The sequence below is a fragment of the Cetorhinus maximus genome, chromosome 30 (assembly GCF_964194155.1).
Source record: "Cetorhinus maximus chromosome 30, sCetMax3.hap1.1, whole genome shotgun sequence".
NCBI classification, from domain to species: domain Eukaryota; kingdom Metazoa; phylum Chordata; class Chondrichthyes; order Lamniformes; family Cetorhinidae; genus Cetorhinus; species Cetorhinus maximus.
Window position 1 is genome coordinate 19,909,709 of NC_135908.1, and position 288,358 is coordinate 20,198,066.

The 288,358-nt window shown below is 44.7% G+C and overlaps 2 protein-coding genes across 3 annotated transcripts; one reads left to right on the forward strand and one right to left on the reverse strand.

Moving 5' to 3' along the window:
• The first annotated feature begins 12,986 nt into the window (after positions 1-12,986).
• On the forward strand, positions 12,987-114,336 carry man2c1 (mannosidase, alpha, class 2C, member 1). Its single transcript, XM_078532562.1, has 27 exons — positions 12,987-13,106; positions 16,003-16,128; positions 16,494-16,617; positions 26,213-26,283; positions 28,448-28,625; positions 30,194-30,383; positions 33,759-33,865; positions 42,506-42,616; positions 56,799-56,891; positions 63,500-63,616; positions 70,347-70,442; positions 75,445-75,590; positions 77,655-77,778; positions 83,565-83,686; positions 84,905-84,990; positions 87,256-87,417; positions 90,020-90,102; positions 90,892-90,986; positions 94,479-94,583; positions 95,537-95,693; positions 95,784-95,927; positions 102,568-102,677; positions 107,048-107,127; positions 110,023-110,174; positions 111,338-111,441; positions 112,572-113,414; positions 113,651-114,336. The coding sequence occupies exons 1-26, from the start codon at positions 13,009-13,011 to the stop codon at positions 112,684-112,686; spliced, it is 3,096 nt and encodes a 1,031-aa protein (XP_078388688.1). The 5' UTR covers positions 12,987-13,008; the 3' UTR covers positions 112,687-113,414; positions 113,651-114,336.
• A 5,905-nt stretch (positions 114,337-120,241) lies between these two features.
• Positions 120,242-226,558, reverse strand: LOC144670123 (sorting nexin-27-like). 2 transcript variants are annotated; one of them, XM_078532563.1, is made up of 13 exons: positions 226,266-226,558; positions 180,870-181,101; positions 178,969-179,161; positions 149,031-149,095; positions 143,911-144,015; positions 139,198-139,276; positions 138,498-138,661; positions 135,415-135,504; positions 133,726-133,875; positions 131,003-131,131; positions 129,954-130,013; positions 127,278-127,328; positions 120,242-122,185 (listed from the first exon to the last, which is right to left on the reverse strand). In XM_078532563.1, exons 1-13 carry the CDS (start codon positions 226,535-226,537, stop codon positions 122,135-122,137), a joined length of 1,641 nt encoding a protein of 546 aa, XP_078388689.1. In that variant the 5' UTR covers positions 226,538-226,558; the 3' UTR covers positions 120,242-122,134. The 2 variants fall into 2 exon arrangements, with proteins under 2 accessions (XP_078388689.1, XP_078388690.1); XM_078532564.1 differs by having other exon boundaries at positions 127,228-127,328.
• Between the last annotated feature and the right edge of the window lie 61,800 nt (positions 226,559-288,358).

Below are 288,358 nucleotides of genomic sequence, written 5' to 3' on the forward strand. Positions count from 1 at the left end.
TTTAAGGAATTGGGACAAAGGCTTGAACAAAAATCGTGAAAAGGTGTGGGGAAAGAGAAGGAAAACAAGATAAGAGAAGGTAGATCTGGTTTTGGTTCAAGTGCTGCCACAATGGGCTAACGCCACCTCCTACTCTGGAATCTCTGATTATGTAATTAGACAATCATTTGTGCCCCTAAAGGAGAAGCTAACTGGGTGAGTAAACACTTAATGTTCTTTCATTTGTAATGCACTTATAACAGCACTGTGGGTGTACCTATACCACACGGACTGTAGTAGCTCAAGAAGGCAGCAACCACCTTCTCAAGGGCAATTAAAATGCTGGCCCAGCCAGTGACGCCCACGTCCCGTGAAATAATTTTTTAAAAAGTATTGTGCAGGGCTAACTAACCAAACTGGGGAAACTCCTAATAACTGTTTGTAGCTTGATGTTCAAGTGGCGCTACATTACCTTGCCGTGCTACACTATGGATACTTTCAGTGTTCTATTTCTTGACGTATTTATTTCGCAAGCAGTAGCTCAATTATAGGATTCTCTATATGACCCTGAGTGTTCCATCCATAGGGTGGCGATCTCATGGTATTGCTCCTGAGAGTGATCTGGGGCATGGGTTAAAATGTTTAGCTGCTAAATTAGTGCTGTGTTTGATCTGCACATCCAGATTATTGTAATTTGTGCAAAATCATCACATTATCTAAAAGTGGCAGGGCAAGTTGACAATACAGTTCAGAAAGTGTATGGGATTCTTGGCTTTGTAAAATATAGTCCTCCTCCTTCAGGTACCATGCCTTAAGAGGGTGCTGACAATCGAGGACTTTTATTGGATTGGTCCATGATTATGCTTGACAAAGTACTGCAGTGGTTTGCTGCTGTCTTCTGCAGTATAGCTGACCAGGAAACTCTCCTACTCTTCCTGCCTGCCATCAGGCATATTGGAAAGATTTACGGGCTGGCCATCAACCTGTTTGATGAACACACCTTCCTTGGCCATCAAGTCTTGAATTGGGACATGAACCCTGAGCTTTTGGCTCAGAGGTAGGGACAGTACCACTGCACCACAAGACAATAAGAGTGTTAAATTCAAAAGCAAGGAAATCATGCTAAACCTTTACAGATCACTTGTTAGGTCTCAGCTGGAGTATTGTGTATAATTCTGGGCACCACACTTTAGGAAGAAAGGCATGGTCTTAGTAAGGGTATAGAGGCAGTTGACCAGAATAATACCGGGAATAAAGCTTTAAAATGATTGGCAAAAACACTATTGGGTAAATGAGAAAAAAGACTTTCTTTCATACAGAGGGTTGCTTAAACCTGGACCGCACATCCTTAAAAGGTGATGGAATCCAATTCCAAAGGAACTTTCAAAAGCCAATTGGAGATGTACTTGAAGGCAACTAATTTGCAGGGATAAAGGGGGAAAGTTGGGATGTGGGACTAAAATAGACTTCTTTCAAAGAGTTGGAACAGGCCAAATTGCTTCCCTCTGTGTTTAAAGATTCTATGATTCTTTTCTACAAGAGGGTAAATTTACATTCTTGAAATGGCTGGCTTTTTAAAATATTTCTTGCATCTAGAAAAGAAAACCTATAGACTGTTACACCACAGAAGAAGGCTATCTGGTTTATTGTGTCTGTGACAGCTCTTTGACACAGCAATCCAAAGCTAACTCCAGTGCCTCACTGTCAGTCCAAGCTCTTGTTTCTGTACTTCAAAAATTTATTCGCATCTTTATTAAAAGGACACAAGATCTCTAATATTTTGAATATGTTCAGAATGACCAATGCCCATTAGACAAATACATATTAATAATTCAGCTTAAGCCCCCATTACCTCCATGGCAAGCCATCTAGGGGTCTGTGCAACACCCGGGTGCTACTTACCCAAGGAAGTAAAGGCCTTTGGACCCCATTCCATGATTCTACTTTAAAAAACAGGCAGGAAACCTCTAAGATCGTGTGCTCCTGATGGGATCTGTGTTCCCATTGGGATCTGAACCTTGTGGTCCTGATTGGTTCTGAACCCAATTTCCTGATGGGATCTGAACCTTGTACTCAGATAGGACCCAATGGGATCTGAACTGTCTGCCCTACCTTCCTCTTGAGTCTCTGTAGCTTGCCACGAGAGATGCAGGGAAGAATTGAAGGCTCTTATTCTTATGCACTAATCTTATCAGCTTCTAGTCAGCATCCTTTTTTAAAAAATCTGTAAAACAAATAAGTGAGTTTTGCATAGAGGAAAAAAACCCTCTTTCTATCCGCCTAATTTCCTCAGCCAAGAATAAGTTAATACAGGAGCTGTGGGCAACTTAGGATGATAAAATGGGGAAATTAAGATGTGTCCAGGTAGGATATTTGACCCGAGTGAGCAACATAGTTGAGTCCAATCCATTCTCATAACTACTCCTGGCAAGCTCTTGGAAAGGCACTGGGCGGAATCTTGTGTCCTTCCCCTGTGGTGAGTTTGGTGTTGGGGAGGGGACATTTAATCAGACGCGAGGGTGACAGGTGGGCCACCCTACCACCAATCTTGAGGCCCTTAAGCGGGCAATTAATTGGCCATTTAAGGGCCTCATCCTGCCACGCTGGTAGTCACCCAATCTGGGGAGGGTTTAAACTAGATTGGCAGGGGGATGGGACCCTGAGAGGGAGCTCGGACCCTGAGAGGGAGCTCGGACTTGAAGGAAGCAAAACTGGTAAAAGCAAGTAGAAAGCAAAAATAGAAAACAGATGAAGCATTGGCAGATATCAAATAGGATCAGACTAGAGAATAAGGTTAAAAAAGCATTCTATCTGAATGCACGTAGCATTCACAAAAAGGTTGATGGATTTGAATGCACAAATGGAGGTAAATGGGTATGATTTTAACTGCCATTATGGAGACGTGACTACAGGGTGACCAAGATTGGGAACTGAATGTCCAAGGATATTCGGCAGTTAGGAGGGATGGGCAAAAAGGAAAAGGAGGCGATAGCACTCAATATGGGATGAGATCAGTACGTTAGTAAGAGAGGATCTTAGATTGAAGGATCAAGATGTAGAATCAGTTTGAGTGGAGCTAAGAAACAGCAAGGGGCAGCAAACATTGGTGGCAGTTGTTTATAGACCAAACTGTAATGGTAATGTTGGGCCGGGTATAAATCAGGAAATTAGAGATGCATGTAACGTGGGTAATACAGTAATAATGGGTGACTTCAATTTACAAATCTAAAGCTGTGGAGGAAGAATTCCTGGAGTGTGTATGAGATGGGTTTCTGGAGCAGTATGTTGAGGAGGCAACTATGAACTGGGCTGTTTTGGATTTGGTATTATGTAATGAGAAAGGGCTAACTAATAGCTGGAAGGAAGCCTTTGGGGAATAGTGACCATAACATAATAGAATTTTGCATTTAAGTTTGAATGCGATTTAGTTCATTCTAAAACTAGGGTCTTAAATCTGAAGAAAGGAAATGATGAAGGTATGAGGGGCAAGTTGGTTATGGTGAATTGGGAAAATACAAAGATTTGGTGGTGGACAGGTAATGGCTCATATTTAAAGAAATATGACACGGTCTTGTACAGATACACTTTCCTCTAAGGCACAAACAAACACCCAAAGGGTAAGGTAAATCAACTGTGGTTGACAAAAGACATTAAAGATTGCAGTAGATCAAAGGAATTGGCTTATAACGATGCCAGAAAAAGTGGTAAGCCTGAGGATTGGGAGCAATTTAGAAACCGGCAAAGGAGGACCAAGAAACTGATTTAGAAATGGAAAAGAGAATTTGAATGCAAACTAGCGAGGAACATAAAGGTGGACTGTAAAAGATTCTTTGGGTATGTGAAAAGGAAGAGATTAGCAAGGACAAATGAGGGCCCATTACAGGTGGGGACAGGAGAATTTATAATGGAGAACACGGAAATGGCAGAGAAACTAATCAGTTCCTTTGCGTCTGTCTTCACGGAAGAGGATACAGAAAATCTCCCAGAAATACAAGGCGATCAAGGGACTTGTGAAACTGAGGAACTAAAAGAAATTAGTCTTAGTAAAGAGGTAGCACTTGAAAAATTAACTGGGTGAAGGCTGATAAATCCTCTGGATCAGATGAGCTTCACCCCAGAGAGTTGAAGGGGGTGGCTAGAGAGATAATGGGTGCATTGGTAGTTATCTTTCAAAATTCAATAGATTCTGGAAAGGTCCTTTTGGATTGGAAAGTAGCAAATGTAACCCCATTATTTAAGAAGAAAGATTGGAGAACTGCAGACCTGTTAGTTTGACGTCAGTACTAGGGAAAATGTTAGAATCTATTATAAAGGAGGTGATAACTAGGCATTTAGAAAATAATGGTAAAATTAGATAGAGTCAACATGGATTTATAAAGGAAAATCATGTTTGACAAACATGTTGGAGTTTTTTGAGCTTTTTTTTTGTTACATATGGCATAGATAAAGGAGAACCAGTGGATGTGGTGTATTTGGATTTTCAGAAAGTTTTTGCTAAGGTCCCACACAGGAGTTTAGTAAATAAAATTAGAGCACATGAGATTAGGGGAAATACACTGGTATGGATTGAGAATTGGTTACCAGACAGAAGGCAGAGAATGGGAATAAACAAATTGTTCTCAGGATGGCAGGCTGTTACTAGTGGGGTACCACAAGGATCAGTTCTAGGTCCACAGCTGTTCACAATCTATATAAATGAATTGGATGTGAGCCCAATTGTAATATTTCCAAATTAGCTGATGGCACCAAACTGGGTGGAAATTTAAGTTGTGAGGAGAGCACAAGGAGGCTTCAAGAGGACTTGGACAGGCTAAGTGAATGGGCTAGAACATGGCAGATGGAATTATAATGTGAATAAGTGTGAAGTTATTCTCTTTGGTAGGAAAAGCAGAAAGGGAGAATTTTTTTTAAATGGTTGGAGGTAGGGAAGTGTGGGTGTCCAAAGGGACCTGGGTGTCCTTGTTCATTAGTCACTAAAAGCTAGCATGCAGGTGCAGCAAGCAATTAAGAAGGCAAATGGTCTGGCGGATGAATTCCCGGAGTGCGTACGAGATGGTTTTTTAGACTAGTACATTGAGGGACCAACTAGGGAACAGACTATCCTAGATTTGGTTTTGTGCAATGAGAAGGGTTAATTAATAATCTTGTTGTCCTTTAGGGAACAGTGACCATAACATGAGAGAATTCTTCCTTAGGTTGGAAAGTGAAGTAATCCAATCCGAAACTAGGGTCCTAAATCTAAACAAAGGAAACTACAAAGGTATGACGTGTGAGTTGGCTAAGTTAGATTGGGGATCTTCATTAAAAGACATGACGATGGATAGGTAATGGCTAATATTTAAGGAACGAATGTATGTAATGCAACAGTCATATATTCCTTTCTAGCGCAAAAACACAACAGGAAAAGTGGCCCAACCATAGCTAACAAAATAAATTAAGAATAGTATTAAATACATGAAAGAGGACTGTAAAAGCTTCCATAAGTATGTAAGAAGAAAAAGATTGGTGAAGACAAATGTATGTCCCTTATAGACCAAAATGGGAGAATTTATAATAGAGAACAAGGACATGGCAGAGCAATTAAACAACTACTTTAGTTCTGTCTTCACAGAGGAAGATACAAATAACTTCCCAGAAATGCTAGGGAATTGAGGGTCTAGTGAGGAGGAGGAATTGAAGGAAATTAGTATTACTTAAAAAAAAGTGCTGGAGAAATTAATGGGACTGAAAGCTGATAATTCCCCAGGGCCTGATAATCTACATCCCAGGGTACTAAATGAGGTGGCCATGGGAATAGTAGATGCGTTGGTTGTCATCTTCCAAAATTCTGTAGATTATAGAACTGTCCTGGCAGATTGGAGGGTGGGAAATGTAATTCTACTATTTGAAAAAGGAGGGAAGGTAAAAACAGGGAATTACACACTGGTTAGCCTAATATCAGTGGTAGGGAAAATGCTAGAGTTTATTATAAAGAATGTGATAATAGGACACTTAGAAAATATCAACGAGATTAGACAAAGTCAATAAGGATTTATGAAAGGGGAATCATGTTTAACAAACTTACAGGAGTTTTTTGAGGATGTAACTAGCAGAATAGATAAAGGAGAACCAGTGGATGTGGTGTATTTGGATTTTCAGAAAGCTTTTGAGAAAGTCCCACATAAGAGCTTAGTGTGTAAAATTAAAGCACATGGGATTGGGGGTAATATATTGACATGGATTGAGAATTGGTTAGCAAACAGGAAGCAAAGAGTAGGAGTAAATGGGTCTTTTTTGAAATGGCAGGAGGTGACTAGTGGGGTACTGCAGGGATCAGTGCTTAGGGCCCAGCTATTCACAATATATATCAATGATTTGGATGAGGGAACCAAATGTAATATTTCCAAGTTTGTTGATGACACAAAACTAGGTGGGAATGTGAGTGTTGAGGAGGATGTAAAGAGACTTCGAGGCAATTTAGACAAGATGAGTGAGTGGGCAAATACATGGCAGATGCAGTTTAACATGGATAAGTTTGAAGTTATCCACTTTGGTAGGAAAAACAGAATGGCAGAATATTATTTAAATGGTGATAGATTGGGAAATGTTGATGTACAAAGGGACCTGGGTGTCCTTGTACACCAATCACTGAAAGCAAGCATGCAGGTGCAGCAAGCAGCTAAGAAGGCAAATGGTATGTTGGCCTTCATTGCGAGAGGACTTGAGTACAGGAGCAAAGATGTCTTACTGCAGATATACAGGGACTTGGTAAGACCACACCTGGAATATTATGTGCAGTTTTGGTCTCCTTACCTAAGAAAGGATATACTTGCCATAGAGGGAGTGCAGTGAAAGTTCACCAGACTGATTCCTGGGATGGCAGGATTGCTGTATGAGGAGAGATTGGGTAGACTAGGTCTGTATTCACTGGAGTTTAGAAGAATGAGAGGGGATCTCATTGAAATATATAAAATTCTGACAGGGATGGACAGACTGGGTACAGGGATGATGTTTCCTCTGGCGGGGGGGGTCTAGAACAAGGGGTCACTGTCTCAGGATATGGGGTAGACCATTTAGGACTGAGATGAGGAGAAACTTCTTCACTCAGAGGGTGGTGAACCTGTGGTATTCCCTACTACAGAGGGCTGTGGAGGCCAAGTCACTGAATATATTTCAAAAGGAAATAGATAGATTTCTGGACTCTTAAGGTGTCAAGGGGTATGGGGAGAGAGTGGGAGTATGGAGTTGAGATAAAGGATTCCCCAGCCATGATCATATTGAATGGCGGAGCAGGTTCAAGGGGCCGAATGACCTACTCCTGCTTCTATTTTCTATGTTTCTATGCCTTCATTGCGAGGAGATTTGAATAAGGATGTCTTGCTGCAGTTATATACAGTCAACGCCCATCATTCGCGACCCCCTCTAACACGAATTCGTTTGACTGTGTGAATGTACATGTACACCAAATTACAGCTCACGGCCCCAAAACTTAGCTCATCCACGATTTCGAATGTTAAGCTCCCACCTCTCCCAAGTAGAAAGCGCACACTGCGCACGTGCTGTCTCTGCACATGCACAAGTTCACCGTTTGCGATTTCACCCTTTGTGAGATTTTGCAGGAACACAGCCCCCATAAACAACAGGAGTTGTAAAGCCTTGGTGAGACCTCACCTGGAGTATTGTGCACAGTTTTGGTCCCCTTATCCGAGGAAGGATATACTTGCCATAGAGGTAGTGCAACCGAGGTTCACCAGATTAATCCTTGGGATGGTGGGATTGTTGTATGAGGAGAGATTGAGGAGACTGGGTCTGTATACCCTGGAGTTTCAAAGAATGAGTGGTGACCTCATTGAAACTTACAAAATTCTTACAGGACGTGACAGGGTGGATGTAGAAAAGATGTTTCCCCTGGCTGATGAATCTAAAACCAGCGGACATCATCTCAGGATAAGGGGTAGGCCATTTAAGAGTAAGATGAGGAGGAATTTCTTCATTCAGAAGGTGGCGAATCTTTGGAATTCTCTATCCCAGAGGGCTGTGGAAACACGATCATTAAGCATGTTCAAAACAGATTTCTGGAGACTAATGGCATCAAGGGATATGGAGATAGTAAAATGGCATTGAGGTAGATGATCAGCTATGTTCTAATTGAATGGTGCAGCAGGCTCGACGGGCCGAATGGCCTACTCTTATTCCTATGTTCACTAAGCAGTGGGCGAAGGACTCGACATGCGGGGAGCACAAAAAGCAAACCCTGGCGTGTTTGCTTACGGGCCCCCCACAAGGAGGGGGTCCCTTGTTAAAAGGCACTCAGTGCCTGATCGAGTGACCCAACATTGGGAAGGGAGAGCCACCACCTGCCCTTGATGCTGATACTGTCCCTGGCCTCTGCCCCTAGCCATCACTTACCTCTAGCCTGGGATCCAGCCATGATCCTAAGCCGCAGGTGGGTGTCACACCAGCAACAGCCACCTCCTGCCTGGTGGCACAGCCTCTGATTGGCTGGCAGCTCTGAGCAGGTGAGACTTCCACCCCCAGTATCCTCGATCGGGGGGTGGGTGGAGGAGGGGGAAGGGTTGGGGTGGGAGGGGGTGTTGGGGTGGGTGGGGGGGTTGGGGGAGTGGGAGGGGAAGGCCCACCGATGGCCTGTCAAGCGATTGATTATATGCGGCGGGTCTTCTCGAAAAGAGATGGTGTGGGGGGGGGTCTCAACAGTTCTGTAGCCAGTGGCTAAGATCTCCCCATCTCCACAAAGTTCCTCCTTGTGTCTCTCTCTGATGGTTACACACCTATGTTTCTTTCTCATAACCAAGTCGTATTTCCATACACAAGCCAGGTTGAGGACTGAGATTGTCAAAGACACTTTATAAATGTAAGTCATTCTCTCTCTTTCTTAAAGCAGCACAAGAGAGATAGAGTCAAAATCCAAACTGAGCTGCAGCTGAAACTGTAACCTGACGACACTTCTCTATAACGTGATCATTGTATCATAAGGTTTAGATTGAAGAAATAAGAAATTTACAAATGGATACGGATGGGTTAGGTGAATGGGCCAAAAGTTGGCAGATGGAGTTTAACGTGGATAAGTGTGAGGTTATCCATTTTGGTCGGAAGGATAAAAAGGCGACTTATTATTTAAATGGAGAGAAACTTCAGAATGCTTCAGTGCAGAGGGATCTGGGGACAGGGAGACCAGAACTAGAGTCTAGAGTTTAGAAGAATGAGAGATGATTTCATTGAAGTGTACAAAATTCCTACAGGGCTCGACAGGGTAGATGCAGGAAGGATGTTTCCCCTGGTTGTCTAGAGTCTAGAACCAGGGGACACAGTCTCCGAATAAGAGGTAGGCCTTTTAGGATTGAGATGAGGAAAAATCTCTTCAGTCAGAGAGCGGTGAATCGTTGGAATTGTCTATCTCAAGGGCTGTGGAGGCTGAGTCATTGAATATGTTCAAAGCAAAGGTTAATCGATTTCTAGATACCAATGACATCAAGGGACGTGAGGATAGTGTGGGAAGATGACGTTGAGGTAGAGGATCAACCATGATCTAGTTAAATGGCGAAAAAGGCTTGAGGGGACAAATGGCCTCCTCCAGCTCCTATGTTCCTATCTGGTATCTGAGCCCTGCGACAGTGTAACAGTTCACAACCTTTCAGGTATGCAGGAACACACCTAAGGGCTGGGACTAGAATAAACAATCAGACTGGTAAGTTACACAGTTCAAATGGGTTTAGAGATTGTCTCCATCATCATGTGTGGTGCTGAAGCCACTACTGATGTGTTTCAGCCTTGGGGAGACTAGCCAAGGTAAAAGCTGACCTGCTGACAGTAGTCCTCCACCTTCTGCTACGGTGAAGCAACCACCATCATAAAGTTAAGGAGTTGGAGGTGGCCTCCTCCTCACAACAGACATAATGTACAAAAACTCTCCACTCTGGTTAATCAACGTCAAACTGGCGTTCTTCTCTGACCACAGCCTCCTACTGGCTGATTGTTACCTACAGACAGTCCAGAAGGTTGGCAAGGAATGTGAAATTTCACCACAGAAAACATGGGGTATCTCAGGAGAGATTCTAAACCAAGAAACGCCTCTCTGAGTCCCCGACACACAGGTGGGGAGTGACCAAGGGGAACATCAAGACAGTCTTCATCCTCAAAGGTGTTCAGAAGGCAAGAGAAAGGGATGCAGTGGGAAATTTCCCGACTCCAGACATGCACGCAGAATCTGCTCCTGCTGCAGCCAATGGGGGTCAATGATGGGGGGCGGGGAGGTGAAGAGCCAGCAAGCCACGCCCTTTGCCTTGTTGGCCTCCAAGATCATCGTCCGGCCCAGAATCTGCACCACGGAGCAGGATGAGATGTGCTCGTGTTTCTTCTTCCAAAAGGTACGCCGAGAGAGCTCTGTGATCTGTAGCCTGAAGGAAGAAGACTGCTCGGTAACATCATTGCAGCTTGCTGTACCAACAATCAGCAAATCCTTTTATGCCGTGCTGTATGATGTGAAGCCCTGAGACAGGAACGGTCTCCCAGTCCTTCCTGTCCTCTATAGATCTAATGCTGGATGTTCTAGAATAGTTGTTGACGACAAACCGTGCTGGACATTTTAGAACTATTTCCAGTTTATTTATAAAGCAGGCTTGGCAGGGGTCCCCAACCATTGCTGCCCACCCCAGTTTAGGATATACCAAACCTTCTATGCAGAAATCTTGACCGCTTTGCCCCATTTGGTTAGATTTCTCTTTGCAAATCCCTCGGATTATGTTTGCATCATGGTTTATGTGCTGTATCCGTGTCATATCTCTTGATTAGAGGACACCAAGGTACAGGCTCTGCTTGACCGATGTAAGGTTGACTCCCATCCTGCTGTATATGAAGGTCCTAGGTCAGTGTTTCGCATATTTTTTCTCGGTATGACCCCATTTTAATGCCCCAGACTTTGTGTAAACCCAGAGTGAAAATTTGGGGAGTATGAAAGCTGTTGAGCAGCAGCGGGTGGTGGGGTGGGGGGGGTCATTGTCTGAGTGGGGGAGGGCGTTGTTTGACCATGGTACAAAGTGTTTAAACTGCAGGATTTTCTTTTTTAAAAACTACTCTTTCACAGGCTTTTTTTTTTGCAACAGCAAAAAGGGCACAAAGATCTGTCCATTAGGCCACACCCATCATTAGAGGAGGTGGTGACATAGTGGTATTGTCACTGGACTAGTAATCCGTTTACCCAGGGTAATGTTGTAGGGACCTGAGTTTGAATCCCACCACAGCAGATGGTGAAATTTGAATTCAATAAAAATCTGGAATTAAAAGTACAATGATGACCATGAAACCATTGCTGATTGTTACGAAAACTTGTCGGGTTCACTAACATCCTTGGAAACCTCCTGTCTTTGTTTGGTCTGGCCTACGTGTGACTCCAGACCCACAGCAATGTGGCTGACTCTTAATTAGGGATGGGCAATAAATGCTGGCCTAGGCAGTGACGCCCACATCCCATGAAAGAATTTAAAAAAACACAGAAATAGTGTGAGAATTTAAAGGGGTCTTGCAGCTGTTAATATTCAGTGCATAATCCCAAAATCTTGTCTCATGACTCTCGACTCACAGTTTTGGAAGTCCTGTCCTAGGCTGTTTGCATTTTGATAGGTTGAAAGTCATTTGCCATCCATGGGACCATTCCCTCAGTGCATCTAAGTCCTTCTGCAGCTGTACTTGGTCTTTCTGTTCACAAATGGGCCAGTACATGAAGCAGTCATTTGCACAGAGCTTGATTTTGGCGTCAGGATTGATTCTATCTCTTATGTCACTTATGCACAGCAGGAACATCAGGAACCATTATGATGTTACTGGTATTGAATGTAACTCTTCCCCATTGACAACAACACATTCACTTCTCTTGGTTTTCCAAGTTTCTATCTACTGTAGAGCTTCACCTCTTAACCAGTAATGGCTGATTTTACACAGGAGTTTCTGCTGAGCCACAAAATCGAGTATTTTACTGAAGTCTAGTATCTGCATATTGACTTCAGGTTCTAGGTCAAGGTAGTGAATGATCTCTTCCACAGTGTCCAAAGTTGCACCAGTGCCTTTTCGAAAACTACTGAATGTCAGTCCACACTTTTGATTAAACTTTTGAAATGCTTCTACAACACCATCAGCCTCCCAATTCTTTGCAGGCTGGAGCTATGAGTTTGTTGCCAGGCATTTTGTTTTTGCACAATTCACTCAGATTTTTCTCTATCTCTGGCACTAATTTGGGTTGATTTTTCAATGTCATTCAGCATAAACTTTGTTTAAAATGCTTGGGTTTTTGCTCACAGACAACCGCTGCCATTATGGTCTTCTGGTTCCCATAAGTTAGAAATAGTCACACTTTAGACTCAAAACATTGAAGCTCATGGTGTTTATTTCTGGCTCCTCCCTATGTGGCTGGTGGACTGACACATTGTTCCTTGGCACATGACTCCAGTGCAGCAATAAAGTGTGGCACCCGGGGATATATATTCATATTACAATTAGTTACCAGCTCTTTACGAATAATATAACAATGTCACGCCTTTTTATTGGGGATTTGGGATTTGACAGCATTAATGATGGCATTTCGTAGCTTGGTTCAGTTCTCATCCAAGGACCTGTCTTCAAATCCATTGGAGAGTCACAGGAATTTCAACAGTCTTTGCTTGCTGAAAAATCACCTTACCTGTAGAGGTACACCTGTCCTGGTTTCTTTTCCTTAACGTTGGCTCCCATATAAATTTCTGCCACTGCAGCTTGGTGGTCACTTAATGCTTTTAACACAAGCTGGATAGAAAGTGTGTTATTCTAGGGTGTGGATCCTTCATGTTGATAATTGTAAAAGCCTGACTAGAAGAATTATAATATAATATAGTTGAGACAATGTCAACAATTTAAAGGTAAGACACAAGTTCAGTTTGAGTGATTGGAACATGATGAATTGAGTGATTGAAGAGTTTGAGCAGGTGGGAATTGGGAGCCCCGGAACTGAGTGGAAGGAGTTGCAATGAGTTGGGCCGGGGGGACACGAGAGGCGGTTGCACCATGGCCAGTTTGGTGCTCAAGAGCCGCCGGGCGACGCTGGAACGGGCCGAGAAATTCATCTCTGCCGAATATTTCACCGACATCAACCTGCGGGGCCGGTGAGTGAAAAGAGCCGCCGGGGACCAGGAACCGGGGACCAGGAACCGGGGACCGGGGCCTCCGGCTCCGAGCCCGGGATTAGCGGCAAAGAAACGGGCCGAGTCCAGAATCCAGTTCAACCCCCGGAGCAGAGACACAACCGGCCCCGCCCCCAAATCAACCCCCCCTCTCCCCCCCCCAAAAACCTCAACCTCCCCCCCCCCCAAATCAACCCCCCCTCTCCCCCCCCCCCAAAAACCTCAACCCCCCCCCCCCCAAATCAACCCCCCCTCTCCCCCCCCAAACCCCCAGCACCCCCCCAAAAAAAACTTCACCCCCCCCCAAACCCCCAGCACCCCCCCAAAAAAAACTTCACCCCCCCCCCAAAATCAACCCCCAAAAACCTCAACCCCCCCCAAAACCAACCCCCCCAAAAACCTCAACTCCCCCCAACCCCCCAAAAACCTCAAGCCCCCCCAACCTCCAACCCACCCCCCTCCAAAACCAACTCCCCCAAAAACCTCAACTCCCCCCAACCCCCCAAAAACCTCAAGCCCCCCCAACCTCCAACCCACCCCCCTCCAAAACCAACCCCCCCAAAAACCTCAACTCCCCCCAACCCCCAAAAACCTCAAGCCCCCCCAACCTCCAACCCACCCCCCTCCAAAATCAACCCCCCCAAAAACCTCAACACCCCAACCCCCCCGCCAAAAACCTCAACTTGCCCCCAAACCCCCCAACCCCCCAAAAACCTCAACACGCCCCCCCCCAACCCCCCCCCAAAAAAACCCAAACCCCCAACTCCCCCCAAAAACCTCAACCCATCTTCCGAACCTCCCAAAAAACCCCAACCTGCCTCCCCCAGCCCCCCACAGCTCAGAGTAGAGACAGTTCCCCCAAAACCCCCCTCACACACCCTCAGAGCACGGACAGATCCTCCAAAAAAAAACCCACACACCCCCCTACAAAAACACAACTCCTCCAAAACCCAAACAACAGACACCCCACACGTCCCCCACAAATACTCCCCACTAACACCCCCCAGAGAAGAGACAGGCTCCCCACAAAACCCAAACAGGCCTCCACCCCTGCTAAACCCAAAAAACCCCAAACAACCCCCACGTTCACAAATACCCTCCCGGAGCAGAAACAGACCCCCCCAAAACCTTAATAGACAAAGCAACCCCACCCCACAAACATCCCCCCCCAAAAAACCCAAACAACCAAGCCCCCAACCATCTCCAAACATCTACCCCTAACTAACCACAACAAAACACACAAACCCCACACCCCCCCACAAACAACCACATACACTCTCCTTGCCCCACACCCTCTCCCCAAACACAAACACAGCCTCCAATCACCCGATACCATTCTCAAGCCTACACCCACAGGCAACAACGCCACATACCCTCAAACCCCCTCTCCCAGCTCCATACCCCTCCCCACCCATCCTTTCCCCTCCTCACCCCCACTCCTGCCCCACTCTCCCTATCCTAGCCTTCCCTCCTCCCCATCCACCCCTCACTTCGCTGCACTTCCCTCCAACACTCCCAACACTGCAGCTTACGTTCGGTGAACCCTGACAGAAAAATTTCTCTGAAGGGGCTCTCAGTAACACATGGCCCTCATTACTCAAGTCACAAAAGCAAAATATTTTGAAAGCTGGAAATCTGAAATAAACACAGAAAATGCTGGAAAATCCCAGCAGGTCTGGTAGTATCTCTGGAGCAAGAAACAGAATTAACGGTTCAGGTTCATGACCTTCTATCAGAACTTATTCCTGCAGTGTTGATCATGGTATGTCCCGGTTAATATCTAACCCCCTGTTGGGGTGCAGGAGGGGAATACAAGCAAGATTTCATCAAGTTCTTTTACAAATAACAGTCCAGTGCCACAGACTATAACTGTGCTTTGTATGCACCTTGAAAATAAATACTCTCCCAAACAGGCCTATGCATACCGTAACTATCACTTCATTTAACGTCTTATAGTAAATACCCTTCAAGAGGCTGAGTACTTTTGAAAGCGTCAATTATAATAAACTGTCGCAACAAAGTAGTTTGTTTGTATTGTGACCTGTTGGTGAAGTCAGGTAGGAATTGAACTCTCTGTCCAATGATAATTATACACTCTGCCTGTCTATCACACAAGGAAAAGTCCATTTTTAAAATTCGCTCTTGGGATGTGAGCGTCGTAGTCAAGGCCAAGCATTTATTGCTGTCCAGAAGGTGATGGTGAGCTGTCTTGAACTGCTGTAGTCCGTGTGGTGTAGGCACAATGGTTTTTTTTCCTGTTCTGGTTTGATACAACTGAGTGGCTTGCTAGGCCATTTCAGAGAGCGTTTAAGAGTCAACCACATTGCTAATGATAATTATACATTCCACCTGTCTATCACGCAGGGATTACACCAATTCAGCTAAGAGTTTTGTCTTGTCTTTCACATGCCACAGTCACATGTAGGCCAGACCAGGTAAGGACGGCAGATTTCCTTCCCTAACCCTAAAGGGAAGGAAATAATGCAACATGGAATAATACAACAATGTGGTAGTTTCATGAGACCAGTATTCCATTCCAGACTTATTAATTGATTGAATTTAAATTCCACTAGCTTCTGTGGTGGGATTTGAACCTGTGTCTCTGTAGCATTGGTCAGAGCCTCTAGATTGCTAGTCTAGTAACATAACCACTATGCTACCACCCCTCAACAGATTGAGCTCCGTGTCCAATGAAAGTTATACTTATAATTATAATTATCTGCCTATCACACAGGTATTACACCAATTCAGCTAAGAGTTTTGCCTTGTCTTTCACATGCTGCAGTATGATCACTAAGGTTTGACTAAGATGCCCTGCAGATGGCAGTAACCTGTACAACAGCAACTGATGAACTTGTTGCCCTTGCGTCCCTTGTAGGCTGTTTGGTGCTTGCTGTCCAGCTGAATCGCTCTCCTGTTTTCTGACACCCTCACGTATCCCATACGACACAGCAGTGAAACAAGACTTTAAACCTGTCAAGGTTGGGGATTCCTTTGGGCCGACGTAAGTATAGCTGGGAAAGGTATCCTGACTAATTTGAGGAATTTTTCATTGGTTAAAAACGTACCCGGACATACCCGTGATTGCAAATGTTAGAATATCCCACTTCGAATGAAAGTTTATGTTAATGGAAACTTGGTCAGTACCGGTCCAGTTCAGTCCCACGAACCAAAACTTTCTTGTTATATATTTTTTAAAATATTGTTAGCAGTAATTTCAAGGTTTATTACAAGCTTTTTTTCCTTTTCTTGTGATTTTTTATTTTCTCTTGTGCTGGGAAACCGCAAGTTGAGTGTAGCAGGGAATCAGTGCACTGAGTCAAACTGATGCCAATCCTCTCAATCTCACAACTGGTCTTTTTGTTGTAGATGGTGGACATCCTGGTTCAAGGTGTCATTGACCATTCCAAAGGCTTGGAAAGGTGAGGAGGTGCACTTTCTGTGGGAGAGTGATGGAGAAGCCATGGTATGGAGAAACGGCATCCCGGTTCAGGTATGGTAAATTGACAAAAGCAAAATACTGCGGATGCTGGAAATCTGAAATACCACAGCAGGCCGGGCCACATCAATGGAGAGAGAAACATTCCAGGTTGTGACCTTTCATCAGAACTGAGAAAACTGATGAAAGGTCATAACCTAAAATGTTAACTCTGTTTCTCTCTCCACAGACGCTTCAAGGCCTGCTGTGTGTTTCCAGCATTTTCCATGATAAATTTGGAGTGTGGTGCTAATGTAGAACATAAATGAATATTAAAACCTGTTAAAAAAGTGGCTGTTTTTCAGTAAGTAAACTCGATCTTAAATTAGCTCAATGTTGTCTGATAATTGCTGATCTACACAGGTGTAGTTATGGTGATCCTCTTTTAGCCACTTGTACTAATTTTAGTGACTCATCGAGGCCTGTCCACCATCTACAAGGCACAAGTCAGGAGACTGATGGAATACTCTCCAGTTGCCTGGATGAGTGCGGCTCCAACAACACTCAAATCTCAACTCCACTTAGGACAAAACAGCATACCCGATCGGCACCCCACTCACCACCTTAAACGTTCATTCCCTCCACCACCGACGCACAGTGGCAGCAATATGTATCTTCTACAAGCTCTGCTGCAGCGACTCACCAAGGCTCCTTGGACAGCACTTTCCAAAACCCGCAGGACAAGGGCAGCAGGGGCATGGGAACACCATCACCTGCCTGTAAGTTCTCCTGCAGGTCACACATCACGCTGATTTGGAACTATATGGCTGTTACTGCACTGTCGTTGGGCCGAAATCCTACAACTCCCTTCCTAACAGCACTGTGGGTACACCTACACCACATGGACTTCAGTGGTTAAAGAAGGTGGCTCACCACCTCAAAGTCAATTAGGGACAGGTCGCAAATGCTGGCCTTGCTAGAGCTGCTCCCATCCCATGAAAGAAAAAAAGAAAACTCCTTGCGTACACTCACTCAATACAGGTGAATGTACATCACATGTAGAAATGACTGAAGGCACTGGATACTGCAAAGGCTATGGACCCTGACAACACTTCAGCAATAGTATTGAAGACTTGTGCTCCAGAACTTGGTGCGCCTCTAGCCAAGCTGCTGCAGTACAGGTTACAACAGTGGCATCTACCCGGCTATGTGGAACATTGCTCAAGTATGTCCTGTACACTAAAACAGGACAAATTCAACCTGGCTACTTACTGCCCCATCAGTCTACTCTCGATCATTAGTAAAGTGATGGAAGAAGTCGTTAACAAGCGGCATTTGCTTAGCAATAACCTGCTCACTGATGCTTAGCTTGGGTTCCGCCATGGTCACTCAGCTCCTGACCTCATTACAGACTTGGTTCACACATGGACAAAAGAGCTGAAATCCAGAGCTGAGGTGAGAGTGACTGCCCTTGACATCAAGGCTGCATTTGACTGGGTGTAACACCAAGGAGCCCTAGCAAAACTGGAGTCAATGGGAATCAGAGGGAAACCTCTCTGCTGGTCGGAGTCATACCTAGTACAAAGGAAGATGGTTGTGGTTGTTGGAGGTCAATCATCTCAGTTCCAGGACATTACTGCAGGAGTTCCTCAGGGTAGTGTCCTCGGCCCAACCATCTTCAGCTGCTTCTTCAATGACCTTCCTTCCATCATAAGGTCAGAAGTGGGGATGTTCGCTGATGATTGCACAATGTTCAGCACCATTTGCAACTCTGCAGACACTGAAGCAGTCCATGTCCAAATGAAGCAAGACCTGACAATATCCAGGCTCGGGCTGACAAGTGACGAGCAACATTTATGCCACACAAAAGCCAGGCAATGACCATCTGTTACAAGAGAGAATCTAACCATCTCCTCATGACTTTCAATGACAATACCATCGCTGAACCCCCTACTATCAACATCTGGGGAGGGGGCGTGGGGGTTACCATTGACCAGAAACTCAACTGGACTAGTTGATGGATTATGGTTTTATATAATGTGTAATATACCTTTTAGAAGGATGCTATAAAGGAAGATCACATGATCTTATGTAACCAATAGAGGAGTAGCGCAGGCTACCTCTTAGTCAGTAGTTAGTAGTCAGTAGTATGGAGGTTGACCCTGTGTTTGAGTTGAAAGGACACAGGTGTAGAAGCTGTGTATCTTTGTAAATAAACAGAATGTGTTCCACCTAAGAGGTGTCTATTGATCAACTCTGTCTATTGTACCAACTTGGCCATCCCACAACAAGCTTGCAGCCTGGATTCATAAGCCCCAACAAACTGGTGATTAGGATCCAACAAACTGGTGGTAAGCAAAAAGCGAGGATAAAGTGAAGATACGATAAACTGGCTTTGAGAATGAAACAAGTTAACAAAAAAAATCAAGAGAGATGAAATCGGGCTGTACCTCGCACGGTAATTGTAAGTAAAATTTCTGTCCTAATTGTTGAAGCAGCCCCCTCACAGAATGTCGCAATTCCGAAGAATTGATCCTTTCGATCCGCCACGATCCACCAGAGACAATTGGTCTCATTATATTGAACGTCTCGCGTCCTTTTTCCAAGCGAATGACATTACGGGGGAAGAGAAGAGGCGAGCGATCCTCTTATCTACGTGTGGGAATAAAGCCTACGACTTGATTCAAAGTTTGATGGCACCCAGGGCCCCAGATTTGGAAAGATTTGATGAATTCACCTCGTGAAGGGTCATTACCAGCCAAAGCCCTTGGTAACGATGCAATGGTTCAAATTTAACTCAAGAAATAGAACCCCAGGGGAGACAGTTACTTGTTATGTGGCAAGTTTGAAACAGTTAACAGAACATTGCGAGTTTGGTACATCTTTATTTGGTGCATCTTAATTGCAACAGAGGTGGAAACAAGCAACCTTATAATGATTGGCAGTTTAAAAAAATCAAATGTTTTATTGTCATCAAAATGGACACATAATGAGACAGTGCAAGGAAAGAACCAGGTAACCTTTCAAACAAAAGGAAAAACCCTGTGAGATCGACAATATAGAAGAGCCTGAAGTAACAAATTCAGATGTTTATTCGTTATTTAATTTGAAGGTTGGAAAGACCAAACCAATACATGTAACAGTGAAGGTAAATGTCAGACCTATTAGAATGGAAGTGGACACAGGAGCTTCCACTGCAGTTAAAAGCAAAATGCTGTGGATGCTGGAAATCTGGAAAAAAAAAAGAAAATGCTGGAAAAACTCAGCAGGTCTGACAGCGTCTGTGGAAAGAGACTTCTGAAGAAGAGCCATACAGACTCAAAACGTCAACTCTGTTTCTCTCTCCACAGATGCTGTCAGACCTGCTGAGTTTCTCCAGCATTTTCTGTTTTGCTTGCACTACAATAGTTGGTGAACATACGTTCAAATATCTGAATTATGGTGAACATAAATTAAAATTGGAAGAAACCAATGCCAAATTAAAAACTTACACAAGTGAAAACATCCAAGTCAAAGGCATTAGCAGAGTTACTGTCCATTATGGAAGCCAATTGGTAAAACTACTCTTGGTGGTAGCAGGCAAGGGGCCAGGCCCCCTGGGACGAAACTGGGTAAAGGAGATTAAGTTAAAATGGGCTCAACTTTTCTAGGTGAGAGTAAGTGGGTTACCAGTGCTACTACAAAAATACCCCTCCGTCTTCAAGGACGAATTTGGGAAGATCCAGGGGCTGCAAGCAAAATTTCATGTGGACCCAGAGGTAACACCCTCGATTCTTGAAGGCAAGACCAGTATCTTATGCACCGTGGGAAAAGGTCGACACCGAACTGGACCTATTAGAGAAACTGGGCAGTATACAACCTGTGCAGTTCTCAGAATGGGCAGCACCAATAGTCCCCGTCCTTAAACCTAACCCAAAGCATTCGAATTTGTGGTGACTGCAAATTCACAGGTAATAAAGTGGCTAAGTTGGGCAGGCACCCCATACCAAAAATCGAAGACCCGTATGCCAAGCTGGCAGGTGGAACGGCCTACATGAAGCTTGGTACAAGTCATGCTTATCAACAGAGTTGGAGAATGCCTCTCAGGAATTTGTCACAATTAATACACACAAAGGGTTGTACCAATATACTCTTTTGTCTTTCGGCGTCTCCTCAGCTTGTGCCATATTCCAGAGAACACTGGAAAGTTTACTGCAGGGACTGCCCCACGTTGTAGATAATCTAGATGATGTTGTGGTGACAGGACTCACTGAAAAGGAGCACTTGGCAAACTTAAAGTCCTAAAACGTTTCTTGTAGGCTGGAGTGCGTTTAAAAGAAAAAAAGTGCACATTCCAAGCAAGGGAGGTAATCTATTTGGGTCACCAGATAGATTCACAGGGCCCCCACCTGGTTGAGGCGAAAGTGAGAGCCATAAGAGAAGGCACCTGTGCCAAAGAACACCTCCGAGCTCAAATTATTCTTAGGAATGATCAACTATTTTGGGCGGTTCTTACCCAATTTGTGTACAGAACTGGTACCCCTGCATTATCTACTCAAGAAGGACCAATGTTGGCCTTGGGAGACACCACAGAAAGAAGCTTTCATAAAGGTGAAAACAATAGTTGGACTCATCCAACCTATTAGTACATTATGACCAAAGGAAAGAATTGGTGTTGACATGTGATGCATCTCCCTACGGAGTGGGAGCAGTGCTCTCCCATCGAATGGACGATGGCACGGAACGGCCTATAGGATATGTATCTAGAACGCTCACCACAGCGGAAAAGGGATACTCACAGATAGAAAAAGGCCTGTCAATCATCTTTGGTGTCATGAAATTTCACCAGTACGTACACAGGCTGTTATTTTACTATCATTTCAGATCTTAAGCCATTGCTAGGATTGTTCAACGAGGACAAGACTATACCACCCATAACCTCAGTAAGAAAACAACGATGGGCATTGACCTTGGCAACATACGAGTATACTTTTGTACATTGGCCTGGAAATCAAATTGTAAACGCCAATGCACTGAGTCGTTTGTCCTTACAAGAAAAAAATGAGATGTCCCAGTTCCACAAGAACTAGTTTTATTGTTAAATTTCTTAGATTCATCGCCGGTATGGGCTAGACAGAACAGAGACTGGACAAGTCGAGACCTAGCCTTATCCAAAGTACATGAGAACAAGTACTTCATGGTTGGTCACAAGAGCATGTATCTGATGAAATGGAACCGTACTTTAACAGAAGAATGAAATAACCAGCCAGGATATGGCATCTTATTGTGGGGAGCACGAGTGATTGTTCCTCCAAAAGGAAGAAAGCCATGGTGCACATCCAGGAATTTCCAGAATGAAGACCATAGCACACAGCTATCTATGGTGGCCTGGAATGGATGGAGAAATAGAGACCTTAGTGGAGAATTGTGTGCAGTGTCAGCAATTGCATAAGTTACCTTCAGGAAGGTCAGTGTTTCCCTGATAATCAGCTTTTTGAAATGAGAGAAAGTAATTTTTTTCACCCTTGGGAGTGGCCAAAAAGGCATGGGTACGGTTACACATTGACTAGTTGGACCTTTCTGCTCATTGTTGATGCCCACTCAAAATGGATAGACACATATGAGGTGAATTCACCAACGTCTTCTGCTACAATTAAGAAGCTATGTCAAAATTTTGCCATTAATAGACTACCAGAAGTAGTCGTATCTGATAATGGCACGGCATTTACAAGTGCAGAGTTTCAATGGTTTATCAGCCTCAACGGTATCACTCGTAAAAACTTCACTGTACCACCCTTCCTCAAAAGGACTGGCCGAAAGAGCAGTTCAAACGTTCAAGTCAGGCACGAAAAGAGCTTCAGTGGAGATTCCTTAACAATTGAGCCAGCACGCTTTCTTTTCCATTATAGGATCACCTCTCATACAACAACAGGTGTCACACCTGTGGAATTATTGATGAAACGCTGGCTCAGGACGAGACTGAGCTTAATAATGCCGAATTTAGCTGGGGGGAAGGTGGAAAGGAGTCAGGGACGTCAGAAAACTAGACACGACCAGTGTAGTTGTGAGAGGAAATTTACCATAGGGGAGACGGTATATGTGAAGAACTTTGGAGAAGGACCAAAGTGGTTACTGGGTGAAGTAAGTGCAGTGACTGGACCTCTGTGTTACCATGTGGAGGTGGAAGGCCCAGTCATACGGAGACATGGGGATCATCTAAGGAAGAGAGAAACAAATCACCAAGAAATGATTCCACCAGTGATCATGGCCGGGTCAACGTTTCCTGGTGAGAACTCAACCTAGTATAGATGTGTCTGTTGTACCTGCAAGAGTCGATGAAACAGATTTGCAGGTACTCGCTGAAGAAGCTGATGTTCAGACAACTCTAGAAAAGGAGGTTCCTGACAAAGCATCTGCAGCTGTAGAGCTGAGATGTTCTACACGCATAAGGAAACCCCCAGAAAGACTGAATTTATAAATTACTTATGTGTAAATAATTTGCTATTTTGAGAAAACTGTACTTGTAAATGTAAAATGTGTTTCCAAGTAAAGGGGGAGGAATGTGGTAATTCTGTAGTGTGTAATGTGTAGTATACCTTTAAGAAGGATGTTATAAAGGAAGATCTTATGTAACCAATAGCGGAGTAGCGCGGGCTACCTCTGTAGTTAGTAGTCAGTAGAATGGAGACAGGGTTTGAGTTGAAAGCACACAGGTGTAGAGGCTGTGTACCTTTGTAAATAAACAGAATGTGTTCCACCTAAGAAGTGTCTGTTGATCAACTCTGTCTGTTGTACCAACTTGACCATCCTAAAACAAGCTTGCAACTCAGTTCCATAAGTCCCAACAAACTGGTGACTAGGATCCGACGACTAGTCATATAAATACAGTGACTACAAGAGCAGCTCAGAGGCTAGGAACCCTGTGGTGAGTAACTCGCCTCCTGATCCCCTAAAGCCTGTTCACCATCTACAAGGCACAAGTCAGGAGTGTGATGGAATATTCTCCACTTACTTGGATGAGTGCAGCTCCAACAAGATTCAAGAAGCTTGACATGATCGAGGAAAAAGCAGCCCACTTGATTGGCACCCCATCCACAAACATTCACTCCCTCCACCGCTGACGCACAGTAGCAGCAGTGTGTACCATCTACAAGATGCACTGCAGGAACTCACCAAGACTCCTCAGGCAATACCTTCCAAACTCACGACTGCTACCATCTAGAAGGGCAAGGACAGCAGACACATGGGAACACCACCACCTGGAAGTTCCCCTCCAAGCCACTCACCATCCTGACTTGGAAATATTTCACCGTTCCTTCACTGTCGCTGGGTCAAAATCCTGGAACTCCCTCCCTAACAGCACTGTGGGCATACCTACACCACATGGACTGCATCGGTTCAAGAAGGCAGCTCACCACCACCTTCTGAAGGGCAAATGGGGATTGGTAATAAATGCTGGCCTAGTTAGCGGCACCCTCATCCATGAACAAATATAAAAAAATGTGTATTGACTGAATAAACATCATCTTTTGTTCAGTAACCAAGGATGTAAAGTGCTAACAACAGCAAAAAAAATACACTCTGCTTTTGCCTTATCATTTTACCAACAAACGCACAAAAAGGTTACGTCTCACATGCATACGCCATGCAAATATGAGTGTGAAGATCAAATATCCAACAATTGCCTATTACTCAATTTTTATTTACTAATCAGTAATGACACTTTACATTCCTAATGATCCACATGGCTGACGTATTAGACAACACTGGCCTAGCATAATATTGTAAAGCATGGACTGTTCCTATCTTGCGACACAAAACCACATGATTAAACTATATATTTACTGGTCGTAGTCCAATGGCGAAAGTCAACAGACAGAAGTTGACACATCGTATATGTATAATGTGTTTCTCAGAGCAGGTCGTGCATTGCTTAGAATTAGGCGATATTTGTTCAAATTGAGGGCTACTAGTTCATGTATTTCAACCTGTGATGTGCTAATTCTGAACGCAAGAGCAAGGTCCTAATCTATTCAGTCATTTGTACATTGCTGAACTGTGCACTTCTTTTACACACATATATACAAACATACGAATTAGGAGCAGGAGTAGGCCATTCGACGCCTTGAGCCCGCTCCACCATTTGGTAAGATCATGGATGAAGTGATTGTGGCTTCAATTCTATTTTCCTGTCTACCCCCTATACCCTTTGACTGCCTTATTGATCAAGAATCTATCTAACTCAGCCTTAAAGATATTCAATAACCCAGCCTCCACTGCTCTCTGGGGAAGAGAATTCCCTAGACTAACAACCCTCTGAGGGAAAGAAAATTCTCTTCATCTCCGTCTTAAATGGGAGCCCCCTTATTTTTAAACTCTGTCTCCTGGTTCAAGTCTCCCTCATATGGGGATTTTCTGATGTATGTCATGCTAAGAATACAATTCTTGCCTTTTAGAACATGATTCTGGGATGTCCATTTTTCATGATGCAGTAATGTACAAATTACTGAATAGATTAAGACTTTTCTCTTGCATGCAGAATTAGCACATTATCTTACCGACAATCTAACAAGCTAACTTCCCATATTTACTAATTCTAGTGAAATAATGGCAGTATTAAGGACAAAATGAGTGGTTTAGGTTGAAATAGTGACCAGAGGAAATGTCCTCAACTATTTTGATGTGGCGAGCACAGAGGAAGCAAGAGTAAAATTTGGTTCCTCCTTTATATATTGTAGTATAATGGAACATGATACGTGAACATTCCTGAAAAGAGGCACATGTTGCTGAATCTTTTCCTCTTGCCCTTTTCAGGACAAACACAAGAATACCAAATTTCAAATGATGAGAACAGCTTACACTACAGGAGAAAAGGGTGCTGATTGGGTGGCAAGTCGGCTCGGTTGGCCGAGGCGTTGCCGTGGAGAAAGCAGCAGGGAACTATAAGCTTTCCATACTTCCGGGTAATTCAAAAAAGGTGCATGTCTTCAACATTCTCCTTATGTTTGCAGAGAACGGGTGCCTGCATGTGAATGTATGTTACTTCTAGCAAACGTAAATGAATCACGCTATGTGGCAGCCCTTGCCGAACAATCCTGTGCTAATTGCTACACTAACAACCAATTTAAGATAATCAATCGAGTTCGTCAAGTGGCTCATTTACACTTGCTATAAGCGACATACATTATACGCGTGGACTGGTTATCTGCAAACAAAATGAATATGTTAAAGCCTTGCACTCTTTGAATTAACCGGAAGCTTGGGGAGCCTTTAGTTCCCCATGGCTGAGGCATTGCCATGGAGAAAGCAAATCAGAGTTGATTTGCCAACCATTGGGCAATATGGAAATTTGTCATTCCTGTGTTTGTCTTGATGAGTTCAAGACGAAAAGCTTTGGACACTTGTCTCCGTCTTCAGCAATGTCAAGTCCTGTACTTGCAAAGCAGCTGTTTGGAACAGAATACCTGGAAAGGATGATATAGGATAAGATACAGGAATAACATAAGGTACAGGTACATAGCAAATGATGCAACTAGCTATATAACCTTTGTCCGGTTGATGGTGAACTTTGCAAAGTTACGTAACAAATTCTGGGCATTGGATCGATACTAAAGCCTAAACATTAAGCAAAAGAGAATCAGTGTCTTCAAACCATAGTGTTTTAATCTTTTAAAATTGATTATGACATCAGGGATTGACCAAGGAAGGGGAGAAGACCAGCTACATCCTGACAGAGAATCTCATGGATGAAGATCCTCACAGGTTAGAATTCATATCCTTTCAGCTTTGGGCTATTGTACACCATGGTTCTCATGTAATTGGTTTCATAACCCCCTCTAATAAATTGCAGCTCAGAATGGATGGGTAAGCCTCTTGGGAAAATACCACAAATAATAATCACTTCCCCATAGAGTTCTTACATACGAATTAGGAGCAGGAGTAGGCCACATGGCCCCTTGAACCTGCTCCGCCATTCAATAAGATCATGGCTGATCTGATTTTAACCTCAACTCCCATTTCTGCCTGCCCCTGATAATCTTTCACCCCCTTGTTAATCAAGAGCCTACTTAGCTCTGCCTTAAAAACATTCAAAGACTCTGCTTCCACCGCCTTTTGAGGAAGAGAGTTCCAAAGACTCTGTGTTCCGACCCTCTGAGAGAAAAAAAATTCTCCTCATCTCTGTCTTAAATGAGCAACCTCTTATTTTTAAACAGTGACCCTTAGTTCTAGATTCTCCCAGAAGAAGAAACACCCTGTCCACATCTACTCCACATCAGGACCCCCAAAGATCTTAAAGGTTTCAATCAAGTCGTCTCTTACTCTTCTGAACTCCAGTGGATACAAGCCTCACCTGCCCAATCTTTCCTCATAAGACAACCCGCCCATTCCTGGTATTAGTCCAGTAAACCTTCTCTGAAATGCTTCTAACGCATTTACATATTTTTTTAAATAAGGAGACCAGCACTGTACACAATACTCCAGATGTGGTCTCATGAGTGCCCTGTACAACTGAAGCATAACCTCCCTAGTTTTGTAGTCAATTCCCCTCACAATGTACAAAAACATTCTATTAGCTTTCCCAATTACCTGCTGTACCTGCATACTAATCTTTTGTGATTCATGCACTAGGACACCCAGGTCCTCCTGAATCTCAGAGCTCTGCAATCTCTCACCATTTAGATATTAAGCTTTTTTATTCTTCCTGCCAAAATGGGCAATTTCACATTTGCCCACATTATACTCCATTTGCCAGATCTTTGCCCACTCACTTAACCTATCTACATCTTTTTGTAGCCTCCTTATGTCCTCTTCACAATTTACTTTCCTACCTATCTTTGTGTTGTCAGCAAATTTAGCAACCACCCCTTTGGTCCCTTCATCCAAATCATATAAATTGTAAAAGGTTGAGGCCCCAGCACTGATCCCTGTGGCACACCACTCGTCACATCCTGCCAACCAGAAAAAGACCCACTTATGCCAACTCTCTGCTTCCTGTTAGCCAGCCAATCTTCTATCCTTGCCAATATGTTACCCCCTGCACCGTCATTTCGAAATTATCTCTCTGTGTCACTCTCTGTCTCCCTCTGTCTCTGTATTCTGTGCTTTACTCACATCCTCCCCCTCTCCCACCCCCTCTCACTGCCCCCCACTGTGTTTCTTTCTCTCCATATATGTCTGTCTCTCTCTGTTTCTGTCTGTCTCTCCCTCTGTCCGTCTGTCTCCCATTGACCCCCTTCTCCCTTTGCTCCTCTCTCTCTTTGCTCCCCTCTCCCTTTGCTCCATCTCCCTTTGTTGCCCTCTACCTTTGCCCCCTCTCTCTCTGTCCCCCCTCTCTCTCTGTCCCCCCTCTCTCTCTGTCCCCCTCTCTCTCTCTGTCCCCTCTCCCCCCTGTCCCCCTCTCTCTCTGTCCCCGACTCTGACCCTCTCTCATTGCCTATCTCTCTATCTGTTTCCATGTCTCTCTCTCCCTAACTGTCAACAGCTTCTGTTTGTCCTTTTGCAATAAGACATTGGCATTATCTTGGCATCATTGGCATTTTACTATTTCAGATGAAGTTTGGTAGAAAAACTACGCTTCAGACTTGGCACATGAGTTAGATGCAATCTGAGTGGGATACTGTTTTCCCCCCCCTCCACGAAAAGGGGAATTTGGGAAGTGAGTTTTGTTAATCTTGACCAGGTTGTCCAAGTGAAGGAGGGAAACTCGCTGGAGGAAAGTGTAATAGCAGGGTGATCTTTTGTGCATTGCTCATATCCTGGAATTAGATCATTTAATAAATGATGTGGTTGATATCCAAAGGGACATAGCTACGTGCTGGTCTTTCTACCTTCTGTATCTCATGATTGGGATGGCTGCAGTTGGCCAAATTTGATGGTGGAGGAGACAAGCTTACTGCAGACAGGTGTATTTGTTTACTCTCTGCAGCTTGGAGCTGTATGTGGAGCTGGCGTGCAATGGATTGTTTGGTGCAGGGCAAGGCTCCATGATTTCACCCCCGGACCCAAACCGTAATTTCACTCTCCACAAGGCTGAGCTGGTCATCTTCAACAGAGCTGTTCATGAACTGCTGATTGACTTTGAGATCCTCTCTGATATGGCAAAGGTACGGCCGTGTGTTTGTGCGCGAATCGACCTGTTGGTCAGGATAACTGAAGCACTTAATGAAAGGTGACAATCGTTGTAAGGGAATGTGCTTCCATTGTAGCACTCCCACGTAAAGTTTAAAATGCCTTTCTTTTAGGAAATATCTTGCATGTAGATTTCTACACACCAAAGGCAATCAGATCTTTCAGGCAAGTGAAGCACTCTGTCCAGATCAATCATGGGTTCACATTGCCTCTGAACTGGGTCTGATGGGTTGCAGGAGGAGGGAGGAGGTAATTTTTTGGGAAACTTGGACTATTTGCTCTGTTGAAAACGCAGGCATCATCTCACTTTCATTTTTTTTAAGGTTTAAAATCTGTCAAAGGTTAAAAATCTGGAAAATGCAAAATTAACCATTTTTAAGGTAAAATTCGATATCATCCAGGATGTTAAGCTCTCAGTCCCTGTTAGAAATGTACCACAAATTAGCCCAGTCCTTGGCAACAGTATCTGGAAGGAATGTGCACAATCTAAGCTGTTTCCTTCAGCCTGAACTGGAGTGATCCAATGGTCAGTAAGACTGGGTTTGAATCACTATTGACTTCCTTTGCATCTCTTTAATCAAGGAGATTAAAATATTTATTCCGGTAATGAAAGCAACAACAAACCTGGTGCCCGCTGTGGCTCACCTTTCAGTCAGAAGTTTAGGGTTCACTTCCCACTCAGGAGATTTCAGCACACGATTTAGGCTGACAACTCAGTGCAGTACAGAGGGAGTGCTGCACTGCCAGAGGTGCCGTCTTTTGCATAAAACATTAAACCGTGCCTCCTCCTTCTATATCAACATACTGGGGGTTACTGTTGACCAGAAACTGAACTGGACCATCCATATAAATACTGTGGCTATAAGAAAGTGTCAGAGGCTGGGGATTCTGCAGTGATTAACTCACCTCCTGACTCCCCAAAGCCTGTCCACCATCTACAAGACACAAGTCAGGCGTGTGGTATAATACTGTCCACTTGCCTGGATGAGTGCAGCTCCAACAACACTGAAGAAGCACAAAACCATCCAGGACAAAGCAGCCCATTTGATTGACACCCCATCCACCACCTTAAACGTTCACTCCCTCCACCTCCAAAGCACAGTGGCAGCAGTGTGTACCATCTACAAGATGCACTGCAGCAACTTACCAAGGCTCCTTCCATGGCACCTGCCAAACCTGCGACCTCTACTGTCTAGAAGGACAAGGGCAGCTTCCTTCCAAGCCACTCAGCATCCTGACTTGGAACTATATCGCTGTTTGCTGTCACTAGGTCCAAATTGTGGAACTCTCTAACAGCACTGTGGGTGTACCTACACCAGATAGGCTTCAGCAGTTCAAGAAGGCAGCTCACCGTCACCACTTGAAGGCAGTTAGGGATGGGCAATAAATGCCGGCCTAGCCAGCGATGCCCACATCCCTAGAACGAATAGAAAAAATGCACGCTCCGTGGGCGCACTATTGATTCCAGCAGTAACAAGTTATGGAGCCATATAACTTTTTATGCTATTATCTATTTGTTCTCTCTATCCCCCTCTCTTCCTAGTTCCTTGGCGTTGAAAATCAGCGTAGCTATCAAGCATTGTACACTGCCAACATGATGGTGAATGCCTGTGATGTGGAAGACCCAAGCACCTTTGCAGATGTTCACAGGTTGGCCAGTGATTTTCTTCAGCAGCAGAATGGCAAGAGCCAGCACACAGTGCATGCAATGGGACATTGCCACATTGATACAGGTCAGAGAAAGTTAGCATATGGTTGGTCACTGAAGAGAAGTTAAAGTTTACAACTAAACGTAGATCATGGTCTTTGCTTGCATGACTTATTTCATTGTTGCCCCTCTGATTAAGCCTTACAGTAAGCCTTGGGTATCCGTTATTCTGTGTACACACTAGTTAAACCCTTTGACTGGTCTACAGCCTGCAAAGCATCCAAAGTAACTCTTTCGAGTTATCAACAGTCACAGATTGTAACTCTTTCGAGTACATTCACAGTTCTTGGTTTCCGGGAGTGGGACATGAACCCACAACCCTCTGATTCAAAGGCGAGGGTGCTATGAACTGAGCCACAGCTGATTAGTGAACTATCTGAATGATTCAATTACATTACAACCTGTAACTCAATCTCTGATGGGTTGAAATTGTGACACTCCACTGCTGTCACAGAGCCTGACTAATTAAAAATCCAGTTCACTGGTTCTGATGGTCTTTATAGGAATAATGAACACCTGGGATAAATTACAGGATAGAAGCTAATTGGGGGGATTATATGTCAAACAATAGCTTGCATTTATATAGCACCTTTTAACATAGAAAAATATCCCAAGGCGTTTCAGAGGAACATTATCAAACAAAAATTTACTCCAGGTCACATAAGGAGATAGTAGGGCAGATAGCCAAAAGCTTCCTCAAAGAGATAGGTTTAAGGACCATGTTAAAGGTGTAAAGAAGGTTGCTGGAGGGAATTCCAGAGATTAGAGCCTTCACAGATGAAGACATAGCCACCGGTGGTGGAGTGATTTTAACCAGGAATGAGCAAGAGGCCAAACTTGGAGGAGCGCAGATATCTCGGAGGGTTGTAGGGCTGGAGGAGGTTACAAACATAGGGAGGGGAAAAGAAGGGATTTGAAAACAAGGATGAGAATTTTAAAACTGTGGCGTTGCTTAACCAAGAGCCAGTGCTTGTCAGCAAACGCAGTGCTGTAATATACAACGATAGCAATGACCGCTGGCTCAGAAAATTGCTCCAACAAGGATAAAGTGCAGAATTGGGCCTGAGGTGTTGTAGTCTTATCTTTAACCCATTTTTGTAGACCCACGACTAGAGTTTGGAGCCCATAACCTCGGCTGGGGGAATGCTGCACTGTCAGAGGTGCCATCTTTCAGATGAGTCATTAAACCCAGACCATGTCTGTTCCCTTAGATGGACGTAAGGGATTTCATGTTACGATTTGAAGAACAGGGAGCTCTCCCGGTGTCCTGGTCAATATTTATCCCTCAGCCAACACTTAAAATTAGAGTATCTGGTCATTACCTCATTGCCGTTTGTGGGATGCTGCTGTGTGCAGTTGGCTGGCATGTTCCCTACAACAGCCAATACGCTGCAAAAAGACTTAATTGGCTGTAAAGCGCTTTGAGATATCTGGAAATTGTGAAAGGTGCTACGTAAATGCAAGTTTTCTAATCATTGACCCACCAAAGAGATGATCTTCCTTTGCTCAATCGGTAAAAGCCTTCATGATAATTTTCTTTTCAAATACCCTCCAGGAATTTTCTGCATCAGGGGGAATAATCCCGGTATCCCATTCCCCCATCCCTGGTATCATCCCGGTGAACCAATGCTGTTCACTCTCTGTGGCTTTAATGGCCTTTCTATGGTGGAGCCAGAACTACCACCATGCTGTAGCACAGGCCTGACCTGTGTTTGGCACAAATTTATCATTATCACTTTACTTTTGTATGCAAGCTGTCCGAAGGAGGTTTCACTAAAGCTTGTAATAGCAGGCACAGTGTTTGCTGATGTGAATAAAATGCTGAATATTTTAGGGTGTTGCAACTTTAAGTTATTAACTAAACCCGTTCAGCTCACAGCACTGAGTAAAACAGTCTGCACGCTGATTGCTCAACTGCCAGACGTCATTAGAGCTTCTACTTTTCTCCTTGTCATTTACTTGCTTCACCTGAAAGCAGATTCAATAATAACTTCCACAAGAGACTTGGATAAATATTTGAAGGGGAAAAGATTTTGAGACTATGGGACTCATTAGAAAGCCCTTTCAAAGAGCTGGTCCTGGTGCAATGGGCTGTACGGTCGCCTTCTGTGCTGCATGGTTCCCTTGGCCAGCAGCAAGCTATTGTTGTGAAGATGGCATTGTTATACCATCAACTGTTATGACCTAAATATTCAGGTGAGGGATTTAGATTCATTTTAATTTGTTCGTGGGATGCGGGCATTGTTAGCGAGGGCAGCATTTGTTGCCCATGCCTAGTTGCCCTTGAAAAGGTGGTGGTGAACTGCCTTCTTGAACCGTTACAGCGCTTGTGGTGTAAGTGCACCCATAGCGTTAGAAAGGGAATTCGATCCAGCAAGAGTGAAGGACAGGCAATATAGTTCCAAGTCGGGATAGTATGCAGCTTGGAGGGGAGCTTGCACATGGTGTGTTCCCATGCGCTTGCTGCCCTGTCCTTCTAGGTGGTAGAGGTCACGGGCTTGGAAGGTGCTGTCGAAGGAGCCTTGGTGAGTTGCTGCAGTGCATCTTGTATACAGTACATACTCCTGCCACTGTACATCAGTGGTGGAGGGAGTGCTATCATCTGCAGGATCACCCTGCTGGAATAAGGAGCAGCTCTATAAATATACACTTCATTTAGCTGAACAGAATCTACACAGTCATCCTTCAAATTATTATAGGGGTGGATCTTGACTTTGTGCGATAATATAAAACAATTGATTGTAAGTCAGCAAGCCTGTCATTCACCCCTCATGATTTTTAAAATTTCAGTTGAAGTCCACAAAATTACAAATTGGGAGAAATGTGAATGGGGCTGCACCATTGCACCAAGTTTAAATCTAACCCATAGAATCTTACAGCACAGGGGGAGCCAATCGGCCCTATGGGCCTGTGCCAGTGAGGCCACTTTAAGCTACTAAATAAATAAATTGACGGAAGATCCTTTACCCCTTGTCCCATTTGACTAGATGTGTTGCTTGTATTCCCTTGAATATAGAAGATGAAGGGGAGTTTTAATTGAGGCGTTTAAGATAATGGGGTAGATTGAGGCAAACTATTTCCTCTGGTGGGGGAGTTCAGAACATTAGAGCTACGTCAATCAGGGGTGATGTCTGAAGCACTTCACACAAAGGAAATCTGGAACACTCTCCCAAAAAGCTGTTGGACTGGGGACCAATTGAAAATTTCAAAACCGAGAAGGATAGATCTTTGTTATGTAAGGGGACACGGAATCCAGGTGGGTAGACGGTGTAAAGATGACAGATCGGCCATGATCTAGTTGAATGACGGAGCAAGCGCAAGGGGCTGAATGGCTTCCGCTTGGTCCTGGCTACTGGGTATGATTGTATTAGTATTTTAATTGTCTTTTTTTTTTAAACAGCTTGGCTGTGGCCGTTTGAAGAGACTATTCGAAAGTGTGCTCGGAGCTGGGTGTCTGCACTGCGCCTCATGGAGAAAAACCCAAACTTTGTCTTTACTTGCTCACAGGTGAGATGTGTGCCGATGTTATTTGAATTCTTTTGCTGTTTTCTCTACCCCCACAAAGCAATAATCAAAGTGCAGGTCTCCCTGCCATCCCTTCATGACCACTCTGTAATCAGCAAGTAGAAAGTTCAGATAAGTTGGATGTTTTCTCTGTTTTTTTTCCCAATGTTGCCTTCAGAATGAAGCAACAACTCCAGTCGAACCCCACCATGGCCCCAGATTTATGTCCGAACATGTGTGACTCTTTCACCCATTTGTTAGTTCATTTTGGTGGGGGTGTTGCAGAAGCTTAACAGCGTCGTTTAAGATGATTGATGAAATGGATAGGGTAGATCGTGAGAAACTATTCCCTGCATGGAGTTAGAAATCTCAGCCATGCTGTTTTGCTAAGGTGCGTCCAGTGGCATGGGAAAGAATGTATACTGTTGTCCAGTATGCTCACCACTCTCCACATGTGGCAAATATGTGATGAATTGATGCTGCTCATTTTTTGAGCCACACAGTAGAGTTGTGTTAAAGTTGCAGCAGTGGATATGAGTGTAGTCGTCACTTACTAGACCACTATTTATCGTCCGTCCCTAATTGAGCAAGGAAGAATCAACCACATTACTGTTGGACAGGAGTCACATATTGGTTAGACAGCAACTCCGTTTGTCAGAATATCGTTCGTTGCCGGGTTTCTAGTGACCTGGAAGCTGACCTGATCTGCCATTTGTTTCCTTCCCTGTTCCTGTTCTGTCTGAAAAAATAGAGACAGTTCACACTTGGAGAAATTTGGTTCTTTTTTTTTTTACAGAAACTGGAGCACACTGTTAGAAACAAAACACATCAGTTAACAGTTGGCCGGCACCCTTTGAGAGTGTATAAAGCAGGCTTGCTTTGTGGAACAGTTGGATTTTAAAGCTGCTCCCCTGGCTCTGGCAGTGAGTGTACTGGTCTTGATTAAACCTCAAACCTATTTTCAAAAGATTGTGCATTTTATTAATATTGCTTTTATTTTGTATCGTGTGACCTGATATGGTGACCTGACTGCCACAAGCTTGGTGAGCATTGAAATCCGATTGGACAACACCTGTTCTAGGCCAGTCCAATATACCTTTAAACAGCTGAATTTACAGCATCATAGTCAAGGCAGAGAATAAGTCAACTGTACCTTTTTGAACAGATATATTACAACAAATAGGGGGGGGATAGCTTTTTAAAAAAAAAATCTTTGTGAATGACTGGTCTATTTAAAGCCTATGCAAGTTGTCTCACAATACAATGCATTATGGCTCAACCACAGTAGTCAATGCTGCACATGTCAGTGTGGCTGCTGATGACCCCTGGCGACCAGACACAGAAAGCCAGCCTGCTTTACACCCACCAATTTCTTCCTCATTAATGTTAATGGTCTTATTTACACGCCATCTTGTTGTAGACGCCTTCGGCTGACACAGGGTCAGTTTTGATGATGAGTATTGGCTCCACCTTGGCACCACCCTGTCCTGTTTGACTTGTTTGGAATTCAGGGGCACGCCTGGTCCATCACCCTACCTCATCTTTACCATTGTCAAAAACTTTATCCATGCCTTTATTACCTGAAGATGTAACCACTCAAACGCTCTTCTCAACATCCTCCTAATCTCCAGCCTCCTTAAACTTGAAAGTGTTCAAAACTTCAGCCTGTTCCTGGTTCCACTCTGAGATCGCCCGTGCACCCCCTGACTTGCAATTTATTGAATCAAATGCCCTGCTCCTTATTTAAACGTCCCCCCCTAACTGATACTATGTTTGCTCAACTCTGGTCGTCTTCTAATGTGCAACGTTGCCATTTCCACTCCCATCGCCACTGATGTTTCTCACTGCATTACTTTCTCTCCATTTGTAAAGCACCGTTAATGTAAACCGGTGCCTCGATGATGTATTCTCTGATGCTTGTCATTGAGCTGTCTCTTCTGAAATATAATGTAGCTTCCACGTTCGTCCACTGTGGAGCCTGAGCAGTACCTCAGTGAGCTCAGGGCTTGGAATCAGACACGATTGATGGCTGGATACTTCGTAGTAGTTAAAAGCTCAGTCACTTCAAGGAGCGAGAAAAGCAGGTTGCAAAGTGGTCATTATTCTTGTTTGGATTGTTAGCTGTATACAGCCCTTGCAACTCCAGAATGAATTGACCCTTCATTTCCTTTTTGCCTCATTGACATGGGATGAAATATTGATTCATATATTGATATGAAACTTATTCTGTCCTCACATTCTGAGTCATTGTCAAATACTTGTAAGTCACTTATAGTATGGGGTGCAAGCAGCATAATGCTCTCTCAGCGCTGAATCAGGCATGGCATGGAGTTGATGAAGGGCTAAATTCCCTGTACTCTGCCCCAGCGTGTTTCAAACTCTACTTCAGAAACCCATCCCACAGCAGCCCTCCTTGTGACATTAGCAGGTGATGCATCATAGTTCGTTTTCGGGCTCTTGTTAATTATAATAGACATTCTCGAAGAATGGGAAGGACCTGTCGGCCCAACCGTGCCTACTGTCAGCCCATCCCAGAACCGTGAGAATCTACTGGGAGAGAAAAGACAATGTAACTGCAGCTTCTTCAAGAAAAATCTCTGGCGGTTCCTCCCTGATTCCCTAAGGGACTGCAGTTGCCCATAACTCCTCACGGTCGTATCTAACTAATAACTTACTGTCTGTAACTGGTGTAACTCTTCTTACTGTAGAAAATCATATTCATCACATGGTCAGTTTGTCCAGAGGGTGATGTCTCTCTGAATAAAGAAATACTTCCTAGTGTCTAACCCAATGCCTAAAGAAACTGGGGGTACAGGTACACCGTTCATTGAAATGTCATGAACAAGTAGAAAAGATAATAAAAAAGGCTAATGGAACGCTGGCTTTTATATCTAGAGGAATAGAATACAAGGGAATAGAAGTCACGTTTCAGTATACGAAGATGACATTAGACAATACCTGAGCACTATGAACAATTCTGGGCAATTTGGGAAGGATATATTGACCTTGGAGGGAGTGCAGTGTAGATTTACCAGAATGATACCGGGACTATAAACGTTAGGCTATGAGGAGAGATCAATCGCACCAGGGTTGTGCCTGCTGGACTCTAGAAGGTTAAAGGCAAAAACGTACTTGACCTCATCCTCACCAATCTGCTGCAGATACATCTGTCCATGACAGTATCGGTAGGAGTGACCACCGCACAGTCCTTGTGGAGATGATGCCCTATCTTGACAGTGAGGTTACTCTCCATCGTGTGGTGTGGCATTAGCACCATGCTAAATTGGAAAGATTTTGATCAGATCTAGCAACTTGAGGCTGAGCATCCATGAGGCGCTGTGGGCCAACAAAAGCAGCAAAATTGTACTTAACCACAATGTGTAACCTCTTGGCCCGGCATATCCCCCACTTTACCATTACCACCAGCCAGGGGATCAACCCTGGTTCAATGACGAGTGCAGGAGGGCATGCGAGGAGCAGTACTAGGTGTACCTAAAAATGAGGTGTCAATCTGGTGAAGCTACAACACAGCGTAAACAGGATGCTATAAACAGAGCTAAGCGGTTCCACAACCAATGGATCAGTTCTAAGCTCTGCAGTCCTGCCACATCCAGCCGTGGATGGTGGTTGACAATTAAACAACTCACTGGAGGAGGAGGATCCACAGATATCCCCATCCTCAATGATGGGGGAGCCCACCACATCAGTGCAAAAGATAAGGCTGAAGCAGTTGCAACAATCTTCAGCCAGAAGTGTCAAGTGGATGATCCAACTCTGACTCCTCCGGAGGTCCCCAGCATCACAGATGCCAGTCTTCAGCCAATTTGATTCACTCCACGTGATATCAAAAAATGGCTGAAGGCACTGGATACTGCAAAGGCCGAGGACCCCTACAGTATTCCAGAAATAGCACCGAAGACTTGTCTCCAGAACCGCACCCCCAGCCAAGCTGTTTCAGTACAGCTGCAACACTGGCATCCACCCAGCTATGTGGAAAATTGTCCAGGTATGTACACACAAAGCAGAACAAATCCAACCTGGCCAATTACCGCCCCATCAGTCCACACTCCATCATCAACAGTGCTATTAAGCGGAACTTGCATAGCAATAACCTGCTCACTGATGCTCTGTTTGGTTTCCACCAGGGCCACTCAGCTCCTGACCTCATTACAGCCTTGGTTCAAACATGGACAAAAGAGCTGAACTCCAGTGGTGAGGTGAGGTGAGAGTGACTGCCCTTGACATCAAGACCGAATTTGACTGAGTGTGGCATCAGGGAGCCCTAGCAAAACTGGAGTCAATAGGAATAAAGGGCAAAACTCTCTGCTGGTTGGAGTCATACCTAGCACAAAGGAAGATGGTTGTGGTTGTTGGAGGTCAGTCATCTCAAATCCAGGACATCACTGCAGGACTTCCTTAGTGTTCCTTAGGGTAGTGTCAATGACCTTCCTTCCATCATAAGGTCAGAAGTGGGGTTGTTCGCTGATGATTGCACAATATTCAGCCCCATTTGCAACTCCTCAGATACTGAAGCAGTTGTCATGAAGCTATTAATGTATATAATATTATTGGAATTTTTTTTTAAATAGATGTTTAGTCTGTGGGTGTGTCTTAATTGGATTAATGCCAGCTAGTCTGGGTGCTTTGATGTGTACTAGTTTTGAGATATGAACAGTAATGTAGAGTGCGTTTGCATTTTGTTGAATAGAGCCTTCAAGAAGGGGCGTGAAAACTGGCACCTAGCTAGCAGAGACCAAGCAATGTTTAAATTACTAATAAAATTGGTACTATTGTTAGAAGAGGTGGAGTTCAAAAGGGCTGGTGATACAGTGAGAGTTTACATTCAGTGAGATGTACTTAGTATAACAGACAGCAGTTTTGTGTGTGCAGTGCAGAGGCAATGTAACATCAAAGCAGCTGTAAGCCTACAACTGTGTCTGCACAGGAACCAAAGTGAAAGGAACCTTACTTTGAATTTGTAAAGTGAAAATGCTTTGCCTAATATCTGCTTAAAGTCTGTGGGTTGCTGTTGCCTTAGTGGAGATTAGTTTGGGAATTTGTTAAAAGTTATGATAGTAATTTGTAACCATGTGTATATTTAACTTGGGTAAATTAATAAATGTCTCATGTAATTTGATATAAAAACCTCTCAAGGACTGGTGGTTTTATGCCTGAATTCAGAGTTGCATCTCAAACATACCAAATGAAAATATAGGCTATGACAGTACCTGGATGAGCGCTTGGCACGTCATAACATTCAAGGCTATGGGCCAAATGCTGGTAAATGGGATTAAGTAGGTAGGTCAGGTGTTTCTCACATGTCGGTGCAGACTCGATGGGCCGAAGGGCCTCTTCTGCACTCTGAGATTCTGTGATTCTAATTCTGATTCTGACAGTTGTTTAAAGTTTCCCTCTGGGATTTTTAAATAACTCAGTTTTACCAACTGCTGTGTCATAACACAGTCCATGCCCAAAAGCAACAAGACCTGGATAATTTCCAGGCTTGGGCTAACAAGTGGCAAGTAAGATTTGTGCCACACAAGTGCCAGGCAATGACCATCTCCAACAAGAGAGAATCTAACCAGCACCCCTTGACATTCAGTGGCATTACCATCACTGATTCCCCCGCTATCAACATTCTGGGGATTACCATTGACCAGAAACTGAACTGGACTAAGCATATAAATACTGTGGCTACGACAGCAGATCAGAGGCTAGGAATCCTGCAGCGAGTAACTCACCTCCTGACTGCCCAAAGCCTGTCTACCATCTATAAAGCACAAGTCAGGGGTGTGACAGAATACTGCCCACTTGCCTGGATGAGTGCAGCTCCAACAACACTCAAGAAGTTAGACATCATCCAGGACAAAGCAGCCCACTTGATTGGCACCCTATCTGCAAACATTCACTCCCTCCACCACTGACGCACTGTGGCGGCAGTGTGTACCATCCTCAGGCAGCACTGCAGGAACTCACAAACAACACCTTCCAAACCCAGTACTGCTGCCATCTAGGAGGACAAGGGAAGCAGATATATGGGAACACCACCACCTGGAAGTTCTCCTCCAAGTCAACTCACCACCCTGACTTATCACTATATCGCCGTTCCTTCACTGTTGCTGGGTCAGAACCCTAGAACTCCCTCCCTAACAGCACTGTGGGCGTACCTACACCACAGGGAGTGCAGCGGTTCAAGAAGGCAGCTCGGCACCTACTTGTCAAGGGCAATTAGGGATGGGCAATAAATGTTGGCCCAGCCAGCAAAGCCCACATCCTGTGAGTGAATTAAAAAAAGGGGTGATTTGATCCAAGTTTTCAAGATATTATGGGGAACAGAATGGAAGAAGCTAACTCTGCTGGTTGGGAGTCTAGGACTAAGGGGACATAGTCTAAAAATGAGAGCCAGACATTTCAGGTGTGAAATTAAGAAAACATGTAGAAATTCGGAACAGTCATCTGCGGCTGTTAGATCAGTTCTCAATTTTAAAACTGAGGTTGGTAGATTTTTGTTAGCCAAAGATAGTTAAGGTAGATGGGGTTAGATCACAGATCAGCAATGAATGGTGACGTAACAGGCTTGAGGCTAAATGGCCTCCTCCTCTTCCTACATTCCCAATTCTTTCATCATTTTAGAGACCTTTAAGCCTACATTTCTCTAAATAGCATCAGATTTTGAAGCCATCCATCTAAAAGCCCTTAGCTTAGGTGTCATTCTGGTCAATTGTTCAAAATTATTAAGCTATACAGCACAGAAAGTGGCCATTCAGCCTGTTGTCTCTGTGCTGGCTCTGAAAGAAGCATCCAATTAGTCACACTGTCTGCTTACTCCTTAAATTTTCTTCTTCCAAAACTTGATACCCTTCACCATATGTCGATTGAAACTGGACACAATAAGGCTAATTCTTCTTTGCCTTGCTCCAAAAAATATATGCAGACAGAGATAAATGGGAGTCATTCCTTTACTCCCATTTTGTTATTCATTGACAATGCACACAGACTCCCTTTATGGCTTACCTGACTGTGTTTGGAGGAGGTACAGCAGTGTAGATTGCATGAAAATGAATTTGCGGGTTTTGTGAACAGATTTCATGTAATTGCATCAGTGGCAATGTGCTCCCAAAAACGCTTGGTGCAACTGATTCCAGAGCTGCTGTTGATTCTATTTGTCCAGATGGACAACTGGCAGTTAATTGTGACTTTTTGAACAAGTAATGGTTTTGCCACTTTCTGTACTTTTTGCAGAATGTTGCTGGCCCTTTTAAATTGGGGGATAGAGGCCATGTTCAGCACTGTGCCAGTTACCCTTGGTATATTTGGACGCAGAGGAAGAGAAACAGCTGCAAGACCTGTTGACAGCTGCTGAAGTCACTCAGTCAGGCATTTCTTGAACCACAAATGCTTGTTCCTGTATGACAGAGCATCATTCATCCTGACTGTGTGGCTGCTCCATAAACCCAGAATTAAAAGAGAAGCCTCTCATCCATCCTATACTCTTCTTCTATTCCTGCAGCATTGTTCTGCTCAACGCTGATCCTACACCTAATACATCGCACCTTGGCTTCCTTGCAGGTATACGCTTAAGAATGTCTGAACTACTGCTCGGAGGCATTGCTACTGTTCCCCAATCATGACACAGGAGGATATATTCATTCACAGAATTGAACCTTTAACTAAACCTAACATTAACATTCAATTTACCCAACCCAGCTCACCCTCCAGGCATCCAGGCATTACCTAACCCTGAAGCAAGCTACATGTGATTAAAGCTTTCACTTTTATTTTGTGTATTTTATATATCAGCTTCTGATGCACTCTCATTTTATAAATTTACTAATCTTTATTGAACGGTTTTCCATATAATCCTCATTATCTGCAAAAAAAGAAATCTTCCTGAGTCTCTCATGACATTTAACTTTGCTTGCTCCTTTAATAGTGTTGCTACCTTTTATGGCCCAGGAGTCTTCCAGACTTTCTGCTTGGTCTTCATAACTGTGTCCAACAATTTGCCATTACTCCCAAGAGTAGGTTCGGATGTTCAGTTCCAGGTCCTGGTAGAGGGAACTCCTAACCTGCATCGAGCCCCTTTCACCCATCACCCCTCTGCCTGCTGACCCACATTGGCTCCAGGTTCAACATTGCTTCAATTCTGAAATTTTTAATCTCCTGTTCAAATCCTTCCATGACCTCGCCCACCCATCTTTATAATCTCTTCCAGCCTTACAACCTGGCCTCTTGCACATTTCCCCACCCCCCCCTCCCCACCCTTCACTCCCTTTGCCCCTCCATTGACGGCCACGTCTTGGATCATCTAGACCCTAAACTCTGGAATTCCTTCCCTAAACCTCTTTCTCTTCTCTTTTACAAAGAGAAATGTATCTTTGATCAAGCTATCAGTCTCTTCTCCTAACATCCTTTGGCTTGTGTCAATCTTTGTTGCGTTTATACTCCTGTGAAGTGCCTTGGGATGTTTATTATATTAAAGGTGCTATACAAATACAAGCTGTTTGGAGCACAGGGAATGTGAAAGGTAGTATGTGAATGCAGATTATTTCTTTTTTCAATTACTTTTTGAATTTAAGTGCTTAAAGAGATACCGTATAGAATGAACAAGAGCTGTTATCATTTCCTTTCACTTTCTAACAGGCACAGCAGCTGCAGTGGGTAAAGTGCTGGTATCCAGGCTTGTACACACAAATCCAGGAGTATGCTGAGAAGGGGCAGTTTGTCGTAGTGGGAGGCGCCTGGGTGGAAATGGTAAAGTATCAACGCTGTGATTAGAAAGCACTGCATGCCCCTTCCTATCCACATTCCCGTCTGGTGATGCTCTCGAGTTGGAAGGTCGTGAAGTTATTGCTTGCTCCAAGTTTTGAGAGCATAGATTAGCCTGACACTCCCAAGTGCAGTATTGAGGGAGTGTTGCATTATCTGAGTGCCATCCTTTAGATGAGATGTCAAAGAGAACAGTGAGTCCTGCCAGTTACCTGACTAATATATCTCTCTGAATCAACACCACTGAAACCTAATTGGCTGATCACTGATCTCACTGCTATTTGAAGTCTTGCTATGTACAAAATAACCTTCAGAGTAATGTGTTACATGTGAAACACTTTGCGATGTGACTAGATACTATCTCAATGTCACTCTTTCAATAGCCACACAACAGTTACTTCTTTCAATTCACTACACATCACTGCGACCTAACGTTTCTGCTCTGGAGCACAGTTAAATTCTAAAATTAATTGATGTCAGATTCAACTTAAATTTGCCAAAGATTCCAACACAATTGTCTTTCAGTTCCAGATAAGTTCTATTTTTACTTGTTAACAGCAAACAAGTACTCTGCAAATCCATTCCTGAAACTCTCATCTCCATCAGATAGAGCTCTTTGTTAATCAGCGTCTCAGAATTTAATTAAATTTATATTTTTTCCCCTCCCTTAATTTTCCAGACTTTAATACAAAAACTTGTGCTGCGATGGATCCATTGCTTTTGATCTTTCAGAATTCCCTAGATTCTAGAATGCCCCCTGTGGATTTTATGGTAGCAAATGTAACACTGCTATTCAAGAAAAGGGGAGAGAGAAAACTGAACAATTGGCCAGATTTTAAAAAATTCTTTCATGGGATGTGGGTGTCACCGGCAAGACCAGCATTTGTTGCCCATCCCAAATTGCCCTTGAACTGAGTGGCTTTTGCTTGGCCATTTCAGAGGGCAGTTAAGAGTCAACCACATTGCTGAGAGTCTGGAGTCACATGTAGGCCAGACCAGGTAAGGATGGCATATTTCCTTCCCTAAAGGACACCAGTGACCCAGATGGGTTTTTACAACAATCAATGATAGTTTCATGGTCAGCTTTGTTAACTGAATTCAAATCCTACCATAGCGTGGTGGGATTTGAACCTGTGCCCCCACAAGCATCAGTCTGCACCCCTGGATTACTAGGTCCAGTGACATTACCATTACACCATTGTCTCCCCATAGTTAGCCTGACATCAGTCTTAGGAAAAGCTAGATTCTGTTATCAGGGATATGATAACAGGGCAGTTAGAAAATCATAATATGATAAGGCAGAATCAACACGGATTACTAAAGGGAAGCCATGTTTGACAAAGCAGTTAGTTTTTCAACTTGTAACTAGCAGAGTGGTTGTAGAGTGTTTGGACTTTCAAAAGGCATTTGATAAGGAGCCGCATAGGAAGTATTTTACTCAAATGTAGGCTTCATTTTGGCAGGAGGAACGAGGAGAGGCAATATAAAATAGAGGGTGCAACCCTAAAGGGGGAGCAGAGGGACCTGGGAGTATGTGTGCACAAATTATTGAAGGTGGCAGGACAGGTTGAGAAAGATGTTAGTAAAGCATAAATAAAGCTAAGGGGCATAGAGTACATAAACAACAAGTACTGACTGTACTCAACCAGCCTGTGCTTGCAAAACTCAGAATATAGGCCGGGATTTTCCAGCTCTGCCCGCCCCTGGGATCTTCTGGTCTTGTTGAAAATCAATGGACTTTTGGCTGACCCGTGGTGGATCCCTCCACGATGGGGTTGGAAAAACCCAGCCATAGTGTCCAACATTAGATACGATTCCATGATTGGGCAACACTTACTAAATAATCCTGATTGTGCTAAGAATTGCACGAACAATCAATTTAAGATTATCAGTCGGTCTTGTGGTATGGTTCACTTATGCATGCTAAAAACCACACATATACACAGGACCCAGCCCTTTGCAAATAAAAAGACATGTCCACACATTGCTCCTTTTTCAACTAAACAAAATCTTGGTGGCAGCCATTCCCTGGTTCTTTCCCCATGTCAATGCCTTGAGCGATCAGAGTTGGCTTGCCTGGTTTGAATTTAAACAAAAGCTTGGCAGTTAACTGTTCCTGGTGCATTCTCCATGGCAACAACTCTACTAATCAGAGCCTATTTGCCAACCAATCAGCACCCTCTTCTGATGCAGTATAAATGGTTCCCTTTGGGATTTGGTATTCTCGCATCTGGCCTCTGACAGCATGTCTCTTTACAAACGCAAGGAAGTTATGATGAACCCTGTAAAAAAATAACCCTGGCTTTAACCGGAGTATTGTGACCCATTCTGGGCACCACACTTTAGGAAAGATAGGACAGCATAAGAGAAGATGCAGAAAAGATTCTCAAAAGTGGTACTAGGAGTACAGAACTAAAGTTATGGGAATAGGTTGGGAGAAGCTGGGGCTGTTTTTCTTGGAGAAGAGGAGATTTGCAGAGCTTTTTAAAATCATGAAGGGTCTGGATAGATTAGAAAGGGAGAAACTGTTCACATTGGTGGAAGGATTGAGAACCAGCGGGCACAGATTTAAGATGAATGGCAAAACAGCGACATGAGGACACATTTGTTTACACAGCGAGTGTTCACAGAATTGTTACAGTGTAGAAGGAGGCCATTCGGCCCACCAGCTGTCTTAGCATTTTAACTTAGTCCCTATCTCCTGCCTTCTCCCCGTAACCCTGCACATTGTTTCTATTTAAGTAATCATCCAGTACCCTCTTGAACCTGCCTCCGCCACACTTCCAGCCAGTGCATTCCAAATCCTAACTACTCAGTGTGTAAAAAAGTTTTTTCTCACCTTGCATTTGCTTCTTTTTCAAAACACTTCAAAACTGTGCTCTCTGGTTCTCGATCTGTTTACGAGCAGGAACAGTATCTCCCTATCTATTCTGTCCAGACCCCTCATGATTTTGAAAACTTCTATCAAGTCTCCTCTTAGCCTTCTCCAGGGAAAACAGTCCCAACTTCTCCAGTCTTTCCTCATAACTGAAGTGTCTCATCCCAGAACTATTCTCTTAAACCTCTTCTCCACTCTCTCCAATGCGTTCACATCCTTCCTATAGTGTGGTGCCCAGCACTGTACACGATGCTCCATCTGAGGTTTAACCAGTGTCTTATATAAGTTCATCATAACCTCCCTGCTCTTGTACTCCATGCCCCTATTAATGAAGCCTATAATACTGTATGCTTTAGAAACAGCTCTCTCTACCTGTCCTGCCATCTTTAATGACTTATGTACATATACACCCAGGTCTCTTTGCTCCTGCAGATCCTTTGGAATAGTATTCTTTATTCTATACTGCCTCTCCATGTTTTTTGTACCAAAGTGTATCACCTCACACTTCTCCGCATTGAACTTCATCTGCCACCTATACCCACTCCACCAATGTGTCAATGTCCTTTCGAAGTTCTACACTGTCCTCCTCACAGTTTACAATTCTCCCAAGTTTTGTGTTGTCCGCAAGCTTTGAAATTGTCCCCTGCACACCAAGATCTAGATCATTTATATATATCAAGAAAAACAAGGGTCCCAATACCGACCCCTGGGGAACTCCACTACAAATTATCTTCCAGCCTGAAAAATACCCATTAACCATTAATCTCTGTTTCCTATCCCTCAGCCAATTTTGTATCCACATTGCTACTGTCCCTTTTATTCCATGACCTATAACTTTCCTCAAGTCTGTTGTGTGGCACTGTAGCGAACGCCTTTTGGATCTCCATATACATCACATCAACGGCCTTGCCCTCATCAACCATCTTAGTTACATCTTCAAAAAACTCCAGCAAGTTGGTTAGACATGATTTTCCTTTAACAAATCCAAGCTGACTCTTCTGAATCAACCCACATTTTTCCATGTGACTATTAATTCTATCCTGAATAATTGTTTCCAGAAGTTTCCCCAGCACCAAAGTTAAACTGACTGGTCTGTAATTACAGGTCAAATCTTTACAATCTTTTTTGAACAAGGGCGTAATGTTTGCAAATCTCCAGTCCTCCGGCACCTTCCCCGAATCTGGGGAATATTGAAAGATGATTGCCAGTGCCTCTGCAATTTCCACTCTCACTTCCTTCAATATTCTTGGATGCATCTCATCTGGTCCCAGTACCTTATCAACTTTAAGTACCGACAGCTTATCCAATACCACCTCCTTATCAATTTTAAACCCTTCCAGTGACTGAGTTTCCTCCTCTGTCACCATGGCCTGGGCAGCATCTGCCTCGTAGGTAAAGACAGATGCAAAGTTTTCATTTACCACCTCAGCCATGCCTCCTGCCTCTATGTGTAAATCACCTTTTTGGTCCCTAATTGGCCCTACTCCTCCTTTTACCACCATTTTACTATTGGTATGCTCATAGAATACTTTGGGATTTCCTTTTATGTTAGCTGCCAGTCTTTTTTCATAATCCCTCTTTGCTTCTCTCTTCTGAACCTTCTGTATTCAGCTTGATCCTCAATTGTATTTGCTACCTAACATCTGTTGTAAGCGCACTTTTTCTTCTTTAACTTAATTTCTATCTCCTTTGTCATCCAGGGATCTCTGGATTTGTTTGTCCTACCCTTCCCTTTTGAGGGAACAAACCTTGACTGTGTCCAAATCATCTCCTCTTTGAAGGGAGCCCATTGTTCAGCTACTGTTTTTCCCGCCAACCTTTGGTTCCAATCCTTCCAGCCCAGCACCATTCATGCCCCGTTGAAGTCCGCTCTCTGCCAGTTGATTATTCTTACTCTGGATTGACCAATGTCATTTTCCACCGTCATCCTAAACCTTATGATACAATGATCACTGCCCCCTAAATGTTCCTCCACTGTCACTGGATCTACTTGGCTCACCTCATTCCCAAGAACCAGGTCTAGCAGTGCCTCCTTTCCTGTTGGACTGGACACATACTGCTGTAGAAAATTCTCCTGAACACAATCTAGGAACGCTTGACCCTCACTGCCCCTTACACTACCACTATCTCAGTCTATATACGGGTAATTCAAGTCCTCCATCTATGATGTTTACACCTCTCTGTAATTTCCTTGCAGATTTGTTCCCCTATATCCTTCCCTCTAGCTGGTGGTCTATATATTGCACCGAGCAATATAATTGCATCCTTCTTATTCCTTAGCTCTGGCCAAATCGATTCTGTCCTTGAATGTTCTGACACATCCTCTTTCTCCAGCATGGCAATACTCTCCTTAACCAAAAATGCCACCCCTCCTCCTTTTTTCCTTTTCCTATCTTTTTTGAACATCTCGTAACCAGAACATTTAACACCCAGATCTGCCCTTCCTTAAGCCAGGTCTCCGTTATCGCCACAACATCATAAACCCACAAGACAATCTGTGCCTGTAATTCCCCAGTTTTATTAACTATACTCCGTGCATTCAGGCACATGCAGTGTAACCCTGATTTAGACTTCATTACTTGCTCCCTTACTCCAACTCCATCTATTAACTTACTATTCTCTATTTTAGTGCTGTCTGCCTCTCCCAGCACTTTTTTTCACCAAGTATTTTTAAAAATTTATTTGTTCACGAGATGTGGGCGTCGCTAGGGAGGCCAGCATTTATTGCCCATCCCTAATTGCCCTTGAGAAAGTGGCGGTGAGCTGACTTCTTGAACCGCTGGAGTCCATGTGTTGTAGAAACACCAACAATGCTGTTAGGAATGGAGTTCTAGGATTTTGACCCAGTGATAGTGAAGGTTAGGATCAGAAATGGCCTGCCTAAGTGTGGTGGAGGTAGATTCAATCAAGGCCTTTAGTAGAGGATTGGATAAATATCTGCAGCAAAACAGGGGAGTGGGGCTAGGTGAGTTCTTCCAGAGATCTGGCATGGACACGACAGTCCTCGTGTGCTGTAACCATTCTATGAATCAGTGAATCATGGAGTGTTTTAGCTTGGATTGTAGATTGGTTAACAGACATAAAACAGGGAGTAGGAATAAGTGAGTCATTTTGGGTTATGTGTCATGTAACAAGTGAAGTATAGCGATGTTCAGTGCTTGGGCCTCAGTTATTTGCAGCCTGTGTCAATGACTTAGAAGAAGGAACCAATGCTCTCCAATCTGTCTGTCACTGATGCATCTATCTATGGCAGCATTGGAAGGAGTGACCGCTGCACAGTCGTTGTGGAGACGAAGTTCTGTCTTCATCATGTTGCATGATACTACCACCATGCTAAATGGATTAGATTCAGAATAGATCTTGCAGCTCAAAACTAGGCATCCACGAGGGGCTGTGAGCCATCAGCTGCAGCAGAATTCTTTTCCATCACAACCTGTAACCTCATGGCCCGGCACATCCCTTATCTTACCACTATCATCTAGCCAAGGAACCAACCCTAGTTCAGTGTGGAAGACCTTCCAGGAGTAGCAGCAGGCATACCTAAACATAGGGTGCTGATCTGGTGAAATGACAACACAGGACTACGTGCATACTAAGCAACAGAAGATTACATGAAAGACAGAACAAAGCAAACTCACAACCAACAGATCAGATCAAAGCTCCGAGTCCGAACACATCCACTCATCAATGGTAGTGGACAATTAAACAAATAATGGGAGGTGGAAGGTCCATGAATGTCCTTACCTCAATGGTATCGGAGTACAATACATTATTGCAAAGGACAAGGCTGAAGCATTTGCAGCCTCTTCAGTCAGAAGTGACAAGTAGACGATCTATATTGACTTCCTCCTAAGATCCCCACCATTACAGAAGCCAGTCTTCAGCCAACTTGATTCACTCCACGTGATATCAAAAAAAGGCTGAGCACAATGGATACAGCAAAGGCTATGGGCCCCAACAGCATCCCAACTGTACTAATGAAGACTAATGCTCCAGAACTAGCTGCACTTGTAGCCAAGCTGTTCCAGTACAACTAAAGCAATGGCATTTACCTGACAATGTGGATAATTGTCCAGGTATGTCCTGTCCACAAAGAGCAGAATAAATCCGATCTGGCCAATTATCAGTGCATCAGCGTACTCCAGATCATTAGTAAATTATGAAGGAGGTGGTGGCACATTGGTATTGTCACTGGACTAGTAATCCAGAGACCCAGAGTAATACTCTGGGTTGAATCCCACCAGGGCAGATGGTGAGATTTGAATTCAATAAAATATCTGGAATTAAAAGTCTGATGATGACCATGAAACCATTGTCGATTAGCGTAAAAACCCATCTGCTTCACAAATGTCCTTTAGGGAAGGAAATCTGACGTCCTTACCTGGTCTGGCCTACATGTGACTCCAGACCCACAGCAATGTGGTTGACTCTTAACTGACCTCTGAAATGGCCTAGCAAGCTACTCAGTTGTATCAAACCACTAGGAAGTCTACAAGGAATGAAACCCTATGGATTTAGGCACCGGAAACAACAATGGCAAACTCAGCCCTGTGGACCTGCAAGGTTCTCCTTGTGCCAGAATTGGGAGAGTTGTAATTACAGACAAGTCAAGCAACAGCCTTACATAGTCATACTCATGGAATCATACCTTACAATTAATAACCCAGACACCACCATCACCACCTCTGGGTATGCCCTGTTCCATCAGCAGAACAGACCCACCAGAGTTGGTGGCACAGCGGTATACAATTGGGAGGGAGTTGCTCTGGGAGTCCTCAACATCGACTCTGAACCCCATGAAGTCTCATGGCACCAGATCAAACATGGGCAAGGAAACCTGCTGATTACCACATACCGGCCCCCTCAGCTGATGAATCAGTACTCCTCTGTGTTGAACACCACTTGGAGGAAGCACTGAGAGTGGCAAGGGCGCAGAATGTACTCTGGGTGGGGGACTTAATGTCCATCACCAGGAGTGACTCAGCAGCACCACTACTGACCAAGCTGGCTGAATCCTAAAGGACATAGCTGCTAGACTGGGTCTGCGGCAGGCGGTAAGAGAACCAACAAGAGGGAAAAGACATACTTGACCTCATCCTCACTAACCTGCCTGCTGCAGATGCATCTGTCCATGACAGTATCGGTAGGCGTAACCACCACGCCTTGTGGAGGCGAAGTCACATCTTCACATTGAGGATACCCTCCATTTTGTTGTGTGGCACTACCACCGTGCTAAATGGAATAGATTTCGAACAGATCTAGCAACTCAAGACTGGGCATCCATGAGGTGATATAGCAGCAGCAGAATTGCAGTCAACCACAATTTGTAACCTCATGACCCAGCATATTCCAACTCTACCACTACCATGGAGACAGGCGATCAACCCTGGTTCAATGAAGAACGCAGGAGGGCATGCCAGGAGCAGCACCAGGGATACCTAAAAATGAGGTGTCAACCTGGTGAAGCTACAAAATAGGACTACTTGCAGCCAAACAGCAGAAGCAAATGGCAAAAGACAGGGCTAAGCAATTCCATAACCAATGGATCAGATATAAGCATTGCAATCCTGCCTCGTCTAGTCGTGAATGGTGGTGGACAATTAAAACAACTCACTGGAGGAGGAGGGTCCACAAATATCTCCATCCTCAATGGTGGGGGAGCCCACCACATCAGCGCAAAAGACAAGGCTGAAGCATTTGCAACAATATTCAGCCAGAAGTGTCAAGTGGATAGTCCATCTTGGACTCCTCTGGAGGTCCCCAGCATCATAGATGCCAGTCTTCAACCAATTCGATTCACTCTACGCGATATCAAGAAATGGCTGAAGGCACTGGATACTGCAATGGCTATGGGCCTGACAATATTCCGGCAATAGTGCTGAAGACTTGTACTCCAGAACTTGCTGTACCCCTAGCCAAGCTTCTCCACTACAGCTACAAGACTGGCTATGGAAAATTGCCCAGGTATGTCCTGGACACAAAAAGCAAGACAATCCAACCCGGCCTGTTACCCCATCAGTCTACTCTCGATCATCAATAAAGTAATGGGAGGGATCATCAACAGTACTATTAAACGGCACTTGCTCAGCAATAACCTGCTCACTGACGCTCAGTCTGGGTTCTGCTAGGGCCACTTAGCTCCTGACCTCATTACAGCCTTGGGCCGAACATAGACAAAAGAGCTGAACTCCAGAGGCGAGTTGAGAGTGACTGCCTTTGACATCAAGGCCGTATTTGACCGAGTGCGGCAACAAGGAGCTCTAGTAAAACTGAAGTCAGTGGGAATTGGGATGTGGGGGGAACTCTCCGCTGTTTGGAGTCATACCTAGCACAAGGCTCCTTGGACAGCACCTTGCAAACCCACAACCACTACCATCTACCATGGCCACTCACCATCCTGACTTGGAAATATATCGCCGTTCCTTCACTGTCGCTGAGTCAAAACCCTGGAACTCCCTCTGTAACAACAGTGTGTGTGTACCTACATCCACACTGTAGCGGTTCAAGAAGGCAGCTAACCACCACCTTCTCAAGAGCAGTTGGGGATGGGCAGTAAATGCTGTCATGGACAGCGAAGCCCACATCCCTTGAATGAATAAAAAAAAAGTTATACCTGGCACAAAGGAAAATGGTTGTTGGAGGTCAATCATTTCAGTTCTAGGACATCACTGCAGCAGTTCCTCAGGGCAGTGTCGTAGGCCCAAGCATATTCAGCTGCTTCATCAATGACCTTCCTTCCATCATAAGGTCAGAAGTGGGTATGATTGCTGATGATTGCACAGTGTTCAATACCATTTGCAATTCCTCAGATACTGAAGCAGTCCATGTCCAAATGCAGCAAGACCTGGACAATATCCAGGTTTGGGCTGACAAGTGGCAAGTAACAGTGCACAAGTGTCAGGCAATGACCATCTCCAGCAAGAGAGAATCTAACCATTGCCTCTTGACATTCAATGGCATGACCGTCGCTGAATCCTCAACTATCAACATCCTGGGTGTTATCATTGACCAGAAACTGAACTTGACCAGCCATATAAATACTGTGGCTATAAGAGCAAGTCAGAGACTAGGAATCCTGCAGTGAGTAACTCACCTCTTGACTCTCCAAAGCCTGTCCACCATCTACAAGGCACAAGTCAGGAGTGTGATGGAATACTCTCCACTTGCCTGAATGAGTGCAGCTCCCACAACACTCAAGAAGCTTGACGCCATCCAGGACAAAGCAGCCCACATGATTGGTACCACATCCACAAACATTCACTCCCTCCACCACTGATGCATTGCGGCAGCAATGTGTACCACCTACAAGATGTACTGCAGGAATTCACCAAGACTCCTTAGACAGCAACTTCCAAACCCACGACTGCTACCATCTAGAAGGACAAGGACAGCAGATGCATGGGAACACCACCACCTGGAAGTTCCCCTCCAAGCCACTCACCATCCTGACTTTGAAGTATCTCATCATGCCTTCACTGTCACTGGGTCAAAATCCTGGAACTTCTTTCCTAACAGCACTGTGGGTGTAGCTACACCACTGCAGCGGTTCAAGAAGGCAGTTCACCACCACCTTCTCAAGGGCAGTTGGGGACGTGCTATAAATGCTGGCCTAGCCAGCGATGCCCACTTATGAATGAAGAGAAAAAAAGTGATGGAAGGCATCATTGACAGTGTTATGAGCAGCATTTACCTGCTCACCATTAACCTGCTCATTGATGACCAGCTTGGCTTCCTGCAGGACTCATTACATCCTTGGTCCAAATATGGACAAAAGAGCTGAATTCCAGAGGCGAGGTGAGAGTAAATGTCCTTGACATCAAGGCAGCTGTTGTCTTAGTATGGCATCAATGAGCCCTCGCAAGATTGAAGTCAGTGGGAATTGGTGGGGGATGGGGAAGGGGCTGCTGGGAGAGAAACTCTCCATTTGTTGGAAACATTCCTAGCGCAAAGGAAGATAGTTTTGTTTGTTGGAGGCCAATCATCTCAGACCCAGGACATTGCTGCAGGGATTACTCAGGGTCCTGGGCTCAGCCATCTTCAGCTGCTTCAACAATAACCTTCCCTCCATCATATGGTCACTTTTGATTGCACAGTGGTTCCATTCGCGAGTCCTCAGATACTGAAACAGTTTGTGCCCTCAACAACAAGACCTCAACAACATTTTGGTTTGGGCTAATACATGGCAAGCAACATTTGCATCACACTTGTGCCAAGCAATGGCCTCTCCAACAAGAGAGAATCTAACCAACCCCCCTTGACAGTTAACAGTATTACCATTGCTGAGTTCTCCACCATCAACATCCTGGAGGTTACTATTGAACAGAAACTGAACTGGACCAGTCATATAAAGACTGTGGCTACAAGAGCAGGTCAGAGGCTGGCGTGCATAACTGACCGCCTCACTCCCCAAAGCCTGACCACCATCTACAAAGGCACAAGTTAGGAGTGTGATGGAATACTCTACTTGCCTGGATGAGTGCAGTTCCAACAACGCTTGAGAAGCTCGACATCATCCAGGACAGGGACAAATCATCCCACTTTATTGGCACTCCATTCACTACCTTAAACATTCACTCCTTCCACCACCAATGCACAGTGACAGCATTGTCTACCTGCTACAAGATGCACTGCAGCAACTTGCTAAGGCTCCTCCGACAGCACCTTCCAAACCCGCCAACTTTACCACCTAGAAGAACAAAGGCAGAAGATGCATGGGAACACCACTACCCCTAAATTCCCTTCCAAGTCTCACAGCATTCTGACTTGGGAACTATATTGGCCATTCCTTCACTGTTGCTGGGTTAAAATCCTGGAACTCACTCCCTAATAGCATTGCTGATGTACCTACCACAGATTTCAATGGTTCAAGATAGTGGCTCACCACCATCTTCTCATGGGTGATTTGAGCTGGACAAGAAATGCTGGCCTTGCCAGTGACACTTATAGCCCATGAATGAAGAAAATGGGTCTACCATCTCTTGATGGAATTCTAGAGTTGTTATTTGCCTGGCTAGGAATCTCAGGTGCAAACTTGCATTCTGTCACTCAATAACAAAGTGTTGAACCTCCAGAGCTGTACAACTCCCAACCTTTTTATCACTGCATTTATATAATGCCTCCGATCTAATAAAATGTCCTGAGGCACTTCACTGGTCCGGAATCGGACAATGGTTGACATGACAGCAAAGTGATAGAAGATATTATCGACAGTGCTATCAAGCAGCACTTACTCAGGACTAACCTGCTCACAGTCACTCAATTTGGGTTCTGCCAGGGCCTCTCAGCTCACATTACACCTGTGGACAACGTGGACAAGTCCCAACTCGAGGTGAGGTGAGAGTGACTGCCCTCGACATCAAGGCAGCATTTGACCGAGTGTGGCAACGAGAGGCCCTAGCAAAACTGGAGCCAATAGGAATAAGGGGGACAACTTTCCACTGGTTGGAGTCATATTTAATACAAAGGAAGATGGTTATTGGAGGTCAATCATCTTGGTCCAAGGACATCACTGCAGGAATTCCTCAGGTTAGTTCCTATGCCCAACCATCTTCAACTGCTTCATCAATGTCCTTCCTTCCATCATAAGATCAGAAGTGGGGGTGCGATTATTGCACAATGTTCAGCACCGTTTATTAATTCACAGATACTGAAGAGCAAGACCTGGACAACATTCAGGCTTGGGCTGATAGATAACAAGTAATATTCATGGCACACAAGTTGCTAGACAATGGCCTTCTCCAACAAGAGAAAATTCAACCATCTGCTCTTGACATTAAATGGCATATTGGATTCAGCGATTTCATCGCTCAATTGCCCTCAATCAACATCCTGGGGGCTACCATTGACCAGAAATTCAACTGGACCATATGGCTACAAGAGCAGGTCAGAGGCTGGTAATTATGTGCCAGGAAACTTAACTCCTGACTTCCCAAAGCCTATCCACCATCTACAAAGCACAAGTCAGGAGTGTGATGGAATACTGTCCATTTGCCTGGATGAGCGCAACTCCAAGAACACTCAAGAAGCTGGACACCGTCCAGGACAAAGCAGCCTGCTTGATTGGCACCCGATCCACCACCTTCAACATTCACTCCCTCTACCTCCAAAGCACAGTGGCAGCAGTGTATACCATCTACAAGATGCACTGCAGCAACTCACCAAGGGTCCTCTGACAACCCCTTCCAAACCCACAAACTTTACCACCTGGAAGGACAAGGGCTGCAGACACATGGGAACCACCACCTGCAAGTTTTTCTCCAAACCACACACCATCCTGACTTGGAAATATATCGCTATTCCTTCACTGTCGCTGGTAAAAATCCTGGAACTCCCTCCCTAACAGCACTGTGGGTGTCCCTATGCTAGATGGACTGCGGCAGTTCGAGAAGGCGTCTCACCACCACCTTCTCAAGGGCAATTAGGGATGGGCAATAGATGCTAGCCCAGCCAGCAACATCCGAATCCCGTGAAAGAATAGAAAAATGAAGACATGCAAGGAGATATTGGGGTATGAGACCAAAACTTTGGAGAAATCGGAAGGTTATGAGGCTTGTCTTGGAGAAAAAGAGAGTTTGAGAGGTTTAGGAAGGGAATTCAAGAGCTTAGGGCCCCAACATTTGAAGGTCATGGAGCAATGAAAATCTGGGATGTGCAAGCGGCCAGAATTGGAGAGTACAGAGATCTCAGTGCATTGTAGGACTGCAGGAGCTTATGGAGATAGGGAGGAGCTGGGCCATGGAAAGATTTGAGCACAAGGAGAAGTGTTTTAACATTGAGACATTGGCAGACCAGAAGCCAAGGTAGATCAGCAAGCACAGTGGTGATGGGTGAGTGAGCTTGGTGCGAGTTAGGATGCAGACAGCAGATGCTGGATAAGCTAAATTTAAGGAGGTTGGGAGGCAGTTCAGGGGAGCATTGGAATAGTCATGTCTGGAGGTAACAAAAGCATGGATGAGCAATTCCGCAGCCAATGAGTAGAGACGGGAGATACAATGGAACTGGAAGTAGGCAGCATTGATAAGAAAAAGGATTGGGAATCCAGGTTAGGGTACAATTGGGATGCAGTAGAAGCGTGTTCGATCTCCAGTACAGTACTACTCCCTAAAGTTTTATAACTAACAAAGAAATTAACATTTGTATTTGTTAAACAAGCAGTTATTTTTAATGTATGTTCAGAAATCTGTGTTGTCACTTGCTCCTGTTTTGTTGATGTTATACTCCAGTTTTGCTTGGATTATGAAGCAGTCACAAAGCCAGCCAGTAGGGTGCACTAATGTACAGGTTTTGCAGGATGGAAATCTCCCTTCTGGTGAATCCATGGTACGACAGTTCCTCCAGGGTCAAAGATTCTTCCAGCAAGAGTTTGGAAAGTATTGCTGTGAGGTGAGTAGTTGGCATGGCAACGAGGCCTTGCATTGGAAAGTAATTTCTGCATAGCTACTGAGTAAAAGTAAATCATCAAAAGGGAATTGTATTGCACTGTCTACAAACTTTGACATAAGATTTATTTCTGTGAAGAAAAAAGTAGCTATTTTATGAGAGACTCAAGGGATCTCTCTTAATACCTTCAGCTGAATCAATATACATCCCTTAATACTTTTAGTGTAAGTGGTAACTTATTTATTTTTACAGCAACCCCCTGTGTGTGTAATTATTTCCTCCCACACCATTTCTGAAAGCACTCTGACACCCAGCTCTGACGTAAGATGACATTGCAATACTTTAAGACACCAAATACCCATTCCTCCCATTTCAAAATATCCCTGACAACAAAATTGAAATTTAAGTGTTCACTGATCTTCAGGTAAACAGTTGAATTCTACTTTCATCTCATTTTTAAAAAAGCCATAATTTTATGTTTTACCGAGAGTTGGAAGAGATTTTGTGAAGGGACAAGCTCCTTATGTTTACCATATTTTCTTACGTTTACGTGCTTTATATCAACTAACATGGTTCTATCTTTCTCCGCTTTTCTGGTTCATTCCTCAGTGACTCCTCTGTAATGCTTGCCAACTTCAGTGGTCTTTCCTTAAATTCTTTTAACATCCTTCATGTATTTATATTGTTAAATGATGCCGTTTTAATCATGCATGTATTTATGCTGTCACATGATGCTATTCACTTTTCTACTAACTTGTTTTACTCAACTAACTGTTAAATTCCATTACATTATTCCACATGTTTGTATAAACTGTCTTGGTTACCCTTCCAGCACTTTATCAACTCTACATACGAACATATGAACAAGGAGCAGGAGTAGGCCATTCAGCCCCTCGAGCCTGCTCTGCCATTTAATAAGATCATGGCTGATCTGATAGTAACCTGAAATCTGCATCCCACCTACCCCCGATAACATATCACACTCTTGCTTACCAAGAATCTATCCACCTCTGCCTTAAATATATTCAAAGACTCTGCTTCCACCACCTTTTCAGGAAGAGAGTTCTAAAGACTCATGACCCTCTGAGTGAAAAAATTTCACCTCATCTCCGTTTTAAAAGGGCGACCCCTTATTTTTAAACAGTGACCCCTAGATCTAGAGTTTTCCACAAGAGTAAACATCCTCTCCACATCCACCCTGTCAAGACCCTTCAGGATCTCATATGTTTCAATCAAGTCGCCTCTTACTCTTCTAAACACTAGCGGATAGAAGCCTAGTCTATCCAACCTTTCCTCATAAGCCAATCCACCCATTCCAGGTATTAGTCTGGTAAACCTTCTCTGAATTGCTTCCAACACATGTATATCCTTCCTTAAATAAGGTGACCAATACTGTACACAGTGTTGTGGTCCCACTAATGCTCTGTACAACTGAAGCATAATCATGCTACTTTTGTATTCAATTCCCCTTGCAATAAATTATAACATTCTATCAGTTTTCCTAATTACTTGCTGTACCTGCATACTAGCCTTTTGTGATTTGTGCACTAGGACACCCAGATCTCTCTGTACCTCAGAGCTCTGCAATCTCTCACCATTTAGATTACATGCTCCTCTTTTATTCTTCCTGCAAAAATGGACAATTTCACATTTTCCTACATTATACTCCATTTTCCAGATCTTTACCCACTCACTTAACCTTTCTATATCTTTTTGTAGCCACCTTATGTTCTCTTCACAATCTACTTTCCTACCTATCTTTGTGTCATCAGCAAATTTGGCGATCATCCCTTCAATCCCTTCATCCAATTCACGTATATAAATTGTAAGCAGTTGAGGTCCAGCACTGATCGCTGTGTCACATCTTGCCAACCTGAAAAAGATCTTTTTATGCCTACTTTCTGCTTCCTGTGAGCCAGCCAATTTTTTATCCATGCCAATATGTTCCCCCCTATACCACAAGCTTTTATTTTCCGCTATAACCTTTGATGTGGCACTTTATCAAATGCCTTCTGGAAATCTAAGAACAGTACATCCACTGGTTCCCCTTTATCCACAGCATATGTTACTTCCTCAAAGAACTCTAATAAGTTGGTTGAACATGATTTCCCTTTCACAAAACCATGTTGACTCTGCCTGACGACCTTGAGCTTATCCAAGTTCCCTGCTATAACTTTTTTAATAATAGCTCCTAACATTTTCCCCATGATAGATGTTAAGCTAACTGGCCTGTAGTTTCCCATTTTCTGTCTCCCTCCCTTTTTAAATAATGGAGTTATATTTGCTATCTCCCAATCTAATGGGACCTTCCCCGAGTCTAGGGAGTTTTTGGAAAATTAAAACCAATGCATCAACTTTCTCACTAGACACGTCTTTTAAGACCCTAGGATGAAGTCCATCAGGACCTGGGCTCTTGTCAGCCCACAGCTTCAACAATTTACTCAGTACCACTTCTCTGGTGACTGTAATTTTCCTGACTTCCTTCCCCACTTCCATTTCCTGGTTTATAGTTGCTTCTGTGATGTTACCTGTATCCTCTATAGTGAAAACTGATGCAAAATATCTGTTCAATTCATCTGCCATCTCTTTGTTTTCCATTATCAATTCTCCAGACTCACTTTCTATAGGACCAACGCTCACTTTGTTAACTCTTTTCCTTTTTAAAATATTTATAAAAACTCTTACTATCTGTTTTTATATTTTGGCTAACTTTCCCTCATATTCTAATTTTCCCCTCATTAGTCTTTTAGTCACTCTTTGCTGTTCCTTATATTCTGTTCAATCTCCTGACCTACCACCTGTCTTTGCACAATTATATGCTTTTTCTTTAAGTTCGATACTATCCTTAACCTTCCTAGTTAACCACGGATGTTGTGTCTGTCCCTTGGACTTTTTCTTTCTTGTTGGAATGTATCTATTCTGTGCATTCTGAAATATCCCCTCATAGCCAGCTCAGCTTCATGCCCTCATAATTGCCCTTATTATCTCAGACCCACTCCTCTCTCCCTCAAACTGAGTGTAAATTCAATCATATTATGGTCGCTGCTACCTAGGGGCGCCTTCACTATGAGATCCTTAATTACTCCCATCTCATTGCATGATACCAGGCCTAGTATAGCCTGCTCTCTGGTTGGCTCCAGAACATGCTGTTCTAAGAAACTATCCCAAAAACATTCAATGTACTTCTCATCAAGGCTATCTTTGCCCATCTGACTTTTCCAATCTATGTGTAAATTAAAATCTTCTATGATTATCGCCATGCTTTTCTGACAAGCTCCAATTATTTCTTCCTTTGTACTCTAACCTACCATGTGGTTACTGTTAGGGGGCCTGTACGCAACTCCCACAAGTGATCACTTGCCTTTACCATTTCTCGTCTCTACCCAAACTGTTTCCACATCCTGGTTTCCTGAACTTAGGCCATCCCTCTTTATTGTGCTAATACTATCATTAACTAACAGACCCACCCCTCTACCTTTTCCTCGCTTCCTGTCCTTCCTAACTATCCTCAATATTCAGGTCCCAATCCATGTCCTCCTGCAGCCATTTCTCCATAGTGGCTATCAAATCGTAATTATTTATTTCTATGTGCGGTCTCAGCCCATCTGTTTTGTTTCTAAAGCTACACGCATTCAGATACAGAGCCTTTAGTTTTATCATTTTATTCTTTTTATAACCTCTAGTTTCATCTGTTGATTTACTGTTAGATTTCTACTTTCTATCTCTTCCTTTCACAGTCTGTTTTTCATTTCTAGTAATAATACCTTTATCTTTTGTCTTATCTCTCCTCTTTGATTTGCCACATCTGTCCCCAATATTTAGTTTAAAACCCTCTCTACTACCCTAGTTATGCGGCTCGCAAGAACACTGGTCCCAGCACGATTCAGGTGTAGACCATCCCAACGGTACAGATCCCACTTTCCCCGGCACTGGTGTCAGTGCCCCACAAACTGGAGCCCACTTCTCCCACACCAGCCTTTGAGTCACACATTGATCTCCCTAATCTGATTTGTTCTGTGCCAATTTTCACATGGCTCAGGTAATAATCCAGAGATTATGACCTTTGAGGTTCTGCTTCTTAATTTGATGCCTAGGTCCTCATACTGACTATGCAGAACCTCCTTCCTTTATTCTGCCTATGTCATTGGTACCTACAGGGACCACGACAACTGGGTCCACCCCCTCCCACTGCAAGTTCCTCTCCAGCCCCGAGCAGATGTCCTGAACCCTGGCACCAGGCAGGCAACACACAGCCGCTTGGACTCTCGCTCTTTGCTGCAGAGAACAGTGTCAATCCCTCTGACTATACTATCCCCAGTACCACCATATTCCTTTTTGCTCCTCTCCCCCCCACCGCCCCCCCCCCAACTTGAATGGCTTCCTGTACCACGGCGCCAGGCCAGTTAGCTCAAGCACCCTACAGCCTTCACTCTCATCCAAACAAGCTGAAAAAAACCTCAAACCTGTTGGACAATTGCAGAGACTCACACTCCTGTGCTGCTGCCTTCTGAGTCCCCTTATCTGCCTCACTCGCATTAACACCCTCCTGTCCCTGACCACTGACCAAATCAGAAGACCCTGCCCTAAGACGTGTGACTGCACAGAATCACAGAAGCTTAACGGCACAGAAGGAGGCCATTCGGCCCATCATGTCTGCACCGGCTCTCCAAATGAGCAATATACCATTAGTGCCATTACCTTGCCTTTTGCCGGTACTCTTGCACATTGTTTCTATTCAAATAATCATTTAATCATCTGGAATGCCTCGATTGAACCTGCCTCCACCACACCTCCAGGCACCACACTGCCCCCTGGTTCAAAGAATCTAGGTAACTTTCCCCCTCCCTGATGCATCACAGTGTCTGCAGCTCAGCCTCCAAATCATAAACTTGGAGCTGAAGCTGCTCAAATTTCAAACACTGCAGACATGTTTGCCCTCATGCAGCAGCTGTGACACATCACCTGTCCTGATATCCTTAATGTGTCCTAATTAACTATTTAATTATATATTTTACTTTTGTTTTTACATATTTTATTAACCTTGCCACCAGTTGCTAGACTATTTTGAACCTTAGGAATCGAATAAACCTTAGTCACTTACCAGATACTCTCCAAATAACTAGCTTCTTCTCCTTAAGCAGAGCACAACCGTGTGCTGGAGGCTGAGAAAGTTAGAAAGCAAAAGAGCACCTCTTTTCTTTCCTTCTCTAATTCCCTTAATTACCCAACTCCCAGCACTCTATTCCAAGTCGTACTTCTTGCAGTGAACCTTACCTAAAGCATCTCTTTTCCCCCTATCCACCAAATTCCCACTTTGAACCAAATTCCCAAATATCCTCATTTGGTCTCTGTCTCACAAAGGCCGACGTCACCCCTCGCTGATTGTGCGCATCTTACTTTTATGAAACGCTCTAAATGCTCTTCTGTCTCGTAACTTTTGGTTTCCCCCTCCTCCAAATGCCTTATCACTCGAAGACAGCAGTTTCTTTATTAAGTAACTTAGGTTATCACACTCTAAGCCTTGCCTCAGACAATCTAACTCAACAATTGGCAGTCATATTGGGCTAGATTTTCTAACAAATGTCTATAAATTGATTAAATGCTATGCCACATTGATATCTAAAACTAATATTTGACTGTATGCCAAACTGTGTCCTGTTCAACCTTTGATTTTAGAGTGAGCTAAGAATTCAATGAGTTATTTAGTTCCTACTACTAAGGGCTCAGGAATTTCCACGATGAACACAGCTATCCAAAAATGCATTATCTCTGCAATGTTCTTCATTATTTTTTAAATTGAAAGCTAGTGCTTCACAAAATTGTTAATAGAGCAGTTTTTCCTGCTCTTAATGGCCAACTAAGTGTGCACATTGAAACCTTGGCTTGCCAGAGTCTTTGACAATTCAGTCAATGGCTTGGTCTTAAAGGCAGAGAAATCATTCCAATCGGCTGGAATTTGCTGTAGATTTTCTGAGACAAGCCACTCAGTACAAGGCAGTCCCTGGCAAACAAGGTGCACAGCATGGTTTGTGGGATGGAGGACTGTAATGCCCCACTGTGTATGGTGGGGTTCTCATGTTGGTATAATTGCCCGTGGGCACCTGCAACCCTCTGGTCGCTTGCCCATGTGGCTATTCTTCCCGTGTCATTCCACTTCATTGTTGCAGCGGAGTTTGCTCCTGCCCTAGAAATACATAGAAGCTATAATTCGCAAACAGGCCATTGTCATTTACCCTCCTTACTGACTTGCACACAAGTGCTTCTACTGGGTATCATTGGATAACAAACAGGAGAGTTTCGGGTCATGTGGACTCGAAACATCGACTCTTTTCTTCTCCGCCGATGCTGCCAGACCTGCTGAGTTTTTCCAGGTAATTCTGTTCTTGTTTTGGATTTCCAACATCCGCAGTAGTTTTTTGTTTTTAAACAGGAGAGTTGTTTGGTTCTTGTCTTTTTGGCCATTGGCCGGTTTTAGTGCCACCTTTTCACCAGCACAAGCTAAGATCCTTCACAGGTTCAATACCAATGCCATTTGTACACTGAGCTATTTGCGGAGCTAAAAATTGTTACCAGTTACAAATTAAACATTTTCTTTCTCTCTTTTTAAATAGTTCTGGTTGCCAGATACATTTGGATATTCTGCCCAGCTGCCGCAGATTATGCAGGGGTGCGGTATCACACGCTTTCTAACTCAGAAACTCAGCTGGAACCTAGTGAATGAATTCCCGGTAAGTTGCTCGGTTCTGGTGGTAATCACATCGGGAGGTCCAAGTTGTTGTTTGGAGATTTTCAAAGTGCACATTAAAATAACTTTTGAAAATGTTTAGAAGTGTAAACCTGTGGAAATGTCATGTGAAAGCTGGTGGTACAGTCAGGACGGCGATTTACTCCTCATTACAATCATTCAAATATACCTATCAAGGGACTGCCTTGCAATTTAGACACTGAGTGGAACTTTGTGCGTGAGTGTCAGCATTTTGAAGAAGCAGGTATTGCCCTGATTAGCCCGGCTTTGGTGACTGAAACTAGTTTGTTTTCCGTTCTGTGGATGGAACTATGGGGGTGGGTGGATCAGATAATACGAACATCTCACACAACTTAAATGGCGCCCTAAGTTGGTGATGTTCACTGACGTAAAGGAATGGAAACATTAAAGGACAACAAAGGCCGGATGCACAATCTACTTTCCCTAAATCCAGCATCTCTTGGCTGAACAAGGCCACCAGCTCAGAGGTCCTGGAGTATTCTAATTCTACCAGCATACACTAAGCCATTGATGTCTGCGCTGGCTCGGGCAAGTTCATCAGATCAATGACATATACCCCAAAAACCTTCCGTAGGGCGAACTGGTCACTGGGTCAGCACCTGCTGGACGTCCAGGCCTCTGCTACAATTAGAGATATGAAGATGGCGGACATTGACACAGACAACTAGCAGGCAGTCACCAATGGCCATAACCTCTGGAGGCTGACTGCCTGGAGGGGCATTGGAAGTGACAAGGAGAAATGGAAAGCTCAGCCAGCCGAGAAGAGGGTGTTTAGCAGGATCCAAGCCAGTTGGTGAAGTCACAGGGCCTTGCTGGGAGAGTTTATTGACTTTGTTCAGTGTCAACACTCCTCACCACCTCCTAGTGTCCCACCTATCCCTTATTTATATGTGTTCAAATACCCATTACCTGTTTCCCTTAACAATGTGACCGATATTAACAAACCTTAACGATGTAATTGATAAATCATTGACAGAGGGCCCAGAGAAAACAGGCCAGGAAATCCTGCACCTTCTCTGCCCAGTGTAGCAAATGTGGTTGAGAGTTCCATGCCAGAGTGGGGCTCCTGAGCCCCACACCTGAACCAGTTGATGCTTAACACAGAGTTGACCACCAGGACGCAAACCATCGTCTCACAATATGGAAGGCTGCCAAAGAGAGTATCAGAATAGAATGCTTTATAGCACAAGTGTGATACTCGCACTCCTCAGAACTAGCTTCCTGAGTGAGACTAAATTTGTGTCACTCTAGCGTCTACATTTTGCGTTTTCATGCTGTAAATGTACCGGAATTGGGTTGAGACTGCCTCAACCTAATTTCTTATATGCTAGTATAGGATGTATTCTCTGACTTGAACTTTGTAAGGGCTCAGCATAAGATAGATGTGCCTAATTAGCCAGTGTTATATGCCAATATGCAACATTACCTTCCTGTTCTACACTATGATAGCATTTTGTGTAGTTACATAGGAAAAGGACTTAGGGACAGGAGTAGACCAATCAGCTCTTCGAGCCTGCCCTGCCATTCAATAAGATCATGGCTGATCTGTGGTCTCAACTCCACTTTCCTGTCTGCCCTTGACTCCCCTGTCTATAAAAAATCTGTCTATCTCAGCCTTGAATAAATTCAATGACCCACCCGCCACTGCTTCCTGGGGAAGAGAATTCCACAGACTGAGAGAGAAAAAGAAAGAATGAGAAAAAAAATTCTCCTCATTTCCATCTTAAAAGGGAGACCTCTTATTCTTAAACTGTGTCCCTCGTTCTAATCTTCCCCCACAAGTGGAAATATCCTCCCGGTATCAACCCTATCAAGTCCCCTCATGATCTTATATGTTTCAATAAGATCACCCCTCATTCTTCTAAGCTCCAATGGGTATAGGCCCAACCTGTTCAACCTTTCTTCCTAGGATAAGCCCTTCATCCCAGGAATGAGTCGAGTGAACCTTCTCTGAACTGCTTCTAATGCAGTTATATCTTTAGTCAAATAAGGAGACCAAAACTGTACATAGTGCTCCAGATGTGGCGTCACCAATTTCCTGTACAGCTGCAGTAAAACATTCCTACTTTTATATTCCATTCCCCTTACAATAAATGCAAACATTCCATTTGCCTTCCTAATAACTTGCTGTACCTGCAGACTGAGTTTTTGTGATTCATTAACCAGGGCACCCAGATCCCTCTGTACCACCGAGTTCTGCAATCCCTCTTTTCTTGAATTAGCCATTTTCTAATCCACTGGGACCCTTCCAGAATTGAAGGAATTTTGGAAGATCATAACCAATGCATCTACTATCTCTGCAGCCACTTCTTTTAAGACCCTAGGATGCAGGTCATCTGTTTCAGGGGACATGTCAGCCTTTAGGTCTAATAGTTTTCCCAGCACCTTTTCCCTAGCAATTTCTAGATAAATACAATAGTTTTGTGACAGCATTGTGTTTGCATTATGATTTAATTTACATAAGAAACTCAAGGGATACATTTTATACCCTGAACTGTACTACAGGTTCAAGTTTGACAGAACTCACTTGACCACACACCTGAAATGTTAACCTGTCCATTTCCTGCACACATACTGTTTGATTGGCTAAGTTTTACCAGCGTCTCTTACCTTTTTGTCACAATTTTCCATCGTCTACAGGGTTTTTCTATTTGTTTAAAGCAGTGTGAGCCTGCCCGCACACTCCAGGGAGTCGCACTCTGCTTCACTCCAGAGTCAGGTTGGGCCGTGATGCCGATTTACATAGTCAGTTTAGTGTTGGTGTGAAGCTGAAACTATTTTAGACCAGTGTTTTTTTTTATTCATTCATGGGATGTGGGCTTTGCTGGCTAGGCCAGCATTTTTTCCTCACCCCTAGTTGTCCTTGAGAAAGTGGTGGTGAGCTGCCTTCTTGAACTGCTGCAGTCCATGTGGTGTAGGTACACCCACAGTACTGTTAGGAAGGGAGTTCCAGGATTTTGACCCAGTGACAGTGAAGGAACGGCGATATATTTCCAAGTCAGGATGGTGAGTGACTTGGAAGGGAACTTCTAGGTGGTGGCTTTCCCATCTATCTGCTGCCCTTGTCCTTCTAGATGGTAGTGGTCGTGGGTTTGGAAGGTGCTGTCAAAGGAACCTTATTGAATTTCTGCAGTGCATCTTGTAGATGGTACACATTGCTGACACTGTGCATTGGTGGTGGTGGAGAGAGTGAATGTTTGTGGATGGGGTGCCAATCAAGGTGGCTGCTTTGCCCTGGATGGTGTCAAGCTTCTCGAGTGTTGTGGGAGCTGCACTCATCCAGGCAATTGGGGAGTATTCCATCACACTCCTGACTTGAGCCTTGATTATTGTGGACAGGCTTCGGGGAGCCAGGAGGTGAGTTACTCGTCGCATTATTCTGAGCCTCTGACCTGCTCATAGCCACAGTATTTCTATGGCTAGTCCAGTTCAGTTTCTGGTCAATGGTAACCCCCAGGATGTTGATAATGGGGAATTCAGTGATGGTAATGCCATTGAACATCAAGGGGCGATGGTTGAATTCTCTCTTGTTGCAGGTGGTCGTTGTCTGACACTTGTGTGGTGCGAATGTTACTTGCCACTTGTCAGCCCAAGCCTGGATTTTGTCCAGGTCTTGCTGCATTTGGACATAGACTGCTTCAGTATCTGAGGAGTCGCGAATGTTGCTGAACATTGTGCAATCATCAGCGAACATCCCCACTTCTGACCTTATGATGGAAGGAAGGTCATTGAAGAAGCAGCTGAAGATGATTGGCCGAGGACACTACCCTGAGGAACTCCTGCAGTGATGTCCTGGAGCTGAGATGACTGACCTCCAACAACCACAACCATCTTCCTTTGTACTAGGTATGACTCCAACCAGTGGAGAGTTTTCCCCCGATTCCCATTGACTCCAGTTTTGCTTGGGTTCCTTGCTGCCACACTCTGTCAAATACTGCCATGGTGTCAATGGCAGTCACTCTTACCACAGCTCGAAAGTTCAGCTCTTTTGTCCATGTTTGAACCAAGGCTGTAATGAGGTCAGGAGCTGAATGGCCCTGGTGGAACCCAAAGTGGGCATCAGTGAGCAGGTCATTGCTAAGCAAGTGCCATTTGATAGCACCGTTGATGACCCCTTCCATTACTGATAATGGAGAGTAGACTGATGGGGCAGTAATTGGCCAGGTTGGATTTGATCTGCTTTTTGTGTACAGGACATAACTGGATAATTTTCCACATAGCTGGTGCCAGTGTTGTAGCTTTACTGGAACAGCTTGGCTAGGGGCGTGGCAAGTTCTGGAGCACAAGTCTTCAGTACTATTGTTGGAATATTGTCAGGGACCATAGCCATTGCAGTATCCAGTGCCTTCAGCCGTTTCTTGATATCCCGTGGAGGAATCGAATTGGCTGAAGACTGGCATCTGTGATGCTGGGGACCTCCAGATGAGACCGAGATGGATCATCCACTCAGCACTTCTGGCTGAAGATTGTTGCAAATGCTTCAGCCTTACCTTTTGCACTGATGTGCTGGGCTCCTCCATCATTGAGGATGGGGATATTTGTGGAGCCTCCTCCTCTACTGAGTTGTTTAAGTGTCCATCACCATTCACGACTGGATGTGGCAGGACTGCAGAACTTAGACCTGATCTGTTGGTTGTGGGATCGCTTAGCTCTGTCTATCGCATGCTGCTTATGCTGTTTGGCACGCAAGTAGTCCTGTGTTATAGCTTCCCCAGGTTGACACCTCATTTTTAGGTGTGCCTGGTGCTGCTCCTGGCATACCCTCCTACACTCTTCATTGAACCAGGGTTGATCCCCTGGCTTGATGGTAATGGTAGAGTGGGGGATATGCCGTGCCATGAGGTTACGGATTGTGTTCAAGTACAATTCTGCTGCTGCTGATGGCCCACAGCGCCTCATAGACTCCTAGTCTTGAGTTGCTAGATCTGTTTGAAATCTATCCCATTTAGCACGGTGGTAATGCCACACAATCGATGGAGGGTATCCTCAATGTGAAGCTGGGACTTTGTCTTTACAACGACTGTGTGGTGGTCACTGCTCCTGATACTCTCATGGACAGATGCATCTGCGGCAGGCAGGTTGGTGAGGATGAGGTCAAGTATGTTTTTCCCTCTTGTTGGTTCCCTCACCACCTGCTGCAGACCCAGTCTAGCAGCTATGTCATTTAGGATTCGGCCAGCTCGGTCAGTAGTGGTGCTACTGAGCCACGCTTGGTGATGGACATTGAAGTCCCCCACCCAGAGTACATTCTGTGCCCTTGCCACCCTCAGTACTTCCTTCAAGTGGCGTTCAACATGGAGGAGCGCTGATTCATCAGCTGAGGGAGGGTGGTACGTGGTAGTCAGCAGGAGGTTTCCTTGCCCATGTTTCACCTGATGCCATGAGACTTCATGGGGCCCGGAGTCGATGTTGAGGGCTCCCAGGGCAACTCCATCCCGACTGTACACCACTGTGCCGCCACCTCTGCTGGGCCTGTCCAGTATTAAACTTGTCTGGTATATGCACCCTTAGAGTTTGATTTAGTTAAAAAAAAATTTTTTAAAACTTCAGGATTTCTTCACTATTATTTCCCTTTCCTCTCTCTTTCCTCATCCTCTCAGGAAGCTTTGTCTCTTTGCTAGAGAGTAGTGACATGCATGCTCGACATAATCTGCCTCACCCAAGTAGTCATGCCTTGTATGTGAGGCTGGATGGTGAGCGTCTGCAGTCTTTTTGACTGTGGGAGACATTGCACTAAGGCCCAATCTTGTCTGTGCTCACAGTCTGCTCCATGTGTTTTGAGCGGGGGTGTTGGGTTGGTGGTCAGTATCAGAAACTGGTTGGTTTACCCTCCCTAACCTGGGTGCGCTGAAGCCAGTTATATTTAATAGATCATAGTGTTCAACACAGACTGGGGATCCAGATTGATAAAGGATTAAATTATGAGATCAGGGCGCATAAACTTTGCATGTAACCTGTTAAAGTTAGAAGATTGATGCGTGATCTGATGAAAATGTTAAAAGGGTTGAGAGGGTAGATATGGAGAAACTCTTTCCTGTGGGTGAGAGGGTCCTGGACAAAGGGGCGTAGCCGTAAAATTAGGGGCAGGCCATCCGGAGGTGAAATTCGGGAGCATTTCTTCACAAAAAAGGGTAATGGAGATGTGGAACTCTCTTCCCCCAGAAGGCTGTGGATAGTGGGGGTGAATTTGAACTTTCAAGATCAAGATTGATGGATTTTTTTAATTCAGTGAGGGTGTTGAGGGATAGGCAAAAAAAAAAATGGATTTGTGGTGCAGATTAGCCTGAATCTAATTAAATGGAGGAGCAGACTTGAGGGACTAAATGGCTTAGTAATAACATCACTGTCTATGGGATCTTCAGCACCTGCATGGATCACTTGCTCATTATCTAATGAGTTGCTCAATTGGAAGAGTTCCTACTTTGGAAATGTTGATGTTCGTCTGGAAGCATCTGTGTAGAGAGCAACTGGAAGGTTTGCTTTGTATCAGGATCTGAAACATGTGCATAAATATATCAGATCCTAACTGCTGCCATCCACCAATGTTTTTCCTGTTTTCATTTTTGGATTTATTGTACTTTGGTTATTTTGGCACTGATGTTGAACTTGTAAATGCTTCTGCCTCAATTTCTTTGTCATGTCAAGTAATACTTGTTCATCTTTCTCTCTGGTGTTCTTGCCAACCTTCACAGCATCACACATTCTTTTGGGAGGGAATTGATGGCTCCAGGGTCCTGACCCATTTTCCACCTGGCAACTCCTATGGACTGAAATGCACGGTAGAAGAAGTAAGTATGTGGTGAACTTCAATCTTAACAGTACAGAGGAAAGGTCAAATATAATGACGTTTGGAGCAGATGGACTTTTTTTCCTCTCTTTGTTTGAAATGAGATTTTCACTCAAAGCCGTAGAAGCAATAAAGACACCCTGGAAGCGCCTTGCCCAGAGAGTTTATAGAATAGATTAGGCCTCATGATGTCCATTCATTGTGAAAGATCTCAAGCGTACAGGTGGATCCCCTGTAATCTCTCTCCAAGGCCACCTTTGCGTTCATATAACCTTAGAGCAGCAAGCGCTCAGAGAAACTCCCTCCCAGTGGAACATATGCCCCCTGGACCTGTAGGTCGAGGTTCCAGCCAGGTCCAGAAGCAGACCTATGCGGAGGTCGTCCAATCCACTTTTTATTTTTCGCTTTCTCATCAGAATCTCATTCTGCGCACCTCCTGATCTGTGAAGTCATAAAGGAACATGTTGCACCAATCCTGTGCTTTAAAACTGGATGTCAACTCTGGAACCAGTGGACGCTTTGACCACTGCTGTAGTGAACACTATGGAAATTAAGTCATTACCTTTGACACGTAGTGTAAACAGAAACCTGCCAGCAGATTACTTGGCTGCTACAGCAAAACAACAACAACTTGTAATAATATAGCACCTTCAATGTAGCAAGACAGGAGCATCATCAGACAAAATTCGGCACCAAACCACATCTAGGGGAATGGTAGCATAGTGGTAACGTTACTGGACTGGTAATCCAGAGGCCTGGTCTAATGCTCCAGAGACATCGGTTGAAATTCCACTGCAGCAGCTGGGGGAATTTAAACTTGATTAATTAATAAACCTGGAATAAAATGCTAGTCTCGTTAATGACGATCATGAAACTACCAGATTGTCGTAAAAATCCACCTAGTTCACTAATGTCTTTCAGAGGAGGATATCCACCAACCTTACTGGGCCGAGGTGTCAGCTGTGGCTCAGTTCATAGCACCCTCGCCTTTGAATCAGAGGGTTGTGGGTTCATGTCCCACTCCCGGAAACCAAGAACTGTGATTGTACTCGAAAAGAGTTGCAATCTGTGACTGTTGATAACTCGAAAGAGTATCCTTACTGGGCCTGGCCTATGTAGGATATACGGCACAGAAACAGGCCATTCAGCCCAACCGGTTCATTGTGGGTGTTTATGTTCCACTCAAACCTCCTCCCAACTTTAGTCACCTAAATCTATCATCACAGTCCTCTATTCGCTTCTCCCTCATATGTTTGTTTAGCCTCCCTTTAGATGCATCCATACTGTTTGCTTCAACCATTCCCTGTGAATTCCACATTCTCAACAATCTTTGGACAAAGATGTTTCTACTGAATTCCCTACTGGATTTCTTGGTGACTATCTCATATTGATGGTCTCTAGCTCTGCGCTTCCCCACGAGGGGAAACATTCTCTCAGCCTGCACTCTATCAAAATCTTTCACAATTTTAAAGATCTCTATTAGGTCACCCCACAGCCACCTTTTTTTCAAGAGAAGAGCGACCCGGCCTGTCAATCCTTTCCTGATATCTATACATTTCTGGTTTCATCCTTGTAAATATTCCCTGCACCCTCTCCAGTGCCTCTATACTGTTCTATAATATGGCGACCACAACTGCACAGAGCACCCTAACCAAGACTCGACACAAGTTTACTATAACTTCCCTACTTGTCAATTTTGTCCCTCTAGAATTAAAGCCTTGATTTGCTTTTTTAATTGCCTTGTTTATGTGACTCCAATGTGGTTGACTCTTAAGTGCCCTCTGAAATGGTGTAGCAAGCCACTCAGTTACATCAGACCGCTGTGGAAATAAAAAGCAGTGTGGTGTACCTACACCACCTAGATTGCAGAGGTTCACCACCACCTTTTCAAGGGCAACTAGAGATGTACAATAAATGCTGGCCTTGTCAGCAATGCTAATATGCAAGTAAAAAGAACAGGTGCCCACAAGCTTGGCGAAAGAGGTAAGTTTTAAGGAAGATTCTAATGGAGAGAGGGTTAGAGAGGTCTGGTTTAGGAAAGGACTTCCAGAGTTTGGGTCCTTGACAGCTAAAGGCACAGCCTCCAGCGATGGAGCAAAGGCAATTGGGGGTGCACAAGAGGCCAGAATTGGAGGAGGCAGAGATCTTGGAGGGTTGTAGGATAGGAGGTTACAGAGATGGGGAGAGATGAGGCCATAGAGCAATTTGAGGCATTGCTGGACTGCAAACCAATGTAGGTCAGAGAAGTAACTCCTTCATATAAAGATAATCATTGTTCCCTCATACCACATAATTTTCCTCAGTTGGAAGCAAATATTTGCTGCTAGTGTTTCACGACTGCAGCTTTGTGTGCAGGTATTTTAAAGTGCACCGACATGAGTGGGCTATTTTTATTTTCTATTTTGGTGTCTTGTAGGAAAAATCCAACCCTCTACAAGCAGATTGCAGCAATGTGTTGTCGCACTGACCTATAATAGTTTGTCTTAATGTTTAATTATCTGCTGGGAAGGAGAGGTCCTTTCAAACACTTACGGCAAAACTGGGAGAAAAACCAGAACAGCCTTTATGTTTTGTAATTCTATAAGCCTGAAGGAATACATCTGACATAAGTGCATTGACTAGCAAGAGGGAATCAATTGCAATTAGGGATGGTCAATAAGTGCTGGCCTAGCCAGCGATGCCCACATTACATGAATGAATAAAAAAAAAAAATTTGCTCTTAAAAGGTTAAAAGGACAGTCCAGATGTCAAGACTTCTAAGTCTCTGTCTCCTTGCTGGGCACATTGATCTACAAGGATGCTTTTGAAATTTGACAAAGGCTGTATTAATTAGCTCAGGGTTAGTTGAAGCACCCTGCTACAATGCTGTCTACCTCGTGCGCTTTGTTTACTGTGTCCTGGTGTTTGAAGTATCGAGCTTTCACTTTCCAAAGGAGGAACTAAATTTGAATGCTTTCAAATTCAGCATAGTTGCTTTGCATAGCCATTTGCTTCATGAGTCATGTTGAGGCCAATTCAAGGCCATTGTTTTTTTTTACACGTGGAGTGAGAGATCATACAAAATCTAAGAAAAGCTTAATCCGCCTCTCAGAATGGTGCTGTCTAGCAAATACCAATTTTTATTCAAATTATATTTTCACAACTTGACAGCAGGAGGAGCTTTGATTGTTTTGCTCTAAAAATGGAATTGTAAGTATTCCACTGAAGAAGTAAACATGTCTTGAATTATTTTTAAAAATTGACTCCTAATTCATTATTTTGATAAATCGTGAGAGTTTGAAATATTTGCTTACGTTAATTATTAAAACATTCATCAAAATGTGTATGGTTGTTAGGGGTAGGCAGGTCACATTGAGATCAGCCATGATCTTATTGAATGACGGAGCAGGAATGAGGGGCCAAGTGGTCTACTCCTAATTCATATTTGTATGTTCATACAAAGTATACACAGCAGTGACTTATAAACTACAACAGTGTAAAGGGAGCTTTACTCCATATCCAACTCCGTATCTGCCCTGGGAGCGTTTGATGGGACACGATAGAGGGAGCTTTACTCTGTATCTAACCCTGTGCTTTGTCTGCCCTGGGAGTATTTGATGGGAGTGTAGAGGAATTTTTACTCTGTATCTAACCCTGTGCTTTGTCTGTCCTGGGAGTATTTGATGGGAGTGTAGAGGGAGCTTTACTCTGTATCTAACCCTGTGCTTTGTCTGTCCTGGGAGTATTTGATGAGAGTGTAGAGGAAGCTTTACTCTGTATCTAACCCTGTGCTTTGTCTGCCCTGGGAGTATTTGATGGGAGTGTAGAGGAAGCTTTACTCTGTATCTAACCCTGTGCTTTGTCTGTCCTGGGAGTATTTGGTGGGAGTGTAGAGGAAGCTTTACTCTGTATCTAACCCTGTGCTTTGTCTGCCCTGGGAGTATTTGATGGGAGTGTAGAGGAAGCTTTACTCTGTATCTAACCCTGTGCTTTGTCTGTCCTGGGAGTATTTGATGGGAGTGTAGAGGAAGCTTTACTCTGTATCGAAGTAACCATGCTATTTCTGCCCTGGGAGTGTTTGATGGGCCAGTGTAAAGGGAGCTTTGTTCTGTGTCTAACATGCTGTATCTGAAATACTGTAAAATGTTTTCAACCCCTAGACTTAAGCCATCAAAAAAAAACCATAAACGTTTGTGCTGTGCTGATTAAAACATTTACTCCTTTGCTGTGTACAATCCATTCTCGTCATTTTCACCACATTTAATTTAGCCTTCACAGAAATGTTTGGTACAACCTTGAACTCCAGTTTTCTGATTGGCCAGTGGTTTTTGTTTTGGGGGTTCCTTTTCAAATTGTATTTTATTTCCTCCTTTCCTTCTTTCGCACCAGTTTAGAGAGTGGGCACTGCTCCCAGATCTCTGTAACTCTGCCATTGAAACAGTTCATGAAGATTACATTTCCTCTCAGATTTTGGCTGCTTCTCTATGAGTAAAGCATCTTGTTCCCTTTTGACCGTGCAGCTAAGATCAGGAACTCCATGCAGCAGGAGGGAGGAGGTGCTTAAGGAATTGAATTTGTATCTTTTATGCTTTGCCAGTCATTTTGGAGTTTCAGTGCCTTGCCTTACAACTGTTGGCCTGTGTTCTTCCGGCTCTGGGCTCTTGTATATCCCCTCCACTTCATCCATTGCACTATTGGCGGCCACACCTTCAGCCATATAGGTTTTAAGCTCTGAAATTTCCTCCCAAAACCCCTCTACATCTCTCTTCTCCTTTAAGATGCTCTTTAAAACTTACCTCTTTGAACCAAGCTTTTCTCCACCTCGCCTAACGTTGCTGTCTTTGACTTGGTGTCACATTTTGCCTCATTAAACCCCTGTGAAGAGCCTTAGGAGGGTGTTCAACGTTACAGCCACTACTTGGTCACAACACTGCTGCATTTCCAAATTACAGAAACCATTTTGTCCTGAGTCTTGCCCCAAAGGACTTAACCAGTTTGAAGAAACTTTTTTCCCTCTGTTGCAGCTGCTGCATACAGTTAAAAATAACAAGGACAAAGGTCGTGTAAATGACAGTGCGTTCCTATTTGGGTTTGGAGATGGGGGAGGTGGACCTACACAAGACATGTTGGATCGACTACAGAGAGTTCAGGACACAGATGGGCTTCCCAGGTCAGGGAATAAACACTGTTTATAAAAGTCTTGTACGTTTCTGACTAACTTCCCGTTTTAGTCTGGCTGAAAGGACTCGTTACTCATGCCTCTTTATGTTCCTGTCATTATGTCAAGTTGTGTGCAAAATATGTTTCGTGAATGTAAAATAATTTTTAAAATTCTGCATGCAGCATTTAAAAAGTCACAATTGCTTGTGGTTTAGGAGACCCAAGCTCCCGTGTATGTGTGTAACCCTTGCCCTGCTGAGTTCCTGTTCTCAGCAATGCTGCTAAGGAGGATAGAGCAGAGAACAAGCCATTATTGTGATATGCTAGCAACCTAGGCAATAGCCTTTGAGATGTGGATTTCACAGTAGATTTACTGCGGACCATCCATTCTGCAATAGCAGTAGATGACGTGAGGATTGAAGTAATAGGAAAAGAACAGAAGACTTTGCAAAGAGACTTGTCCTCTGGAGGGGTTGGCTGCAGGAAAGAAGCTAGGCTTCTTGGATGGTGCAGTGGATCCGCAGATTTTGTGTCAAACATTTTCTAGCCATTGTTATATTGCATTTGAATGTGCCAAATGTATCATAAGTGAGAAAGAAAGCCAGTCACTTCGCGTTGGTTTTTCTGATCTCAATAACTTGGAATCTCCCAAAGGCATGTTTCCAGAGATTAAAAGCCGCTCCCCAATCTAGAGGAGTGACCCGCAGCATTAGGCCTCTGATACCATGGTGTTCTCCACAGGTTGTATCTGAGCAGAGCTGTTAAAGGAACATGGCAGTTAAAGCACAATTTCATCTTACCTACTGAACATCTCAACACGTCCACACAACCGGTAAACAAATAATCAGCTACTTGGTCCTTGTGTATTGGGTGCATCACACTTTTTAAATATACCCATAGCACAAATTCTTGTTGCGCTTCTGATCTCTCATCATTTCTCTAGAAATGCAGAATATGCTGCCTAATTATTTCTGCATCCTGCAACTCACTCTGAGTAATACCAAGGAAAATCCACTGTACACACAAAAGGGCTGATTTCTTTGAGTGCCCTGACAGTGATCATCCTGCCCGGATAGAGGCTAGGCTCATCTCTGGAGGGAAAAGAGCTGGGTGGGTGAGTGGTCCTTGGTCATTTATAGAATCACTTACAGCACAGGGGGCGGCCATTCGGCCCATCAAGTTCATGCCAGATCACCGCAGAGCAGTCCTGCAAGATTTTTTCCGACAAATGCCCATCCAATTTCCTTTTGAAATCATCGATTGTTTCCGCTTACACCACCCTAATTTCAAAAGCAGGAATAAGAATGACCCCAGAGCTATCCCTAGGGTTATTGCCATGTCTGCTGTGGCTCAGTGAATGGCACTCTCGCCACTGAGCCAGAAGGTTGTAGGTTCAAGGCCCCCTCCACTTGAGCACAAAAAAAATCAAAGCTGAAGCCCCAATGCAGTACTGAGGGAATGCTCCACTGTCAGAGCGAGATGCTGTCTTCTGGATGAGATGTTAAGATAATTATAAGGTAATTATTAATAAATAGAATAGGGAATTCGGGAGAAAATCATGGAGAGTGGTTAAGATCAGAATGTGGAACTTGTGACTATAAGGAGTAATTGAGGTAAATGGCTTAGATGCATTTAAGAGGAAGCTAAATAAGCATATGGGAGAAAAAGGAATAGAAAAGTAGGTCGATAGGGTTAGATGAGAAAGGGTGGGAGGAGGTTTGTGTGGTTCCTCAACCCAGGCACGGACTTGTTATGCTGAATGGCTTGTTTCCGTGCTCTAAATACTTGTAATAACACAAGAGTTGCCAACTAGGCTTTTCCTATTTAAAATTAACCAGTCACGCTATGCTCATAAAAACCCAGGCTCTTGTAGCTGAGGCCTATTCAAGGTCAGTAAATTGCTGACCTCGTGAACCAAGCCAGAAGAATTCATGAAATGTTTTGATTTCTTTTATCTATATTTTTTAAAAAAGTATCTATAACAAGGCTTGGTGTTTGAAGACATTTTTATGTAAGTTATGTATGAAAGATTAACCCTATCTTGCTAGCTACTAATAGATACTCTCTGTCTCAGGGTGAAACAGTCCAGCCCAGAGACCTTCTTCTCAATCCTGGAAGCGGACACCACAATGCTCTGTACCTGGGTTGGTGAACTCTTCTTGGAACTGCACAATGGCACCTATACTTCCCAGGCAAAGGTGGGAATCTTTGTAATTTTTAGTTTTTAAGTACCATGGGGACTGGACTGGTAATCCAGAGGCCCTGGCTAATGCTGTGGGGATACTGTTACAGGCCCTGGCTAATGCTGTGGGGATACTGTTACAGAGGCCCTGGCTAATGCTGTGGGGATACTGTTACAGAGGCCCTGGCTAATGCTGTGGGGATACTGTTACAGGCCCTGGCTAATGCTGTGGGGTTACTGTTACAGGCCCTGGCTAATGCTGTGGGGATACTGTTACAGGCCCTGGCTAATGCTGTGGGGATACTGTTACAGGCCCTGGCTAATGCTGTGGGGATACTGTTACAAATCCCACCACAGCAGCTGGTGGAATTTAAATTCAATGAATTGATAAATCTAAAATCAAAAGCTAGAATCAGTAATGGTGACCATCAAACCGTGGATTGTTGTAAAAACCCATCCGGCTCACTAATGTCCTTTAGGGAAGAGAACCTGGCCTCCATGTGACTCCAGACCTTTGTGACTCTTAACAGCCCTCTGAAATGGTTTAGCAAAGCACCCAGTAGTGCCAAACTGCTACAGAAAAGTGAAAAAGGAATAAAACTAGATGGAGCCCCCCACCCCCCCCCCCCCACCCCCAACATCAACCTAGACACAGGAACATTGACGCTGGGTCAGAAACCCTGGAACTTGCTTCCTAACAGCAGGGGAGGGGGAGATCATTGGGCAAGAAGGTCTGGAAATAATGGGAGGGAGGTAGATCACCTTGAAGGCTGGTGGAAAGTACTCCTGCTCTTCCTGGCCCACAAGCAATGCTGGAAAAGCACTTAACTGCTGATGTGGTAGATCTCTGCTCCCAACGCATCCTGGTTAATCCAGAATTAGGTGCAATGTGTTAAGTTGTTGGGTTTCTATTTTTGAGAAGCACCCCCCCCCACCCCCGTTCCTCTCTGCTGCCACTCTCCCCTCTCCTGGGATCTTAAAATCTCCCCCACAGCTCCCAATCTGCATTTATACCTCCAAATTACAGGGAATTGTCTTTATTATTAATGGAAAGACACATAAGTTGCTGGAACTTTGCTGGTTAGAAATCCTTCCTGTGCTCCATCATATTGAGATTACAGCGTGAAGCCATTATTAGAAATAGTTTTTTTTTTAATTATATAACGTTGAGGTAAACAAGGTGCAGCATAAGCTTTCCAACTTTCTTTAGGTAACTGAAAACACCTGTTGCTTTTATAGTAATACTGGAACTGCACTCAGCAAATATAGTAAAAGGGGTCAATATCGATAAAATAGTGAATGGGGAAGAATTAGGGTGAGAGTGACTCTTAAGATTATGGGAATTTGGGGCAAAGGAGGAAGCTAAAGTTACCTCCTTGCTTTCGCTTCCCTGTTTTTCTCCCATATCCTTTCAAAACCTACATTCACTTCCCTTTTAAAAATTCAAAGTAGCTCTTAATATTTTGTAATGCATTTGAAATAGTTACGCCAGATGCATTTCTGTTATTTGTATTTGCATTCTGGTACAAGTAATCAGCAATGTTTCATATAAGACTTCTTGTAAACCCCACTAACAAATCCTGGAAGGACTGTAACACTAATCACATTTGAAGGGAGCTCTTCAATGTAAGTTCTGATTTAAACATGTATATTTAAGGTGAACTTTTTGGTAACCCTTGACTGCTACAGAGATACTTGGTAAAGAAGGAAAAGATTTGCATTGTTTTAGTCTTATAAGTTTTATGCTAATGTTAAAGTTAACTGGGAGAAACCTCATTGTAAACAGATGGATAATAAAGGAAATTGAGACTAACCCAAGACTGGATGTTGACAAGAAGACCATAAGACATAGACATAGGAGCAGAAGTAGGCCATTTGGCCCATCGATTCTGCTCCGCCATTCAATGAGATCATGGCTTATCTGATAATCCTCAAATCCACTTTCCCTCCTTTTCCCCATTACCCTTGACTCCCTTACTGATTAAAAATCTGTCTATCTCATCCTTGGATATACTTAACAACCTAGCCTCTGCAGCCATCTGCGGTAAAGAATTCCACAGATTCAGTACCCTCTGAGAGAAGAAATTCCTCCTTATCTCTTGTCTTAAATGGTGACCCCTTACTCTGAGATTATGCCTTCCGGTCCTAGACTCTCCCACAAGAGGAAACAAACTCTCAGCATCTACCCTGTCAAGCCCCCTAAGAATCCTATAAGTTTCAATAAGGTCGCCTCTCAAACTTCTGAACTCCAATGAGTACAGGCCCGACCTACTCAACCTCTCCTCATAAGAAAATCCCTCCATACCCGGGGTCAACCTAGTAAACCTTCTCTGGACTGCCTCCAATGCCAGTATATCTTTCCTTATATAAGGGGACCAAAACTGTTCACAGTATTCTAGATGTGGGCTAACTAGTGCCTTATGTAGTTTTAGCAAGACCTTCCTATTTTTATACTCCATTCCCTTTGAAATAAAGGCCAATGTTCCATTCGCCTTCCCTATTACCTGTGAATTTGTATGTTAGCTTTTTGTGATTCATGCACGAGGACCCCCAAATCCCTCAGTGCTGCAGCCTTTCTGCAGTCTTTCTCCATTTAAATAATATTCAGCTCCTCTATTCTTCCTGCCAAAGTACATAACCTCAATTTTCCCACATTATATTCCATCTGCCAAGTTTAGCCCACTCACGTAACCTGTCTATATCCCTCTGTAGACTCTGTGTCACCCTCACCGCTTGCCTTCCCACCTATTTTTGTGTCATCCACAAACGTGGCAATAGTACATTCGCTTCCCTCATCCAAGTCATTAATAGATAATGTAAATAACTGTGGCCCCAGCACTGATCCCTGTGGCACTCCACAAGTTACAGGTTGCCATCCTGAAAATGTCCCCCTTAGCTCCATTCTCTGTCTTCTACTAGTTAGCCAATTCTCTATCCATGCTAATATGCTACCCCCAACACCATGGGCTCTTATCTTATTAAGTACCTTATCGAATACCTTTTGGAAATCCAAATATATTACATCTACTGGTTCCCCTTTATCTATCTTGCTTGTTACCTCCTCAAAGAATGCTAATAAATTTGTCAGGCATGGTTTCCCCGTCATGAAGCTATGCTGACTGTGCTTGATTATATTATGCATTTCTAAATTCTCTGCTATTACATCCTTTATAATAGCCTCTAACATTTTCCCAATGATGGATGTCAAGCTAACTGGCCTATAGTTACCTGTTTTTTGTCTCCCTCCCTTTTTGAATAAGTTTTCCAATCCTCTGGGACTTTTCCAGAATCTTAAGATTCTTGGAAGATTACTACCAGTGCATCCACTATCTCTGTAGCTACTTCCTTTAATATCCTAGAATGCAACCCATCAGGTCCAGATGACTTATCAGCCTTCAGCCCCATTAGCATCCCTAGCACTTTTTCTCTAGTGATAGTTATTGTATTTATTTCCTTCCCCCCACTTTTGCCCCTTGATTATTTAGTATTGGAATGCTATTAGTATCTTCTACCGTGAAGACTGAAGCAAAGTATTTATTCAACTCCTCTGCCATTTCCTGGTTCCCCATTATTATTTCCCCAGCCTTATTCTCTAAGGGGCCTATGTTCACTTTGGCCTCTCTCTTCCTTTTTATATATTTAAAGAAGCTCTTACTTTCTGTTTTTATCTTACTTGCTAGTTTACCCTCAAGGTTTATTTTCTCCCTCTTTTTTATTTGGTCATCTTTTATAAGTTTTTAAAACTTTCCCAATCCCCTGGTTTACCACTAATCTTTGCCACATTGTATGTTTTTCCTTTCAATTTGATACTTGGTTAACCATGATTGGTTTATCCCCTTCCTTGAATCCTCCTTCCTCACTGGGGTATATCTTTGTTGGAGTCATGAAATATTTTCTTGAACATCTGCCATTGCTCATCAACCATCTTTTCTGCTAAACTCCTTTCCCAGTCCACTCCAGCCAACTCTGCCCTCATTCCTTTGTAATTACCCTTATTCACAGTTGTTTCTGACCCAAGTTGCTCACTCTCAAACTAAATTCTACCATTTTATGGCCACTGTTTCCTTGGGGATCTTTCACTCTGAGATCAGCCTGATCAAACAAAGACAATGAAGGACTTGGACAATGTCGTAAAGCTCCTCAATTTAAATGTATAGACTTACTTTATGTAACTACATATTTAATTATGTAATTATATGTTCACCTATGTTCACCAGTGGATAAGGAAAACTACTTATTTCCTAGGCACTAATCAAGCAGCACTTGTGTCACTGGCTGTGGCAAGAGCTCTTTGGCACTTAAAGAAGTTGTAGAGAAGTTTATACTCTTTTAAGTAAAACAAAAAATAAATCAATAAATTAACGGAAAATCAATAAATAAGAGGGGTTGTGACAGCCCCTGATGGGGCACTGTAACTAAAACAAAAACGTGAGAAGAAACTTAACTAATTAAACCAAAATATCATTACCAGGGGTGCAGATGATGCACCCAGGAAAGAAGTTTATATGTGTACCTGTCACTCATTACAACACCCAAACAACCCCACTCCCTCCTGTTGCAGCAACATCACCTCTGATTTTGCCTGAGCAATGCAGCCAGAGATGTGCCTCTGCAGACTGAAATTTTACTTGTGATTTAAGTGTAGCACTGTTTGGTAAACGAGACGGCTGCAGTTTACACGATTCATGCCCAGCTAACAACGGGATCTGTGCGTAATGAAAATAAATAGTGCAAAAGATTGTGGCGTTTTAAGTACGAGTTATGTTGGAGTTTCTGCAACCTTTACACTGGTTCAAAACTCCATTGGCCCGAAGCTTGCCCCACTACAGAATTGGCCCCAGCTCCTAAGGCAGAATGGCGAGTTTTCGCCACTTCAGTCCATTTGGGAACGTTCAAGGTGAGGGGCAGGAGGTTTAGGGGGGATGTGAGGAAAAACCTTTTTACCCAGAGACTGGTGACGGTCTGGAATGCGCTACCTGGGAGGGTGGTGGAGCCGGGTTGCCTCACGTCCTTTAAAAAGTACCTGGATGAGCACTTGGCACGTCATAACATTCAAGGAAGAAGGGCCTCTTCTGCACTGTGTGATTCTGTGTGATCTGTGAAAGTTAGTCTCAGTAATGACGGCCATGAAACTATCATTGATTGTCATAAAAGCCCGTCTGGTTCACTAATGTACTTTACCTGTCCTTAGCTGACATGGCCTACCATGTGACTCCAAACCCACAGCAATGTGGTTGACTCTTAGTTGCCCTCTGAAATGGCCAAGCAAGCCACTCGAGAACAATTAGGGATGGACAGCAAATGCTGGACTTGCCAGTGATGCTGTCAAGAATTTTTTAAAAAACCATTCAATTGAAACCTCAGTCAGGTCTTTCTCATCAGTTATTTTAAATTACCTCAAATTTAGTTTAAATTGCTGCAAGTTCTCAGTAAATTAATTCTCCCTTTGTCCACAACCCCTATGGCCAGCAATCTATTAAAACCACTGTTTAGCCTGTTCCTTCAGCTGCAACAATTACTTGAACAAGTTCAATTCAGTCACCTTGAGGCCCCCATTGGCTATGTTCTTGTCGATATTTGATTATGATCAATAGCACTGTTCCTGTCTGCATACTCTCAACTCCTTTCTCCCTCATTTACTTACCTAGCTTCTCCCTAAAAGCATCTAAGCTATCTATAGGAATAGTAGAAAGAACAAACCAAAATAGGCCATTTGGTTTATTAGACCTGCTCCTTCAACATTTTGCACTTTCAGGAACCTTACCTCACAAATTTAACCCCTTTTTTTGCCTTTCTTTGTAGATTAAGAAAGGCAACCGTAAATGTGAGTGTATCCTTCGTAGTATTGAAGTCGTGAGCAGCCTGGCTTCTGTCCAGAAAGACAGCTTCCAATACCCGAGTTCCCAACTGCAGCATCTGTGGAGGTAGTGTGTGTGTTTCATGAGATTGAGTTGTTCATTTCTCTCTGCTTTTAGATTTCCTCATGCCATATAGAATTCTAAGTCACAAAGCTCGGGAGCTGAGCTGCTCCAGCCTTTTCATTGCATGTTATGGAACTAAATGGCTAGGGATTGTGAAAAAGAAGTCTCTTCCTCCTTTTGCCCCCTGTGGAAAGGTGCTCACCCTCCACTTCACACTTCTCCTTCCGATGACTGCACCAGGGCTGGGACGTTATTTTGTACAAGATCATGGCTTAAACCACAGGCCTGTCACCCTGGTAGAATGGACCTTTCATGAGTGACATACTGTGTTGGTGGAATGGCAGATAATTTCTGGGCACTGGGAGCGTTGGAGAAAATCAGATGGAGGAGACCTCCAAACTCTAGTTTCCATGTGGAACAGTTAATCAGCCAGGGAGTAAATTAGTTGTCCTCTCCAGTTGTATTGCATGGACGAGCTAAATTGGAGAAAATTTTCTAATGATTGACATCAGGAGTAGCTATTCACAGTGTGCCAGGACTTGCTACATGTGTAGTTAAAGTTGCAGCACACATTGAAGATAGGCCTAAAGTTGTGATTGGCACTCGGAATTCATGCTGGAAATTTAGCACTGCTTTTCTATGTGTTTAATTTTCCAACCAGTGGTGAGCAGTTTACAAAAAGCTGTGCAAATGGTGGGACTCAGCAGTGCTGCACTGAGCTGGTTGCTGTATATTAAACCTGACTGGAGGCAAGAATATTGAAGCCTTTTCAAGGATGAGACCAGAGCTGAGAAGTTATGTCTGTCAGGAAAGGTGGGACAGGCTGGGGCACTTTCTTCCACTAGAAAAGAGAAATCTGAGTGTGATCTAAGATAATTAAAGAATTTGGTAGGGTAGACATAGTGTTTCCACTTGTCAGGGAGGACCTAAACTGAGGGCCATAAATATAATCACTAATAAATCCAATAGGGAATTTATGAGAAGCTTCTTAACCAAGAGACCGGTGAATGTGAGTGGTGAACTCGCTACCATAAGGAGTGATTGGGATGGATAGCACAGATATATTTAAGGGGAATCTAGATAAACACCTGAGTCAGAAATAGAAAGCTTCTGCCGAATAGGGTGAGGTGAAAAGCGGTGGGTGGAAGCTCTTGTCTAGCGTGAACACCAACACAGTTGAGCCAATTCTGTGTAATTGTATGTAATTGTCACATTTCACAGACTGCTGCTGCTCAATCAGTTCCATGATGTGCTGCCTGGCTCATGTATTCAGTCTGTAGTGGAAGATGCAGTAAAGTTCTATGAAGGTAAGACATCTGTTCTCATTGCATATTGTCCCAGCATCTCAGTCTGCAATTTACTTTTCAGGCACTTAGAGTAATACATATTATTTATTTTATGATTCCTTACATAACTTTATCGTAGCTAATTACAATTTTTATTACACTGGGTTATGATAATTGCTGTATACCATTATGCTTGTGTAGATATATATAAAAAATGTAATTTTATCACTTTCAACTTGTTGTGGTTTCCTAGGTTGTAGAGGCTGTAGCATTCATACAATATGAGTAATTTGACAGGTATAGTTTGAGGAGGGCTTTATTATAGGGTGTATTGTTGGAGTAACTTTTGTGTTGCATTGAAAATGGTGATCTGGCACTGCCTCTAATCTCTGTTTTGTAATTCATCGATGTTTCAAACAATAGGCACCTGATATTGTCAGATTTTATCACAAAGCGAGTATTGCTGAAAAGAGAGACATGTTGCTGAAGCTTTTCATATTGCCCTCAACAGGACAAATGCAAGAATGCCAAATTTCAAATGAACACAGAAAGAGTGCTAATTGGTTGGCAAGTCATCTCTTATTGGCTGAGGCATTGCCTTGGAGAAAGCAACAGGGCACTATAGGCTCCACAAGCTCCTGGGTAATTCAAAAAAGGCGCAAGGCTTGAACATATTCCTTTTGTTTGCAGAGAATGGATCCTTGCGTATGAACGTATGTTGATTCTAGCAAGTGTAAATGATACACATTACAAACTCGACTTATCTTAAATTGGTTTTTACTGTAGTTGTTGACATGCTCAGGATTGTTCAGTAAGTGCCACCAAAATCGGGTCTACCTGCAGCTATACTCCTGGTGAGAGCATCCTGCACTCCCTCAGAGCTGCATCATGAGCAAATGCCTGCATACTCTCTGGCAGCCACCTGCAGCAGTCTGCAATCTTGCCCAAGGCATTACTGTTTTCACATTTCTGCTTGGAATGGCAAAAGCTGCAATAGTCCAAGTTGACCTGAAGGTTGTTAGGGAGCTATCCAGTGGTGTGTCATCGTGATGTGCTTCCTTGTTGCTTGTGGAGATTGAATGAAATGCACTACATTTGAATGAAAATGAATGCACTTCTTTAACGTGCAGCTTTCACACATGCATCTCTCTCCTCCTCAAGTCAGTCACTCCCCTTATATCTAACAGGGCTTGAATTAGGGTCAGTGTGTTTTTATTTTTAAAAAGAGAAATGCTTCATTTTGTACCTTCTTTATTAGGGCCTAGATGGCTGAAGAAATGGCCTCAAATAATATTCCGAGTTTCTTCAACAGTACCTTCCAAACCCGCAGCCTGTACCACCCAGAAGTACAAGGTCAGCAAGTGCGTGAAAACACCACCACCTCCAAGTTTCCCTCCATCCACACTCCATCCTGATTTGCAAATTGGACTTCATCGTCTTTGGGTCAAAATCCCAGAACTCCTTCCCTACCAGCACTGTGGGTGTACCTACTACACCGCAACAGTTCAATAAGGTGACTGCTTCTGCCACCTTCTCGAGGGATGGGCAATAGCCTGGCTTTGCCAGTGTCGCCAACATCCATTTTTTAAAAAAAAGAGAACAGCCTAGTTCAACCTGAGACGCTGGCTGAGTAGGGGATGGCATTAGCGTCAAGGGCATGGAATTTGTGGCGAAGCCTGAAGGTGACGGCTTTGACCTTCACAATATGTAACTGGAGGAAATCACAGATTATAGATACCAGACAAGGAATCTGTCAACACAGATATGGCGGATGGGCTGAGAGAGAAGGTGGAGAAGTCTGAGTGGGTGTCGTCAGTGCATATTTGGAATCTGCAACAAGAAGAATTTGCATTTACACAGCATCTTTAAGATTCACGCCCCAAAGCGCTTCATAGGAGCAAAATCGGGGGGGAATATTGGGATAGTTTTAATTGTTTGTCATTTTTGACCCCCTCACTGTGATTGTTGAGTGATCGCCACTTAATTACTTGGAATTAAATTGAAATGTTTTTAAAGCTCTCATTAAATTTGAGGTTCCCTTCTTGATGGCTTTTGCTGAGAAGTCAGGGTGCAGGCAGAGCGTCAGCTCCGAATCTTCAGAGACGAGGAGGATTATTCCCTGAGTGGAAGTATCAAAAGTGATTTTCTTCACCCTCCCCATCCCCAGTCAAAAACTAGATTTTCTTTTTGGTTTGTGGAGCCTGACTCACATTCAATGAATGTCAACTCTCCTGGCCTCAAGCGATCTACCGTTTTGTTTTTTCAATTTGCCTTTGTTAATTGCAGAAATCCAGAGCGGTGGGAATGAACTTTTGAAAGAGGCCATACAGTGTCTCTTGGGAGGATCTGTGCAAGAGACTGGGAAGAACATCAATGTGCTAAACACCCTGTCATGGGAGCGGACTGAAGTTATCTCGATGCCTCGACTGGAGGGAGACGAAGTCCTAGGTAACAGAGTTAAACCTGGTGGCTGGAAAGCCCTCAACGAGAGAGCCTTTAGATGGAATCCCTTTCCCCCCACTGCACTAACACAATCGCTCTCTACAGCAAAACTCAGCTGATCCCAAAGATAAAAGCAAAATACTGCGGATGCTGGAAATCTAGAACAAAAACAAAAAGACCTGGAAAAACTCAGCAGGTCTGACAGCATCTGCAGAGAGGGATACAGTTGACGTTTCGAGTCCGTATGACCCTTCATCATGGACTCGAAACGTCAACTGTATCCCTCTCCGCAGATGCTGTCAGACCTTGCTGAGTTTTTCCAGGTATTTTTGTTTTTGTTTTTGTTCTAGATCAGCTGATCCCTCTATGGGCCTGAAACCCTGTATTCTAATGGGAAGCTGGTAGCAGCAGCCTTCCCCTGCAGGAGCACATGTCCTGCATCAGCAGGATATTGATGGCACCTGTGGGGAACGCTATTGTGATGAGAATTTATTCACATCAAAGTATAATTTGCAAAAATACTTATGGTCAGAAAGAAACGTGTTGCAGTATCATACTCAGCAATGTGATTTTTGTTTTTCTATTTTTATTTTCTTCCTGTATTTTAGGTTCCCCACGTTAGCTTTCATTATTCTCCAGCTGAGAGGACAGACAAGCTCCTCCCTCACCCCTGTTACCGCTCCTCTTGAGTCAAATCTAGAGCGACGCTGCTGTCAGAGCTCTGTGCCGGGGGAAGCCTGGCCTGTATCGGGCTTCTTGCCCTGACAGAGTGAGCGAGATTAAGAATATTCTGGATGGGGAGTGGCAGGTGAAAGTCTGTCTCGTGAGGCACCAACCTGTCGCATCATTATAATACCTCTCTTTTCTGGTCTGATTGGGGCAACACATTTAGAATTGTCCTTGCTGTATTTTTGTGCCCTGTTCTCCCTCTTCTGAAGGTACTGATTCCTGTATGGGCACAGTTCAAATTCTGTTGGCTGGTCCTTGGAACCTTGCCCAGGTTGTCATCCTAGACAGTGAGTGTTAACAAGCTATTTGACCTTGGGGAGTATCACATCTCAGCTTGACACACTGGCACACACTTTCCAGCAGGGAAAGTTACTGAATCGCAGATGGGGGTGGATGAGTGCTGTTTTTATTTCCTTTCGCCAGCCCAGGGCGCCAAGGCCAGTTTTATGCTACAGAAGTTCTTAATCTCGCATTCCTTAACTAAAGCTAATTTCACATTGTTTTCTTTAGTCCCCATCTCAGTCGTCTAAAATACAATATTTATATCTGGTTTTTTTTATATATATATCTGTATATATTTCATTTATATAAAATATTTACATCTGTTATACATGACATGAGATTTGTAAAAGAATATTCCTTATGAAGACCAATTTTGGGCCCTCTTCCCCCCTCAGCCTTTCCAGTGATGTGAGTTATGGGAACTAGGCAAATACATCATGGAAGTGATTTGAATAACTCTGTTGGAAGCTGGCGTGTTGGATGGGCATGGGGTCTGATTCAGAGATATCTGATCTTAGAAAGCTGCTTGCAGTGTGTTTGTCCAGAGCCTGGCGATTCCAGTTGCCATGCAGTGTCTAGTACTTGACTTGTCCACTGTCACGCCTAAGTTGATTTAATGCTATCTTTCGGCCTCAACCAAGCCAATCTGTTTCCGCAATTCTTAACGTTGATGAGTTGGATGTCCTGTTTCTTGCTCTAATTACCCTGGTTTTCTCCTCATTCATTCCAACTTAACCAGCTTAATATATCCTTCCTCAACTGATTTGCTTTTCTGAGTCCAATTCCTCTAGATTCTGAGCGGGTCAAGTCTAAGCTGGGTTCTAAAAGAGACGTGGAATTCATTGCTGTTCTGAGAAAACATTAACTCTGTTTTTTGCTTTGCAAATGTTGTCTGACCTAAGTGTTTTTTCAGCATTTTCTGTTTTTATTTATGAAATTCATTACAAAAGAAGTAATTGGGAGATGATCCACTGGTTGAGAGCGCACTTCATTTGCTTAAGATTATTACATTTTCCCCAAGCTCAATTGCTTTTGGCCTCGGGGGTCACTGTTAACCTGCCTCTCAATGCCTAACTCCAAGAGAATTGGTCTCCTTTGACTCCCAACTCACTAAATCAATCCTTCCTCCTTGATATTGACGCTAATGTCTGGAGTGACGCTGTTGTCACAGCTTCGTGTCGGGGATATCTGGCCTGCCTCCAGCTCCTTTCCCTGTCAGAGTGAGCAAGATTGAGAATATGCTGGATGGGGAGTCACAGTTGAAGACTGAGCGTTTCATTTCTCCTCTTTCGGTTACTTCAGCTGTTCCAGTAAGAATGTCTTTTCAGGACCCCCTGTAACAGAAAGTGATTCTTAAGTCCAGATTCAGCTGAAGTCATCCAAATGCACAAGTTTGATTGTTGACCTAGGCAGGAACAGAATGGTGGTGAACGAGGAAGTATTATTGTTGACCAGTGAAAATGACTTGTATGTTCACGCCTCTGTGTTTAACCAGCTCATTACAAATGATCCTATGCCCCAAAATATTAATGAAGAGTGCGAAGGGGAGTCTTATGATATTGCATTTACTAAGGTTGGCATTCTGTGTCGTTTGCAGCTCTTGTGAAGGTTCCCAGTGTGGGGTTTGCTACAGTGACCAGCCCCCTGGTCCCATCTCACCCAGTCATTGTATCTTCTCAGGTAATTATAACATAAAGAGATAAGATGCATTATTTTCATTTGTCAATAAACCTATCTGCCCTCTCTTGCACTTTCTTGCTCCCTTTCCTGTATACACTCTTATGTTTTTGCTCCATGTACCTTCATCCATCAGCAGTACACTCACCACTGAGTCAGAAGATTGTGGGTTGAAGTCCCATTCTAATGACATGAGCACAAGATCTAGATTGACACCTAGACATTAAACCGAGGCCTTGTCTGCTCTCACATGTGTGTGTGTAAAAATATTCTCAGGCAGCTATTTGAAGAGGAGCCCGGGGAGCTATCACACTGCTCTGACAACACTCCTCATTCAGCATCACTGGAAAGCAGGATTATCTGTTCATTATCATATTGCTGTTTGCGAGAGTTTGCTAAGCACAGATTGACTGTCATGTTTTGTACATTATAAACAGTGACTACAATTCAGAAATACTTGACTCACTGTAATGACATCCTGAGTCATGAGAGGCGCTATATAAATGCAAGTCTGTCTGTCCTTTCTTGATTTCTTACTTCTCTTATTCTGTGTGTCTTTTATTGTTTCTCCCTCTCTTACTCTCTCAATTCTTGGTGCACTCCTCTGGTGCTTTTATTCCCTGTGCACTTAACTTCTGTAACTCCTTTTTACGCTTTCTTTTCCTTACTTTCTCCGTCTTATTCCCTGTGCTGTTACCTCTCATGTTTTCGTACTCCCCTTTGCCCTTTTCCTTTCACCCTGTGGTGTACATTTGTGTTTACATTCTCATGCAGTGTTTGTTCATGTTGCAGGGAGATGGCTCTGTCCTTATGGAGAATGGAATTCTCAAAGTCGTATTTGATTCCCTGGGCCGGATGACATCACTTACTCATTTACTTTATAAAAGGTACAGGAAAACAATCTCTTAAAACAGGCCACCTATGGCAAGGTTAAGTCCAAATGAAATAATTTCTTTAAAGAGGTGCCTATGCTGTACCTATCCAAGGTGCCAAGTACCAAAAGGTACTTGTGAAGATGCTATAAGTATAGAAAGTGCTGAAAGGTCACAGGATGTCTGCCAACATCTGAAAGGATCTGAAAGGGTTAACGTTCCTGGACTGCGGTTCTGACCAAGACTGTAAATCCAAACTGCAAATCCCTCTTTGTTTTCTTGTAAATGCTGGTGAGCCTGCCACATAATTCCAGCATTTTCCTTTTCTCTCCCACTGAGTAATAACGAATTTAAGTTGCTAATAATCGTTGAGCTGCTGGATAAACGTCTGATTAAAGCAACAACTCAAGCAAATTTCGAGATGGACCTCCAAAATGTGTTTACTTTGGTACTTTCACTCCAATATAGTGGCACTTTGAAATATTGCTTTGGAACTATACTTCTGGGTTAGTTTGCTTATTAACAAATGTAGGGCAATGAACACTGGCTGCACTTTATTAGTATATAAAATCGGAACCCAAGTGCAGAGTCTCATGAACTGTGCACGAACCATGTTTCATTACTGGTTGCAATTCATGCTTAACACACAAACTCTATAAATATTAATGTAAAGAGAATGTAGGTCAGAGGAAAATACCTGACTGTTAAAACATTTATTTTACTACTTAACCAAGGTTTAAGATTTCAAAGAAGTACCAAGAACAAGTCTGTGAAAATGGCACCCTTGAGGTTTCATTTAAGATCAAGGGAATGTTAGATTTTTGTTCACTATAAACTGAAGCTCTTCCTCAGTGGTTAGTGACACTGTGCCTGGTTAAGATTCTAATCAAGATACAGATGTTACAGATTTGTATTCGATTTAGGCAACGTGCTGAGCAACTGTATATTTTGCTGATTCTGAATCCACCAGCACCATACTAGAGCCCACCAGTTTCTCCCTGTACAGTCTAAGTGGCAGTGGTGATTGAAGTAGTATTAGATCAGTAAACTCGCAAACACCATTGATTTTCATGGTGAGGACATGTATCGGTAGTACAAATGGTTGGCAAGGATCTCTGCAGCAACATTGCTGTGGGGTAAGTATTGTATATAACTCCCTCACACCATAATTTCTCAGAATTTTGCACTATAATGACGCCGTATGCTGTAGATGCACTGGTAATGGCGTAGGTTTTCGGGAAATTCCAGGCCAATGCAAAAATTGAGTGCAGAATATTTTCAGAATCATTCAAGGGAGAAAAGAAGACCATTCAACCCTTCAAGTTCATGCCAGCTCCCTGTAAAGCAATCCAGTCAGTCTCATTGGCTAGGAAGCCAACTCATTCCAACACCTCATTGAGAGGCAGACTCAATATTCATCGCTTTCTCGGTTTCTTTCTCGTGTTGCTGTTTAGAGTGCATGAGCTGGAGGGTAGGGTCTCATAAAACTGCACACATCAGCTGTTATTGCTTAACACGTTGCTTAAATCGAGTATAAATCTTGATTAGAATCTTAACCCCACACAGTATCACCAAACACTGAGGAAGTGCTTCATTTCATAGTAAACGTTAAGTTCAATGTTTTCTTGACCAGAAAAGGAACCACAAGGTTGCCATTTTCACTGACTTGCTCTGGGTACTTCTTTGAAATCTTAAACCTCGGTTAAGTAGCAAAATAAATGTTTTAACAGTCAGGTATTTTCCTCTGACCTACATTCTCTTTACTTTAATATTTAAAGTAAAGTTTGTGTGTTAAGCATGAATTGCAACCAGTAATGAAACATGATCCGTGCACAGTTCATGAGGCTCTGCACTTGGGTTCCGATTTTATGTATTGATAAAATGAGCCTGTGTTTGTTTCTCTTCGTTAATTAATAAGCCAGCTTACCCAAAAGGTATAGTTCTAAAGCAAAATTTGAAAATGCTGCTATGTTGGAATGAAAGCACCCAAAATATGCACAACATTGGAGGTCTGTCTCAAAATGAAGTACACGGTTTCCACAAAATCCCAATCCAAATCAGCTGTAACAGCGACTCCAGAAGACCTTTCCTCAAGTTCAGCCAGCACTCCCTCAGGAACATGAATCAGCAAATCAATGGTATTTTGAATGTTTTGTGGGTTTCTACGTAATGGTGTGCATTCTAAGTCGCAGTGACGTACAGATATGTGACTGGGATTGCTATAAAGCATAGCGTTTGCGGGAAATTGCTGTAACTATGTAGAAAGTATCTAAAATCACCCTGGAATCGAAATCTTACATCAGCAGCACCCTATTCAGCTTTAGAAAACTACAGTTCTGATGGGTGGTGATTTAATTTATCTGTCAGACTGAAATTAGTTCTGTTGAAGGGTCACGTGGACTCGAAACGTCAACTCTTTTCTTCTCCACCGATGCTGCCAGACCTGCTGAGTTTTTCCAGGTAATTCTGTTTTTGTTTTGAAATTAGTGATGTTCATCTCGCAGGCCGCAGGCATTTGTTCACTGCCTTTGAGTTTTGAAAACAGCAGGAGGTCATTCATTCATTTCGTTTGTTAAACCGTGGGTGATAAATACTAGATTGCAATAATGCTAAAATATTTACTAAATCACCAATCCAGTAGGCAGTAATATTAAATAAATATACAGAATTAAATACAGTAAAAAAAAAATGCTTGTGATTTTTACGGAGATGTTTAATGAACTGCCATTCTATTCTGGATCCAGCCCTGGCACCTCTGAATAACAGAGAAGGAAAAAGACTGATATTTATAGCAGAGACAGGCTCTGCTTTTGAGCCGTGTTCCTTTTGTGCCAATCGCCCCCCAACCAATCCACTTTTATAACTCTCTGCCTTGCTTTTAATACATAGGCCAATGCAAATATGAGGTGTTGTGATCGCTTTACAACACTTGAGTGCTTCCTTAATGGACCTGAGCTAGAGCTGGTCATTTACTCTGCAACCTAATTGCTTGAAAGCCTATATTACTTTTTAAGCCCCAGCACTCAGATCAACAGTTTAACTCTAGACTGTGTGGCCATCTTCAGGCAATTTATAGGGTATTTGCCTGATGGACCTTGAAGGCAACTCTTGTGCTGTTTTTTGGGGCGCTGTTCCTACAGCATGGCTGTCAATGGGGCAGAAGAGATTGCCTGCACAAGAAGTCATTTTCAGAGGAAGAAAGTTTGACGGAAGGTTTTTGGAGGAAGTTACAAATGAAGAAGAGGCAAGGCAATGGACAGGGAAGTAGTTTGTAAGGACAACAGGTTTGTCTTCTTTATCGCTGAGATTCATATTTTCAGCATCTGTTCAGTACTTATTCTTTGTTTTTGTGTTTGAACAGGTAAAGCATTAAAGGCAGCAACAGTACAGTATCCGTTTCGACACATCTCCCTCTTGTAATCTAGTTCCAGGACTGTGAATTTGTTTTGCTCATCACTAGAGTCCCAAGTTACTAAGAACATTGTGCTACCTGTGTTGTATTTTCAGGGAAACTATTCCTGAGGGCTGCTGTGGGAACCAGTTTGTGATGTTTGATGATATTCCATTATACTGGGATGCATGGGATGTCATGGACTATCATTTAGAAACAAGGTAATGCCATAGTAATCGTTATAATCAACATTAACCTGTTTAAACTGGGCATCTCTGTGCCTCTTCTAATGAGGGAGAAGTCATTGTCGTGAACCAAAGCTCACTAACTTCCTGTATATACTATTCTACAGCTACCTGCTATTCTACAGCTACCTGCTAGGAGACACAGTGGGAGTGACATGGTGGGCTTTATGTAGGGAATGGAGAATGGTGACTCCCAAACTGATTCTTTAAAACTCTTATGGGAAAGCTTTTAGTTTCTACCTTCCCTCCATGATTCATTAGAGATAAAGAGTGTCCCCCCTATGCAGCAATCGTGGTTAATGGTTCCACAGTGAAGTCCATTTGAACAGATATCTCCTGAAGTCTAATCAATAAAAAGCCTCCTACCTTAGTGTTTTGCTGAGAATCATTTCAAATTTATAGATAAATCCAAACGGTTTTCTGGTGCTCCAGCTGCCAAGATGGTTATGCCATTCCCATCTTAACACTGATACATCAGTGGTTCAGTAAAGAGGCAGTCCATGCAAACCCTTTAGAGTTTCACCATTCCAGAATTCTAGGTTATTGGTTAGGGTTTAGCTCATATAACGATTTTGTATAATGGAAAGGGAGCCAGAGTGTTTCAGTGGGTGACTCTCTTGTCTCTGAGCTGAAAGGCCCCAGTTTCAAGGACTTGTTGACTCTGAAAGAAGCCAGCCCCTGCTGCAGGCAAACCAGCGTATATCAGCGCTGGTCCCCAGCCCAGATAAATGGGGAATGTTAGTGGCAGGAAGGGCATCTGTCTGTAAAACCACCCGCCAGATCCAAAAAAAATAATGGTCGATCGGAGGGAACGATCAGCCAGCATCCCGGCAACCCCGTGTAGCATGGGAAAAGGTGAAAGAGAGAGATGTTTGGTACAATGGAATGGGAATCTGAATTAATCTCACCTGTCTTTTTTTGTTCATTAGGAAGCCTGTCTCACAAGTGCTGAAACCTCTGGAAGTCGTGTGCTCTGGCGGGGTCAGGGGAAGTGTAAGACACTCTATCCGTATCAGTGACACCAGTAAGATCCGTCAAGAAATCATTCTGGATGCCTGTTGTCCCTATATTAAGTTTAAAACAGAGGTGAGTAGGTTTTGGGAACCTAAAGGTTTTGCTGCTTTACATCATGCACTTAACGGCCATTTGGGCTGAACCATGTTGCTGCTCTTGCAGGTGGAATGGCACGAAGCACACCGGTTCCTGAAGGCGGAGTTCCCCACAACAGTGCACAGCCCTAATGCTACATACGAAATCCAGTTTGGACACCTGCAGCGGCCAACACACCGGAACACTTCATGGGATTGGGCGCGCTTTGAGGTACAGACAACATGGTATTGCAGTGCACAGGCGTAGCAGTTCCTTCAGCAATTGAGCAGAAAAAGAAGCCCCAAAAGTACATGGGAATACAATCCAGTCAGCGTTAATGCCGGGGCGTTGTTCAGTTTTTTTGAGATTGAGGGTGGTCTGAATTAGGGATCAGTGGCCTAGTCTAATACTGATCTGTTTAGTGGTGATGTTGGGAAGGACTTCTTCACACAAAGGGTACAGGAAATTTAGAACTTTATTGTATAAGAAAATAAACTAAACAAAGCAAGCACCACTAACTCAACACTATAATTTATAAAGACTATAAACTCAGTTCTGCTACTTACTTTCCACCCCCCCACCTGCCCACCACCACCGCCAAGCATCCCCTTGAAGGGTCATTCACATTTCCTGGGGTGAACCCAAAGGTTTGCCAGTGCCCTCCAGAATTCACTTTAATTCTCCGCTATTCCAACTCTCCTCCAAGGTAAGATTCAGCGGGGGGTCCTTCCATTAGCTTTTTGGCTCTGCGACCCTCCACCTTTCCTTCAATACCTCACGACTTTGGATGTCTCAGCTCTTTGTTCAGGTTGCAGGCAGATACCCAACTGCCTTCCCAAAAGCTTTCCAAGCTAACTCTGCTGACCTGCTTTCTGCCACAAGGATCTATGGAGACCACTGTAGATTTCTTCCACTAGCTGCAAGCTAGAACAAATCTTCCAGCTGCTTTTCCCGCACAAGATCCAAACTGAGATTGCGCTGCAGTCGCATTCCATGCAGTGACGTTAGTATTTTCTTTGAATGAAGGGCAGGCTTAACTGACTATCATCTCCTGTTGGTTCTCTCAATCCGGTGAGATACAGTCTACACCAAAGCAAAGCTACAACTGCCTCTGTTCTCCAAATTGAACTGTTTGCTTTTGTCAGCAAACACACACAAACATACATTAAACAAAAGAACCTTCTAACCAAAGCTCCACCCTGAAACACGATCTCTGTGGCAACAAGGCATGCTTTGGGATGGTTCAAACAGAAATGCAAATAAATTATTTTACCTTCAGTACAACTCTTTGATTCTATAGAATAATAATTTATATTGCTAATGGAGTTTTACAGCAGCCCTTCTCCCAGAATTGCTGGTCCTGCTAAGGAACTTTCCTGTTTATAACTTGGTTATAACTTTTGATCTGGGAACTACATACATGATTTAAATATTTTATTCAAGTAAGTGTAGACCATCTAGGTCCATTGCAAGCCCAGAGGTGGGTTATTCATTGTTCAAGTTTTACACTTGTACCTCTGACTTTGTAAGATAAACATAGGTTAGCTTTTAACAGTAGTTATCTCCTAACTTGTTTAAAGTTCATTCACTTGAGATGCCTACCGGTTTCTTAACCACATGCCCCCATTTATCTATAGTTAAAACTTTAATGCTTACAGCTAAAAGTTATCATCTAAAACATACGGATTATGAACTAGATATTCACAACAGTATGCAAGATCGTCTGCAGTCAACTTAGATTTCAAACATGCGTGAAGATGATGGAATTCTACATTTTGGTTTGATATTTTTAGGTAGATATATATGGACCTAGGAGACTAGCACAGAAGGCAGAGCGTTTGAATTCTGGCTCAGTCTCTCAATGGCAAGGCAAAAAGATGAGAGAGCCAGTGAGATCAACCACCCAAAGAAAGGCCAGATTCTGTCATCTGAGAAACACTGGGAAAGCTAATTGTTGACTTGGGAGAGGGGTGGAGAGAAGAAAAAGACCAAAATGTACATAGATTAGTGACTTTAAATATGGTTTGATGATCTTGAAGAATGGCCTGAAGTCCGGAAAGTCAACCGGGTTGTACAAATAGCTCAGGCATGAGAGACATTGATTAAGATTAAAAGTGCTCACCTGTGGACAGAGTTCATTCGGTCCAGATATCACCTTCACTGATGTATTTAACTAACAGCTGTGCTGCTGCTCTTGTGAAATACATATGTGGCTCATGCCCATGTTTGGAATGATTTGCTGAGCACAGTCTGCATTCAGAACCCAGTGTTCACTTGTTGAAAATCAGTAATTCCGCCATTCTGTTCAATTAGTTGACAGAAAAGACTAACAGTAAGTTCTCGTTGTGGAACACATCGGAGTCAGGTCTGCAGGTTAGAGGCTTTACCGAAATCTAACTTGGTAATTCCTGGGCAGCTAATGGAAACTCATCCAGCAGAGGCTACTTGGCAGGTCTGGGCAATTTGAAGAATGTAAACCCAAGGATTTTCTGTTTGGTGAGGTAGCCGGAGCTAGAAGACCAGTAGGACGCCCAAGATGTGGTTCCTGGGTGCTTGTAAGCATGACATGAAGGCCCTAAACATTGATTTTTTTACACCTGGGAGACACTAGCCTAGATAAAGGAAAATGGTGGTATCACCGGTGGGCAGCTTGGCAACAGGCACCAACACGAGAAACCACTGACACCTGATAAACCACTTCATATACGGCACTCACACAAAACCCGTCTCTAATGTTTCTTCAGCCATTAGCAGATGTGCACCATATCAAGCTACCCTTTCCCCTGAGGATTTGCTGCGTATCTATAGATGGAAGGATGACGATGATGGGAACCTGAGTGTTTTCCTTTCTCATTCGTTTCTGTTTAAAATATTTAGAGGAATTGTGCATTCAGCACAATAATAATTTCACACAACTTCCTCCTACCCAGCTGGTCTGCCTCAAATTCTACTGGAATAATCGCTCTCACTCTCCCGCTCTGTGCATGCTGGGGTCTAGCTGGTGTTTTGAGCTGTTGAGTTTGAAGTAGGTACATGTTGTAAAAGGTTTCACTTCACAAGCCAGTGCAGCGTACGTGAATTACAATCCCGTTGGAAAGGGTTGGACTCTGTAAGGTTGGACTGAAATCTGTATTTTCACGTTTCAAATAGCTGTGGTTATTTTTGACCTGAAACATAGAATTACACTAGGCTCCAAAATGCTGTGAAATAGTTTCGAAAATCAAAATGTTTTGGCGGAGAAAGGGGGGAGGTTTGAGGTAGTCCTCTGACGATAAGCTTTACACGTTCAAGACTTGTATCCCCATCAGAAGTTTCTAAATCCACTGTCCTTTTGTGTCCTTCAGTCTTTTTCTCTCTGATGTGAGTGATGGGATGTGGGTGTATTTTTGCAGTTTAAGTCACCTACGCGTTTCCATATATCGTACACTTATAGTCAGGGCCGTTGAGCTTTGTTGAAACTCCTGGTCAGCTTTTGCAGGTTTGTGAGGTTGATGTGTATGGAGAGGGCTGCTGCCTTGCTTTATTTCTTACAGCTGCAAATAGTTTCCCGCCTTCTCACTATATTTGGCCGTGCCCTTAGCTGCTTAGTTTGCTGCATTATTCACCACTTCCTAATCATATCGACGTGTATGTCTCCCCTAGCAAGTGGGTTCCAATAATGGGTAAGTTCATAGGAAATGTCAGGGAGATAATAAGATCATATTCTGATTAAGCTGAAATGTTTCTGCACTGTTGCAAGAGCTATGTCTTTAGAAGACAAAAGCTGTTCTTTGCCCTGCAACAGTACCCATTTCCCAGAGTGGATAATTGATCTGCTGCTGTTATAATCACCTTCAGCCCACGCTTTCCCCTGTGTGTTTCTGTTATTTTTCAGGATATTCTTGTTGACCTAGTGAGTGCCGGTGAGGCCTTGTGGGAGAAATCATTGATCTGACACTGAATTCACCATGCACTCATTCGAAATGGCAAGCTCACTGAAGCATCCTGAGTTTATGAACCTGCTGCTGTTCAGTTCCCTCACTTGGAGACTCAGCAACTCTTCTGAGTCAGTTTCTGCAATGAAAATATCATCTCCGCTCTTTTGAACTAAGATACTTCTTATAAGTTGGCCAAAAAAACAGCTCAGGTTTATAAAGTGCCTCTAACACAGTAAAACATCCCCGTGAACAGCGTAGGAGCGTTATCAAACCCAATTTGACACCAAGCCACACAAGGAGATGTTAACAAAAACAAAAATACCTGGAAAAACTCAGCAGGTCCGGCAGCATCTGTGTTAAGACAAGTGACCAAAAGCTTGGTCAAAAGTGGTAAGATTTTTTAAGGAGCATCTTAATGGAGGATGGAAATGTTGAAGAGGTTTAGAGGGGGAATTCCAGAGCTTAAGGTCTAGGCAGTTGAAGGTACGGCCGCCAATGAAAACTGTGGAGCAATTTGAAAACCAGGGTCAGGATTTTTAAAATCAAAGCACTGCCAGGAACCACCGTGGATGAGCGGACACACAGTTGGTGGACGAACGGATGGATCTTGGTGCAAGTCAGGATACGAACAGCAGAGTTCTGGATAAGCTCAAATTCACTTGGTGCAGTGCATTGGAATAGTTGAGTCCCGAGTAACAAAGACATGGAATGAATGGTAACAGAAGTTACTCAAAATCCTTGCCAAAGATCTAAATTTTGAAAATGGTCCTGATGATGAGAGTTTTTAAGGCCAGTTTGAAAGCAGAGGTTTTTGGATAATGAGGAACAATAGAACCATTACAGACACTAAAGAGCCTGTTGCAACTTCACATTTACTAGAGCAACGCTGCACTGTACTCAGCACCTTGTTTTACCAGGATTACTCTGCTTTTTTGAGAGCACAGCTGACTGTTTATGGAGAATGAAGAAAGTTTTGAATTTTATAAATACCTTGGGATGTTATACTGTGTTGAAAGCGCTTTATAAATGTAAGTTGTTTACTCAGCTTGAAACGGCATTTCAGACTCTGAGATTGTAACCCCAGAGAGGTTTTGAACCAGTGTGTCTTCTGCTCTTTCTCGACCCTTCACTTTGAAGATTATGACCCAGGGATTGACTAATTCCATTTCAGCTAGGGGAGTCAGTTTGTTTTATTTTAAAACAGTTCCTTCCAAACTTGTGACCGTTACCACCTAGAAGGACAAGGGCGGCAGACACATGGGAACACCACCACTTGCAAGTTCCCCTCCGAGCCACTCACCATCCTGACTTGGAAATATATCGTTGTTCCTTCACTGTCACTGGGTCAAAATCCTGGCACTCCCTCCCTAACAGCACTGTGGGTGTACCTACAGCTCATGGACTGCAGCGGTTCAAGAAAGCGACTCAGTGCAATTAGGGATGGGCAATAATGCTGGCCTAGCCACATCCTATCAACATTTTTAAAAAATCAATTTTCCACCCTTCCTGCTGAAACCTAAGGAATGTTGGTCACCAGCCATCCTCTGACACCTCATCCCCATATCATCATTACTGATACCTCTTTGTCTGGGAGGCTAGTTAGTGAATGCTGGCAGGCTGACTGACTGCAGGGGCATCACAGGCCAGCACATTCATGCCTCCTTGTTTGACAGCTCCAAACCAACAAAGCTTGAAGTAAGAATCCTTGATGTTAGTTTTACCATCTGCCAGTTCATGTCATATGCATCTTTTTCTAATGATTCAGCCACTCCTGTTCATGACTCCCACAGCCAACAATAAATTACATGTTAATCACTTTAGCAGTCATATGGTGTTGAAATGGGCATTTAGCCGATGGTGCACAAAGGAATGTATGCAGCATGTTCTCCAGTTTCTTGCTAAAAAGCACTAGATAGGTGGGCTGTTTGGGAAAAGGCCAGCAATCTCTATAGAAACAGGGACTCTTTGCAGAGTTCATTACTATTCAATTACTCCTTTCAGTGGAACATTCCTGTATCATCAGTGATGATCACCCCCATGTTGCTAAATTCCTGATCATCACTGCGAGCTGTGGAGAGAGGAGATCCAGAGAATACCACAGCTTATCTCCTGTTACACGTAATGTTCAGCATGTTTGGCCCTGTCTGGGCCAGGTGACCCAACTGTTCTGGTCCGATGTTTCATTGAATAATAGGATGGTTACAGCCTATCATGCCAGTGCTGGCTCCCACCCTGCCCCTGCCCCCCACCCCCCGGGCCTGCAATTTTTCTCCCTTCAGGTGCTTATCCAGTTCCTTTTTGAAAGCTGCAATTGAAACTGTCTCTGATTCCCTTTCAGGCAGTGCGTTCCAGATTGTAACCATTCTCTGTGTAAAAGATGTCCGTCCTTGTGTTGCCTTTGCCAATTACTTTAAGTCTGTGTGTCCTCTGGTTCTCAACCCTTCCACTAATGGGAACAGTTTCTTTCTTTATGTTCTGTCTAGACCCCTCGTGATATATGCCCCCCACGAACATTCCCCCCTCCCTATTTTTCTCACCCTATCAGTATAACCTCCTATTCCTGTACTTAGCTAGCTCCCCCTTAAATGCATCCATGATACCTGGGCTAAAAGAGTTAAATTATGAGGACAAATTGCACAGACTAGGCTTGTATTCCCTTTAGTGTAGGAGATTAAGTGATGATCTAATGAGGTGTTTAAGATTATCCTTCTAGTGGTCAACCAGGGGCAGGATTGAGTGAGGCTTTGAAGAACGTCCTCTGCTTGGTCTCTGAATTGCAGACTGAACACGGTAAATCCTTCCTGCCCTTTCTGCTGATTCAGTGAGGTTCAAGTTATTTTTTAATAGAGTTATTTTAGATATTCCTAAAGGTCCCTGGTGTTTTCATTTCCGAAAGAGAGATGCTTCGTTTTAGCAGAAATGAAGTAGGAAATGACTTTGCTTTTATTCCCTAGGTCTGGGGACACAAGTGGGCTGATTTGTCGGAGCACGGCTTTGGTGTAGCATTGCTCAATGACTGCAAGTATGGATACTCAGTGCATCGAAACACAATGACGCTATCCCTGTAAGTACCTGATGAAAATCAAGAGATTTACCACTGTCAAGGAAATGGCAGTGTTATAATGTGTAAGTACGTCTTAACAAGTAAATGTTTCTTACTGTGTGAGTGGGAATCTGATATTACGCTATTGCAATGCAAGGTGATTGAATGGGTTTGAAAACTCTTGTAACTTGGGCCTGGATTCACATGGAAGTAGGAGAGAGTTGAAAGGGTAGTTTATTCTTGAACATACAGTGAAACCTGTCTTTAGTTGTATTTATAAAGTGGCCAACCATATATATATAATATATATATATAAAATATATATATGACAGCTCCATTCACTATTCACTAAGTAGCCGCTAAAGAGTTAAGTTAGGATTGGGAGGGAATGGGACTTGGATCAGACAGGAGTTAGGGGCTGGGTTTCTGAGCTCTGACTGTCTTTGAATTTCATATAATCTTCTGATGATCATAGGACCTTTGTAAACCTTCAAACCAAACAGTAGAGCGAGCAGATCAGAAAGGAGGTCTGTATTTTAGTGAATGAATGAGATTGTGGGCATGCTGGATTTTTGGGAACGGCCCTGAAATCATCAAGAAACATCTGGGTTGGGTGCGGCTGGAATAATAAAATCAGGTAGCGACATCTTAGGTGAACAAATAGAAAATCAGATCATTTAGCTACGCTGCATGTATATCTAAGTAAAGGGCAGGAATGGTCCATCAAGCCCATATTCATGATGGCTGGAACATTGTGACTATACACTGGCCCACAGTGCAGCCCTGTAACCTCCTGGGAGACACAAAAAAAGCAGGAAACAACCCAATAAGGGAAAAAAGATATTCTTTAAAATTCCGCTCTGACTGCCTCAGATGATCAAAACTAGTCCAGGAAGTCATATGGGCCAAGTGTTGTGTGTAAAATCACTCCATTTTAATTAGCTGTGATCTCTGTCCCAGTGTAGAGCTGTCCCAGTTCCTGTTGAAGGCGATGGAGAGAGTCACCGTCCAGCACAACAGCTGGGAGCCCATTCTAGAGGCTCAGTACCCACTGGGAAAAGGACAACTGCCCGACATTCAATCTAATCTGACTCCTGAGTAATTTTAACTCGTGCCTGGTCTTCCCCAGTCTGTCAAACAGGATTAGTAGGAACACTACCAGCCCTTTCATTACCTATGCATCTCTGTCAGGCCATCTCCATGACTACACTGCTCTACAGTAAATGGACTCGATGCCTGTCTGTCTGAGTAACTGTGGTTTCTTAAGCTAGGAATTATTCTCATAGCTTTTCTCTGAATATTTTCCAAAGCCACTGTATTACCCATTAAAGGGGTCTCAATGTGGTGACCAATGAAATCACAGCTGAAGTCCTTGGTGAAACCACCAAATATGGCCAGTCTGGTGGAGGACCAAGTCCCACAATAGCTGGACTCAATTTGAATAGGCTTTTTTCTCTTTTGTTTGTCCCTTCTCAGAGAACAATGAATGAATGTTGTCTCTGTGTTGCCTTCACAGGCATCAGTTTACAGTCTTCATATCTCAGGTGGGTCACTCTGCCATTGACTCCTCCATGGCTGTTAACAATCCTGGGCCCTGACCACCTGGCAATACACTGACACAGAGGGGGCAGGTTGAGTAACCTGGCAGATCTCTAGACTTGCCCATTATAATTCATATGTGTCTTGTTGGAAAGTCAAATAAAACGTGGCACTCTGGTTTGTATCTCAGACCATTTTAACAAGTAACCGAATGGCATCGTGAGCCATTACTGTGATACTAGACAAACATTTCTCCACGTATAAGTAAAAAGAATTGAAGTAGGCCACTGTTAATGTATCCAGTGATAGATAGGTATCAAGAGATAGATGTTCAAGATTCCCTTGCACTATGATTCATGCAATAAATTAATTCTGAAGTATTTTCAGAGTTCAACATGGAGCATTATATAAAAGAAAATATTATTTTTATGGTATCTGTCCCGTATCTGTACAGGGTGATGGTATCTGCCTTGTAGAAACTCTTCATATCTGTTTTTATATTTCGAGCTAGCTTTATCTCGTACTCATAATTTCTCCCTCCTTATTAATCTTTAAGTCATTCTTTGCTGCGCTTTATATTCTATCCAATCTTCTCACCTGGCACTCATCTTTACGGAATTACACGCTTTTTCTTTCAATTTGATAATATCTTTAACTTTCTTTGTTATCCACAGATGACGTATCCTTCCCTTAGAGTCTTTCTTTCTCACTGGAATGTATCATTTCTGAGTATTCTGAAATATCTCCTTAAATGTCTGCCACTGCAGCTCTACTGATCTATCCTTTAACCTAATTTCCTAGTTCATAAATTTAGCCAGCTCTGCCTTTATGCCCTCATAATTGCCCTTAAAACACTAGTCTTAGATCCACTCCTCTCTCCCTCAAACTGAATGTGAAATTCACTCACATTATGATCACTGCTACCTAGGGCACCTTCACTTGAGGTCATTAACCAATCCTCTTGCATTGCAAATGATCAAATCTAGTATAGCCTGCCTTCTGGTTGGTGCTAAAATGTGCTGCTCTAAGAAACTGTCCCAAAAACACTATGAACTCATCATCCAGGCTACCTTTGCAAATCTGATTTGTCCAATCTATATGTAGATTAAAGTCACCCATGATTATCACCGTACCTTTCAATCCCCCATCATTTGTTCCTGTATACCTCCACCCTACAGTATGGTTACTGTTAGGGGGCCTATAAACCACTCCCACAAGTGACTTCTTACCATTACCATTTCTCATCTATACCCAAACTGATTCTACATCTTGATCTCCAGAACTAAGGTCATCTTGATCAATTGTATTAATGTCATTCTTAATTAACAGAGCTACCCCTCCACCTTTTCCTAGCTTCCAGTCCTTCCTAAATGTCATGTATCCTTGAATGTCCAACCTCCAGATTTCATCATCCTGCAGCCATTTCTCTGTAATGGTTATAAGATCATACGTATTTATTTCTAATTACGCTGTCAGTTCATCTGTTTTGTTATAAGTGCTACATGCAATCGGATACAGAGCCTTTAGTTCAGTCTTTTTACTTTTTTTTGTAACCTGTAGCCTTATCTGCTGGTGCATTCTTAGGTTTGTACACTCTGCCCATTCCTGCCACATTCTGATCATCATTTCTCTTATTCCTACCTTGCTCTTTTGCTTTGTTTTCTCTATTTAATTTATCGCATCTTCCCAAGCTTGATCCCTTGCTCCCACTATTTAGTTTAAAGCCTTCTGTACCGCCCTCATTATGACTTGCCAGAACACTGGCCCCAGCACGGTTCAGGTGAAGACCATCCCAACAGTACAGCTTCCACTTTCCCCAGTACTGGTGCCAGTACCCCATGAATCGAAACCCATTTCTCCCATACCGATCTTTGAGCCACGCTTTTAACACTCTAATCTGATTTGCCCTACGCTAATTTGCTTGTGGCTCAGGTAGTAATCCAGAGATTATTACCTTTGAGAATCTGCCTTTTAATTTGGCTCCTAACAACTCGTACTCCCTAGGCAGAACCTGTTTCCAAGTTCTACGCACATCGTTGGTACCTACTTTGTACTTCTTGGTACAAAGTGTCCAGGTAACTTTTCCCCCTCCCTGATGCATCAGTGTCTGCAGCTCAGCCTCCAGCTCAGTGACTCTGAGCTGAAGCTCTTTGAGCCAGAGACACTTACTGCAGACATGTTTGCCCTGGATTACCCCGGCGTCGAGGAATTCCCACATTCTGCAGTCACAACACACCACCAGCCCTGCCAACTTTATTATCTGTTAATTAATTTATAATTAATAAATACTGCTATTCCCATTATCCTTTACTCATGCTTGTAAACCTTACTATAACTAATAAAACCTAACTAATAAGTTGCACGATTTTTGAAGATAAACAAACAAAATATATAACCAGTCCCTTATCTATTTTCCTGTGCTGTCACACTTTGATTTCTCTTAGAACATAGCCACTGCACTCTGGAGCCACGGGACTGGACTGGATTGAATAGCTCTCTCTAGTGGTTACTGCCTCTGGGTCCTCTTCTCCACCCCCCCCACTACAGACTGGTGGTACCTGTCCCATATCTGTACGGGGTGATGGTATCTGTATGGGTTGGTTACCTGTCTTTTTTTTCAGCAGAGATATAGGAAATTACGCAGCAGGTAACAAACGTAGAGTCACACATCCTGAAAGGTACACTCCGTGTTGGCTGTGTGTTTGCTTTTTCAGTCAAATGTCGAGATCTTCCAGCCAAACCCCAATCCACTGATTTGATGCTGCCAGACATGCTGAGTTTTTGCAGGTATTTCTGTTTCTGTTTTTGCCCCAGTCCACTGGCTGCCTTCATGGTGTTATTTTTATTTGCAGTTTGCGAGCTCCGAAAGCACCAGATGCCACGGCCGACATGGGTCATCATCTGTTCACTTATGCTATCATGCCCCATGCAGGTAAATAAATCCAAGTGATCTTGCCCCTTCCGCTAGTGAATAGATGGATAATTTATGCTTGCTGTATTTCCACTTTCGCACCAACCAAAGAGTGAGGAGTTGCACAGGGTGCTAGAGAAAGAGTCGATGTACTTGGGAGCTTAACACAGCTGTCAGAAAGTTCAGAATACTTTCACAATGATTGTGAATTGCAGTGACTGTTATGAGGTACATGCAGCAGCCTGGTCTGCTGAGCACGCTCACACAGACAGCAATGAGACAATCAATTGGTCGGTTGGAGTTTTGGAGACGTTAGTTAAGGGAGGACTGTTGCAACTTCACAATCGGCTGAAACTAGCAGATTGGGCCAGAGTTTAATATCTTATCCAACAAGGCCACCTCTGGCAATACAATACAGTACTGAAGTGCCATCCTAGATGACGCTCAAATTCTGGAGTGGGCTTGAACTTGGCAGATCAGAGCAAGAGTGCCCCCCACTGAACCAGACAGGCAATCATTGGAGAAAAGACGCTCCTGGCCACCCTCCATCTTCCACACCATGAATTTGAGCTCATTCAGAACTCTGCTGCCCACATCCTAACTCACACCAAGTCCCATTCACCCTTCAGCCCTGTGCGCACTGAATTTACACTGGCTCCAGGTTAAGCAGCACCTCAATTTTAAAATTCTCATCCTTGTTTTCAAATCCCCCCCATGGTCTCGCCCCTCCCTATCTCTGTATCCCCTCCAGTGGTACAACCCAGTGAGATATCTGAGCTCCTCCAATTATGGATACTTGTCCCCAATTTTCATCCTTCCACCATTGGCAGTCGTGCGTTCAGCCATCTAGGCTCTAAGTCTTGGAATTCCCTCCCTGCATCTCTTTCCTCTTTTAACTGCTTCTTAAAACCAGCCTCTTTAACCAAGCTTTTGGTCATCTGCCCTTATGTCTCCTTCTGTAGCTCAGTGACAAATTATGACTGTGCCAAAGGTAAACTATTCCTCTTCATCCTTCTTGGCCTGTCTCTGCAGCCTTTGACACTGTTGACCACACCATTCTCCTCCATCACCTCTCCACTGTTGTCCAGTTGGGTGGGACTACACCCACCCTGGTTCCATTCTTATCCATCTAATCATAGGCAGAGAATCACTTGCAATGGTTTATCTGGTGTCCTGAGGATCTATCCTTGGCTCCCTCCTATTTCTCATCTACATGCTGCCCTTTGGTGACATCATTTGCAGGCACAGTGTTTTCAAATGTACGGTGATGACACCCAGCTCTACCTCAGCACCACCTCTCTCAACTCCTCCACTGTTGCTAAATCATCAGATTGCTTGTCCGACATCCAGCATTGGATGATCAGAAATGTTCTCCAGTTAAGTATTGGAAAGGCTGAAGCCATTGTTTTCAGTCCCTATCTACTGACATCGACCCTCTCTCTGGCAGTAGTCTGAGATTAAGTCAGTCTCTCCACAATCTTGATGTCATATTTGACCCTGAGATGAGCTTCCAACTATATATTCGTTCAATCACTAAGACCGTCTATTTCCACTTCCGTAACTTCACCTGACATTGTCCCCATCTCAGCTCATCTGCTTCTGAAACCCTCATTCGTGCCTTTGTTATTCCTAGATTTAACTATTCCAATACACACCTGGTTGATCTCCCACATTCTACCCTCTGTAAACTTGAGGTCATCCAAAACTCTACTGCCCATGTCTTAATTTGCTGCTAGTCCCATTCACTTAGCGCCCCTGTTATCGCTCGCTGACCTACAATGGTTCCCGGTCAAGCAACATCTTGATTATAAGATTCTCATCTTTGTTTTTAAAACCTTCCGTGACTTTGGCCTTCTCTATCTGTGCAATCTCCTCCAGCACCACAACCCTCCAAGATCTCTGTGCTCCTCTAATTCTGGAGTATCACCAATTTTAACCATTCCACCAAAAGTGGCCGTTGCCTTTGGTTCCCTGGACCCCAAGCTCTGGAATTCCCTCCACCTCACTTTCCTCCTTTAAGACCACCTCTTTGACTTAGCTTTTGGTCATCTGGATATCTGACAGTTGATTTAAATGTACGTCATATTACAATAGTCATGCAAAGTAACATCTCCATTGAAGTTCCCTGCCTTCTGGTAGTCAATTTTGTACTCCTCTTCTGTAGAGCTTTAGAGTTTTATAGAGGTTAGTCTGGAGGGGTGACATTGGTAGGACAGGTCTGTTGCACTCCTTATCAATATAGCTGTTGGATTTTTCTTTCACTCCCAATGAGGTGTGAACCAGTACTGATGCAGCCAGAACAGGGGGAGGTGTAGCCAGGCTTTAGCAGTGCACCGTGTAACAGTACCTAAATCTGTATCCGTGCAACCAGTTGGTAAGGAATACTGACCTGGATCTGTGCGGACAGGCTACACGGATGGGCACGTAATGCTATATCTGTGTAGTAATGTGTACATATCAGTATGTGAACCTGTATCTGTTCAGACACACAAACTGAAGTGTTATCGGACATGTAACAATACGAATCACACCCTATGGAGGGGCATGTAATCTATTCTGCTGTAAGCATGTGGCATGGATGAGTACCAGACCTGGTGCAGAATGGTACATGGAGGAGTAGCACTCTGGCTCTGCATTGGGCATATGATATTGCAGCACAGTGTATGAACTTGCAAGAAGTTTTATGCTGTTATAGAACCCATCTACCTGTTTGCAATCACCAGTCCTATACTGACCATGACTTAATATGCCTGACCTTGTGGTACTGATTTGAGTTTGAACTAGAGTTGGATGCTTAACATGGTGATTTTTGACCTGAATCAGAACATGTTGGTACTTATTTTTAACTGTTTGTTCCCAAAGAAGATTTCAGTTGTAGTCCTTGCCCTGACTTGGCCTGTTCTCTTTCTCCTGCAGGTTCTTTCCAAGAGGCCAATGTGATTCAGTTTGCATACAACATCAACTACCCCTTGCATATTGTACCTGCTGAACCCAGTGTCAGTGCTTCCAGTTCCTGGAGTGCTTTCTCCATCCAGTCTCCTGCTGTTATTCTGGAAACTATTAAACAGGTAAATATCGGAAAAGTGCAAGTTGTCACATTTTAAAAATCCATTCAAAATTTTATATACAGTAAAATTTTAATAATTTACTGCAAAATAAATTTTTTTTAGATGGTGTCACAGGTTCCTAAAGGTTTCTTTGACTCTTCAAATCTGTCGTCCCTATACCATCTTTCAGCCAGTAAGATGGTTGTGGTTTGAGCAGCAGCTGTCAGTGTTGCTCTATGGTGGTAACATATTTTGGAGGGATAAATAGTTGTTTGAAAAGTTCTGAGAGGTGAGAAAATCTGCAGGCGATGACCATCTCCAACAAGAGAGAATCTAACCATCACCCCATAACATTCAGTGGCATTACCATTGCTGAATTCCTCACTATCAACATCCTGGGGGTTACCATTGGCCAGAAACTGAACTGGACTAGCCATATAAACACTGTGGCTACAAGAGCAGGTCAGAAGCTAGGAATCCTGCAGAGAGTAACTCACCTCCTGACTCCCCAAAGCCTGTCCACCATCTACTAGGCACAAGTCAGGAGTGTGATGAAATGCTCCACACTTGCCTGGATGAGTGCAGCTCCTACAACACTCAAGAAGCTCGACACCGTCCAGGACAAAGCAGCCCGCTTTATTGGCACCCCATCCACAAACATTCACTCCCTCCACCATCGACACACAGTAGCAGCAGTGTGTACCATCTACAAGATACATTGAAGGAATTCACCATGGCTCCTTAGACAGCAGCTTCCAAACCCACGACCACTACCATCTAGAAGGACAAGGGCAGCAGACACATGGGAACACCACCACCTGGAAGTTCCCCTCCAAACCACTCACCATCCTGACTTGGAACTATTTCGGCCGTTCCTTCACTGTTGCTGGATCCAAATCCTGGAACTCCCTCCCTAACAGCACTGTGGGTGTACCTATACCACATGGACTGCAGTGGTTCAAGAAGGCAGCTCACCACCACCTTCTCAAGGGCAATTGGGGATGGGCAATAAATGCTGGTCTAGCCAGCGACACCCACATCCCATGAATAAATAAAAAAGTTAAAATACAATGGGTACTTCTCCATGAAGCAACTGAGCTGCACTCCCACTGTGATGGAGGCTCTGACCCAGCAAGGGAGTCAAATATTCTGTGAACTGATCCATGGATGTTTCTTCCCAACAGGCAGAAGACAAGAAAAATGCCCTGGTAATTAGGCTCTACGAGTCACATGGCAGCACTGTTGTCACATGGCTGCATACTTCACTTCCTGTTAAACAAGCAGTCTGGTAAGTAGCTGTCACCGTGGGAATGTGTATAATCTGTGACCATTCTCCTTCAATGTGTCTCAGGCTGTTGGTCCTGCTCCTGCCATATACAACTGGTACAATTAGTAGTTAGTGAAAGAATTTGTATTTATATGGCACCTGTTGTGACCGTGGGACATTCCAAAGCACTTTCCAGCCAATTAGGTCTTTTTGAAGTGTTGTTGCAATGTAGGAAACACAGCAGCCAATTTGTGCACAGCAAGCTCCCACAGTGTGATCTGTTTCAGGTGTCGGGTGAGTGATTAATTTTGGCCAGGACACTCCCCTGTTTTTCAAAATAATGCCATGGGATCTTTTACATCCACCCAGTAGCAGGCTGACAGATCCCTGGTTGTACATCTCATCAGAAAGACAGCACCTCAGACAGTGCAGCACTCCCCTCAGCACTGTACTGGTGTGTCAGCCTAAATTTTGTGAAGTTGTTGGAGTGGGCCTTGAACCCAGAAGCTTCTCAGACACAAGCTTGCTCAGTGATTGTGTGAAGGCTCTGCAACTGATGTTCCTAATCTTGCATTGCTGGGTCTAGCCCTGCACTTGTTGAGTTACCATCAGTCACAGTAGCTCTGGTAATACTGGAAAGATTAGCCACCCCAGAAAACTGTTGCTTAATCACAATGAAAATATATTCCAGGAGTTAGAGAGAACATTTTGTTCCATGATTGCGTGTACCGAGCTTGTTAGTTAGTGCCACTTGTGAACATCTAAGGTGTCATCTAGCTCTGGGGAGAAAAACTATGCATTGACTTCAACTGTTGCATTTTTCAGCGCGGTGATAGAATGTGTGTCCCATATTAATTCAACTTGTTTTATCCTGACTACTCCCAAGACATCCTGATCAAACAGGGATGTGTTACAAATGGACATCCTTTCATTTGGTCATGTGAAACGTTTGAGAATTCGTGATTCTCGTCTCTGATCTTGAATCAATGCAGATTATGCATTTGGCCCTGCAGTTTAATTCAGCTCTGACTATCCTTTGTCATTTTTAATGAATAAAATAATGTTCTTTAGACAGTGATTATACTGCTACCTCTCTGGGCTTCCCTTGTTGCGTGCCAACTGAAGCTTAAGTTTACTTCTATTCTCTGCAGGTGTGATCTTCTGGAACAACCTCTGGCAACAACCAAGGCCGTCCCCATCACTGACTTTCAAATCCAGCTTTCCTTCACTCCATTCCAAATCCGCTCCCTCCTGCTCATTTTCTGAGCTCCATCCTATGATCAACACGGATACTTTAAAAAGAAACTTTTAAATGAAATAGTTCCTAAATACAACAAAATCAAGCATACTGTGCAGCAAATGAAGAATATTTAATGAAATCACCAACACAAAATACTAGTATTGTTACTCTGCATAAAAAGCTGTGGCCTGATAATTTCTTACACATCCCTACTGTTTGTACCTAAAGTGTGATTTGCAATCAAGTTATTTGCAGGTTTTCACATGTGGCTGAAGTTCGAATGTAGTGCCTGAGCAGAAAGACCTGGTATTATACAATGGTTTTCCTAGTAAAATACCCTGCTGCTTCTGTGATCAGTCAGAAATTAAAACTAATTAATGAGCGACTAGGAAGGACAAACAAAAAGCTTATTCAGAGTTGGGTTTTAAGGAGCAGCTTGATGGAGAGGTTTAAGAAGGGAATGCCAGAGCTGAAGGAAGGTCAAAGGGAGTCAGGGATGCACAAGAGGCCAGAATGGGAGAAGCAGAGTTCCTGGAGGTTATAGGAATAGGGAGGGATTTGAACACTAGGATGAAAATTTTGAAATCTAGGCTTCTACCAGAGTGAGAGCCAATGCAAATCAGCAAGGACAGGGATGAGAAATGATTGGAATGTGATGAGAGTTAGAATAGGGATAGCAGAGTTTACACAGGGTAGACTTTAGCCAGGAGAGTTCTAAGAGTCCAGGCTACAGGTACCAAAATCAGGCAAGCAGGTTTTAGCAGCTCAAAAACAGAATTACCTGGAAAAACTCAGCAGGTCTGGCAGCATCGGCGGAGAAGAAATCAGTTAACGTTTCGAGCCTTCATGGCCTTCAGGGCCATGAAGGCTCGAAACGTTAACTGATTTCTTCTCCGCCGATGCTGCCAGACCTGCTGAGTTTTTCCAGGTAATTCTGTTTTTGTTTTGGATTTCCAGCATCCGCAGTAGCTTTTAGCTTTTTGTTTTTAGGTTTTAGCAGCTGATGGGCTGAGTTAGGGATGGAGACAGGGTGATGAAGCACAACCGACCCTTGCACTGTTCCGTGACTATATACCACCGCATCTCAACTATCAGAGCAAATACAAGGCTGGAAACATTCATGCAAATCTCCAGCCTGGGGAAAAAGGTCCTGTAGATCTCTCCTCCAGTTTGTTAAAACTTATACATGGCAAACTGTACTTCCTAAGCATTTTTAAAAAAAAGTCAGTAAATTCAAATGCTGTTCAGAATGATTAATGGAATTAAACCATTTTTTTCACAATGGTGCAAAATGACTGAATAAATGGTTTTTGGAAAGAAATGGCTAGAAAAACAATGGCAGAGTTTCCCCAGTTCCAAAGCAGACGCACCTCACGCACTGTAATCCATTGCTTCATATTTCATCTCAAACATGCCTTTGCAAGGAGGCTGTTATTCAAGCACTCTGCTATGAGGAAAAAAAATCACTATTATAACCACCTGTTTGGAATACTGTATGGGCTCCTGCAGGAACAGTTACAGAGTCTGTTCACAAGAACAGAGAAGAGAGGAAGATAAATTCACCAAAATAGAAAACTTCCCTATCTATTTTAATCAAAACCCTTCATGCTTTGTACCAGTCGATATCACAAAAGCAATAAAATGGAGTTGAAGCAATTCAGCCCATCACTGCCAGATTGTTTGAAATAGCAAATTATTAAGCTTCAGATTTGCCAGATTGGAAACGTGTTACATGAAGGAAACAGAGATTTCTGCTCTATGTCTACATAGGAATAAGATTAACTGCTGGTACAGCGTTTCCTCATTTACATTTAACTTGTGTATTCAGTACTGCAACAAGCCAGCGATATGGAAATCAGTGCAGGAAAACAAGGTTAGATACAGCGGAAGGTGTACACATCACTGGAATAAACGGAAAGTGCTCCTGTAGGATTGTTAAAAATCAGAAATCCACCGGTCTTTTCCTGCAATGTATTTTCCCTCTAGTTGTTGTTCATAAATAGATGTTAGCACGTTGGGGTTTTACAAACCAGCTTTTATTCCTCCTCAATTGGAGAAGATTACAAACAGGTCCATGCAGCCTGTTCCTTATGGGGCACCGTTTTCACATAGTAAAATGTGCTTCCACTTCATAGGACTGACACAGTAAAGAAAGGAGGCTAAGTTTTCAAAGTCAGTTCTAAGCTGCTAGATGCCCAAGTTCAAACAGGCCAGTCCCAACCCACTTTTTAAAAAAAAAATAGACAAATTATTATTTTAAATGATTACTTTTATCCTGAGGGGAGGATAAAATGGTCTAGCCACATTAGCTACTAGGCACTTAAGGGCCAGATTTAGACAATTGCACACAAATGCATAAACTAATCAGTGGTGAAGTGCTACAGAGTCCTGGTTTCGTTGCTATTGTGACTAACATAAGCGGTCACTACTCCACTTAAATGAAGTCAGGGGCACATTTTCTACATGCACTAAGGCATGTGTGAAATAAGTTACAGGATAAAGTCATTGAGGTCAACAGAATAACTGGACCAAGAACAATGTATTGGTATTGCTACATTTTCAGAGCGTGCAAAATGGTCATTAATTTGACAAAAAAACAAACGAAACCAGAGGAAAGCACATTTCTGAAATATGCCCCATCTTTTAAGGTATTGAAATAAAACTCCATTTACAATGAGAGTCCTGAATGAGCCACTTAACTGGGAAAATGAAAACAGAAAACAACAGTGTAAAAACATTTGACACCGAGTGTCCGAAGGACCTGTGTAGTGGGTGAAGAACATCCCTAAACCCCAAAGTGAACACTTACATAAAGTTACCAAAAGAAAACAGCCAACTGTCTGAAAGGGGATCAACAGGAGTGACGGGTCATGAAGGTAAGCCACAGATATGACATTATCCACGAAATGAAGTTGTATTTGTTAAAGATACATACACAAAATAAGCCGCAAGGTGAGATATTTAAAAGTTGAGCACGGGATTAGAAGTGCAAATAGGAGAGAATTTACAGCACAAAGCCAACAAACCGGTTCACTATGGTTTAAGCTCCAGCGGTTAGAGACAAACCTCTTAAAATTAATTGGAGGATGTAAGTTCACCAAATGCCTTGACTATAAGCAATTGTTACTTTGACAGCCAGCTGTTGTAAATCTGTTCAGTGGGTAAAGGATGAGTAAACTACAGGATTGGACAAGTCTAGAACTTGAGATGTGCCCAGTTATTCAGTTATACATGGGAAGGGAGTTGCAGATTTTCGTCGTCTCCTGCAGATTGGCACCACAGAAACAGGCCATTTGGCCCAACAGGTTTATGCCCCTCTCTACTTCATCTCATCAGTATAACAGACACCATTACTGAAAATGAGGCAGGCAAAAGGTGTGCAAGTTATACCCTGGTGGCTTATCACCTCAGTGATGAAGATTATCCTCCTCAAGGTTGCAGAGGATATGTAGCACCAGGTTCCCATACAGCGACCATCATTAGCTGCTGGGTAAGTGTGCTCATGTATGGAGTCTGTGAGCAATAGAGATTCTACACTTCAAGTTCCAACACCTTAATGATCAAACCGAGAAAGCAGCAAATCCTGCACTCTGAATCCCACTATCTATGGGTCATGTCCTGCCCAAAGATTGAAAATAAGCCTGCTCAGTCACATGAAGAGCCATGGCAGAAATTTGCAATGCTAAGTAGGACGTCATCCTTGAATCTAGGGACAGCCAACAGGCAGTAAACACAGTGAGATCCTCTCTCAAGTTCCCCAACCGTGTTGGGCTTCAAACTCCAAGCTACAGTTGTAGCCCACGCCATCCACCAACTTTAAAAATCCACTCCCTCCATCATCTGAACACTGCCTGCCATGTGTCATATCCAGACAATTCACACTGGTTCCTTCAGCACCCCTCAAACCCACAACCTCTACCACCTGCGAGGCCAACAGCAGAAGACCTATGGGGCTACCATCACCTCCAAGGCTCCCTCCATGTTTTACGCCATCCAAGTATGAGACATACATCACCCTAACTGCACCAGAGCTACATTAATCATATGGTGGCTCAAAGTGATGGATCATCTTCTCAAGGGCATCTAGAGATGGGCAAATGTGGGTCCTGCCAATGATACCCATGTAACTAAAAGCAAGCCAGCTTCATCTTGCCTTGAAGAAAGTTAGGTGAGATTGAGGGCAGGATTCCAAAGCCTCTTTAGATGTCCGCTGCTGTATGTTGAGACAGTAGTTTTTGGTGACAAGATGCTCTCTATAAATTGTAAGAGTGAAGTATTGCAGGAGGAGCTTTGACTCATATTGATGGCTGTCCCATGCCAATTAACACCTCTGTACTAACAACTGCAATTGGCCTGAAAGTGACAAACTAACCGTAATGGATTCCTGTGGTAGTCAGAGATAGAAGGAACAAGCCACCAATGGAGATCAATTAGTAACAACTTGCATTCTTATAGCACCTTTAGTAAAATGTCCCAAGGCATTCACAGGAGCATTATCAGACAAATTGATCCCAAACCAAAGATGATATTAGGATAGGTGAGCAATAACTTGACCACAGATAGGTTTTAAGGGGCATCATTACAGGAGGTAAGGTGGAGCGGTTAAGGGAGAGAATTCCAGAGTTTAGAGCCTAGATAGCTGAAGGCACAGCCACCAATGGTGGGACAAAGTAAAAAGTTACAATGAGATAAATACATCAATATGTACACAAACACTGCAATATTTAAAATTAATTTACTGTGTCTTCCAGTTTTGTACAAGGGAGAAGAGAAAGCGAATGAACAAAGTGGTTGGCAATTGCCGCTCTGCTGTGGTAGAGTTGAAGAGTGCAGGGATCTTTATTTTGATAGTACTCATAGGCTAGTTGCCAAATTGGAGTCATACCTCTGACAAAGCTCTTGTAAGAGCCATTTCTATGCTACTACTTTTAAATGTTTCTTTTTTGTTAAACACCAAATTTAAATATTTATATTACACACTGCAGTTTTCAGAATAACAATCTCAACAAGATGAGCATCAGCTTAGCTCCATTTGTAGCAGGGTAGGTGGTTTCAGGATTGAGCAGCGCGTGATGTTTTCAGCCAACACACGGAGGTAACATTCCAGTGCCATTTTTTGTCTGAGATACAGGGGCAGGAGTGGGCTATTCAACCCCTAGAACATATTCCACCAGTCAATACGATCATGGGCATAACTCCGCTTCCCTGCCTGTCCCCCCATAAGCCTAGACTCCTTTGCTGATCAAAAATCTAACCCAGCCTTGAATATATTCAATGATCCTGCCTTCACTGTTTCCTGGGGAAAAGAATTCCAAAGGCTAATGACCCCCAAGAGAAAAAAATCCTCATCTCCATCTTTAATAGGAGACCCCTTATTTTCAAAATGTGCCCCATAGTTCTAGATTCCCCCATGCGGTCGATCATCCTCTTAGTGTCTATCCTGTCAAGCCCCCTCAGAATCTTATATGTTTCAATAAGATCACCTCTCATTCTTCTAAACTCCAATGGCTTTGGCCCTGCTCAACTTTTCTTCATTAGACAACCCCTTCATCCCAGGAATCAGCTGAGTGAACCTTCTCTGAACGGCTTCCAATGCAAGCAAAACCCTCCTTAAGGAAGCCAAAGCTGTACCAACACTTCCCTACTTTTATACTCTATCCACCTTGCAATAAAGGCCAAATGAAAGGGTAGCAGGTTGGGTACCCTGGGAAAATGAGATCAACTGGGGGCAATGGGATTTCTTCACCTGAATTATTCAATGTACAAATCAGAATTTGGGCAAAGTAGGATCAGAATTTTAAGCAGCCTTAAAAAGGGCAAAATCAGGAGAGTCACCCAGTACGTTTCTCAGAGGGGTTTCGAGGGAGATGTTGAAGCTCAATGAAGCAGCTCAGTCGGCCAAATTGTGTTTCCCTGGTTCTTAATTATTGACTTGAAATGCTGCCATCCAGTTCACAGCATTCCTTTAACTGGGCAGCACTTGTTCCTATAGCAATGGTATTTTGCAGCCATGGAGGGGGTTATATTGCTAAGTTCACATCATCTTGCACCATCACACCAAGAGCTGTTGAAAGGCTTGCCAACCGATGGGAGCAGAAGACAAGTTGAGGTGTCGTGATGTTACGGACCATTTCGGGTGAGGTACATCAAATGGTTACACCACAGTAAAGACGTGCGTGCCTGGGATTACAAAGTCACAACCTGGCTCCAAACGGGACATTAAACATTTGAGGGTACTTGATAGCAATATCCTAGGGCAGTTAACACAGGGTACCCATGACTAGTATCTTTTATCAAGTACAGGGAGTCACCTGCCAGCCCCTGCCCCGCTAAAAAAGCGAGAGCGCCTCGAGGATGTGTTGATAACTGATTTTCGTATCAGGGAGATCTGCCTTGTGGGAATTAGAAATTGCTTCAGCGAACCATCAGCCAGCAACCGGAGAATTACTTCTTGGTTGAGAAGTGATCAGGGAAAGTGGCAGAAATGCACACGCTCTCATTTATTTAGAAAGAATTATGTTACACCAGACATTACATTACTGAAAATGACCGAAACTGCTCCTCCAGGCTGCCCGTTGATTGGAATGAGAAATGGCAGTGATAGGAAAATGAGCATACAACTGGAATGGACACAGTCCAGAGTTACAACGCACTGACTACTTAGAGAGGCGGGTGGGTGCACCCTTTTTATTGGCTACCATCTAATGAAGAATTAAGTTTATGCGAGATTTCCTACACACCTGGTACTTTAGTCCAACCCATAGGGGTTTGCAGAATTGAGGATTCCACCTAAAAACGCAAAGGACATTTATAATTCATCTTCTTCAAGCTTGGTGCATTTTAGTTTTTGCCAAGCATCTGACCCCCACACAAACCCATCAGTAGGGCCAGACATTCTGCTTCAATGAAAAACCTGGAAAAATGGTGGATATAAAGGTGTAAAGCTGACATATTAATGTGTCTCTTTGGTTGTTGGCAGTTGTCTTTTCTCTTGGTACCTCCCCACCGCTGCTGCAATTACAATCACCCTGTCCAATGGGGGCAGTCTAGCACTGCTTGGCTGAAGGCAACTCAAAACCATTCCCAGTCTGGCCCTCAGGGTCCCATCTATGAACCATTGCAGCTGTTCAATCATCAGCAGTGCTCTGGAATAGGCCTGTCTGACCAAGTTATCCCACCGACAAGGCTGGTCAATTGAGGGGCAGCTCGATTTCAAACTCCCATTGCCGAGCACAGTTATCTCGGGACTAACGAGGTCTCCGAAACGATTCCAGCTTCTTTCCCTTCCCTCGATCCTCCCCGCCAAGGGAGGATGGTCGCTCGTTGTTAACGAGTTTGTTTTAGAAATGACACCCCCAGTTTACTTGGGTTTTCTCCCGGTTTTCAACATAAAACAAGAATATTTTTTCTTCACAGAGTCCTAGGGAAGAAGTTTCCCTGCCCCTCCAGGCTCCAACACTTTGCCTCCTGGAACCCCATTGAATATTATGGTTCAAAAGTGAGGTCAGATTGAACCCCAGCACCTCACCCCACCCCCATTTCTGACAGAACAACAGAAGTAAATGGACTCAATGACAGCCATTTTACACAAACCAGTCGTCACCTTTAATTATGGATCTATAAATAATTACATTGCAGCTTTAACACTGATGCTTTCAAGAAATTACATGGTAATTTTGAGAAGACTAGGATTTTTTTTTTACAAAAACAATTGCTTCCCCTCCACAGTCAGCCTCTGGTAAGTAGTAGTGTGTCCTCTGCCTTTTGCCTACATGTAGGCCCATACTGAATGTAATACACAGTCTCCCAGTTGTCTGTAAAAGGACTTTCGGATCCTAGTGCAACATTTCTGTCATCAGACCTTGTTACGAGGTCCACGCTTAGAAAGTTGACTTTCAAACTGATCCATCTGTCCTCAAATGTTACAAGGCTGCCCTCCTGTGCAAAGGAGGTATGCAGTTTTAAAGCTTTGAAGTATCATACAATCAGTCTCCTCTCCCCTCACTTACACTGGCCTGTTCTGTTTTTTAGTCTTCACCCAGCTGGTGAACTTTGAGGAAGCCATGATACACAAAAAAAGGCAGCCAGGGAACTGGTATAAACTATCCCAAAGGCTTTGCACCCTATGATTCAACTAAATTCCCTGCTTCCTAAAGTACAAGATGAACTTTGTGCAGATCAACATCAATGCCAGCAAGGAACATAAACCCCACAATGTCCAACACTGATGACTGGTGACTAACCTATAACAGAGTATAGCTATGTTATTAAGCAGTATGTCGAGGCTGTGTAACTGCTTATTTCAGAAACAGTGCACAACATAAAGGGCATTGGAAATACTTTCCTAGGTAGTGTACATAGACCATTTACAGTCCAAGTGACTGGCCTGAACCAGTCCCCAAAGAACGGGGGGAAAAAATTATGAACTCAAAAAGGGTTAATTACAAATCTGGCAGCCTACTGAACACTGAAGGTTTCTCAATTTTCCCATTCCTTGTCAATTTATTTCACTGTCACAACACACACACACACCTGTTAAAAGTGGATATTTCCTACGCAGATTTGGACAATGAGTTACTGGATGGTTTAGTACTTACCCAAAAATGCAAGAGCCCCATATACACCTGAATGTGTTCGTGCTGTCTTAACCGAGCATGATAGCTCTTAATATAAAACATCCTTTCTAGTTTTCGATATAAAACAAAAATGAGGTTTTTTTTTGGTAGGGTCTAAAGGAAAAAGCTCCCCTTCTCCCAGGCTCCTACACTTTTCCACCTATATCCGCATTGTATATAACTGAAATACAATACTGTACATGCTGCATGCTGGATAGCACCCAGTGATAGACTCTTTACTACCCTGCTGTCAGATCTGAACAAAGGGAGAATATCCACTTATAAACTCAATTTTCAGGTGTTGTTAAGTAGTCAAGATGAACTGATGCTCGGATCCAGCGGCAAAAACGTGTTCCATACAACGTCCAGTCGGTTTGGAGACTGAAGCTCCCCAAATAACAAGCAGGGATCCTGACTCTAATACACTGCAATTAAGTAGTAGCTTACACTGTCTGTCTAGTCATTAGATTGGAAATTAAGAACTTGGCCAAGGTATAGTGCTCGCCCCTTCACCCACTGGTCCCAGGCTAACAATTCAGGACTAGCAAGCTCTAGCCTCTATTGACCACGTGCTATGGTCGCTCCTTCTGGTTAGGAAGATTCTGTCCCAGCGTCCTGCACTGTCCAATAAACGTTACTCCTTGATCACTCACAGAGGCGGCTACGAGTGGAAACATTACAACAGTGAAAGATGTGATGAAATGAGGAATGGACTACTTGAAGACTGTTTTAATGTCACAGCTACACTGAGGAAAGGGTTGGGCTGCTCTGTGCCTCCTCCGTCCCCAATGTCAAAGGTCCAATTGCTTCAGTTTTCATGCTAAGGTGCTGAGATGCTACAGAGAATGAGGTCTCCCCCTCAGGACAGCGAACCTCGGGGGCCCCTCGCTGCTGCTGCATGAAAAATATTCTGAAAGAGAGGCAAAAAGGAAAATCCATATTAATGGGGTTAACGTTAATCAGAAACCCTGATGCACGCTTCGAGGTGTTCGATTCTCTATACAGTCACACAGGCTTCTAATGACAAAACCCACAAATCAAGAACTCACACAGGACAATTCAAAATGAACAGAGAGATCTTGAAGCCAACGCCCAAGCCAGTAACTCCTCCCCACACCCACCACTGAAGGTGCCAAACTCATCCTGAAGGGCAGGTTGGTGGGCAACGTCCATCAAAGTGCCTTACCCGAGTAGGCAAGTTCTATTTGGTACTCCAAACAGTGCAGTTATTTCACCAGAGGGCATCACAGGCAAACATTCTTACCAAGTGCCAGCCCAAAAATCTGAGCAACTCGACAACTCGAGGCAACCTTCCCACAGAACAGAAGGGAGATTGGATTCAGATTAGCTGAGGTGTTCAAGTTTGAACTGAACTCCTGTGTTTTATTGATGCCAAAGTCTCAGAGAAGCTTAACTCAGACTCAAAACCCAATCTCCTAAATGCACACCATTCAGATGTGGCACTGGATCGCAGCACCAACACCAGGACAGACAGATGTGACACCAGATCATTTAATTCCAGGAAAGTCACATGTTGCACTGGCTATCTTGAACTCAGGTCAGCCAGATGTGGCATTAAATCTCCTAAACACAGGCTTGTCACATCTGTAAGATTGTGACATGGCCAAGACTATCATTTACCGAGAGTGGTCCCAGTGGATTTTGGTTGTGGTGGGGAAGGGAGTTGCTGGGAAGAGGGGAGTAAAACCTCTCCCAGATGCTCAAACGAAATTAAGAAAGGTTAAACAAGGCCACGATTACAGTCTTATGTCCAATTAATGAGATTATATTTGCTTAGAGCCATTAGAATTGTTACTCTATTGAAGTGATCTATCAGTACACAGGGCAATGAAACATAAATTTCTCTGCATTGCTAAAAAAGAACCTTCTCAAAACTGCATAATTGGAACACTATGCTGTGCAACCGTACCTGTTCATTTTGAAGATTTACATCAATTGGAGAATGTACAAGACAGTAGTGACTTTTTTTCCTACAGCCTAATTTCTCTCAGGAGACTTGTTCATATCAACAAACATCTATTAACATCTGCAGTGCTCAAATGCATTACAATCAGCATACATAATCAGGTCAGTGCAGCTACAGAATCATCACATGCAGAAGTCAGAGAGAATTAGGGGATTAAGCTGGGAGCCGACACCAGACACAAGGCTCAAGTACAGAAGATGGTAGGGCTCAAATTTGCAAGGCTGTGGCTTATATAAGAATATTATTTACAGATAGATCCATGTGCATAATACGGGCAAATGAAGATCAGTTTGTTCTGGTTGTCAGGGTGTGGGGTGGGGGTTTGATGGGGAGGGTGTGGGGCGGGGGTTTGATGGGGAGGGTGTGGGGTGGGGGTTTGATGGGGAGGGTGTGGGGTGGGGGTTTGATGGGGAGGGTGTGGGGTGGGGGTTTGATGGGGAGGGTGTGGGGTGGGGGTTTGATGGGGAGGGTGTGGGGTGGGGGTTTGATGGGGAGGGTGTGGGGTGGAGGTTTGATGGGGAGGGTGTGGGGTGGGGGTTTGATGGGGAGGGTGTGGGCTGGGAGTTTGATGGGGAGGGTGTGGGCTGGGGGTTTGATGGGGAGGGTGTGGGGTGGGGGTTTGATGGGGAGGGTGTGGGGTGGGGGTTTGATGGGGAGGGTGTGGGGTAGGGGTTTGATGGGGAGGGTGTGGGCTGGGGGTTTGATGGGGAGGGTGTGGGCTGGGGGTTTGATGGGGAGGGTGTGGGCTGGGGGTTTGATGGGGAGGGTGTGGGCTGGGGGTTTGATGGGGAGGGTGTGGGCTGGGGGTTTGATGGGGAGGGTGTGGGCTGGGGGTTTGATGGGGAGGGTGTGGGCTGGGGGTTTGATGGGGAGGGTGTGGGCTGGGGGTTTGATGGGGAGGGTGTGGGCTGGGGGTTTGATGGGGAGGGTGTGGGCTGGGGGTTTGATGGGGAGGGTGTGGGCTGGGGGTTTGATGGGGAGGGTGTGAGGTGGGGGTTTGATGGGGAGGGTGTGGGGTGGGGGTTTGATGGGGAGGGTGTGGGCTGGGGGTTTGATGGGGAGGGTGTGGGGTGGGGGTTTGATGGGGAGGGTGTGGGCTGGGGGGTTGATGGGGAGGATGGGGGCGGTCATGGATGTGATTGGAAGGGGAGAATAAAACTTCTTATAGATGTTCAACTGGAATTTACTAACATTAAGCACACTGCCAGAAGATCCCAACTTAGAGAGAGCATATTTGATTATGGGCAGGCGGTGGTGTAGACTGGACTAGTAACCCAGAGACCCAGGGTAATGCTCTGGGGACCCGGGTTCCCAGCAGATGGTGGAATTTGAATTCAATAAATATCTGGAATTAAAAGTCTAACGATGACTATGAAGCCATTGCCGATTGCTGTAAAAACCCATCTGGTTGCCTAACGCCCTTTAGGGAAGGAAATCTGCCATCCTTACCTGGTCTGGCCTACATGTGACTCCAGACCCACAGCAATGTGATTGACTCTTTAAAAAATAATGCCCTCTGAACGAGGGCAATTAGGGATGGGCACTAAATGCTGGCCTAGCCAGTGATGCCCACATCAAATAAAAAAAGATACTTTGGAAATGTTATCTTGTTCAGGTGAAATTCTAAAATTAACCTCACAACAGCTACACTCTGCTCCCCACTGTTTACTTGCACCACATGGTTCCATTTACCAAAGGGAAACACCCTCTCTCATCAACTCCAAACACAAAATTTGCTTGGTTCAGTTCCAGCTCCAGTTAATACCCTGTCCTCCTCTTCCTCAAAATTACCTTGTCCATATCAGACGAACATGCTAAGTGTTTAAGCAGACACTCCTCAGTCCCAGGTTTGAGGCAACAGGAGAGTCCATACCTCAGCCTGTGGACCACATGCAAGAACACCAGATACAGGAGCTGGATGTTGTTGATGACAGGCACATGTTGACTATCACTTGAAGAGGGTCAGGTTGCTTGTCTCTGTCCACCCCCTTAATGCCATTTGGCCCCTCGAGTTTGCTCTGCCATTCAATAAGATCATGGCTGATCTGATTGCGGCCTCAACTCCACTTTCCTGTCAGTCCCCCGTAACCTTCGTCTCCCTCATTGATCAAAAACATAACCCAACCTTGAATATATTCAAGAGAATTCCACAGACTAACAACCCTCAGAGCAGAGAGGTGCAGCTTGCTTGAAATCTTGCACCTCTGTGTTTCACAAGCACCAAACTGATTCAAGGGGGGCTGAGGAATGTTCATCACACCATCACTGTCAGGGGTGGACAGAGACAAGTAACCTGACTCTCTCCAAGAGCTAGCTAACATGTGCCTGTCATCAGCATCTAGGACTAAGGCAAGTAAGGAGTTAAGTCCAATTCACTATCTGGTTCTGCACTGACTTTATGTAACAGTGAATACAGTTTTGACTGGGATATAAGAGAGAGTCAGAAAATGGACTAATTTAAGCACCTTACACTCTGACACCTAAACGTAATTTTATTTTAATTCACTCATGGGATGAGTGTGTGGCTGTTAAGCCCAGCATCTATCAGTCATCCCTAACTGCCCTCAGGGTGGTGGTGGGCCACCTTCTTGAGTTGCTGCAGTCCTTCTGGAGCAGGTACACAATGCTGTTAGGGAGGGAGCTCCAATCCACTTCCTAAATTGGATGTGGCTAGAAAGGAGGGAGAACTCTGATACTGTTATACACGAGCGGTATTGGGCAGGGTCAATTTTTGACCATCTGATGGCAATGGGATGAAGCTTTTGGTGTTGCTCGCCCTCCAGTAATACTTTTGTAAACAGTTTTTTGACAATGCTGCACTAAAACATCATGCAGGTAGACACCCAAAAAAAATCAAAAGCATGGGAGGGCAACTGAGGCAAGAGTGAGCTAGGTACAGACAGGCACAGACAGCAGAGAGACAGGTAACAGAATGACTAATGGGTAGCAAACTCCCATTCCCTCAACTCACGAATCGAGGGAATTGGAACAAGTTGACAGTCCAATGGCCCGGAGCACAAACCCAACCACCCGCCAGGGGTCATCGGACATCAGTGCACTCCTCCCAACATTCAAAATGTCCCATTGCTGCAAGTACACCTTGGGGCTCTGGGAATTAGTGAAGAAAACTGACAGGGCAGCCAGCATGAGTCAGCCAGACACTGGACATTCAGCCACATTGCAAAATGTTCCACGGCTGCATTTAGAAACATTAGGAACTTGAGGCCACTCTGTTCCCCCCACCCCTCCAAACCGAGACTGTTCCACTCTTTAATCGTGGTTTATCTGGAGATTAATTCCATTTACCTGCCATTGCTCCACCTCCCTCAATATCAATGCTCCGTAAAAGCTGTGTGGGTGCAGTGATCCCCAACATACTGAGTGTGGGAAACTAGTCACGCAAAATAAACCACAAACAATAAAGAAAGCTTAGAGGGACTGAAATCTATCCATTTCAGTCTGGAACACTTCCATCGATCCCCAACCTTTGGGAGTGAACACCAGATTTCTACTACGCTTTGTGAAAAAGTGGTTCCTGATTTCACACTGGAATGACCTGCATCTAATTTTAATATTGGACCCCCTTGTCCTCGATTCCTCCACCAGGGCAGGTTGTTTATCTATAACCTATGAAGCCCTTCTAACACGAAGTACTTTGAGTAGATCACCCCTCAAACTCCTCTACCCAATTATTAATTGAGTAATTATTAATTGGGGGAGTAATTTCAAATAGTAGAAAAGGGTCTCTCAGAAACACCAAAGTTCCTGGTCAGATAGTTCGAACAGACATCACCATTGTGAACAGGGTATTGATTAAATTGGTGATGTTAATATTGGTAACTGGTAGGGAGGAGTGACTGAATGCAATAACACCAATATTCATATCTGCTCTCTAGGAGAGCCCAGGCATGCCTTTAAGGGACAAATCTGTAACTGGACAATTCTGGGACACACGCCAGCCTCACCAGCGACATCAAAGCATTTGCACGCGCTCCTCCATTCCCCATGTCCGTACCATGTGGCTGGTGCTATTCCTATTGTCTTCATCATTGCCAACCTCTTCCATCTGTGGGAGAGACAGAGACAGTGAGAGAGTGACAGGGTGGGATGGGAGAGGGGTCAGAGGGGAGGCAGGAAGACAGACAGCAAGAGATTAAAAACATTACACATCGTTCAGAACAGTTAAAAAGGATAAACTTGGCATTTACAGGTCAGTCAGTTTAATGTCAGCGGGGAGGAAGATTTTTACAAACAACAATCTGGGTAAAAATCAAAAGCCACTTGGACAAGGATAAGCTGAAGATTTGTATGGGCAAATCATGTTTGATTATTTGTTAGTAAGAGAGATAATGAATGAGGACGGTGTAGTCAATGTGTACATGGACTTTCCAAAGGTAGCAGACAATAGACTTGTGACCAAAACCGAAATCCATAAAAGCGGCAGAGTCAGAGCGGCTACAAAATTGCCTAAGGGACAGAAAAGCTTGTGGTGAAGGAATGTTCTTCAGGCTGAAGGAAGATATACAATATTATTCCCAGCTGAGTCCTAGGAACGCTGTTGTTTTTCAAGTACATTAACTTGAACTTGGGTTGCATTCCACAATTTCAAAACATGCAAGTGATGTGAAACTTGTAGCAAACAGTGGGGAAGGTAGCTATAGATTTCAACAAGACGCACACAGGCTGCTGGAATGGACAGAAACGTGACAGATAAAGTTCAATAGAAATAGTGTGAGGTGACATATTTTGGAGAGAATGAGGACAGACAGTACATACCAAACGATAGAGGTGGGATGAGAACAGAGGCTTCTGGGGGTGTTTGTGTGTAAACTTTTGCAGGTGGTTTGGCAGCAGGTAATAAGGAGTATGGGTATCCCGGGCTTTATGAATAGAGAGACAGTACAAAAGCGAGCATGTTTATAAAAAACTCTAGCTCAACCCCAGCTGGTGTATTGTGTCTGATTCTGGGCACCACACTTTAGGAAGGGTGTGAAGGTTTTGCAGAAGGGATTTACTGGAATAGCTCCAGGGTGAAGGATTACATTTCTGTGAATAGACTGGAGAAAAGGAGATTTGATAGGAGTGTTTAAAATTATGAGGGGTTTAGACAGAGTAAATAAAGGGAAACTGTTTCCAATGACTGAAGGGTTGAGAAACAGGGGGCACAGATTTAAGGTCATTGGCAAAATAACCAGAAACAACATGAGGCAAACCTTTTCCATGCAGAGCGCAGTTTAAGAATCTGGGCCCACTGCCTCTTAGGGGTGGATACAGATTCAATGTTAACTTTCAAATGGAAATGTACTCGAAGGAGAAGGAATTGCAGGAACATGACGCACTGACCAGATTGCTCTTCAAGAGCCAGAACAGACTCAATGGGCTGAATGACCAGGGGGGGAGAGAGAGAAGAGAGAGGGAGGCAGCAAGAAAGGCAGAGAGAGGGAGGCAGAGAGAGAGAGGCAGAGAGAGAGAGGCAGAGAGAGGGCAGAGAGAGAGAGAGAGAGAGAGGCAGAGAGAGAGAGAGAGGCAGAGAGAGAGAGAGAGGCAGAGAGAGAGAGACAGGCAGAGAGAGAGAGACAGGCAGAGAGAGAGAGAGGCAGAGAGAGAGAGAGGCAGAGAGAGAGAGAGGCAGAGAGAGAGAGAGGCAGAGAGAGAGAGAGAGGCAGAGAGAGAGAGGCAGAGAGAGAGAGGCAGAGAGAGAAAGGCAGAGAGAGAGAGAGGCAGAGAGAGAGAGAGAGGCAGAGAGAGAGAGAGAGGCAGAGAGAGAGAGAGAGAGGCAGAGAGAGAGAGAGGCAGAGAGAGAGAGAGAGGCAGAGAGAGAGAGAGAGGCAGAGAGAGAGAGAGAGGCAGAGAGAGAGAGAGGCAGGGAGAGAGAGAGGCAGGGAGAGAGAGAGGCAGGGAGAGAGAGAGGCAGGGAGAGAGAGAGGCAGGGAGAGAGAGAGGCAGGGAGAGAGAGAGGCAGGGAGAGAGAGAGGCAGGGAGAGAGAGAGGCAGGGAGAGAGAGAGGCAGGGAGAGAGAGAGGCAGGGAGAGAGAGAGGCAGGGAGAGAGAGAGGCAGGGAGAGGGAGGCAGGCAGGGAGAGGGAGGCAGGGAGAGGGAGGCAGGGAGAGGGAGGCCGGGAGAGAGAGGTACCAAGTAGGGTTGTGGGGAGTTGGTGGGAAGAGTCAGACAGGACTTGGTAGGGGAGCAGACACAGACACTCATTGAGGAACACATGGCTGTTCTTTTTAAAAGTAAAGATAGCTCTCCTGAGTTTGCAGATGCGTTAATCTGCACTTGGTAATCATGTGGTAGGTTAGGATCAGAAAAAATTCTGGCTTTTTTCTACTGGCGATAAGTTGACTTTGACAGCTAGAAACTACTTCCTAAAACCCCGGAACCAAGGGATGGCTCAATGGGGCATAAGAACTTTAATCAGTACAAGGAATTTCAGACTTGCAGTCAAAGCAAAAACAATATTTACTGCAGACTTTGCCTCAGTCAGAATGCTGAATCCCCCTGGCCCTCTGACTGGAGATAGAGATCTCAGTAATACAGCTGGTGGCAGCCAGCATGTAAACTGCTCTCCACGGGGCTGACGTTTTCTCCAAGCACCTTCTGACCACGAGGTCAGACAAATCTCAAGGCTGAGGAGAAATCGAAAGCACAATCTGTTCAGACACATGAGGCCCGGCCCCCTGAGCTCTCTTACCTCTTTCCTCCATCTCAGCTCACACAGAACACGCTCAAAACACTCATGCATGTAGTTAAACTGCGAAAGGAAAAAAAGAAAATACAATGTCACAGGACGTCCCGAGGCACCCGACTGGCAATGAAAAGCGCAGACACTGCTTACATATTTAAAATGTGGAAACGGGTCCCCAGCGCCATGTTCTCAATGGGGCTGTGGAGGGAAGGGGGCATCTCAGGCCTGTCCCGAGCCACCCCGCTACACCATAAGCATAAGTGACTTAAATACCCAATAGTTCAGCACCTGGGGTTGCAAGCCTGAGAATTCTCACTTCTCTCCCAACCTTTTTGAGTAAACCTGCAACATTGCGTCAGCCACCATCTTGGAGGAGTGTGGAGCGATGTGCTCCCAGAACAACAGCAGATACCATTCAATAGTAACTCTCAAAAAAAAAGGGAATTGGATATATACTTGAAAAGGAGGAATTGTGCAGGGCTGTGGGGGAAAGAGCAGGGGGAATGAAACTAATTAACAAATCTTAAAAATGCATAATGGGCCCAATGGTCACCACCTGCACTGTGTAATTCTAAGGAACGAACCTGCATTTATATAATGCCCTTCACAACCTCACAAAGTGGTTTACAGCCAATTAAGCAATGCGATAATAACCTGGCAATTTCTTTTTTTAAAAAGTGATATCAACTAGGGATAAATATTGGCCAGGACACTGGAGAGAGCTCCCCTCCTCTTCTTCAAATAGTGTCATGGGATCTTTAACGTACACCGGAGAGGGCAAGTTTTACATCTCATCCAAAAGACAGTACTTCAGCCAGTGCAGCACTCCCTCAGAACTGCACTGGAGTGTCAGCCTAGATTTTGCTCAAGCCACGAAATGGGGGCTTAAACTCTTGACCTTCTTACTCAGATGAGAGCTTCACTCACTAGGCCAGGCTGGACTCCACTTGAACTGTCCAGTGAGGAAACAGTTCATGTGTCACTAAGGGCAATGGTGCTGGCTTGTCCCATCAGCAGGAAGCACCGAAGTCAAGTCTAGAAATGCAGTTACTCACGTAAGGAGTGAAGATTTTCACCCAGCGTGGTTTCTTTTCACCACGTATGTACTCAAAGCAGAACGCCATCCCCTCTTCATCTGTGTCCCACTGGTGCATCTCGTCCCACTCAAACATGATCACCTGGTTCTTTTTAAAAAAGAATGACATGTTACTCTACAGTAACATCTTCGCACAAAAAAAATCACAACTCGAGAAAGGATGAGGTGATTCCGTTCAGGTAGTTCAGGAAGGATTCAAGCCATCTCTTTACAGCCCAAACACCTGCCGTTTACCAGAAGAATAGCTATTAGTACCCCGCCTACAGACAGCAGGAGGTTAAGGGTTGACCTAGTGGAGGTTGTATCATGGATAACGGGTTACAGTAAGGCCAACAGTGATAAAGTGTTTCCGATAGTTAACAATTCTTCCACAAGACAGCGCAAATTTATGACCATCAGAAGAGGTATTCAAAGAGAAGCTGAACTAAAAAAAAAAGCTCGTAGCACTGAGGGTGATTAGAAACCAGAGACAGCAAGTAATTTAAAAAATGAAACCAGAGTTATTTGAAAGGGAGCAAAGAGAGGGGAATTAAGATTTGCTGGAGGAGAGGAGCATTTGTGCAGACTTTTTGGCTGTATAATTCCATCAGTGCGGAAACTGGACTCATTCCCTGGTCTGGATAGACAGAAACCAGTGGGATGCAATTAATATAGAAACCAAACACCAGTGTGTAATGCGAGAAAGGTTCAACCTCTCGCTCCAAAATGCACTTGGAGGTCCAGAACAGTATATTGCTGGAGTATTGCCAGGTATTGTGGTCCCAACTCTCAACCAACTAGCTATGCACAACTCTTAGCCACCAGCTTAATCGGATTACTTTCCTCTGTGCAAAGGGCAGAAGATATTTTGGAATTGATGCTGGCACCATTGAAGCTTCCAAGGCATCTTGAGAGAGTTCTCGTTGGTTAAGTGTACCAAGGGATATAGGGCAAAGGTGGGTAAATAGGGTTGAGCTGCAGATCAGCCATGATCTAACTGAATAACACAAGGGCCTGAACTCCTATTCTTAATGAGCCCACATTCATCTGAGTGGCAACTGTGTAGGGCAGTGTGTTCCAGCTATCAGTGCAGTTAGTGCAAGAACTGACCAAGAGTTAGTTTCCTCATTTTTGAAATGCATGCAGAATGCACGTGCTGGGTCTGATACCTCACTGTCTGAAAGTCATCACCTCTCATAGGAACAATGAGCTCAGGGTCAGGCAGCTGAAGGGTCTGGGCTGAGGTACTGCACCTCAGAAAGGAGTGAACATCTTCAGGAGCACAGAAAACTAGCAGGCAGGAAGATAAAACTAAAAGATTTCATTCTGTGCCAATGACCCATCTTCACCACATAGTTTGGTTGTGTAACTAAATACCACCTGCTGAGGAGTCAGGGAGGGAAAAAGAGACTGGTTCCCACAGCTCAGACAGAAGCTGCTGGGAGACACGCCAATATTTTGGAATCACACACCCGGTCCCCATGGAGAAGCCTGGTCTGGCTCTCACCAGCTGGCAACAGTAAACCCGAGGCCTAGAAACTCAAACTAAGACTGAACAGGTTTATAAAATTATGTATGGCTTTGAAAAAGTAAATCCACATCCTGTGGGTCACCATTGACCAGGAGCTGAACTAGACCTGCATATAAATACAGTGGCTACAAGAGCAGGTTAGAGGCTAGGAATGCTGCGGTGAGTAACTCACCTCCTGACTCCCCAAAGCCTGTCCATCGCCTACAAGGTGCAAGTGAGGAGTGTGATGGAATATCCCCCACTGGGTGAGTGCAGCACCAATAACTCAAAAAGCTCAACATCCTCCAGGACAAAGCAGCACTCCATACACCTTAAACATTCACTCCCTCCACCACCGACACACAGTGGTGGCAGTGTGTACCATATACAAGATGCATCGCAGCAATTTGCCAAGCCTCCTTCAACCGCACCTTCCAAACCTGTGCCCTCTACCACCTAGAAAGAGGAGGGCAGCAGAGACATGAGGACCTCACCACTGACAAATTCTCCTTCAAGTCACACAGCCTCCTAACTTGGGGCTATATTGCAGCTCCTTCTCTGGCACCGGGTCAAAATCCTGGAATTCCCTTCCCAACAATACTGAGTGTACCTACACCACGCAGACTGCAGTGATTCAGGAAGGCAGCTCACCACCACCTTCTCAAGAATAATTAAGGATGGGCAGCAAAATGCTAGCCTTGCCAGCAATGTTCACGTCCCATGAGTGAATTTTTAAAAAAATGAGAAACTGCTTCCATCGGCAACATGATCAGTAAGCAAGGATGTAGGTTTAAGGTAATCGATAAAAAGAAATGGGGATGTTTCTCCAAAGAGTCATGATGATCTGGAATGTGCTGCCTAAAAGGCTGGTGGAAGCAGAATTGATAGTAACTTTCATAAGGGAGCTGGGTGAATATTTCAAATGGCTGAATGTGCAGGGTCACAGTGGGGGGTGAAAGAGCAGGGGAGTGGGGCCCTAACTAGGTAGCTCTTTTGAAGTGCTGGCACAAATACAATGGCTGAACAGCTTCCTTCTGTACAGCATCATCCTACAAACCTGCATGGGATCACAACCTGAATCCCGCTCACTGTAGGAAGGGCTTTATTCTGCAACTGGGAACAGTAGGACACTACATCAAGACAAAGTGACACTGAAGAACCAGACAATAGGGATCCCATCCGATCACACTTACCTCCAGTTGTCCATCCTCTGTGCAAGCATGGAGTTTAAAGTGCTGAATGCTAATGGCTGCCATCACATGCCCCTTCCTTCGAGAGTCACACCGACAGTGTGGGAAAACGATCTGATTGTAGCCTTCACAAGTCCGAATCATGTTGAGGTACTGCAATAAAGGGCAGGCAATTAGTCTCACAGCCTGCGAATGACCTGCAGAAATCCTGCTCCCCACACATCACTTAATGGAACTTATCACCAGAACCATCCACTGTTAAATTCTGCACTATTCCGTCAAGAAAGAGTTGCATTTATATAGCGTCTTTCAGAACCCCAGGACATCCCAAAATGCTTTACAGCCAATTAAGAACTTTTGAAGTGTAATCGCTGTAAACACAGCAGTGAACATGCACTCTGCAAGCTCCTACCAATAGCAAAGTGATAACAACCAGATAACCTTTTTCAGTGACACTGGCTGTGAAGTGTTTCGGGATATCTTTAGGGTGTGAAAGGAGCTATACAAATGCAACATTGCTTGTTCTTTGCCTCGCGCTCGCTACCCCATCATATCCATCCTTGCTAACCACTGGCTCTCCATCTACCAATGCATAAAATTCATATCCTGTCTACAAGTTCCTCCGTTGATACACTTGCCCCAGCTCTAGTAACCTCCTCCAGCCATGCTGCTATCCTTCTCTCCTTCAATCTGAGCCATCACTCTTTAACATTCCACCTTGCTACCTCATTCCACATCTTAAATCAACATCACTAAAAACAGATCATCTGGCCACTTATCTCATCATTGTGGGAACTTACTATGCACAATTTGGCCGTTGCGATTCCTAAACTACAACATGACTAGACATCAAGTGTACTTCATTAGCTGTGAAGCACTTTGGGACATCTTGAGGAAATGAAAGGCGCTACAGAAATGCAACTTCTTTCCCTTTTAAATACCCATCTCTGTTCAGACCTCCCTCTAACTCTACTACCGCACTGTGTCCGTTTTTATCTCTGAAACTCAATTCCCATTGCCCACCTCTACACCAGTTATCTTGACTGAGAAAGCCTATCGTGAGCAACTTTCTGTGTCTGAGATAGCCAATGCTTACTTTGAGCCAGCCAACCAAATAGTCAGGAGTGACCCCTGCCATAGAGAGTAGATGGCCTGCTGTCTCCGTTACAGTGGTGACGTGGTGCCAAAAGATGTTAATACAGCTATTGCTACTATTACAACGAAGCGGAGGATGCAATTAATGGATTGGTGCCCAACTGGCTGTAAGGTTGGTATCAATTAGCAGCCTCCCACTGTTGTACCTGGAGGTGAGCTGGCCAATGTTAAAGAGGCTGTGTGTACGCTGAGCAACACCACAGCCATTGCTGAAGCTTGCACTTGCCTAGACAAGTCTGACCTAATGCTACCATACCCATTGGGTATTCGAGTCCCTTGAGGTCTCAATGACTCACTATCCTTTGAAGAGTTGGTTCCATTCTCAGATTTTGGAAGGTGAGGTATAGACTCGTCGGGCTGAATGGCCTCTTTCTGTGCCATAAATGACTCGATGACTATCTTTAAAGATCAGAATCAAGTATTCTTCTTGTACAATTCCTGGTAACTAATAATCTCAGCCTGGCCCTAAGCTGCAGGTTCTGATGCCGATTCTCCTACTCTGTGGACACCCAAACATCAGAAAGGCAAAAATCCTACCATGACTTTCTTGTGCTGCTCCGACAGTTTCTGAAGCTGGTATGACTTATCACCAACTCGAATCCGCCCTTTCTTCACATCCTCCAAGGCCTGCAATTATAACACAGGTGCTGATTTGGGCCAGTGACACTCAGGCCTGCAGTCATCATCAGAAACAAAAAGGGAAGACTTTAGAAGACTCTACACTACATCCCTCAGAGATCTTGGCACTCCTCCAACTCTGGCCTCTTGAGCATCCCAGATGTTACATCGCTCCACCGCTGGCAGCCTTGCCTTCACCTGCCAAATCTTAAGCAGGGGGGGGTGTGGGTTAGGGGTCAGCAACCTTTCTTACGCAAAAACACAAAAAGCGTTTTTTAAACGAATTTGCCGAAGATTAAATCTACTGGGAGCCACAAGATGAGGATTTTATGTTTTGAACCCAAATATTTGTCAAATTGCCAAATGTTTCTAGTGAAACCATTATTTTATTTTAAATAATAAAAATGCATCTATTGGATTTATGTATCAATAGAAAAAAATCTAAATTCGGATCCAACTCTGAATCGTCACATTCTTTAACTTGTATATGCTATAACTTTGTCAATAAAGCCATCTTTAAAACAAGCTTCAACTTAAGATGCATAGAGTTAAGACAATTGCTTTGGTTATTGATTTTAGTGATTAAATAAAACTTCTAAATCTTGTCTCAGCTATATTAGAAGTAATAATGGTTGTAACTATAAAACCTGGCCCTCAAACCAAAGGCATTATCTCTAACCATGATGCAGCTAAACCACTCAGAACAGGTTTATTTAGAGCATAATGATGGGTTTTTGTTAAAATGATCATTTAAAACTGTGAAGAGTAGCATAATGACTAGTCTTTTAGCCCCACTATAAAAACATGGCCCTTATTTTTCTTGACTTAATTTTTTTTTGTGGTTTTTTTTTCACATTAATGTGATCCAACTGGGAAAGGTTGAGAGTCAAATGAGATGTTAAAAGAGCCACTGGTTTCAGACTCCTGCCCCAAACTCTGGAATACCCTCATTGCCTCTCTTTCTCCCTTGAGCTTCTTAAAACCTACCTCTTTGACCAAGCTTTTGGTCATCCCCCTAACATCTCATGTGGATCAATGGTGAACCTTTGGGATAACACTCCTGTGAAAGGCCTTGGGACATTTTACAACATTATAGGTGCTATCCAAACACAAGCTGTCAAAACCGTTGTTGCTGGATGCTGGTCATTTGGGAACTTGCCACTTCAATCCCGGAATGCTTCATTTTTCTAGCACAGTAGATGAAACCACTTTAGCTAGAAAGGGGCTACTCTCCAAAATTTCTCACTGCAAGATCAAGATCAAGAACTTGCAATGCACAGAAACTTATGAAGCAGAAGGTCATGGGTTCCAATCCCACTCCAGGACTCTAGCATAAAATCTAGGTCGACTCTCCAGTCCAGGACTGAGGGAGTGCTGCACTGTTGGAGGTACTGTCTTTCCAATGAACCATTAAACTGAGGCCCTAACTGTCCCCCGGTGGAAGTAAACAATCCCACATTTTGAAGGGGAGAGGTTTTGTTTCTGGCTTGTTCTGCTGCACTCTGCAGAAGCCGATCGCTGATGACTGTTAAATTACTAATGCATCATAGTCATCCAAAGAGCGAGTCACCCTGCTGCCATGGATACTGTAGTGTAGTGGTTCTAGACCAGTGCTCTGGAGCCAGAGAGTTCAAATCCAATGGCAGCAATTTGAAATTGAATTCAGTAAGTCTGGTAATCTGCAGTTGGCACGAGGAAATTGAGATAAAAGCCCAACTGCTCCACAAATGGCCTTCAGAGAAGAGAATCTGCCAGTCCTACACAGTGTGCCATCCACGCAACTCCAGTCCCACTCTAGGTGTTTGATTCAACCTTCAGGGGCAACAAGGGCCCATAAAAGCTGACCCCTGCCAGTATCACAAATCAAATTTTAACAAGTCATTGTAATAAGCACCATGATTAATATACTGCCCCATTTCCAAAATGTTTTGAGTTCCCAGTTACTTGTGCTGACTTTGTCCTAAATTTTTTTTGGAAGGTGATGAATGTCGTGAAACTGTTCCTTGTTTCAGTTCTTTACCACTGAACTTCTTTTATAATCTTACAATTGTTTAAATTAAACACAGTAACAACAGGATTGGTCCTTTCAGTGAAGTCTACGGGTACCACGATTAATGGGCATGTACCTGCTTCTGAGCTAAATGGATGCTGAGGGGGCTGGGATTAATTTTGTTCTGCAGAGTTCTGATGCCAGGGCCCATGTGAAACATTAACCTTCCTCTAGCCCACATGTTGACTGACCTGCATATTTACAGTGCTTCCTATTTTTATTACTGATTTGCCCACAATGACAAATGGGATCAATTTAGCTTCTAGCCGCATGTCCCAGTTTACAGACTGCAGCTCTGCTGAGCAAGGTGAAGCAAAAATCATTGAAAGCAACAACTTTACACTTGTTTGGCATGAGCAAACACACTCACATGATACACGTACCTTATTTATATATATATATATATATATATATATATATATATGATAGATACACACACACAGCCACACTAGTGACAAGCCTGCACCATGGAGAAGGTGACAGCAGGTTTGTGGGAAGCAGTCTCCAGCCTAAGTCCATGGTCCAAGTTAGGATTCGAAAGGATAAGTGGGAAATAACATGATAAGCAGATGAGAGATGCTTCCCAATTGTAATGGAAAGCATCCAGGCCAGTTCCCCATGCACCCCTCCTATAATGGGTAGTTACACAGCAAAGAGCAGAAGGAGGTTAGCTCGCTGCCGTCTCAGTCACTAAGAACTCTGCCACAAGGAACTGAAATAGGGTTAAAATACATCACAATTACAGAAATGAAGCAGGTCTTTAAGATCTCCAGTTAAGCAATTCCATTGCTGAGAATTTCATGATTTTCTTTATATCCCAACTACATTCTGATGCTGAAGTGCTTGGATACGTATAAAGGAGATGAGTCCCAAGCGTACAAAACGCAACTATATGGCAGACTGTATTCTGTGTTGCAAAAACTGTACACTGCACAGTGAATTGCTCATGTACCTGATGGAAGAAGTAGGTTACTGCGAGGTCATTGTCATTCAGAAGTTCTTCTTGGGCCATAGTGAATAACCACTTCCTGATGACGAGACATGTCCCCGCTGCTGCTGACGTGTAGTTCTGTATGTACAGTTTGTGGGGAAACTCATTGGGGACCAGCTTCCGCTCTGTGAATGCACAAATTATTTTCTGCATCATTGAAGTGCAACCAGTTACTCAAATTGACCATCAATTTCAAAGCAGAAAAAAGGTTGGGAACTTTCCTTACTGTTGGGCAATGAGACATCTCTGGCAAATGAACAACACAGTTGAGGCCATAGCCATTGTGTAGTGCATGAGTCAGTACTTTCATTGCTGATTCAACACATCCTGATGTTCAAATGAGATATCATCCAAGTCTTTTTAACTCATGAAGGGAGTCTCAGTATTAGTTTGGGGGATGATGAAAACCAACAGACAATAGTGAAGGGCAGGAAGAGACGCGACAGTCCATCAAGCCTGCCCCATACATCACAGGAGCTCGAGCATCATAACATTTGTAACCACCCCAAGTCATTCTGCCATCTGCACCCCATCAATTAATCCTTCTGTAACATGCTCTTGAATGGGAGTTTAGTTGAATTATAAATTATTGTTCTTTTGACATGCTCTAGCACCATTATTCGTTCCCCTAATTATTACAGAATACATAAGTCGCCCTTACCAAAGAAGTGGTCCACAACTTCAAACAGTGTAAAGAAACTCGCTGTGATACTATCCATTCGTAAGTGCTCTTGTACAGCCTGCAGGGATAAAACAGCAGACAGTGAAACTGGGGTCAGTCAAATGGTGGACACTGTACAGAGCATGGGACACAACATGGCAATTAGCTTTACCAAAGTCAACAACAGCAAGTTGGAATTTCCACTTACTGGATGTGGATTCAAATTTAGTCCAGAGGGGAAGACTATTACCGCTCTCCAGTGAGAGATTGGCTAGTCAAATGTATGATCAACACTGCTCTTTCATATCTCACATACCCTACGAGGCTGAAGAAATTCATTGGACAAAGGGAAACTTTCTCCAAATGCTATTGCTTATCAAGTCATAACCTTGACGCTTAGCAATTTCACATCAACAGAAAGGAAAGGCAGAGAGCCTGTATATATACAGCACACCTGATATCTTCAGGACGTCTCAAGGTCTATTAAAATCAAAGGGTTACTTTTGAAGACCAACAAAAGAAGAATGGGATCCCGACAGGCACGAAACACGGTCAGGTTTTTGTTGAGCTGTGGGGGCAGCAACTTGCCAAATCGGCTGCAGGCAAATGAATCAGGGTGTTCAATGCCATCTTCAATGGGATAGAGGATGTCCCACTCTGAGTGCAGACAATTCCAACAACAAAAATCAGACATTAACTTGCAAGAGAATAGTAGAGTTCTTAAATCAATGGATGAGCTGCAGTAGTTCAACTGTGTTTTAATGGTTTCGGGCAAATAATTCTCATCTTGATTATAGTGCTCAGATTGAAGGGTATTACAGTGTTGTGCTTATCTTACTGAAATAGCTATCCAGTGAATGCAAGTTCAAACTCTACCATGGAAAGAATTTGAATTCAGTTTAAAAATCGTGAAATAAGAAAGCCCGTGCAAGTGGTCAGATAGTCACGGTGAATTCCATGTTACATAAAAAACCCAACTGGTTCACTCATGTCCCTTAGGAAAGGGAATCTGCTGTTTTTAACCCGTTCTGGGCTATATGGAACTCCAGCCCCACACCAATGTGGTTGACTCACAACTGTCCTCTTGAAATGGTTTAGCATGCCGCTCAGCTATATGAAAAGTTTAAAGGCAGCCCACCACCACTGCAGAGTAGGAGATGGGCAATATCTGCCGGGCTTGCCAGAGACAACCACACCGTCACAGCTAATTTAAAATATCATCAGGTTTTCGCTTCGGTACATAGAAAATCATTACTCCCGGAATTTAATCATCTCACAGTACAACAATTTCCTGAGAATGAGGCTGAAATTTAAAGAGGCTGCTTCAGAGAATCTAGAGAAAATGTTAACTCACAAAACAGTGATCACTCAGTTTTCTACATACATCAACAATCAATGCTTCTTAGCGTCTGAGCGAAGTTACACATTCCCTAACCTTTGAAGAAACAATAATTCACATCTATCGCTCAATCTTTAACGTCTCCCAAAGTTGGTGGATCTGATTTTACTCCATTATTCCACCTGAACAAAGGACTGTGGATCACTTATCACAAACCTATGTCATGAAAAAGGGCCCACGTCTGAAATATTAATTGCCTGCTCTCTCTCTCCAGATGTTAAATGACCTGCTAAGCATTTCCATCATTTTCAAGATAGTTTTATTTATAATTTGATTATATAATAGATTGGAAGCAATCTAGTTTCTAAATGAGAATATATACCCCTCACACAAACTACCTGCAAAACACTACCAAACGACCTGGCACCATTTGTGTTCTAATGAATTGAACAGATCAGCAGCTACATCAACAACAAAAGGCCACAACGAACTAGCATAATTACTTTTAAAGAATTAAATTGCAAATATAAGCAAAATTATGAGATGTTTTTTATTCATTTATGGGATGTGGGCTTTGCTGGCTAGGTCAGCATTTATTGTCCATCCCTAATTGCCCTTGAGGTGGTGGTGGTGGTGAGCTGCCTTCTTGAACCGCTGCAGTCCATGTGATGCAGATACACCCACCCACAGTGCTGTTAGGGAGGGAGTTCCAGGATTTTGACCCAGCGACAGTAAAGGAACGGTGATATATTTCCAAGTCAGGATGGTGAGTGGCTTGGAGGGGAACTTCCAGGTGTTAGTGTTCCCACCACATTCTCGTCCTTCTAGATGGTAGCAGTCGTGGGTTTGGAAGGTGATGTCCAAGGAGCTTTGGTGAGTTCCTGCAGCGCATCTTGTAGATGGTGTACACTGCTGCTACTGTATGTTGGTGGTGGAAGGAGTGGATGTTGGTGGATTTGGTGTCAATCAAGCAGGCTGCTTTGTCCTGGATGGTGTCAAGCTTTGAGTGTTGTTGGAGCTGCACTCATCCAGGCAAGTGGGGAGTATTCCATCACACTCCTGACTTGTACCTTGTAGACCATTATGGATAAGGAGTCAGGAGCTGAGTTACTCGCTGCAGAATTCCTAACCTCTGACCTGCCCTTGTAGCCACAGTATTTATATGGCTAGTCCAGTTCAGTTTCTGGTCAATGGTAACACTCAGGATGTTGATAGTGAGGGATTCAGCAATGGTAATGCCATTGAATGTCAAGGGGCGATAGTTAGATGCTCTCTTGTTGGAGATGATCATTGCCTGGCATTTCCATGGTACGAAATGTTACTTGCCACTTGTCAGCCCAAGCTTGGATATTGTCCAGGTCTTGCTGCATTTGGACATGGACTGCTTCAGTATCTGAGGAGTCGCGAATGGTGTTGAACATTGTGCAATCATCAGTGAACATCCCCACTTCTGACCTTATGATGGAAGGAAGGTCATCGATGAAGCAGCTGAAGATGGTTAGCCGAGGACACTACCCTGAGGAACTCCTGCAGTGATGTCCTGGAGCTGAGATGACTGACCTCCAACAACCACAACCATCTTCTTTTGTGCTAAGTATGATTCCAACCAGTGGAAAACTTTCCCCATCGATTCCCACTGACTCTAGTTTGCTAGGGCTCTTTGATGCCACACTCGGTCAAATGCTGCCTTGATGTCAAGGGCAGTCACTCTCACCTCATCCCGGGAGTTCAGCTCTTTTGTCCATGTTTGAACCAAGGCTGTAACGAGGTCAGGAGCTGAGTGACCCTGGCGGAACCCAAACTGAGCATCAGTAAGCAGGTTATTGCTAAGCAAGTGCTGCTTGATAGAACAGGTCATCAACAATGCTATCACTTTACTGATGATCAAAAGTAAACTGATGAGGCGGTAATTGGCCAGGTTCGATTTGTCCTGCTTTTTGTGTACAGGACATATGTGGGTAATTTTCCACATAGCTGGGTAGTTGCCAGTGTTGTAGCTGTACTGGAGCAGCTTGGCTAGGAGTGCAGCAAGTTCTGGAGCACAAATCTTCAGTGCTATTGCTAGAATATTGTCAGGGCCCATAACCTCTGCAGTATCCAATGCCTTCAGCTGTTTCTTGATATTACATGGAGTGAGTCAAAGACTGGCATCTGTGATACTGGTGACCTCCGCAGGAGGCCAAGATGGATCATCCACTCGGCACTTCTGGGTGAAGATTGTTGCAAATGCTTCAGCCTTATCTTTTGCACTGATGTGCTGGGCTCCCCCATCATTGAGGATGGGGATATTTGTGGAGCTTCCTCCTCCAGTGAGTTGTTTAATTGTCCACCACCATTCACGACTGGATGCAGCAGGACTGCAGAGCTTAGATCTGATTGATTGGTTGTGGGCGCCATGAGGTTACAGATTGTGTTCGAGTACAATTCTGCTGCTGCTGATGACCCGCAGCACCTCATGGATGCCCAGTCTTGAGTTGCTAGATCTGTTTGAAATCTATCCCATTTAGCACGGTGGTAGTGCCACACACACGATGGAGGGTATCCTCAATGTGAAGACGGGACTTCGTGTCTACAAGGACTGTGCGGTGGTTACTCCTACCGATACTGTCATGGACAGATGCATCTGCTGCAGGCAGGTTGGTGAGGGTGAGGTCAGGTACATTTTTCCCTCTTGTTGGTTCCCTCAACACCTGTCACAGGCCCAGTCTAGCAGCTATGTCCTTTAGGGCTCTGCCAGTTCTGTCTCTGGTGGTGCTACTGAGCCACTCTTGGTGATGGACATTGAAGTCCCCCACCCAGAGTGCATTCTGTGCCCTTGCCACCCTCAGTGCTTCCTCCAAGTGGTGTACAACATAAAGGGAGTACAGATTCATCAGCTGGGGGGCGGGTGGTGGTGCATGGTAGTCAGCAGGAGGTTTCCTTACCCAGGTTTGACCTGATGCCATGAGACTTCATGGGGTCCGGAGACAATGTTGAGGGCTCCCAGGGCAACTCCCTCCCAACTGTACACCACTGTGCCACCAACTCTGCCAAGCTCTGTTTAAATTCAAACCAGGCAGGTTGACTCTGATTGGTTATGGCATTGCCCTGGGGAGTGAACTAGTCAGTCATCAGTTAACTGGTGCATTTTCCATGGCAACGCCTCTATCAATCAGAGTCCACTTTCCAACCAATTAGCACTCTTCTCATGCAGTATAAATCGTTGCTCCCTTTACATTTGGTATTCTTGCAAATTGTCCTGATGAGTGCAAGACGAAAAGCTTCGACAACATGTATCTTTTTTCAGCAATACTCAAGATCTGTACTAGTAAACGACTATTCGTTAGTTTCATATTATTGCGATTCACCAGAACCTTGAGTCATGACTCACTCACCCTGTAGACTTCCTCTGCAGTGCTGTTCTTTTTCACGGTGACTGTGATGATGTTTCTGTCCGGCAAGGCTATCCTCAAATCCACGTCTGACAGCCCGTTTATACTCTGGAAGAGTGTAATGATAAACACACAGCTTTAGAACATTCATTTACTGGAAACATCGAGTATGATTCCCTAGTCTGAGGAAGATGAGTGGGAGCGGAGCATTATTTCAGCAACTACATCAAATATTGCAAGACTGGGCTCCCAATAGAAAATTCAAATCTCAGTTTCAAACACTCACTGTTTAGATTCCCTTAAACACAGCATCAATTCTGGCCATGGCTAGTGGTATCTGTCCTAATAGTCACAGCTTTTCATGTCAGGTCCGCTAAGGGCATCATAGCTATTATTCCAGGATATGGCCAAGAGTCATTCTGCCCTCAAGACTCTGTATCCAAAAGCAGCAGTGGTTTATGAATGGACTACTGGTGTTAACCCTTTGAATCCATGCTATCCTTCTCAGACTCTCAGCAGTGTGGGCTGTCCAAGCTGTGGGGAGCTCTGTAAACATTAACACCTGATTGAACAATCATAGTCGGTAAGCAAAGAAACCAATTGCTAGCCAGCTTTCTCTACATATCCTAAGCAATCCAACATTGGCAAATCTACCTCCATTCTTCCTTCACCCACTCCAAAGAGAACAAGATGCAAATATCAGACAGGCTGTCATTCAAACCCACGCCAGCCAATTTACTGTTCCATTCACTCGCACTGAGCCAACAGCCACAAAGCCCAAATTAGCTTGAAGACAGTCCTGAAATCATGACACCATCTCACTTTAAAATGGGGATGTGCTTGGTTTTGCTCAGTTTTCATGTGGGCACCAATCACCAACTATAAGAGGCCTGTGCTCCTGACAGACACACATTTACAGGCAACTGGAAAATTGTACTCATTACATATCTCAAGTCAATATACACAACAGGAGGTTTTCATAACGAATGCTAAAGCCAGTAATTTAAAGGAAAGAAAGCTAAACTAATGGAAGGCCCCCAGACTTGTAGGTCTTTGTAAGGGGGGTTATGGCTCTCAGTTATTCTTATTGCTGCTCTCCTCTATCTGCACCATTGACAGAATGCAAGAGGTTAGGCCATCTGATCCCAGGTCTCCCTCACGCCAGCCATGAGGGAGTATGCAAACGCAGCAGGGAATGACTCTTGCTCTTTGTTGGGCTGCACTCAATACAGCAACAACACTGTAGCAGAGCTCAAGTCGGCATCCATAGCCAAGGGACAAAAGGGGAGGTAGCATACTGCAGAGCTAGCCCATTTGCAAGGGACCACCGCAAACTTCTCCCAGACATGCAATGGTCTATGGAATAGGGTTCCAATATGGACTGTGCATTCAGGGCCAAAGAGCTACCAAACAAAGGGTAGAGACTGAGACAAATCTGAGCACCAAACACCCTAGGATTGCTCTCTTACCCCTCCTGATATGTATTGGCAGTTCTGGGGATAAAAGACATGGTTGTAAAGGTTAAACAAGAGCGGGGAAGCAGGGGCAGATCAAAACGGTTCAAGCAAAGATAGGGTCTTAACTGTGCACCAAAATCTCAAACGTCAAACCATTTAAATATTCAATCGAGAAGGTAATTATATTGCTAAATACAAGTTACTACAGTTGGAGCTCATCCATATCCATATCCATTCCAAATCACCAGCAGATGGAATGTAAAACCAGCTTCATTTCTAGACAACATACAATTCTCCCTCTGAAGATATATCCCACACCCTGGATATTTACCACAAAATCCCTCAATGGTTGAGGTGCAATTTATTAAGGGATCTTCAACCACAGTCTGGTTTGCATACTGTGACCTGGTTAGATTTGCCTTTATTACACAATCATTTTCTTAGCCTCTACATATCTCAACCACAACTCACCCACTCTGTTTCATACCTTTACCTGATCATCTCTCCTTTTCCAATTCTCTACCACCCCGTCTCAAGCTTCTTGGTGCTCTTCATCTTTTTGGCTCCTCTTCAAAGCTCATCGATGTTTATCTATCTCCTTTGATGCTATTAAGTTTAGCTTCTCTTCCTTGTCCAAAGCCTCTAGCTTGAAGTCCCTCGGCTCACTTCTGTGTCCCTTGTGATCAACTTACTTTACCTGGTGCCACAGTCCTTGCCCTTATAACCCTAAATAAACCTCTCACCAAATGGAGCCAATAAGATGATCTTTGACCGTCCAACCCTACCCAGTACACAGGCTCCACACATTGACTGGCATCCAAGATATGCAGATGCATGTAGTCATTGGTTGCATTTATGATTTGAGAAGTCAGTAGAGTGAGTTTACTGAAACAGGCTGTATGCAACCTGGGTTGGCTTTAATAGTAATTGCAGTTTTATACCCAAGAGTTGCCTGTATCTGGAACTCAGGTCATGGGGAAAATGCAAATTGCAGGTAGCTGAAGACAGTACCAATACTAGTTTGATGCTCGAGATAGAGGCAGTAAGGAATGGTTAGACAGGCTGGGCTTGTTGCCACTGAAGGTTGGAAGAGTGAAGGGTGACTTGATTAAAGTATATAAGATCCTGAACGGTACTGACAAGGTGGAGGTGGAAAGGATGTTGCTTCTGGTGGGTGAGTCCAGAACTAGGGGGCATTGTTTTTAAATCAGGAGTTGCCCTTTTAGGACAGAGATGAGGAGAAATTTTCTCTCTCGGAGGGTTGTGCGACTTTGGAACTCTGCTTCAGAAGATGGAGGAGGCGGGGTCATTGAATATTTTTTAAGGTGGAGGTAGTCAGATTCTTGTTAGGCAAGGGAATCAGGGGTAGATGGGAATATGGAATTCAAAACACAAACAGATCAGCAACGATCTTATTGAATAGTAGAGCAGGCTCGAGGGGCCAAATGGCCTACTTCTGCTCCTATTTTGTATGTTCGTAGGACATAATGTCAGAACAGCCAACCAAAGAGGTGCCCTCATTTCCGATATTCTCTGTTCTTCAAAGTCACTATCTGAACAGTTTATGCTGGCAAAAAGATTCCTGAAAGCTGAAAATAGATTCCTCACCGTCTCTCTCTTCCATCTCCAAACTGAGAACTCCAATACGTGGCAATCTCTGTTTAACTAAACAGTGCCATACAATGAAGGGAGAAGGTTAATTAACTTGACAGATCTTCAGCACCACAGACCTGGCAGAAATGAATCTGCTATTCACAGATCTCAGTATCTGTATACATCTCAGCATCAGCAAGTGCATGCTGATTAAACTCCAAGCACACTGCAGCAGGAAAAGTCATTAAGCAGTGGGACCAATTCGTGTGAAAGGAGAGGCAATTCAGTAGTTATTCAGTACCTCAGATGAAGTACATCAGCCACACACTCGCTGCATTACACAGGGGCCAAAGGCTTTAATGATTTGTGGACCACACAGGGCAATTATCTGAGGAAACTCAAGTGCGGCATCACTGCTGGCCCAATTTGTCAGCTCTGGATCACTCCAGAACAGTACAGCAGGAGTACTGAACTGTCAGGTGTATTGTCTTTCGGATGAGAATTTAACCAGAAGCCTGTCCTCTCAGGTGGATGTGAAATAGTGCCATGGGATCTTTTAAAGGAGAGCAGGATAGTCCTGGCCATAGAACAGGTTATTGGGTTATCACTTTGTTGTTTGTAAATTTGCTGCTGTGTTACCGACACCATAACAGTGACTACATTCAAAAGTAATTCATTGGTTGTAAAGTGTTTTGGGACACCATAAGTTTGGGAAAGGCACTGAATAAAGGCTAGTCTTCCTTTAAAAAAAATAGAACTTTTCTTGGGTATAGTTATCTCCATCTTTTGATCAGTTTATCCTTCACATATACTCTTGACTTTCCACAGACCCATAAAACCAGGAACGTATAAAATATTAGTGGAGGTGCAGGTGACACTCACATAGCCTCCATAACTTAATCCAACTAGGCCAGGTCAAACACAGGAGCGGCGCTCAGATATCATCAGGAGATTTCTGAATGCAATCAATCATTACATTCCAGTGTATGGATGTGAGACCAGCTTGAGTGAAACACAACTGCCTTGTGCTGAAGACGGTGCCTTCAGACACACCTTCGGGCATTGGATTCAAGCTATACTCAAAGGGGATTTACTAGAATGGTAGCAGGGATACGAAGCTGGGATGATTTTCTCTAGAATATTATGGGGAGATTCAATGCAGATGCTTAAAATCATAAAAGATTTTGGTAGACTAACTAGTATTTCTGGCAGGAAGGTCAGTAACTCGGAGGACCCAGATTTAAAAGAAGTGACAAAGGGGGAGAGGGAATTTACGCAGCGAGTTATATGGTCTGGAGTGCACTAACTGAAAGGGTGGTGGAAGCAAATTAAATAACTTTCAAAAAGGGAACTGAATAAATACTTAAAGGTGAAACATTTGCAGGGCTAAGGGGAGAGGTCAGGGAGTGGCATGAACTGGATAACTATTTCAGATGGCTTCACTGTGCTGGATCATTCTACGAATAAGAGAGGTGTCTCACAGTAGGGTTAAGACATATTGTTGGCACAACAAATAATCCATTACCCTTGTCAAAAGTACTTTGCATTTCAGTCCTAGCTCCATATTTAGGAGAAATGTTTAATGTTTCAGTGTTACATTTAACAACAGTAATTGGCACATCTCGATTTCATGGAGCTGCAAATGCAGTAATTCTGTACTTATGTAATTGAGATGTTTCTGATTAAATGATTTGAAAGGGTAGATAAAGAGAAACTATTACCCCTAGTGGGAGAGTTCAGAACAAGGCAGCATTAGAGCTAGGCTATTCAGGATGCTATTAGGAAGCATTTCTTCGCACAAAAGGTGGTGGAAATCTTACAAAAAACTGTTGTGATTGGGAGTGTTCAATTAATATAAAACGGAGATCTTTTTTATTTTGCTAGGTAAGGGTATTAAAGGCTTTAGGGCCACAACAAATGATAAAAGGAGCTAAGATACAGATCAGCCATGATCTCAATGAATAGCAGAGCAGCTTTGAGGGGCTGAACTCTGCTTCATTATCTTAAATATCAATCTCCGGATGGAGTAAAACTGGTCCTGGCTAAGCCACTCTTCCTTATTGGTAATCTTACCTCACTGGAATCAGCCAAGAACTCCTGCATCACGTCGCTCTCGCCAAGAACACTGACCGAGCACACTACAAAAACAAAGCACAAAACATGGCATTACAACCACAGCTCAGTCACTCAGTGCTGCTCCCACGAGGCACAGTTGGAAAATCCCGACACTCCATTCCTTAACAGACTATATGGTCAGGCACCCTGAGCCCGAACCTCTGTAGCTCAGATTTTTCCTCCTTCCCTGAGCATTCACTTTCAGCTGCAGCACCTCCCTCCGATACACTCAAGACCAGATACTCAACACATTAGGATCTTAAAGCTTCTGATGCCGATGACCGGGTGCTTGAGTCAGCCTGCTTTGGGGAGAAGGGGCAAAGGAATTTGTTTTTTTTTAAAAAAGCCCATCTTTTCCTCTGAGACCAAGAGGAAGAAGTCAATTCAGTCAAGCTCAGGGCTAAAGTGAACATGTACCTGGCCTGCGCTGGAAACTTCACCAAGATGGGATTGGGGAATCAAAAGCTTGAGGGAGATAAGCGCTTACTTTCAGCTCCTTACTTCACAGCACTCAACAGCATGTCACCAACTCTGCCCAGCCTCAACGTAAGGAAGCAAATTAAAAACTTGTTTATATAGCCCCTTTCAAAGTGTCAAGATGTTCCAAAGCATTTTAAGGCCACTGAAGTACTTTGCAGGTGTAGTCGTTGTTGTAATGTAGGAAATGCAGCAGTAAACCTGGCCCAACAAATAGCAATGTGATAGTGATACTATAATCTATTTTAGTGATGTTGCTTGAGAGATAAATATTGACCAGAGAACCAGGGATAACTCCCCTGTTCTAATTCTAATAGTCTCATGCAGTCTTTTCCTTCTTGCAAAAGGACAGAGATAATCTCAGTTCTTCGTCTCACCTCTGACAGTGTCACAATGCACTCACTAGCCTGGAACATGTGCTGAAGTCTTGAAAGTAGGGTTCCACGATTTTCTGACTCAAAAAAGGAGGAAAGAGCGTCACTAAAACCATAAAATGTAATCAACTAGAGCCCTTGCCCAGTCAGGAACAGCCACTAAACATCACTGTTCCATTCTGTCTCCACCTGCACCACTATATACATCTGGTTCACAAATCCCCTGTTCGGAGAGAGGGCTCTCAGTACACAAAAGCTCAGGGCAGAGTCTATGAGGAGAAACCCTGTAATGGACAGTTTTTATTCCATTAAATCTTTCAATAAGAATGTTTGTTGTCTATTCCCAGCATTATATATTTATACACACACACACAAAAATGTGTGTGTGTGTATGTATGTATTCCATGCATATACATATACGCATGTATATTTACATGGCAATTAAACATTTCTACATTTAGTGGAGATGTTCAACACTATGAGCAACTTTGATAGATAGTGAGAATGGCTGGAGGGTCACTAATCAGAGAACACAAAGTAAATAATTGGCAAAAAAAAGCCAGAGTGGGGAGAGATGAGGATAAATATTTTCCGCTCAACGAGTTCTGATCTGGAATGTGCTGCCTCAAAGGGTGGTGGAAGCAGATTCAATGATAACCTTGCAAAGGGAATTGAATAAATACTTGATAAGGAAAAATCTGCAGCACTATGAGGAAACGGAGCAGTGGAGGGGGACTAATTGGATAGCTCTTTCACAAAGAGCCAACACAGGCATAATGGGCTGAATGGCCTCCTTCTGTGATGTAGCGCTCTATGAGGCATTGACCCAATAGAGTATTCCAACATTTTATTCATATACTAAACTCTGCCCCTTTGAGCAGTAAGATCATGCAGACTCCCAGAGCAGAAAGCAGCTCAGAGGCAAACTTCTACACTAACTTTACTTTCCCACCCCACCCCCATATCTCTTGATTCCCTCAGTAACCAAAAACCTATCCATCTTGGTCTTGAATATATTCAACTGAGCATTCACAGCCCACTGGGGTAGCAAATTCCAAAGATACACCACCCTCTGAGTGAAGAAATTTCTCAACTCATTCCTAAGTGGCTGACTCCTTATCCTGAGGTGATCTCTGACCTGTAACAACGGATATACTGGTTCCCAGGAAGGGGGGCAGAGGTCAGGAAAACCCAGAAGAAAAAAAAACAAAAATGGCCTCTCGGACCCAGGGTTAAAAAAAATCTAAGCCATTTATATTCATGGGGGAGGCATAGTGGTATTGTCACTGGACTAGTAATCCAGAGGCCCAGGGTAATGCTCTGGGGATCCGGTTCAAATCCCACCACGGCAGAGATGATGAAATTTGAATTTAATAAATCTGGAATTAAGAGTCTAATTCACTAATGTCCATCAAAAGGATGAAGGAATGTCCGGACGCATTGGCACTGGAAATGAAAACAGCAAACTGGCTGGAGTCATAACTAGCACAAAGGAAGATGGTTGTGGTTGTTGAAGATCAATCATCTCAGTTCAAGGACATCACTGCAGGAATTCCTCAGGGTGGTGTCTGAGACCCAACCATCTTCAGCTGCTTCATCAATGATCCCTTACCCTGACCATCTGATCATCATAAGGTCAGGAGGGGATGTTCGCTGATGATTGCACAATGTTCAGCACCATTCGTGACTCCTCAGATACTGAAGTAGTACATGTCCAAACGCAGCAAAGACCTAGGCAACATCCAGGCTTGGGCTGACAAGTGGCAAGTAACTTTTGTGCCACACAAGTGCCAGGAAATGACCATCTCCAACAAGAGAACACCTAACCATTGCCCCTTGACATTCAATGGCATTACCTTCACTGAATCCCCCACTATCAATATCCTGGAGGTTACCATTGACCAGAAACTGAACGGGACCAGCACATAAGCACTGTGGCTACAAGAGCCAGCTGGAAACTAGGAATCCTGTGGTGAGTAACTCACCTCCTGACTCCCCAAAGCACGTTCACCAAAGCACAGGATGGAACAGTGTGATGGCATACTCCCCACTTGCCTGGATGAGTGCAGCTCCAGCACCACTCAAGAAGTTTCAAACCATCCAGGACAAAGCAGCCCCATCCACAAACATACCCTCCACCACCAAGCCCAATGGCAACTGTATGTATCATCTCCAGGATGCACTGCAGGAACTCCTCAAGCCTCCTTTGACAGCACCTTCCAAACCCATGACCACTACCATCTAGAAGGACAAGGGCAACAGATAGATGGGAACACCACCACCTGGAAGTTCCCCTCCAAGCCACTCACCATCCTGACTTGGAAATATATCGCTGTTCCTTCACTGTCGCTGGATCAATATCCTGGAACTCTCCGTAACAGCACTGTGGGTGTACCTACACCACATGGACTGCAGCGGTTCAAGAAAACAGCTCACCACCACCTTCTCAAGGTTAATTAGGGATGGGCAATAAATGCTGGCCTAGCCAACAACGCCCACATCCGATGAATGACTATTAAAAAAGTGTTACAGCTGACAGACATTAAAGCAGCTTACATCCTGTGACTGAAAGATACAGATAGTGAGACAGATAAAAGACTTGCATTTATATAGCACCTGTCACAACCTAAGGACATCCCAGAGTGCTTTGCAGCAAAAAGAGTACTTTTGAAGTGTAGTCATATTGTAATGTAGATGTGGCAACTAGATTGCAAACAGCATGATGCCACAAACAGCAATGCCATAATGACCAGGTAATTTGTAATGCTGGTTTGAGGGATGAATATGGGTTTAGGATAATAGTAATACTTCTCTCTGCACTAACAGCCAGTACAAGAAAACATTCTTAATCCATTCCTCAGAATCTCAATGCATAACAAAAAACTTCCCTTCCAGCAAAATAAACTAATGGTATGTACTTAATTTCACATTTATTATACAATCTAAGGGATTGTGCGTCCCTCACTGAGTTAACAGACGATTTTTGATTCGTAGTTTGGATGTTGTTTTTGAGTAATAAAACTGCAAAACTGTCGGATCCACAGTCTCTCACACGGTCGGGAGTGATCTGACCCTCTGTTTGTACGTTCCTTCCCTTGGCAGGCCAGACAATTTGGAAGCAGACTAATTACTGTTCTCTCCCACTTGTCACACTATTCATTCACTTGTACTGCACAAGCTTAGCCTTTCATTAACTGAGTAAGATGACTTTATTCCCTCCAAAGAGAAAAAAATGCCAACTAAACCACCTTTCACACCCCCAGAGAAAGCTTCACAACTAATTAAAGCAAGCAGCTTACCCAGATATTGTTTCGATGAATGGTGCAAGATGCAGAGCAGTGCCGCATTACAGTGTAATGTACAATTCACAGTGCCCCATCACAGTGGTGATTACTGCCATTAATATTACGTAGGAGACTAAAATACCTCATGAATGTAGCAGCAATGACGCACTCCTAACAATACCCAGCATTAACAGAGTACACATCTTCGATTCCCAGAATAGAACTGCATTTAGATAATGTACAGTTTACTGCGGTCATGTAGGAAACACAGCGGTCAATTTGAGCACAGCAAGATCCCACAAACAGCAATGCAATAAATTACCAGATAATCTGCTTAAGTGATGTTGGATGAGGGGTACATATTGGCCAGTGTATTAGTAACAGCATGGCACGCTAGGGTCACTGACATCCTTGAATGCATTAAGTGAATGCAGCATCATATGGCATCATCCCTACAGTCATCATTTTCAATGTAGTTTAGAAAATGGGCCCCAAAAATGCTGGGAGCAATTCTTGTACTTCACTATTCAAGCAATGGCTATTGCTGAGGAAGTCAAATCAGCTTGTGAAGAGAAAAGTGAGATCTTTTCATTAATAACCAAAAATATATTATGGTCAAGCTCCAATAGGTTGAGATTTTCCCCTCTCTGTCACAAATAATGGATCATCTGACACAACCCAGAAACATGCACACAAATCTACACGATATTTTGACTGGGGGCCTAAGGCTGAATGGATAACCCCTTTGACTTGACTTCTCTCAAATATCATTGGCTGTTAACCTGACCAGCATCAGAAGCATTACAGGACTACAGAAAGGTAGATACACCAACCCTGGCCTCAATTTGAATCTGGAGGCTATCTTCTATTTAGATATTGTCTTTAATGCAATAAAACATTCCAATGTACTTCATGGGAATGTTATCAGACAGATTTTTGACACAGCCGCACAGGGAGATATTAGGACAGGTGACCAAAAGCTTGGTCAGAGGTAGGTTTTAAAGAGTGATTTAGGAGGCAAGATAGTGGAAAGAATTGGGGAGGGAATTCCAGAGCTGGAGCCTAGGCAACTGCCACTCACAGTGGAGTGAAGGAATTCAGAGAAGTGTAAGAGGGCAGAATTGGAGGTGCACAAGAGAACATGGAGAGGCATAGGATGCAGGTTACAGAGATAGGTAGGAGCAAGGATTGTTAGCAGGGTTCAAGCCAGCTGGTAAAGCAGAAACCAAGACACAGAGCTTTTCTTTGTTGAGTTTATTGACTTGTTCAGTCTCTCAGCTCTCCTCCCAATCAACCCAGTGTCCCAGCTGCCCCCTATTTGTGCTCAATTAATAACCATCACCTGCTTCTTAACCTTAATAATGCAATTAACAAACCTCAATGCAATTAACAAACCATAACAATGTAATTCACAAACCTTAACGTAATTTAACAAGACATTAAAATTGAATACAAGAATGAGAATTTGAAAATGGAGGTATAGTAAAATGGAGGGAGCCAATGTAGGTCAGTGAGCAAAGGGGTTATGGATGAACAGGGGTTGGTGCATGTTGGGATATTGGCAGAGTTTTCGATGAGCTGAAGTTTAAAGAGGCTGCAAGGTGGGAGGCCAGCTGGAAGAGCACTGTCGAGTCAGGAGGTGACAAAGGCATGGATGAGGGTTTTAGCAGAAAGTGGCCGCACAATGCTATTTGCCTGGAGGAAGATCACTATCTAACATGATAACAGTTGGCTTCAGCTGAAGTGGCCGACTTCTTTCTCCTATAGCAATAGGCAGAATTCCCACTCAAAACCTGAGAGGGGAATACAAATACGTTCTGGTATGAACTGGAGACACATAGAATGGATGGCATGCGGAGAACAAAGTCACATTTTGTTCTGATGAGCCACCACAATTAACTAATTCAAGCAGTAAGAAATCTTAAAATTTGACCTGTCAAAATAAATACACTTCTACCACAGTGATGTGTTCAATCGGATGGCTGAAGAGTGGACAAAGCCATCTGTTTCTATAGAGTTGTTCAAATTGCTTTTTCGAATGGTGACAGCACTCAACAAAGGAAGAATAAGTGGCTTCAAGAAGTTGCTGAATCTGAAGGAACATGATCAGCAGCAGTAGCAACACAGTAATTAACCTAGACTGCTTTGGTGGTCCTGTCAATTCAACATTACAACGGAGCCAAATTAACAGCTGGACCAGATTGTGTTCACGATCACTGGGCATGATCATCTTGCAAAGCAACCAGCACTCGGCACTGACAAAATGATTCACTAATTCTTAGAAACTATTTGATTTTCACAATAGGGTGGTAAGGATGACAGTGAAATTGTGATGTACATTGGACACGCAAAGTGGAACAGACTGTACTCCACCATTCAGTTGGGGTTGGGGATTGGGGGCTGGGGGCTGGAGAGTTTGCCAATCTCAGCTGTGCCTGTTGAGTAAGTAACTGAGGGAAAGGTCACATTTTCCAGCAAAGAACAGAGAAGTCAGTCCTCTACAGCCAATGTGTTTCTTTCTTCTCTCCCCCAGGTTACATCCCATAGAATCATAACGCAGAGGTGACCAGTCCCTCCAACATGCCTGTGCAGCCTCTTTGAAAGAGCTGTCCAATTAGTCCCAATCTCCTGATCCTTCCATATAAAGCCTTGCAATTTAAAAAAAATTTCAAGCATTCATCCAATTCTCTTTGCTTCCACCACACTTTCAAGTAGTGCATTCCGGATTACAGCTTGCTATCTTAAAAAAAATTCTCTCAGTTGTTTTGTCAATGAATTCAAATCTGGGTCCTCTGATTGCTGATACTCCTGCTGTGGCAACAATTTCTCCTTACTTATTTTATCAAAACTCTTCTGCATTTTGAACACACTATTAAATCTCCCTCTGCTCCCAGGAGAACAATCCCAGCTTCTCCAGGCTCACCACATAATTAAAGCTCCTGGCACCATTCTATAAATCTCCTTTGAACCCTCAAGGCTTTGACATTTTTCCTGAAGACTGGTGCCCAATATAGGTCATGATACTCCAAACGAGGCAGATATACAAGGGGGGGGTGGTAGGATCTCAACATGATGGCAGGATGAGCACTTGGTGCACAAATCAATGCCCCACAACATGCCACATCCTACAGAGTTTGGAAAATCTTGGAAGAGAAACAAACTGTAAATACTGCAATTGGACAGCACAATCCGGAGCATGCTAAGAATTACACTATCAACTAATTTAAGATTGTCAGGCTGGCAATATGGCTCACTTACACTTGCTGGAAACTACATCTATTCATATGCAAGGACCTGTCTTCTATAGGAGAAAAGATGTCCAGGCATTGCGCCTTTCTGAACTAAACAAAAGCAAGTGGGACAATAGTTCCCTGGTGCATTCTCCATGGCAACACCCCGACCAGAGTCAGCACCTTTTTCTTAATGAGTATAAATCTTTGCCCCCTTTGAAATTTGGTATTCTTGCATCTTTCCTGATAAGTGTAAGATGAAAAGCTTTGACAGCATGTTTCTTTTTTCAGGAATACTCAAGTTCTGTACCATCAACTAAACTGTAAATAGCTAATTATATGATTCACTAGTGAAATGAGAGATGAACAAGGGCGTTGAGTGAGCAAAGCTGGAATGATAAAAAGTCAATGAAAAGCTATTCGAAAAGGCCAGAATGTCAATGGCTATTGACAACCAATAAGTTGCCCTGGTTGGGGTTTTACTGACAGCTAACACCACATCCTTGTTGAGATTGGACACTCGGGATATCAGGGGCTGTGGTGGAATGATGTGCCTTGCCATGAGCCATGGGCCAATGCACTACAGACTTAAGCCAGAGTGTCAGGTGAGAATGGAGCCTAAACCCTCAATGCTGAACATTTAACCTCGGCATGCTGAGTGCTTCTGTATGTTTCCAATTCCCCAGCTGGTCTTTTGCTGGCCTCTCAGAATAAAGGGAATAGAGAAACCACATTAATATGACCAAATGGAGTGGCCCAGTCATGTGTATTTTTATTAACAGGTAGAGATATTTGCAAGTGACTGCCTGCAGTGGGTGGGCAATGGGTTCAAACACTTGGGTAAGGAAAAAGAGGAGAGTGAGACAGCGTGTGTACTGGATGAGGTTAAGGACACACAAGGCTGAAATGCGCCTGCTATCAAACAGCCTGATTACATAAATATAAAAGCATAATACTCCGGATGCTGGAAATCTGAAATAAAAACAGAAAACGCTGGAAAAACTCAGCAAGTCTGGCAGAATCTGTGGAGCGAGAAACAGAGTTAGTGTTTTGAGTCAGTATGACTCTTCTTCAGAGCTGCAGAAGTCATACGGACTCGAAACGTTTCTCTCTCCATGATGCTGCCAGATCTGCCCTGTTTTTCTAGCCGGGCTACTACATACACCACCGTAGTCTCTTGGGTCAGGAACAGGAGGATGAACAAAGCCAGTAAAATTGTATCGCAGCAAACAATGCATGGGAAGAGGAGAAAGGGGACAGTGGAGGGAGGGGAGAAAATTAGCGAGAAGACAGCTTTGTACAAAGTGTCTCTCTCCAGTGCCCAAATTCTCAACTTCAGCAGCTGCAATAAGATTCCCCATTCCCCCCCCAGAAAAAGTATGACCCAGAAAACAGAACTGAAAGGGAGCTGAAAGACTTTATATTCTAAGCAGATGGTTCCCCCCCGACTCCCCCACCTCAAAATACACCAGCGAAAAAAGTCTCTCTTCTGTAAAAGGAAACAAAAATTTATTGAAACTACAGCCTGACCTTGAAGCTGATTATCTGTACATCTTTCAAGAATTAGAAAACCCTCCACACAACATTCTATAGGCAGAAAACTGCCGACTCAGTCGTGCTCAGCAATGCATCACAGAAATTAACTTCAATTTGCTTCACCTTAATCAAAGTGAGCAGAGCAGACTCCTTCAACATGCTTGAGTCACTCTTTTCAAACAGATCTTCCAAGGGCTGGAGAAAAAGGAAATTCTCCAGACAATCCATATTAAATCGGAAAGAGAGAAGCAGATCGAACAGCATGAGGTTCTGTCAATCAGGACTGAAAAGCTTCATCTGCTTTATTCCCTCCCACGAAGCTCAATACAAAATTGAGAAAATAGAGGAGAGAAATAAAGAGAGGTCCAAGACCATGGAAGACTTTAAATATGAGAATGAGAATTTGAGGCATTGGTGGGGTGGGATGGGTAGTAGGGAGAACTAGGAACCACCACAGGTCAGTGATTATGGGTGACAGGAGAGCAGAAAGAAATAAGGACATATGAAATAGTAGGCGATTCGGCCTCTTGAGCCTGCTCCACCACTCAACTAGATCTTAGCTGATCTTCTACTCAAAGCAATTTCCATATCCCTTGATATCTGTAATAACTAGAAATCTATCCATTTGTGTCTTGAACACATTCAATGGCTGAGCTTTCACAGCCCTCTGGGGTAGAGAATTCCAAAGATTCACCACCCTCCAAGTGAAGAAATTCCTCCTCATCTCAGTCCCAAATGACCTACCTCTTATTCGGAGACTGTACCCTGGTTCTAGACACCCCAGCCAGCCAGAGAAAATGTCTTTCCTACATCTACCCTGTCGAGCCCTGTAAGAATTTTGTATGTCTTATTGAGGTCACCTTTCATTCTTCTAAACTCTAGGAAATACAAGTGCTGTATTGGATACGACAGCCAAGTTTTAGATGAGCTGAAGTTTATGGAGGGTCGAGGATGCAAAGCTGACCAGGTGGGCACTGGAACAATCGAGTCTGCAGTTGACAAAGAACACCTACAAGGGTTTCAGCAGCAGGTTAGCCAAGGTATGGATAGAGGTAGGAAATGGTACAGAAGTGTAAGCAAGCGGTTTTGCGATGGAGAATATGTGGGGTAGGAAGATCAGCTCAGATCTAAACAGAACGGCAAACTGGGAAACAGTATGATTGTAGTAAGATTGCAGAGAAAGGGATAGAGTAAACGGGCCAGAGTTTGAGGTGGAGATCTAGAAAGGTGGATTGGATTTTCTCCAGCTAATCATTGACTGGATGTTGGACAAGCAGCACAGCTTTGAGAGTGAAGTTGTTGATTCAATGTGAATGTCGGCTTATTGAAGCAATAGACAGTATCAGATCCAGAGGGTAAAGGAATACAAACTAGGTAAAACAAAGGCAGAGTCCTGTACAGGAATCTAAATGACATACACGATGAGTTTTTTCCACTGTATCCTTATTTGGGCTGAATATTCCTCCTTCAATACACATTTCTGCTAATTCCATCTGTTGCACCAACCAGTTAGCCTGCACCATTAGCTGCCACGCTCCAGGATGCGGGAATATCTTACAATAATGACACTGTCAGATGTGCTCATGCACACACTTCCTGTCACATTGCATTTCCCAAGCAGGGGCAGTACAGAATGGGCTTTTCCATGCCAAGTGAAAGCAATCATTTCACTTGTGCTCAGAGATTAATGCACAAACTGTGCAATTTCCAAGTCTCATTACCCCTGGAGAGAGGCAGTGTCAACAAAATTAAATCTGCCTCAATTTGAATCCGCTTCAGCTGGACCCGTACAAATGCTGCTTTCACCAAAGAATTGGTCAGCCTGCAGCAAGGTAAGACACCATCCCCTCTCAAAATAGACTAACATGGTATCCAAGCTGCTTTCAGCCTGACTAAAACAACTTGATTGGTGAAAGCATCTTTTCCATATTTAAATAATGGAAACTCTAATTGGAGTGAATATTGATATCAGTGTCAGCCATTGAGTTGGGGGCAGGGCGGATTGTGTGGTTTTAATCCATAAACTAGTCTCCCTAGTGCCGCACCTCCACCAAAAAGCATCAAGTGGAAGACAGCTATAGAATAATGTAAACTCAGCTTCAAATCATGTACAGCAGTGAGGTCTCATGGCATGATTGACAGAGGGATTTACTCAATCATCTCCAGTCTGGCTGGGACAACAAAGTACCAATACAGAAGTATTTCAGCTCAAATAAACTAAAGAACAGTACTTTCCCCAACCTCCCTGCGTAACGAGCAAGCCTTTAGCTCAGGGACAACATTATCTCCTCTGAACCAGAAGGTACAAGTCTGAATCTCATTTCAGACAGTTCCAGTGATGGAGAGTGAAGCTCTGGCTTGGAATTCTGGCTCACGGTCCAGTGCGAAACTCGTGTATGGTGATCTCCCCCACCGCCCTCCACTTGCAAGAGTCCCTAAAACCTTCCCCACTATCCACTGTATGCCTCAATGGTTAAAGATGGTTACTGTTTTAAAGGGGAGTTCACTTTGTGGCCTATCAGGCTGTTCATCAGACTGCAAACCCTTCCACTGATTGACATTATTCTCCAGCGGAAATGTACTAAGATACAAGAATGAGAGCAACCTCCCTATTTATTAAAAGCTCATGACATTGGGTATGGAATGGGGAGCTTTTGAAGTTAGAGACTGCACTTTTTCTAGTGCTCCCAAAATAATACAAATCATCTATAATATAAATGAATTCTGATGACATCAGGAAATTTGAGTTAGAGGTAACACCAATGCAAAGAGGCTATTTGATCCAGAAGAGGCAATATAGCTTCAATGATCAAAGCTAAAAGCAAAAAACTGTGGATGCTGGAAATGTGAAATAGAAACAGAAAATGCAGGGAAAACTCGGCATCTGTGGAGAAAGAAACAGAGTTAACATTTCGGGTCTGTATGACTCTTCTTCAGAGCTGAAGTGAAGTGGAAATGTGATGGATTTTATACTGTTTAAGGGGGAGTAGAGCAGGTGGAACAAAATAGAAGGTCAGGGACAGGTGGGAGCTCAGGAGAGATTGACAAAGATGTCATGGACACAAGACAAAGTGTAGCGTTACAGGCTAAAGGAGGTGCTGATAGTGGCATAAAGGTAAGATAGCAGAATGTGTTAATAGCAGAACATGGGTCAGCACAAGGCACTATCAGCACTTTGAATCTTTAACACTACCATTAACACTCCCTTGGTCTTGTGTTCATGACATGTTTGTCAAACTCTCCTGATAATAGAGTTTTATGATTCTTTTTCCCCAGAATTGCCAGCTTTTAGCTTCTTTTATGGAAAATAACAATAGGCACCCTGGCTCTACCAAGAAGTCCAGAAATGGGTCACCCATTGTTTAAGTTTCTTTCCACCATCAATCCTGTCCTTGTAAGATAAACACAGGCTACCTTTTAAGTCTAATAAACCCAGGCTTGTTTGAGTTGCATTTATAGTGTTATTACCAGTTTCTCAACCAGATGTCACCATTATCTATTGTGAAAACTTTTAGTTTTAGGAAGTTACCTTCTAAATCATGTGAAATAAGAACCAGATTTTTGCAACACTCTCAATGTAATTTCTAAACTTATGATCGCCCAGTTGCATTGTGCGAACCTGGACTAATTTTGTCAATTCCACTCAAAATCAGGTCACCACAAAGAATCAATTTCCCAACTTCCTTGCAACTGGACTGCTGATTTCCGATTTCTACACCACCTCAAGTGCAATAATATTTTAATGCTTTTATGACTCTGCACAGAACTCATGATAGGATTTGACCAACAGCGAACAATGTTATTATCACAATAAGTATGCTGTTTCTCATAAAATAATCCCTGCAGGAAGTACGTTATGCTCTTTACAGGACCATATCATTACACTTGCTCACATTATGCATGTGAGTGAATGTATGAAAAAGACAGACATACACAAGACACAAAATGAAGTGAAGAGAAAAGCCAAAAGATAGTATATTACATAAGTTGACAATAATCCAAGCAATTCAGAGAAGGAAATTTGCATTAATACGGCACATTTCATCTCCTCAGGATGTCTCGAAGCACTTTACAGTCAACGAAACAATTGAGTGCAGTCACTGTGGTAATACAAGCTTGTTAAACCCTATATAAATTGTGAGGGACTAAGACCTCAACCTGTATATTTCTCTTATAAAATATATAGAGATATACTCATTGCTCTCTCTAAAAATTTCACCTAAAATGGCTGAATCTATGCCTGTCTGTGACCCCGAACAAAACTAGCTACCTGGCAGTATCGGAGAAACTCGCATATCATTATCCCTGAAAAGCCACTAATGGCCCTGTGGGCTGTCCAGACCAAATTTAGAGAAAGCTATACCAAAGCCATCTGCATTTTCGTAACCCAGGCTAGCCACAGGAGTCTTGTTTGTCAGCTAAGGCAAAGGACCCCCCAACCTTCCTTTCAATTCTTCATGGTTGAGGCATTTAACAATCTCAGGGATCCAGACATGTCCTTTGTCAAAGACAGTGTGGAGATGTGGGAGTGATGTGACATGGGGCTCTGGCTTGTGGAACCTGTAAAATTGCCTGGTTGAACGTCAAAATCTGTCTGTTTTTTTTTAACCATCTGACTAGCAGCCTAACAGACATTGAGCTCTGGCCCAGGTTGGACACCTGGCCCTATCTACACTGCTTCTGCTGGAAATTCTATACCATCACCTACAAGACTGATTCAATTCTGCATGCCTTTCTCATCATGAGAAGTCAACCAGACTGGAAAAGTGAATTATCCAGCATTGGTTTTCAGTTCACTGACCTCCGTGAAGGAATACCTTATAGGACTTTTGATTCTGGACTCTGGAACCCAAGTGAAACAATATTTCTTTTCTCTGTGGTCTCTCCGCTCTAAATCTTTCTTTCCTCTATCCTTCTTTTACTGTATGAGTACAAAAAAGCCAACATTGCAACCCTCCTCCCGTGTTGAGTGTGTGCAAATAGACTAACCCTTTGAGTTCATCTGTCTCGAGTTTGCTGTGGAGTTATTAATAGAAAATTGGATCACACCAAAACCGAGGGATTGGGAAATATGCCACCATTTATAATGGGGGAAGCAAATCAAAAACACTTTTGTGTAGATGGGTGGTGAGAGGAGAAATTAGTGGTGTTTAAATTAACACCCACCCTGTCCGTAACACAATGCACGTCAACTCCTTAACAAATTATAACTACAGAGTCTTCACCCAACAGATCCTTCAATAATATGAAGATTATTCCTAGAACCGTTATAATTTATTGGTCAACAGTTCCTGACATTTTGAAACCAATTTTTAATAACTGCGTAATACGGGCCACCATAATCCTATGACATCTGTTCCCAGATTGCTAACTAAAAATAGTTCTGTACTATTTCTGGCACATGCAGTGTGCAATCTCTACAAGCGACTATTGCTATTACAATGTGAGCCTTTCCTTAAATTAATCTGCATTGTCATTTCGAGTGATCTGTGGTTTAATTAACTGACTATTCAACTTGTCTATGAGAATCATGTGATTTTTGGGGCGAGGAGGAATGGTGACCACAGGGAGGTGACGACTCAACACATTTCTTTCCTTCTGGCTAACAGTGGCTTCTCTATTGCATCAGCTTCATTCAACTTCATCCCTTCCTCAATCTCACTGGCCAATGTCACATGACTGTTCACTCCCATAAATCGGCATCAGGCTGCAAGTTATGCTCTCAGTCTAATATCCCAGCTCAGCTCTATCCTGAACTGCACACAACAGGAGCTCAAAATTTCCTACTATGTTCACTACTACAGGTCATTCTGCTAGGAGCCTTCCAAAGCAGCACTTTCTATTAATCCCTATTTTTCCTGCAACTACAGGCTCCCACTTTCCCCTTCAAGGCATGGCACACATCATGCGTTGACTCTACTCCAGCTCAGGGCTAACCTTCCCTTACGTATTCTGCGGCCTGGTGGGTATGAGGGACCAGATGCTCAGGCAGCCCAAGACTGCAGCAGAAGCCCCATGCACACTCTGCTCTGAAACATGCCAGATCATTGAACACAGTTGTGGTCTGAGGCTGGGACAAGTGAGGCTCCTTGTTCTTGGAGTGCTATCCAACTACCTGTGGCATTTCTACATGTTAGGCAAGGCCATATTTGCAGTGATGTCCTCCAATAAATAGCCCAGAGACACTCACTGTCAAGGTTCACAAACAATTGCCACCAATCATAGGCAACCAGCCACGGACTAAGTCTTTAAGAGAATAAGGGGAAATTGCAAAGAGTCTCCCATTGAAACGAGTTCAAAATTGCAGGTGTTGGAAACAATTTTAAATGTTATGGAAAGAAAGGAATTCCTTCATACGAACATATGAATTAGAAGGATTAGGCCACTCGGCTCCTCGTGCCTTCTCCACCATTCAATAAGATCATGGCTGATCTGATTGTAACCTCAACTCCACATTTCCTCCTACCCCTGATAATCTTTCGCCCCCATTGCTTATCAAGAATCGCCCCCTTGCTTATCAAGAACCTGTCTAGTTCTGCCTTAAAAATATTCAAAGGCTCTGCTTCCACTACCTTCTGAGAACAGAGTTTCAGAGAACTCATGATCCTCAGAGAAAAAATTTCTTATCTCTCTCTTAAATGAGCAATCCCTTATTTTTAAACAATGCCCCCTAGTTCTAGATTCCCCCACAACAGGAAACGTCCTTTCCACATTCACCCTATCAAGACCCCTCAGGATGTCCTATATTTCAATCAAGTCGCCTCTTACTCTTCTAAACTCCAGTGGAATCTAGCCTGTCCAAGCTTTCCTCATAAGACAACCCTCCCCTTCCAGGTATTGGTCTAGCAAACCTCATCTGAACTGCTTCCAACACTTTACAGCCTTCCTTAAATAAGGAGACCCAATATTGTACACATGTACTCCAGGTGTGGTCTTGTCAATGCCCTGTATAACTGAAGCATAACCCCTCTACTTGTATTCAATTGTCCTCACAATAAATAATAGCATTCGATCAGCTTTCCTAATTACTTTCTGCACCTGCATACTAACCTTTTGCAATTCATACACTAGGACACCCAGATCCCTCTGAATCTGAGCTCTGCAATCTCTCACCATTTAGATAGCATGCTTCTTTTTTATTCTTCCTGCCAAAATGGACAATTTCACATTTTCCCCAAGTTATACTCCATTTGCCAGACCTTTGCCCATTTACTTAACCTATCTAAATCCTTTTGAAGCCTCCTAATGTCCTCCTCTTCAAGCAAGAGACTCGTAAGGTAGTCACATCACTGAGAATAGGCCCTGCAGACGAGGCGGATGGAGTGGTGGCCATCTACAGGTTGGGAAAGCAAGGAGCAACAGGCTAGAGTAGGAACATGCAGAGCATGGGCAAGGTGAGGACTCTGACCAAGACAATTCAAAGGATTATAACGGCACCAAGAAACAGGCGATGGCTCAGGGGGGGTAGGGACGAGATTAGAGGTTTAGTTTGCATGCTGTAGTACTTGGAGACTTGACAGTTAGGGAGCAGCTATTATCGTTTGCCGTCCAGATCAAGAGTCCCGACGTTCTGTTGCCTCGCATGTGCTGGATGGGTCATTTCAAACGGTTGGAAAAGAATTTGGAAGGAGAAGGGCAGAATTCGAAGGCCAATCTAGAAATAAAATACTGGGATCAGTAAAAGCAGCCTTGGTGCTGTAGGATTTTCATATAACCCAAAGAGCTCACTAGTGTCTTTTAGGGACTGAAACATGCCTATCTTACCTGGTCTGGCTATGTGACTCCACAGTCCTATGGTTGGCTCTTAGTTTCCCTCTGAAGTGACCTAACAAGCCATAGGTTTACCCAGGCCAACTGGGGATAAAAGAAAGACTTGCATTTATATAGCACTCTTCATGACCACCAGGCATCTCAAGGCACCGTGCAGTCAAGTGCAGGCACCGTTGTAATATAGGAAATATGACAGCCAATTTGTACATAGCAAGCTCCCACAAATAGCAATGTGATAAATGACCAGATAATCTGCTTTTTTTTTTGAGATGTTGATTGAGGGATAAATATTGGCCAGGACACCGGGGATAACTCCCTTCCTTTTCTTCAAAATAGTGCCATGGGATCTTATATGTCTATCTGAGGGGGCAGATGGGGCCTTCATTTTGCGTTGCATCTGAAAGGCAGCATCTCGAACAGTGCAGCATTCCCACGGTACTGCACTGGAGTGTTAGCCTTACTGACAATAAATGTTGACCGTACCAAGAATTAATAAAAAATGACCTATGTTCAAATTTATAATGGCCAAGCATGATGCACCTATCAAGATAATTGGACAGCAGACTCTGTACTTTTAAAAAGAAACAAACATGGAATAATAGACACTCCACACTCTTAAAATGGTTTCAGAAAAGTCAGATGACTTCTGTGGGGTTTCTGGACAGACCGAGAAAAATGCCTGGGGAGTTACTTCAAAATGGAAATGGGATTTCCATGTGTAAGTTAACTGCCCCTCACTATTTCAATGGAAGAGATTTAAAAGACAATGGCCACCAGATCTAGTAGCACCATGGAGATGGAATGTCAAATAAGGGCTTTCAATCTGTTAATTTGTACCTGGAAAATCTATTTCCATTTTTAAGTAACTCCCTAGACACTTTGTTTCTTGCTGCTCTGTTAGTAATTTAAGTACATGCTTCATCCCTAGAACTCATCTCTTCTTGTGACTGTGTGTTTGAGGGAGAGGGTGTTTTGTTGCATTTACTTTTTTTTTTAGATATTATGTAAACAAAAGTTCATCCTTTCTTTTTGATTTAAACTGACCAGAAAAGCCTGTTTGCGTCTATTCTTTAAAGTAATAATACTAAAAAGATTTAAAACACTCCTCAAAAATACATCTTGTTGCAGTCAGCTGAGAGGTGAGGGAAAAGGGGCAAGTTATTCCACCACCTCTCCCTGTCCATAACACAATGCATGATCCGACAGTGACTGATACTTACACTGGGTAGAGGAAGTAAAGACGTGTTCAATTGCACCAAATGGAAATATCTCAAGTCAACAAGCACAAGAAATCAAGAAACAAACCAATGCATTTTGCCCTGGGCAGCAGCAACATTGCACTTTTGTTTTGTTTTTCAAGCCTCTTCCAACAATAATTAGCTAGACTAATGCCCTGGATATTTGTACCAAATATTACAAGCACAAAACAGGGCAATGCCCTGAAGCAACATTCCATGGCACCCAAGTTCTTGACATTCCTCGAAAAGACAGCTTCAGCTCCAGTCCGCACTCAAACTCAAACCAAGCAGTGGCTTGTTCCGACATCCTGTCACTTTTGGTCTCTAGTTGATGTGACACAGAATGTTAGCAGAATAAGGACACATCATAATACAGTAAAACAATCAAGTCAGAGGGAGTACAGCCGCATTAAGTTTCAAGGGAGTAAGGCAAGGCTGGATGGCCTCTACTTTAATGCCAGGAGTATTACAGGTAAAACGGATGAGTTAAGGGTGAGGATTGACACGTGGAATTGTGATATAGTAGCAATCACAGAGACGTGGTTGAGGGAGGGGCAGGATTGGCAGCTCAACATTCCAGGATATAAAATCTTCAGGCGAGACAGGGGAGGGGGGTAAAAGAGGAGGCGGCATTGCATTATCAGTTAAGGAGTCAGTTACTGCAGTAAGGAGAGATGATATCTTGGAGAGGGCATTGACTGAAGCTTTGTGGGTAGAGCTTAGGAATAAAAAAAAAGGGGCAGCTACATTGTTAGGTGTTTATTATTGACCCGCAGATAGTCAGCAGGAAATTGAGGAGCAAATATGTGCACAATTTGCAGAGGTGTGTAAAAACAATAATAGGGTAATTATATTAAGTGATTTCAACTTTCCCAACATTAATTTGGATATACATAGTGTTAAGGGCTTGGATGGAGTGGATTTCTTGAAATGTGTACAGGAGAACTTTTTAGGTCAATATGTAGAGGGTCCAACAAGGGACGTCGCAGTGCTGGACCTAATTCTGGGGAATGAAGCCGGACAGGTGGCTGAGGTGGTGGTGGGGGAGCATTTTAGTGATAGTGACCACAACATGGTACAATTTAAGCTTGTTATGGACAAAGAAATAGACAAGTTGCAAAAAAATGTTTTGGACTGGGGGAGAGCAGATTTTCGTAAAATAAGGCAGGATCTGGCCAAGGTAGACTGGGAACAGATACTTGTGGGGAAATCTACAGAAGAGCAGTGGGGGGTGTTCAAAAAGGAAATGGGGAGGGTACAGGCTCAACATGTTCCTTCTTAGGTGATAGGAAGGAGTAACAAGCTCAGAGAACCATGGATGACCAGAGATACTCAGGATACGATGAGAAGGAAAAGAGAGACTTTTAGCAGGTACAAGGGAAGCAAATCAGCAGAGGCATTAGTGGAGTACAGAAAGTGCAGGGTGGAGCTTAAGAAAGCAATTAGGAGAGCAAAGAGGGGATATGAGAAAGCTCTGGCTGGTAGAAGTAGGGAAAATCCCAAGATATTCTACAAATATATCAATGGGAAGAGGATAACCAGGGAAAGAGTAAGGCCCATTAGGGACCAAGGGGGCAATCTATGGGTGGAGCCAGAGGACATCGGTAGAGTGTTGAACGAATACTTCACATCTGTCTTCACCCAAGAGAATGAGGATGAAGGTATGGAACTTGGGGAGAGAGACTGCAAGGTTCTTGAGCAAATTGATATAGGGGGTGACAAAGTACTGGAGGTGTTGGCAGGCTTAAAAGTGGACAAATCTCCAGTTCCGGATGATCTGTGTCCCGGACTGCTGAGGGAGGCAAGAGAGGAGATCACAGGGGCTCTGACCCAAATTTTTAATTCCTCTCTGGCCACGGGGGAGGTGCCAGAGGACTGAAGAACAGCTAATGTAGTTCCCCTATTTAAGAAGGGTTGTAGAGATAAGCCAGGGAACTACAGACCAGTGAGTCTCACATCAGTGGTAGGGAAACTATTAGAGAAAATTCTGAAGGAGAGAATCTATCTCCACTTGGAGAGGCAAGTTTTGATCAGGGATAGTCAGCATAGCTTTGTCAGAGGCAGGTCATGCCTAACAAATTTGATTGAATTTTTTGAGGAGGTGACCAGGTGTGTAGATGAGGGTAGTGCAGTTGATGTAGTTTATATGGATTTCAGCAAAGCCTTTGACAAGGTCCCACATGGGAGACTTATAAAGAAGGCAAATGCACATGGGATACAGGGTAATGTGATAAGGTGGATTCAAAATTGGCTTAGCTGTAGGAGAGAGGGTGATGACAGAAGGATGCTTTAGTGACTGGAAGCCCGTGTCCAGTGGCGTACCACAGGGATCTGTGCTGGGTCCCCTATTATTTGTTATTTATATAAACGACAAAGATGACTACGTGGGGGGTAGGCTTAGTAAGTTTGCGGATGACACAAAGATTGGCCGGGTGGTTAACAGTGATGTTGAGTGTCTTGGGCTACAGGAAGATATAGACGGGATGGTCAAATGGGCAGATAAGTGGCAGATGGAATTTAACCCTGAAAACTGTGAGGTGATAACTTTGGAAGGAATAATTTGACAAGGAAGTATTCAATGAACTGCATGACACTAGGAAGTTCTGAGGGACAAAGGGACCTTGGCGTACGTGTCCATAGATCTCTGAAGGTAGAGGGGCATGTAAGTGGGGTGGTGAAAAATATATATGGGACACTTGCCTTTATCAATCGAGGCATAGATTACAAAAGTAGGGAGGTCATGTTGGAGTTGTATAGAACCTTGGTGAGGCCACAGCTGGAGTACTGTGCGCAGTTCTGGTCTCCACATTATAGGAAGGATGTGATTGCACTGGAGGGGGTGCAGAGGAGATTCACCAGGATGTTGCCTGGGATGAAACAATTAAGTTATGAAGAGAGGTTGGATATGCTTGGGTTGTTTTCGTTGGAGCAGAGAAGACTGAGGGGCGACCTGATCGAGGTGTACAAGATTATGAGGGGCATGGACAGGGTGGATAAGGAGCAGCTGTTCCCCTTAGTTGAAGGGTCAGTCATGAGGGCACACAAGTTCAAGGTGAGGGGCAGGAGGTTTAGGAGGGATGTGAGGAAAAACTTTTTTACCCAGAGGGTGGTGACGGTCTGGAATGCGCTGCCTGGGAGGGTGGTGGAGGCAGGTTGCCTCACATCCTTTATAAAGTACCTGGATGAGCACTTAGCATGTCATAACATTCAAGGCTATGGGCCAAGTGCTGGTAAATGGGATTAGGTAGATAGGTCAGGTGTTTCTCACGTGTCGGTGCAGACTTGATGGGCCGAAGGGCCTCTTCTGCACTGAGGTTCTGTGATGACCATGGCCCTCAAGTGTTGCTTGCTTTCTCCATCAAGGTCTGGCAAGGCACAGGCAGTTTCTCCTTAACCCCATGTATCTGGTTCCTTTTTGACACCTACATCTTTAGAAACTACAACCATCTCCCAGTTCAATTGTAGACACAGGGCTTCTTGGTTTGTCGCTCCTCATCCCAATCACTAAGCTTTGGATACTTGAATGCAAAAACCTATGCCCGGACTCCAGGTAACACTTCCCAGGAGTCATACCAAGTCCCAGAGTTTTCTTATTGCCTTCACACTGGATAACTGATTTCAGATGGTAGAGACCCCTTAAGAAGGCAGCCTGCCCAGCGCTAGAGACAACATATTCTTGGGCGTTCATGTGTTGCATATCATGTTCACTCTTGGCTTAATCCACATCCTTGTGTGATGGGCTTATGCAAAGAGGCGTGCACCGCTATAAAGCCCCCAGGATACTTAATTACTAGATGGAATTGGCTGGAGCCCACCCACCAGAACTGCTCCCACCCTCCACCTTAGTTTGGTTTTGAGACTCAGACATGGACAGGGTGGCGCACTGCTCTTGCAGCATGTCCACACATTTCATCTGTTGGGCTACTGTCCAATGTGATAGATATAGAATACTAGAAGGGTAATTCCAAGATCCTATGCTCCTCACAGTGAACTGCGCTCAATGGAAGTATAGGTCTGGGGAGACTGTGGTGTAGTGGCAATGTCACTGGGCTGGTAATCCGGAGGTCCTAGCTAATACTCTGGGGACATGGGTTAAAATCCCACCATGGCAGCTGGTGGAATTTAAATTCAATTAATAAACCTGGAATTAAAATAAAAGGCTTGACTCAGTAATAGTGACCATGAAACCATTGTTGAAAAAACCCACCTAGTTCACTAACTTCCTTTAAGGAAGGAATTCTGCCGTCCTTACCTGGTCGGGCCTACATGTGACACCAGACTCACTGCCCTCTGAAACGGCCTAGCAAGTAACTCAGTTGCATTAAACCACTACAAAGTCTAAAGGAATGAACATGGTTGTGTGTGTGTATGTGCATGTGTGTGCGTGTGCCTGTGCACGTGTGCGCGCAGCTGGTCTGAAGGCTTTGATGTAAACATGGGGGAAGTTTAGAATCTAAAATGTAAAAGGATATTTGCATTTTTAAATAAGCCAAACTAGATTGTTTTCAAAGGAGGGGTGAAATGTGCCACCTAGCCAGGGGAAGTTTAGAAACAGTATGTTTATTTTACCAAAGATTACTGGTAAAGCCTAGTGCTATGAGAGATTTTTATTATCAGGAAGATAAAGCCCAAAGACTTGGTGAAACAATGGGAATTTGCATTCAATGGGGAAAATATGTAGGCACGTCAGACACATACCACTATTTTACAATAATTTTCAATGTAATTGGAATTTATTATATCTCCCTGACAGCCTCAAGTTCCCTTTGAACATCCCTTTCCATTGGGACTGGAGAAGATTGTCCCAACACAGCGTAATTTTCAAAATGGAGCACTACAACTTCAGATATGCTTGAAGTTCCTGACAACAGCATTCATCAAACCACTGATAGAAGCACCAACACCAACTTCCCCTGTTAGAGATTGTTCCGTGGCTCTCATCTACCCTTACATGGAAAATGGAGCTTGATTACACATCTCCAGTTGCAGCTATGTGCTCCCACAGTTTCCAGCTTTGTGAGTTGCATGAAACACTAGATCAGAGAGCTACTTCGGTGGCCTTCACTCCCCTGTGCTTTAAGCTGTGCAATCTCATACAAATATAAAAACAGAAAACTACTGCGGATGCTGGAAAACCAAAACAAAAACAGAATTACCTGGAAAAACTCAGCAGGTCTGGCAGCATCGGTGGAGAAGAAAAGAGTCGACGTTTCGAGTCCTCATGACCCTTGAGGACTCGAAACGTCAACTCTTTTCTTCTCCGCCGATGCTGCCAGACCTGCTGAGTTTTTCGAATCTCATACAAAGCCTTGTCCTACACAATCCCCAAGGCTTTGCAATCCAGCACATCAAATGTTTGTGGCCTGATAACCTAAAGAATGACCTTTTATAATGGATATCATTCGGATTGCTTAGCATTTTACAAGGTCCTCTTGTAGAGGTTTTTACAACAATCGATGATAGTTTCGGAGTCACCATTACGGAGTCTAGCTTTATATTCCAGATTTTATTAATTGAATTTAAATTCCACCAGCTGCTATGGTGGGATTTAAACCAACATCCCCAGAGCATTAGCCTGGGCCTGTGGATTACTAGTCCAGTGATATTACTACACCGTCATCTTCTCTCAGACAGACAAGATAACACTTCAGGTTCATGTGACTAGTTCAAGAATCTGGTTTGCTCTGTGCAAGTTAAAAAGCTGCATCTGTTTTTTCTTTTGATGCAGATAAATTTGCAAAGCTGGTCTTTGTGCACAGAATGAGCCTCAGACTCTCCAGGCAGCCAGCTTTCTGCACAGAGAGGAAAATAAAATAATCGGGTAGTTCAAGACCAACTCTAGCAGGAGTCTGGTGAAGACACCTACGACGTTGGATGACCTGAAGGTGTAAAATTAAAAATGGAAAGAAAAACAGCATTATAATGAGCTTATTGCAAATCTTCTCATTACACTGGCATCGACTGAAGGCTTGCTATAATCAGCAGAGGAGATCAAACCTCAATGAGAGAATAACATGATAAAGAACAGCTTTGTCAGTGCTAAATTGGTAAGATAAGTAAAGAAACATAGAAAATGAGGTTGTCATTCGGTCCTTCGAGCCTGCTCCACCATTCAATATGATCATGGCTGATGATCTATCTCAATGCCGTACTCCTGCGCTCTCCTCATACTGCTTGAGGCCTTTAGAGTCCAGAAATCTATTTCCTTCTTCAGTATATTCAGTGACATGGCTCCACAGGCTTGTGGTGCAGAATTCCATAGGTTCACCACCCTCTGAGTGAAGACATTTCTCCTCTCATATCCTGAGACTGTGACCTCTTGTTGTGGACCCCTCCCCCAGCTAGAGGAAGTATCATCCCTGCATCCAATCTGTCCATCCCTGTCAGAAATTTATATGTTTCAATTAGATCTCCTTTCATTCTTCTAAATTCCAGTGAATTAAGGCCTAGTTGGTCCAATCTGTCCTCATACGACAATCCTGCCATCCCAGAAATCAGCCTGGTGAGCCTTCGCTGCACTCCCTCTATAGGAAGTATATCCTTTCTTAGGTAAGGAGACCAAAACTGCACACAATACTCCTGAGGTGTGGTCTCACCAAGGCCCTGCACAGCTGCAGTAAGACATCCTTACTCCTGTACTCAAGTCCTCTCGCAATGAAGGCCAACATATCATTTGCCTTCCTAGCTGCTTGCTGCACCTGCATGCCTGCTTTCAGTGATTGATGTACAACGACACCCAAGTCCCTTTGTACATCAACATTTCCCAATCAATCACCATTTAAATAATACTCTGCCATTCTGTTTTTCCTCCCAAAGTGGATAATTTCGCACTTATCCACGTTATACTGCATCTGCCTGTATCTGCCCACTCACTCAATGTGTCTAAATCACCTTGAAGCCTCTTAACACCTTCCTCATTGCACACATTCCAACCAAGTTTCGTGTTGTCAACAAACTTGAAAATATTACATTTGGTTCACTCATCCAAATCATTGATATATATTGTGAATAGCTGAGGCCCAAGCACTGATCCCTGCGGTACCCCACTGGTCACCGCCTGCCACACCGAAAAAGACCCATTTATTCCTACTCTCTGTTTCCTGTCTGCTAACCAATTCTCAAACCTACCGTCTAGAAGAACAAGGGCAGCAGATAGATATACCACCGCCTGTAAGTTTCCCTCCAAGTCACTCACCATCCTGACTTGGAAATATATCGCCGTTCCTTCACTGTCGCTGGGTCAAAATCCTGTGGCTCCCTTCCTAAGAGCACTGTGGGTGTATCTACACATGGTTCAACTGCAGCAGTTCAAGAAGGCAGCTCACCACCACCGTCTCAAGGGCAACTAGGGATGGGCAATAAATGCTGGCCCAGCCAGCGAAGCCCACATCCCATGAATGAGTAAAAAAAATCCATGCCAATATATTATCCCCAATCCCAAGTACTTTAATTTTACACACTAACCTCTTATGCGGGACTTTATCAAAAGCTTTCTGAAAATCCAAATACACCACATCCACTGATTCTCTCTTATCTATTCTGCTAGTTACATCCTCAGAGAACTCCAGTAGGTTTGTCAAACATGATTTCGCTTTCATAAATCCATGCTGACTTTGCCTAATCCCATTGATATTTTCTAAGTGTCTTGTTATCACATCCTTCATAACAGACTCTAGCATATTCCCTACTACTGACGTTGAGCTAACCGGTCTATAATTCCGTTATCTCCCTCCCTCCCTTTTTAAACAATGGGGTTACATTTGTCACCCTTCAATATGCCAGGACTGCTCACAAATCTACAGAATTTTGGTGGATGGCAACCAATGTATCCACTTTTTCCTTTAATATCCTGGGATGCAGATTATCGGACCCTGGGGATTTATCAGCTTTCAGTCCCATTAATTTCTCCAGCACTATTATTTTAGTAATATTAATTTCCTTCAATTCCTCCTTCTCACTAGACCCTTGGTTCTCTCATATTCCTGGGAAGTTATTTGTGTCTTCCTCCGTGAAGAGAAAACTAAAATCGTTGTTTAATTGCTCTACCATTTCCTTGTTTTCTATTATCAATTCTCCCATTTCAGTCTATAATTATAAATTCTTCTGTTTCTAATGTATTAGATTCATCATGCACTCACTTGTGGCATAAAATAGAGCACTTTAAGAATTGTGTATGGCATGCTTAAGGAAGCTGAAGGATGATTTTGTACAGTCATTAGTGAAGAATAGTTACTTCAAGTCAAATGTCATCAAAATTCATCTTTGCGTTTTCTTCCTGCCAGCACCCCGATAACATCAACACTCCCCACATGTCCCCTGATAATATCGACACAAATACACGCATTCACAGCAAGGAAACTGATGTCTTTCAGAACGAGTACTGATGACGGGACCTTCACATGCTCTCTTTGGCACAGCACCACAGTTGATATAAAGAGACCTTTCAATGGTCATTTCCCCCGGCAGGACAGGGGTCAGCCCATTAGCAGCTTGACAGAAGCTGTCCGAGGCCAAAATCTCTCTCAAATATCATCTTTAGAAAACTGCAACAGTAACACCCTGTGGCACTACTCACAATGAAGAAAGCATATCAGCTAACACACAGTGGATAATACATCTGATGTCCCGCGGCACTAGAAAAGTCCAAAAAATCTCTTTTGCAGCAATTGTCTTTCTGCTAATTCCCTTTCACTGTTTTTTATCCCCCTTTTAATCTTCCATCCTCTTTCACTGTTAAGCTGTGACACACTGTTCAATGTATCACTGTCCTTTGTACTAGTTGGAAGCTCCCCTCAGCCCTTTCCACCATCTACAAGGCACAAGTCAAGAGCGTGATGGAATACATGTGCCTGGATGAGTGCAGCTCCAACACTCAAGGAGCTCAACACCATCCAGATCAAAGCAGCCCACTTCATCTTCACCCCATCCACCACCCTGTAGTGGCAGCACTATGTACCATTTACAAGATGCACTGCAGCAACTCACCAAGGTTCCTTTGGCAGCATCTCCCAAATCCACCATCTCTACCACCTAGGAGGACAAGAGCAGCAGATGCATGGAACACCACAATCTGCAAGTTCCCCTCCAAGTCACACACCACCCTGACTTAAACATACATTGCCATTCCTTCATTGTTGCTGTGTTATAATCCAGGAACACACTGCCTAACAGCACCCTGGGTGTACCTACACCACATGGGTTGCATGATTCAAGGCACCATCCTCTCAAGAGCAATTAAGAATAGTGAATAAATGCTGGCCTCATTAGCGACACCCACATCATATGAATAAAAAAATACACTGACCCTTGCCTCTTCACAGCACCTCTCTGAGTGTCCACTAAAGGAATGTTGCACTGTCAAAGTTTCAACCTTTGGGATAAGAGGTTAAACTGAGGCTGTCTGTCCTCAGGTGAACGATTCCCAAGTTATGCACTTCTCTGCTAAAACTTACAGATCCCTCTGCTGTCCTATCTTCCCGTACAAGGTGCCTATTTATTTTGTCTTGCAACAATTTGTACTTATCCCAGTTTCACCTCCCGCTCTTTGGCCTAACAGCTGCCAACTTCTCCATATCTGTCTGGTAACTAATAAATGGTCATTGACCGTTTTCTCTCTCCACCAATGCTGCGTGGCCTGCTAAATATTTCCAGCATTTTCAGTTTTTATCTCTTTGGTAACTGGACTGCTTGCTCCTATCAGTCCTATCAGTCTACTGCCCCTCCCAACTTGGGATATCAGCAACCTTTACCTCGCCCTTTAAATCATTAAAATGCACATAGTAAACTACAGCCCAAGAACCAACCACCAATGTAACTCCACTGGCCACCTGTCTTCACATAGTTGTTGCTCCAACAACCATTCTTTGCATCCTCAGATTCAACCATCTAGGCCTCCATTTCAAAAGCTTCCCTCCTAATTCCATACCTTTCTATTTTGTCATTTTCCATGTGATAAGTAATGCCCTGAACTCAATGTGCATGAAATCTATTGAACTCTGACCTTCTGACTCAATTAAATCCTCAAACATCTGGATCTGCCCAGCATTTGTTGGCATCTGTAAACATCTGCTGACAACTCCTCAAATCAATCTATGAATTTCTGCTGCTTCGCTATTTAGCTACATTGAATATGTCCACTGACTGATGCTGATCTCGCAGCTCAGCAGTTCCCTGGATCATTCTTATCCTATTAGCATATTTGTGTCTCTCTAGTCCTTCTTTTATCTAGTGACTGTAGTTTGTGTGTCAAGATCATTGGATTACTATCCAAGAAGGAAGACGGTGCAGGCTACGGGGAGAAGGCTGGGGAATAGCACTAGATAAATTGCTCCTTTGGAGAGCCAGCACAGGCATGACAGGCTGAATGGCCTCCTCCTCTGCTGTAACCATTCTGTGAAGATGGGACTGATGTTATTTGTCAGCTCCTTTGATACCCCTGTGGTTGTTAAAGGCTGGGTTACCTTGGCCACTTTTAGTGAACCATCCACAAATGGTCCTTTACAAGGAAAGATTATACCCTCTTTCAAGAGGGTATAATTACTCAAAACTACACACTGCATGCTGCACACAGGCATTCATACACAAGTTTGTCAGCTTTATCCAAATCAATTTCAATCAATGAAGTGTTACAACTCAACTTATCAACAGCAATTTCTGAGATTTACAACATAGCATTGTCAAGTTACTTTACCAAGTGAAGGCTACTTCAGAGGAGCTGCCCAATGGTATGGACAAATAGCCCTTTGTGAGGTGATTAAAAATAGAATTAGTGGGTAAGCTCCAGTAATGAATCTTGGAGAAGAATTTAACTAAAAGGGCAATCATTAGTGCCCATGAGAAAGCCAACAAGTGGGCCAGTTAACATACAGCTGCTAGTGTAACACTCACCATTAGCACACAGTTACTAAAATCATCGGCTTTCCAAAATACCAAGTATTTGCATTATCAGCACTGCATAAACATTCTTACCAGAGCAAGGTTTGAAATCACTTACCTCATTGTAGCACCTGTGCCAATAAAGGCAGCGTTTACATAGCGCCTTTCACAACCTCAGGGTGTTCCAAAGTGTTTGAGTGAAGCCTTTCTTGAAGGGTACTCATTGTTTTAATGTAGGAAGCACAGCAGCCAGTTGTTTGCAAACAACAAGGTCCCACAAACTATGGCACAGATGACTGGACAATCTGTTTTTGGAGTTATTGGTTAAGGGATAACTATTGGTCAGGAGACAGTGCAGCACTCCTTCAGTGCTGCAGTGGAGTGTCAGTCTAAATTTTGTGTTCAAGTCTCTAGAGTGAGGCTCGACCAACGGCCACCTGACCCGAAGGAGAGAGTGCTACCCATTGAGCCGTAGCTGACACCTCCTGAACAGCCTTATGTATCATTTACTTTAACATGTGCTTTACCCCAGGAACAGGCACTTGGCAACAAGAAGAATTAAAGCAGGTAGAAAAACAGAAAGAAGCAAAATGCTGTGGCTGCTGGAGATCTGAAATAAAAACAAAGTGATGGAAAAATTCAGCAGGTCCGGCAGCATCTGTGGAGAAAGAAACAGCCAACGTATCAAGTCCAAATATGACTCTTCTTCAGAAGACCCAAACAGGCTCAAAACGTTAACTCCATTTCTCTATCCATAGATGCTGCCAGACCTGAGTTTTTCCAGCACTTTGTTTTTATTTGAGAAACACAACAGTTAGTCACATAAGGAGTGGAGATTTTCATCCAGCATGGTTATTCACCACAATGCACTGTAAGCAGAATACCATTTCCTCTTCACGTGTCCCAAATGGTGCACCTCCTCCCACACAAGCACTCTATTTATATAACCAACATCATTCTCCTGCCTTGGCTATGCATTCACGCACCTTTTTCAACGATAACTCCTGCTGTGTGCTCATCATCTCTGAAGCACCATGACATGTTTTACTGTGGTAAAGTTGCTTATATAGATACCAGCAATACTTGTAATAGGCATAGAGTGCCAAGCTCACCTTTCTCAAGATACTCTTCCAGGCCTCGCCGCCTGGCATCCAACTGCTGCTCTGAGAGTGAAAATGGCCACTTCCTCGGGAGTTTTGGGAAATGGAAGTCAGAAAATTCCCTCTTCAAATTCTGGTGAAGGATAGTGAATTCACGGAAGCGTCGAGAGCAGAGCTGACGTCCAGCCATGTAAATGTTGAAGACCTAAAACAAAGCAGCATTAGCAGGTTGGAGATTGCTGCAACAGTTCAAAAAAAAAAATATGAAAACAACTTTTAGCTATCAATATTTCATATTTTCAAGTATATTTATTTTAAATATGGTGCAGTGGGCAGCAATCTTGCCCCTGAGCAAGTAGGTTGTGGGTTGAAATCCTACTCCTCTCACTCAAGCACATAGTCCAGGCTGACACACTGGGGCAGTGCTGCAAAGTTGGAGGTGCAGTCTTACAGATGTGACATTAAACCGAGGCCATGTCTGCCCTTTCGTAAATGACCCCACGATGCAATTCAAAGTGCAGCAGGGGATCTCTCTTGCTGTTTATTCCTCCAGCATCATTAAAATAAATAAATTGTCTAGTTACATATCTCATGGTTGTTTGTGTGTAAACTGCCTGCAACATTTTACTATATTACAACGGAGATTGCACTTCAACAGTATTTCATTGCATTGTGAAGCAGCTTAGGGCATCCTGAGATCATATATAAAAGTACTTCCTTCTTCAATCATAATGAAACTCATTTAATTCAGCACCTTCCGAAGCTGTGACCTCTACTACTAGAAGGACAAGAGCAGCATATACATGGGAACAGTGCCTGCAAGTTTCTCTCCAAGCCACACATCATCCTGGCTTGAAACATGTCACTGTTCCTTCACTGCTGCTGGGTCAAAATGCTGGAACTCCCTCCCTAACAGTACTGTGGGTGTACCTACACCACATGGACTGCAGCGGTTTAAGGCTGCGGTTCACCACCGCCTTCTCAAGGGCAATTAGGGGTGGGCAACAAATGCTGGCCCAGCCAGCGATGCTCACATCCCATAAAATTTTTTTTTTTGAAAGTTTTCCTAAACTCTTGCATGCTTCTAGAGTCAGAGAGACTATTGCTTCCATCCCAAAAATCCTTCCCTACTTTTAAAAGGTGCCTAAAAACCCTGACCTTTTCCCAGTCTGCTGCCAATTTTTCTTGCACTCTGTAACGTGAGCATGGTAGAAATACAGCTGCATCGGGCAGTAAGTGTTCAACAACCACCAGTCAGTTGGGCACTGATAAATAACAATGGTCCACGAAAGCTCACTCAGCAGATGGTTAATAATCACAGCATCTGTGCAAACCCCAGGTTAACAACTGAAGTGACTTCAACTTCCGTCACAGTGAGATGAGAAATTGAACAAATATGGTAAAACAAGACCAGAATAAAATGACCGTGAAAGCTGCTGGGCTGTCATATAATAGTGGGGGCTTCTGGTGTACAAATTGGCTGTTGTGTTTCCTACTCCATTGCAACACTTCAAAAAGTACTTTATTGGCAGTAATGCAGATTGGGTAATCCTGAGATTGTGCAAGTGGCTATATAACAATAAGTTTTCTTTCCTCTTGACTGGTTCACCAACACCCTACCTGGTCAGGCCACTTGATTCCAGTCCACATCTCTTTGGTGCCCTTGAGGCAACTAGGGATGGGCAGTAAATGTAGCCTTGTCAACACGGCCCAGACTACAAAAGCAAATAGAAAGGCTGTGCCAAGGCCTTATTGTTTGTTGGCAAATCATTTGTATAAAAATCCCATTAACTGGCATTTGTCAGAGTATCCAAGCTTGCTGTGTTGAATGTACAATAAAGGTCAAATCTGTTGATCTAGCGTTGGACTTATCAAAAGGAGTGGCAAGCCAGTTGGAAAACCCAATTACTCACCACAAATCTCTCCCCATTCCGCTCAACATGCTTGTAGCCAGGGATTGAGATTGGCACTGCTCGCTTCTCACTGTAGTCATAGTAGATGTTCCCGGAGGAGTCATCACCAGGATCGAGCCGATCGGCTTCTTGTTGCGGAACAGACAGCACGGTCAGAATCAACTCCCGATCTCCGGCCCGAATCAGGTCTACAACTTGTTTATGCGTCGCTCCCTCAACATTAACGCCATTCCTGGAAAGGCAATGAACAGCATTGTTAGAAATTTATAACAGACGGAGGAACTGCAACACATTGTGGTTATGCAGACAACTGGTTCAAGGTGACAGTCAGAATTTCAGCATATTAAACAGTGCCGTACGGATGGAGTGCTGCACTGTTTTAGGTGCTATCTTCTGAATGAGATGCTAAATCCAGGCCCATTTAAGTAGATGTAAGAGATCCCATTGCGTTATTCAAAGAGGAGCTGGGAAATTCACCACATATTCCTAAACTAACACCATTAAAAGCAGAACAATTTGTTGTTCATGGATCTTTCCATGTTGAAGTTTGCTGTAGCACTTACCTATAAAAAGTGACTATACCAAAAGTAATTAAATGGCTGAAAGTGCCATGTGTAAAGTTCTATGTAAATGCAGGTCCTCGCTTTTCTTTCCATAGGGCTTGAAATTCATACAAGGTCAATATGTTGTCTGTCAATTTGCATCAACTTATTAAATATCAAATGTTTTGAGCCTAGTTAGCTGTTGTTTTTTTTTTTAATTATAGAAAGATGCTTGTTGATCCTGTTTGTTGACGCCTTCTTCCATTTAATCTTGTGTCTAAAATGCCATCTAAGTAATTAGGCATAGTTCACAAAGGACCACAGGCAGGTTAACTCAGCAAGTAACAGGAAAACAAAGAACACCTCTAGTCTGCAAATCAAACACAGCAATAAGACCCAGAACTAGACTAGTCGACAAACATTTCTAGGTGTTGGATGATACATTACAGATACTTATGGAAAATGACGCATGAGTATGTGACTGTTCAACAGGCCATGTCACTTTGTCATCCACAGGGTCTACGCTATGTCTAACCTCTGGAAAACATCCAGTGGAGGGGGTAATGCTAAGCATACATCCCTCAATTACGATGGGTTGAAATACAGGTTTGAGAATTTAAAGGCACAGTACGCTATGGAGAGCAAGCTCCTGCTATAAAATTAACACCTTTTGTATCAAGGCAGATGGTAGAAATACTACAATCTACAAGAAGCGTGCTTGAGGAAATCTCCACACGAACAAGTATTTTGAACACTGTTAAAAGACTTTAATGGACTAGTTACAATGGGATACTTGGAGCGGGGTTGTGACATTCACCGTGCAGCGAACTGCAGCATCATCCCAAATTTAAACACAAACTTGGAAAGTTCTGGATTTGTCTATTCATGACAGTCCCCTCTACACTTAGCAGATCTGCAAAAGAGCTTAAACTATGCCTGTTTAAGCTTGCGAAAGGAATCAGTAACCTCCACTTATTTAGCGTTGCCCTCATTACTGTTGAACTCGTATTTAAATAAAATCATATACAACGACTCTCAGCTTTAGTTATTTTATTTTAAATTCTTCTCCGCTGCTGTCGCTCAGCCACAGTCTTCCCCTCAGCAAGAAACCAGGGCACTCATTGTAACTGCCACCCGATCAGGAGCCAACAGGAAGGGCAATCCTTCCTTTGTCCTCTCGCCCGGCCTTAAGAGCAAAAAGCTTACAAATTGAAACCTATACAAACAGTCATTATTCCAGTTTTAGTCTTTCATAGCTGGCCTGCCCAAACTGAGGGGCTTAAGTGACCTGTGAACAGAATTGCCATGGTCCGGCTAAGAATCAAATGTGTCACCAACCGTATGGGCAAAGATATGAAAGTGAGAAATGAGGCTAATCGCAGCTCCTATGAGCTCGGTGGCTGCAGCCCATTGTTGTGAAACTCTTGCACAACTTCCTGCTGCCTGCCTAAAGTGCTGGCAGCTGTTAATGGTGAAAATCATACCAATTGGAAGAGGGTTACATCCAGGCCGGATACACACACACAGTGGGAGGTGTCAGCTGTGGCTCAGTTCATAGCACCCTCGCCTTTGAATCAGAAGGTTGTGGGTTCATGTCCCACTCCCGGAAACCAAGAACTGTGAATGTACTCGAAAGAGTTACACACACACAGTGAACAGCTCCCGACCAGCAAGACTGTGCAACACCTCGCTTTGTGTTCAATCTTAAATCAGAACCTTGAGCACAAAATCTGTTTTTTCACCTTTCCCAGAGAAAGGCTTTCATGGCTTTCAAGTGACTTGTGGAGTCCATATAGTGAGCCACAAGGCAACGCAATTGTATAGGACAGACTGGATGGATCAGAAGATCATTTATAGTCTATCGTCGTATGTTTGTAAATCAACAGTCCCAATGTTTAGCAACAATTTGTTAAAAACATTGAATAGCTTGTTATTTATCAAATATTATGGCACAGAAACAGGCCATGTTGCCTGACCCATCTTTACTGCTCTCCGAATTAGAAATACACTCAGGAAGCAGATACTCATCTCAAAGCCTGTAGCGCAGATTTGCCAGAATAATACCAGGCTTTGGAGGTTAAATTATGAGGTCAGGTTGCACAGACTAGGTTTCTATTCCCTTAAAGTATTGAAGATTAAGAGGTAATCTATCTCAAGGGTTTAAGATGATTAAAGTATTTGATAGGGTAAAGGATTGATAGGGAGAAACTATTTCCTCTGGTGAGAGAAATCAGAATGAGATGGCAGAACCATGAAATTAGAGCTAGCCTGTTATGGTAAAAAATGGTAAAAAGGCAAAATTAATGGCCCTTTACTTAAATGAATGCAGTATTCAGAACAAAATAAATGAATTTATGGCACAAATAGAGGTTAATGGGTATGATCTTATAGCCATTACGGATATATGGTTACAAGGAGATCAAAGCTGGGAACTAAATATTCAAGGGTGTACGACTTTTGAAAAGTACAGGCAGGAAGAAAAGGGTGGTGGGGTAGCTTTGTTAGTACAAGATGGAATAAGTACGATAGCAAGAAACTATCTTGGATCAGAAGATGTAGAATCCATATGGGTGGAGGTAAGAAGTAACAAGGGGAAGACAACATTGGCAGGAGTAGTCAAAGGCCCCCTGACAGTAATTATACTGTAGGACAGAGAATAAATCAGGAGATAATGAGGACATGTAAAAAAGGCAGTACATTAATCATGAGTGACTTTAATCTTCATGTGGATTGGGAAAAAAAAATTGGCAGAGGCAGCCACGAGCAAGAATTCATAGAGTATATTTGGGGCAGTTTCCTAGAACAATATGTTGTGAATCCAACCAGGGATCTGGCTATTTTGGATCTGGTAATGTGTAAGGAGGCAGGTTTAATAAATGATCTCAGAGTAAAGGATCCTCTAGGAAACAGTGACCATAATTTGGTGGAATTTAGCTTTCCGTTTGAGTGTGAGAAACAGTCGGAAACAACTGTGAAACTTAAATAAGGGTAATTACAAAGGAATGAGGGCAGAGTTGGCTGGAGTGGACTGGGAAAGGAGTCTAGCAGAAAAGACGGTTGATGAACAATGGCAGACGGTTAAGAAAATAGTTCATGACTCTCAACAAAGATATACCCCAGTGGGGAAGGGGGATTCAAGGAAGGGGATAAACCAACCATGGTTAACCAAGGAAGAAAGGGGGAGAAAATAAATTTTGAGGGTAAACTAGCAAGTCATATAAACATGGACAATAAGTGCTTCTTTAAATATATAAAAAAGGAAGAGAGAGGCCAAAGTGAATATAGGCCCCTTAGAGAATGAGACTGGGGAAATAATAATGGGGAATGAGGAAATGGCAGAGGAGTTGAATAAATACTTTGCTTCAGTCTTCAAGGTAGAAGATACTAATAGCATTCCAAAAATGCTAAATAATCAAGGGGCAAAAGAGGGGTGGGGAGGAAATAAATACAATAGCTATCGCTAGAGAAAATGTACTAGGGAAACGAATGGGGCTAAAGGACGATATTAAAGGAAGTAGCTGCAGAGATAGTGGATGTACTGGTAGCAATCTTCCAAAAATCCTTAGATTATGGAAAAGTCGCAGAGGATTGGAGAACGGCCAGTGTAACACCCTTATTCAAAAAGTAAGGGAGACAAAAAATAGGTAACTATAGGCCAGTTAGTTTAACATCTGTCATTGGGAAAATGTTGGAGTCTATTATAAAAGGATGTAATAGCAGGGAATTTAGAAATACATAATCTAATCAAGCAGAGTCAACATGAAGGGGAAATCATACCTAACAAATTTATTAGAATTCTTTGAGGAGGTAACAAGCAGGATAGATAAAGGGGAACCAGTAGATGTAATATATTTGAATTTCCAAAAGGCGTTTGATAAGGTATCGTACATAATGCTACTTAATAAGATGAGCCCTTGGTGTTGGGGGTAGTATATTAGCATGGATAGAGGATAGCTAACTAATAGAAGACAGAGAGTTGGGATAAGAGAGGCACTTTCGGGATGGCAACCTGTAACTAGTGGAGTGCCACAGGGATCAGTGCTGGGGCCTCAATTATTTACAATATATATTAATGACTTAGATGAGGGAAGTGAAGTGAATGCACCATCGCCAAGTTTGCGGATGACAAAAATAGGTGGGAAGGCGAGTGGTGAGGGTGACACAAGGAATCTTCAGAGGGAGATAACAGATTAAGTGAGTGGGCAAAAACTTAGCAGATGGAATATAATGTGGGAAAATATGAAGTTATGCATTCTGGCAGGAAGAATAGAGGAGCTGAATATTATTTAAATAGAGAAAGACTGCAGAAGGCTGCAGCACAGACGGATTTGGGATTCCTGTGCATGAATCCCAAAAGGCTAACTTGCAAATTCAGCAGGTAATAGGGAAGACAAATGGAATGTTGGCCTTTATTTCAAAGGGAATGGAATGTAAGAATAGGGAAGTCTTGCTAAAATTACACAAGGCACTACTTAGACCACGCCTAGAATACTGTGAACAATTTTGGTTCCCTTATCTAAGAAAAGATATACTGGCATTGGAGGCAGTCCAGAGAAGGTTCACTCGGTTGATCCCGGGTATGGGGGGATTTTCATATGAGGAGAGGTTGAGTAGGTTGGGCCTTTTCTCACTGAAGTTGACAAAAATGAGAGGAACTTTAATGAAACATATAAGATTCTTAGGGGGCTTGACAGGGTGGATACTGAGAGGTTGTTTCCCTTGTGGGAGAGTCCAGGGCCAGAGGGCATAATCTCAGGGTAATGGGGCGCCCATTTAAAACAGGGGTGAGAAGGAATTTCTTCTCAGGTGGTAGTGAATCTGTGGAATTCTTTACTGCAGAGGGCTTTCGAGTCTGGGTCATTAAGTATATTCAACACTGAGATAGACAGATTTTTAATCAGTAAGGGAGTCAAAGGTTATGGGGAAAAGGAAGGAAAGTGGATTTGAGGATTATCAGATCAGCCATGATCTCATTGAATGGCAGAGCAGACTTGATGGGCCGAATGGCCTACTTATGCTCCTACGTCTTATGGGTGAAGTCAGAGACACTTCTTCACACAAAGGGTAGCAGAAATCAGAACTCTCCTCCCGACCAACCTGCAAAAAGGCTATGGATGCTGGTTTAACATTGGGAACATTGGAATCAAGATCGATATAATTTTGTTACGAAAAAATCTAAAGGGATAGAGAGCTAGGTCAGGGAAAATAGTGAAATCAGCCATGATCTAATTGAATGATGGAGGAGCCTCAATGGACTATGCCTGGTCCAATGTACCTTAGGAGACAGAAAGAAAGAGTAATTCAAAGATGGCTTAGGACTTGCACTGCGTGCACACATGTAACAGCACCTTGTAACGCTGTAGCATCTCTTCCTGATGGTGGCACAAGTACCAAGTTAACTTTAACAGCACCTCCCAAGCCCTGCAGCTTCTATCACTGGAGAAAAACAGCAGCAATATCATGGGAACACCAACTTCCTTACTCAGACGTACATTTGTCACTGGGTCAAAATTGTTAACTCTCCACCTACCTATCATTGTGGGAGCAGCATCATGGCAAGGGCTATTGAGTTTCCAGGCAGCAATCCATCACCACCATCCCAGGACTGAACAATAAATGCACCACCCATGTCCAGAGAACAAATCAAAAGCTTTTAAGCTGGCCCCTTTCAGGAAGTTGCCCTTCTTCCCGACTTCTCTTGATGAATTTTGAACAGGGCTGTACTGGAGACTGAGATGCTATTTTAGGTTCTGTAATGTATTTAGTAGTTCTGCACCACATGCCTGTATCCATTTGAGACTTTGCTGAGACTGCCCAAACTCATTTCAGTTATGGGTCTCGCAGCCATCAGAAGTAGAGTCAGAACTGGACACTGATTCAGGTCCAATATGTAAAAGGTCAGTACGCCTAAGATATTACATTGCCTATTATTTCCCTAATACTTACAACAATGTTGGAAAAAATGGATGAAGATGTCAGATTGCTCCACTTCTGTCCCTCTTTAGATCTTTCATCACCATGAAAAGTGACCTAGCAGCATAAACGCATGTGTGGAGAAATTCTCTCAGGTTATTACCAGTGGCATTTACAAGCTGCCCTGATTCGTTCTTTTGGGCAATATCTTAACCTGGCCTACCTAAAAATGTATCTCCAAATTCAGGGCGCCTGTGCATGGAGAAGGGTGGGGTGGCAAAAACAGTGTCTCACAAGTCAGGCACTGTGCATCAGTACCTATACCTGGTACATCAGCACATCACCAGCACAAAGAAAATCTCACATAAAGCCCACCATCATATCAATATAATAACACGATTCTTGAAGTCAACAATTAATGTGCATTACTCTGTTGGAATCTCCAATATCTTTGCTGATATTATTTCACTGGCTTCTGAAGAATAAGGGGTGAACTTGCTTTTAGGTAATGTTTCTTCAAACCTCAGACTATCTCCAAGAGTTTCAAAGCCAATGACACGCTTCTGAAATGTAGTTATACCCTTCTAGGCAAAAGGCAACTAAAATCTGTGCAAAGCAGAAAAATAATGACAGTTAATGTGATTTTCCTGTTGCTCATTGAAGGATAGGTGAATGCCAGGATACCTGAAGGACTCCATTACTCTTCTTCAAATAGCACCATGGGATCCTTCACATCCACCTGAAGAGGGAATAAATGGTCTCAGTTTAAAATCTCAATCAAAAGTTGGCACTTGGGGCCCTGCAGTAACTCTCAGTACTGCACTGAGGTGTCAGCCTAGATTATGTGCTCATGTTTGTTCTATTTACTTCCTTATTAGACTGACCACAGCCTCTGTTCTGCACCTAAAATGGCTCTGGTTACTTTAAGAACAGTTCTGCCGCATAAAGGGAGCTGGTTTTTGTTCCGTTTGGTAGCACTCTCCTTTCCAAGCAACAAGGTTATGGGTTCAAGTCCTACCTCAAAGACTTCAGCACAAAAATCTAGGCTGACACTCCTGTGCCACTGAGGGAGTGCTGTACTGTCAAAGGTGCTAATTTTCGGATGAGACATTAATCTGAGGCCCCACCTACCCTCCCAGGTGGTCATACAGGGTTTTGGTGAGACCACATTTGGAATACTGTGCGCAGTTTTGGTTTCCACATTTACGGAATGATATGCTTGCATTGGAGGCAGTACAGCAAAGTCTCACTAGATTGGTGTCTAGGATGAGAAGTTTGCTGATGTTTTGAGAGGCTGAATAAATTGGGTCTATATTCTCTGGGGTTTAGAAGAACGAAAGGCGGTCTCATTCAAGATTGTGAAGGGGCTCGATCGGGTGGACACAGATTGTTTCAGCTAGTCAGGGAGTTAAAAAAATATAACAGGTGCACAGTCTCAGGATAAGGGGCCGATCATTTAGGGCTGAGATGAGGAGAAATTACTTCACTCAAAGTGTTGTGAATCTTTGGAATTCTCTACCCCAGAGGGTTGTGGATGCTCCATCATTGAACACATTTAAGGCTGGGATAGACAAATTTTTGGTCTCTCAGGGAATCTGCACATGGGGAGCATGCGAGAAAGTAGAGTTGATGCCCAAAATCAGTCATGATTGTACTGAATGGCAGAGCAGGCTCAACAGGTCATACAGTCTCCTCCTGCTCCTATTTCCTGTGTTCTTATGTTCTAACAGATCCCACGGTTCAATTCACAAGAACAGCAGGGGAGTTATCCCTGTGTGTTCTGGGCAATATTTCTTCCGCACCAAACAAACAGGTTATCTGGTCATCATCACATTGTGTTTTGTGGGAGCTTGCTGTGTGCAAATTGGCTACTGCAATTCCCACATTATGACATTAACTTCAAAAGTACTTCATTGGCTGGAAAGAGCTTTGGGGCATCCTCAGGTTTTATAAGGCTCTATAGAAATGCAAGTCTGTCTTTTCTTTTATTTGCATGCTCAAGTGAGGAATACCTGGGCTTGGGAGATGGGAAATTTTCCAGATTCAAGGATCTGGTTTTCCAGGAGAATTATTAGATTACCACGAAACAGATCGGCCATGGCTTGTGAATGGCAGAACAGGCTAGATGGGCTGAATGGACTCCTCTTCCTCCATGTCAGTAATGCTTCTTTTTCCATCAGGTACAACACATTTGATGAAAAATAATGCTCTGGGCAACACTGGCCTCAGCAAGAAGCCTTAGCTCTACAAGACAGGTACAATGTCAAGCTCTCACTATACAGTTGCAATGTGCTTCAGCCTCAATATCAAGAATATCTCCTCCTGTACAAGCCACTGTGTCAATCACAGATCACAATCAGACTACACCATGTGCCCAAACCTACCAAAAGGTGAGAAGAGGCTGCAGAAATTATTTCAGAGGACTGTTACAACCAGAAAGACAGAGACTTAACCTGCGATGAATTCAAACCCAGATCTGAACAATGACAATGTCCTAATTTTATTTTTATTTCATTGTCCCAAACTGGAAGGAGCTTGACCTTTTTTTTTACAAACACAACTGTAGAAAGGGTTAAAACATCACATGGGTTCCCTCTGAATGCGAGGCAGTCAGTGGACAAGGCAGTCCTAGCAAACACTGCACTTGTTTGCCAAGAAACATTCTGCTTGGGTCAGGAGTTCTTTACACTGCTGAGAACAGATGCTCAATTTACTTCACTTGTACTATCGCCCAGTCTGGCAGCTCATTGGGTGCCACAGCCAACTTCCAACCCTAAAACGGAAACCCAGAAGAACATTACTGAACCAACATTAACAAAAACCTCATGCAAATCAGGGCTGCATTCCATATAAAAGGATGTGTTGTATTTGATGGGGAATTAAACAACAGAGCAACACAGTATACTGTGCTGCAAAAACATGAATTCAGGGCAATGGAATATTTACACTAAGAGGCAGCTACCAGCATCCCATTCACCAGTTGAAATAACCACACCCTCCACTCCTGGTGCACAGTGCGCATGCAGCCACAATCTACAGCAAGTTATCAAGGCTTCCTCCCAAACCCACGACCTCCGCCACCTAGATGGAAAAGGGCAGCAGGTGAATGGAACACCAAGCCGCACAGCATCCAGACTTGGACATAAATCGCTGTTCTTACACTGGATCAAATGTCTGGAACTCCTGGCCCAACACTGTGTGGGAGCACTTTCACTACACAGTCTGCAGCAGCTCACAAAGCTGGTCCTTCGCCACCACAGCAACAAGGGATGAGCCAACAATGTCAGCCATAACCCGAGAATGAGTTTAAAACTACTCCCACCTCCATAGGGATTAGTGACTGGGAAGACTGCCTTTCTCCCATTCATCCAATGGGGATGAGCTTCCAGTCTCATCAAAAGAGGATAAATTACTAGCTTCGCTTTGCCCTGCCACAGGGCCACAGGCGGTTTAGCCTTTGCGAGATTAATCCTATGGTGTGTGTGTGTGTGAACTGCTGAAACACTGACTCACACCGATAAAGTTTTCTATAATGTTACTTAGAGAAGCTCAGAGCTTGAAGCCAATCCAAAAAATCAGAATTTTCCAAAATTTGCCAAGCACGGGAATTGCAATTCAAGGAACACTATAGAGCAAGGGTCCCCAAAGTCGACCATTTGCAGCCCTTCTCCTGGAACCCCACTAATTCAGCCCTTGAAGACTAACTGAAAGTCTCCTTGTTTTTATTTGTCCTGTTTGAATTTTGTGGGTTTGGGAGGTTGGTTGGTAAAGGGATGCTCTTCGTTCTGTTCCCTCATTGGTGGATAAAGCCAAGTTCAATCTGTGCCAGTAACTTGAGGTTCCAGTCGATTAACAAGCTCAGGCCTTTCAACTTTATCCGAGACCCCCTGAAGTTAATTAGCACAAAGGCAAAAATAGTTGGGCACCTCAATCCAGAGGAGGAGAGTGGATAGTAATGGTTAGGTTCATTATCTGACATTTGGGAATTAATCATCGAATGGTCCTCCCCTTCTTTCTCTACAGGAAGAGCTTGTGTTGGAAGATGCATATCCTGGGTACCCTTGAAACTATGGTAACACTAGCACTGCAACTGGGGATGCTCTTTATGCATAGATGAAGTAATGATGGTTAGCTGAGTTACCAGAGAGAAGACAGTACAATAGTTGCCTGGGCAGTGAACAACATACTGCCAAAAGATCTTTTATGTTCACTCAAGGGGGAAAGCATGGCCTCAGTTTAACAACTCATCCAAAAGATGGCACCTCTAACACTGCAGCACTGGAGGATCAGCCTAGCTTTTTGTGCTCAAGTCTCTGGAATAGGTTTTGAACCCACCAACTTCTGAACATGCGTGTGACACTGAAGCACATAGCATTTTTTCCCCCTGTTCAAGTGGTCTGTGCATTTTCAAGAATGCTGCCAAAAGGGGAGGAGTAAAAATTCTTCACAAGTACAAGAGGGACATTGTTCAGACACAAAGCACTTCAGCAAAACATTTAATGAATCCCACGTTTGAATTAATTCAACTGCAGCTAGCTCCTCCCTTGTAAACTTACAACTTCTTGTGGGATTCTGGAACATGCAGTCAGAGCAGCAGGCAAATCAATGGCCAAGGGCAACACCATTCAGCACCAGCGTGCGCCACAGTGGGGGCAACACCATTCAGCACCAGCGTGCGCCACAGGGGAACCTACCAATGGTAGTTTCTCCCTCACACTTCCTCCCCAGAGTGGAAGTATCACGCAACAATAGAACAGAAAACTGGTGAAAAATACTCACTTGCCCGAGTCAGGAGGATGTGGGTTCAAGTCTCACTCATGGTTAGCCCAAAGCGCTTTGCAGTAATTGAAGTAATTGTCCTAAATGTAGTCACCGTTGTAATGTAGGAAATGCAGCAGCCAATTTGTCCACAAACAGCAATGTCAATATTGGCCAGATAATCTGTTTCAGTGATATTGGTTAAATATTGGCCAGCTTATCAGGAAGAACTTCGCTGCCCTTTAGAATACTGCCAAAAGGTCTTATATTCACTCGAGGGGGCAAACATGGCCTCAAGTTTAACGTCTCAACCAAAAGGTGGCACCTCTAACACTGCAGCACTGGAGGATCAACCTAGCTCTTTATGCTCAAGTCTCTGGGGTTGATTTTGAACCCCCTCACTTCTGATTCAGAGAGAAGAGTGAGACGAGGCACTTCACATGAGCAACATTAGGTTAAAAATAAAAAGATGCTGAGTCAAGGAAGGAGCTATTAAGTTGGATGGTTGAAAGCTTGCTCAAAAAAGTTGCTTTTAAAGAGTTTCAAAGAAGGAGAGGCAAATAGAGATGTTTAGGTTAGGAATTCCAAAGCATGGAGACTAGGTGGTAGAAGACATGTCACCAATGGTTGAGCTTAAAATGGCAAACTTGTATTTCATTTGCATATTGTGAATGATTTCCCTCTGGATGAGTTGTCGTTCTGCACTCTCCAAATTGGTCTGGACGCTGGGAGAAGACTTAACCCTCTACAAATTGTGGGATTGTTTTTGTTCTTCTGAGTAAAGGGGGTTAGGGTAGCACTGCCCCAGTAACACATCTGACAATGCAGCACCCCCCAAGTAACAACCCTCCAACAAATGCAGCAAGTCCTCAGTACTGCACTGAGGATGACACTAGTTGCTAACATGGCAAAGTTTGAAATCTTTAAGTCCCACTAAAGAGACTTCAGCATATAATCTAAACCAGCACTTCAGCTGCAAAGCACGTGCAATTAGCTGAAATTGTGAAAGGCTCTATATAAATGTAAGACCTTCTTTGTTACTGCAGATCAATGCCACTTTAAATGTTAACTTGCATTTATATAGCACGTTTCACAATCTCAGGATATCGCAAATCACTTCACAACCAATCACTTCTAAGTGTTAACACTGTTTATGTAGGAAATGCAGCAGCCAATTTGCTCTTACAAACAGTAACAGGATACCGATCAGATCATCTTTAGTGATGTTAGTTGAGGGACAAAGTATCGAACAGGGCACTGGGGACAACTCCCTTGCTCTAATATATTGATAAAAGCAGTATTCCTGTATGCACAGAGATCAGACTTCATAAATAGAAATCAGAAGTGAAATAACGTGTGCTTCTCTGCTGGAGTCACACACAGGCCATTCTGATTCACCAATTCCCTCAACAGCCAAAGGCTCCAGATTCAATTTGCTAAATTTCCTGACCAGACAATCAAGCGAAGAGTCACCTGAGGAAGCGTGAGCTTAACAATTAGACTCTGTGGCCTTAATACGCTATGACAGAACTTGATATCACAAGACTCGGCCATATTAGACGGTATGGTATTCCTAGTCTTACAAAATGTAAAATCTGACTGAACTACATCAGAGGTCACAAACCTCTGTCCAGCCTAGACATGTGTGCACACATATTCCGCACAGCTCAACTATACATTCAGTACAGCACACACAAAGCCACTGCCCAAAAATACATCTGGCATTTCTGGAAATTAATTAATAATTTCTAAAACCATTTCCAAACCAATTAACTCACCTAAGCAAAACTTTATACACACTGGGTCACGTGTGTCTGTGCACTGTAAGCTTTTGCAGGGCAAGCTGTTATCAGCAAAACATTGCAGTACCCTCAAAGGGTATGTACTTAAGCAAACTGAAGATCCTTAATGAGCAGCGCAGACTCTGAACCAGGAGGTGCAGTTTAGAATTAGAATTCAATGTCAAATGCAATACAGAAAGATTGGATTTAGAGACATTAAAGACAGAAAAAAGTTAAGTTGCTGTTACATAAATTGCGAGCGCATTAGCTTTATCCTTATTTCAACAGAAAAACACATCATACTTCAACAGAACTGCAAACACTAATTGTCTGTTTAAATTATAATCTTCCTTCTTCACACATTACCAGATTACGCTGTGCAATGTGCTACAACACAATATTAATTCTTCTGTTTTTATTATAACCACTGTTTTAAATATTTAACTTATACTGGTGCACCGTAATAACCTCAATTAAAAACTACTGTTACAATAAATTACTTTAAACGAGATTTAAGCATATCTCAAAATTACTTTGGCGCATATTCCTGTTGACTGTCCCTAATTAAACAATGTACTTCTAAATACTCATTAAATTGGATCTAGAAATTATGGTTTCCAAGTGTTTGCCTACAGCTGATGTTGGTCAAACTACTCCATAATTAGCGGCTAACCTTTTCTGAACAGGCATTTTACATTGCCTGCCCTTCAGTCATTGAAGGCCTATTGAAAAGGTTCACTGAACATGACAAACCCTGTGCCCACTCCCCTCCAATTCTTCCTGTCATCAACACTACTGCATCCCTACAGTTCTAACAGTTATTCTTCATCTTCCTCCATTAAATTGATACTCAACTCCAGCAATTGAGAAAGGTAAACAAGATATTTATTTCATATTATCCACAACTGCATTTCAGCAAGCAGTTCTATCCCAACCCAACTTTTATGTACTCATTTTAAAAAAAAAAATTATTTCCTTTCAAATTACTTTCTAGTCTCTTATTCTCTCAATTCTAATTTTCCTTCCACCTCCTCAATACATTTCATTCCTTGGGGTTTGCTTTAATATTGTTGACCACAGGGTTATTGCCTGTTTTTTTTAAAGTTATTTAAGAGCTTACTGCTATAATGCAATCCCTCTTTGCTTCATTGTGTCTAGTTTGTACTCTATGCATCCCATGTTCCCTACATGGATCAGCACCTTGACATGGAGGGACTTGTGTGCTCCAATGACCCCTTCAGCGATGCCATCGAGCGCTCCTTGCTCCTGGTAGGATCACCCACGGCAGCAAGGTCAGGGAGGTGCCAGAGTACAAGTGGTCCAAAACTCCAATGACAGGACAGGTTAAGGAAGACCGTGCATCTCACCAGCTGCGAAGACAGGAGGAGGTCCGGTCATCACGGTTCAACACATCACTTGAAATCTGACCACCAACCTGTCACGATCATGTGGACAGCACCCCCAGTGTCCCCATGTTAAGCAAAGTCACACACAGGCTTCTATCAGGGTCCATTTGCCATGTCCTGTGGCGATGGGGAATTGTGGTGAGAACAGGGCTGTGAACCTGGGAGTCCCTAGTCAAGAATCTGCACACAGGTGACAGATGCATGAAGACCATTGGACACCTGTACTGGGACAGAGGTCTCTTTGGGCAGCAGCATCTGTGACTGAGCAGTCCTCTTCAGGATGCCCTCTGCTCACCCCAAATGGGGAGGGGGCTAGAAAATACAAGCTGTCCCACTTTCTCCTGGCAGGGATCACCATCTTCAAAGAAAGAGACCTTTAAATTTTGCAACTTGGAATGTTAGAACACTCATGGATAATCTCAAAGAGTGACTGTCCAGAAAGAAGAACTGCAATTGTATCACGTGAGATATTAAGACTCCAAATTGACAGCGGCCCTCAGAGGGGAGGGGCAGCTGAAGGAACAAGTTGGGGAAGGGGTACACCTTCTACCAGAAAGGCTGACAGTGACCTCATGTCTGCAGAGCTGGTTTTGCCATATGTAGTAGGATCTTTGATGCACTGCCAGAACTCCCCAATTGTATAAATGAAACGCTCAATAATTCACCTACAGCTCAGCTGTAACCAATATACCGCCATTGTCAGCGCTTATGCCCTAACCTGACTACAATGACGATGATGCTACAGAAAAGTTCTATTCTGACCTTGGAGTCTTCACTGCCATCCCAAAAGAAAAGATCCTCCTTCTGGGGGACTAATGCCAGGATTGGCTGTGACTCTGACGTCTAGAGTGGGAACCACTGGGAAAAACAGGGTGGGAAAAGCCAATGCAAATGGAGTCGCCCTGCTGACAAAGTGTGCTCAGCATGGCCTCATTAAACAAACACCTTCTTCCACCCCAAGGAATGAAATGTATTGAGGAGGTGAAAGGAAAATTAGACTGGGGAGAAGAAGAGACTAGAAAGTAATTTGAAAGGAAATTTTTTTAAATAAATAAGAAGGACAAATACAAAACCACATGGAGGTATCCTAGATCAAAGCACTGGCATCTCTTGGGTTATGTCATTGCTCAGATTAAAGATGTAAGTGTTGTCTGTATCACTCGATCCATGCGGGGGACTGATGCCCTCTGGACAGGTCACAGAATTGATCGATCGGTGATAAACATCCACCTTGCACCAAGACATTGCAAGAACCAAAAGTCCAAGAAAGATAAGATCAATGTCTCAGCCCTAAGGCAGCCCAATCAAACAGAGGGATTCCATGTGCAGCTCACAACCGGTCTGGAAAGTCTTCACGCATCCAACTCAATTCCAGAACAGCAGGATCAAATAAAGCCAGCTGGGCTAGATTCCTGTGCCAAGGCCATTGGGTTCGAACACTGTATTCACCAAGACTGGCTTGATGAAAACAATGCTGAGATATGTGATCTCCTAGAACAAAAACAAACAGCCCTTATTGCCTGAAGAGCAACACAAGGGTGCAAGTAGAGGCGGCAGCATTCCAACAGCTCAAGGCTTTTGCCCAAAGACAAATCCGGAAGATAAAGGACATGTGGTGGGAGAAGAAAGTTCAAGAGACCCAATAGTATGTTACCATAATGACAGGTGAAGCCTTTTCTGAAGCCACGGGGGCCATCTATAGACCAAGGTCAAGTGGACAAAATCCCCTTCACTCACAGAATGGTGTTTCTCTTCTTAAGACAACAATGCCATCCGTCAAGGCTGGAAAAACCATGTTGAACAACTCCTCAACTGTGAATCCCCGGTGGCAGTTGAGACTCTCCAGGCTATCCCCCAGTACCCTGTGGTAGACTCCATGAGTGAACCACCATCGAGAGAGCTGCAACAAGCAATCAAACAGATGAAAAACAACAAAGCCTGTGGCCCCGACGCTGTTCCAGCTAAGGTCTTCAAAGAGCTTTTACTCGCATCAAGACTCCACACACTCATCCAATGGATTTGGGAGGAATAAGTTGAGCACTTCCTGTACCTTTGGCAGCCACCTCTCTCAAATGACATGGAGGTCCAATACCAGATCAGCTGCATCAGCTCAGCCTTCCACAAACTACAGCAGTAAGTGCTTGACAACAAAGACATCCACAAGTCACACAGGGCTGTACAAAGCAGTTATCGTCACCACACTACTGTAGTGAGGCTTAGACTGTAAATCAGCAACACATACCTCCGCCACAATAGGAAGGCTGTCAAACAAATGCTACTGTCCTTTTTGAAGCCAGCTCCACAAGCATTCAGGCAAAATTTCTGCAGAATCAACCATGATGGACTGGACACTGTCCAGTTGGCCGAAAATATCTCCCCTGCCAGGTCCCATCTTCTCAACTCTCAAATGGCCAACGTTCTGGGGAGGATAAAGAAAATGCTTTCAAAGGCACTCTGAAGCTCTCCCTGAAGCCCGGCAGCATTGACATTAATGACTGGGAGGAGCTTTCTACCAATTGTTCAAAATAGTGACAACCTGTCCATCAAGTTGCATCATGTTTTGAGTCACAACGTCTGAATGATGAGGTACTGTGGTGACAGGAGGAAAGAAAAGGGAATAAATAAATCCCGCACTCCAGATCCAACTACTAGTGGGACGGCCTACCCCAAGTGCCCAAAGATCTGCGGGTCAAGAATTGGCCTCGTCAGGCACATGTAGACTGATGGCAGAAACACGCGACCCTGAGTAGATGCCATCCTCAAGTCGAGGGGCGGCCAACGACGATGAAGCATCTCATGTTAAGACTGCCCCTTGCTGATCTGTCAGCTTGCTTTGATGCCTTTTCTGCCCAGTTAATTGAAGACAGATTTCTCTTAATTCAACAAACTTGGCCTTTACCTGGTCAAGCATTTTTCCAACATCCTCTATTTTCACAGTGAACTTAATTATGCTGCAGGTCACTGCTTCCACTTTGCTCACCGACTCTTCAGCTATCTCTCTCACTTCAACTTGTCAAAGCTAGATCAATCTTATCTTCTTTCTTTGCTGCACTATAAATGTACTGATCTAGGAAGCAGTATTACATGCATTGTAAAATGGATTGTCCACCTACAGCACATATATATCTTAACCTGGCTCTATCTTGGGGTCATTAAAATCACCCGGTATTACTGCTTGTTCATACATCCCTTTCAACAGACTACAAATCTCCTCTATCTCATCATGGTTGTTTGGTGGCTAATAATGAAGGCCAGGGATTGTACCATTTATCTTTCCATTCTCTAATTCTATCTGTACAGACGCTGTATTAACATGGACTGCAGCGGTTCAAGAAGGTGGCTCACCACCACCTGCTCAAGGGCAATTGTGGATGAGCAACAAGTGCTGGCCTTGCCAGCAACACCCACATCCCATGAAAGAACATCCTTGCAACTCCAGCACAGTGATAGAATCCTTTATTACAACTGCTCTAGGCCCTTTCTTTGCTCCATCATTCAGGACATCATAAACTGAAATATTAAGTTTTGAACCTTGCTCAAGCTTCATTCTAGTTACTGCATCAGTTATGTTTCCCCCTTCAATAGTATTAGATATATACAATTCTCGAATTAGTTTGTACACAATATTTGCTAGAGAGCACTATTTACGTATTTTTTAAGCCCTTTCCATGGCCTCAGTATGCCCCAAAGCACTTTATTTTTTGAACTGTTAAAATGTAGGAAACGTAGCATCCAACAGCTAGGTCCCACAAACACCAGTGACATCAACGACCAGATAACCTGTTTTCATGCCACTGATAGCATAAATGTTGGTCAGGACACGAACAAATCCCCAACACTTCTTCAAAATACGAAGATCATTAACATCTCATCGAAAAGGCAGTGCCTCCAATAGTGCATAGTGCAGTGTAGCACTCCCTCGGTACTACACTAGAGTATCAACCTGGATTATAAGTTCAGGTCCAATTCCAAAGACTTGAGCCTATGACTTCCCAAACCTGGGGAGACTGTGAGCACGGAGCCAAGGCAACTTCGTATGATTTTAAATGACGTAAACATTTAGTAGGTAATATTAAGTACAGGCACTTAACCAGATAAAAATTACCTCCACCAAAGAGCTCAAAATATTATAAAATTCACAAGTCTTTGAATCTATTAAAATTAGTCCAAAAGTAGACATGCAGCTCTGCAAACACGTTAAACGCCCAGGGTAAAAAGCTCAAACACTATTTACAGAAACAGGCCGTGTCGTTATATCTCTCTGAAACAGTGCAACGTGCAGCAAACTATTAAGTAGACCACAAACCAGGGTTACAAATTTAGTATTAAACCAAATCACTTATTTCCGTTTTGCGTCCTATCCCATGGTTAAATAACTTTGGGATACAAAACCTTTACAGTTCAGATTTTCAGAAACTACAAAGACTAATTTATAGATGGGAGGGGTTGGGTCAGCAGTTCCAGGGGGCAAGAATATAGGGGCTGAGTAAGTGACCACCAATGACGCAGTGGAGGACAGAGAGTAGTTCAGTAATAGAAAGAAAAGCCAAGTGCTGGGATGCAAGGCTAAAGGAGATCACTTAAACAAGGCCATAGAGTCCGGTACCAGTCAAATTGCCTCAACTAAAGCAGGATCCCCAAACCGTGATCTCTCAGTCCAGTCAATAGAGCCTTTAAGCTAATCACATATTTCAACATTTGCATATTTTATTCATTGGCTCGTTCTGAGAGATTTGTAGGCCTAGAGGTTTTTAAGCAAACTGTTCTTCACACAGTTGCTTCGTTGGTAAATGAATCCAAAATCAGAAAGAATGAACGAATTTGCATTTATATCGCGCTTTTCACAGCCTGAGGATGTTCCAAAGCTCTTTATAGCCAATTAAGTGTTTTTGAAGTGTACTCAACTGTTACAATATAGGAATCAAGCCAGCTGTGAAACTTGCACACAGCAAGCTCCCATAAGCAGCAATGAGATAATGACCAGATAATCACAGAATCTTTACAGCAAAGGAGGCCACCCTTCAGCCCATCGTGTCTGCACCAGCTCGCCGAAATGAGCAATTCATTTAGTGTCCTTCTTCCCATAACTGAACATTCTTGCTTTTCAGAAAGCAGTCTAATTCCGTTTTGAATGCCTCCATTAAACCTGCCTCGCCACACTCTCAGGCAGTTCATTCCAGACCTTAACCACTAGCTGCGTGGAAACTTTTTCTCATATTGCCTTTGTTTCTTTTTTAAATTACTTTAAGTCTGTGCCCTCTCGTCCTAGAACCGTTAACGAGTCTACTTTTCCAGACCCCTCGTGATTTTGTATACCTCTATCAAATCTCCTCTCCAAAGAAAACAGTCCTATCTTCTCCAATCTAACTTCATTACTGAAGTTCCTCATCCCTGGAACGATTCTCATGAACCTTTTCTGCACTCTCTCCAATGTCTTCACATCCTTCCTCAGGTGCAGCGCTCAGAAATGGATACAATACTCCACAGCTGAAGCCGAAATAGTGCTTTGTACAAGTTCAACATAACCTCCTTGTTCTTGTACTCTATACCCGTATTAATAAAGCCTAGGATACTGTGGCCTTATTAACCGCACTTTCAACCCATCCTGCCACCTTCAATGACTTATGCACATATACACCCAGGTCCCTCTGCTCCTGCAAGTCTGTTGTGCGGCACTGTATCAAATACCCTTTGGAAGTCCACATAAACCAGATCAACAGCATTGCCCTCATCAACCCTCTGTCATGTCTTCAAAAACCTCCAGCAACTTAATTAAACATGATTTTACTTTAAGAAATCCATGTTGACTCTCCTTAATTAACTCACATTTGTCCATGGGACTATTAATTTTGCCCCTAATTATTGTTTCTAGAAGTTTCCCCATCATTGAAGTTAAACTGACTAGCCTGTAGTTGCTGGGCTTATCGTTATACCCTTTTTTGAACAAAGGTGCAATGTTTGCAATTCTCCAGTCCTCTGGCACCACCCGAGTCTAAGGAAGTTTGGAAAATTTCCACTCCGCAATTTCCACACTCACTTCCCTCAGTATCCTTGGATGCATCTCATCTGGTCCTGGTGCCTTGTCAACTTTAAATACAGATAGCCTATCTAATACCTCTTTCTTATCAATCTGAAACCCTACCAGTGTCTGAATTACCTCATCTTTCAATCTGTTTTAATATAATCTGTTTCAGTGATGTTGGTTGAGGGATAAATACTGGCCAGAGAACAGGGAGGACTCCCTTATTCTCCTCTGAATAAAGGTGTGGGGTCTTTGGTCTTTACCTAAAAGCGTAGGCAGGACTGTAATATCTCATCTGAAAGTTGGCAGAGTTCCACAGTATTGCACTGGAGTGTCAGCCTAGATTCTTATGTGCAAGTCTCTAGAGTGGGACTTGAAACCACAACCTTCTGACCTACTGAGTCACTGCTGATACTGGCCGATCACTGTATCAGTCACGTACAACCATGAAATTAATGGGAACAGAGGTTTAAACTTTACACTAGATCCTGAAGTACGACAATAGGATTGAACCCTGTGTTCAAAATTCCTAACACACCTACCTTAAATTCACACAAAATTACAATGGTCCCATCTCTTCAAATACACACTTTCATTCTAAAGGTCATCAAACATGATTTTACCCCATTAAATAATCAACTCACTGAAAACGGGGCAGTAACATAAGTCAGGTCATACACCAAGTACATCAAATTGACCGTGTACACTACAATTCAGGATAGATTACTGATTAGAAGCTTGCCATCAGCAATCTAAGTTTTGGGATCAGGAACCTTTTAGTAAGCGAGAGAAGGGAAACTGCTTCAACCGCAACACTTGTCAGCACACAGTGACTGCACACCTCAATACTCAAATACAACATGACCTGTTAAAGGCCAAGTGTTGATATAAATAAACCAACTATGCAAGTCTGCTGCGTCCCAAGTGAATGGCGCACTTCAATTCCATTGCATCTAACCTACTTCAAAACACAGAGCAACCTCTACCTGCTTTGTCTGAACTGTCTGAGGCAATGCTGTGGAAACAGTTGTTGGTCTATTTGTTTCAGTGCCAGTAACAGATTTACTTCCAGTAGTCCAAATAGCCTCTGATTGTCTTCTCCAGGGTTGACAGTCTAATAAACCATCTATAGCGCAATGGCTATTGATTTTCAGTTGAAAGTGCAAAAGATTGGTAAGTGCACTGTCTGTATAAAAGACAGGGCAGTGCCAAGTAAAAACAGGGAGAAGGTTGGAACAACTGGCGCAACTCCACAGTTCAAGTGGTTTCTAGGCTGCCTTTAGACACAAGAGCATTGGAGGAAAGTGAAGTGAGTAACTGAGGCACCACACGGTACAGAAACATCAATCCCACAAAGGGGCAAATTTCTCAATTCACATGTGACAATATGTCATGCAAAAAACCACTGATAACAATAAGCTATTGCACACAGCCAGTGCCAATAGCACAAAAAGCTGAGAAGGGAAATTAACAGCATGTAACAAAAAAGCTAGAAATAGTTACATCCAATAATACTTTCTCCTCAGCAGTTATGATGCAAGGCAATTATGATTAAATTGAAAAGAAGCAACTGAACTCACATTGATCATTAAGTCAATAAAAGCAAAATACTGCAAAAAATGCTGGAAATCCAAAATAAAAACCAAATGCTGGAATGATTCAGCAGAGCTGGCAGCATCCAAGGAGACAGAAACGAGTTAACCTTTCGAGTCCAATTTGACTCTTCTTCGGAACGAACTCTGTTCCTCTCTCCACAGATGCTGCCAGACCTGCTCTGTTTTTCCAGCATTTTCTGTCGATTACTAAGTGATTTGATATTGCTAATTGTCTCACCCCTAGGTATCTTTGTGCAAATCAGTACCACTTGGGCAGATTACATCAATATCTGGCATTTATATCATGCCTTATATATAAAGAAAAATTAAAAGGTACTTCACAAGTAGACATGAGGAAAATAAGACAGGAGAGATTTGAATGGGTGACAAAGATTGATCAAGAATTTAAAGGTTTTGAACAAGGGAGAAAAGTTATGGAGATGGAGATGTTTACAGTCGGGGTTCCAAACAATTATCATTCAACTACTTGCCCCAATTGTGTAACCAAATGAATGACTGAACTGCTTATGGTGATCCCAGGAATGAAAGGCTTAACATATGAGGAACGTTTGAGGACTCTGGGTCTATACTCGATGGAGTTTAGAAGGATGAGGGGGGATCTGATTGAAACTTACAGAATACTGAAAGGCCTGGATAGAGTGGACGTGGGAAAGATGCTTCCATTAGTAGGAGAGACTAGGACCCGAGGGCGCAGCCTCAGAGTAAAGGGATGACCTTTTAGATGAGGAGAAACTTCTTTAGCCAGAGAGTGGTGAATCTATGAAATTCATTGCCACAGAAGGCTGTGGAGGCCAGGCCATTGAGTGTATTTAAGACCGAGATAGATAGGTTCTTGATTGGTAAGGGGATCAAAGGTTACAGGGAGAAGGCAGGAGAATGGGGTTGAGAAACTTATCAGCCATGATTGAATGGCGGAGCAGACACGATGGGCCGAATGGCCTAATTTCTGCTCCTAGGTCTTATGGTGTTAATTAGGTTATGTACCAATTCTTCAAAAATCTACATGCTTATTTACCCCACATGAGCAAGGTTCCTGGGATGAATCTGCTGATGGAAGACCGTAATCCTCCCTGGCAGATCCAAATCCAATACCTGAGCCAGCCGGACTCAATAGTGACAACTGAAGAATAGACTGGCTATTTTGAGACCTAGGATCCTCCCACTCAGCTCCAGTTGATCATGCAAGCCAACACCCTAACAGATTAGATGGCCTTAGCTGGACCAGCAGTGGGAACTCATCAATGCTGCATTTTGTAGGCTGCATGCTTGTACCTGGTTAAACTCCAGTAGCATCTGTGCTCACGTCTGGGAGTGCACAAGCCTTACTGCTAATTTCTCTGAAAGTAAATTAAGTTCTATACAGGGAGCGTGTACACACTCCACATGAGCCAAACACAATCATTACTGCATGGATTTCTCAGCAGGTCGGTTTGGAAAGTCTTGTAACCGGATGTCTCCCTGAGAGTCAGACAAAAAGAAACAATGAGCTTTGGAAAGTTAGTGCCAAAGGCAATTACATAGAATATACAGTGCAAAAATAGGCAATTTGATTCCACTCAGCCTCCTCCCATCTTTCCTTATTTAACTCTCAGTGAAACCTTCTATTCCCTTCTCCCTCAAGCATTTATCTAGATTCCCATTAAATGCATCTACACTATTTGACACACACTACCCAGAGAGTGGGGAGAATATGGAACTCCCTACCACGGGGGAAGCAGTTTCTTCTGAACTCCCTACTTAACTTCTTGCTTTCTTATATTGATGACAGATTTTTACTCTTCTCCACATGTGGAAACAAAGCCTTTCATAATTTTAACAAACCTCTATCAGGTCACGACTCAGTCTTCTATTTCCAAGAGAATAGAGACCCTGCCTGTTCATTATTCCTGAGGCTATAATCTCACATTTCTGGGATCATCCTTGTCGATTTTTTTTTTGTGCCCTCTCCAATGTCCTTCTCATATTATCACAACCAGAATTTTACACATTACTCCAAGTGGTGGTCTAAGCAAGGTTTGTTGCAAATTTAGTATAAACTTCCCTACTTTTCAATTCTCTCTCTATAAATATAATCATGTGTTTGATTTGTTTTTGTTAGGTCCTTACAGACCTGTGTCACTATTACCCTATTTAGATTCTTACTTTCCAAGTAGTGTGTAACCTTATTTTTCTTACCAAAATATAACACCTCACATTTAGCGGTGTTGAAAGTCATTGACCAATTATATTCCCATCCTGCTAGTTTATTAGTGACGTCTTGGCAACTTGCCGCAGTTCTCCTCAGCTTTGAATATTTCCTGCCACCAATTTGGTGTCACTGGCAAATAACAGAAATTGAGTTTGATTAAGATTAAACCATTTATATAAACAAGTGATCCCAGCAAAGCCTACTTTCCACCTTCTGCCACTCAAATGCTACCCTTTACCCCTCTTTGCTTTCTGTCCCTGCAGCCAGACGTCTCCTTGCAACTTTTCCCGGCTTTATTACGATGCTGTATGTACTGCCGAGCAGTTTAACCCATTTTTAATAATAGTTCCTTTTGTTTCATTTTTAACTGTCTTTTCACACGTCTCATAATTATTTACTCCCCGGACAGTTTAGTCTGTCTTAAATAAAGTGAATAGGGATTTGTGCAAGGAAGATAGATTGTCTCAAAGGTTACTATTTATTATGTACATACGGGAGAATAAGATCAGCAAAAGCTGGGTCAAAGGTGAGGGAAAGGCTAGCAGTTGCCGTCAAAAAAATTCTACTTTACCCACCCTACAAAACTCTACAATTTGGCTCAAATTGACACTGAAGCCTTCCTCAGAAGTCCCAAAAGTGATGGCTATGACGCCATCACAGTGTTACTATCGGGGGTGCTGCTGTGGAGTTGGGGTAATGATGCATGGCTCACCTTGCAGCCAACCTGGGGATGTAGAATGGCACTCAACATTAGAAGGGAGAAGTGATCCATGGACTGTGAACCTCGTGTCAGTGCAGTTTCTGATGACTCATCACCCACCAGCTCCGCACAAGGCCATTGTGCAATTACTTCAATAGCGTAGGATCCAAGGGGGAAGAAGCTATTTTCACAAAGCCAAGAATATATTTTTTACAGGGTGACAGTGCATTGGTGATAAAACACAAGGGTCTCACTGTGTACAGTAGACCTAATTTAGGACAACATCTGTAATTAATTTGTAATGTGACATTCCCAAGCAATGTATATATTACTTGACATATCCACAGCTTTATGCTCATGGACTATTCTGACTTTTTCATCTTTGCTAAGACAGCTTTGACGTAAAAGATAGAGCAACTGACAGAACTTTGATGCACGTTCAACGGGTAATTAATCTTTTTGAGAACCACTCTTGTCAGACAACTCATCCATTTACACGTCATTATGACGGCTAAATGTCTTAAGGTCTTATAACTACCATCAGCAGGTCAGAATAACAACCCCAGGGTATGAGTTGATCATACTAGTCACTGGCAGCCAATGATCATCCTCGTCTACAATAAAAACTAACAGCTGATATAATCCCATAACACAAATCTCACAGGACATGCACCTGACTATGAAATAATTCCACACAGTTTAGCTAATCCAATGATTACAAGAGAAATAAAGGCAGCCCATTCAGCCCAATCTAGCCCCTCTATCCAGAACGAGTATCCAAGCATTTTGTCATTGTAGGCAGTTCGAATGAAAAGCACAGAGCCTTGGAGACCACAAAGATTATGTAACACCCGCGCTGATTTTTCTCTCTCAAAACTTTTGATACCAGCAGATGCCTGTGTTCTGAATTAGGAGTTACAAACTAACAAGGCAACATTACTAAGAAAGGTCCTTTCCAAACGTCCAGGCTCTCAAAAAAATAGGACAGAGCTGGCTGGGTGTGAAGGGCTCAGACCTAAGCCTCTCTTCCAAAGTTGGGCCAGTTGGAAGCAGTGTGTCCAATCCCCTTTGTGAGATTGCTTTTCATGCACATTCACTTAGGGCAGCAAAGAACAAGTTACTCCACTCTATCATACAGCAAATATTGATATTGCACCATTAGTGTAATAAATCTTTCCACTATACTTCTCAGGAGCACATATAATAATATAATAACTGAGCCACACAAGTAGATATTAGGTCACGTGACAAGAGGTAGGTTCTAAGGAGTGTGTTAGAGGAGGAAAGCAAGATGAAGAGGTGTAGAGGTATATGGAGGGAATTCCAGAGCTGAGGGTCAAGCAGCCGAAGGCACGACCATCAATAACTAATTTGAGAGCGCTTTCAAAGACCTAACACAGGCTTGATGGGCCAAAGTGGATGCACAAGAGGCCAGAATTAGATGAATACAAAGATCTCAGCAGGTTGTGGGGCTGGAGATTACAGAGATAGGGAGGGCCGAGTCCATGGAATGATTCGAAAACAAGGCAGAGAATTTTAAAATCAGGACGTTGTTTGACCAGGAGTCAATGTAGGTCGGTGAGCATATAATGCATATAAATCTCTACACCGCTTTCAGGGCTTAAACAATTCCTCTGTGTCTCAGTGAGTAAAACTGTACTCAGAACTCAAGGCACCAAAGCATGAGTGTCAGCATGTCACCCCTGACTTGCACTCCAAGTGGTAATATATCTCAGCATTCAATTGACTTGGACTGTTGCTGTAGTGTGAGCAGACCTGTTACATCTAGTGCCCTTAGGTCAGTTGATCCCTCAATTTTACCTTCAGCTAGCACTTTTTAACTCCACAATATACCTTACATTTATCCATGGCCAATTTTGTGTACGCCATTCTGACAGCTGACAAGTTACAGATCACTGACTGCATTATGCTCAACTGCCACCCTTAGCTTATCATCTTAGAACCTACGTAACTTGCAACAAGCCTTTGAATCAAAGTCTTCGCTCTAAAATAGAAACAGTAGGGGGGTCACAGGATCAACGCAACTCACTTCACTCAGTCCTAGCCCAACATTAGTCTGCAAAAAAGAACCTGCTGCTTCCATTCTTTTAGCAGGTAGCTTATCCACTAACAGGTTTTTATTTCAACTCCTCAATGGAGCAGCCTCACAAATTATCAGCTCATTAAATCCCATTGCTTGTGGGGCGTTTTTGGGCACAAATTGGCTGCCGCATAACTTCACATTACAACAGTGACTACATTGAGCTGCCCTAGAAATACCAAGGTCAACAGGAATGAAAAAGAGACACCCTCCAATAGCTGGAGTCATTCCCAACGCAGAGGTCGATGGTTGTGTTCGGCCAAGGCTAATCAACGCAAGCCCAAGACATTTCTGCAGGGCTTCCTCAGGGAGCACCCTCAGTATAACATAAGAAAGTAGGACATGCAACCCATCCAGCCTGCTCCACTTCAATATCAAAAGCTGAACTTCCACATCAATTCCACTTTAAGCTCTATCCCCATATCCCTCGCTTTCCTTCATGCCCAAAAATCTAGCAATCTCAGATATAGCAACTGAGCATCCACAGCCCTCTGGGACAGAGGATTTCAAAGATGCACAACCCCATCAGTGAAGAAATTTCTCAACTCAGTCCTAAACGGCCGTCCCCTTCTCTCTGTTCTAAGGTCAGGGCCAAGGGCGCTTGCTGTTAATTCCAAGAGCTTGGTCTATTCACAAATCCTCCAATAATAAAGGAGCCAATGGCATCTTACAGCGGAGCTGGACAACATCCAAGTTTGGACTGATAAGTGGTAGGAAACATTTGTTACCAGTGACACCAGGGATGAGGGACTTCAATTATGTGAAGTGACTACAAGGATTGTTCTCTGAGCACAGAAGATTAAGGAAACAGTAATAAAGGTGTCCAAAATTATGAAAGGTTTTGATAAGAGTAGATAGGGAGAAACTTCCCCTAGCAGTAAGGCCAGTGGCCAGAGTCCGCAGATTTAAGATAATTGGCAAAAGAACCACAGGGAAGATGTTTTTTTTATTTAGCATAACAGGTGGTCGTGATCTGAACTGATGATGAATGCAGATACAATAGTGATTTTTACTTGAAAAAAAATTTGCAGGGTAAAGTGCAAAGGTTGGGGGGGGGGGGGGGCGGGGGTGGAGAGAAAGGGTAATGGTAACTAATTTGACAGCTCTACCAAACAGCCTGCACAGCCATATATCCTTATTGTCCTTTTGTGGGGTATTATAGGATATTGATATATATCCCTATTACCCTTATACTGAGCCATTACAGGACCTTACCATCACATCCTCTCCATGATACAAGTTTACAGCCATGATGGGCCAAATGGCTACTTCTGTGCTGCATGATTCTGCTCTATGATTTGTGCAATGTGATTGTCATGATCATTTCGAACAAGAGGCCCAGTCATCTCCCCATTACCTTTGATGGCCCCACTATCACTGTATTCTCCACCATCAAAATCTTGGAGGTCCTCACTGCTTTCAGATGGTTAAGCACAGAAGTCAGATTTAATAACGGGACCACTGGGCAGAATCGTTGGTGAGAGATTAATCAGACATAGTTAGAACACACTGCATTATGGTAGAAGGATGTAATTAAACTGGAGCTCCCTGGGGCTTATTCATCTTGTCTTGCTGAGGGGCGCGTAAGTAGTCAGGACAACATACTTTCAATCAACTCAAAAGCTGTTCAAGCTAGGTTCAATCGAAATGTTCAAGGAGATGGATAGATTTCTGATAAGGGGTATCATCGAGGGTTATGGAACCAATGCCGATACAGATCAGCCATGATCTAATTGAATGCTGCGAGAGGCTGGAAGGACTGAATGGCCCGCTCATGTCCCTATATTCCTGAAGGAGTCCTTGGAATGCAAGTTATTAATATTGTAATCGATACCTATATCTCAGACACTGCATGCAGAAAGAGATTATGCTTTATTATCTCACTGACTTGATTCAGTAATGAGCTAGATGTTTCAATGTTTCCTAGTCCTTAAACTTGTATCATGGAGAGGGTGCAATGGTAATGTCCTATAATGGCTCAATAAAGGACAATATATATCAATATCCTATAATACTCCACAAAAGGACAATAATGATATATGACTATCCTATATGAACCCAACACACGAATACAGATTGCTGTTGCCCAAATAAGTGGATAGGCACATAACATGGACAAGTACACATGACTAGGTATTTAGAGTTGGGATTGCACATACTGAGCAGAGATTCAAAGAGCTAGTGTAGCGAACAGAAAGAGAGCCAATGGCACTGACCTATATAATGAATAGCCCACATGGAACAAGTCCTGGAGGGGTTGGAGACACGCATATGAAAATTGTCTCAAAGCTCGACAACAGGAAGCAAAATACAAGCAGGCTTGGCACTTGGTGAAGGAGGAGTTTACCACGGAAACCAAGCACATAAATAAATGGCTGTTGAACTAGTGTAAAAATAAATCTCACTTTGGCAAGAGGCTGGGCCTGTTTTCAGGACAGAAGGAGCTATTAAGAAGAGACATGCTGAACCTAAATAGAGCGGGAAGCATGAAACTTGCTAGGAAAGCACTGCTATTGAAAAATCATTTACACTAAATGAGGAGATGGGGAGGAAGAGGGCATGGAGCGGCCTGCTTCCACAAATGGATTGGCGAGTTTATGCAGCTGAACATGAACACAGCAAGTACATGACGCACATAATCCTGCTACTGAGCTGTACAATACACAGCTCACTACAGTGAGGCCACTTTATGGCTGGGGAAGGTAACTGTTCTTTAAGTACATATTGACAAAGTGGTGGGGAAAAAAATAATCTGCCAGATAGCACAATAAGTACATCTATTTTATCTCACCTTGCTGGTTTACCAGCTGTTACAGGGTTGCAAGTAATTCAATCGTTCTCTGCCTGTCTGTAAGAGTATGAATTCTAATGAGCATGCCTTAGGATATGAAGTGATAAATAAGTCTCTAGTGAACAAAACTGCCTGCTGCCAGGACTATTTCATGTTGAGAAAAAGACACATTTCCCTGGAAGTGGGCTTATTGCTAGCACAACTTCCCAACTTCAATCGTCCTGTCCTGATGTGCCATAGAACAAAGGCCTTCTGACAAACTTTAAACTCTGAGCAGTACGGTATACATCACAATGGCCGAGAGCAAATAATTTGAAAACATTAAATAGGGAATTAAGTTTCTTTCAAATTAAAAAGATGAAACAAACTGCAAGCGAAGCTCAATCACTGGACTGTGAGCACGATTAATGTACAAATTATTCCATGTCAGAGAAAAAAAACAGCAGGCAGATCTAGATGAGGTATGGGAATGGCCCCGCTTCTGGTAGATGCCTTTCAATATCGGTAAACATGTTATAATGAAGCTGTGTAGGTGCAACTTGTGTCCGCGATGTTGGACTATGAGCTCAAGACTGATGGGCATAAGGACTTGAGTACTGAATCATTGAAATCCCACGTCCAATGCCACAAGGCTTTCAATGAGCATGATGTAAGGATGTACTGCCTAACAATTAAACATAGAAACAAGAACCAAACTTGCATTTATTTATAATATAGTTCTGATGAATGTCCTTTCATATTAGGCTTGAAACATTAGCTCGGTTTCTCTCTCCACAGGTGCTGCCAAACCTGAGTGTTTCCAGCATTTGCTGTTTTTATTTCAGATTTCCAGCATCTGCAGTATTTTATTTTTATTGTATTTATATAGTGCCCCTCTCAGCCTCAGAGCATCCCTTAATTGCAGGCAATTAAGTACTTTTGAAGTGCAATCAGCATCGTAATGTAGAAAACACAACCAATTTTGTGCACATGGCCCCACAAACAGCAATGGGTTAATGGCCAGATAATCTGTTTTTAGTGTGTTGGTTGAGGGATAAACATCAGTCAGGACACCAGAGATAAATCATGCCATGTGGGGATTTTTTTTACATTCACCTAAGAGGGCAGAGAGGGCCTCACTTTAGTGCCACACCTGAAAGATAGCACCTCAGACAGTGCAGCACTCCTTAAGTACTGCACTGGAGTGACAACCTAGATTTCATGCTAAAGTCTTTGGAGTTGGATTTGCCCTCTGACTGAGAGCTACCAATAAGCCAAGGCTGATACTTACTGCGAATGCTGGAAATCTGAAATAAAAAGAGTAAATGCTGGAAATACTCACTAGAGTCTAGTCACATCTATGAAGGGAGAAACAGAGTTAACATTTCAGGCCAATGGCCTTTCATCAGAACTTGATCAGGTCACATCTAGAATACAGAGTCTATTTTTGGTTCCCCCACATGACAGGCTCAACAGGCCCGTTGGCCTACTCCTACAGTCCTATGATGGATCTTGTAATTGCACTGTAAACAGTTAGAAGAGGGCATGAGATTGAGGGAACTAGATGAGATCCTGAGAGTGACTAAATCTCATATGGAAGGCAGGTATGTAAAACCCAATCAGTAACTTGTTCAAACGTCTTCAGAGGTCGGTGAAATATCCCCCCAGTTTTAACCGTAAATTAGCCCAAGTTTTCTTTCTGCTGCATGTTTCTGCACCTAATCCAAGAGATTGCCGGTTTTGTGGGGTGGGAGGAGGAGGTGCAATGGAATTGGGATGATACTATGCTGAACAAGCGCATGTTGCTAGAAAATGGACAGGATCAATGAACTAAGTTGGTCTTCCCTGCTCATTTTTCAGCGTGTTTCAATGAGCCCTGAGCGTTAGTACTGCAGTTACTAAGCACCTCTAGAAATGCCACCTCTTACAAAAGGCCTAATCCTTCCCATAACTCCACAGTTGCCAACAAAAACAGAAATTGCTGGAAAAACTCAGGTCTGACAGCATCTGTGGAGAAAAAGGCAGAGTTAACGTTTCGAGTCCGTATGACTCTTCTGAAGAGCTGAGTTTTTCCAGCAATTTGTTTCCAGATTTCCAGCATCCGCGGTATTTTGCTTTTACCTACAGTTGCCAATATAGTGTCAGGATCAACTCACATTAAGCATTATAACATTTCTGGAAAGCATTACAACTCAATCCACAGGTGCATGAGGCACATTCTATGTTTTACTGGCGACAGTGAAGTGACTTCTTTATCAGTTAAGTGCATCAACCAGAGTTAAAATGCCACTGACACGAATTCCAGCTGTGCACATCAAATGGCCCTTTCTGGTTTCTACAATATCCCATGGTTCCTGAATTTGGAAATTAATGAGCAATACATGAAAATGACGGGTAGGGAAAGGTCACCAAGCTGTCCCATATGATGCCTGTGAGCATCGTAATTAGACACTTCAAACATAACTTGCTTCACAGCCAATGAAGTACTTTTGAAGCAGTGTCACCATTATAATGTCGGAAACTCAGCAATGGGCACACAGCAAGCTCCCACAAACAGCAATGTGATAATGACCATACAATCTGGTTTTTGTGATTCTGATTGAGGGATAAATATTGGACAGGGCACTGGGGAGAGCTCCCCTGCTCTTCATAAATTTTACATTATTCTGGTCAGCAGCCTGCTCCTCCATGTCATCATGTTTGGTGGCCCAAATAGCAGGTGAGCTCCCAGTCTAGACAAGAGCACGCCGGAGGGGAAAGAAACTGAAGGTGACATCTCTCTCTCTCTGATTAGTCCTCCGATTTCTCCATCTCTAGGCACTTGTACTTTATCAGAACAATTGGAGAAGAAAGGATTCCTCGTAACTCCAGTCTGAAAACAGAACTCCCAGAGTTTTACTGTGGGTTAGCAAAATGCAGATCTGAACCTCCAGCCATTTTCTCTCTTACGGACAAAGTGCAGTTTAATAAATACAAATCTCAGATTTGCAAACAGAAAATCTTGACTTTAAGCCAAAGCCTCAGACTCCAGAAAACAAGCTCTCACAAAAAGGATGAACTTCACTGCTGTAAACAACAATAAATTGTGAATTACAGCAGCACAATATTATGTAGCTATACCTTCAGTTCCCTACTAAAGGAAAAGGCTCAATAACTTCCTTCTCTGGTGTCTACAACGCATCCTCTGCATCACATGGAAAAAAAGTCAGCAATGAAGCAGTCCTTTCTAGGGCAAACATGCTAAGAATGCTAGCACTAATCAAGCAAAGGAGGCTTCGCCGTCTTAGACATGTGCACACGCTGGAAGATGGCTGCATCTCCAAGGATATGTTACACTGGGGGGTAGTCCATGCCAAGAGACCAGCAGGGCACCCAAAGCTCCAACTCAAGGATGCTGTCAAAAGACACGTGAAATCCCTCAACATCAATCATGACAAGTGGGAAACTCTAGCTGATGATTGATGCAAATGGCGACACCAGCTGTGAGCAGGAATTTGCCACCAAAATGACATGTGGTCTTAGAAGCTGCAAAGCAAACCCTGCAAACAAGTTATCAGCGAAGTTCATCCTGGGCCACTGGCAAAGGATAACTTCATATGTGGCACTTGAGGCAGACTTTGCCCTTCCAGAATCAGCTTGTTCAGCCTTCAAGATAAGTGCAGCAGATGATCTCATCTGACCTCACCATAGTTCTGAGATTGCATTCCCAACATCTCTCACAGATGGATGGATGCCAATCATGCCTTCAGTGAAGTTAATGTTCTGGCTTCTTCCGTTGTTGACCATAACCTATTGTTCTTAAACAGAAGACTGATTATCTCAACTTGTGAAATCTGTGTTCAAACTGGACACTGTGATTTCCTACATAACTTCCACTCAGTAATTCATTGTATGCAAAGAACCTAGAGATATTTGAGATGTCATAAGGCACAATAAAACGATTAGCTGGTAGCACTTTCTCCCCTATCCCATTTGCACATTCAAGTCCCACTCCAGAGCCTGAAGCACATAATCTAGGCAAATGCTCCTAGTGCAATACTGAGGGAGTGCGGCATTGTCAGAGATACAGATGAGGCATTAAAGTGAGGTCCCATCAGCCCTCTCAGGTAGACGTAAAAAATCCCGTAGCACTATTTAAAAAGAGCAGAGGAGTTATTCCCCCAAGATGTCCTGGCAAATGTCTATCCCCCAACGAAGAACACAAACAGGTTATCTGATTAGTATAACAATGCTGGGAGCTTGCTGTGCGCAAATTGGCTTCCCATATTACAACAGTGACCACACTTAAAATATTTCATTGGTTGTAAAGTGCTTTAGGATAACAGGAGATCATGAAAGGTGTTACAGGAATGCAACTTTCTCTTGCAGTTATATCACAATACAAAGCTGTACATGACAGGCAGCAAGCCAAGTGCACCCTTGGGCATTACTGTATTCCACATTTTCTATGCAAGCATTTTAGACAGCAAAACATAACTGCTAATTTTTCAGATTTTCTTCAAAAACAAGACATTTGAAGTGAAATAAGCTGCATTTTGTAAAGCAATTTATTCACAATCTAACAGCTCTCTGATTCACTATAAAATCCAAAAAACATTTAGAATTAAAAATGTTGTGGGAATATCCTGACATGCGATTTTTTCATCCAAATAAAATTCACTGGAAATGGACAGAATGGTTCAGTCACTGGAACATTTTATGATGGTGAGGGAAGCCCCTGCAGCCTTTGTCAGCATCAACAATAAATACAGAGTAAAGTCCCTGCATTACCCCAAAGCAGGTCTTGGAAGGGAACATTGTTTTCTCAAATTCCCCTTCTTGTGGCCTCTCTGAAAGCTGTCAGTGCCAAGTCCTTCGTGCTATAGATTTGTACAATGTCTATTAATGCCACTATGCCAGTCAATGAGTTGGGGTTGGGGGGGGGAAGCAACGACTTATGACTCTCAGAAACCAGGGTATTTTACAGCAAAGTTAATTTACTCAGCAAACAGTCGATTTAGACAAACTCACTCCAGGAAACAGTCTTCTGAGTCTATAAAGAGCCTCTATGAACTACAGAAAACTGAACTCATGAACAGAACTGCAGCAATGTCTAAAAGCAGAGCAATTTCTCCAGCGAAATGCTGTTAGTGGAGGATAGTTAATATAATTACGCATCAGTGAAGGATAGTTACACACAAGTTATATTATAAAACCAATCTTCATCTCTTACAGTAGTGGCTGACAGGAAAAATTACCCAAACTTCTCCACTGCGGCCAGGAATAGTAGTGTCACTCTGTACGGAGAGATTCATGCCAATTAAGAGGCTGAAGCCTGACAAAACCAGTTTTACTGCAGGACCCTTACAATAGAAATGGCACTCATCCCATTGATCTAAGCTGGGTGTGAAACCAGATACTATGGGTAAAAGAGCAGCGTTCTGAGCCACCATGGCAGCTATGTACTACAGGCTAAATACACTTGGTTAGAAATAATCCATATTTAAATAACCAAAAGTACAAACTGGATTGAAGCAGGATCAGCTCAAGAATTTGGACACCCATCAACTGCTCCTGATGCCCGCTCAACATCAATTTCCCCAAGTAACTGCCTAGGCACATACTGATGCACATCTTTTGAAACATCCAATCACCATCAAAATATTATCATGCTTTTGAGGGGTTTTGATAAGAGTAAATAAGGAGAAATTATTTCCACTGTCAAGAGGGTCAGTAACCAGAGGAGAGGCATTCAAGGTAGTCTGGGATGCACTGTTTGAAATGTTGGTGGAAGCAGATTCAATGGTGACTTTCAAAAGGGAACTGAGTAAATGCACTTGAAAAGATAACCTTTGCAAAGTTTATAGGGAAAGAGCAGTGGATGGGACTATTGGGTCACATGGCCTCCTGTGCTGGAAAATTCTATGAGCTGAGGTTTCCTTTGCTTTTGGCAGTTATACACAAAATTAACTTCTGGAAAATAAAGCAAAGTACACATAAGACTGTAAATAGAAGGAATAAGCCCTCGAGTCTGCTCTGCCATTCAATATGATGGCTGATCTTCAATCTCAACTTCACTTCCCTTTCCCCTTATCTCTTATCCAAAAATCTATCTATCTCAGCCTTGAATATACTTAATCACCGAGCAGCCACATCCTTCTATGGTACAGAATTCCAAAGATTCACAACCGAGTGAACAAATTTCTCCTCATCTCAGTCGTAAACACAGGAACCTTTACCCTGAGACTATGGTACTTATTTCTCAACTCTCCAGACAGGGGAAACAGCCTTTCAGCATCTATCCTGCCAAACCCCATCTTGCATGTTCCAAAGAGATCACCTCTCATTCTTCTAAACTCCAGAGAGTTGTCCACCCATTCTCTCTCCCTCAGGAATCAGTTGAGTGGAACTTTGTTGCACAGCCTCAGAGACAATATATCCTTCCTGATTTCAGAGACCAAAACCGTACACAGTACTTCAAGGTGTGGTCTCGCCAAACCCCTGTATAACTGCAGTTAAGACTTCCTCACTATGGAACTCCGGCCCCTTTGCCATAAGGGCCAACATACAATTGACTTTCCTAATTGCACACTGGATATGCAGGTTAACTTTGTGTTTCATGTACAAATTCAGAAAAATATGTTTACTTACATCAAAATGATCATACTGAATGGAAACAAAACCTACTGTAGAAATAGTACACATAATATGTACATCAAAATGTACTGCTGTGAGATTACATACAGAGAACAACTGTAGTCTTCACATGAGAGGAGTCAGAGGGGTGGGAAATAATTGAATCAAACATGCAGATATAATTCCTTCCATATCCTTGCATAATACTATGATTTTATTGAGATAAATAATCAAATTTAGGGCAATTTGGGAGGCAGAGATTTAGTTGCTTGGGGCATAGGCTGAGGGGCTTAAGCATTATAGTGCCCCCAAGGTGAGAAAATGGTATTACAGTGTGACAAAGTTACATTATAAATGCAAACAGGTTAACGAAATGTGACAAAAATATGGTATCAGAAAATAAGGTTCTCTGAACCAGACATGCATGCAGCTGTTGGTATATGACATATGGCAAAATATTTTATACTTTTAGAAGTATAAAAGATCACAGTTCAACAGGTTAATTCCAAAATGTAAACAACCTCATGATAATATGAAACAATAAAATCAGAAGATAGTCCACTTCCGATGATTCAAAGGCATTTCTGTGTCAAAAAAAGTGGATTATACAGGAATTCTTATTAAGCAATTGAATTAGAATGGTACGAGCACTTTTGTGCATAATTGGAATTGACCGGAAAATGAATTTGTTTATCAGAATTAGTGAAACTGAGGGTTATACAGTATTTACAAAGAGCGCATCAACAGTTGGCATTAGAGGGGAACTGCAGGTCAGGATAGTTCAGTGAGAACATTTAGAGCCAAACAGATATGACAGCTAAAATAGAATAAATATTGGGTACTTTGAGATGGCAAGATCCAGATGGATTAGATCAAACCGATGGAGATCATAATCTTGCAGCTAATTTTACAAGACACTTCAGCTCAATTCCATTCCAAGATGATAACTTAATTCATGATCGAAACTTGCAGCAGGTTGCGTTCCCCTATACCCATCACCCCTGTGCTCACTGACCTATATTGGCTCCCGGTCAAGCAACGTCTTGATTTTAAAATTCTCATCCTTGTTTTGCAATTTCTTCATGGCCTCACTCATCCCCCCATCTCAGTAATCTCCTCCAGTCTCTCAACACTCCGAGATATCTGCACTCCTCCGCATCTCTGATTTTAATCACTCCACCATTGCCGGGAATGCCTTCAGTTACCTAGGCATCAAGCTCCGGAATTCCCTCTCTACACCTCTCTGCCTCACTTTCCTCCTTTAAGATACCCTCTAATATCTACCTCTTAGACCAAACTTTTGGATCTGACCTAATATCTTCTTATGTGACTCAATGTCATACTTTGTTTTATAATGCTCCTGTGAAGTACCATGGGACATTTTATTATGTTAAGAGCACTATACAAGTTATTGTATGATTTGCCATCTCCTCCAGCATAAAAGGCACCAACTGCCACAGATTTTCTTTGGACTCCTTTGTTTTTCAAATTCAAACTGGATAATTATGTATTTATTCAATATGGCTGCAGCTAATTTGTGTACAAAACAGCAGTGCTGTCATTTATCTTCATGAAGCATTTAATAAAAAGGCATTCAAACGCTGAAAATGAAACTCTTTTCTCTTAAATGGTAAACGCAGTTAGAAATTTAGGCAAACTCTTTAGTGCTGATGTTTTAGGCAAGTGCTGAATTCTTTTTCGGTCTACTGAAGATTTTTTTTTACAGAAGCAGTGTTGGGTACGAATAGAACCGTCAAGCTCCTGTCTCTGTCACCCAGAGTAAGGCCACATGCAGTCTGAGCGCTGCTGCTGAAAGGCAGCAATCATTTCACACAGCACAGCCTGGTCAATGTTTCCACTGAACACACCCCTCCTCCCAAACATTCACAATACAGCAACGCCAGTCCCTTTGGTTTCATTCTATTTAGGATGGCAGAAATATATCTGCACAGCTACAATTAAATACACGTCTGGTTTATTCAGAAAGATGTGGAGGTAATGAATGTTCCTGAAGCAAAGGCAGGGCTGCCTCTTAAAACACGCTTCATTCAGCGCGAGGAACCCTGCACCATTAAATGGTTTGAAGCGGTTGCCAGGGCAACAGGCAACCAAGTAACCGCTCAGCGGTCAACAATCAGGCTGGTTCTGAGAAATCTGGATCTCATCACCTTTATCCCCTGCTGCTAGCAGAAGACTGGATCCTGACGATTCTAAATTGGGAAGCATTGCAAAGGATCAGTCTATCCCTGTCGCTCTGCGTTACAGTGGGTAACATTCGCAGTCACCGCCGCACGCACAGGAAGAGACAAGTTCATGCTCGCAAGTTTAGGTGCACTGTACAGCCTAGAGGCAAAATAAAAGAATAACATTATAACCTCAAGCAGTGGTACACTGCATCTGCACACTTGTGACAGACCATGCTGATAAACAGCCCTGGCCTCAGTAGCGTGACGTACAGCCAAACCAACCTTCCCCAGTCAAGTGTGGTACTAATCTCCCAGAGAACGAAGTAGGGTCAGTTCAGGCAGAGAAAGGCAGACGTTGTCGCCGAGTGGTTGAGATGTGTAACAGAGACACTGCAGGATGCTGGAGTGAGGTCACAGCAACGCTAAGTATTTCCTCCAACTCCCCAAAGCAAAACTCTGGTATGTTTCTGACTTCTTATTAAATGCTACCCAGGAACAGTGGCTACACTTGCCTCATCATTAAGAAAATATTTCAAATCCATCTCTCTCAGATTCAAAATGGATGTCCTTGCAGTTCCACACATTGGGATTCACCTGCCATCATTTTGCCCTGGCACTTGGTCTCTGCCCCCTTTCCAACTTCCTGCTCCAATTTACTTATTGTGCCACCTAACTACATTCTTTCATCCTAGTCATTATTGTATATGTAGTGAAAAGCAGAAGCCCGAGTACTGGAATACCCGCTGACCATATCCCAGACAACTGGGGTACACACTCCTTTTATTCCACAGAGCAAAAACAGAGGAGGATTGTTCTCCTTTCCAAAAAAAAATCCCATCCTTTAAATCGAAGTTCAGATTTGAACAACTGAGGGAGTGTCTATAAACATGCAGGGAATGCCATTCCTCATTCCAAATTACTTTACTACTTTGAACCTTGCTGCTAATCTTGTGACATCAGCCGTGCAATACAGCATGACTGTCTCCTGACTGGTATAGTAAGCAACTACAGTGCAGATGTGGCAACATGCAGTACCTACAGGTACAGGATTACTTCTCCCCCTCAATATTATCACCACGCTCAACTTCAAACTAGCGGCAACAAGTGAGAAAATTTAAACAAATGTACAGATTCAGTACAAGAGGCTAATTTGCATTTGGGGGAGGTTGACATGTCAGTCTAAGGACATTTTAAGGTTAAGAATGAAGGGAGATATGTCAGGAAGATGACAGCATTCATATGAGCACAGTTTTAGTGCATTCTAGATAGTTCAGGTCTTGGATTACTTGACAGCTCTGAAGCTGAAAGGAGGCAAGTTGCAGCAGAGGGTACGGCAGGCTTGTCCTGCCCTACAGTGACGAGTTGCACATTTTGTGGGTCACTGCAACATGTACGCACTGCTGTTTTTATTAAACACCTTTTAATAGATCACAAGGTCTTCACTATCGGGCACTTGGGCTTCTGACGACACTACCTCTATAATCTCAGCTATTCCCATCCCACCGGGCCCAAACGCACTGGAATCCTAATCTCAGCCTCTTCTCTGTGGGGAAGCTGAAAGGGAGAAATTGCTCATTATAGATCAAGGTTCGAGGTTTGGCTGCGGATCACATTCTCACCTGAGTCACAAGGATGTGGGTATTTATTTTCGATGCTGACAAAGGCTGTAGGGGCTTCCCTCGCCCCCACTACAGTGGCATGAGCACAATCTAGGCTGACACTCCAGTACGGTGCTGAGGGAGTGCTACACTGTCAGAGGCACCATCATTTGGAAAAAACATTAAACCAAGCTCCTTGCTGCCTTCTTAGATCTGTAAAAAATTCTGCAGTGCTATTTTGAAGAGGAGCAGTGTTTTGACAAATACTTAACCTTCAACTGCCATCACCAAAAACAGACCATCTTGCAACTGGCACATTGTCATTTATGGGACCTTGAAGCACCCAAATTATCGGACGCATTTCCCTGCATTACAAGAGTGACTACAATTCAAAAGTACTTTCTTGGTTATGAAACACTTTTAAAGAGGCCTTTTCCTGAACCAGGGATTCCTGCAGTTCTCTCAGGTTGACAGGATGAAGGGAAATCAGTGCTGATCGTGTAGTGAACTGACACTTTCACCCCAAGATCAGGAATGGCACTATATAAAAGCAAGTCATTTTCATCTTTTAGTGATCTCTGCAACACAGTCAATTCCAGAAGGTGCTGGGCATTTTAAGAAATGATTTATAAACACAAGAGTCTGCAAAATCATCTGGCAAGAGACAGGCTTGCCTCATTTTAAAATTATAAACAGTGCAGCGTTGTCAAAGGCTGGAACCGAGCCCTCCCCTCGAGCACTGCCAGCACCAAGAGCTATTTCCATCTAACAGGTCTGAATGAGGCTGGAGCCTCAGGAATGAAATGAGAAGGCGGTTGATGTCACGTGAGGGCCAATCCAGTGAAGGGGCATGGCACCGGGACCCAGAGGGATGGATTCCTAATCTCAGCCCTGTTCCTGCTACTGAGGAAGGGGTGGGGACAGGTGCTTTATCCACTGACCAACAAACGACCCTTGGGTGACTCCTAGTGGCCAACTCCAAATAGCAGAGGCCGTGGGGCAAGTCAGCTGCCACCTTAACCCACAGTCCAGGGGAGGGTTAGCAAAAAAGAGAGCCAAATGAAGTGGACTGAAGCAGTGAATTTCTATGGTTCCCAAAACATTTTTTAAATTGATGTGATTTTTTTTCCAAAATGCCCTTAACCAGAGTAGATTTTTTTTTTGGAAAAAATTTTTTTCTGTTTTTGTTTTGGATTTCCAGCATCCGCAGTAGCTTTTAGATTTTTTTTTAAATGGTTACAGTCTCTTGCTTCTGTTACTAGCTTATCCTGCTTCAGAAACATCGCCCAGCTGCCGGTGAAGTGGAACATCTTATCCATTCCCCTGCAGCCCCCCCACTGTATACACAGTGCTTAGAAAACTAAAAGCACCATTCAACCCAACCAATCCCTCTCAGTGTTTTCACTCTACATGAGCAAACAGACACAGAATCTGACAGGGGATGGCCAGTTGGTCCACTGTGCCCATGTTGGGTCTTTGACGGAGCTGCTCTGACAGTGCCACTCCCATTTCTTTATAGCCGTACATCACTTTGAGCTGCCCGACATCCATTCCAAAATGTATCATAAAAGATACCCAAGTGGGCCCCAACTTCAGCTGTCCAGTTGATCTTATCTTTATACTTTATGGCTACAAACTAGGCTAGACTATTTGTACCATAACGGAGCAAGAGCATCCTTTAGAGGCTGCACAGGTGCCTATCAGTGAGCCTCTACAGTCGATATCAAGTTTAAAGCCACATTCTCATTAAATGTATAGGCATCTCAGAAACTGACACTAACAGGTTTGCTGATTTAGGATTGGTCTTCCAATGGGACAACACTGCTCAAGTGATTCTTAAACCGCCAGACTCAAAACCCAAACAGGACAAACTGGTAAACAATAAAATAGAAACATAAATAACACAGCCAGCTGAACCTGAAGGTCACATCAGGCAAACCGGCTCCAATTTGAACACTTTTAACTGAGAAGATAAACTGACGTAATGTATTGGAGCTCCGCAAACTTCAGCTCGTCCAAAAAACCCAGCTGCCTGGATCCTAACTCGCACTAAGCCCCATTCACCAATCACCCCTGTGCTCGCTGATCTACAGTGGCTCCCAATCCGACAACATTTGGAATGTAAAGTTCTCATCCTTTTGAGTAAATCCCTCCATGGCCTCTTCCTCCCCCATCTCAGCAACCTCCTCCAAGAATGCTGCATGCCTCCAATTCTGGTCTCTTGTACATGGCTGATTTCCTTTGACCCTAACCACTGGTGACTGTGCCTTCAGCTGTTTTAAGATCGATGCCCTGGAAATCCCTCCCTAAACCTCTCTCTCCTTTAAGATGCTTCTTAAAACCTCCTTATTGAGCCAAACTTTTGGTGAGCTGTCCTCTAGTCCCCTTATGTGGCATGTCAACTTTTGTTTGGAAACACTACAAAGTGTATTTTACTCTCAAAGGCACCTGCATACAAAAAAAATTCAAACTTGAAATAGTAACAGTTGAGAGACTGGGACTCTATTCTATAATGAAGGAGGATAAGGGGAGATCTGAGCGAGAAACAGAAACATTAGGAGGGACTTTTAATAACAGAAAGTGCAAAACTATTTCCCACTGGTTAATGAGTCAGTCACTCGGGAGTATCAAGCTAACAAAGGGAGGTGGGGGGGGGGTGTGAAATTGGAGAATTAATTATTTTTGAACCAAGAAAAATTGCAGAGTACAGAATACCCTGTCAGCAGTTTTGACAGGAGCCAAATCCACAATAGCTCATAAAAGGGAAGCGAAAACATATTTCAAAACAGAAAAATCTCTGAAGGCGAGGGGAATTGCCAGGGCTATGAAAACAGCCAGTTCTTTCAAAAGATGATTAACCAAACCGACATCTCCTTGGTTGCAATATTCTATTATTTCATTATAGCTTTTCATAAATTAGTAATGTGAAGATCAGTAGCAAAGCCTAATATTGCAGCGTAGATTAAATTTTTATCAACTAATCAATCTTTGTGGTTTCAAAACCACTGTGTAATTACGATATGTGATATATATAAACAGCTAAGCAGATGAAATTGCAACTAATTTGGTTTCCAAAAGCAATCAGTTCAGGTCATTTACATCAGATTAAGTTATTTACCAACCTCACACCATCAATTTCAGTTGGGCAATATTAATAATTTTACCAGCTCAAGCAGCAGTCACATTATCAAGATCGCAGTTTAAAGTTTACAGCTTTCATTTTCAATGCACTAACAGTCATTTCCATGATCTGCTAGGGAAATATGTCAAATTCAAACTGAAGTCAAACAAACGTCCAGTTTGTGGCTGAAGTCAGTATAATATCAGCAAATGTTCAAGAACAAACTCCCAGTCGATGGTTGTGTTCGAGCAATTAGCAGCCTGTGCCAGGGAGAGAGAAAAGCACGGCTGCCTGGAGGGGAAGTTTCCATAACACAATACAAACAGAATCTCATGCATCAGATTACAGAAACAATGCAAAGTTATATACTGCCTGCTCACTTTGATTATTAAGTTTGTCACATGCAACAGTGACTGGGTTAAAACGGGGCACACCACACTGTCCTACTCTGTCGAGGCCCTCAATAGGACGGAGAGATTGGGGCGGGGGGTGTATAGGGGAACCTAAGGGAGAGGGCAGGCAGAGCAGAGATCTGGCAAAGGAAAATATCTTACTTGGATGAGAGGGGATGGGATGCGTGCTGGGGGTAGCTGGGTGGGAGGTGAGAGAGGGGCAAAAGGGGTCATCAGGAGGATGTAAGTGGGAAAGGGATGGTCAATGGGTCTGTGTAATGGGGATAGGTCAGTCAGGAGTCAAGTGTGAGAGGGAGAAAGCAGCGGTCAGGGGGTGAGGGGGACATCAGTGATCCAGGGAGGGGGGGTAAGGGAGGGGGGAGAATAAGGTGGGAGGGGGCTGAGGGTGGGAGGTAAGCAGGGAGTGGAGGCCAGGAGGGGGAAGTTGAGGATGAGGGAGTGGTAGTCAGCAAGGCGGAAGGGTCCCCACCCCCTGCCCACAGAGGGGGACCACTCCCCCCCCACTCCCTCCCCCTCCCTGCACAGAGGGACCCTCCCCTCCCTGGAGACCCCCTCCCCAATTCCCCTCCCCAGAGTAAGGGGGCAGGGCAAGAAGCTGCAGCCAGAGCCCCCTCCCCTCCCCGGAGACCCCCTCCCCAGGGTGAGGGTGAGGGTGAGGGGGGGGCGGGGTGAGGGTGAGGGGGGGCGGGGCGAGAAGCAGCAGCCAGACCCCCCCACCCTCTCCCCTCCCCTCCCCGGAGACCCCCTCCCCAGGGTGAGGGTGAGGGTGAGGGGGGGCGGGGCGAGAAGCAGCAGCCAGACCCCCCCACCCTCTCCCCTCCCCTCCCCGGAGACCCCCTCCCCAGGGTCAGGGGGCGGGGTGAGGGTGAAGGGGGGGGGGGGCGAGAAGCAGCAGCCAGACCCCCCCACCCTCTCCCCTCCCCTCCCCGGAGACCCCCTCCCCAGGGTCAGGGGGCGGGGTGAGGGTGAGGGGGGGGCGGGGCGAGAAGCAGCAGCCAGACCCCCCCACCCTCTCCCCTCCCCTCCCCGGAGACCCCCTCCCCAGGGTCAGGGGGCGGGGTGAGGGTGAAGGGGGGGGGGGGGGGGGGGCGAGAAGCAGCAGCCAGACCCCCCCACCCTCTCCCCTCCCCTCCCTGGAGACCCCCTCCCCAGGGTGAGGGTGAGGGGGGGGCGGGGTGAGGGGGGGGGGTGAGGGTGAGGGGGGGCGGGGTGAGGGTGAGGGTGAGGGGGGGGTGAGGGGGGGGTGAGGGTGAGGGGGGGTGAGGGTGAGGGTGAGGGGGGGCGGGGTGAGGGTGAGGGGGGGCGGGGTGAGGGTGAGGGGGGCGGGGTGAGGGGGGTGGGGGGGGTGGGGGGGGGTGAGGGTGAGGGGGGGGTGAGGGGGGGTGAGGGGGGGTGAGGGTGAGGGGGGCGGGGTGAGGGGGGGGTGAGGGGGGGTGAGGGTGAAGGTGAGGGGGGGTGAGGGGGGGTGAGGGTGAGGGGGGGGGTGAGGGTGAGGGTGAGGGGGGGCGGGGTGAGGGTGAGGGGGGGGGCGGGGTGAGGGGGGGTGAGGGTGAGGGTGAGGGGGGGCGGGGTGAGGGTGAGGGGGGGGCGGGGTGAGGGGGGGTTGAGGGTGAGGGGAGGTGAGGTGGGGGGGGGTGTGGGGCCGCGCCGCCGGCGGGTTACTTACACTTCGAGGATGCGGTCCCCCTTGCGGACACCGGCCCGCTCGGCCGCTCCGCCCGGCAGGACGGCGCTGACGTGCTGGAGCGGCGCGTACAGCTCCCCGTTGATGCTCCTCAGCTGCCCGCCTTCGCTCACCTGGCCCCGCACGTTGAAGCCGTAGCCGGTCTCCGACTTGATGATCTTGACCAGCCGCGGGCCCCGGCTCGGGTTAGTGGGCGTCGGCCCTTCGGAGTCGGAGCCGGAGCCCGGCTGCCTGGCGCACACCTCGTCCGCCATCTTCCAGCACGGACATCACACACTGCTGCACACGCTCGCGCCACCTCCTCCTCCTCCTCCTCCCCCCGCCCCGTCACGTGAACTGATGAACACACCGGCGGAACCCAAGAGCGGGCCATCACCTCCGGCCGGACGCCTTCCGGGGACGCGCAAACGTCACACCGCGTTGCCCGCCCCCCTCCACCAGGCGGCCATCTTTCATCAAGGCATCCAGGCAGACCAAGGGCTGATTCATTTCATGAACTTTCACCATTTAAGGAAAATAAAGTGCCAGCTGAGAACATAGCCCAGATTTTCATCCCCAAGGGTATTTTAATCACAACGAATGAAAGTACAATGGAACAGGTTTTGACACCTATTTCTGAACTCGTTCATGGCATCTGGGCATCATTGGCAATGCCAGCATTCGCTGCCCATCCCTAATTGCCCTGGAGGAGGTGGTGGTGAGCCACCTTCCTGAACCGTGCAGTCCATTTGGTGTAGGTACGCCCACAGTGCTGTTAGAAAAGGCACTCCAGGATTTTGACCCAGCGACAATGGAGGAATGTGTTCAGCAGATAGCGCGGAGGGGAGGGGAGGAGGGAGACTTGGAGGGGAATTGGATGTGGTGGCGCTCCCATGCACCTTCTGCCCTTGTTCTAGGTGGCAGGTGTCGCAGGTTTGGCAGGCAGTATAAACGTAGCTTTGGTGAGTTGCTGCACTGCATCTTGCGTATAGCACTCTGTTTGATATGCTTTGCTTTGAACGAGGTATCTATTTTAAACCTGGCTTGTGTTCTATCAAATCCATCAGAAAGCTAACAGAATAACGTCAAAAAACAAAGAATATTTTGGAGTGCCTGGCAGCCAATTAAGCACATCTGAATTGTTGTTACTGTCGTGGGGAAAAGTGGCAGTCAATCTGTACACAACAAGCCCCCACAAACAGCAATTAGATAAAGGGCCATCTGTTTTACTTAGCTCTGAAGAAGAGTCATACGGACTCGAAACGTTAACTCTGTCTTTCTCGCCACAGATGCCGTCAGACCTGCTGAGTTTTTCCAACAATTTTTGTTTTTGTTTCAGATTGCCAGCATCCGCAGTATTTTGCCTTTACCTGTTTTAGTCATGTCATTTAGGTGATAAAAATTGTCCAGGGCATCAGCGTTTGAAGACCTGCGCTGATCTTCAAGTAGTGCCATGGGATTTTTTATGCCCACTTGAAAGGGCAGATGGGGCATCAATCATCCAAGCATCTCCGAGAATGCAGTGCTCACTGAGTTCTGCACTGAGGTGTCAGGCTAGAAGATGTGCTCAAGCTCTGGAGTAGGTCTTGAACCCACAACCTTATGATGCAGAGAGAAGAGTGTGAATACTGTGCCAGGGCTGGCACTTTGACAACACAGAGAAACACACCTGTACAGAAAATGCCTTAGGACCAGCTAAACATATTCCTTGGAAAGTTGTTCCTGTTGTCTCTAGCAGCCAGCATTACACAATGGTTTGCACCTTGGTGATCAACTCTGTTCAGTGAATCTGGAATGTCCTCTCCAGGACACAAGCCTGGGAAAAATTTATGGAGACTCTGGGCTGCCTAAACATCAGGGTGCCCTCTCAACCTCCCCAATTGTTAATGTCTTATTAATTACATTAAGATTTACTGGAAATCATATTGTTAAGGTTAATGGAAATCACATTGTTAAGGTTTAATGGCAATTACATTGTTAAACCGGTGATTGGTATTTGTGCATCTATGAATGGGGATAGCTGGGACACTGGCGGGTGGGAGTAGTGTTGACTGAACTAAGTCAATAAATTCTCTCCAGCAAAGAAAGCTGCTGTGTCTTAGTTTTAACTTTACCAACTGGCATGGATCCAGCTAACAGTTGTTGGGTCTAATAGAATGTAGAGTTCTACACTTGGCACCAGCTTTGTTGCAGGAATTGCCAGGAAGATGACATTTAAACATCAGTCGACCTGCAGGCTCCACTCCAGATATTTTGTCAGGGTTTGCTCCTATAGCTTTCAACTCTCCAGAGGCATCTACAAGGCAGTGAAGCTTATTTGCCCATAGCTGGGAGCTTGGTTTACGAGTGCCAGGGCGTGTTCACACACCACTGTGCCTGCACACTGCATGTCTGAGGGCCAAACGTCCTCCGAGTCCCCCGGAAGCTTTAACCTGGGGCTGCGAGGGACCCAGTTTCTGTGTGTCACAATGAGGAGGCAAACCTGAGGATTTGCCAATGGAGAGGCTGAGTACTGACAGGGAGAGACTAACACATTTGTTGCTAGCCAGCATTATGGGCTGGAAATGAGAAACCTTATACTAGCACACAAAAAGCAGGAAGCACACTTTAACACCCTTCACCCACACACTGGATGCATCATGTTGGGCACATGTTCCTGCAATGAAACACAAAGGAATTTCAAGTCAATCATAATACCTACAACTTTCAGAGGTAAAGGTGTAAACACCACAACATCCCATTGTGCAATAGGATGTAACCAAGCAGAATACAAAATAAATGACAACAAAACAAGATATGTCCCATTACAGCATATAATTGTAAATCAAAAGCATGTGGTTGGTTATCATTGCACTTGGCAATTGACACAAGCCAGCTACTCTAGATTAGCCAATTAGATGAGAATCCGAGTGTCACAAAGGAACATTATTCCCACTTTACAGCTCCTTCTCAGTTCATTGCTCCAGTGCTTTGAAGAGGTTGTGTTTAGCGGAAATTAAATTATCTTCCAAAGTCTTCTGTTTTTGACATTCCAGCTTCAGAATAGTCCACCATTCACAATCTCCTCAAGATCTGTAGCTTTCAATCAGCTTTCGTAGTCTATTTGAATCTTTTCAAAGCAGAAGGAGACCCATTCAACATCTTGAGCCTGTTACGCCATTCAGTTAGATCATGGCTTAACTCCATCTTACCTGCCTTACTTCCTTATCCCTGATTACCCGAATCTAACAAAAAATTGACCAACTTCAGTTTTCAAGTTTTCAATTGACCCTCAGCCTCAGCTTTTGTGGGTGGGGCAGGGGGGGTGGAGACTTCCAGATTTCCGCTACCTTTTGTGTGAAAAAAGTTCCTCCTCATGCCATCTGTCAATGGCCTAGCTCTGATTTTAAGGTTATTCCACCATGTTGTGGACTTTCCCACCGGAGGAAACAGTTTTGCTCTATCTATCCTATCAAATATTTCAATTATCTTAAACGCCTCTTCATCTTTTATATTCAAGCAAATACAAGCCTAGTCTATGCAACATAGAATTATAACAACACAGAAGAACGCCTTTTGACTTGTCATGTCTGTGCTGGGTCATCTAGTGCATTCCCCATAGCCCTGCAAATCCTTCCACATCAGATAAATGTAATAGCACCCTCCTGTGGCCATTTGTGTATGTGTATAAGCAAACCTGAATAAACCAGCTTAGTTGGGTACTTGAACTCCCATGTGCATGCAGCAGTGTCCTTTTGTCCTGCAAAGATATCACAGTCTGGCAATGAGGTTGGAATTATGGCAACTCTAGCTGAACAAACTTGGATGGAGAAGCTTCCAGCAAACCAGCAGAGAAACTCTGAGTTGTTTTTTAATGCTGAGAAATAGGCTCAAAAATCTGGTCTTAGAGAAAAGGCTGCTTGGCTGACCTTCCAAGATAGCTGCATCAGTAGGCGACTGGGAGCGTATAGCCATGACCAAGAGTATGCGGAGCAGCTCGAGGTGTTTTTCACTGCTAATATTATCCTCAATGATCCTGATAACCCAGCTGACGGTAGGGGAAAAGAAAAGGGCGATCTTTTTGATGGAAGCAGGCCCAGAGTGTTTGAAACACTCAAGAATCTGCTCGTCCCGGCTAAGCCAAAAAAACACACCACTGACAGACTTCTTGTGTCAGCTTGAGCAACAACCACAATCCCAATCCATCGGAGATTGCAGAAAGCTATCGGTTTGGAACAGGGAACCAGTTTCCCAGTGAGGACATTGGAGAGTATTTGAAAAAGCTGTCCGTCCATTGTAATTTTGGAGAATTTCAAGAGAGAGCATCGTGTGCGGTTTAAATAGTGAAGTATTCGTAATAAGTTGCTGCCATTGCCAGTGTTAACTATCGACTTAGCTCACCAAACAGCATTGTTCATGGAGATGGCCGAACATGACTGGAGAGAAGTCCAAGTTAACAAACGCCAGTTGTCTGCTGAATGGCAGAGCATCGAGGGACTGAGTGGCCTACTCCTGCTCCTAATTTGTATGTTCATATGTATCAACTGGAGAAATCATGGATAGAATTGTTAAGTTATGGAGGAGAGAAAATTCCCATTCTGGCAAGTGTGTCAGTTCCAGTCACATACAAAGAGCAATGTGCAAAATTGCCCATCATTGTAACGAAGGGTGAAAAACAAGTTAGGAAGAAACTGGGGTTAACAGCACTCAAGTTAAATTAGAATGAGCTTTTTCGCATAGAAACAAAATTCACCATGCAAAACGGCGTGATCGCCAAGTACCCTCAGGTGTTTAGTGAAACTGACAAACCAATTCAAGGATATAAGGTCAATGTACAGGTTCGGAGGAACACAAGACCAGTTTACTGCAGGCCTCATCCAGTACCCTCTGTCTGAGGGAGAAAGCGGAGAAGGAGCTGACAAGGTTTGAGACTGAGAACATGACCTCTAAAGTAGAACAGAGTAATTGGGCGACTCCCATAGTGGCAATACCAAAGTCAGATGTTAGTGTAAGAATATGTGGGGATTATAAGGTAACTGTAAATCCACCCGAATGTAATCCACCCGAAACTTTACCAAACGTGGAGGATCTGTTCACAATGTTGTCAGGTAGCCAGATTTTTTCAAAGTTAAATCTGACTAATGCCTATTTGTAACTTGAGTTAGACGATGAGGCTAAGTCATATTGGACTATTAATTCAGACATGGGTCTATTTCCATTTCATAGGCTGCCATTTGGTGTTTCTTCAGGCCGGAATTTTCCAAGGGGTGATGAACCAGCTTTTTGTAAGGAATTCCGGGAGTCGCGTGTTATTTGGATTACTTATTTCAGCTCCAAATAGGCAAATCTGTGCTGACAGAGTGAAAAAGGAGCTCCAACATTTGGAAAAAGCATGGAGCTTAGGTGAAGACACACAAATGTGAAATGTTTCAAAACTCTGTCTAGTATTTGGGTCACAGGGTGGACAAAGATGGGTTACAATCTACCAAGAGTAAGGTTCAAGCAATAAGAAACGTGCCACACCCTCAGGATATCTCCGAGCTCATACTTTTTTTGGGTTTAGTGAATTATTATGGTAAATTCGTAACAAATTTGGCAACTTTACTCCATCCATTGAATGAACTCTTGAGGAAGGGTGTTCTGTGGAATTGGACTAGGGAGTGTGACAAAGCATTCCAGTTATGTAAAGGCAAACTGGTAAATGGTACAACACTCGTGCATTACAATGTGTCCAAAGGGATAAAGCCAGCATGTGATGCCTCTCCATATGGAGTAGGTGCTGTGATCTCTCATGTGTTGGGTAATGGTGAGGAGAGACTGAGCGCATTCGCCTCAGTCCAGTGAGTGAAATTATGCTTAGATAGGATGTGAAACACTGCCTTTGATTTTTGGAGTAAGAAGGTTTCATAATTGCTTGTATGGTCGTAGTTTCACAATCGAAACTGATCATAAGCCACAGGTGGCTATATTGAATCCAAAATCTCCAGTACCCACTTTAGCTGCAGCCTGAGTGCAGAGATGGGCTTTGATTTTGTCTGTTTATCAGTATGACATTAAATACAGACAATCGGATGATCATTGTCATGCTGATGCGATGTCTAGGTTACCATCCCTCTCAGAACTAGAGCCCAACGGTGAAGTTGTCTTTTTCTTTTCAAATGCAAATGAGTTGACATCACAGCAAATGACGTTGGTAGAGCAACTCACAGAGACCCTGTATTGGCAAGGATATCTGACCATATCGCCAATGGGTGACCAACACAGGTACTGGATTTAGAAATTAGGCCATTTTTTTTTTATGCATAAGAATGAGTGTCCGTTGATAAAGGTTGTGTTATGTGAGGAGCCAGGGTTGTAATTCCTGAAAGATACAGGTCGCAGTTGCTTTGTGAACCTCATGATCGACACTTGGGGATGAGCTTGACAAAGGGTTTAGCGGGAAGCTATCTTTGGTGGCCGGGGTTAGATAAGGACGTGGAAGACGCAGTGAAACAGTGTAGAGAGGGAGGCACCATCAGTACCTTCGTAACCATGGAAACGGCCAGCTAGAGTATGGCAGAGGCTGCACATAGATTTTGCAGAATTTGAAGGGTGACAGCTATTCATTGTGATAGGTCACCAAGTGACTTCAGGGGTTTCCAAAGAATCAAACAACAATTAGCAAAACTTCAGACATTTTTGGGTAGTTTGTTCGCTACTTATGGGTTCCCAGAGGAAATTGTGTCCAACAACGGACCTCAGTTTTGCTCAGGAGAGTTTATAAATTCCATGAGAATGAATGGGATAAAACACACTCGAGTTCCACCATATCACCCCAGCTACAAATGGGGCAGCAGAGCCCACGGTACAAATTGTTGGGCGTGCTCTTGTTAAGCAAATGCTCAATACAAATTGGAAGAAACGTTAGTTGTCATTGAATCACCAAGTGGCAAATCTTTTGTTCACATATTGTAACACACCTCACATTACTAGCAGCAGAATGTCAGCTGAATTGTTTCTTAGAAGACAAACTAGAATGAGGTTTCGTTGCTGAAGCCACATTTAACACAGTCGGTATAAGAGAAACAACCCAGGCAGAAAGATGGTCATGACAGGTGTAGAGTGAGAGAAAGAAGTCTGAAGTTGAACAAGAAGATTATCTCTTAAGTGATTGAAGTGGCTACCAGGAAGACTCATGAGAATATTGTGAGAATACGTATTTGGTCAAGGTGTTTTGTAGTGGAAAGGTTAGATTTGTACATGGCAATCATGTTTTTACCTTCAGAGGTTCATAAAGAAGAAAGGAGTTGGGAAGAATCAATGAGTCTGATGAATTGGATAGTTGGGTTATGAGTAGAGTACCAATAGTTACTCCGACGCAATTTGTACCTGAAACCGGTTCAGGTCTGAGGCAGAGTCAGACAGACATGTCTGGTAAAGTGGAAAAGTCATTGACGGTCAAGGGCAAAATCAGCCTTTGGAGAAAACTTCTCCTCAGTCTCAGGCTAAGATGGGTCAAGGTCCTTCCCTAAGTTTTGAAAGTTTGGTTCGAGAAAGAAAGTATCCTCATTGGAATAGGAAACCAGTGGTCAAATCGGATTTATAAATAAATAAAGAACAGGAAATGTTTATAATTCGGATGGAATTTGAACTCTGTGTAACTTTTTCATTAAGAAGGTAGGAGTATAATAGCACCCTCTTGTGACTATTTGTGTATGTATGTATGTATGTATGGAAACTGGGATAAACCAGTTTAGTTGGGTACTTGAACTCCATATGCATGCACCAGTCTCTCTTTGTCCTGCAGATATCACAATAGTTATCCAATTCTCTTTTGAATGTCACATTGAATCTGCCTCTGCCATAGTCTCAGGCAGTACATTCCAGATCCTAACCACTCGCTGCTTAAAAATATTTATCCTCATGTTGCCTTTGGTTCTTTTTGCCCATTACCTTAAATCAATGCCCCCAGGTTCACGACCCTTCCGCCAATGAGAACATTCTCTCCCTATCTACTCTACCCAGGCCCTCATGATTTTGAACACCTCGATCAAATCTCCTCTCAAACCTGCCTTCTCCAAGATCAGTCCCGGCTTCTCCAATCTACCCACATAACTGAAGCCCTCATCCCTGGGACCGTTCTCATTAATCTTTTCAGATTCCGCCCATGGTTTCGAAGTTTCATCACTGTGGCACAGCATAGAAAAATGAAATAGCGAAACAAACCCCACCCACCCCAGCCCCACCCCCCCCCCCCCCCCCCCCCCCACCCCCCCGTGATTGCCCTCAGGGCAGTAACAGTGATGTGAGGGAAAAAAATGTTTTCACCCAGAGGGCGGTTGGAATCAGGACTGAACTTCCCGAGAGGGTGGTGGAGGCAGGTTCGATCGAGGTGTTCAATAGGGAATTGGATTGCTACCTGAAAAGAGAGAATGTGCGAGGTTACGGGGGATAAGGCAGGGGAGGGGGACGAGGCAGAACGTTCTTTCAGAGATCCAGTGCAGACTTGATGGGCCGAATAGCCTCCTGCTGCAGTGTAAAGGTTGTGTGTGGTTCTGTCAATGTACAAACTGCTGTTCCGCTTGTGGTTTGGTTGTGGCATTTATCAGTTTGGTGGTTTCTCTGGTGTTGAAACCTTTCTGTTCTGTTTCCGCTTTTGCTTCTGAATCTTTTGGGTGATTTCCCCCCCCTTCAACCTCCCTTGAAGTTGTCAATCTTGTTGTTTCAATTCACAGCTTAAAAATAAAATTCTGTTTCAATTTCCGTCATTTTTTTTCATATTCTTTCGATGTCCGTGATTCACTTTTTTTGGGCCCAGGAAGCAGCCGGGACTGGAAATTCCCACCTGGACCAGCAGCTGCTCCGTCAGATTTTCCGTCTCGCCTCTGAGAATTCCCACCGCGGGCGGGACCGGAAAATCCCGGCCTTGTCGGCATCCAGTGTCTGCCAGGGCTGGAGTTTATGTCATGGCCCCCACCCCACACCCCACACCCCCCCACTTGCACCCATCCCACACGCGCTCCCTCGCACCTCCCCACTCTGACTCCCACCACCCACCCACCCACCCCCCCCTCGCCCCCCCCTTGCCACCCTGACCAGCCCCCCCACCCACCCCACCCCCCCTTGCCCTCCCCCTCGCCACTCTTACCACCCCCAACCCACCCAACACTCCCCCGCCCTCCCCTTTGCCACTCTGACCCCCACCACCCCACTCACCCCACACCCCTCTCGCCCCCCCTTGCCACCCTGACCACCCCCCACCCACCCCACCCCCCTCGCCCTCCCCCTCGCCAATCTGACCACCCACCCCACACACCCCCCTCGCAACCCCCCCACACTGACCCCCACATCCCCCTCACCCCCCCTCGCCACTCTGACCGCCCCCCACCCACCCAACACCCCCCTCGCACTCCCCACCCCACTCTGACCACACCCCCCACTCACCCCACACCCCTCTCGCCCCCCCTTGCCACCCTGACCACCCCCCCCACCCACCCTCGCCCTCCCCCTCGCCACTCTGATCCTCCCCGCCCACCCCACAACCCCCCCTCGCACTCCACCCCACACAAGGTAATACCCGTCCTTTGTTCCTCCCTGTGACTAGCCTCCAAAGCCTGCCTCTCCCCACCCCCCACCCCAGTTTCCCTGATCCTTCCCTATCCAAAACCCCAGAATTAGCCCTCTCCAGTGGTCATGGCCTCTTCACCCCTGGGCTCACCTGCAGTCCTGGCACCACCCACCACTTAGTTCAGGCATCGCTGGGGAAGGGGGGAGGGGATGGTGGGGGTGGGGGTTAGGGGGAGGGGAGATGGGGGTGAGGGGAAGGGGGTTGGGGGTGGTGGGGGATGTGTGGGTGGGGGTTGGGGGAGGGTGTTGTGGGGGTACGGTGGGGATGGGTGGGTGGAGGGGAGATGGGGGTGAGGGGAAGGGGGTTGGGGGTGGTGGGGGTGGGAGGGTAAGTGGGGTGACGGGGAGTGGGGGAAATGGGGGCAAGTGGGCGTGTAATTTGATATTAACAGTTAATCAGCATCGAGATTAATCTGATATTAATGCTGGACACCGCCTTGTCACTTCCCTGTGTCTTCAGTACTACCTACCGCAACTTGCCAAGGTTACCTCAAGATTGCCCTCCCAGCGCCCTGACTTCTACCATCTTGAGGGACAACAGCAACAACGTGACAGGAACACCATCACCACCAAGTCACCCACCATCCAGACTCGGACATACAATACTGTTCCTTCACTGTCGCTGGGTCAGAATCCTCGAGCAGTCCCAGGCGGTGGTCCATCACCATCCACTCGGGGCAAAGAGGGATGGGCAATAAACGTGGTCCCACACCAGGGTCACACACATCTTGGAAAAAAAAATTAAGTCATCGATTTTTAACAGTAATGATCGAGTAGATGCCTTTGGTGAAAGAGTGAAAATATGCACTGTGCTGAGGAGACACGACAGTTTTAGAAGTTCGGTTTCAGGAATTTTGATCTCAATTGCTGAATATCGTAACGTGAATAAAAGCAAAAATACAAGCAAAGCACTGCGGACGCTGGAAATCTGAAACAAAAACAGAAAATGCTGGAAAAACTCAGCAGGTCTGGCAGCATCTGTGGAGAAAGAAACAGAACTAACGTTTCGAGTCCGTGTGACTCTTCTTCAGAGCTAAAGAGAAGTAGGAATGTGGTGACATTTATACTGTTCAAGGGTGGGTGGAGCAGGTGGGGCTGGATAGAAGGAGAGATTGACAAAGATGTCATGAACCAAAGGTCAAAGGGAGTGTTAATGATAGTGGGAAGGGCTAAAGGAGATGCTGATAGTGGCCTAAAGGTAAGGAAGCAGAATGTGATAATAGCAGAACAATGGTCAGCATTCTGTGAAAGAACAACGTGGAACAAGTAACAGATAGCCCTTGTGGGGGGAGGGTGGGGGTGGGGGAGGAAGGGGATGATGGTGGGGGAAAAAAAGGATAGAAAACGGGATAAAAGAGGGGATGGAAAAGGGATAGAACAATGAATAAAAATAAATATAAGTGGATAAAAAATAAAAACGAACGTAGAAAAAAGGGGATTAGAAAAGGGGGTGAGGGTAGAGGAGAGAGTTCATGGTTATAATGTGAACTTGCTTAGTGGTGGTAAGGCAGAAGCCTGCATGCTTACCATTCAAGCACTGACAACACAATTTCCGTGGAGTAGTATACATGGGCCAACTTCGTGAATACAACCGAATAGCTTGCTAGGCCATTTCAGAGGACAGTCAACCACAGTGATGTGGGTCTGGAGTCACATATAGGTCAGACCAGGAAAGGACAGCAGATTTCCTCCCCTAAAGGGCATTAGTGAACCAGATGGGCTTTTACAACAATCCTTTATTTTCTTGGGGTTGGTTTAAACGCTTCCCAGCCAGTGAGTTTGAAGGTGAGGAGGACAAGTAAAATCCAGCAGGCACCATGCCCACCACCTGCCCACTCTTACCCTGGCTGCAATCAAACAGAGGCCTGCCCAGCCTTTGCACCTGTTGAGGTCTTTAAGGGGCCAATTAATGGCCACTTAAGGGTCTCATCTTGCCACTGCAGTTATGACACTAATGGCTGTGGAGGATGCCCACCAGTTTTGGCTGCTGGTGTCAGGCAAGGGGGTGAACCTCCATTGCAAGTCACCCAGGGGGCCCATCTTTGGAGCCTGCCAACCTGGCCTTGGTGAGTACCCGGGCCCCTCAGCGTGTTGGGATTGCCTGGAGGACCCATCAGCGGTCACCCCTCCCAGTGGTGCTGCAGGGTCTACAGAGCTGTTGGCCATCTGATTGGACAGCAGCACTCTAAGGCTGGACCTCCTTCCAAGACAAAAGCAAAACACTGCGGATGCTGGAAATCTGAAACAAAATTTAAAAATAGCCGGAAAAACTCAGCAGGTCTGACAGCATCTGCGGAGAGGGATACAGTTAACGTTTCGAGTCCGTATGACTCTTCATCAGACCATCCAAGAGATGGGTGGAAGCCCCACCCCCAACCGCTTGATGCTGCTCCCAGCTTTAAATGGTCAGATTGGTTCCAGTCTCCCACCCACCCAACATTTTAGCCAGGGTGTGGGGGCTGCCTATAACATCCCATTAAATCCAACCCATGCTCACCACTACTCATACCAACTTCTCATTCCAGATTTTATTTCATTAATTGGATTTAAATTTCCTGGTGGGATTTGAAACCCTTATGTCCAGATTTGCTAGTCCAGTAACATAACCACCGTACCTCAGCGTGGAGAAAACACAGCAAAGCACAAGTATAATAGTTTGAGTGAGATGCGAAGCAAAGATGTCAGGTCTGAGTTCAGCTGGCCATTAAAACATGGAGGAATATGACACAAAGGGGGAAGTTTTCAACTGTTTCTTCAAGAGCCTCCAAGTTGGGTCCTTGAGCTGAAAGGTTGACTGAAACACAGAAAATTCTTCAGGAGATTGAGAGGGTAAATGCTGAGGGAATGGGTCCCCTGGCCGGGGACTCTAGAACACAAGGTCACGGTCTCAGGATAAGGGGTCGACCATTTAGGACTGGGATAAAGAGAAATAAATTGTGTGCTTAAATTTTGAAATACGGCAAATGAAGAGGGGCTTTTGAGAACTCAGCAAGTGACAACCAGGAAAGAAAATGTCAGCATTTGAGCCATTTGATCAGAGCTGAAAAGCGACAGAGATCCCTGCTAGAGGGCAAAGTGGAGAGCATGAGAAAGAGGGGCATAGTTGGATGATGGATGTCATAGAGCAGTTGCAGATGAGCTATACTGGATATGTGAGAATGGCGTGAGATAGATGAGAGTGACATGTTATGAGAGCAGATCTCCCAGTAGGAGTAGCTACAAGCAGGACAGGTCAAGGAGAAATTTCTCCACTCAAAGCGTTGTGAATCTTTGCAATTCTCCATGCTAAAGAGCTCTGTTAAGTATATTCGAGAGGGAGGTTAACCGATTTTGGGAAATTAAGGGATATGAGGACAGTAGGAGTAGGTGAAGTTGAGGGAGAAGATTGTCCATGATCTTGTTGCATGGCAGAACAGGCTTGAAGGGCCAAATGGCCTTCTCCAGCTCCTATTTCTTCTGTTTTTTAGCCTATGTTTAGCAAAGGATCCCATCACGCTGAAGGAATTGAAGCTTTATTTTCATTATTTCATGGGATGTGGTGTCGCTGGCTAGTCCAGCACTTCTCACTCATCCCTAATTGCCCTTGAGAAGGGAACTTAGGGATTGCCAATAAATGCTGGCCTACCAGCAACACCCACATCCCGCGATTTAATTAAAGAAAAAAAATCCCTGGAATACCCACTTGGATTCTGTGGCAGTGCAGCTTGAAGCTATAACCTTCTGACTTTAAGTGAGAGCATGCTCAATAGAACCAAGCAGACACAGAAAAATTCACTTTCGAGACTTGTGAGACCTTGCTGGCTTTAAATTGGCTGCTGTGTTTCCCACATATTATACTTGAAGAAGTATTTAATTGGATTTAAAATGCTTCAGGACATCCTGGGGTTATGAAAGTTGCTCTACTAATGCAAGATGTTGCTTTCTGGCATCTGAAGTAGATAAAATAGAGACATCGTGGCTTATTATTCCAAGGCAAAATAAGAGGTTAGGGAGAAAAGAAAATATGAAATGCAAATTTTCGGAGATATGGCTACTTTGACTGACCAGGCCACACAGTGGCAAGCAGCCAACCTACGGAAAGAGGATGGGTGGGAGATTAGCAGACATGGAATAAGGACAAAAGAGTTGGAAAGGCAGGAAATAATAAGTTAAACAGCCATGTCCTGGGAACATGCCATCACCTCCAAGTTCCTCTCAAAGTCACACACCATCCGAACAGCCATTCCTTCATCATCAGTGGGTCAATAACCTGGAATGCCCAACTGAACATCACCCAGGGAGTGGGGTGGGGGGGGTGGGGGGGGAGCCCAGTTCAAAGGGGAAACTCTACCACCCCCCCCTCCTCAGGACAACCCAAAACAGACAACGAACCAGACCTTGTCGGAACCGCCCACATCCCGAGAATAACTAAAAATAAAACAAAAAAATGTCAAGCATCCATCCGATTGGGAAAAAGGAGCCGCAATTGCTCCAGTAGAAATTGTGGAAAAGCTCCAGAGGTCTCTACTGGAGGGTGAAGGGGAGGGCTGCAGGGAGAGGGGTCATCCCTAGGTGTAGTCGGATGACAGACGTCACAGAGCAGTTGCAGACAAGCTACAGTGCTGCCAGCGACCCAGGAACAGTTTAACCACTTGTCCTCTCAACACCAGAGGTTCGAACCCCACTGAGGGCAGGTGACCAACATTTACATCTGTGCAACAATTAAAGGGAAAAATTAACCCAACGTATTAGGAGTATTTTCAAATGAAATGTTTCCCCGAATATCACTTCCAGACTGGCGCTTAGAGTGGAACTTTCCCTGCCCGCCAGCGTCGGGCATGTTCAGTGGCGTGAGCAGACAACACGGCGAGAAAGCCAAAAATCGGTTTCACAGCTTCGTGAAACCAGTTTGCAATCGTCCACTCTGCCCCCCTGTCAATGGCGGGCTGTGTTCCCCACTGTCAGGAACCTCATTGCAATACACCTGCATATCATCATAAGGCCAGCTCGCAGGAATCACCTCACCCCCCATGCCCGCCTCTGCCCCCTCCACACTGGATCGTTCGGGCATGTTGGTGCGATTGCACGCTGACGTGTTCCACAACTGACCGTAAGCGGCGTGCACCCAGCGAGATGCACTTCACTCGGGTCTTTGAGGTTTGTCTGCCTACCCTACTTCAGGCAGCCCTCACAGTCATCGGCGCCAGGTTTCGCTGGCAGCGCCACATCACTTTTAAGGGGGCTCACGGGCAAGGCCTCTACCGACCAGACCAGCCGTAAGGTGCGGGTGGCTTCTCAGAAGCTGCTTGGCGAAGAGGGAGAAGTTGGCCTCAGGCAAGGGGAGAGGCTGCAGGGTGAGGGCTGTTACTGGGGAAGGGGGGTATCCCAGGGTGTGTTCGGGGGGGCACATGTTGATCTGTGTATGTGGCCTCAAGAGGGTGAGGACTGAGGAGGCAGACTCCAGAGGAGATGAACCAGACAGACATGTGAGGGTGTGTGTGTGGGAATGGGTGGCGATGTCCCTTGAGTTGGCAGTGAGTGAGATGCCGGCGGATGTGTGATGGGCTTCTGAGTGTGTGAGTTAGAGTGATGAGATGGTTGCCATACCCTGGGGTCACGGATGAGATCATTCATCCTCTTTCTGCACTGGATGGTGAACCTCTCCTGTGCAGCATTGGCACTGACCACCACTGCCATCGCCTCCCAAGCCGGTGACACCAATGAGGTTCCTGTGGCCAGTGTGGGGGGTAGAGGACATCGCGGCAGCTCCAGAGGTGTCCAGAAGGTGTCCCGTGGATGCGTCACCGAATCAGGGCCATGTCTTCACCAGTGCCCTCCTGGGCTGGAAGCACTGAGAGGTGTGGGCGTGGCTGTAATTTAAATATGGCGCCCGGCACGAGGAAGCCGCGAGGTGTCGACTTGGCGAGCAAATCAGGGGCCGCCCGCCACCCAAACGGCAGGAACGCACGGTTAATGAGGCGGGATTGGGACAATACGGCTGGGAAACCCGCCATGGCGGCCGGCGGGTAAAACGCCCAATTTCTCTGCCCACCACCGCATTTAATACAAATCCGGGCCGATCCTGCACGTAGCCTCGGATTTTCCAGCCCCGCCCATGGCGGGAATCGTCGCAGGCGAGACGGAAAACTTGCCGGAACAGCCGAAGGTCTGTTGACTTCGGGCGGGAATTTCACGGGACCGGAAAATCCTGGTCCTTGGTGTCCCTGGTCCCAGGTGCTGAATATGGTGCGACTGAGATAGGGAACTCAGTGCAGAGCCATTCCCTAATCCATCATCGTGGGTTATTGAAAGACCAATCTGCCCCTTCTATTGAGTATTTGTTGAATTTTTTAGATCATGAGTGCTCCGGGCATCAATAAGACTTCGGCTGGATGGACATAATGAAGGGAAAGCGTGCGAGAGTGGTGATGGAATCCTTTTTAGCTGCATATTCATGGAATGCTACACAACTTTGTCATTTCCCCTGTGTTTATAAATTCCACTCGAGCGCGACCCAAGGCCGAGAGGCGGGAAGGCGTTTAAGAACCCCTCGGGCTGTACGCGCCAGAGAATGTTCGACATGAAATGTGCGTGTACATTGTAAATACAATCTGATATGTTAAATACAGTGAGGCGCCCGGAATGCCACATACCAGGCTGAATCTAGGAGCCCACAAGGGGTTGGGAATGGAGGCAGAAAGGGCCCAAAAATAGCGACACCGCCTGGGGTGCCGATATATCCCCCCATCTCGTTCCTGGCACTGGTCACGGGGAAGCGGATTCAACAACCCAACTAAAGGGGGCACTGGTCAAAATCCCGGGGAGTGACTGTTTCCCATGGAGACAGATTCGGGACCCAGGAACCTTTCACTTCTCCCTGAAGCGAGAATTCAGTCCCCTGTATTGAAAGAAACTGATCTCTCTTACACTTAATGCGATGCCAAATTTAAAGACTTACGGTATGACCTCTAACAAAATTTCATGAATGAAGTAAACTCTGCTTCAGGTTCCAACCTCTGGCCCAGGGTAGGGTGTAATGTTGTGCCAGTCACTTCTGGAGTTGCCAACCCTCCAGGAATTAAAGATTAATCCCCGGGTCACTGCTGTGTGCGACCCTGAAAAGTAATCATTGGGATATTAATAAAAGTCGGGTTTTTTTTTTGTCATTTTCTTTGCACATTTCTCTTTACCAGATATAAAAATATTGAAAAAAAGGTGGGGAGAGAAAGGCTGTTTGGCTGTTGGTCAAGCAACATCCAATTGTGTAATGAGTCGTTTTGCTTGCCAATTGGTGCGGGAACATGGGGGAATGATGGTGTAGTAGTAACGATACTGGATTAGTAATCCAGAGCCCAGGCTAATGCTCTGGGGATTTGGGTTCAAGTCTCACCATGGCAGCGGGTGGAATTTAAATACAATAAATTAATCTGGAAAGATAATCTCAGTAATGGTGACCATGAAACTGTCATTGATTATCATAAAAACCCATCTGGTTCACTAATGTCCTTTAGGGAAGGAAATCTTACCTGGTCTGGCCTACATGTGACTCCAGACCCACAGCGATGTGGTCGACTCTTAACTGTCCTCTGAAATGGCCGAGCAAGTCACTCAGTTCAAGGGCAACAAATGCTGACCTTCCCATGAAAGAATAAAATGAAGAGGAAGGGAGTGTGTCACAAGGATGGATGTGTTGGCCAACTAATGGCTGGGGTGAATGTGATGAAATCTCCAGGTTTATGTTTAATCACAGTTGGCAACCCTCGTCACTTCTACTCCGGGGAATTGAATTTTTGCAGCTAGGTTTCATTGCTAACTTCGGGATGATACTCGGTAAGGTTTACTGCACTCGCTCTCGCAAGTATATCCTTTCTTAGGTAAGGAGACCAAAACTGCACACGATACTCCAGGTGTGGTCTCAGCAAAGCCCTGCACAGCTGCAGTAAGACATCCTTGCTCCTGTACTCAAGTCCTCTCGCAATGAAGACCAACATACCATTTGCCTTCTTAACTGCTTGCTGCACCTGCATGTATTCTGCATTTCCCATAACCTCCCCCCTCCACTCAAATAGAGTATATTTTTGAAACAAGAAATTCCAGTCACTTACAAGGTCTCTTGAATAACTCTTTGGTTGTAACGCTAGAGAGTTTGTTCAGCGTCGCTGGGTCAACATCCTGGAGTACCCGACCTGTGAGAGACGTACACTACAGCCACAAAACCCCCATCACCCACTTCTCAGCTGAGTATGTGCTGCCTTTGACATCGACACCCTTATCCCAAGGATTCAAACGTGAAAATGCGATTACTGTTTTATTTTTTGTGATATCAGCAGTGACGGAGAAGCTCCGTCCTAGTCACAACTGCTGGGTGGAAGAATTTTCAAGCGATCTTTGTGATCTCGGATCAGGTGAATCCGGTTTTAGAATGGCGGGTGGCCCTGGGAGGATGTCTTATCCAGTGGCCCAGGTGACACTCAATGCCCACTACACCTTACAGGTTGCATGTGATTTTCATCAGTGTGAAACATATTTAATGACCTCCCCCATGGAATTTAATGCCCCCCTCCCCCACCATGGCAGGTTTGATGATGGGGGGGGGGCATTTAATCGGGTAGGAGGGTGACGGATGGGGACCAGCCTGTGGGCAAAATCCCCATCGCCTCCATTAAATACAGCCCATAGAGCCAGAAGGAGGCCATTTGGTCCATCAGGTCCGTGCTGGACCATATTCATGTGTGTCTGAAATGGAATTTTGTTTTTGTATTGAAACCTTCAGAAACTAACTAAATCGAAAGGTTGCTCACCGGCTGGAATAGGTTGTTTGAAAGGTTATGAATTGACTGACAGTGGAAAAGATTATTCTAATCTCTACAACTACCAGACCATTGAAGAAATAAATAGAGGGAACAGGACTATCCAATTATTAACTTTCCACCTCACACAAGGGGTGGGATTTTATCAGTGATCCTGATGGTGGAGTCAGAAATGTGCATCACTTCTGTTCTCACACCTTTTCATGTTTCCCACACAATAACAATTAAAATTAAAAGTGCCGGTGATGTGCACGTGTGATTCCGCGGTGAGGATACATTTCATAGGAACATAAGAGCAGGAGAAGGCCATTCAGCCCATCGAGCCTGCTCCGCCATTCAATGCGATCATGGTTGATCATCCACTTCAATGCCTTTTCCCACCCACACTATCCCCATGTCCCTTTGTGTTATTGGTATTTGAAAACCTGTCAATCTCTTGCTTTCGACATACTCAGTGACTGAGTTTCCACAGCCCTCTGGAGTAGAGAATTCCAAAGATTCACAACCCTCTGAGTAAAAAAAAAATTCTCCTTATCTCAGTTCAGCGGTGAAGCCTGCTGTTAGCTGACAATGCAGCAGGGACAAGCGGCTGTCAAAGAGACTCCTGGTCAAACAGGGAGACTCTGCATCATGGGCAAAATGTACCCGTCCAACTCCATTACCATTAACATAAGTCGTACTGAGACCACGGGTGTTATCTCTAATTTAACTTTCGCTTGTAAATATTTCACTTTCCATTAGTTTCACTTCATTCATCTGTGCATCATCATTATTTGTTAAGACTAGTTAGCGAGAGAGCTAAATGCACTGGCATGCCTCATGTTGGCATGCACTGATGGTTACAGGGCAGTTAGGGACATCTCCTTTATTGTGAAAGAAACAATGTTGTGTTTTTTTTTATTTCTCCTTATTGAATGTTCCTGTTAGTGTTCAATGTTGCACTGACCACGCTGTGTGGCATGGCTGAACTTATAGGCTCAGCTGGCCCTCTCTACTTTGCATTGAAAAGGAGATTGGGGAGCCCATTGCTCACTGAGATTCATTGTAAAGGAGATTGGGAAGCCCATTGCTCACTGAGATTCATTGTAAAGGAGATTAGGAAGCCCATTGCTCACTGAGATTCATTGTAAAGGAGATTGGGAAGCCCATTGCTCACTGAGATTCATTGTGAAGGAGATTGGGAAGCCCATTGCTCACTGAGATTCATTGTAAAGGAGATTGGGAAGCCCATTGCTGACTGAGATTCATTGTAAAGGAGATTGGGAAGCCCATTGCTCACTGAGATTCATTGTAAAGGAGATTAGGAAGCCCATTGCTCACTGAGATTCATTGTAAAGGAGATTGGAAAGCCTATTGCTCACTGAGATTCATTGTAAAGGAGATTAGGAAGCCCATTGCTCACTGAGATTCATTGTAAAGGAGATTGGGAAGCCTATTGCTCACTGAGATTCATTGTAAAGGAGATTGGGAATCCCATTGCTCACTGAGATTCATTGTAAAGGAGATTGGGAAGCCCATTGCTCACTAAGATTCATTGTAAAAGATTGGGAAGCTCATTGCTCACTAAGATTCATTGTAAAGGAGATTAGGAAGCCCATTGCTCACTGAGATTCATTGTAAAGGAGATTAGGAAGCCCATTGCTCACTAAGATTCATTGTAAAGGAGATTAGGAAGCCCATTGCTCACTGAGATTCATTGTAAAGGAGAGTAGGAAGCCCATTGCTCACTGAGATTCATTGTAAAGGAGATTGGGAAGCCTATTGCTCACTGAGATTCATTGTAAAGGAGATTGGGAAGCCTATTGCTCACTGAGATTCATTGTAAAGGAGATTGGGAAGCCTATTGCTCACTGAGATTCATTGTAAAGGAGATTGGGAAGCCCATTGCTCACTGAGATTCATTGTAAAGGAGATTGGGAAGCCTATTGCTCACTGAGATTCATTGTAAAGGAGATTGGGAAGCCAATTGCTCACTGAGATTCATTGTAAAGGAGATTGGGAAGCCTATTGCTCACTGAGATTCATTGTAAAGGAGATTGGGAAGCCCATTGCTCACTGAGATGACTGTCATGGAGTTGGAATAACCAGTTTGACATTTTCCCAGACTGTTTCCACCTGACTGTCTGGCAGAGACGGTCAGAGAATGGCGAAACTGTCAAAGAATTACAAAGGAAGCGCACAGGAGTTCAGTGAAACCAATGTCCAAATCCTTCTCAAGGACATTCAGCAGAGAGGTGGTCCCCAGAGGAAGATGCCACAGAGACAATGTGTGTCATGCCAGGTTGAAGTAGGTGGCAGTGGCACTGTGTACCAGCTCTCTCCCTGGTAGATTAGCAGATCAGCACCCACAAGAATGACCAGACAAGGACAGGAATGCAACACGCCAACCATTCCCCCGATCCTTTCTTGGGCATGCCGGCTGTCAAGATGCTCTTAACCTGGCAGCCTGACCATGGTCCACATTACACCCTCTTCCATCTCATTTCTCACTCCCATACGCTGGGTTAGAGACCGTCACCAAAGGAGCAATTCAATAGCGATAGCGAGGATGTGGAACTAGGCAACTCACACAACATGAAGGAGCTGGAGGACAGCATGATGCCACCACCAAACACACCATCCCTCACCCCCTGTCAGCCTTCCGTAGGGACTGTTCCCTCCAGGACACCCTGGTCCACTCCTCCATCACTCCCAACACCTCATCCCCTTCCCAAAGCACCTTCCCTCGCAATTGCAGAAGGTGCAACACCTGCCCCTTTACCTCCTCCCTCCTCACCGCCCAAGGGCCTAAACACTCCTTTCAGGTGAAACAGCATTTCACTTGCACCTCCTTCAACTTAGTCTACTGCATTCGCTGCCCCCAATTCGGTCTTCTCTACATTGGAGACCAAACGCAGACTGGGTGACCGCTTTGTGGAACACCTTCGGTCTGTCCGCAAGCATTACCCAAACCTCCCTGTCGTTTATCATTTTAACACTCCACCCTGCTCTCATGCCCACATGTCCGTCCTTGGCCTGCTGCAATGTTCCAGTGAAGCTCAACGCAAACTGGAGGAACAGCACCTCATCTTCCGACTAGGCACTTTACAGCCTTCCGGACTGAATATTGAGCTCAACAACCACAGACCATGAATAACACTCCCTTTGTCTTGTGTCCGTGACATCTTAGTCAATTTCTCCTGAGCTCCCACCTATCCCTGACCTTCTATTTTGCTCCACCTGCTCCACCCCCTCAAACAATATGAAATCCATCACATTTTTTACTCTTTAGCTCTGAAGAAAAGTCATACAGACTCGAAATGTTAACTCTGTTTCTCTCTCCACAGACACTGCCAGACCTGCTGAGTTTTTCGAGCATTTTCTGTTTTTATTTCAGATTTCCAGCGTCCGCAGTATTTTGCTTTTATCCGGATGAGGATGTGTCTGATTTCCAGTAGGTGCCAAGGAGAAGAGGCCAACAGGTTAAGAGTCACGAAACCTCATTGGCAGGGAAAGAGCAGCTGAGTGTGACTCATTGGACAGCTTTTTCAAAGACACATTGGCATAACTGACCCCCTGTGCTGTAAAATTCTACGATCCAAATTGTTAACTGAATGTTTGGGGAGCGTTCTTTCTCTGTTCAGACATTGGGGTCAATCTCCGACGGTGTGTAGGAAGTGACGGTGTGTCTGGAGTCCACAGCCCCTAACCGCAGCTATATCAAGGAAACTTTCGCTTCACTGGTGGGGTTGATGAAGCACTGAAAGGTTCACTGGAACCCGTGGCCATCTCCTGCTGGAGAGTGGGTGTAATTACAGCACGGACGATTTACGAAAAGGCTAGAAAAAAGGACTCTTACATTTATATAGCGCCTTTCGCAAACTCAGAATGTCTCAAAGCACACTACAGCCCATGAAGTACTTTTGAAGTGCAGCCACTGTTGTAGGAAATGCAACAGCCAATTTATGCACAGCAAGATCCCACAAGCAGCAACGTAATACTGACAGATAATCTGTGTTTTTTCCAAGTGATGCTGTTTGAAGGATTAAGAACTTGCAGGCATTCGGGGAGAACTTCCCTACTCTTCGAAATAGTACCATGTTATCCTTTATATTCATCTTAGAGAGTAGAGTCTTTAAATTCTTATTAGAAAGACATCACCTCTGACAGTGCAGCTCTCTCGCAGTACTACACTGGACTATCAGGCTAGATGCTGTATCTGGGTCTTTGTAGTGCACCTGGAAGCCAAAACTTTCTGATTTAGATGTTAGAATGCTACTCACAAATCCACCATCCCATTTTGATGGGGACATCGAATTTATTATTGAAAATGACAGAAAGTATAAGCAACTTTTTAACATATTTTACAGATATTGGACCAGACCTTTCAGTTTCCTAATAGTCATATCCCAGAGTTATCTGAGTAGATGTGCTGCAGGAGCCCTTGGAAGAACCCCGTGAGAACTGCCCAGGAAGTTTCAACTTCTGAGGGGCAATTCTCCTGTGTCCAGAACTCTCCGAAAGAGTCTCCGACTCTGAGTTAGAGTCGGAGACACTTTGGACAGTTCTGACTCAGTTACCTGGGTGGTTACCCGGGGGTAACTATACAGCTGACACCCCCACTCCCCTCCAACTCCCCACTGACACACCCCTACTCTCCACCACCCGCCCCCACTCCCCACTGACCCACCCTCCTGACTCCCTCACTGACCCTGACTCTCCTCCGACTTTAACTCCCGTGACCCTCCAACTCTCCCTGACCTCCAACTCCCCTCCGAACCCACCAAATGCCCCCGAACCAACCTGATCCGACCTCACCACTCTATCACCCTACCCAACTAACGCCCTACCCACCCTGTCGCCCACCACAATGCCCCCTACCATCCTGCCACCCTACTGTTGTATGATGTTGTAAGTGCCCACATGCCATTGTAAAGTAAAGGTGCTTGGCAGAGCAAGGGTTAATGTGGGACTGGAGAATAGCACTGCCCAAGGTATGATGCATAGAGCCACATGGTAATAGACTGAGAGAGTACTCAGCGCACAATGTATGGCAATACCTGGGATCTGTACATAGTTAAGATTTAACAGTAAAGAGTTCGTGTTTAAACATACAAGTCTCAAGATCTCATCATTAAAACATCAAACAAATGCATAACACAACATGATGATCAGTGGTGATATGAAATATGGCATTTTAAATGATGAACCCAGAACAGAATCCCAAGATATGAAAAGTCTGACCAGAGAGAAAGTCTAAGAAGAAGAAATTGGAGAAACAGTTGAAGAAGGCTCATTACAGACTAGACAGTTCAGGAATCCACCAGAGTGAGTGGAGGTCCATTGCAAGACCCCTGAGTGAAGAAATCTGGTCAGATCACAAGACAGGTGAGCAAAACCACCAAAACAAAGGAGCTAAGACCCTGAGTTACACACAGTTAAGGAAAATAGTCAGATATGGGTGAGCAAAAATACAAAAAAGAAGCTGTACTTACATTATAGAGTAGGTGGCAGATGTTCACTGAAGATAAAATGTTCAGCACCATTTGTGACTCCTCAGATACTGAATCAGTCCATATCCAAATGCAGCAAGAGCTGGACAATATCCAGGCTTAGGCTGACAAGTGGCAAGTAACATTCCCGCCACACAAGTGTCAGGCAATGACCATCTCCAACAAGATATAATCTAACCATCGCCCCTTGATGTTCAATGGCATTACCATCACTGAATCCCCCACTATCAACATCCTGGGGGTTACCATTGACCAGAAACTGAACTGGACTATCCATAGAAATACTGTGGCTACAAGAGCAGGTCAGAAGCTAGGAAAGAAAGTTAGACCCTCTACCATCACTGCCCAAAACTCCATAGTACGTCAACCATGTAAAAGTGCATGTTGCCACAGCAACTCTGACTTCAAGCGACCTGTAACACGACACCACCATTCACTACAGACAACGTGGTCTCCTCGACAAACACCTCTGTTCAGTTCACAGGAATGACCCTGAGCTTCTTGTTTCTTGCTATTTCAATTCTCCACCTCGGTCTTGCTGTCACTGTGACCCCTCTGTCCTTGGGCTGCTCCAGTGTTCAAAAGAAGCTCAAAGCTAACTCGAAGAACAATACTTCAACTTTCGGCTCAGCACTTTACAGCCTTCTGGATTCAACATAGACTTCAACAATTTTCAATCATAACCTTTGTCTGTGTATTTTTTTTGCTTTATTTCCCCTCATTCCTTTCTTCACTCCTTCATTTTGCATTCAGACAGCTGCTAAGCAGCCATTCACACTTCATCTGGATATACCTTTTGTTTCTTTACTTTACCCATTACCACTCCTTTTGGCTTTTGAACCGGTGAAACCTATTGTCATTTAATCTCTCCTGGCCTCCGCCCTAACACAGACCTTTCCTTACGTTCTTACTCCCCCTCTCTCTTTTCACTTGCTCAAAACCTATCACATTTTCATCTTGCCTCAGTCCTGATGAAAGGCAAACTCTGTTTGTCTCTCCATAAAGATTGCCTGACCTGAGTATTTCCAGTATTTTCTTCTTTTAATCCATATTGTCCTTTGTGCTATGATCCCCATAGATATCGGTAACTTTAAAAGAAAACTGAATGCCAGCGACCAACTGAAATCTTGTCCTGTGATCATTTCAAGTTAAGACTTTTACTGTAATAAACAAGACGAGTAACCCACCTCCTGACTCCCCAAAGCCTGTCCACCATCTACAAGGCACAAGTCAGGAGTGTGATGGAATACTTCCCACTTGCCTGGATGAGTGCAGCTCCCACAACACTCAAGAAGCTCGACACCATCCAGGACAAAGCAGCCCCGCTTGATTGGCACCCCATCCGCAAACATTCACTCCCTCCACCAACAATGCTCAGTGGCAGCAGTGTGTACCGTCTACAAGGTGCACTGCAGGAATTCACCAAGGCTCCTTCGACAGCGCCTTCCAAACCCACAGCCACTATCATCTGGAAAGACAAGGGCAGCAGATGGATGGGAACATCACTACCTGGAAGTTCCCCTCCAAGTCACTCACCATCCTGACTTGGAAATATATCGGCCATTCCTTCACTGTCGCTGGGTCAAAATCCTGGAACTCCCTCCCTAACAGCACTGTGGGTGTACCTACACCACACGAACTGCAGCGGTTCAAGAAGGCAGCTCACCACCACCTTCTCAAGGGGCAACTAGGGATGGGCAATAAATGCTGGCCCAGCCAGCGAAGTCCACATCCTGTGAATGAATAAAAAAATAAAGCCCAAGGGGCTCAGCAGTTTACAGAAACTGGGATACAGCTGCAGGTAAAGAAAGGCAGGCAGAGCAGAGGAGAAAGTGCAGAGTAAAGAAGAATGGGCTGAGTTAACAATAAAGTGTTCATGTTTAAACATACAAGTCACAAGGTCTCATCACTGAGATATCAAACAAACCCATAACACAACACCTACCACCTACCCGCTTACCTCACACACACTCATTCACCAAAAAAATGAAAACTCTTTCAATGTCCCAAAGCTTTTCGCTGTATTAGTGAATAAAGACTTAATAAAACAGGGCAGCTAGTGCTGTAAAAAGTGAGTGTGGTTTGGCTTCCCCCCAACCATCTTGCCTTAAGAGGTGGGATTCCCAGAACAGGTATGCTCCACATTTCTGAAGAGGCCTTTCCGGACCTTTCCGGAAATGTGGAGCTCCGGCACTGTGTAAAAAAATAGGAGCGAAGAGGCAGTCTGACAGTGATTGCTGTTGCTAGGAAGATTTGGACCAATTTCCTATAGTTATTTGTGTCCTGGTGTCCCCTGGAAAATCCGAATTCTAACCTTGGCAACTTTCTCTCCTCCCCTTTTAGTTCTGACTTCACTATTTAATAGCTATTGTTTTTTAATCTCTGAATAAAACACCCAAGAATAATTTCAAAGCTGACTGTGTGATTTATTTTTGTGGGTACAATAAATGAGCTGAAGCTGATTGTAGAAGAGTAGATATAAATAGCAATATTTGTAAAGTTGAGGGTGGGGTGGGTGGTGAGGTTAGTGGGCAGTGTCCTCCGAGCTGTTTCTTTCCAAGCACAAGTTCCAGCTCCACGACCCGAGGATTGTGCGTAGAACGCTAGTGTGACGCCAAATTGAGAGGCAAGGCTGAATTTTCCAAAGCTTCAGTGCAGCAGCTCTCTCTCTCTCTCCTCTGAGTCAGGACATTGCGGGGTTAAGTCCCACTCCAGAGGCTTGAACACAGGACCCAGGCCGACTCTCCGGTGCTGCACTGTTGGAGGTGCTGTCTTTCGGATGAGACGTTAAACCAAAGTCCTGTCCGCCCTCCGGGGTGAACTTAAAAGCTGACACGGTGTATTGGAAGAAGAGCAAAGTGCATTCTCCCCAGTGCCCTGACCAAATATTTACCCCCACCACCCCCACTCCCCCCGCAAGCTAACATATAACACAGACTATTTGATCATTCATGTTATTGCTGTTTGTCGTGGCAATTAAATTGAGGGGGCCGAATGAGGGGGCAGAATTTCACATTCCCCACACCCCCCCACTCCGGTTTGTAGGTTTGTAGGAGGGGAGTGGCTGTAAAATCCTTCAGATGGCCTTTGACCTCTCCACAATTTTACAGTGAGATGGGTGAGGCCTAGTCCGGCCCGCCCACCCTTGCCCCAGTTGAGGCCCTTATCTGGCCAATTAATGTTCACTTCAGGGCCGCTTCCCACCCGGGCTCAGCTCTCAGGCTGGTGGGAGGAGGAGAGGGGGTGGCGGGTGGGGGGGGAAGTCCCAGAAAGTGCCCCTGCTCAGGTCTTGAGTGGGAAGGTGGGGGGTGGAGGTGGGGTTGAGCAGGGGAACCTCCATCAAAGACCCCTTTTGGGCATCTTTCAGGTTTGCCGGATGCAAACCGGCTGCCCCTGTGGTAGCCTCACGTCAAAAAAAACAAAAACGCTCCCGCGGCCGTGAAGTGTTTTCGAAATCGCTGAGGCTGTAAGAGGTGCCGGGGGGGGAAAGGTCAGGTGTTCATTTTTAATCTGTCCAGAGACTTGGCAAAGAAGCACGTGGGTGAACAACAACAACTTGGATTTATATAGCGCCTTTAACATAATGAAACTGCCCCCATCACCGCGACACAGGAGGGAATCGAGGAGAAGGACTCTTGCACTCAGCAGGAGGAAGAGCATCCAACAGAGAGTGCTGGTGAGAAGTGACTGAAGCATCCTGGGAGAAGTCACCGTAGACACCGCGACTCAGGAGGGAATTGAGGAGGACCCACTGTCAAAGAACGGAATAGCCCCAAACATTACATTGCTGTAGTCTTTCCATCTGCTCAAGAGTCTTGACTTAAAGAAACAGGGTTAAAGGGCATTTAAAATTCAGAAATATAACGTTTTGCATATTTAAGCAAAATGACCAATGTATTATTGCATAAGACAAAAGATCCATAACATGAAATAAAAGTGCGGGCGGAACAGTTTAGGACGAATATGGATAACATTTCCCTATAAAACAGCTGCAAGGATTGAGGTCTCTCGGCAGGTTCAGGGACGGTGAGTAATGTCGAAATGGTGCAGTTAAAAGGCACCGGGGGCTAATACTGGCAGCTGCCAATGGTGTGTTTGGCCTCAGGCTCCACGGCCAGGATTTTTCCCTGGGAAGGGGGGAGTTTCTCTTCCCACCATCTAAGGAGCCAGCGGTGAACACACCCACACGGACATATGAAATAGGAGGAGAAGTAGGCCAGTGTCCCCCTCGGCCCTGGCTGTCCCGCAGCTGTTCCATACCCCAAGGAGTGTTAATCGGCTGGAGGCCGGACCCCTGCCCCCTCACTCCCGCCTCGGAGAGCTGGCGGCCAATCTGATTGGCCGGCAGCTCTCTAGTCCCAGCAACGCCATAAGCTGCAGTGGACAGGACTGGGACTGCCAGAGCCTAAATCCCGGGGGCCCAAGAGAAGTGACTGAAGCATTCCGGGAGAAGTCACCGCAGACACCGCGACACAGGAGGGAATCGAGGAGAAGGACTCTTGCACTCAGCAGGAGGAAGAGCATCCAACAGAGAGTGCTGGTGAGAAGTGACTGAAGCATCCTAGGAGAAGTCACCGTAGACACCACGACTCAGGAGGGAATCGAGGAGGACCCACTGTCAAAGAACGGAATAGCCCCAAACATTACATTGCTGTAGTCTTTCCATCTCTCCCTCCTCCTCAAACCTAAAAAAAAGAGAGGAAGAGGCAGTACCTTCAGGAGTGCACCAGACCTGCGAGGGACACTCTTCTGAAAGTGGATTTTAAAGAAAAAGCAGCTGATTGGTGAGAAAATCCTGGGAGCATACTCGGAGGGAGAAGCACCAGAGCGGTGAGTATAAATCTAGCTTACCTTGGGGATTCGCGGCCTTGTCTCCAGGGAGCAGACTCGGAGGGAGGAGCACCAGAGTGGCGAGTATAAATCTAGCTTACCTCGGGGATTCGCGGCCTTGTCTCCAGGGAGCAGACTCGGAGGGAGGAGCACCGGAGCGGTGACCTTGGGGCACAGAGGAACTGAAGCCAAAACTGAAAAAGTGACATCACAGGAAAGCTGTGACCTGATTGGTTGGTAGGAAATCTGCACCAAATTTGAAAAAAAAGCACTGCAAGGTAATTAATAAATTAATTATCTAAGTCGAGATGGTTGTGCAGGTGATGTGCTGTAGCTGTATGATGTGGGAGCTGGAAGATCCCATTGCGAGCCGCAGTGACCACATCTGCAGCAAGTGTTGGTTGCTGGATGAACTCCGGCTCAGAATTGATGAGCTGGAGTCCGAGCTCCAGACCCTGCGGCACATCCGGGAGGGGGAGAGTTACCTGGACGCTTTGTATCAGGAGGCGTTCACACCCGGTAGATTAAGTACCTCAAGTCCGGTCAGTGGTCAGGGTCAGGTGTGACTGCAAGTGAGGCAGGTAGAGAGATCCTGTGTTCAGGAACAGAGGAACCTTAGCTCTTGACCTTGTCCAACAGGTACAAGGTACTTGCTCCCTGTGTGGATGAGGAAGAGGGCTGTAGGGAGGATGAGCCAGCTGACCACGGCACCGTGGCACAGGAGGACATTCAAGAGGGGGGAGCAAAAAGACAAGTGGTGGTTGTGGGGGATTCTATAATTAGGGGAATTGATAGCTTCCTTTGTAAGCAGAATCGAGAGTCCCGCATGGTATGTTGCCTGCCCGGTGCCAGGGTGAGGGACATCTCTGACCGGCTTGAAAGGATATTGGAGAGGGAGGGGGAGGATCCAGTTGTTGTGGTCCACATCGGGACAAATAACATAGGTAAGACTAGGAAAGAGGACCTGTTTGGGGATTATCAGGAACTAGGAACTAAATTAAAGAACAGGTCCTCAAGGGTTATAATCTCCGGATTACTACCCGAGCCACGTGCAAATTGGCATAGGGACGCGAGAATAAGGGAAGTAAACACGTGGCTAAAGGAGTGGTGCGGAAAAGAGGGGTTCCATTTCGTGGGGCACTGGCATCAGTATTGGAACAGAAGGGATCTATACCGTTGGGACAGTCTCCACCTGAACCGATCTGGGACCAATGTTTAGAAAAGGGTAAATAGGGTGGTCAACAGGACTTTAAACTAGAAAGTGGGGGGGAAGGGAAGGGTAAAACTCCAAGAAGTATGACTAATGGGAAACAAAGCAGCAGGTTAGCGTGTTGGGGGGTGGATTCAACTTCATGGAAAATTATGAAAAAACTGAAAAGAAAGGAGAGCCCAGGAGAGGCTATTAAAGTCCCCAGAACACAAAATAGGACAGAGTGTTTGGAAAGGGCTAGGAATCTAACTTCAAGCACATCAGATAAAGGGACGATAATGAGAAAGGGGACGGGAAATACAGGACTGAAGGTGTTGTATCTGAATGCACGCAGTATACGAAATAAGGTAAATGAGCTTGTGGCGCAGATTGAAATTGGCAGGTATGATGTGGTGGGTATCACGGAGACATGGCTGCAAGGGGATCAGGACTGGGAGATAAATATCCAAGGAGAGACATCCTATCGAAAAGATAGGCAGGTTGGCAGAGGGGGTGGGGTTGCTTTGTTAGTAAGAAATGAAATTAAATCGATAGCAAGAAATGACGTAGGGTCAGATGATGTAGAATCTGTGTGGGTAGAGTTGAGGAACCGCAAAGGTCAAAAAACCATAATGGGAGTTATGTACAGGCCTCCAAACAGTAGTTAGGATGTGGGGCACAAGATACACCAGGAGATAGAAAAGGCGTGTAAGAAAGGCAAGGTTACAGTGATCATGGGGGATTTCAATATGCAGGTAGACTGGGAAAATCAGGTTGATAGTGGATCCCAAGAAAAGGAATTTGTGGAATGGCTTTTTGGAGCAACTTGTGGTGGAGCCCACTAGGGAACAGGCAATTCTAGATTTAGTGATGTGTAATGAGGCAGATTTGATAAGGGAGCTTAAGGTGAAGGAACCCTTAGGAGGAAGTGACCATAATATGATAGAATTTACTCTGCAATTTGAGAGGAAAAAGCTGGAATCAGATGTAACGGTATTACAGTTGAATAAAGGCAACTACAGAGGCATGAGGGAGGAGCTGGCCAGAATTGACTAGGAGATGAGCCTAGCAGGAAAGACAGTGGAACAGCAATGGCAGGAGTTTCTGGGAGTAATTTGGGAGACACAGCAAAAATTCATCCCTAGGAAGAAGAAGCATACTAAAGGGAGGACTAGGCAACCATGGCTGACAAGGGAAGTCAGGGACAGCATAAAAGCTAAAGAGAAAGCATACAATGTGGCGAAGAGCAGTGGGAAACCAGGGGATTGGGAAGCCTACAAAGACCAACAGAGGACAACTAAAAAAGAAATAAGGAGGGAGAAGATTAAATATGAGGGTAAACTAGCCAGTAATATAAAAGAAGATTGCAAGAGTTTTTTTAGATATATAAAGGGTAAGAGAGAGGCAAAAGTGGACATTGGGCCGCTGGAAAATGATGCTGGAGAAGTAGTAGTGGGGAACAAAGAAATGGCGGAGGAACTGAATAGGTACTTTGCATCAGTCTTCACGGTGGAAGACACGAGTAACATCCCCAAAGTTCAAGAGAGTCGGGGGGCAGAGGTGAGTATGGTGGCCATTACCAAGGAGAAGGTGCTAGGAAAACTGAAAGGTCTGAAGGTGGATAAATCACCTGGACCAGATGGATTACACCCCAGAGTTCTGAAGGAGATAGCTGAAGAGATAGTGGAGGCGTTAGTGGTGATCTTTCAGGAATCACTGGAGTCAGGGAGGGTCCCAGAGGACTGGAAAATCGCTAATGTAACCCCCCTGTTTAAGAAGGAAGTGAGGCAAAAGACGAGAAATTACAGGCCGATTAGCCTGACCTCGGTCATTGGTAAGATTTTAGAGTCCATTATTAAGGATGAGATTTCAGAATACTTGGAAGTGCATGGTAAAATAGGGCAAAGTCAGCATGGTTTCATCAAGGGGAGGTCATGCCTGACAAATCTGTTAGAATTCTTTGAGGAGGTAACGAGCAGGTTAGACAGAGGAGAGCCAATGGATGTTATCTACTTGGACTTCCAGAAGGCCTTTGACAAGGTGCCGCACAGGAGGCTGCTCAGTAAGATAAGAGCCCATGGTGTTAGAGGCAAGGTACTAGCATGGATAGAAGATTGGCTGTCTGGCAGGAGGCAGAGAGTGGGGATAAGGGGGTCCTTCTCAGGATGGCGGCCGGTGACTAGTGGAGTTCCGCAGGGGTCAGTGTTGGGACCACAACTTTTCACTTTATACATTAATGATCTAGATGAAGGAACTGAGGGCATCCTGGCTAAGTTTGCAGATGATACAAAGATAGGTGGAGGGACAGGTAGTATTGAGGAGGCGGGGAGGCTGCAGAAGGATTTGGACAGGTTAGGAGAATGGGCAAAGAAGTGGCAGATGGAATACAACATGAGGAAGTGTGAGGTCATGCACTTTGGTAGGAAGAATAGAGGCATAGACTATTTTCTAAATGGGGAGAGAATTCAGAAATCTGGAGTGCAAAGGGACTTGGGAGTCCTAGTCCAGGATTCTCTTAAGGTTAACTTGCAGGTTGAGTCGGTGGTTAGGAAGGCAAATGCAATGTTGGCACTTATTTCGAGAGGACTAGAATATAAAAGCAGGGATGTGCTGCTGAGGCTTTATAAGGCTCTGGTCAGACCACATTTAGAATATTGTGAGCATTTTGGGCCCCGTATCTCAGGAAGGATGTGCTGGCCCTGGAGAGGGTCCAGAGGAGGTTCACGAGAATGATTCCAGGAACGAAAGGCTTAACATATGAGGAACGTTTGAGGACTCTGGGTCTATACTCGATGGAGTTTAGAAGGATGAGGGGGGATCTGATTGAAACTTACAGAATACTGAAAGGCCTGGATAGAGTGGACGTGGGGAAGATGTTTCCATTAGTAGGAGAGACTAGGACCTGAGGGCACAGCCTCAGAGTAAAGGGAAGACCTTTTAGAACAGAGATGAGGAGAAACTTCTTTAGCCAGAGAGTGGTGAATCTATGGAATTCATTGCCACAGAAGGCTGTGGAGGCCAGCTCATTGAGTGTATTTAAAACCGAGATAGATAGGTTCTTGTTTGGTAAGGGGATCAAAGGTTATGGGGAGAAGGCGGGAGAATGGGGTTGCGAAACTTATCAGCCATGATTGAATGGCGGAGCAGACTCGATGGGCCAAATGGCCTAATTTCTGCTCCTATGTCTTTTGGTCTTATAAAGACACACTAAGTCTTTATAAGCAGGCTGTATCTGCGAGAGATTTTCACGCTCTGGCTGATTTATGCCTCTCTGCTTCCCCCTGCTGTTAGCACCGGGGTTCAGCACCCACAGCTTTGTGCCTGAGTATAAGGAGGCATTCTCACAACCCAATCCCATGCCCTGCTTGCCTTTAGTCGAGAGGATCCTCCTTGGTTCAGAAGCAGCACACTGCCGAAATCTGAAACGTGAAGCAGACAATGCTGGAAATGCTCAGCAGGTCTGGCAGCAATCCAGGGTCTGGATCATTTCCGGCTCCTGGCCCTGTGTCCTCCTCGCTGATCTGTTATAAAATACAGATCCCCTAAGTGAGCTCAGTGCCCAGTTAATGGCACGGACGCTGCCTGGAGTCAAGAACTAACTCCAGGGTGCGATGCTAAGGGGCAGGTAGCAGCCATGACATGCCTATTGCACAATAGAGTGTTAATTGTATGTTAATTATATTGTTAAGATACACAGGTAGGGCATTATTTAATTGAGTACCTCGAGCACATATAAAGAGATACTGCTGGGACACAGGGGTGGTAGATAGAGAGCAGACAATTTTTTTTCTTCATTCTTTCATGCGATATGGGCATCGCAGTCAAGCCCATCCCTAATTGCCCTTGAACTGAGTGGCTTTCCACATCATTTCAGAGGGCAGTTAATTGCTGTGGGTTTGGAGTCACCTGTAGGCCTGACCAAGCAAAGGGCAGGAGACTTCCTTCCCCTAAAGGGCAATAGTGAACCCGATGGGTTTTTACGACAATCAGCGAAAGCTTCATGGTCCCATTACTAAGACAAGCTTTTCAATTCCGGATCATTAATTGAATTTAAATTCCACCAGCTATAGTAGTGGGATTTGAACTCCTTTCCTCAGGACATTAGCCTGGGCCTCGGGATTACTAGCCCAGTGACATTACCACTATGCCACCCTCTCCCCGCCAACACATGCGATGCTGCATTCTGTAAAGAAGCCTATTATCTAGAAAAGCGTGAATGTCAAGTTTCATACTTCATTACCTGGCTTGGGATCGAGTGAACATGGAGGAGGCCGGAGATCAGAGGGCCCAGCAATCTCACAGCGCAAACCAGGAGCCAAATGGTCATTGAAAAGGTACAAGAACGGGTCTGCGTGAATAACCTTTCCTCCCAAAAATATGACTCCAGCAGATACATCGCTTGATGGTCCCCCACATCGCTGCTGATGCTCTGCACTGATGTGCACTAGACAGTTTGCTGTTACTCGATTGGAAAATTGTCTTCTGGCCCTCCCCAGCCCGTTACCAGACTCTTCAAGGAGCTTAATGGGCAGTTAATTGGAGGCAAGCACTTACCTACCGCACTTGCCTTGACAAACAGCAGCAGGTCCCATTGGTGTAGGGACACTGCCCGGGACTGCTATCCTCAGAGTGTGTCCACTCCTGTTTCTTACACCCACAGGGGACTGAGAATCAAGCCTAAAGCTTCCAGTCTGTGACCTTTCAACGCAGACCTGAAACGTTAACTCTGTTCCACTCTCCCCGACCCTCCTTGGCTGTTTTCCTCTTCACCTCTGACACGAGGGTATACTTAATGCTCTCACTGCTACCCGCGGTCGTTTGGAAGATCGCTGTTCACCCGGAGTGCGCCTCCGTCCGCGATTCAGTATAAAATCGGCGTGCCTGTAAATGTACCTTTCCCTCATCGTTGCCGTGTGAAACTCGAGCTGTAATCTGAACTGTCTCATTGAGCCAAACAGGCGGAGGTTCAGTCCCTGTGTTAGGACACTGGCCACTGAGTCGGTGTCGCGGGGATGGGGTGGGGGGATATCGCCCAGTGTCCCAGCTCCCGATTGTCATTCAGAGCTGGAAGCTTGTGTGGAAATCGAGCGTTTAGGTGCTTGAATGTTGACCTGGCCTTGCGAGAGGCTGTGGCTCGGGCCCGAGGTTTCGAGGAGTCAAACTCTCTCAATCCAAAACGCAGGGCGGAACTTTCCATCCTGGAGGATCGGTGCGAGGGCGGGCGGGAAATTCGGCGTCCTTCCCGCCGGGCGGGTGAACTCGCGCGACCTTCCGCTTTCCAGCTCATTAACTATGCGTCCGCAAGGAGCCCGACCAATCTCGTGGCGGAGCAGACAGGGCGTCATTACCTCATGGGGTCGGAGGTCCTGGCACCAAACCCAAAGGGGCACCCTCAAAACAGGCCAGGAGCTCTGCGTTACCCCGCCAAGGGTCCTTGTGGCTGTAGCTCCTACTGGAGAAGTTGGCAGATGTGGACAACCACATCCTGGGACATACGAGGGCACCTCATCTCTAGATAAGAGCACCACCGGGGATACACCCTTGGTCAGGCCAATGCTCGTCATTGCAGTGGGCCCTGTACACCAGCATCTTTCCCTTCTAGAGGCCCCACTGCCTCTTGCTGCTCAGGCCCTGTGCCAACCAGCAATGGGCCTTCCTTCTCCCCATCTGGATGAGAGCCTCTACCAAGGCAGGGTTGCTGCAGCATCATCGACACCTCATTGGATGTGTGAACGAATTGAAGTGATACATTAAAAGTGAGCATGTCCTTTACAGGTTTCCCTCCTTCTCAAAACCAGCAAGTAAGTGCAAAGGACACCCTGGAGGACCAGAGATGGGTGTTCCTCCTGTTCATACATGAGTGCGTATGGAGACATTGCTCTTTGACCAGGGTGGTGAGACCCATGTGCAAGAAGCCTCACATGGACACTTTCCGTTTGCCTCCACTACTCTCAAGACGCTATAGAGACATCATTACCTCAGCAACACAACCGCATTATCCCTTGTCAGCCATCACCATTCACCCGAGAGGATGGAGGTTTGCAGTTGTGAGTTGGCTGCCCTCTACCAGCTGTGCCCCTTGGAGACTTCTACCTCCCTCCCTCCCTTCACCCCTGCCTCTGACTGCAGACAATAGCAAATGGCACAGGATGAGCGGCAGCTCCACACCGTGCTGGGATCTCATTGTTATGAGACCCATGAGTCGGGAATAAGTCTGTGAGCTTCACCATAGCGAGGAGAACACAACTGAGCATCTCTGACATCAGGTTGCCTAATAATGATTCGGGTGTCCCTTTAGTCGGCCACACTGAACTCCAGCCACCCTCCCACCTCGAGGGATCTCACTGACTGACTTACTGCAGAGTCAGGGCCAGTTTGGAAAAATGGTGCGTGTCACCTTCCTGACTTAGTCCATCACCTTCTACCCCACCGCTGTCACTCGCCAACATCCCCCCATTACCATAGACCACCCAATATCACCATTCCTCTCCCCTCTGTCACCCTTGAACCTCGCCCCCTTTACCCTGGACCCTATCACGATCCACCTCTACCTGCTTTCCCTCCCCTCAGACCGGACACCCATTACCGTCCCCATTGCCCACCCTGACCCTGCTCCCTCCTGTCACTCGAGCCACCTGTCCTGCCCCAATCCGTGACCCGCCTGACGAACCCTTCACACGTCAGAGTCTCACCCTCACCCTGCTGCCTTACCACATCCCACTCCCCGCTCTGACAGTGACTGTTCCCTCCTATCACCAGTGCCCTGAGTTCACCCCCAGGACCCCACAGTCGACTGACCCAGCCCTCTAAGATATCCCCCCACCCCTTCCCCAGATATCCCCCCACCCCTTCCCCAGACATCCTCCTCACCCTTCCCTGGGCATTATTCCCCCTCCCTTCCCCAGACATTCTTCTCCTTCCCCTCGGACGCGCTCCCCACCCTTCCCCTGTAAGCCTGCCTCTCCTGTCCAGCCTTCGCTCCACCCTTCCACCCTCCTCCGCCCACCCACCCCTCCCTCCCACCCACCTCCCTTGGTGCCTCATTTGCTAACAGCGCCTGATGTGAGTGAAGTTATGCGAGTTCCCTGAAGGAGGAGGCAACCTCCGAGTTGACGATGGAGTGAAGCTCACCAAGTGCCTGGCACTTATACACAGCCGGAAAACAAACCACTCCAAACTCTCACTGACGGGGCACTTAGTTTGGAGGGGGGAGCGTAACCCTGGAGAGTCGGCCTTTGAATGAGCATTCACCAGGTGTAAATGAATGCGAGTGTGGTTCCCGATACAGGTCAGTGTCACATAGTCAAATAAATCGCCACCAAAGTCAGGAGAACAAAATTCCAAACTAATCCCCCACCGGCACCAAACTGACGTTTCCCACACCCCAAATTTAGCGCCTCTGCCCATCACAATCCCCACTGAGAGCCAGCGAGCGAGGAAACTCCGCCCTGAGGGTTTCCGCTCATTCGCACTGTATTTTTTCAGTGTGAAGTGCCCAAAATGGGAGGAATCTGGACAAAACTGCAAGACAGCCCGATCCCCGACTTTACATAACTCATGAACAGTATGTAAATGATCGAGAATTTAATGAACTCAACCTGACAACATGTGATCTCTGGACTTGAATACAAACTGCAGAATGCAGTCAACCTGTCATTTATATTCTGTAGATTAAGGGGTTCTGCATTTTGCAACATGTTGTAATTATTTGTATGCTGAAATGTTCATAATTGTACAATCCTTTTGTTATTTTATTCATTCGAACGTACGAATTAGGAGCAGGAGAAGGCCATTCGGCCCCTCGAGCCTGCTCCGCCATTCAATAAGATCATGGCTGATCTGATTATAACCTCAACTCCACATTCAGCCATCCCTTGATAACCTTTGACTCCCTCGTAAGTCAAGAATCTATCTACCTCTGCCTTCAAAATGTTCACTGACCCAGCCTCCACCACTCTCTGGGGCAGAGATTTCCAAAGATTCACAAGCCACTTAGAGGAAAAAATTCTTCTTATCTCCGTCTTAAATGGGAGACGCCCCCTAGTTCTAGTCTCTCCCACAAGGGGAAACATCCTCTCAGCATCCAGCCTGTCAAGTCCCCTCAGGATCTTATATGTTCACTCACTTCACCACCGATGCACAGCAGTGTGTGTACCATCTACAATACGCGCTACAGGAACTCACCAAGGCTCCTTAGGCAGCATCTTCCAAACCCACGACCACTACCATCTAGAAGGACAAGGGCAGCGGACACATGGGAACACCACCACCTGGAAGTTCCCCTCCAAGTCACTCGCCATCCTGACTTGGAAATATATCACCGTTCCTTCACTGTCGCTGGGTCAAAATCCTGGAACACCCTTCCTAACAGCACTGTGGGTGTACCAACACCACACGGACTGCAACGGTTCAAGAAGGCAGCTCACCACCGCCTTCTCAAGGACAACTAGGGATGTGAAATAAATGCAATGCCCACATCTCTAAATGAATATAAGAAAATCACCTCTCATTTTTCTAAACTCCAATGGATACAGGCCTAGCCTGCCCAACTTCTCCTCATAAGATAACCCTACCCCTTCCCAAGTATCAGCTGAGTGAACCTTATACATTTTTTATATTTGTTCATGTGATGTGGGCATTACTGGCTGGGCCAGCATTTATTGCCCATCCCTAATTGCCCTTGTGCATTGCTGTGGAGTCACATGTGGGCCAGACCAGGTAAGGATTGCCAGATTTCCTTCCCTAAAGGGCATTAGTGAACCAGATGGGTTTTTACAACAATCAGCAACGGTTTCATTAGACTTTAAATTCAAATTCCACCATCTGCTGTGGCAGGATTTGAACCCGGGTCCCGAGAGCAATACCCTGGGCCTCTGGATTACCAGTGCAGCAACAATATCACAAAGCCACCACCTCCCCTTAAGTTTCAATGATTGTCTATAACTATGTTATGAAGTATTATTAGTTGTTTTATTTGAATTATCATCATAATTCAGCAACTGCTGCTATGGCGATTTTCCAATTACCTACCGGAAAGGTTGTGGAATTTTAAACACAGATTGTATTCAGGGCAAATCGAGTTTCCACAATCTTTGGTGCCCAGTTTAGAAACATCATGCTAGAGTCAGGCCTCGGCCTACACATTGGGAGGTTTCGCTGAGTCCACTCGCTTGTCAGTCTCCTAAAGTTAAATGGGTTTTTTTGAAGGGCACTAATAAGCACATTTTGAATGCAATATTTTTAATTTTACCAATATTGCCACCCCAATATAACTAGAAAATGGTCCCGTACATTCCATACGTAAACTCTACCCCATTGATGTTATAACTTCACGTCCAAAGCTGAGATTAGGAAGGTTCCTTTTCCGCAGGGGATGCACACATTCTAGTCGAGCGAGATTAATCCTCCAGCCCGCTCCCATCTTCATCTCCCATCAAGGTATTAATCTTGCCCCACTTGCACCCTTTCTGTTTTCCATAACCTCTCACCCACTCTCAGTACTAGTCCCTGTCACAGTGCCTCCAGGACCTGCGAAATATGTTTGGGTTAGAAAGAAAAAAATCACATCTCCAGTTGACAGTGTAAATGGAAATGGAAATGTCTGGAAATGTCCTTGGAGAATAATACTTGGAACAGGCCAAACAGTAACCACTCTTACAAATACACTCCCGGGCTTTTCGCCATCATTTAATTTGAGGTTTTTTTAAACCACAGAAATAATGTAAATATGGAATATGTTATAGGATAAGAAGCAACAACAGTAGAAACATGGGTACAAAACTGGGCTGAGGGTGGGGAATTCTGTGCCCGCTGGCGTCAGGTTGTTCAGTGGCGTGAGCGACAGGAAGGCCAAAAATCGGTTTCATGACGTCGCGAAGCCAGTTTGCAATTGCCCGCTGTGCCCGTCAATGGCGGGTCAGGTCTCCCGCTGCCACACATCGGGAGCTTTGTTGTAATACCACCCGCAGATCGTCCTGAGCCCAGCTGGCTAGAGCCAACACCCCCCAAACCCCCACCCCCACCAACACTGGATCACCCGAGCACATGGGTGTGATGGCCCCTCGAGGGGAGCTCGGAGGGTAGTGCACAGTAACATTGCGCAGCACTCGTGAGGGTCACCTGTTGGACACTCAGGCACAGCCACGTTGATATGCTCGGAGTCGGGTCTCTAGCTCCTCTGCCCACTCAGTGCAGAGGCCTGAAAGTGCCACCAAGTGCTCCAGAGATTCTCACCCCTTGGGCACAGACCGCAACTACTGAGTGTTTTAGTGGACTGCAGAGCAATTGGACGACTGGTCACGTTGTACAATCTCCTCGCTAAAGCTGGGCCATGGAGCAGTCAGTGCCGGAGACGCTCACAGCCCCTTTGCAATGTCCGAATCCCGGTTTGGACCAGTCTCCCCCATGGTTCAAGCTAACAGTGCAGCCTTGCAGCGTGGGTTAGGACCATAGAAAAGTTACAGCACAGAAGGAGGCCATTCGGCCCATCTTGTCCATGCCAGCCCGAGGACACCCAGGTGCCCTTTCTAATCCCACCTTCCTGCACCCGGCCCATAGCCCTGCAGCTTACAGAACTTAAGGTGCAGATCCAGGTTCTTTTTAAAAGAGTTTAGAGTTTCTGCCTCTACCACCAACTTGGGCAGCGAATTCCAGACACCCACCACCCTCTGTGTAAAAAAGTTCTTCCTCATGTCCCCCCTACACCTTCTGCCACTTATCTTGAATCTATGTCCCCTGGTTCTAGTATTGTCTGCCAAGGGAAACAGTTTTATCCTGTCCACTCTTATCTATTCCCCTCATAATTTTGTACACCTCAATCAAGTCACCTCTCAGCCTTCTTTGTTCTAAGGAGAATAACCTCAACCTATCCAATCTCTCCTCAGAGCTACACTTTTCTAACCCTGGCAACATTCTTGTAAACCTCCTCTGCACTCTCTCCAGAGTTATTACGTCCTTCCTGTAATGTGGTGACCAGAACGGTTAGGAGAATGCCTGTGCCTGAGCTGAGAGCACACAGTCCAATGCAGTCCAATGGGTGAAGCTGCTGCCAATCGGTCGGGTGGGTTGGGGTGGAGGTGGGTGGGATTTCGGGCAGCCATGCAGCGCACTAATCTCTGACCATCCAAATGGTGACCAACACTCTCCAGGATGCGTTAAGGGGCCTTCAGACTGAACCAAGGCAGGTTCTTAGTCCACCCATACTAACCCACACACCTCTCTCTTTCATCCTGCAGGAGGAGTACATCAGGAGCATGGAGCCTGGTGACCTAGCTGTGTGCCTGATGGCCTACAGAGAGCGGAGACAACGGAGAAGACAGCAATGGAGGGGTCTGGTTGGGCAGAAAGAGGAGCAGCACCCTCAGGAAGCAGGGGCAGCTGGGGCTCCCGTGCACACCGCTGAAGAGCCACAGTGAGCTGTCACGGTCTGGTGCAGAGCTAGACCCAGGGCCTACAGACAGGGCTTGTCCTTCCTGCAGGTGACCGAGAACCAGTGTCGCCGATGACTGCGCATGTCCAGGGAACTGGTTGGTCACATCTGCCACTTACAGCAGGATCTGGCGCCATGGGGACATGGAGGGCATCCACTGCCAGTGGCTGTGAAAGCGACTGCGGTGCTTAATTTCTACACCAGTGGCTCCTTTCAGGGCTCCACAGGTGACCTCTGTGGGATATCACAAGCCGCCACCCACAAATGCATCCAGAAGGTCACGGACGCCATGTTCGCGAGGCCACACACCTTTGTGCATTTCGCCTGGGATCAGGAAAGCCAGGAGGCAAGAGCACTGGGATTTGCGCAGATCTCTGGTTATTCCCAAAGTCACCTGGATGGATGGTCCTGGAGTGTGCACCTGCTGATCCTCCTCCCTATGGATGCCAGAGGGCCCCTGGCTACTCCTTGAGGAGAAGGGGTAGCTGGAATGAGATGGAGTTACCCCGCATCCCTCTCGCGTACACACTGTTGGAGGCCAACTGTGGTGTCAGTGATGGAGTTCAGCCCAGGCAGCAGTGCAGGAGCGATGCACTGGGCCAAGGTCTCCATGGTGGCTACCATCCTACCATCATTGACCTCGGTGCGTTGGCAATGCCGGAGCTATCACCTCAGCCTGAAGGAGGAAGGGCCTTGTAACCTAAGGAGTGCATCAGGGTAACTCGATCTCATTCCAGCTACCCCCCTTCTCCTCAGGGAGTAGCCAGGGGCCCTCAGGCAGGAGGGAGGATCAGCAGCTGCACACCCTGGGGGCCATCCACCCAGGTAACCGAAATCACGGGGGGTCTCCGTGGTGTCCAAAAGGCGGTCCAGGGACACGTCACTGAATTCGGGGGCTGCCGTCTTCTTGCCTTTCGGGGCCGTGTCTTCCACGCAGGGATCCTGGGCTGGAGGCGGTGAGAGGTGTGCGCGCGGCTGCACTTTAAACATGGCGCCCGGGATAAGGGAGCGGCGAGGTGACAGTGTGGTGGACGAATCGGATACCACCTGCCAGCGAAGCCGTGTGTTTCCTGGGAACGCATGTTTAATGAGGTGGGATCGGGATGATACGGTGTGAAAAGCCGCCATTGCGGCCAGCAGGTAACACGCTCTTTCTCCCGCCCACTACCGCAAATCTGGGACAATCCCGCCCTGAGTGACAGGAAACAGGGGGCAGTGGTTAATGGATGTTTCTATTGGATTGGACAGAGGTTTGTACTGGAGATCCCCAGGGACAGATGTTGCAACCCTTGCTCTTCCTGATATGTATTAATGGCCCTCACCCCCATCCCATACCACCTCCCTCACACAATGCTGGCTCCGATCCTTTCACCCCTCTCATATCATCCCCACCCCCGCCCCTCTCCTTATCCCATCCCTATCCTGATCCCATTGCCTTCGCCCTTGTCCCCTGCCTGAGCTGACCACCCCCTCTGCCCACCCTTCCCACCTAGCTCCCCCCCCCCGACTCTCGCTCTCACGGATCCCCCTTTCCCACTTGCTTGCCGGGTGCTTCATGTTGTTGTTTTGTGGAGCGACAGATGCTTCATCAGATAGTTTGAAGCTTTACTGCAACATTCGGGGACCGAGTGTATCCAGGCACATGGAGGCCATACCAGGGGATTAGTGAACCAGATGGGGTTTTTTGATAGATAGTTTACTGAGATTAACTTTCAATTCCAGATTTTATTAATTGAATTTAAATTCTATGAGCTGTTGGGGTGGGATTTGAACCCATGACCCCCCAGCCCATTAGCCTGGGCCTCTGGGTTACTAGCCAGTGACATTACCACTACACCACCATCACTTAGTCAAATAGCCCACACTGCCTAGGCTCCCACATGAAGGTTGACCCTATGGGTGAGGCAGCTGGTGGTGGTGGCTACAGGGGGGGTGTACCTCAATATGTACCGTTGGCTTTCAGAAAGAAAATATCACAAAAGATAATTAGAGGAGAGTAAAGATTGGAGTACATATTTATCTTAAGGTTTAATTTGGGTCTGAGTTCTTCAACTGTTCCTCCAATCGCACAGAAAAAATTGTTTTTGTCGGGTTTACTACAGGAAAATTAAGTGACACCTTTTCATGAAGTGTAGCTGAGGGGTGTGAAACCACACGGATATGACAGTGTTGCTGCAGAGAACAAGAGAACGTTTTTTCCATGTTTGTGTCAGAGGACCGTTATTACACGGGGTGATTGTACAGGGGCAGAGGCTACACGAGTTGCACAGGCCAGAACTGTACCTGTAGGGAGTTGGGCAGCTTGTCTTAGAGACATTTCTCACTCCGTCCATTCTCATCACTACCTCTGCCTGCAGTACTTGCTTTGCTATTTTGACAGCGGGAGCATTTTCCTGGTCCTTTGGATTGGTGTGACTTGCTTCTGAGATCATTTTGCTTGGAGAGAAAGCTCACAGTGCTGAGTGAAAACCCCAGACCATTTTCCGTGTATGTGTGAACACATTAAGGTTCCATTTGCCGTGTCTGTCCAGTTTTTCCACAACATTTCTAATATGGTGTTGTTTTTCTAAATGACTTCCTGCCCGCATTTTTTAAAAAAAAAACAGAATTGAAAGTGTGTAGTTTTTGAACATTTTCTTTTCTGGGGCAATCCATAAATTGAATTGATGATCGGGGGTGTTTTTTAAAAAAATAATGATTGGCCAATAAATCATTGAGAAGCCAATACTAAGGATTTGCACAACTTTAGTGGTCAGGGCAAAATAGGGCACGTGGTAAGATCTTCCGATGCCAAGTTCCACAGGGATCGAGGCTCCACAAATCATCGACATGTAACAACAATAATCTGCGTTGATATAGCACCATTAACATAGCCCCAAGGCGCTGCACCGGCTGGTGAGCAAACATCATTTGACACCGAGCCACCCAGCCCTGTGATAGGAGGAGATTGTTGAGCAACACGAACTTCAGCAAGGCTCAAACGAGCATTGCAAACATAAGAATTAGGAGCAGGAGTAGGCCGACCGTCTCCCTGGGCCTGTTCCCAGTCATTGGGGTTAAGCAGAAACTCCAGGTCTCAACCATTGAAGCTGGTCAGTGTCAGTGGGGATTTGTATCGAATTCTTTGCAAAAAGCGACCTTTGACTGTGTTCAGATACAACCACTGAACCATTCATTGTGCGCAGCACATTATTACCGAGTCACCGAAATCCGCACCCATGAAGTTTCACTCATCCTGTGGTTAATGCCCGCAAGGCATCACCTTCAACGGTGAAGCCAAGATTGCTAATCCGCCAGAAAGAACAAAGAAAGAACTTGCATTTCTATAGCGCCTTTCACGACCTCTGGACATTGAAAAGCCGTACAGCCAAGCAAACGCACTCTTTGAAGTGTAATCGCTGTGGTAATGTAGGAAGTGTCAAACTGCGCACAGCAAGATTCCACCAATATTCAATGAGATAAACACGAGTGATCTTCCTTTGTTTTCCTGGAAGTCCTTTAGATCAAACATCGGTTACCACCACATGGACTGCAGCGGTTCAAGAAGGCGACTCACCACCACCTTCTCAAGGGGCAACTAGGGCAATAAACGCTGGCCCAGCCAGTGACACCCACATCCCATAAAATGAATAAAAACATGTTTAATATAAATTTAGTGCTGAGTTTGGCAGAAGCACATTTGTGTTGAGGGTGGTTGATATTTTAGCGAAACCAGCCTTTGCCTTTCTTGTACAGCACGGCCTTCATTTTAATGAACTGATTAGGCCTGGCTCCGACAGCTGGCACTGCCATTTGCGGGGTTTATGTGTTTAATACATATGCAGGGTCAAGAGGTCAAGTTTGTCCTCACTGCTCATTAAACACGCTGAGCTAATGGATGGAGATGTCAGGAGCAATCACTCAGACAGCTCAAAGACTGAGGTCAGCCAACTGTTTCCACGAGAGCTGCCCGACTCACCCGACAGCTGGGAAAGTTAGAAAGAAAGGGCTGCCTTTATATAGCCCCTTTCGTGACCTCACGACATCCCAAAGCACCATACAGCCAATGAAGTGCAATCACTGTGGCAATGCGGGAAACACAGCAGCCGATTTGCACACAGCAAGCTCCCGTAAACCATATTTCATATCTATCTGAGAAGCAAGATGTGGACTTGCTTAACGTTTCATCCAAACAACACCGCTGACAGTGCAGCACTCCCTCAGTACTCCATTGGAATGTCAGCCTAGATTTTGTGCTCAAGTTGGTTGGAGTGGGACTTGAACCAATGACCTTCTGACTCAGGAACAAAAGTGCTACCCAAAGAGCCACAGCTGGCACCTAGATGTAGGAGTTACTGCAAAGCCATTGAAAGAGGTAAGGACAGAATGATCACAAGGAGGGGAAAAGAGGGTTGGAAATGCAGAGCTCAGTGGGATTAGCCATTGGTTGGCTGACTACACAGAGTAGGATGGGTTCACATCTTGGTCTGTCTTGAATTAGCTGATCCTAGTATGGGTGTCAGAAGCAGTCCGTGCCCATGTGCAACAAGACCTGGACAATTTTCAGACTTGGGCCGCTAAGTACCAGGGAACATTCACTCCACACAAGTCCTGGGCAATGACCATCTCCAACAAGAGAGAATCTAACCATCTCCCCTTGACTTTCAATGGCATTACCATCACTGAATCCCCCACTATCAACATCCTGATGATTACCATTAACCAGAAACTGAACTGGACTAGCCATATAAATACTGTGGCTACAAGAGCAGGTCAGAGGCTGGGAATCCTCTGGTGAGTAACTCACCTACACATTGTGTAAGAAGCTGAGGTCTTTAATAAGTGGGTGTTTTCTGCACTTTATGGGTTAATGAAGCAGCATTTACTCTCTCTCTGGAAAGCGGATTTCTAAACAAGTTGACCTCTTAGTTCAGGCTGCCATGTTGACATTCCTAAGGTGGTAGAATGGAATCTTGTGCATCCACTTATTTATGCAAGTGTTTAGAAAGGGCCAGGATATGACCCTCAGCAAAATGTAAACTAAAAAGCTGACCTCGAGCAGGATGACACATGGTGGGTGGGGGGATGGGAGGGTGTGGTAACCACCCTGGCGTTTTGAGTAACTTGTCCTGTATCCATCGGTCAGAATAGTTAAATAGATGACCGACACTGGGTAAGCAACCAGCCCCCAGAAAAAAGTGTATGTTAACAAGCGCATGGGAACAGGGGCAGTGCCCTGGTGGGGTCGTATACTGGTAAGGTCTTGGTGAGAGGTGCAGGTGAGGTCTTGGTGAGAGGTGCGGGTAAGGTCTTGGTGAGATGTGCAGGTGAGATCTTGGTGAGAGGTGCAGATGAGGTCTTGGTGAGAGGTGCAGGTGAGGTCTTGGTGAGAGGTGCAGGTGAGGTTGTGGTGAGAGGTGCAGGTGAGGTCTTGGTGAGATGTGCAGGTGAGATCTTGGTGAGAGGTGCAGGTGAGGTCTTGGTGAGAGGTACAGGTGAGGTCTTGGTGAGAGGTACAGGTGAGGTTGTGGTGAGAGGTGCAGGTGAGGTTTTGGTGAGAGGTGCAGGTAGGGTCTTGGTGAGAGGTGCAGGTAGGGTCTTGGTGAGAGGTGCAGGTGAGGTCTTGGTGAGAGGTGCAGATAGGGTCTTGGTGGGAGGTGCAGGTGAGGTCTTGGTGGGAGGTGCAGGTGGGGTTGTGGTGAGAGGTGCAGGTGAGGTTGTGGTGAGGTTGTAGTCCTCGTCGATAGCTGTTTTCTTTAGAATGGACAAGGAGGAGGAGGAGGAACATGAAATCAACACACTCTGTGCCAACCATTTGTCCGCCCTCTGGGATCAGTACACTGCTCCGAACTGTTACGGGTCACATACATTTTTTTTGTCTAGTTGATGTATCATATCTAAACTGTTGTTTCTTAATAAACTTAATAAACCATCTTAAAATTACTTATGACTAGTCGACTGCCTCTTTAAGTATCTGTGAACCCCAAAATCTTACAAATGTCCCACCTACATTACGGCAAATCCTGAGAGCTAACCGATTCCTGGGAAGGTGTCCAGGCTGTGGGGATGGGTCTGGAGGCTGTACAGTGAAAAAGACTCCATGTCTATAGGAACCTTCCCCAAAGTTATTAATATTATATAATGACTATTGACCAGAAACTGAGCCTGACCAGCCACATAAATACTGTGGCTACAAGAGCAGATCAGAGGCTGGGAATTCTGTGGTGAGTAACTCACCTCCTAACTCCCCAAAACCTTGTCCACCATCTACAAGGCACAAGTCAGGAGTGTGATGGAATACTCCCCACTTGCCTGGATGAGCGCAGCTCCCACAACACCCAAGAAGCTTGAGACTATCCAGGCCAAAGCAACCTGCTTGATTGGCACCACATCCACCACCTTAAACATTCATTGTCTCCACTACCAACGATGCTTAGCGGCAGCAGTGTGTACCATCTATAACATGCACTACAGCTGCTCACCAAGGCTCCTTCGGCAGCACCTTCCAAACCTGTGACCACTACCATCTAGAAGGACAAGGTCAGCAGATAGATGGGAACATCACCACCTGGAAGTTCCCCTCCAAGTCACTCACCATCCTGACTTGGAAATATATCGCCGTTCCTTCACTGTCGCTAGGTCAAAATCCTGGAACTCCCTTCCTAACAGCACTGTGAGTGTACCAACACCACAGTTCAAGAAGGTGGCTCACCATCACCTTCTCAAGGGCAATTAGGGATGGTTAATAAATGCTGGCCCAGCCAGCGAAGCCCACCTCCCGTGAATGAATAACAATAGTGCAGTAGAATTGGCTGGATTGCTCCTGGCTTAAGGTGAGGAAAATCGACCAGGGTTACAACTCCGGATCATTGCCCTCTGCCAGTAACGGGCATTGCCCATGGCTGTCGGGCTGGGTTTCCATCCTGGGGATGAGAAATTTCCTGGCTCGTCATGTCCACCTCAGGAGAAAGTGCCTCCAAATCAAAGTCAGGGTGTTCATTCCGAGGGGGTGGGTGTTAATTGGAATCGGGCCTCCACAACGCCCCCACTCCCCCTCTGCCCAATGGAAAGAGTTTGGAGGCAGCCACAGGGGCTGTGAAGTGCCTGTAATGTCCCTACAGTTGAGGGGCTTGAGGCTATACATGGTCAGACTAATAAAGGGGTAATGATTATCTTGGTGGTAGTCTTGGAATTCACTCATGGACTCGCACCTCAGCAGCAAGTCAGGTCCTATAGAAGGGAAGGGGGTGGGAGAAAATTGGCGAGGGAAAGAGATCAGTGCGAAACTTTTGGAAAGCCTGTTTCGTACAGGCCTCATATGGACAACACCATTGATCTGGAACTGCACATTGACATTCCTAGGCAATTATAGACACTTACTAACTGCTTATAGTGCATGATGGAGAAGGAATGAACAGAAAGACTTACATTTATATAGCACTTTTCATGCCCACTGGATGTTTCAAAGAGCTTTACAGCCAATGAAGTCCTTTTAGTCACTGTTGTAACGTAGGAAACATGGCAGCCAATTTGCACACAGCAAGCTCTCACAAACAGTAATGTGATAATGACCAGGTCATTTTTTTTTGTGATGTTGATTAAGGGATGAATGTTGGCCAGGACATCAGGGAAAACTCCCCTGCTCTTCTTCGAAAGAGGGCCATGGGCGTGAATCTTCTGGTTGGCGTGCGGGGGTGGACCCCGCTCACCGAAGCGTAAAGTGATGCGCAGTGATGTCGGGCGTGCGTCCCGTCGTCTCCGCGCGTCATTCAGATCTTCGACTTGGCGGGCACACACAGGAGTCGGCTGTGCGCCTGCCGAACTGTCAGAGGCCTGTGAAGGCCGTTAATAATCTAATGAAGCTGATTGTCTGGGCTGCCCTTAAGGTTGGCGGGGGGGGGCAGGCGAAGAGCCCAGGCGGCCTTCGCATTTATCATGAAACCTCATCCACGGGCGGGGTGAGGTTTCATGAAGTGTTTATAAACTGAATTAACGTTTTTATTAAAATTTGTTGACACGTCCCAGTTCATGTGACACTGTCACATCAGGGAACATTTCTGAGCAATTTTTTTTTTCCTTCATTTAAATTTTTCATCATCAAACTAATCTCCCTGAAGCAGCTCCGTGCCTCAGGGAGATTTCTGCGCTCTTTTGCGTGCATGTGTGAAAGAGCGCAGGCCCCCGACTCTCCCTCCTCCCCCCCACGCCCCCGCCCGCACAGGGAGCGCTGAGCGCTACCGGACGCTTGTCACGCTGGGCGGGCCTTAATTGGTCTACCCATATAAAATGGCGGCACGCAGCCGATTGTGGGTGGTGATTGGCTGCGCGCCTGCCCGTGCCCACTCCCACACAGCCTCCCCAACGGAGAGAAAATTCTCCCCCATGGGATCTTTTACATCCACCCGAGCAGGCAGATGGGACCTCGGTTTAACGTCTCATCTGAAAAGACAGCACCTCTGACAGTGCAGCACTCTCTTAGTAACGCACTGGAACGCCAGCTTTGATTTTTGTGCTCAAGTGGACCAAAGATTTGAGACGCGCCTCAGAAAAACAGAGGCAATAGTTATTATGAAAACACAGCGTGTCCAAGGCTTGGCTCCATACTTCTGACCTGACTTAGTCAGCTCTGGATTCACCCCAACAGGTCTGACTCTGGCTCTGTTTCAATGTTATTTGTCATTATGTGGACACTTGCTGCTTCCTTGAAGACATTCTATGTTCTAGATTAATACTGCCCTAACAGGATGGGTGGATTAAACTGTACGGTGCTGAGAACATAATCTTTAGAATGATCGACCTAAATGGAGTTGGCGTATTTGGTGTGGCTTTTGTGCCCTTGGAGACGGCGTGTTTGGCCAGTTCCCCTGGTAGCATGAGGTGGACGGCGCTCTGGATCTCCCTCTCCGAGATGGTGTGGGCGCTTGTTGTAGTGAGTGAGGTGAGAGGCCTCGGAGGCGACGCGCTGGAAAATGTCGACAACGAAGGAGTTCGTAACACTCGTGGCCTTGGGCGAGACCCTGGTGGGAGGGCGGAGCTGTGTCAGCCCCCTGTACATAGAAGTGGAATAGCTCTGCTCACGAGATTCCCTCCACTTCCTGGGCAGCTTCTTGTGGGTTTAGTCAGTGGCCCCCCTGGTGGGACGCACCTGCCCTTAGCCACAGCCACCACCTCAGGCATTCCACTCACCCTGGCCCAACCCAGATTTCGTGTGGATTTAGTGTGTGATTGGTCTGGGCTGCTCAGCTGAGGTGTGGCTCAACTAAAGACAATGGGGCAAATGTGCACCAGAGTGGACAGTGAATCCAAGAATAAATGTCACCTTGCCTTGCCCTGCTCACACATATCGAGCGGGATTCTCTGGCCCCGACACCAGCAGGAATTGCCATGGGCGGGACAGGAAAATTTGGAGAGCTGTTGACTTTTAATAGCTCTCCAAATTTCCCCGTCCCTCCCGCAATGATCCCTGCTAGTGTAAGAGCCGGAAAATCCCCACCCAAAGAGTTTGGCATCGGCATCTAGACAATAGGCCGTATTACAGGGGCAGTGACAGAGATGGGAGAAAACCCAGGAAGGGTTTTAGTTGCAGTGAGCAGTGTGGTAGACTTCTCAAGGGCAATTCGGGGTGAGCAGTGAATGCTGGCCTAGCCAGCGATGCCCCACATCGCATCAATGAATGAAATAAAAACTCCTCGTTATTCAAGTACGCCCAAGCTATAAGTGACGTCACCACCTTCTGTGGGTCCTCTCGTGTTCGAGGAGTCTGATACGGGATCAGCATGGACATCCACAGAACTGACACTTCATGTCATCATTGTTGGTGCTGGAGGGACCTTCTGCAGTTGCCCCACCCCCTGGCCCCCCTCTGAGGGTGTTGGATATTTTGAGTTTGGTGTGGACGGTCCTCAGGGCAAACTCAACCAAATTTCACTGCTGGCCTTCACATGACTGATGGGCTGCGGTGGTTTCTCCAGAGAGATGGTCTGGCAGTGCAGAGGTTTGTAAGTGTTCTTTTGTGTTTTGGTGGTCCTTGTATCATTTTGTACTGACCACTGACCACCTTGATGCCCTGAGACAGCCTCCCATAGATGATCTGCCCAAGAATTCTGCGGTCATGCATACAGGAGACAGGGCCAGCCCATCGAAGATTTCTAGAGGGTGGTTTCCACAATATGGGGTCCAACACGATGGAGGACCTCCATGTTTGTGAACACGTTAGATGGTTTTCACTCCAAAGGTTATGTGGAATGCCCACTTCTGCTGCACATTCTCCAACGTTTTGATCTCTAGTCCAACTAGAATCTATGCTACCAAAGTGAGACCCGTAACTCTCTTGTTCTACAGATTTCCAAAGTATAATGAATATGGAAAATCCCACTTCACAGATTTCCCCCGGAATGTATCTGATGAAATTAAAGAGCTGCGTTTTGAGAGAATTAAATTCTGATTGTCTGTAGTCTTTTCCTTCAGGAACCAAACTCGATGGTAAGTCCGTGGCTCTGCTGGTAAAACAATCTTTTTTTTTTCACTCTTGTTAGGCTCCAAAAGTTGTTCAAGGCCCACTCCAGAAGCCTGAGTTTGTAGCCTAGGCTAACAGCACAGTGCAGTACAGAGGGAACACTACACTGTTGGTGATGCTGTCCTGTAGATAAGGCCCAATCTGTCCTCCCAGGTGGTTATAAAAGATCCTGTGGCAGTATTTCAGAGGGAAAGCATAGGAGGTTCACATCAGTGACTTACCCAATATTTAGCACTCAGACAGATTACAATCACATTGCTGCTTGTGGGAGCTTGCAGTATGCAAATTGGCTGCTGCATTTCATACTTTGCAACAGTGACTGCACTTTGAAAGCACTTTATTGACTGTTAAGCACGGTGGGTTTTCCTGGGATTGTGAAAGGTGCTACGTAAATGCAAGTCTTTTCTTTTTTGAAGCTGTTTGTTAGCTTTTCTGAGTTTGCTGGGCTGCTATTTACGTGTTCTGCTCTCTTGAAACCTCTCCCCACTTCACATTTATCGCAGCACACACCAGTGCCCCAAACCCACTCGCACAGCAGCTCGCGAATCATCACACGATCAACACTGTCTCTCCAAGGCCACATCCTCTCAGTCAGACCATTGCTATTTCTGTCACTGTGGACCCGATGCAACACAGTGAGAAAGCCTCTTTCTTTCGGTTGACCATGAACCCTAATCAAACACAACGTTCCTCATTTAATCTTGGGTTCGAGCACCGGAACACACCAGATAAATGGGGAGATGGCAGTGTAGTGGTAATGGTACTGGATTAGTAACCCATAAACCCAGGCTGATGCTCTAGGGATATAGGTTCAAAGCCAGCTTTAGTAATAGTGACCATCAATTGTCATTAAAAAAAAAGTTCACTAATGTCCCTTAAGGGAATCTGTCCATCCTTACCTGGTCTGGCCTACACATGACTCCAGATCCACAGTAATGTGCTTGACCCTTCACTGCCCTCTGAACAAGCTTCACAGTTGAAGGGGCAAATAGGGATGGGCAACAAATGCCAGCCTCGCCAGTGATGCCCACACTCAATGGAAGAATAAAGGGGGAAAAAAAAAGCCTAGGCTGACATGTCACTGGTGTGGGGGTGCTGCACTGCTGTGGGTGCTGCACTGTTGTGGGGGTGCTGCACTGCTGTGGGGGTGCTGCACTGCTGTGGGGGTGCTGCACTGCTGTGGGTGCTGCACTGCTGTGGGGGTGCTGCACTGCTGTGGGGGTGCTGCACTGCTGTGGGGGTGCTGCACTGCTGTGGGGGTGCTGCACTGCTGTGGGGGTGCTGCACTGTTGTGGGGGTGCTGCACTGCTGTGGGTGCTGCACTGCTGTGGGTGCTGTCTTCCAGATGAGATGCTAAAAAAATTTCCGGTCTTCCTTCAGATAAATAGATAGGAGCAGGAGTAGGCCCTTCAAGCCAGCTCTGCCATTCAATGAGACCATGAATGATCTTCTCCTTCGACACCCCCATATCCCTTGATGTTTTTAAGATGTAGAAATCTATCGCTCCCAGTCTTGAACATGAGATATCCCATGACACTATTCAAAGGCAAACAGGGCTGCTCTGACCAATATTTCTTTCAACCAGCATCACTGAACAGAAATGGCATGTGTAACATCCATTCTATAGCATCAGCTCCCATGGGCGTTAGACCCGCTGCTAGATTTGTGGGGACTCTGATTACATGTACAGGGTAAACTGAGAAAAATGGGCGTTTGGTCCCTTAAATGTGTTAACTGGCGACCCAAAGCCCTGTTGGAGGACCCACTGTGTAAAGCACGTTCCTGATCAGTGGGACCAGCAGCCATGGGCACCTTCTAAAGCTGAGTTTCATTTAAATTTTTCATGAATGTAAAACGTTTTGTGAAGCCGGGTGAAGTGGGCGCCAGTGGGGGTGACTCAGGCCTGTGGCTCACCCATCGATGTCGATGACGCCCGATTTCAGAAGGGCCTCAGGCTGCTCCATTCGTGGCATGTGCACGCGCTACTCACTCGACGTCAAGCCCGGGCCCCTGGGTCATTTATCTAATTGCGGCTTGTGGGATCTTGCTGCGCGCAAATTGGTCGCAGCCTTTCCGACAGCACAACAGCGACCTGCATGTCTGACACAAAATCATCGACCTGAAACGTTAACTCTGTCTCTCTCTCTCTCCACAGACGCTGCTGAGTGTTTACGGCACTTCCTGTTTTTATTTCAGTTTTCCAGCATCTGCAGTATTTTGCTTCTGCGACAAAAAGTACTTAATTGGCTGTAAAAGCATGAAGGCAATATCCTGAGGTGGGCGAAAGGCGCTATATAAATGCAAGTTTGTTCCTAAAAGGGGTGAGTGGCTGCATCATAACAAGAAGCTGGAGGCATTAGCGAGGGAGCGGAAAATATTTATGAGTAGGGTTCCAGGGATGAGGAACCTCAGTCAGGAGACTGTTCTCCTTGGAGGAGATTAGACGGAGGTGTTCAAAATCACCAGGGACCTGGACAGAGGTTGATCGGGAGAAGCCGTTCCCATTGGCGGACGGATCGAGAACCAGAGGGCACCGGTTTGAGGTGATTGGCAAAAGAAGCAATGGAGACGCCTTTTTTTTCACCGAAGCGGGCGGTCAGGATCTGGAATGCGCTGCCTGAGAGTGTGGCGGAGGCAGGTTCAACCCAGGGGGATAAAAGCAAAGAACTGCGGATGCTGGAAATTCAAAAAACAAAAACAGAAACAGAAATACCTGGAAAAACTCAGCAGGCCTGGCAGCATCGGCGGAGAAGGACACAGTTAATGTTTCGAGGAGGAAACTTGAAACGTCAACTTTGCTCTTCTCTGCCGATGCTGCCAGACCTGCTGAGTTTTTCCAGGTATTTCTGTTTCTGTCAACCCAGATGGAATATCATCCAAAAAGATTAAAGGGGCGGGGGGGGCGGTGGTGGGTGGTTGGGGATGGGGGTGGTGGTGGGTGGTTGGGGATGGGAGGGGGTGGTGGGTGGTTGGGGATGGGGGGGTGGTGGGTGGTTGGGGATGTGGGGGGGTGGTGGGTGGTTGGGGATGGGGGGGGTGGTGGGTGGTTGGGGATGTGGAGGGGTGGTGGGTGGTTGGGGATGGGGGGGGTGGTGGGTGGTTGGGGATGGGGGTGGTGGTGGGTGGTTGGGGATGGGGGGGTGGGTGGTTGGGGATGGGGGGGGTGGGTGGTGGGGATGGGGGGGTGGGTGGTTGGGGATTGGGGGGGTGGTGGGTGGTTGGGGATTGGGGGGGTGGTGGGTGGTTGGGGATGGGGGGGGTGGGTGGTTGGGGATGGGGGGGTGGTGGATGGAGGGGTGGTGGTTGGTTGGGGATGGAGGGGTGGTGGTTGGTTGGGGATGGAGGGGTGGTGGTTGGTTGGGGATGGAGGGGTGGTGGTTGGTTGGGGATGGAGGGGTGGTGGTTGGTTGGGGATGGAGGGGTGGTGGATGGGGGGGTGGTGGTTGGTTGGGGATGGAGGGGTGGTGGTTGGTTGGGGATGGAGGGGTGGTGGTTGGTTGGGGATGGAGGGGTGGTGGTTGGTTGGGGATGGAGGGGTGGTGGGTGGTTGGGGATGGAGGGGTGGTGGTTGGTTGGGGATGGAGGGGTGGTGGTTGGTTGGGGATGGAGGGGTGGTGGTTGGTTGGGGATGGGGGGGTGGTGGGTGGTTGGGGATGGGGGTGTGGTTGGGGATGGGGGTGTGGTTGGGGATGGGGGGGTGGTGGGTGGTTGGGGATGAGGGGGTGGTTGGGGATGGGGGGGTGGTGGGTGGTTGGGGATGGGGGGGTGGTGGGTGGTTGGGGATGGGGGGGTGGTGGGTGGTTGGGGATGGAGGGGTGGTGGTTGGTTGGGGATGGAGGGGTGGTGGTTGGTTGGGGATGGAGGGGTGGTGGTTGGTTGGGGATGGAGGGGTGGTGGTTGGTTGGGGATGGGGGGGTGGTGGGTGGTTGGGGATGGGGGGGTGGTTGGGGATGGGGGGGTGGTGGGTGGTTGGGGATGGGGGGGTGGTTGGGGATGGGGGGGTGGTGGGTGGTTGGGGATGGGGGGGTGGTTGGGGATGGGGGGGTGGTGGGTGGTTGGGGATGGGGGGGTGGTTGGGGATGGGGGGGGTGGTGGGTGGTTGGGGGTGGGGGGGGCGAGTTGCCTCCTGCAGGGGGCTGGCATGGTGGGGGGCGGGGGGGGGGGGGGGGGCAAGTGGGGGCCGAGAGGCCTCCTTCGGTGCTGTAACCGAGATGCAGAGAGGTTGGGGAAGGAGGCTGGTGAAATGGCAACATTGGCTCGGCTTGTTACACAAGGTTCTGTCCCCGCCCCTCCCACGTGACGGGGTGATATCACCCTCTCTCTCTCTCTCTCACTGTCTCTGACGTCAGGGGCGGGCAGGCTCCGCCCCTTGAAAAGGCTCCTTCCCCCCGCCCCCCCCGCACGCGCGATCCCCGGGCTCTGCGCTAATCTGCTCTGCTCTCTCTTCAGCACCATGTCCTCCGGACCCGCTTACAACGAGGACAGGGGCTCCTCCCTGGGGGACCCTGAATACGGACACGACCCGGCCAGCGGAGGCATCTTCTCCAGCGACTACAAAAGGTACCTGCACCTCCCACCCCCCACCCCCCCCAAAAAAACCCTCCCCACCCCCCCACAATTTTACAATGAAGCTATCAATGGGAATGGTGAGGGTGGGTGAGGGTGGGTGAGGGATCCTGAGGCTCTGGGGCGTGCAGGAGGCTTTATCCTTCATGCATGCGGATGAAATGCAGATTTTAAATGGCAATGCTAGAAGGCAGCTCAGATTCCCCCCCTCCCTCCCTCCTCCCCCAGGGGGCTGCAGAGGGGGTATCGGGGAGCGAATTGGAGAGAGAGAGGGGCTCAGGGAAGGGACTAGGGCGAGGTTAAGAGATGGTGGCTGTGAATCGTGACTGTACCTCCCTGACAGCCTGGCAGAGAGGGAGAGGGGGAGAGGGAGGATGCTGAATGGGTGAGGGGTGGGGAGGAGGGAGTGGGTGAGGGGTAGGGAGGAGAGGGAGGAGGGGTGGGGAGGAGATGGGGTGGGTGGGTGACAGGAGGATGAGAGCTGACAGCTCAAGATTCCCCAGTTAAACAGGGCCTGAGGTCTGGGATTCAAGCCTTTTAATTGGAAGGATTGAGGGAGATGGTGCAGGATTAGCTGGGCAACCGGACCTGAAGGTCAGTGAGCTGGGAGGGGACCCACTGTCCTGCAAATGATCACTTACTTCTGCTGTCTGCTACTTGGCTGGGTGCCATTTCCTGCACATAGCAGTTGGTGTAAGCGTTATACAGCAGCTGGCTCTTGTTTGTTGAGTGTTGCAATGGCACGGGATTAAATACAGGTTCCTATTCCCTCAGCACTTGCATCTGTAATCTCTGTTCATGTAAACCCTTCCATACATGCCCCCTGCGTACACTGATCAGCACCCAGTTTCACATCAATGGTACCCCCTCCTCCCTCTGTCATCAGTTGCAGCCTGCGCAGACTCTGGGCACTGACCCGTTCCTGGCACAGGTACCCATTGTGTCCACCTCGACAGGGAGTGTTCTTCAACCATGGGCATCATCGCACCCAAAAGACCAGTCCTTTTCCTATACCAGCGTAGGGACAGGCAGGAACCTCGGACTTCGGAGCAGGGGGTAGGCCATTCAGCCCTTTGAGCCTGCTCTGCCATTCACTAAGACCAGAACTGATCCGGATTCAGTCCTTAGAGCGGGAAATCTGTCCGAGCTTTGCCTCCTTGACTGAGAGGTGCTGAGGTCAATGATGACCTGCCCACCAGTAACCCAGCACAAAGCAAGCTGAATTGATATTACTCAGTTACTAACTGAAGTTGCTCAGTTACTCACTGGATAAACTTTTTGTGAGCCCATAAGAATATAAGAAACAGGATCAGGAGTAGGCCATTCAGCCCTTTGAGCCTGCTGTACCATTCAATAAGATCATGGCTGATCTACTTCAACACCATTTCCCTGCACTATCCCTGTATCCCTTGATGTTTTTCATATGTAGAAACCTATCGATCTCAGTCTTGGACATACTCAGTGACTGAGCCTCCGCAGCCCTCTGGGGCTGAGAATTCCAAAATTCGCCACCCTCTGAGTGAAGAAATTCCTTCTCATCTCAGTCCTGAATGGCCTTTATCCTGAGTCTGTGTCCTGGTTCTAGAGCCCCCAGACAAGGGAAACACCCTTCCAGCATCTACCCGTGTCGAGCCCTGTTAGAATTTTGTATGTGTTATGACATGAATGCTGAGCTGTCCAAATCCCAGAGGGAAACTTGAAACAACTGTCACAACTAATTTTCCATTTATATAAATTTCGAGACGGCTGCTGTGAATTAATAAGAGCACCAAGGGCAGAATTTTGCCCACGATTGGGCCCCGACTGTGATTTCACAATGACGGGCCAATTAAGGCCCACCCAGCATGAAATGCATGCTGCAGCGCTCAGCACTGTCTGTGTGTGTGTGTGTGTGTGTGTGTGGGAGGGGAGGTGGGGAGGAAGGTGAGAGCACAAGTTCGTCCACTTGCGCAGGTGCGTGCAGGTAAAGCTCCCTGAGGCTCGGAGCTGCCTCAGGGAGATGAAGAGTTTTGAAAATGAAAAATAAAGAATTGTAGAATGTTTAAAAAAACACATCCCTGCTCATGTGACTCTCTGTCACGTGAGCAGGGACACGTTATTAATGAAATGTTAACATTTTTATTTTTAATTGCTTTTGGAAACCTCATCCCGCCCGTGGATGACATTTCCTAAAAAGTGCAAAGGCCGCTTGGCCTTTTCGCCTGTCCATCAACCGTGAGGTTGGATGGGCAGCGAAAAATTACATTTAATTGGGACCTTTAATGGCCTTAATGGGCCTGTTTAATTGTTGGCGGGCGTGCTGCCCACTCCCACACGCCCGCTGACCAAAATATCACCCAATGTCATCGTGTGTCATTTTACACTTGTTCGGGTCGGGCGCGCGCCTGCCCAATGAGGTAAAAATTCTGGCCCAAGTCTTATAGGTTTTTATAAAACTAGGTTGAACATTTATTAATAGGAGAAATGATTTTAAATACGTACATAGATCTACAAATTACTACTATGATAACTTCTAAATCCCCTACTCAATCTAACTCCCAGTTACACTTTCGTTAAAGCATCAGTAAGACACGTAGATTTTAAAAGACCCAGGTAAAGAAACATGATACCCTGAACAAGTCGACATCCAAGTGAGTTTTCTTAACTTCAGTCCTTTGAAGTCAGCAGCTTGAGGTATAAATGCTGAAGGCTTTTCATACTTGTAAGATCTTAAAAATGCCTTCCCTTACACACAGCCCTTGCTCCTTCTTTATACATATCTTCCTGTTTGAATGCAGATACCCATTGTTTCACTATGTCTTTGGACTTTATCTCCCTGATAATAAAATCCTCTCTTGGCACTATGTTTTACCAGTAATCTTTGGGAAAAAATAAACACACTGTTTCTAAACCTCACCTGGTTAGGTGACACATTTCACCCCTCCTTTGAAAACAATCTAGTCTGGTTTATTTCAAAATGTAAATTTTCCCTTGACGTTCATATTTCTAAACTTCCCCATGTTTATCTAACTAACATTTCAAACTTAGCCTCTATTCTTAGATCAAAGCACCCAGACTAGCTGCTTCTAATTCAATGAAATCTCTCTCACACACACACACAGACACTTATTGGCACATACACACATCCCACTATTACTCTAGTTTACAATAAATTCCAATAACATTATGAGAATTATTATATCTCCTTGACAGTATGCTTGTATGAGGTCACCTCTCATTCTTTTAAACTCCAAAGAATAAAGACCCAGTCTATTTAATTTTTCCTCATAGGACAATCCCTCCATCCAGGAATCAGTCTGGTGAACCTTGGTTGCACTCCCTCTATGGCAAGTATATGCTTCATTAGGTAAGGAGACCAAAATTGCACAAAATACTCCAGGTGTGGTCTCACCAAGGGTCTATATAATGGCAGTAAGATATCTTTACTCCCATACGCAAATCCTCTTGTAATAAAGGTCAACATACCAATTGCCTTCTTGATACAAGTTAGGAAATTAGGAGCAGGGGTAGGCCACTCGGCCCCTCAAGCCTGCTCCGTCATTCAATAAGAATGTAACCTCAACCCCACATTCCTGTCTACCCCAATAACCTTTCACCCCCATATTAATCAAGAATCTCTCTAGCTCTGCCTTAAAAATATTCAAAGACTCTGCTTCCACTGCCTTTTGAGGAAGAGAGTTCCAAAGACTCACAACCCTCTGAGAGAAATAAATTTCTTCTCATCTTTGTCTGAGGCTGCTCAGTAAGATAAGAGCCCATGGTGTTAGAGGCAAGGTACTAGCATGGATAGAAGATTGGCTGTCTGGCAGGAGACAGAGAGTGGGGATAAGGGGGTCCTTCTCAGGATGGCGGCCAGGGGTCAGTGTTGGGACCACAACATTTCACTTTATACATTAATGATCTAGATGAAGGAACTGAGGGCATTCTGGCTAAGTTTGCAGATGATACAAAGATAGGTGGAGGGACAGGTAGTATTGAGGAAACGGGGAGGCTGCAGAAGGATTTGGACAGGTTAGGAGAATGGGCAAAGAAGTGGCAGATGGAATACAACATGAGGAAGTGTGAGGTCATGCACTTTGGTAGGAATAATAGAGGCATAGACTATTTTCTAAATGGGGAGAGAATTCAGAAATCTGGAGTGCAAAGGGACTTGGGAGTCCTAGTCCAGGATTCTATTAAGGTTAACTTGCAGGTTGAGTCGGTAGTTAGGAAAGCAAATGCAATGTTGGCATTTATTTCGAGAGGACTAGAATATAAAAGCAGGGATGTGCTGCTGAGGCTTTATAAGGCTCTGGTCAGACCACATTTAGAATATTGTGAGCAATTTTGGGTCCCGTATCTCAGGAAGGATGTGCTGGCCCTGGAGAGGGTCCAGAGGAAGTTCACGAGAATGATCCCAGGAATGAAAGGCTTAACATATGAGGAACGTTTGAGGACTCTGGGTCTATACTCGATGGAGTTTAAAAGGATGAGGGGGGATCTGATTGAAACCTACAGAATACTGAAAGGCCTGGATAGAGTGGACGTGGGGAAGATGTTTCCATTAGTAGGAGAGACTAGGACCTGAGGGCACAGCCTCAGAGTAAAGGGAAGACCTTTTAGAACAGAGATAAGGAGAAACTTCTTTAGCCAGAGAGTGGTGAATCTATGGAATTCATTGCCACAGAAGGCTATGGAGGCCAGGTCATTGAGTGTATTTAAGACCGAGATGGATAGGTTCTTGACTGGTAAGGGGATCAAAGGTTACGGTGAGAAGGCGGGAGAATGGGGTTGAGAAACTTATCAGCCATGATTGAATGGCGGAGCAGACTCGATGGGCCGATTGGCCTAATTTCTGCTCCTATGTCTTATGGTCTTAAATGAGTGAACCCTTATTTTTAAGCAGTGACCCATAGTTCTTAATTCTCCCACAAGAGGAAACATCCTCTGCACATCCACCCTGTCAAGACCCCTCTGGAGCTTAAAGGTTTCAATTAAGTCGCCTCTTACTCTTCTAAATTCCAGTGGATACAAGCCTAACCTGTCCAGCCTTTCCTCATAAGACAACCCACCCATTCCTGGTAGTAGTCCAGTAAACCTATATATTAGCTTTCAGTGACTGTGAACAAGGATAACCAAGCCCATTTCAAGTACAACACTTCCCAGCCTCTCACTGTTTAAGATATACTCTGTATTTCTGTTTTTCCCACCAAAATGGATAACCTCACATTTCTCTACATTGTATTCCATCTGCCAAATTCTTGCCCACTCGCTCAGCCTGTCCAAATCCCTTTGAAACGTCTTTGCATCCTCCTCACAACTCACACATCCACCTGGCTTTGTGTCATCTGCAAACTTGGAAATATTACATTTAATCCCTGTATCCAAATTATTGCGATAGATTGTGAATAGCTGGAGCTGAGCACCAATCCTTGCAGTACCCCACCAGTCACAGCCTGCCAACTTGAAAATAACCAAAATGACTCTGTTTTCTCTCCGTTAACCAATACCCCAATATATAGCCCCATTTAATATCCTCTTGTGTGGGACCTTATCAAAAGCTTTCTGAAAATCTAAATATACCACATCTTTTTTTTTATTTGTTCATGGGATGTGGGCATCACTAACTAGGCCAGCATTTATTGCCCATCCCTAATTGTCCTTGTTCAGAGCATTTAAGAGTCAACCACATTGCTGTGGGTCTGGAGTCACATGTAGGCCAGACCAGATAAGGACAGCAGAT

Bases quoted from the DNA above. Each gene is read 5' to 3' on its own strand.
- man2c1 (XM_078532562.1), top strand. From the start codon at position 13,009: ATGGCCAGTTTGGTGCTCAAGAGCCGCCGGGCGACGCTGGAACGGGCC. The intron at 75,591-77,654 runs GTCAGGGAATAA...TCTCTGTCTCAG, and splicing joins GACACAGATGGGCTTCCCAG to GGTGAAACAGTCCAGCCCAG. The intron at 83,687-84,904 runs GTAGTGTGTGTG...CACATTTCACAG, and splicing joins CAACTGCAGCATCTGTGGAG to ACTGCTGCTGCTCAATCAGT.
- LOC144670123 (XM_078532563.1), bottom strand. From the start codon at position 226,537: ATGGCGGACGAGGTGTGCGCCAGGCAGCCGGGCTCCGGCTCCGACTCC. The intron at 181,102-226,265 runs GTAAGTAACCCG...TTGCCTTTCCAG, and splicing joins GGGGACCGCATCCTCGAAGT to GAATGGCGTTAATGTTGAGG. The intron at 179,162-180,869 runs GTGAGTAATTGG...GCTTTGTTTTAG, and splicing joins GGAATGGGGAGAGATTTGTG to GTCTTCAACATTTACATGGC.